The sequence below is a fragment of the Streptopelia decaocto genome, assembly GCF_964273445.1.
Source record: "Streptopelia decaocto genome assembly, chromosome: Z".
NCBI classification, from domain to species: Eukaryota; Metazoa; Chordata; class Aves; order Columbiformes; family Columbidae; genus Streptopelia; species Streptopelia decaocto.
This window is the reverse complement of record NC_138657.1, coordinates 62,402,076-62,667,676: the sequence shown is the minus strand read 5'-3', so window position 1 is coordinate 62,667,676 and position 265,601 is coordinate 62,402,076. Positions and strand designations below refer to the sequence as shown.

The 265,601-nt window shown below is 41.9% G+C and overlaps 3 protein-coding genes across 5 annotated transcripts; 2 read left to right on the top strand and 1 right to left on the bottom strand.

The window, feature by feature from the left end:
- Window positions 1-16,583: 16,583 nt before the first annotated feature.
- On the top strand, window positions 16,584-32,735 carry TARS1 (threonyl-tRNA synthetase 1). Its single transcript, XM_082074499.1, has 19 exons — window positions 16,584-16,650; window positions 17,031-17,111; window positions 18,230-18,420; window positions 19,425-19,548; window positions 20,721-20,842; window positions 21,046-21,163; window positions 21,976-22,040; window positions 22,122-22,200; window positions 22,773-22,919; window positions 23,824-23,922; window positions 24,636-24,802; window positions 25,362-25,524; window positions 25,613-25,750; window positions 26,487-26,564; window positions 29,025-29,125; window positions 29,238-29,342; window positions 30,029-30,101; window positions 30,834-30,948; window positions 32,257-32,735. Exons 1-19 carry the CDS (start codon window positions 16,630-16,632, stop codon window positions 32,403-32,405), a joined length of 2,136 nt encoding a protein of 711 aa, XP_081930625.1. The 5' UTR covers window positions 16,584-16,629; the 3' UTR covers window positions 32,406-32,735.
- A 29,916-nt stretch (window positions 32,736-62,651) lies between these two features.
- Window positions 62,652-244,557, bottom strand: ADAMTS12 (ADAM metallopeptidase with thrombospondin type 1 motif 12). Of its 3 annotated transcripts, XM_082074433.1 has the most exons (23): window positions 244,298-244,557; window positions 238,327-238,688; window positions 177,338-177,512; window positions 153,609-153,805; window positions 151,554-151,637; window positions 149,766-149,890; window positions 148,014-148,163; window positions 145,257-145,400; window positions 144,347-144,491; window positions 140,275-140,367; window positions 139,915-140,060; window positions 138,887-139,056; window positions 120,675-120,808; window positions 113,429-113,549; window positions 109,407-109,651; window positions 107,907-108,048; window positions 93,948-94,074; window positions 86,539-86,749; window positions 82,507-83,655; window positions 74,510-74,662; window positions 71,434-71,607; window positions 67,519-67,672; window positions 62,652-65,435 (listed from the first exon to the last, which is right to left on the bottom strand). In XM_082074433.1, exons 1-23 carry the CDS (start codon window positions 244,422-244,424, stop codon window positions 65,200-65,202), a joined length of 4,764 nt encoding a protein of 1,587 aa, XP_081930559.1. In that variant the 5' UTR covers window positions 244,425-244,557; the 3' UTR covers window positions 62,652-65,199. The 3 variants fall into 3 exon arrangements, with proteins under 3 accessions (XP_081930559.1, XP_081930561.1, XP_081930560.1); XM_082074434.1 differs by lacking the exons at window positions 62,652-65,435; window positions 67,519-67,672 and adding an exon at window positions 69,710-69,794; XM_082074435.1 differs by lacking the exons at window positions 107,907-108,048; window positions 109,407-109,651.
- Window positions 244,558-253,779: 9,222 nt separating this feature from the next.
- RXFP3 (relaxin family peptide receptor 3) lies at window positions 253,780-255,117 on the top strand (the record flags this gene model as incomplete). The annotated part of the gene is made up of 1 exon (XM_082075034.1): window positions 253,780-255,117. The coding sequence occupies one exon, from the start codon at window positions 253,780-253,782 to the stop codon at window positions 255,115-255,117; it is 1,338 nt and encodes a 445-aa protein (XP_081931160.1).
- Window positions 255,118-265,601: the final 10,484 nt, after the last annotated feature.

The window sequence follows — 265,601 nt, the reverse complement described above, 5'->3', positions numbered from 1 at the left end:
TACCTGGTACATTTTGACAGCAAAATTCTAAAGGATGTCTATCTTTGGAGTTTTCTGTGTCCTGTAACTGCACACATCCTCAAACCCAGAGCAGGGCTGTGTGTTTTGATGTTTTATAGTTACTCAGAGTGCCAGGTTTGCATTCAAAAGGTGAGTGAACTGCTGCCTTTACAGAAGGGGTTGTTTAGTTCAGCATGGAGGTCGTTGTCAGGGCAGTATGTGTAAACTTTTGTTGCTGCCTTCACTGTGCAGTCTATGAATGGGAAACCTCTGCTCCTGGGGTGACCATCTGCTCACCTTTAAGATGCTTTAATTAAAAAGAAAAGAAAGCTGGGAGCACTTGTGCAATTACAAGTGGGAAGTGGAATGAAAACAGCAGATAACAGGATGTACAGAAATAATAGCCAAAAAAGTATTTTTGGGGGAGAGCATTTATCTAATGGGACTTGGTAAAATAAAGAAGCTCAGAAATACAAAGATGGGAAAGAAATGCGCCTCTCACGTAGTTTTATTTGATTACTGAATTGAACTTCAGAGTGTTCGTGAAGATTACATAAACATCCACCCTGCTGAAGCTGGTTTTGTATGTTCCTGTACTGTAAGTTATGTCAGGCATTTTTTGTTGTAAATGACTCCGTATAACATAGTGGAGATTAAGCAGAATGTTACAATATACAACACGCCAGCCATCTTCACCACAAAGCTTGCAAAAACATTTTCTTAAGACACATTTTGAAATGCTGACCTTTGTAGTCACTGCTTTATGGTGACCCTACAGATGTGTTTACAACACCAAAATCTGGATGGATCTTTCTTGATTCCCTCCTTCCCCCACCAGAATATCTTTTTCATTTTATGTGTGAGCTCCGTACTCTCCTAGCTGTCGTATTTGAGCATAAGCTGTCTAAACACAATGGAGAGATAGTATGCTCATAAATCACAGGGCTGCCATCCCTCCACATGGGCTGCTCCTTGTGAGGTAAAGTACTGCTGGGAATGAATAAGAGTGGGAGAAGTAGGGGCAACAAGAGGGCAAAAAGAAACAAAAGCCATGTAGGACATCCTGTGTAGCAGCAGTAGCATCAAGACAAATTTTAGAAAAAGATTTGGCCTACAGTATGCAGGCCTTACTTGCCTGAGCATTGCATTCAGCCTTACAGGAGGTACAGTGTCTCTGTGGGCCCAAAGTGTCATGAATATCTCAGCTGTTCCCCTTCAGGCTAAGCAGTCTGATAAAGAAGAATCCCAGCCCATGACTGATTTTTCCGAGCCAGAAAGTTATGCATGAGAATTTACTTGTTAACACAAATTCAAAATGTCATTTAATCCACCTTATCATTAGTTCCCTTACAGTATTTTCCATAGGTATAAATTCAACATTTCTTCACAGACATTATTTTTTTCAGCTGTATAAATGGTTTTTAATAGGAACAAATCCTGCAGTCGTGAATCTATAGCAGGCAGAATGCCTGTAGACTGCAGCAAGAGCAGAGATTTCAGGCTGGTCCTTTAGGACTAAGGTCATTTCAGACACAGGCCACTTTCCCCCCAGAAACAACTCGTGCACAAATCAAGAATCGCTTGACTTGCTCCAGCTACCACAAGCAACAGTCTGAACTGACCGCTGAAGATTAGGGAAATTGTTCACAGACAGGTTCGCTGAAAACATAGTTCCCCCTAGAGGTGGAAACGATGAAATATTTTAACACCATCTGTACTGCAAACTTAACCTGCTATTTAGACTTTCCAATTCTTTCCTTGTTTTTTGAGAAATCTATTCTCTCTTTATTTCAAGTAATATATACTCTTCTGCAACACACCTAAGGGATGTATCTGGGTGTCTCTTTTTGTGCTTTGTGGTCTTATCCTCATATATTTACATTATGTAAAAATGCAACACAGCTTTTAAGTGAAAGTATTGCAGCATGGAAACTTAAGATGAGCTGATCTGAGGTTAAAAATAAATGCAAAGGGGACATATTTATTAGTTCTTCTTTTAATTGACACCAGCTTCTTTGTAGATATGTATAAAATAACTACAAGATGACAAAGCCACACTTCCAAAATATGAGCATACATAAATACGTACAGTAACAACATTTTGCAGAACTCACTGCTGAGCTTCCACTTCACAGCACCGAGTAAGGTAAAGGTGGGTGGGTGGATGTCATCTTTATTTTACAGATGTGGAGAACAGAACCTGGGAAGGCAAACTGTGATGTCCCAAAGGCCCAGGGTGGTCTCAGGATCATCCCTCCACTACATTGCTTATCGTCTCTACCGCTGCTCAAATCACAGCTTGATGGTCCCCAAGAGTCACGCAGTGCTACACCTACCCATCTTTTCACACCAATACTGAAAAGTGAGCTGACATGCAGCCCCACTAGAGATGTGCCATTCAACTATGTATCAATGAAAGCAGATGTTGGGATGAAAAAGACAGACCTCCCCCCATTAGTCACAGATTCTGTTCATGTTCCCAGGGAATATTTCCAAAGCACATACTTTAAAGCATACAAATTTTGGAGCTAAAGCCCAGCCTTATAACCCAATGACACCCAATCAGTACTTGCTATGTTTCCTCACATCTACAGGAATGTGAGGTAATACAGTGAAAGACAACCAATCAGGAAATATTTGCAGAGGTACAACATCCACGGCAAAATGCAGGAGAGCTGCCATGGCTTACAGAAAAATCCTGCTCTCAGAATTGTCTTAGGAGGCCCCAGCCTGGCATAAGAATTATGATAGATATGCATGTTAGGGACATGCCCTGATCTATCAAAATTAGATTACTGGCAACTGGTATGAGTTAGAACAACTTCAGGAGGGCCCAAATCAATACTTTGGGTCTGACACAGTATAAATCACAGGCAGTAAGTGTGTCCTTTAACAGTCTTGTTTCTGCTCCCCATACAGTTATAGCAAAGGAGCTGAATCCATACCTTCATTTCCATCAGAAGAATTTGGAGACTCCCTGAAGCAACGCCCTTCACTGCATGCAGGAACAATATTAACAGCCTTAATTAACTAGAGATGTCTCACTAGCTGTTCCATCATACACTTGCAGTCAGCTCATTTCTCCACCCCCTCCTTTTCAGGTTAATCTACCTGTCATTATAGCAGGAATTAATCATCTCTGACATATTTTATGTAAGAAAAAGCTGAAGATAGGCAATAGATTTGCTTGTGAAGTTGTGAGAATAACCCTATTTTACAGTAGCAGCCTGTCAAGACAGCATGTCAGAATTACATTCCATGTTTCCTTTTCAATTAGTGCTCTAGTCTGGGTGAACAATAAATTTATTAGTAATAAATGTGTCTAAATACATGATACATTGTCAAGGAAACACAGGCCTCATTCAGATTAACTTTAGTTTTAAAATACAGAGAAATAGTTTTTCATTTCTATGACGTCACTAAAATTGTCACCAATTTCATACACCATTTTTCAGTTTCTAATAACTCATCAGCTGTCTCAGGAAGGTTATTATCTGATAACTGCAGGGACAGGCAAAAATTGTCTTTTGAAGTGTTTTGAAATAAGACCAGTGTGCACAAGATTGTATTTCTATTGGAAGTTAATTTCTCTTAAGTGGTCCTACCACTTCCAAATCAAGTAGTTGCTTTAGCGATTATTACAAGGCATATTTTTCTGTCCCTTCCTATGACCAGAATTAATCAAAAAATAGTTACCTGTACTTCTACAGTCAAGGCATGTCTGCAGCTACAACAATAAGTCTGCCACATCTATGCTTTTCATTTCCAAAATGAAAGAAAGCTAAAAAGGATATGACTACAGAAAAGGCCCATAGTTTTCAACAAACACAGCAATAAGATATCTTAGCCACTAATAGTGTTGCAAGCTATAGCTACTGTATTGTCCTTCATATAATGGCATGACACACAGACATTATACATAAAGTGACACTGTTCTCATTTGCTTATCATTTTAGTTGAACATGAACAGTCTGGGTTCAAGTTTTTAGAACATGTGTGTACCATGGCATTTTTTTGTTGTTCTTATCCTAACATCAGTGGGAAAAGCTGGTTGTTTCTCAAGAGAGTAAGGAAATATTCACTGCCTTACATCTACAAAAAAACTCTGACAAGTTCTTTTTTACTTTGGCCCTTCGATTTGGGGGGAGGAGGGTAGCCTGTGTGTGAGGGACAGGCACATGAAAATGTGTTTGCATTTATCCAGGTATGGATTCTAAGGTTAGAAAGACTCATGTTCCTACAAACAGCAAAAGGTTAACAGCATAAGTTGAAGATTTTAATCTCTGCTATGTGCATCCCCTTGCAGCTTGCATATCACATTGTGCCTGCACTGTCCATCCCCAGCAACTCGGCTTTGTTCCCACCCCAACCCTGTACCCTCTGAGTGACTCAGTGGCACACATGCACCACCACAGGGATCAATACACTTGCCAGGACTTTGAGGGACCTCACCTGCTCCAGACTGCTGGATGAGGCTACCAGGAATAACACTGAGAGCCCTTTGAATAGTCCAGGGGAAAGCAGGTCTGATTTTTCTGCCTTCTCCTGAGACACCGCAGCACTGGCAGCACAGTTCTCCGGGAATAGCCAGGCATGGCAATTCCTACCTGTGTCCTACCACAGACCACAGATTTCCCAAAGCACTGCTTCAATGGAAGAAACACACCCAGAGTAAGAGGAACCCATCCTTACCTTCTATAGTCAGTCTTGACAACATTCAGTTTGGACCAATTTTTTCTATGGTTCTGATTAATAATAAGAAACTAGGCTATATTTGCATGGTATTTTAATCATAAAACTGTGCTAGGGAGAATTTAGTAGTCTCATTATGTACAGATGTGCATCTATTGAACTCAATCTCAATCCAGCATCTGCAAACTGTAGCCTCTGAAATTATATTTGCAGCAAGAAACAGAACAAGTAGAAGCGTAAGAGTTCAAAGGTCAACCAGAAATCATGGACTTATTTGTTAACATGGCCTTATTAAAAAGAACCAGCTGAGCACCAATTGCTAGCATCAACTTTGAAGGTAATTAGCTGCCAAGAAAAGCCAAGAACACCCATTCAAATGCAAGTCACTCCATTCTCACCATAAAATTTGGCAGATGGCGCATGTGTGTGTTGTGCTGCAGAAGAGCTTGCACGGTGTTGAACTGGTGCCAAACATGGAACCAGGCCATGTGGACAAATGTTCAGAAGCGGTGCAACACTTGTCAGCTTTCCTGAAGGACAAAAGAGGAAATGTGAAATGACTGACGAGGTTGAACATAACCCAGGTCACAAGTGGAAATAAGAGGGTGAGGCCTCAAGGGCAACGGAGTATGGCACTACTCATAAATCCACAAATGAAAAAGTGCACAGATTGTATAGCATGGTTATTGATGTGGTGCAGGTGTCATTTCTGTACCATATACAAACAAAACCAGTGGTCTTTTGGGTTTATTGCAAATCTCTGAGTAACACAATGCTCTACTGTGAAAGTTGCTTGGCAGTGGTGCTGAAAACAGTTAAGAGTCTATAAAATAGAGACCTTAATTTTAAGCCAGTTCCAGGTGTTGGTCAATTAAGTTTTTTCATTATTTTTATAGACATGTAAAACTCTGAGTGTAATCCAAATATAAATTCAACCACCAACAGATTTCAGGATTTTGATTTACTTTATCTCTTGAAAATACGTAATGTGGTAAATTGGAAAGCTATGCCTGATCAAGTGATTTGTCATCAACCATACTTCAAGAAAAAAGGAACAGAATTCCCCAAAATGACAAAACAGTTGAGTGCTACTTTTTTTGCAGCAAGACTAAAATTATTTTAAAAACCCTTTAAAATGTGGAATTTTTTCCTTGAAAGTCTTTGTGAAAGAAGGTCCTTGCTTGTGGGTCCACAAACTAAACCTATGCCTGAAACTTCAAGATCAGTGATGAATTACAAGGAATTACCACATTACAATTCGGATGAAATCTTGTCTAGTTCTTATTGCTCGTGGAAAAGTATGTCTGTTTTGTCTTTTGCTCTAAAAACCCTTAAACAACAGCAAAATGTGGTCCACAGCAGGAGTTGTGTTGTCATTCTGTAAAAAAAAAGAATTCATATGCTGAACCTGAAGCAGGTGCCTCCAGTAAACAAAGTGCATCTCCACAGAAATGAGAGGCCAGCTCACCAGTCTCCACTGACCTAATTTGAGCTCTACAAGGTTATTCCTTGTAAGTGTTGGATTTTCGTAGAGTGAAAGTTATCTTTCCTTTCTCCTCCATAATTAGTAAAGATTAAACGTCCTGTTATAGCTTTCAAGGAGGAGTAATACTTCTTGTCTCCTGCCTGCCTCCCCAGACAGCATAAAACGTGGGAAAAATGCAGCGTTATACACATAAAATGTTATTTATGTTAGTCATCAGTCTTTCACAGCATGTGCATGGTTCCACTTAAGCCTATGGAAGGACATATGGATAAGTTGACAACAAAACCTTCAAGATAACTTTTATTTCAAAGAGAAGTAATGTTTTTGTATTCATTTTTTCAATTAAACAAAGTATCCTCACACTTCCTCTGTTTTTCCAAGTGCTCTCAGAGATGAGAGAAATATTTAGAAAGCAATTATTGCATTTTTTAAAAAGCGTAACCTTATAAAGAACCCTTGACTCATATTGCCTCTCTCCAAAATCCACTTTGCTCTTCTTACTGGGCTACATTGGAAAAGATTCACTTTCTTTAGGCAACCAATTTCTGTATTTATAGATAATATCTGGGCAGAGATAATATCTGGGTATAGAACAGACCCTTTGTGCTAACTGAACTAAATTAGGAGGATAAATCATCTTGGTTTGGATCAAAATGATACTGTGATTTTCACTTTTGTTTTCATTTCCATATCCTAGAACAACACCTGCAAAACTTTCCCCTTGGATTTTACTAACGTAAATATCTTGGACTCTTTCCTGGGATGGGACTCTTTCCCATTCTGCCTTGGATGGTCACTGCTGAAGTGCACAGAACAATGGCCACCTCATTCCTCATGTGCATTTATGTCCATCAAAGTACCACATCATAGTTCAAGATAAGGAACAAGTGCTGAAATACAAACCTCCACTGTGACTTACCAACACCATAGCAATTCTGTCCAGAGGACTTAAAAGTCTTCAGAGGGCAAAGATAATTTCTGATTGAGATTTAGTAACTTCACAGTAGGTACAAAATTGCTTGTAAAAGAAATGTTAAAAATTTGTTATGGTGTCCCTCAAAAAGAAAGCTGGGGTCAGACATCCCAGATCCACTGTCAACCAAAGGACTGGATTGTTGTTACGTATAATCTCAAACAGGCACTACTCTGATGTGCTACTTTTACATGTATTCCCATATCAATAGAACAGAAGTCTCATGACACAAAGAAGCCAGACATGTATGCTTTGGCTGGATATTCAGCATTAGAGGAAGTATCAGTTTATATAGTAATATCAGCCCAGGAACTGATTAATCTTTAAGAATAATATGAGTGAAAATGTGGATTATTTTTTAAGACAGATGAGCTCATTGATATGGTTTGTGGTTGTGTTGATATGGCAGAGTGAGAGACCTGAATGGACAGCAGCAAGCCACCAGAGAAGAGAGGCAGGAAACCTTAGTGCTGCCGTTAGCACTGAGGTCTCCCTATGTCTTTTTTTCTTACATGTTGATTAATGAATAAATTATGGGGGAAATATGGGGCGGGGGGAAACTCCACTTTTAATACTATAGAAAGATCTCATTCCAGTGACCTGACCTTTCTTTTTCTTGCTTTTGGGATATCATGTTACAAGCCTTTTGAGTGAAAGAGTAACACTTTAAAGACTTTTCAGGAAACACAGCTGAGAAAGTCACCAAGATCATCACACTTCTCACTCTGCTATTAGCAGCAGTCATATGCTCCTCCATACAAAAAATGCATCTGAAGAGTGCCTTTTACAGATGGATCCAGCTCTGTTCTATAACTAGCTCCTATTTTGACCAGCTATCCCCTCTTTTGGAAGGAATTTCCTTAGTACAGCACTCTGACTCACAGGAACTGTCTGTGATTTCAGTTCTTATGAAAGCAAAAAAGGAATCAGGTTCTTTTTCTTTCTTCAGCTGAAAAGCCCCTACTTAATTGTTGGAAATGTGCCATATGGCATTTTATCAAATGTCATTCCAGATGCGTTAAGAAGTTATGTCATTTCATATACTTCTACACAGGAGGAGGTTGGGTTTCCATAAACTTTCAAGAGATTAATGTGGGAAAACCATGTCAAGTCACATTAAAAAGAGCTTCATAGTGTCTAACTCTGGTTTTATTAGTACAACTAAGTGAAACATCTATACTTTAGCTCCCAGCCAGGCTGGCGGCCTGGAGAGCTGGAACTATGCAGATAGAACTGTTCTTGTGCTACTTTCAGCCATGACATGAGGCTCAGATGAAGGACTGATACACAAGGTATCAAGATCTAGGCCCAACTAGATCATCATGTAGTTGTGCACTGTACGCTCGGAGCCCTGTTTGGCAGATGAAAATTGTTTGCATAACCTCCACAGAATCCCTCAGACCCTAATTCAGAAGTTTGCTGAAGATTTGGATATTATTGTTACCCATGCATGAAAGTATGGAATAAAATAGCTTCTACTGTAAGAAATAAAGTTTTCTGCTAAAGCAACAGGTAGTGACTTAAAATATTTAACTATTTAATTAAAAATAAAAATGTGCTTCAGGGGTTCTCTCATTTTCAGTTTATTAAAGCCAAAAAAGAATGTATGGTCCTGGTGGAAAACACATCTGACATCTGTCATTACATCACTGGAATGGGAACAAATGAGATTTCTGAGCAAGTAGGACAAAGGCTCCAGGAACAGACAGATGGATGGAGGAATCCGTAGCAGAGTAATGAAAGCAGCACAGAGCAAAAAGTGGGATAGCAGTAGTCAACAAAGTGTTACACAGCAAAACAAGTCAAAATAGGAGATCTTATCCTTAATGAAGTAGACATTTCATACATTATTTAATGTCATTTAATTTGGTTAAGATGGGTTGACAAACAAAAGGCACAGAGGTTCACAAATTCTAGTTCCTGCCAGAGGGCAGGAACTTGACAGTGCAAAACAGACCGCTTCTTCAATAGCAGAGAAAGAGGAAATGGGGTTGTTCTCCTCCCCTCTGCAAAGACAGAGAAGTCTTTTGCAAGTGTGGCTTCATTTGCGCACTGACAACAGAGACCTCTAGGAAGTGACGTGTTCCTTACGTGCAGTTTACCCCGTATTTCCTAAGAGCCAACTTGTTCTTTCCTTTTAGTTGTTATTTTGCTTTTCCTGACAGCATGAGTAAATGTTTTTATGACATACATACACACAAGCACACAAAATTACTGCTAGAAAACATGTAACTCATTCTGCTACATGTGGACTTGTATACTAAGGTCAAAAGGACAGAAACAATTCTTATATTTAAAAAAAACCCCAACCTCTTCCATGTATATTGCTGCCAAAGCAGACAGAAAGTGCAAACATATGTAATTGCAGAAATGTTAGCAGGGATTAGATCTCTTTCTGAGGAAGTAAGAGGTTTTACACCTCTCCTCTTAAATTTTCCCAGCAGTTTTCACGTAACAAACCAAGGACATAAAATATCAGATTTCAACTCCTATTTTCTTCAAGTTTTTCCTCTGCTGTCCACCAGGACCCCCAGGTCCCCTTCCCCTACACTGCTCTCTAACAGGTCATTCCCCAGCTTATACTGGAACCTGGGGTTGTTCCTGCTCAGATGCAATACTCTACACTTGCCCTTGTTATATTTCATTAAATTTTTCCCTGCCCAACTCTCCAGCCTGTCCAGGTCTCGCCAGATGGCAGCACAGCCTTCTGCATGTCAGCCACTCCTCCCAGCTTGGTGTCATCAGCAAACTTGCTGACAGTGCACTCTAGTCCCTCATCCAAGTCGTTGATGAATACATTGAATAATACTGGTCCCAGTACTGACTCTTGAAGCACTCCACTAGATACAGGCCTCCAACTAGACTCTGCCCCATTGACCACGACTCTCTGGCTTCTTTCCTTCAGCCAGTTCCCAGTCCACCTCACTACTTGATCGTCCAGACCGCACTTCGTCAGTTTAGCTGTGAGGATGCTGTGGGAGACTGTGTCAAAGGCTTTACTGAAGTCAAGGTAGACCACATCCACTGCTCCGCCATCATCTATCCACCTTGTTATGTCCTCATAAAAGGCGATGAGGTTGGTCAAGCATGACTTACCCTTGGTGAAGCCATGTTGACTGCCCCTAATGACCCTCTTATCCTTGATATGCCTTGAGATGGCACCAAGGATAAGTTGTTCCATCACTTTCCTAGGGATGGAGGTGAGGCTGACTGGTCTATAGTTACCCGGGTCCTCCTTCTTGCCCTTTTTGAAGACTGGAGTGACATTTGCTTTCCTCCAGTCCTCAGGCACCTCTCCCGTTTCCCGAGACTTGTCAAAGATGATGGAGAGTGGTCTAGCAATGACCTCAGCCAGCTCCCTCAGCACCTGTGGGTGCATTCCATCTGGACCCATGGATGTGTGGATGTCCAAATTGCCTAATTGCTCCCTAAACCAGTTCTCATCAACTAAGGCAAACTCCTCCATTGTCCCGACTTCCTCTGGGGCCCCAGGGGTACAGGGCTCCTCAGGACAGCCTCTGGCAGAGTAGACAAGGCATTCAGTAACACTGCCTTCTCTGTATCTTCTGTCACCAGGGCATCCACCTCGTTCATCAGTGGGCCTACATTGCCTCTGGTGTTAGTTTTATCTGCCATGTATTTGAAAAAGCTCTTTCTGTTGCCCTTGACCCCTCTCCCAGGTTTAATTCTAGGGAGGCCTTAGCTCTCCTAGTTGCCTCCCTACATTCTCTGACAACAGCCTTATATTCTTCCCAAGTGGCCAGCCCCTTCTTCCACTATCTGTAAACTATCTTAAAACCTTGAAATGATTTAACAGTTTAGCACTATGTTTAGTAAGATTTCAAATACTTCCAAGTGAAGAGGACACAATGAAAAAAAGCCTTTATGTAACTTGTCACAAGGGCTTTGATATCCCTGTTTTCATCAGCTTTCATGTGTCTCTTTATTTGAAGCAATGCTATTGGATTGTGTCCATGAAACATCATTAAAAAGGGATGTTAATGAGAAGATCACCAGAACATTTGAGTCATGGCTAAAAAGAGAAATCAAGAACATACTTTTCAAATAAAATAAATTTCACTGGAAATGTGTGAAATTGTCATAGCTGCAATGAAAAATATGGTCAAAGGAAACAAAACCCTAGAATGCAACATCTGCTTTCCCTGTATTTTCTGCCCTTTCCCCTCAAAATTGTCTGATGGAGCACTTGCAGTAAAAGCTAATGGAAGAAATATTTTGCCCTTTGGTACTCGGAGATCATTTCCAGTGCTATGAAGTAGCATGGAGATTGCTTCAAGTAAGAAAGTGAATTTGGAAAATTCATGGTTATGGACTACAGCAAATGAATTACTTGTAAATGAATTTCTTGCTTCTAACTGTGTTATGCAGGAAAATCCTCCATGTGCCACATCATGCCATGGTGCAGAGGGCTCTGTTCACAGGGAAGATGAAGGAACAAGTCCGTAATGTGCAAACCATTACTTTTTCTGGTAAGAGTATCAAGAAGAATATCTGATCAGGCTAATTATTTTTGTGCTAATTATTTTTTTAATTTAATAAAATATTAAATTTAACTTTTCAGTGTATAGCTGTTACGTAAATATATCTGTGGCCTGCTGTTACAGGCACAGAAAAGACTATTCTCAGGTAAAAAGTATCAGTGATATCTACAGGGAAAAAAAGTTCTTCAGAAATTGGAATTCCGTTATTACTAAATTATCTGAAATAAACCACAGTCTCAGACTAACTTCTAAAATGCAAACTAAAATGAGCTGTAATAGTTATTTGTTAAGGAAAAAGGTTACCACAAAATTTTTCCAGATTCTGGAAAATTCCATGAATGTGCAAAAATTTTTATGTAGTAAAAGAGCTTGGTGATGCTCAGTTATAGTAAAAGCTAGTTTTTGGTACAAAACACAAAGGTGTGTCCAAGAGCCAGAAGTTTGTGAAAAATGTTGTATCACTTGGATTTTTAACGTTATTTCATTATAATAGTTCAGATTGTGATTAAGGACAGTTGAGGACATGTGATTTTAATTTTTCAGTTTATCACCCCTCCTCCTCAGTATATGAAATTGCTAACATTTTATTTGCCTTTTTAAATGACAGCTGCCTCTCTGTTTTATCTTAACCAAAGAATAGGAAACAGAAGGCAAGATCTCTGAATCCGCATCTCACAGCCCAGTCACAAGACTCAGGGTGGAGACCAGAGTAGAAGTCACAGATCCACGCCACTGCAGACAGCACATACTTTTCTGAGACCAGCATCCAAAAAAGCATTTCAAATGAAAAACAAACAATGGTTTTATGATTTCAAGTGCAAATCTTACTGAAAAATAGGGGTAACTTTCTGTAATACTGTGAAGAGGGGGTAGTTTATCGTAAAGGCAAAGGTCTGGAAATTTATTTTAATCCTAGGCACATAATTGAGGTAAATCATGTGCCCCCAACAATGACATGTATGAACTCTGTGAAAAGAACACAGGAAAGATCTGAGTTTAATTGAATATATGCACACCTACCACTTTTCATGATATGAGATAACAAAATGTTGTTGACTCAACTACAAGTATGCTGAAACTTTTTAGCCAAGTGAAGTAGGGTAAATGTGGAGATCCAGAGGAAATATGAGACATGCGGTAACACTGGTATGTTTGTCACAAAGAAGCAGAAAGCCAAATCTAGTCTTATTACAGAAAAACAAACAAACAAACAAACAATCACTGAGCATCTCACTTCTTTAAAAGACCCAAGGATTCCTACTAGGAGTTTGATGCTCATCTGATGCTTGTCTTATGTCAAGGAGTGAACCCTGGTTTTAAGTTTCACCTAGAATTTGTAACTATGAACACCAAAGCTGGATGTCTCCTACACTTGACCCAACACAAACTTACTGTGTTTTACTCAAAAAACCTACCTGGTCGTAGAGAACAAGTGGAACCTGTGCGATTTGAATGCGTCATCTCTGCAGCTGCAGGTATGAAGCAGTGGTGGCAAGAGGGACAACTAAGGAGGACCTGCTCCCTGGGGCACAGGTGAGACAAGGCTGTCACTGTGCAGGGTGTGCTTCAAATCTACAAAACATCAGCAGGATTTCTGCTCTTAGTAAGGATTTTCTCCGTAGCAGGCAGAAGAATCCAGCTCTGCTGGAAGAAGCAGAAAAACGCCTGGTAGGTCCGGCAAACTCCTTGGGCACCATGAAGGCTACTGGACTACACACTGTAGTAGCTGTACATGAAGCCATCCTGGGTACAGAGACAAAATAAAACCAGTTTCCTCCTTTGCAAGAAATATCAGGATTTTTCTTCCTATCCTCCTAAAACTATAATTGTTTTATTTTAATAATAAGGCCACACAATGTGAAAAAGTATCAAAGCCAGGGCGTACATTCAGTTTTCCTAGCATGTTCCAGTTCGAATCAGGACTTCAGTTAATTTCACAGGTATTTTAATTTAATGTTAACTTTCTTTATTTTTTTATTTAACTTCATGCGTTGTTAAATTTCTGAATCTACATTTCTCATCTTGCTGGACTTGACTTCTAAGAAGACTAGTGGTTTGTTGTACCAGCCCAAGTGAAATTAATACAGCAGAAAACAGCACAGAAATATTTCAATTCTGAAAGCTGAGATTCCCATATTTGCATGATTTTGTAAGGGGAGCCGACAGCTCTTTGCTTGATGTAGGTATATGGAAATCCCTTAGGACTTGAATTCAGATGATATATTTTGAACCCTGATGTGAACAGGTGGCTTTCATACAGTTTGATTTTCAAATTAACTGGGAGTTTGCTAAGTTAGGGAATACTCTACAGTGAATAGAGTTGATGGATCCCAAATATAAACAAACCCAGACACTTACTAGAAAGGCGAGTACTGATCATTAAATGGGTTTCCTTAGAGCAGCTGGTGCAAGTAAATGGTGTAGACGTGTTTCAAGTTGCAAAATATTTTTCTTAAGATATCACCTCTTTCCCCTTCCTAAGTTCCTTGTATGTTCATTTTCTTTTTGTTTCTCACTCATTTTTACTCTCTTCTCCTTTCAAAAATACTGATTAGCTTTTTTTTTTAAGATTTTATTTTCTAAATTTTAAATAATTTAAAAAATAAATTATTTCATTTTGATTTTTTTTTTTTTATTTTTAGTTTTCCCAAACGAAATATAAGCCAAATGACACTGCAATTCCAATCAAACTTTCTGAACATATTTTTTCCAACAAACTTCAAATGGAGCAGGAGCATCCATCCATTCATTCACTCGGTGATAATCATTAAAGCACACTGAAATCAATTTATGCGGGCTTACAGTCTGGTTGAATTCCATCACACATATTTAAACAGGTTGCCTAAGAGCAAAGCCAGCAGAACAGTCATTTAGTTTTGTATTTTATATCATAAATCCTGTTAACTAAAGCCAAGAGCTGCGAGCAGGGCACCCTGCAGAATTAGTTTCTGCTCAGCACAGCATGTTTCGCTGCTGCCATCTTCGGGCAAAAGGGACAATTCTCCTGTCGTTCTCCCTGTTGCTGTTGAAATATCTTTTCTCTTTAACAGCAGCACTACAGTTTTTTGTTCATTTTGGAGATAATTTACCTATAAGTTTTGCAACGTGCCATCTTTTAGCCAGTTGCCAGTATGCACACAAGATGTTAGAAGATACTGCAAATCTGAAAATTAGTGTTTAAACACAGATATCCTTTGTATTACTAACCATTGTATTGGTACACAACACCGTACATATATTATTAAATAAAGCTATTTAAGAAATGGGAGGTTTTTTTGCTAATATTTGTGCTGCTCAGATCTTTACTTTTAGACAGCAAATAAACTCTTCAGGTTTGGAGCTGATCCTGTCTTTAAGTTCAGATTTACTATACCTTCCCATTTTAGTATTTCAAAAATATAAAAACATTTTAATTCTTTTAAAGTGCTATATTTTTGGCCAAGTAATGTGGTGGTGTTCTCTAAACCATCCTTCAGTGCTACATTACCAGCGTTGGAAAGCTGTAAAAACGTGTTTTTCCTGAACATTTTTCTTACAGCACTTAAGTCTGTGGAGTCTGAGGTGCTCTGGTGTTCATCTAAGCACATTTAGCTGAATTTAGCACTCTAAAATCCCAGATCATTGCTGCAGCTGAAGAGGAATCCACTGTTAAAGGAGGCAGAATCTGCTGTTGGGTGCCCTGCAAGCAGCAGAGATCCAAGCCCTGACCCCTGATTTAGACTCTTTAAAGCAAGGGTGCTATGCCAGGATTTCTTGAAAGCAAGAAATCTTGTAATAAACATATTTCTTAAACTGGGCTACTGAGCAAGTCCACCACACATCAGAGGCCCTGGGACTGACCGCTCCGGGAGTCCATGGCCACCATGAGAATGTGCTGAGAGAAAGCAGCTCTCCTAAATGAAAATATTACTCGTCGTATAAAAACAATTGCGTGAAGGGTAGGAAGGTTAAAAACCAAACAGCAGTGCCTATCACATCCTGTCCTCAGATATGTCGGTACCTCCAACGTGGAGCCTGAGCACGCCTGAGTACCTCCGTGCACGCCTGAGCAAACTACTCCTGCCGTCCAGGTCTGACAGAACCTCTTCAGACTCTCTTCCGCTTTCCCCCCTCATGAGAAATCAGGCATTGGCCAAACTTATCTATCTATCTACTTATCTATCATTTATCTATCATCTATCTATCTAATCTATCTATCATCTATCTATCTATCTATCTATCTATCTATCTATCTATCTATCTATCTATCTATTTATTTTTGTGTCCTTTGCAAAGCCTACTTGCATTAGTTGATCCACCTGCTGTGACAGGACAAGGGGTAGTGGTTTTCAACTAAGGGAGAGGAGATTTGGGCTGGACATGAAGAAGAAATTTTTTACAGTGACAGTGGTGAAACATGGGCCCAGGTTGCCCATCCCTGGAGACATTCCAGGCCAGGCTGGACAGAGCTCTGAGCAACCTGATCTGGTTGAAGATGTCACTGCTCGTGGCAGGGGGTTTGGACTAAGTGAGTTTTAAAGGTTCTTTCCAACCCAAACTATTCTATGATTCCACTCGTGACTGAATCTCCTGTGTCATGGGAAAGGTAGCCAAGCCTCCCTGAGTGCCACACCACCACTCAGCCCCTTGCCACCTACGCGGGGCCCGACATCCCTGCTGGCGGGGAAAGGCTGGTTACATCTGTCCCTGCAGGGGCGGGGGGAGCAGGGCTGGTGGGACACAGGCCTCGGCGCTGCTCCCCGCCCTCGCAGGTGCCGGCAGGGGCTCCTCCAGGTTGAGCTGCCGGCAGCCTTACTCCCGCCGCGCCGACCACACACCCCAGTGCGCGGTCAGCACCCCGCATGGCCCCGGCCGTGACGGCCCGGGCCGGCTCGGAGCGGCCGCCCAGAGTTGCATCAGCTGCGGCGGCCGGGAGGCGCCTGCGCGGGGCCGCTCCCGCCCCTTCCCTGCTGCGCCGGGCCGGTCTGTGCGACGCAATGGCGGGCGCCGACAGCCAGGTGGGCCCGGCCGCGCCGGCCGGCCGTGCGAGAGCACCGGCTCTCCTTCTCCCCGCGGGCCGGGGGGTGTCCTGCGCTGCGGCGGCCCCTCCGTCCTTGTCAGACTCGGAGAGCGAGCAGCGCGGCCGAGGGGACAGCGCGGGCAGCGGGAGGGCGCTAGGCCTCTCCCCGCCCCGCACTAGGGGTTTCCCCAGCCGCGGCGTGGCAGGGTCGGAAGGTGGTGGGATTTACCTGAAGGGAAAAGAGCAGGGAGCTGGGCTGGCGTTCCCTGGGGCGAAGGGGTCAGGTCTTTTTCCTGGTGTGTGGGGCTGGGGGGCAGGGGTGTTAAAGCGGTGTGAGCGACTGCTGGAGAGTGAGGAAATGGTGCTCGCCCTCCTCAGGTAAATGCTGGGGAAGAAAAAAAGGCAGACTGCGGAAAGAAGAAGATGAAGGAAGGGGCCGGCGACGGAGGGCGGGCAGAGGTGAGCAGTCGTGGGCCGTGGGGGTGGAAAGATGCGGTCTGATGGGTGTTGTGCGGTGCACTGCTGCAGTGCATCCTTCTGAGGGACTTTCCGATGTTACAGTCGCTCCTTTCCCCCCTGTTCCTTGTTTCACTGAAGTTTGCCACGAAGTGACTTTGTTGCTATTTACACCAAGTTATATGGTCTCTTCTTTGAATAGCAACTGACAGGATGGGAGGAAATAGCCTCAAGTTGCACCAGGGGAAGTTTAGATTCAATGTTAATAAAAATTTCTTCATGGAAAGGGTTGTCAGGCGTTGGAACAGGAGTCACCATCCCTGGAGGTGTTTAAAAGACATGTAGATGAGGATTTTAGGGACATGGTTTAGTGCCAGTGTTAGGTTATGGTTAGACTCAATGATCGTAAGGGCCTCTTTCAAACAAAATGATTCTATGATATTGGTGTAATGGGAGAGCGGCTCTGATGGCCGCGGTTGCTCTTTTCACTGTGTCTCTGTGTGCAGCAGGAGGTTGGCAGCGGGGCTCTGGGCTGAGGAGAGCCTGTGCAAGGTGCGCTGCGTGTTCTGTCGTCATGGTGGGTAAACACAGATCCCTCAGACTGCACAGGGGCCAGCACTAATCCTGAACCAACTACATGGCTGTATAACCTTGGTTATGACCAAGATGGTGGTCCTGATGTCATTGTATGATGCGTAGACTGGAGTCAGGTCCTGTCCAGGTGACACGGATTAGAGGTGCTCCCTCAGTCTTTTGACTTAATAAGAAAAATCTGGTTTTGTGCTGGAACTTCTACAGCCTCTTCAAATTGATTTTTGTCCCTGTGGAGCTTATTAAATAGGTGTTTAATAAGCTATGTAGTAGCTTATTAACATAGGTGTAGCTTATTTAAAAAAAATATAAACAGTGCTATGTTTCAAAGTAGTAATTTGCATGAAGCTGAAGTGTTATTACTATATAATTAATCTTTAATAACAATGATTATTTGCTAGATGCAGCACATATATGGTCACATAGCTGTTTGTGAGAAGTATAGCCATTCTGTTTGCATTCTTGACATAATGTGATTTTAGATTAATCTAATATTAATTCATTTTTCCCCCTTTATTCATTATGAATAGCTGAATCCCTGGCCTGAATTTATCAATGAGCGTTTAGAGATGTACAATAAACTTAAAGCTGAACATGACGCACTCCTTGCAGAAAGAGCTGCAAATGATAGTAAACCCATCAAAGTTACATTACCTGATGGCAAGCAGGTTGATGCTGAATCCTGGAAGACTACTCCTTATCAAATCGCTTGTGGAATTAGGTATGATTCTATTTTGTGATACACTCGATCATTTTTTTACAGCTCTATGTCTGCAGGTTGTGGCTATGAGGATACGGCTAATGTACAACCTCTCTTGTAGTAATTTATCTCAAGCTGGAGGTAACTAATAAGGTTCTAGTTTTGTAGTGTATTTTTTTTTGCCTTATGAAGATACAGCTTCTAGAATGATATAAGAATATAATTGACATATTATAGACACACATTACTTGGAGATTTTTCACTACAAGTATTGTCCTTGAATTAAGGACTAGTTTGGTAATAAATTTAATCAGATTTGATGTTAGCACCTGCAAACTGGTTTGCATCAACCTGGGGAAGATGACTGATGGGTGATGTTTCATTTGATTACAGAGAGAGTTAACAGTATGAGTATCTTTCACTTCACTGTGTTTTTACTTCATGGGAGATACTCATCAAAAAGAGCATTGCACATCTCGAGGTTACTCAAACTAGCTGTGGAATAGATATGAGCAATGCACACTGGACACCCTAAGTTGAAATTGCAAAAACTGGGTGATTCTTAGAGGTGAAATGCCATTTTTTTCCATGCTTAGGTGCCTTGTCATTGGAACGGGTTTTGCATTTGTCATTTGGGATCAAGGAAAGCATGTTTGCATGGTGGAAACAAAACTGTAAAGTTACTACCTCAGAAATGCTATTAATTTTTAAAAGAGAAGCTCTGTCTTTTATTGTAATAGGATTTTCAAGTCAGGTTAGTACTTTGAGGTGGCTGCCTCTAAGTCTTATACATTAATGTATGAATGTTGAGTATACAGCACAGTTTTCTTCCCTCAGCTCTGAGGTCTGAGTAGGATTTTTGTAAATGTTCAAAACTGGCTAAACCACTCTTTTATTTGAAATTTATATATGACACTGTATCCACTCTGAGCGCTCCTGAAAATCTTATTCAATGTGGAGGGCAAATTTGGGGAACTTCTGCTTGCTGGTTTCAGAAGATTATATGCCATGTATTTATTCTGTAGTCAGGGCTTAGCTGACAACACTGTTATTGCTAAAGTGAACAAGATGGTTTGGGATCTAGACCGTCCTTTGGAGGAGGATTGCACCCTGGAGCTGCTTAAGTTTGAAGATGAAGAGGCTCAAGCAGTGAGTATCTTCTACCAAAATTTGTTTGCCCTTGAATTTGCATTAAACTAAGCCTCAAGGAGTTGTTTGTTTCTTGACTGTGGTCAGAATTTGAAGAGGGAACAGGTTTGCTGTGTAGGTACATCTGCATTTTCTAATAGTTCCTTACAAGGGAGTTGTGGTACTGCAGATAATGCACTTTCTGCTGTGTATTTGTACAAGTCTTCTAGCAGTTGCTGTAGTTTATGTCATCTTTTCTCGTTAAAATTTTATATTTGCAGCCTTCATGTTAATGTAAAGTTGGTCTTTTGAAACGATCTTTTCAACACTGACTTTGAAAACAATACTGAGTACAAAAGTACTGTTTATATACAATCATAAAATTACTGAGTAGGTTGCTCTTACTTTGTACTTGCAGAAGTACATACTTTGTTTTGGCTACTCATTCAGATAAATGTGGATATCCAATACATTTATGATTACTGTCTTTAGAAGAAGTTATCTGGTACTGGAACCTGTCAGTCAAATTAATCACAGAGGGCTTGCATTCAAATTCCAAGGGTTGGACTCGATGATCTCTGAGGTCTTTTCCAACCCAGTCGATTCTGTGATTCTGTAAATTAGGGTTTTCATGTGGGTTAAATGATGGTTCCTGTCAGATTTATGTTTTCTTCTCTGTACAAATAAAAGCAGATAAAGTCCTATAGATTTGGTTTTAATTTGTGAAAACTTCAGGTATATAATAAGAAGGAGTGTAATTTTTAACTTCATGGGCTGTTCTGCTTCAGTGAAGGATTTCCCGTGCATAAAATGTTTGGATTAGGACCACAGCCTTATACTGAAAGTGCACCTTTTGGTCTTTATGCAGAGTTGATGGAAATTCATAGAAAGAAAAAATTCTGAATCAGTTTCCTGACTTCTTGACAATAACTGAATCATTTCAACAATAGCTGAAAATAAGAATTATTTGCTGCCACACTGTAAACAATTTTCCAGTGTTACCTCTTGGAATTATTGGTGCTTAGGATAAGAGTGGTGCTGGGCAGGTTCTTTCTGTTTTGTAGACTGTGCTAATGTAGGATCTGCATCACGTATCCTCAAAAGCAGGTGTGTCAGAAAACGTTTTCAGTAAAATACTCAGAAATGCAATATGCCTATTCAAACTGATCCTCTCTTTTTTTTACTTCCACTAGGTATACTGGCACTCAAGTGCTCACATAATGGGTGAAGCAATGGAGCGAATCTATGGTGGCTGTTTGTGCTATGGCCCGCCAATAGAAAATGGATTTTATTATGACATGTTCCTTGAGGAAGGGTAGGTTTTGTATTTTTCTTTCTTAGTAGTAGGGGGTGGCAGTCACAGCAAAGTTTCTGTCATCTGCTTGTTTCTGGAGCAAAGTCATCCACAGACTGCTTTGTTCTTTGCAGTGTGTCCCACCCAAAAGCTACTGCATTGGAACTGAATCAGAAATTGCAAGTGAAAGCAAGAATGATTCACTTTTTGCGTGTTTATTTTAGGGGTGTATCAAGTAATGACTTCTCTGCTTTGGAAACTTTATGCAAAAAGATAATGAAGGAAAAACAAGTCTTTGAAAGACTGGAAGTTAAGAAGGAAACACTGCTTGAAATGTTTAAGGTAGGCTGTTTTAGAAGATTGTTTCTAGCATCTTGCAGTTATTCTTCAAGTATTTGTAACTTAGCCACAGGAAGGTCTATCAAACTAACTTTTCAAGGTGACATGTTCTTGTAAGCTCATTTGTGATACTTAACAGAAAAAATGAGGGAAGGTGTAATTCTTAGTTTCTCGGGAATGTGCTTTCTTCCCCTGGGTGATCTTGGCAAAACCTTTGAAGCCACATTCTTCATTTATTTCTGACAGATGTAAATTTGCAATATATTACGTGCAGTTACGTTATATGCCTATATTATATTGTCTGTTAGTAAAATGCTGTGGTGATACTACAACCGCATGTGCCAGTGCATTCAGAAAGCTTCATAAAACATTTTTAAGAATGAGGACTTCAGAGAAAGTCCAAGCAAAACTGAAAGCTGATCCTTTCTCTTTAGTACCTAGCTGCAAATGATTTTCTGGCATTCCTGAGGTAGGCGTTACTCAGTTTACACTGTCAGGACATGAGGAGAATCACAGTGTCATTCAGGTTGGAAGGTACCTCCATAGGTCTCCAGTCCAATTTCATGCAGAGGGCATGGGGTCAACACTGAAGTCAGACAAGGTTTTTGAGGGCTTTTCCACTTGGGCCTTCAAAATATTGAAGGATGGAGACTGCACAACCTGCTCTCTAGGCAGCTTGCTCCACTGCTTAACTATCTGTCTTATAACCCTCTTTTGATGCAGCATAACATCAGGTTTGCAAAAAATTTAAACTGCTGGCCAGTTCTCTTGCTTAACAAGGAGTTAACAAATTTGTGTGCTGCTTTTCTTCTCAGTATAATAAATTCAAGTGTCGTATCCTGAATGAGAAGGTCAATACTCCAACTACAACAGTATACAGGTAATTATGCATGTGTCATAATATTACTGGATATGTCTTTCTAGGATGAAGTATACTAAATTATTGTTTTCCTATTCTTAGGTGTGGTCCCTTGATAGATTTATGCAGAGGGCCTCATGTCAGGCATACTGGCAAGATAAAAACCATAAAAATTCATAAGGTAAGTGCTGAAACTGCCTTAGACAAATGTTCTCACTGAAAACTTGTTGCTGTCTTTGAGCAACGTGGTGATGGCTTATCCAGGAATGTACCATGAAATGGTCAACCTGGCCAAAAACTCAGTGTAACAAATTGGGAAAAGGTTGTGTGCTAGAATGATATTCAGATAGTGTGAAGCCCAGCTATGTGTGCAGGACCTGCACTTCCAGCACAGATAGAAACATGAATGTGGCATAAGGCTCGGCTGAACACTATCGGAGTTTATAGTTTTTGCTCAGCTGATTAGTATAGCTGAGTGTGAATAAACAGTTGGAATAGGATAGCTACAAAGAGAGAAAATAGACTTAAAAAAGGACAAAAGAGCATGAAACTATTTTTACGTACTGTGTTCACCTGTTGTTTCTGGATTTTTCTCTGAATTTAAGATTAAATCTCTCCCTATGCTTTAGTTGTCATATATTAGGTATAGTGGTTTATTAATATTTGCATGCCTTTTCATAGCAGGTAGTAGTAGTAAAATGTGGCTGGAGGTTCCTCCTTTTCTTCAGTGTTTCATTTATTTTTTGCATGCAGAATTCTTCTACCTATTGGGAAGGTAAGGCTGATATGGAATCCCTCCAGCGGATCTACGGAATATCTTTCCCAGATGCAAAAATGTTGAAGGAATGGGAGAAATTTCAGGAGGAGGCTAAAAACAGAGATCACAGAAAAATTGGGCGGGTGAGACAGTTTTTCTGGTTATGTACTTCACAAACATTGTGTGGATGTAACCCCTTAACTAGAATCATCTTGCGGATAGCGTATACTTGCTGCCACAACCACAAGATGTGGCACAATTGTACCTTCAAGCAAGTTGCAAAATCAGACACTTTTCTCTTGAAAACTGTCAAAAGTCCTAAAGCAAATAACTGTTCTTTAGACTTTTTGACTTTTTGCTGCTTTAAACACGATGACATCCTTATTCCACGGTTCGCCAGAACAGCACATGAACACTGGTCTACAAAACATGAAAATTTCAGTCTGCAGACAATGCTTATTCCTACACAGTTTGCTGCAGCCTATTCACTCACAGGTCTTCTGTATGATTTCTGAATCTGTAATACATTTCTATTTTGTTGTTGTTGTTGTTTTTTGGTTTTCTGTCAGGTAATAGATAGTTCTGAACACTCTTACAAAGTCTACTGCTAGAATATCAGGAAAATATACGAAAGAGTTAACTGTATGCAGACTACAAGCATGTGCGCAGTTGATCATAACAGCATCCAACAGTTCACACATTCAGTTCATGTGCAAATAATTAGAGAGCTGCAGAATCAGAACTCTACATTACTTGTCAGTGTACAAAGAACTGTGGGGGCACAGTTAGGAGTTACACGTAAACGTGACGTTTTGGAGCGTCAGTAATGAAATCGGAAACTGAACAATCTCCCCTATAAGTACTGGTAGATACATAAATACTAGTGAAAATGCATTGTTCTATTGGTATTGCATTTTTTTAGGTGTGTGTCTTTTTTTTTAAAAAAAAACTTTTCTCAGTGATGCCTAGTCAGTAGTAATTCATTTGTGAAGGTTAAGTGAAAAGTGTGGTGTATAAATAACAATTTTTTAATATATTTTTCTGCAGGACCAAGAACTGTTTTTCTTTCATGAGCTCAGCCCTGGTAGCTGTTTTTTCTTGCCAAAAGGAGCTTACATTTATAACACATTAATTGAATTCATCCGGGTAAGTAATGTCTTTTGGAAATAATCTTATAGAGGAAATTGCTTGATGCTACATATAACAGTATTAACAGTCCTTCATTTCAACTTAGTTTAATCTCGAGGTTCTGTAAGCCACGGAACCAAAGAAGCCTGGTTTCTTTGAAGTGATCTTGTCACAATCTCTGCTAAGTTCTGTTTTTATCAATACTTTATACCTGCAGTAAAAGCAGTGATAATGATGCTTTATAGTATGAATTCTTTAACATCTAAGTTCACACTACAGCAGTTGCACTGATGCAGTTGATCTGTTTCAATAAACATATTAAATTTGGCCTTGTAGAACTATTTGTTATGCAATTATGCGTAGAAAAAAAAATCCCTGATCTTCCTGTTGTAATATTTAGAGTCTGTAGTCTTATTTTATGCTTGGACTGCAGTCAAGTGTCATTGAATAATTAGAGTGTGCTGCTGTGCTTGCAGGGAGGAAACTTGTTCTTCTTGCCTACTGCAGAGAAATTGTTTGGTGGAAGGGTGGTGGTAGTGGAAGGGATGTATTCTGTCATGTCCAACTTGAATTTTTCTTTCCTCTTCCTCTTCTCTCTTCCCCTGTCCTCCTCAAGTCATGGACTTTCGTGAGGCAGTATTTGTATAATTTTATGGCAGAGAATTGAGGCTGAGTACTATTACTTTTGTTTGCTTTATTAGTCATTTTATATACTGGATCTGTTGTTTTAGACTGAGTATCGAAAACGTGGATTCCAGGAGGTTGTCACTCCAAATGTTTTCAACAGCAAACTGTGGATGACTTCTGGGCACTGGCAGCATTACAGTGACAACATGTTTTCCTTTGAAGTGGAGAAAGAAATCTTTGCTCTGAAGCCTATGAACTGTCCAGGACACTGGTAAATACATAGCAAATCCAGTTTACCAAAGATGATGCTGAAAAAAAAGAAATCCTGTTTCTTTTACTCATTTATTTTGCCTGCTTAATTGTAAAGACTGCTATCTTCAGGTATCCAGATGTGACATGCTGCCAGGAGTGATGTAATTATGAGTCTTATTGTCTGCGTGCTCTCTTTACTTGAGACACAGAGAAATGTCATTTTTCTATCATTACAGTGACTGTAGTTTAATCATGAAGCTTACCTTGGTACTATAAAACATGGATATCCAAAATAAATACCGAGGTATTGACAATTTTGTGGCAATTTAGACATTCACGTTTTAATGCTCAACTTCAGGAGCTGTTTTATCTTCTCTCAGTGAGGTGGGGAAAGCCTGCCTCCTATGAAAGGATAGCCTGCATTTGTTTTAATGATAAAACTAGATATTAATGATGATCGTTTTCTGATTAATCATTGGCATTATGGGCATCTGCTTAGGTACTGATTGCTTCTCACTGACTGTTCTTTGCATAATTTTGATTCTGGCTGAGCTTCAAGTAATAAACTTTTCCTTCAGCCTTATGTTTGATCATCGTCCAAGATCATGGCGTGAGCTGCCATTACGGTTGGCTGATTTTGGTGTTCTGCATCGCAATGAGCTGTCAGGAGCTCTGACAGGACTCACTCGAGTGCGTCGGTTCCAGCAGGACGATGCTCACATATTCTGTGCAATGGAACAGGTATGGGCTGCTGTTAAATGAAATCAGGTATTAAAATAAGATTAACTGTTTTTTCGATATTTGAGACCTTATTTTTATTCTCATAAAGATTGAAGAAGAGATAAAGAGTTGTCTGCAGTTCTTGCGTACTGTGTATGATGTCTTCGGATTTTCCTTTAAACTGAATCTCTCCACTCGTCCTGAAAAGTACCTGGGAGATATTGAAGTGTGGAATCAAGCTGAAAAGGTATTAACTTTTTATATGAAAGCAAGGCTGCAGCTGGAAGTCCTGTAAGAATATATTGCCTTCTAAGAGGTACAGTGACAGCCGGACGTGAGCAATATAACTTTAATAACTGCCTTCAATACAGTCTGGCTGCTGTAAATAGCTTACTCTCCATAAAGAAGCAATCTCCTTGTCAGAATCAAATTACCTCTCCTTCTCACTCTCATTGTATTTTTTTGATAATTAATTTTAAAAAATAACAAGAAAAAAGAACGAATTCTGCTATCCTCTGTAAGATGACTTAATAAGACTTACAGCCATCTTCCAAAAGCCAGGTTGCTTTCACGATTACAAGGATGGGCTTAGCCCCTGCAGGTGCATTGCTGGGCAAAAGATAGGTCAGGGATAGACATGGGGTATATCAGGGTGGATCCCTGCTCAATATTACCTACAAACTTTAAATCTAGCGTAAAAATTCATTGTATCTTAGGTAATGCTGCTTGATTGGCCTCTTCCAAAATGAATGCATTAATTTTGTTTGTTTAAGTTGGGACAATTATTTTTTTTTTTTAGCTGGGGCTTTTCCAAAACTTTCCTTTTTCAGACAATAAATGAGTTATAGCAGTAACTGAGAAGTACTGAGAACTGGTAGTGTCGTGTATCTGTAGCAGCAGGCTGCAGCAGGCTGACCTGATGCTGTAATAAGGGAAGATGGCAAATGATTGAGAAACACTGAGTTTGTGTCCTTTATCTCTAGCAACTGGAAAACAGCCTCAATGACTTCGGTGAGAAGTGGGAGTTAAACCCTGGTGATGGAGCTTTTTATGGACCTAAGGTTAGTATGTTGCTAACCCCTAGCTGGGTTAAGCTTTTAATTGTGTTTGGAAGAGGCAGATGAAAGTTATACAATTCCTTGCTTTCCATTGATACTACTGTAATTGTGGCAGTAGGGGTAGCATGCAAATACTGTTCTTTGCAGTACAGTGGGTGAACAGGAAAAAAAATCAGTCTTCATGTGTTTACAAAGTGATACTAAAAGTCACATTCCCCGGAAGGACAAGTATTGGACATTTATTTGTGCACAAGGTTTGTCAGATTACTTCAAATAGATACCTGACAAAGACAACATCTCCATTTAGTTAACATTTAGCATCTCTCTTATTTTATTATGAGCAAAGGGTAGAAAATAGTATGGTGGTGCTCTTGAGTTTTGTTATCTTCTTGTTAAAGGCAACTTTTATTTTTCGTTTATTGTCCTGTACATTCCCTTCCAACTTAATGTTATAACTAAATTTTTCAATGTCAGCATGCATTTCTAAATTGGTGCTGTTTAGGTTTGGCTGGAGGATGTAGAATAAAAGTTACTCTTAAACAGACAACCTGGTACAAGCTGAGATTGTTAAGAGCTGGGATGAGGAAGAACGGATTTTTTTAATAGTTTTTCACTGCCATTTTAAGATGCTATGTGGCTGAAATTTTGTGGTTTTCCAGATACATGAAGTCTGACATGCTTGAAAAAGAAAAAATACTTTGTGTTCCTGGTTTACATGTAGCTTTAACACTCATTTTGTTAATTAAACTCAGTTTACAAGTATCAACTATTTGTCTGCTGTTTAAACAGAGCTGATTGGTTTTGTGGGAGACGTGAACAGAAGGTGGCACTGTAAGATCTGTATTACCACAGCAATTGCTGCATTAGAAATAATCATTTGGGCATTGAGTGAATCTTAAGTCATGAGAAAAACAAAAATAGACTTACTGGTAAAACAGATTTTTGAAAAATGCTGCTTTTACTGGCACAGTTTTGTTGCGTTGAGTTGCTAGTGAGTTTTGGTATATTGAATTGATTTTGTAGTTTTGTTGTTTTGTGGGGGAGGTTGTTGGTTTTTTTGGTGGTTTTGGTTTTTTTGTTGTTTTTTGGGTTTTTTTTAAAGCTCTTTCTTCAGTTTGCACAGATTAAGTAGAGCTTTCTGAAAATTTCCTGGTACCTTGAGTGTAAGGACAGAGAGCCTTCCAGAATTACTTATAAATCTTTCCCTAATAAATCTGTGCTATATTTGTCTACATTCAGTCATCTAGTAAACTGGTTCTGATTTCTCTCTGTACAGTTATTGAATCAATTTAATTTTATGGTTTGTATGTGAATGTGTTACAGCAGCTAATCATTCATAATCTGAAATGCAAACAAGATATAGTAGTTTCCTCAGTTGATTTGAAATAAGGCAAATAACTACAGGAACCTTTGTTAACCTTAATTAACTTTATACTTGCTCCTAATACACTTTGGCCAAAGGTGAGCAAATGTAGCATTTTGCACTGGTTTTAGTGGAAGCTAGTTAAAGTTATATTTTAAGTTACAGTCTACATCTAGGGTACCTTTAAACTCCCTGGATTTTTTTCTCTACTCTGTTCACTGGGTGATTTGAAATTAAAAAAGGGTGTAAATAATTTTATTTTGATAGAAGCTCTTTGGTGAGTAGCTGAACTATGGATAAACTCTGGCTTCTGAGTGCAAAATTGTAAGATGTTTAGAACTTCAGTTAATAAAACACTGATCTGTTTGTTTGGCACATAAATTAAAAAAGGGCACACAGCCCTAACATATAGCCATACTGGAAAAAAAATGAATAAGAGAGCAACATGATAAATTAATAAGATCAGGACACCATAAATCTACTGTTTTATATCTGTCTCTCTGTGTAACTTGTATCCTCTCTGTGTAATTTGTATCGTAAGTACTCAGGATTAAAGTGTAAGAAGCAATAGATAGAATAGGCTTGACTGTAGATACTCATAGTCAGAACAAGTGTCATTGACTAACTTGGTCCCTACTGCTGAATGGACTATATAACAGTAGGATTCCCCATCCTACATTCATGCCCTGAATTTATATTACGAAGTATTAAAACACTGCTTAATGATGGAGTGAAGTTTGCCACTCCAAGGTTGAGGGAATCTTACTTTTGATGAGACGTTCAGTTCTGGTGTTGCACTTAGGTGTTACTGAACAGGCCCATCAAAGATGCAGATTGAAACTCACAAAGAGTAGTCTGAGGTATTAAATGTCTTGAATTGATGTCTCTTTCCTTGCTCAATCAGTTCTTAGTTCTAACTTTTTTTTCCATCAGATCCTGCATTTACATCCTCATGTAGCTGAAGTAAAAATAGGTTGTCTAAAACCACAAATAGTTCCTCCGCATTGAGTGAAACCTTCCATCGTAACACAGAGTTTGCTTTCAGAGGGGATGCTTGTATCTTAAACTATAGTAAAAGTTTCTGTCTTTTTCTTTCTAAGATTGATATTCAGATTAAAGATGCCATTGGCCGCTACCACCAATGTGCTACAATCCAGCTCGACTTCCAGCTGCCAGTCAGATTTAACCTCACCTTTGTCAGGTAAGCACAGAGGCTGGTGGTTTTAATTGCTATATAATCTGACTTCCCTGTCACAGTTTACATCCAGAAAAAAAAAACTTAGGTTTAAAACAAAACAAACCTTTCTTCACAGCCATGATGGCAATGACAAGACAAGACCCGTCATCATTCACCGAGCTATATTGGGATCTGTGGAGAGGATGATCGCCATTCTAACTGAAAACTATGGAGGCAAATGGTAAAACGGAAAAGTAAATGTATTATTCCGGTTTGAGCAAACACTTTATGTAGAAGAGAAATTAGCCCCAAGCATGCAAGAATCAAGAGGGTTTGTTCAGCTTGCTGGCTACAGAGACATGCTGTAGGTGCACCACAGGGCAATTCCTTCCGAACCACCTTCCTTAGATATTAAATAATTCTAGATATGGTAGCCCCTACATGATACCACTCATATGGGTGCAGCCTACAGCTTGTCTGCCCAAGGTGTACGTCTGTCAACTTTACTTCTGCAGGTGGGCTGCCTTGCAATGAGTCATTTATATAGGCCATCTCCTTTACCTGCTGCAGTATAATACCTGCTGGGGATGACCCCTCTGTTTATAACAAGACTCAAAAGTAAATGTTTTGCCATGATTAGTTCACCATAAACTCAACAACTCAGTTATGCTTTGTTGGCTGCTGTAAACCACAACTTGAATCTTCAGGTCAAAAAGGACTTTTCTCCACACTGCAATTCTTTTAGACTGTTATTTCTGGGACAGAAATTATAGCGGGTGTAGGGCTGTCACCGCCACTGAACCCAATCTAAGCAGCTGGCTTTATGAATCTCTTGTGGAGATTTTTTTAGTCATATCTGTTAAGAGGATTTTTCATACTAAAGGAATACTGAAAGCTACATTAACTTGTTTTGTTTGTTGATTGAAGGCCACTCTGGCTGTCCCCACAGCAGGTAATGGTGGTACCAGTGGGACCAACATGTGATGAGTATGCTCAAAAGGTGATGTATATAGTTTGGGGGATTTTTTTCAGTATATTGTATTTAGTTGAGATGCTTGGTTTTTAATAGTATAACATTTATCTGGGATTAATGCTATAAGTCTTGGCATATTACATTGTATAATTTTTATATATTAAATTACAATTAGTTGCTGAAGTTGTAGATTTATCTTAAAGAGGGCTTGAAATAGATTTTGAGTATCTAAACAACAAATTATTATCTTCGTGAAGGTTTTATTTTTGGAAAGCATAGTTTTTCTCTGTATCTCAAAAGCTGTCTTATCCTTCAGATTCATGGCCATGTGCATCTTGCAAAAGCAGTCAGAAAGATGAAGATGTGTCTTTTAGTATTTAGCATCCAGCAGACCTTCTCCTATATTTCTTTCAAGGACATTATACATAAATAAAATAGTCTCAACGTTAAAAAAAAAAAAAAAAATAGTGATCAGAAAGCTCCACCATCCTGCTGCCTTTCACGGTATCAAACTGAAATCACTATTCAGCCGGAAACGTTAGATACTCACATCACCGCTTAGTTATTTAGTGTGTATGTACTTGTCTGATAGCTGACCTGTTTCCATTTCTTCAACTGGGCTCATCTCCAACATCTGAGCCAGTGATGATGCCTTTGTTTTAGGAGTCAGATAAGCTTGACTGGCTTAAGTGTACAAGTCATAAATAGTTCATTGTAATGAATATCCTGTAGTGACACTTTAAATACTTTTTCTTCTAGGTCAGGCAGCACTTCCACGATGCTGGATTAATGGCAGATGTTGATGTAGATCCTGGGTGCACACTGAACAAGAAGATCAGAAATGCTCAGCTTGCACAGTATAACTTTATTCTGGGTAATGTATGGTGCATTTTTTACCTTATCCTGGCTGACTTTCTCGCATAGGTTATGTAGTTTGATCTTTCTTATGTGAGCAAGGCAGAGTGGTGATCAGTGTTTTAGGTCATTTTGCTCCTGAGAGTCTCCATCCTACCTGCGTGATGGGCATTCCTGGCTTGTACGGCTGTCACTGAAAGGAGGTCACTGTGGTTCAAGGCATTACTGCTGCTTTAGAAAAAGGTCTTGGCTTTCCTCTGGTCAGCAACATGGATACGTATCTGAAATCTCTTACCCTTTGTCAAGACTCTTAAACAGTTTTTCATCCTCCTCACCCCCGCCAATTAATGCTCTTACTTCAAGCGTAGCGCAAGAAGTATCATATTTTCACTGGATTCTGCTGTAGTGTACATCTAAGCTATACATGCATGCATAGAAGACTATTCCAGGAGAGTGTGATGCAGGGACAATTAGAAACTGACACTGAAGAATGTGATTTGAAGCACCGTGTTAGTTGTGTCCTGTAAATTGAGGCTTTAGCATTGACCCTGAAAAGTCTAGAATGTGTTACAGTAGTAGCCTTTGACAGAGAAACTTTACCCTCGGAGTAATCGGTAGAATCATGGATAAAGTTCTTTTGTTCTTTGAAACTTCAAGCATATGATGCAGATAAGACACAACCGCACTTATCTTCAAGACCACAAACAAATGAACAGACTATCAGGGAAAAATCTCGCCTAATTTTTCAGAGATCGTTTCAAAGACTTGTCCCACTAAATGTAGTTTGGGTACCAGAAATGCAATGTCCTGTAGTAACCTCCAAGTATATTACATAGAATTTGTGTTAGTAATGAGGCATACATGTATTATCTTGGTATCTGTATCTTGAAGTAAAATAGCTTTGAGATTTTCCAGTCTTGCTGTCTCTGTAAAGAAAACAAATAGCTATTGGTTATTTACAATCAAGTTGTCTTTCTAATCTTTGCCCACGGAGTATATAATGTTTATTTCTCATTTTGACTTTGTGGTTCTCTCTAATAAGAAGTCAAGCTGGACTTCCTAAGTTTATTTTTCTCTTTACTCGTATTTTCCTAAGTTGCTGCTCATAACATACTAAAACCTATTAAATTATGTGAGATTAAATAAGGCTATTGGCTGTTACAGATCTAAGTGGGGGGAGCTAGGAGGAGAACAAAGAAGGATTTGATGTGTTGGTTGGTAAGCGTTTTAGAATTTTTTGTTTAGTATGCCTAAGGTTTAAGGGAATGGGGAAAAAAAAAATAGAGCTTGCTAAATGTTAATTCCTTTGCATCTTGACTGTTTCTAGTGGTTGGTGAAAAGGAGAAGGCAAGTGGAACGGTTAATATCCGCACCCGAGATAACAAGGTGCATGGTGAGCGTACAATTGGAGACACTGTGAAGAGACTGCTGGAACTGAAATGCTCTCGCTCCAGACAAGCTGAAGAGGAATTTTAAAATCATCTGCTCTACCTGGCATAAAAAAATATTCTAGTTTTCCTAATTCGGTTAACCACACGGTTTTTGTGCTGAACCAGATTTGAAATGTATTTCATGTTGGACCTCTTGCTCATTTTAGCAGAGACTTTTCTTTAGTCAGAAATGTCTCTTTTTGTAAAGATCAGTTTTTCACAAACCTTGAAGTGAAATTTCATGGTCTCTGACCAATGACAGATGAAGCAAGATGAAATGACTTCCTGTGACTGCAAAGGAAAATGAAATGTTAATTGGGGATACACATAGCATTCTAACTACGCTGTTAAGAATAAAATACATTTTGGTAACAAATGTTTTCATTAATGTTAAACAAAAGAAAACACATAGTGACCATGTACTGCAGCAGATTTTGGAGTGTGTCCTTTAGCAAGGAAAGTGATACTTTGCATTCTTGGCTGCATAATATCAACTGATTAGCTGACTGGGGAAATGAGCAGAGGTCTCCCATGCCAGTTGGTGCCTTGGGGAGTCTCTCAGCTCTTGCTGCGTGACACTCCTAATGTGGGGTTGCATGGCATGGAGCACCGAGCTGCTAAGCAGAGCTGGTTACACCCTTTTCCACAGCAGTGAGGTGATAAGGTCATTGTAGCTGTGGAAGGGGGATAAGACTGCCTGGAAGAGATAGGGCAAAGCAGAGGCAAAAAACAGCTAAGAAAACCAGGATTCTTGGGAGGAGTGTTTCTATTCTCATCCCTGAGCGATCCTTTCAGTAAGGCTATATATGTTGCAGCAGAAACAAGAATGTACTGAAGTAAAAAGGATAATGATTATTAAGACAAATGCTATTTTTCAGTACAGTCTCCTTCCATGGAATGTTTTCTTCCCCAGCATCTGGTCCAGGGCATCTCATACTCAGCAGCTCCTCCTGCCTCACAGTTGAGGGATCTCATAAATTGGTTTTGTGGGGTTGTTTTGTTTTGTTTTGAGGTGGGTTTTTTTTTTTTTTGCACATATGACTGGTGAGGCAAATATCTGTCACTGATAAAAAATAAAATCATGGTCAGAGATTTTTAGGTCATAGTTAATCTTAACTGACCTGAACAGCTTCCAAAGGTGGTCTTTTAAAAAAGAAAGCTCTTGCTACAGTCTTGTCAAAGATCAGACAAATCTGAAGACAGGTTTCAATGGTCCTGTCTTTTGGAAACATCCAGGTCTCACCATTTCTTTTATTATTTTGGCAGAAGCATTTAATCTACCCTTTTCTCACCTGTCTCTCAGGAGTGATGGTAACATATCACTACTTGAACCCATTGTGAATTCAGCCTCACCAGACCACAACCCCAGCAACTTTTACCAAAATCTATTTCCTTCTCTTTTGGTTGATTCAGACTAAGTGTTCCACCTAACTGCTGTGGAAAGAAAAAAAAAAAGGCAAACAAACAAAAATCAAGAGGAAATTGACTTTCCCCTGCCTTACTGCTTTTAAATTTATTTTGCTGAGGGTTAAGTGGGTTATTCTGTGTTTCGCATTTGCCTGAATTTGCTCTGAAGTGACTGTTGCTTGTGCAAAACAGCAGAATGAGACGTCAGCTAACCCTCGGGCAGAAGGACTTCTTTGAAAGTTAAAGGTAAAGCAGAGCAGATAACTGTTTTCCTGTGAAATGGAGCCACTAGCTCCATTTCTCTCTAGGAATCGACCTCAAGCCACCTTTCCCCTAGGCTGGTGGACTTGTTGATTTTCACAGAGTTCTGCCTTTTGTTCTGCAGGGATCCACAGGCATATTAACACTAAACTGCTGTAGTCATGCCTTGCGATACAGGTGCTGTAAAATGCTAGCTGCTACTGGGTCTGGCTCAGTAGGTGTCAGTCTTGGACAAGTCATCCCTCTACAGAGACCTCATTTACTTAGATCATACTTTTAAATGCCAATATAACAATATATATATATGCACGTATGAATATGCCACTAGAAGCAACACCTAAGGGTACAATCCAATAAAATATGTACCTCCAGTAGGGTGTGGACAGAACTGAGGGGTCTGCATCCAGGTTGTGGATGTAATGCTGCACTCAAGTGCCATCTAAACTTGCACTCTGCTGTTTAAGTTCTTTAGCTGCCATGGGCTGTGGATGTACGCAGAAGCAGAACGGGCTGGGCCTGACCAGCACATCTTGTCTCTTGGTTCAGCCTGAAGTCCGCTGAAGAGCAGGCCTTGGTCACTGTTTATCACCTTTGGTGGGACTAAGCTCCCAACAAAGTACTGTGTTTGTGTCTCCTAAGGCAGGAGGACTCAACTTTTGTGTCATTGTTTAGTGGTGGGACCACTTGTCAAGCAGGAAACAAGCCTTTGTATCGCACTTTCCAGGGTCTGAGAAGGCTGAAAGCTACCTGTCCAGTTCTGCAGAGTGTGCTCTGATTATCAGCACTAGGCAAGAGAAACAAAACATTCGCCACTTGGTTTTCAGTCTGTACATCCCCAGGGAGGTTTTCATGGGAGTGTAAATCACCTCATGGTACCACAGGCTCCTCTGTGCCATGGGCATTTCCTCTGGAGTAGCTGATAAGGTGCAGCTCCAGCTCTGCTTTGTGTCACAGCAACTTTTGTTTGCTCATACCTTAAAGCAGATTTTTGAAGGAAATCACTGAAAGAGGCACACAGGATGACAGGGAAGGAAGATATCTAACCTGATATATCATCCAAGTATATACAGGTAAAGTCTGGCAGGAATTTCTGTACCTGGACAGATCACTGTGCCAGGCGTCAGTTTTCTGTGAAACTCCTCAGTTCTACAAACTCCCCTGAAAGAGTTTCCCCTGGCCCAGAGACGTTTGGGCACTGCCACAACCAAGGGTAATTCCACTAAGACTTCTGTCACTTCTTAGGATGAAATTCCCATCATGACTGATGCTTCTTCCTCAGTTACACCACGAGGACAATCCCATGCAGTTCCAATATTCAGATTCAGGAATGTGATGTCAACTCCTCCAAAAACAGTGAAGCATCATCTTTAGGGAGAACCGAGCTGCAAGATAAATTCTTAAGTGGCATAGTCATCTTTACACAGTCGGTTTTGCCCTCACTACATTTTTTTCCATTGCATCCAAATACAGTCCACACAAGCTCTTCAGTAAAAGAAAATCAGTTTGCCAAGGCTAACTTTTCCCTTGTTAGAGTAGGCCAAAAATAAGGGGTCTTTGAAAACTCATTTCAGGCCTTCATCTCATGCCCTGTGTAATTTCATTATGCCTTAGTGTTCTCCACTACTTCATAATTGCACAGTCAATTTTGGCAAAGAACTAAGCAATTGGTCCTCAAATATGATAATGGTAAACTGATGCTTTGAAAAGTAAGTATTGCTAGAGGGTATGCTTATTAAATAAAAGAGAGCGCATACTGCCTGGTGCTTAAAGACTATTTCCCAAACCACTCAGCCTTTCTGCACACTAGTGTTTTCCATCTGCCTTGGACAGGAATATTCTTTCACAGTTGTCTGGTTGCGGTTGATGCCGTGTTAGCCACTGCGTTTTATGCTCCTACACAATGAGCTACTTTTGGACTTGTATCCAAGTTAAGTGTTTTCACGTCAGAGAGCCTCTGGAGCGAGGCATGCATGACCAACTTGTGATAAATTACTACAAAGATAAAATGAAGCAGCCTGGGACATTTTGTAGTGTTCTCAGACATTAAAGGTAAATCATCTGGGATATGCAATTAGTTTCAATACATAAGATGTGTATTCCTCACAACACAATATCCTTCCACTGGATCACAAAGCTCTTTTGCACACAGGAAACCATTCTGAGATGTACAGAAGGCAGCTGTGAAAACTGGGGGGAGGAGGGGAAAGTACCAATCAAAACCTTTGTTCAGCATCCAGGAAAAAAAAAGGAAAAAAAAACCAATGAAACATGACAAGGCTTCCACAAGGCAACTGTATGTATCTGTGTGTATTGAAAGATAAGGTAGCAGGGATGACTAAAATGGAGGCACAACAGCTGACTCCATCATGACACAGCCTTGTCTTACCCGAAGTCTAGAATTGTCTCTCTGGGATCCCCAGGGAGAGAAGAAGAAACGACAACAGGCGGCTTGGCAAGTGGGGGCAGAGATTCAGCACGAAAGCATTAACAAAGACATGCAGCGCGTTCCTTGCCAACATCCAGATTCAAAGAACAATTAAGCTCCTTGGAGTTCGAGCATCCCACCCTGTGATGGGTTTATCTGACCAGATTAGAAGACAGTATGTTCACTGCATGCCAGTTGGGGGCTGACACTTAAAGCACCTTTTGCTATCCATCACAAGAAACAGCAGACTTATAAACCAGGCATTTATTGATTTATCACATTCCTGAAACATGACTCCCAGTTTTGGGAATACTCAAAACTAACCCTTGTACATTGAGAGTGTATGGCAACATCAGCACAAGTTAAATTAATTTCTGCAAGAGCTTAAATGCACAATGACACTAATCTAATCATATTTAATATGTGATTTCTCAATTTGACACTTTGGGGACAAACTGTAACCTTTCTACAGCACTTAAGCAAAAAAAGGAAAATTTATCTGTATTTCTGTTTAATGGTATAAAGGCCCATGGGGATGTGAAATCTCTACCCCTGTGTATCTGCAAGGATGTTGGGCTGCACAATGGAACAACTTTGAATGAACTGAACAAAGGACTTCTTCGTTACAGATATAGAAAGGCACCTTTTATTGATGCAGCCACTGAAATGTCAAAATGTGATGAATTACTAAGCATACTTTTCCAAGAAGCTATTGCTAACTGAGATTTAATAACCATGCAATGACATTTATTCATAAATACTCCACTTAGCTATGGGAAATCAAATTATACATCTGTATTCTGAGTTTTGGCCTCTACGTCAAGACAGATGGTGTCATCAGGAGTATCAGGTGGAGTCCAAATACTGTCAGATTATACTAATAGGACAAAGGGATCAAATAGAGACTTTCTTTAGGAGTAAGATTTCCTTAGGATTTTTAAAACACTGTAAGTATTTGAGCAGATTATCTCTGGACAGTTGTACATCTGCTTTACTACCAAGATTCCACTTTCTCACACTGAAAGGCAGCTATCCCTACATTCCTCAACATCAGGAGCCTGAGCTATTTGTATCTTCTATTGCCAGGGATTTTTCTGAGATTGTTCACAGGGTGGAAATAAAAATAATTTCAGAAAGTTTGGGTTTTATTTTCCAACAACAAGTTTGTTTTGCCTTTTTTTTTTTCAGTATAAGAGTTTTTCCCATAGAATAAAATTTTCAAGATCTAAGAGTAACCATCAAAGAACAGATCTCCATTTCAATGTACGATGTATGAAATTGTATCATTCTGCATTTGCAGGTGGAGAAATTAGACTTAAGGACGAACAAAGAACGTCTTAGTACATCTTATTTTAAAGAGACTCAAGCTGTTTGGGCGGGTGGGGGAGCGGGGTTGGGGTTTGTTTGTTTGTTTGTTTGTTTGGGGTTCAGCTCCCTCAAACTAGAGCTCAATAATTCTTTCAGATTTAATGTACAAACTGTCAGAGGAATCCAGCATTCAGTCTGGAGAGCTGACAAAATGAGCTGTTTAAAAAAAGTCAGCTCTTGCAACTGAATCTGAGAAAGATCCCAGCATCTAGAGTGGGACTCCTGTGGAAACTAGAGCCCAGTCTCAATCCATAGCTGATTCTGCAACCAGCTACTGCCTGGCCCTGAAGTACCTATGCATTAGAGGTGATGTCTTGTCTCAAAACTCCCCACTTTCCCTCTCCCACACACACATTTGGTTCCCTCCTTTGCCTGAGAGGATCCAAAGTCAAATCCCCAGCACCCAAAGAAGAGCATGTTGTGAGGCTCGGTCCCTCCTGTAGAGAAAAAGACACAAGAGAAGGGAGTTGCGAAATTAAGAAAACAAGGCCTGGCTGTGCTGCCCAGTAGATCTGGGACTCATACTGGGAGTTCCAAATGCATTTCTACTTTACAGGGAGGAGCTACTCACTCCTTACCACCAGCATATAAAGTTAGGATCTTTCTTGACTATTTCTAGGTTAATGAAGCTTGAATTCCCAGAAATTAACTCCTGCATTTTCAAGATGCTCGATGTGGAGCTGGTGGAGCATAAGGTGCAATGATGTGGTGTATGGTTTTGTGTTCTTAACAGAAGAATACTTTGCAAAGCAGCACTTTGTTCACAGGATAATCTGTTGTCTTCCAATTAACAAACTAATCAGAACAAGTATCATAAACCACTGATAAAGTCATTTCAGTCATCCCTATGTATGGGAGGTAGTGCAGGGAGATAATGGCAAGCTGTCACTCTTTGTCCAGCAGTGTTTCCAAATGAACAGAAGAAAGCAGAAGCTATAGTTTGAGACATCAGTCTGCACATTAAGACACACTTAATAGTGCCATTTTCCTCACATGTCAACAAAGAAAAGCAAGTATTGCATTACTTAGAAAGAGCTGTCTTGCACCACCTCTTAAGATGGAGAGAGCTATCAGTATGTATCATCTCATGAGGAGCACTACTCTCATCACAGTAAATGAAAAGCCTGATGAAGGTCAAAACACGGACAGCATTCTTATTCCACACCCCACTCTGCTGTAACCAGAATAAAGCACTGCCACTGTTGGAAAACTGCAACAAACCACATCCTAGCATTGTTTTCCTGAACAGCAAACAAGAGGCAATCATGCAGTATCGTGTCATATCATGATATATATCATGTCATAATAATGCAGTGTCAGTCATGGCTGCAGAATTCTGTGAGAGAAGGACGAGGAACTGGGAAGACAGCAGGGTGCAGCAAATGAGGGAGTGCTTTTAGACTGAGACCTGGATGGGGAAGGAGACCTGTCACCTCTCTGTTCACATTCATGTGGCATTTTGCTGTCAGCACGAGGTAAGGAGCCCACACACGAAGTGAGGACAAGCTCTCAAAAACCATTTATTTGCATGGCTTGCTTCCCTCTTTGCTTTCACTTCCACAAACGGGCTTTGTCAAACTGCTGCGGCAGTTACACCTGAAATGACCGACACCCATGTAAGGGTGACCTGGGGAGGTTTTTGCAATACCCCAACCCAGAGTCTACTGAGCAACTTCTGAAAACCAGCCCAATTGCAATTTTCCCTTTCAGCCGTCACCTGGAGACCCTGGCTACTGGAGAACCTGGCTACTGGAGAACCTCCTCCACAACTGTCTCACCTATGCCACTAAATAAAATACGTCAAGAATTGTTGTCTGGCTCCAAGGCCAAAACTCCTTTTCCTTCCCCAACTGAAGGAGCCGTGTCCACGCTTCCCACCTAGAGCTGCTGCCTCTGGCCGTGCCCAGCCACACACTGAGCAGAGAGCTCATGCTGGGCTGGGATGAGGAATATGCCAACCCACACACTTTGTAGAGACTTATGGAACAGTACATCAGCCAATGTGCTGAGTGTGGTTTAATTACTGTATATCCACAGCTAACCAATCACTCTTGTTCAGACAAATATTCTGGGCTTGCTGTATTAGAGGTGCTAGGGAAGCACAGGTGTTTGTGAGGGCTCGTGGGGTGGTGGGTATTTGCTGTCCCCGCTCTGCTAGCATGGATGCTATCTTAGACAACAAAAGAAATGACCATTTGAAGTTCAGCTGCATGTGTCAACCCAAAATAGGAACATTGAAATCTCTGTTCTTGTATGTGCCAAGACCTGCCAAGTGGGTCCTCTCTGCAGCTCCTCTCCCTTCCCTGCCACAGCTGGACAGCCCCTTCATTCTCAGCTTCAAGGCCCCCAGAGAATACCATTTGCTTATGAACAGTAACTTATGTTGTCTTTGTTATGTGGTCTCTTTTTGAACATTGATAACTTGAGCTTAGATGGGTTATCTGTGTCACAGCCAGAGACAAAATAAATGACAATAACAACAAATGGAGCAATCTAAAGAGAATTTCTATAAATCCTACTTCACTGATGGCTGATCTGTGCAAGGCAGGGTTTAATAGCAGTTGAAGGAATAAATGTTAAGTTCAAAATTATAACAGAAATCCAGATCAGAAGTTTTAAACTTTCCATTCTCAGCTCTGTCTCTTCACAGACTCATTCTTCTTAGAAACTGTGCTGGTGATGTGGCAGTAAATCATATAATATGATTAATGTAATAGTATTAATGCTGTGCCAAGGGACCTCAAACAAGATCAAAACCTCATTGTTCAAAGCTGTACACAGGCAGCCTCTGCTCTGAGGAGCCGGCGATTTAATTACAGGGGGCACCAGGAGTGCAGAGCGCTGTCGTGACTTACCCACTGTCACCCTGCAAACCCCTGGAAGAATCGGACCTGCAGGCTTGTAAACCTGGGCTCTGCTCCCCACACCGCACTGCTGCTTCTGTTGGCTTTGCGAAGTAGCATTTGCGTTTGTTAGAAGAATGAGAGACCAAACATGTCTGCATATGTTCATGAGCAGCCTGTCTGCACCACTGCAAAGGGGCACAGAAAGAGGGGGTGGTTGTCTCCTACACCACTGATTTTTATCAGCTGCCAGTGCTCACTGACCCAGCCTTTCACATCAGAGCAATGAGTGAACCAAGCCATCAGCCACAGAAAGAGAGATGTGGTCAAAACATTTTTATCTTGAAAAGGATGGAGCTTGCCTGCTGTTTAAACCACAGTTGTAAAAAAGGAGGGACCTTATTTCTCTCTACAACTACCTGAAAGGAGGTTGTAGCATGGAGGGTGTTGGTCTCTTCTCCCAAGTAACAAGTGATAGGATGAGAAGAAATAGCCTCAAGTTGCACCAGGGAAGGTTTAAATTGAATATTAGGAAAATATTCTTCTTGGAAAGGGTTGTCAGGCATTGGAACAGGCTGCCCAGGGAAGTGGTGGAGTCACCATCCCTGGGGGGTGTTTAAAAGGTGTTTAGATGAGGTTCTTAATGATGTGGTTTAGTGATAGAGTTAGGTTAGGTCAGGTTATCGTTGGACTTGATGATCCTGAGAGTCTCTTCCAACTGAAATGATTCTATGATTCTATTATTCTATGCCCTATCACTTGCTACTTCGGAGAAGAGACCAACACCCTCCATGCTACAGCCTCCTTTCAGGTAGACAGCAATAAGGTCTCCCCTCAGTCACCTTTTCTCCAGGCTAAACAGCCCCAGTTCCCTCAGCTGCTCCTCATCAGACTTGTGCTCCAGAGCCCTCACCAGCTTCATTGCCCTACTCTGAACTCTCTCCAACACCTCAATGTCTTTCCTGTAGTGAGGGGCCCAAAACTTAACACAGGATTCGAGGTGGGGCTTCACCAATGCTGAGTACAGTGGCACGATCACTTGTCCTGCTGGCCACACTATTCCTGATACAAGCCAGGATGCTGCTGACCTTATTGGCCACCTGGGCACACTGCTGGCTCATGTTCAGCTGCTGTCAATCAACACCCACAGATCCTTTTCCACCAGGCAGCTTTCCAGCCACTCTTCCCCAAGCCTGTAGCGCTGCCTGGGGTTGTTGTGGCCCAAGTGCAGGACCTGGCATTTGGCCTTGTTGAACCTCATACAACTGGCCACAGTCCATTGATCCAGCTGGTCCAGATCCCTCTGTAGAGCCTTCCTACCCTCCAGCAGATCAACATTCCCACCCAATTTGGTGTCATATGTAAACTTACTAAGGGTGCACTCAATCCCTTCGTCCAGATCATTGATAAAGAGATTAAACAGAACTGGCCTCAATACTGAGCCCTGGGGAACACCACTCATGACCAGCCGCCAACTGGATTTGACTCCATTCACCACAACTCTTTGGGCCCAACCATCCAGCCAGTTCTCTATCCAGCGAAGAGTACACCCACCCAGGTCATGATCTGACAGCTTTTCCAGGAGAACACTGTGTGATACAGTGTCAAAGGCCTTACTGAAGTTTAAGTACACAACAATCACAGCCTTATCTTCATCTACTAGGTGCGTCACCTTATTGTAGAAGCAGATCAGGTTGGTCAAACAGGACCATAGATCATAGAATAGTTTGGGTTGGAAGACACCTTCAAAGCTCACCTAGTCCGATCCCACTGCCATGAGCAGGGACATATTCAAGCAGATCAGGTTGCTCAGAGGCCCGTCCAGCCTGGCCTTGAATGTCTCCAGGGATGGGGCATTGACCACCTCTCTAGGCAACCTGGGCCAGTGTTTCACCACCCACACTGTAAAAAAATTCTTCCTCATGTCCAACCTGAATCTCTCTTCCTTTAGTTTAAAACCATTACTACTTCTCCTGTTGTAACAGGCCCTCCTAAAAAGTCTGTCCACATTTTTCTTATAGGCTCCTTTGGTTACTGAAAGGCTGCAAGAAAATCTCCCCGGAGCCCTCTCTTCTCCAGGGTGGACAACCCCAACTCTCTCAGCCTGTCCTCACAGCAGAGCTGTTCCATCACTCTGATCATCTTGGTGGCCTCATCTGGACCCTCTCCAGGATACCCCTCTGAGGACCAGCTTGGCAAAGCTCTGGGGCCCTGTGGAGGGGTAGTGTTAACTCTGCTAACACTGACTGCAGGATCAAGCCTGTACCTCTTCTGGACCGAGGAACACTAACTGACCAGGCATTTGACACCCAACCCCATCTGTGTCACCCACTGTAGAGCTCTGCAGGACCTGTTCCTCTGGACTGTACTGGCTCTGTCTGAGGGTCTGCAGGAAGGAACAACCTTGCAAAGATTGCGCTGCATTGGTGGGAAGAAGAGTCCTGGGAGCTCAGAGAGGTGCTGCTTCAAAAGCTGCAAAAGGAAAAATCAAAGAATCAAGTCCTTCTCTGGTACACCTTGGCTTATGGTGTTTCAGGCCCAGAGATGGTTATTATCTACAGAAGGTCTGCAGTTCTTCAGAAGACAACAGTCTTCATAAACTATCATGAAGTCTGGGAAAAAACAAAACAAAACAAAACAAAACAAAACAAAACAAAACAAAACAAAAACAAAAACAGACCAAAAAAACCTAACTCCCTGTTTACTTCTGCCCCACAGTCCATCAGCAGGGCCTTCAGACCTTGTACACACACCAAGCAGGCTGTTTTCATGTTTTCATCACACATCATGATCAAGCATATTTCTAGTGGGAGGTGAACGTCTGCTGAGGTTTTGCAGTCTGGTTTGAGGTTATTACTGTAGATAACCCTGTGCAGTGTTTAGACACCAGCTTTGGTGGCTGAAAGTTCTCTCTAAGCTACCCACAAAGGCTTGACCACTCTCCCCAGTAATTTATCAGCAACTCTTTTTCTCTCTTCTGTTCTATTCCAGAAGAACAGTTTCAAAGGTTGAGTGAGCAATGAAGATGCTGCTAAACAGCTCCAGAGTGTGCAGGAAGATCTATATTATCCACTTGAACAGACAAAAGCATCAAAAGCCTAATAGCTAGCAATTTACTTTTACCCTCCCTCAAACAGTTTTCAGCCTGCATGGTGGAGGTGCAGATATTTTTCTCTCCACAGCTCTTTAATATTGTTGGATTTCTGTAGCATCATAAAATAGGCATTTATACTTGACAAGACCCATTGCTGCTCAAGAAACAGGAACAGATGGTGGAGGGAAGGCACTGGGCAGCAAGGGCAGCACCACAACCTTCTGTAAGGATTACCTCCTATAATAGCAGCACACTAGAATTTCATGAAAACAAATCTCATTAGAGAACTGCAGCCTGATAGTTTTCATCCTCAAATGCAACTCAGTGCAAGACAGGCTGGTTTTCTTTTCTTCATCTCCGCTGCAAACAACATTTAGCTCTCAGTTATCCTTTCGTAAATGTGGAGTGAGAAGACTGAGGATCGAATTTCCTCAAGACAGACAAGACATTATTTGCTTCAGTTACCTACACTCTGTGAAGGGCTGAGCCTGATGAACATGTTTCTAGTCTGTAGTTGTTTCTGACAGCCCTTTGGCTCCAGGTTGTGACTGTGGGCACAGTCAGCAGAGAGATTGTTGTGGGCAGATCTTTAACTGCCTCAGGCAAAGTCTGCTGGGCTACTCTCAGTCAAGCAGAATAGGGTTTGATTTCACCTACCTGTTGTCTGTCTCAGAAATAGTAGGGATTTTGCCACTGTCTTCTGTAACATTCTTATTGACAAATTGATCAAGTATAGACCAGATAAGTGGCTGTGAGCTGGACTGAAAAGTCACTGAACTGCTGGGCTTAAAGGGTTGTGGTCAGCAGCACAAAGTCCAGCTGGAGACCAGTGGGGTACCCTGAGGTTGATAAAGGGGCCAGTACTGTTTAATATCTTCATTAATTATCTGGGTGATGTGACAAAGTGCCTTCAGCAGATTTGCACCAGGAGGAGTGGCTGATACACCAGAGAGCTGGGCCACCATTCAGAGGGACCTTGATTGGCTGGAGAAATGGGCTGACAGCAATCCCATGTAGTTCAACAAAGGGATACACAAAGTCCTGCACCTGGGGGCAGATAACACCAAGCATCAGTACAGGCTGGGGGCTGATCAACTGGAAAACACCTTTGCAGAAAAAGACCTGGAAATCCTGGTGGACAAGTTGAACAAGTTGAACCTGAAGGTCTGGGAAGAGGCCAAGAACGAGCAGCAAGTGGCTAGAAAAGTTGAGCTGGAGACTGAAAAGATGACATCAAGCTGAGTGGTGCAGTTCAGACTTCTGAGGGACAGGATGCCATCCAGAGGCACCTTGACAGACTTGAGAAGTGGGCCCATGTGAACCTTATGAGGTTCAACAAGGCCAAGTGCAAGGTCTTGCACCTGGTTTGAGGTGATCTCCGGTATCAATACAGGCTGGGGCAGAAAGGGTTGGAAAGCGGCCCCATGGAGAAAGGCTTGGGGATACTGGTGGATGAAAAGTGGGACATGAGCCAGCAATGTGCACTTGCAGTCTAGAAGGCCAATTGTATCTTGGGCTGCATCAAAAGCAGCGTGTCCAGCAGGTCGAGGAAGGTGATTCTGCCCCTCTGATCTGCTCTGGTGAGACCCCAGCTGGAGTCCTGTGTCCAGCTCTGGAGCCCTCAGCACAGAAAATACATGGACATGTTGGAGGAGGGCAGAGGAGCCACAGAAATGATCAGAGGCTGGAACAGGTCTGCTGTGAGGACAGGCTGAGAGAGTTGGGGTTGTTCAGCCTGGAGAAGAGAAGGCTCCAGAGAGACCTTATTGTGGCCTTTCAGCACTTAAAAGGGGCCTATATGGAAAATGGGGACAGACTTTTAGAAGGGCTTGTTGCGACAGAACAAGGGGTAATGGTTTTAAACTGTAAAAGGGGAGATTCAGGCTAGACATGAGGAAGAAATACAGTGATGGTGGTTGAAATACTAGCCCAGGTTGCCCAGAGAGGCGGTAGATGCCCCATTCTTGGAGACATTCCAGGCCAGGCTGGACAGAGCTCTGAGCAACCTGATCTAGTTGAAGATGTCACTGCTCGTGGTGAGGGGGTTGGACTAGATGAGCTTTGAAGGTGTCTTCCAATGCAAAACACTCTATGATTCTAACATGCCCTTGCAGCAAAGGCAGCCATCAGCATCCTGGGCTGCATTAGGTAGACCATTGCCAACAGATCAAGGGAACTGATCCTTGCCCTCTGCTCAGCCTGGTGAGACACATCTGGAGTGCAGGGTCCAGTGATGGGCTCCCCAGCAGAAGAGATGGGGAGGAAGTCCAGCGAAGGGTCACAAAGATGATGAAGAAAGTCTCTTAGGGAAAAATTACACACATTGCTTCAGATGTGTTGGAAATATGTAAAAAATCAGCAGCAGGTGGGTAGGAGAGTTGAGCTGGACACTGAAAAGGATGTTGTAAAAGGATGCACACACAGACATTTCTCACAAAAAAACCCTGCACTGTTATCAGAAGAGTTTTCAAACTGGGAACATACAGTCATGCAAACTTCTTCCAAGGGATACTTACCTGAAGCTTCATGCAAAATTATCCAAAGTTTTGCAAAGTGTTTTTTGTGAAAATGGATTGGATTTAAGAAAAAAATACATTATAAAGTTATTAGGTTTTTGTTTCTCATTTAAAAATGGGCAAAAGGCAAGCTTCTGTTGATGAAATTCTTATGAATTGCTGTTCAGTTTTATTTAGCTGCCTCTTCAAAATTGTATGATTTGGAAATCACTTTTGACACATCATTTTAAGACTCTTCTTATTTCTCAGAGATATCAATTTCATGTGAATAATGATTTGGAGTTGCATATGTTAATCAATAACAACCAGTGCCATAGAACATAGAGCATAGAAAGGCTATTTAACAGTGAACAACAATAATGAATGGTAATACAGCTCATCAGTTACTATGCAGTATTCCTCCAATCTTTATGGAGGGGAAATGTAGGCACAGAAAGGAAATTAGACAGGACATCAGAGTTAACACCATCATTTCAGCAACATGTTAAGTATTATTTCTCAGTAGTTGCTAGGACTGCACACAGGGTCAAACAAGTAGACACAGGTCATGGTTTTGATTGCTTGTCAGCTTTCCACTAAGAACTTCAACTTTCTCAAGGCTTAAGCTTGAAAGAAAAATGTTAGCTATGGCGACACTAATCTTATTTTCCTTGGGGAAAAAAGCAACCAACCAACATCAAAAACAAACCATGAACCAAACCAAACCACCTTTGTCTAATAAAATATAATTTATTCTAAAATATGTCATTTTAAATAATAAATTCTGAGTTTCCCACAGTTGAACAGAATATCTTCAGCAAAGTCTCTTTTTATCCATTAAAAAAATCCTGACCAGTTCCAGTCTTGAACTGCCTAGAGATTCAGAGTCCAGATGTTATTTTACAAGCTAGAAAACACTGACATTTGAAATAATATCTAATATTATTTCATATAGTGGCATTTTCAGTCATAAAATAGCTAAACTGAGAGTGAGCTCAGATCATCAAAGATAAGCATTCCCAAACTGGCAGTTCAGAGGCAAATTATTCCTTGTTCACAAACTTACGCAGTCGTGGCACAAGGGGACAGTGGCAAGTCCTTCACTGAGAAAATGAAATTTCTTCTCTTATGAAAATGGCACACATGTTGATTTCATTTTATCAGTCATCAAGAACTACTACTGCTTTGAAATTGCCTGACCACTAGCCTATGACTGCATTTTTGAGATCCATCTGTAGGGGGTCACAGCTCGGGACCACACAGGCAAGCAGATCCAAAGAGCACCTAGTTTTGTAACAAGGTCACTGTCACCCACCTCCTCTCACAAATTTCTCGGCACTCCAAGTTGCCCTCTTTGTTCCCCTCCAAACTAGCAGTAGCTGGGTATGCTTACAAAACAATATACTTCGGTTTGTAAGCTTTTGCTGAGCTAGACTAGTCTCCCTAGATCAAAGGCAGCTCTATTCCTGGCTTGAGCTATAGAGATCTTTAGGATTATTTGCTCAATTAAGGCAGCGATAAGGACAGCTGGCTCTCTTGCCAGCCCTCCTTCCTCAATTTGATTTTACTCTGTAGGAGCCATTGCCAACTAATGGCCATGGGGGAAGAGCAGAAAGGCTCTGGATTAACACCTGTGTGCACCAAGGCACCAGCCTGGAGTTGGGATGCACCTTTCCCAACACGAGCCTGGAGCACAGCATCTTCCATCACCGGCTCCCCTGCCGATCACATCTTCAGGCACATATAAGTACAGGCTCAGGAGGACTTCCAAAACAAGGATCCCGCCACATCACATCCCTCTCAGATGCGCTGAAAGGTTGCTCAGCACTCTGCAAGGAGACAGTGCTCCTGCCTGGATCCCGAAAACCTGCAGGCAAACACAGCTCCCTGGTGGTCCCTGTTGCTGCTGACACATATCAGAAGTGATAGGTCTTTTACTGCTGTGTCTCAGCGCACAGTTTACAAAGTGTGTAACCTCTGGGGGCACATTAGTACTACCCTCACTCTATAAAGTTCAGGTCCTTTCGTAGCCAGGCTCCATCCTGCTGTAAACACTGGGCCTGCAAGTTCCTGGCAGACAGCTTCAGGGGTGCTCTAGGAACATCTGTAAGTCAAAGATTTACAGTCAGCACATGAGCCTTTAGAGTGAAGAGAAGCCAGATTTGTTTGCTGTAACAAATTCCCAGAGGCTCTCTGTTCTCATGCACTGGTCTGCAGCTGTTTGCAATAGCAGCTGTTTAAGTTTTCTAAATTCCTATGATTTCCAATGCATAACTAGAAGTCTCAAAAGACAACAGAAAAGCCTCACTCAATAGATCTCCTCTACAAGTCTCTTATTTTTCTTTCTTCCTATTTGGGGTATTCAAGATGGCAATTGGCTAGCTGACCCAAAGACGTCTCCTACTTCTGCCCCTATGTTAAAAACATGCAGATTCAAAATTCATCACAAAACCAATATACATGGGAAACATCAACAAAACACTTTCGTTCCTGTAGAGATATTCCTTCCATTAAATATCCTTATTGGTGATCTGGAAGAAAACAGTCATCAGTGCTGAAACTACTTGCAGATGACACAAAAACCGGTGAGATAGTAAATGAGGGAGATTGGTTAGGGAGGGTGAACTGGGTCACTTGCTAAAGTCAGTGGAATTTAAAGTTTTGCTTTCATAAAGAAAGGAAAACTAGAAGAAAAGATGAAAGGTCACATATAAGACGGAGGCTGTATGCTGAACTTCATGACATTGGAAAATAGCAGCATAGTAATGGCAAACTACTGACTGAGTTTATGTTTATAACCTAATCCTAGAGCTGTAACAAGTAAAATTTGAACCTGAAAAAGTAACAATACCAATGCTGTATGCAGTGACAAGACCAGGTTTGCAATACTGTAGCAAGTTTATGCACTTCAAAGTTAAACTCTTAAGGTTTAAAAACATAACAGAAAACACTGAGGTCCATGAAATATGCCTTGGAATAATTGAAGAATCTCAGTGTATTTATTTATTTTAAGGGAAGACAGAGTGGTGATTTGATCAAAGTTTGCAAGCACCTCTCCATGGAACATATTTGTGATAGAGGCTGTACATATTTCTGGCACTGAAAGAAAGAGCACAGTCCTGAGGTTGGAAGTAGAAGGTACAAGAAATTCAGCTAGCTAAAGGCAAAAATCCTGAACAGTAATGAAACATGAAGTTAATCGGGAGTTTCAGTCCCCATAGCCACCCAAGTGATAATCAAACAAGAAGATGCCTGGGACACAACCTCTGCATAGCTCAAATTAAGAACATACTTTCCCTTTGATCAGAACAAGTACTGTTAAGGATGCAACAGCCCTCTTACTAGCAACCTTAATTCACTAATCTAGGGCTAAACATTTACAGTAATACACTGAATGTAAATGAAAGATTATGAAGTAAAGATGATGAAAGAGAAGAAAGAAACCAATTGCTTGTGTACAGTAGGTTTTGCGCTCCATATACAGCAAATTTTCATCTCAGCAGGTAAATCCCATTGGAGAGGGAGATGTGACATGGGCTATTGCAGAGGATACACAATGTTCTTTCCTTGGAGATTTATTTTATTGTTTCTCCTATAAAAGGTCTCCAGGCTCAAGCACATGACAGTCCTGTGTGTGCGGAAACAATGTGAGCCAGTCAGACATACCCTATAAATCTGTTTGGGGACTTTTGGTGATTGCTTACTGGGCCAGTTCAGCATCAGCTTGCCTTGGCTGTCGGCTAGTAAAACACACCTGCTGAAGCCAGCCACTTTCAGCTTCATGCTCAGCAGATTTCCTGTATAAAACCAGCACAATGCGTTTGGCCACCAGAAAATAAATAGCTTTCTGAGTCACTGTTTCTTACTCAGTTGAGTGATTATTTATTACCAAAAAAAAAAAAAAAAAAAAAAAGAGAAAAGAAAAGAAAAAAAAATCTAGGGTCAAAATGAAACTGAGATGTGTCCCAGTGTGCTGGGGAGCAGACTGTTCTTGCTCTCAGCTGACAGCCCTAAATATCACATTATACTCTCTGTGATGCCATGATTGCCACTACACAGTAGAAAACTAAAGAGGAAAGACTGGAAATGAACCATTTGGGCATCCTGCACTAACCTGCACTTACGTACTCACACGAAGCTGCAGCTACGAACCTGATTGCAGACTCACAGAATGGTTAGGGTTGGGAGGGACCTCTGGAGATCTGAATGCAAACTCCAAGCAAGAAGCAGCTGATGGATGAAACCACCCATTACAGTTTCTGTCCTGTGAACAGCACCCACCTACATTCCCCAGCAGAAACATTTCATTTCAGAAACATCAAAATTATCACTTTTGACATCATTCATGATTTCTCACAGAACCTGACTTAAAGTACAAAAGGTTTAAAACACTCCAGTACTCCACTTTTAAGCAACTTAATTTTCCAGCATAGTTTGTCCCCGTTGCTGCTTAACAAAATGTTCATGTTTACACAGACAAACCCATTCTGCATCTCGGGCAAGTGTAGCTGTAGCAGATAGAAAATTTCAAGTCCAGTCTTGATTAGCTTTCTGCAGTTTCAGACCAATAAGCATGGCTGTGGCAGTCACAGCAGCAGGATAAAAGCTCCCTGGACAAAGCTTCCTTTAAATTAGTGGACACCTTCTGACTCCGCACATGCTTGTACCAACAGCAGCCAGTGAACCCAGTGACACAGGTTTCTCAAACCATTTGTTGAGCTTGGTGGAGAATGTTTTTGTGTTCTCCATCTCGCCACTCTTTTGGATACTGTGAATCCAACAAGGAACAAAAGACACATTTCCCAAAATGTCAATGGTTTTGGTCTGTCACAGCAGACCGAAAGCCCCAGCATCCTTGCATGGGGTTTGTGCAGTGGTGCCTGCTGCCAGCAGGCTCCCCATATAAAGGAGGGTACTCTTGTCAATCAGACCATGCATCCCTTCTGGGAGGGGAGCAGGAGCCAGCAGGAAGCTTCAGCCAAAATCCAGTTAGCCGAACATGTTACTACAAGAATTACCAAGACCCGTTTCTGCTCCCATTAACCCCAGCAGGGTCCAGCTGTTGTGACATCCCCTTGCCCAAACACACAGTTTGAAGGCAGGCCTGATTAGAAATGAAGTGACCTGGGAGAAACAGGGAACTGTGAGCCTCAAGGTCACATGCAGGGAGCCCTTGCCAACCAGGGGGACATCTGTAAGCAAACTCCTGCTTCTTCCTGGAGCCTGAGGATGCTCATGATGATCGGATGCATTAACTTTATATTTGCATGGCTTTGAAGCTTAGACGAGCTGAGTTCAACATCTCATCAGATGGGCAGGAGGAGTAAAATCAGTCTCTTTTCATCTAGGTCCATGGCTGCTTGGTGCAGGGCCTGGCACAGCCTCTTTAACTGGGGACAGAATCTCACTGGTCTTTCAGTGTGTCAATTACTTCAGTGATTTGCTTTGACTACCAGGGCCAGGGCTGTGTCTCATGAACACTAGGACTAGGGACAGAGACACGTAGAAAAGAATTTGCAGTTTTCCTCTGGAGAAAAGGTCCATTCAATTAGCTTTCAGATAATAGACATTGCAGCCAAGTAAGTAATTACATAAGCCAGCAGTGTTTGTTATGTGCCTGATTCAGGCTCCCATATATTATAAAATAACAATTTATTTTTACTTCCAGAGCCAAGCAACCAAACAATATACTTCCAAGTGAACACAGTGGATAAGAGGTAATTTAGTCTCGAGCTTCATAAGTTCAGCTATTGTATGAAACAGATAACAGATGCAGGAGAATAGACAGCAAACATAGTCTCTCCATGCCTGCCATCTATGTAAATAAGCATGTGGGTAGCTTCAAAATTCACTGCTCTCCTGTTCACAGAGAGTCCTCATGGGTTCAAAATGAAGCATTCGTTCTCTGCAAGTTGGCTAATCAGCTTCCCTCACATTGGAGCTTTCCTTATGGCGGTTTCCCATCAATGCCATGTTTGCCACCATATCAGCCCAGGACACTGAATCCAGCTGAAAAGAGCTGCTGAGTACTATCTCATCTGCTTGTAACATGAGAGAGACAGAGGTAACTCCAGAAATCCAGCAAAAGGCTGACTCACCAAAACACCTAATCCCTCCAAGTAACTATTTTCCTCTGTTCCAAATCTTTAACTTTGATTTAGTAAAACATACACCTAAGGACTCATAGGGGTAACGTTACAGTATCACACAGTATAACACAGTATGCATTTGAAAAAGTTCTTTTCGCTGTTCTTGACCCCTCTCGCCAGCCGTAATTCTAAGGAGGCCTTGGCTATCCCAGCTGCCTTCCTACATCCTCCAACAGCAGCCTTATATTCCTCCCAAGTGGCCAGCCCCTGCTTCCATGACCTGTAAATTCTCCTCTTATGCTTGAGCATACCCAACAGATCCCTATTCAACCACACAGGCCTCCTGGCTCCCTTCCTTGACTTCCTACGTGTGGGGATGCTCTGATCCTGAGCGTGGAAGAAGCAATCTCTGAATGCCACCCAGCTATCTTGGGCCACTTTTCCTTCAAGCAGTCTTGCCCATGGGATTTCCCCCAGCAATTGCTTGAAAAGGCCAAAGTTAGCCCTGCTAAAGTCCAGGGTTGCAATTCTACTTGCTATTCTGTTCCTGCCACACAAGATGCTGAACTCCACCATCTCGTGGTCACTGCAACCCCGGCAGCCCTCAACCTTTACTGCTTCAACCAGACCCTCCTTGTTAGTGAGGATGAGATCCAGCAGTGCACCTCCCCTAGTCGGCTCCTCCACCATCTGCATGAGGAAGTTATCATCAATGCACTGGAGGAACCTCCTGGACTGTGGCTGGCTGGCTGAATGGTCCTTCCAGCAAACATCAGGGAAGTTAAAATCCCTCACAACAACCAGGGCCTGAGACTGTGAGGCCACTCTCAGCTGCCCATAGAAGGCCTCATCAACTTCCTCAGCCTGATCTGGTTGCCTGTAACAGACACCTACAACAGTATCACCCCTGCCGGCCTGCCCCTTAATTCTGACCCATATGCTCTCAACTCGCTCCTCATCCACTCCTGGGCAGAATTTAGTACATTGTAGCTCTCTATGTGAGAGAGCAACTCCACCACCACACCTGGCTGGCCTGTCTTTCCTGAAAAGGGCGTAGCCATCCATGACCACATTCCAGTCATGTGAACTGTCCCACCATGTTTCTGTAATTGCCACCAGATCATAATGTCCCGACCGAACATAGGATTCTAACTCCTCCTGCTTATTGCCCATGCTGCGCGCATTGGTGTACAGGCAAATTCAAAGAGGATGGCGAGAAGTCAAGGAACTCTCTGGACCAATCTAGTGCTCGGAAGCGTGGGTAATATGGACACGGACGGCCAGACAATGAACGAGGAAAATGCGGGCTCGTCTACACAACAGGCGTTGACAGGGTCAGAAAGGCCTACCTGCCGTACTGCGACCACCCCCACGAGGAAGAAAAGAAGGGTTGTAGTTGTAGGTGATTCCATTCTGAGGGGTACAGACTGGACAGACCGTCCTCTAAGAGACGTCTGCTGCCTTCCAGGGGCCGGGGTTAAGGACATCAGCAGGAAACTTGCTAGCCTGGTACGGTCCTCGGACCACCACGCATTGCCGATCTTCCACGTGGGTGGCAACGAGGTTGCGACCTGTAGTCCAAGTGCCACGAAAAGACACTTCAGGGCCTTGGGACAATTGGTAAGGGAATCGGGAGCACAGGTCATTTTTCCGTCTCTCCTTCCAGTTGCAGGCAGTGACATTAGAAGAAACAGGCGGACGCAGCCTATTAATACATGGCTGCGTGGCTGCTGTCACCGCCACAATTTTGGGTTTTTTGATAATGGGATGACCTGCATGGCACCAGGTTTGCTGGCGTTGGATGGAGTTCACCTTTCTCAAAGAGGGAAGAGGGTCTTTGGACGTGAGCAAGCAGGGCTCATCGACAGAGATTTGAACTAGACAGGATGGGGAAGGGGGATGATATGAGGCTCGCCCGTGACAAGCTGTGGGATGAGAAGCCAAGGATAGAAAGGGCTGGGGTGCTAGCGAGGACCCTCAGCCTCTGGCCTTGAGATATTCTGGCCTCACTGGAGCACGCTTGAAGTCTGACGGAGATGAGCCAGGGACTCCTGAGGTAACGGAGGCCAACAGAAAAACACCGGTGAAATACTTCAAAGGAATTAAGGGCTGTTCCTCTAGGAAGGTGATGCAGCCAACAACCCAGCTGAAGTCCCTCTACACCCACGCTCGCGGCACAGGCAACCAACAGGAGGAGCTGCAAGCCACCGTGCTGCTAGAAGGCTGCGACCTAGTGACCAATACCGAAATTTGGTGCAACGGATCCCATGACTGGAGTGCGACAATGGGTGGCTACAGGCTGTTCAGAAGGGACAGACAAGGATGGAAGGGTGGAGGGCTTGCCCTCTCCATCAAGAGATGGATAGGGTGTGAAGAGCTGTCTCTGAAGAACAGCCATGAGCAGGTTGAAAGCTTATGGGTAACAATCAGAGACCAGGGCAACAAAGGCAACTGGTGTCTACTACGGGCTGCCCAAGGAGGGGGAGACTATTGATGAAGCCTTCTAACTCCAGCTACAGGAGGTACCGCACCCGCAGGCTCTTGTCCTGCTGGGGGGCTTCAACCGCCCTGGCATCTGCTGGAAAAGTAGCACGGCGGAGCTGTGGGCAATCTGGGGGACTCCTGCAGTGCATTGGGGGTGACTTCCGCAGGCGGGTGATAGACAGCCCGACCAGGAGAGATGCAATACTGGACCTGATGGTCACCAACACAAGTGAGCTAATTGGCGACGTCAAGATTGGAGGCAGGCAGGGCTGCACTGCTCAGGCGCTTGTGGAGTTTGCAGTGTGAGGGGAGTGGGACGGGTGAAGAGCAAAGTCAGGACTCTGAATTTCAGAGAAAGCAACACGGGTGTGGACAGCAACACCACCTGCATTGTTAGTAATGCTAGGACCTTTTCTGCATTTTTCATGCTATTGTTTTATTGTGTAATAAGGAGGTCTAGGGGGCTGGGGTCTCTTAGGGACCAGCCTGAGGACCCAGCTGCCAGTCCGGCCATGGTTTGGTAGGCCCTGAGGGACCCTCCCAGCGTCACTGGTCATGGGGTGGCTTCTTGCGGGGCTGGGAGGGCTCCTCAGGGCTGCCGGCCCTCCTCTTCGGGGCTCGCCGGGGCCTCCCACGGGAGCGTTGGCTGCCCCGGCTGGAAGTGGAGGACCCGGGCACAGCCTCCTCGGCGTCCTCCTGCAGATCTTCTCGCTCCCCGTGGGTGGAATGGGGAGCGTTGGGGGGGCTGCTGGGACCCCTCTGAAGAGCTGGGCTGGGGGCAGGAGGCTCCGGAGCAGGATCAGGGCTGCTCTCCCGCTCCCCGGCAGCAGGGGTGTCCTCCAGGCCCAGCTGACGTCGGACCTCCCCGCTGCACAGGCGCACGATGGTGTCGATGAGCTGCTGGACAAAGCTCCTCGTGCGCCCGCCCAGGGAGGCCTGCAGCACCCGGACCAGAGAGTCTTCAATGAGGCCAAATCGGCGCAGGCTGGAGATTATGAGTCTCTGCACTGCTGCTGCCTCCTGGGCATCTTCCAAGAGCTGCCCCAGCTCCTGGCGCAGCCAGGGCAGCAGGGGCTGGAGGACAGCGGGGTGGACGCGGAAGATGGCCGCCCAGGTGGAGGCGTGGAAGCCGCCCACTGGAGCCCTGGGCAGCGGCCCCGCGGCCGGTGGCCAGGCCGCTGCAGGCTGATGGAGGCCGTGGGCGACTGGGTGTCCGGGAGCCCCTCCAGTCAATGGGACGATGACCAGTGGTACGGGTGGTGGAATGACCCGCTCCTCATAGTCGTCGTCTGCCCGCACCGAGTGCAAGATGGAAGTCACCCTCCTCTTGCAGAGGGGGCACTCGGGCTTGGTCTCAGCCCACCGCACGATGCAGGGGTAGCAGAACTGGTGGAGGCACGGCAGGACGTAGCTGGCCTCCTCCCAGCTGTCCAGGCAGATTGGACAGCGGGTGTCCAGCTCCGCGGCCATGCTCTCCACGTGCGGCGGTGGGCTGTGGGGAGCTGGGGATGTCACGCTGCTCCCTCTCGCTGGCGCTGCAGCAGCGGGTGTCACGCTAGGAAAAGAAGAGAGGCCACAGTCCATCGCTGGTCCGGGCAGGGCTGGAAGCAACACCCAGGCCCCTCGAGGAGAGCCTCCCGGCTCCCCAGGGTGAGCTTTCCCCTCTCAGCTCACCTCTGCTGCTGCAAACGCTCCGCCTGGGTGTCCCGGCTGCCTGCACGAGCCAGGGCCGGGCAAAAACCTCTGATGGCTCTGGGGTCGCGCACTGAGAGTTGCACTGAAGAACTCCCCGAACTCGACCTCAGCACCAGGAACCGCCTCGCAGAACACTCCAACCTCGCGTCCTCGCTCAGCTGGCGTGCGGGCAAAAACCGACTGGGTCAGACTCGGTGCCTGGATACAAGCGGCGAGGGATGCGTGGTCACAATCCATCGCTCGGTGATGTCACCGTCCATCGCTCAGCGACATCACCGTCCTTCCCTTGGCGAAGTCACCATGGGCCATCCTCTCCCACAGTGCTCAAACACATATGTGGTGTCACTGCAATGCCACTGTCCATTCCATGCCCCATCTCTCGCCTTCAGCTCAGCATCGGTGTTTCACTCTGGTCACCGACCCTCGGCCGCGTCTCCCCGCGGTCCCGTCAGGTCACTATGGCCGTGGCTGACGTCTCCAAGCACACGCGACAAGAGGGTTCACTTCAATAACGCCTCCTGCCTCCCTAGGAGGCTGCAGCACAAAGTCCCACGGGCTCTCCCCTCACCCCAGCACTGCTGGCCATCCCTCTGCGCTCCCCTTCTTCCTCCCACAGAGGGTCACAGGCAGCACCTGGCTGACTCTCAGGGATCCCGTTCTACCCAGGGGGGATTGAAGCCCTCGGCTGCCTCCAGCCCCGAGCCCTGGCTGTCCCCTTGCCAAAGGTGGTTGCACTGCACGCACCCTGTGGAGACTTCACAGGACATGGTCCCTTGATATGGCACTTAGTGCCATGATCTAATAAATGGACTAGAGTTGGACCAAGGGTTGGACTCGATGATCTCTGAGGTCTTTTCCAACCCAGTCGATTCTGTGATTCTTTAGAAGGGTCTTTGTGTTCAGCTCCAGATGCCCATTGGGCCGGGCTCCGTCTGGAGTCTGCAGGGTGACGGGGGACACAGCACCAAGCACCCCAGCGTCTGTGCCTGCCGTGAGCCATTGGAGCAGCTTTGGGAAGAAGCGGGAGCCTGTTCCAAGTCAAACCTCGGCTTGGTCTGGGCGCTCACGGGTGGGAACTGCTGGCAGTGCAGCTCCGGGACCACGAAGAAGACGGCCACGTGCCGTGCCGGCAGCATCCCGCCTCCCCATCCACGGCCACTGCGCTTGCGGGGCCTGGCCAGGCATTTCCCCGCACGGTGTCAGGACAGGCACAAGCCCCACCGCATCTGCAGCCCAGCGGCTCGGCTCCAAGGCTGTCTCCCTGCCCAGGACTGTCAGTGGCACCCAGAGATGTCGTGTCTCTCGAGTCCCCGCCAGGACCCAGGCGGCGCAGTGCCCTGAGAGGGACTCGCCTGTCCCCCACAGAGGCTGCGTCAGGCTCTCTCCTGAGCAGGACGTGGTGCGGGAAGGCGCCGTGCCGTCCTCCTGGACGCTTCTTTGGGGCACTTTGGAGAGCGCTTGATCAAACGCAGGGACTTGGGGTCCCCACAGCCCCTGCCAGGCACCACTCGAACCACGGGAGCCCGTGGGCCTGCAACAACAGACAGCATCGTCAGGCCTTTGGCTCTCGTCTCTTGTTACTGCTAGCCCTTCCTCCTACTCCCAGCTTCTCTGCCCACCCATGCAGACCTTTTCGTTCTGGGAGGGTGGGGGAAGGCAGACAGCCTTGGCAACCAGTGCCACTTGTTCTCGGGACAAAGGGACAAAAAAACAAAATGAAAAAAAACAAGGCTAAAGCCCTAAGCACGGAGAAAGACCAATCACTGCAGGAACTTGTGGGCGTGTGCAGCCTCCCCGCAGCCCGCTTCCATCTCCTCAAATGCACGGTCGGTGCTTTGCAGGCCCAGGAGGACTTGATGGTCATCAGGCAGCACAGCACTGAGGCTCTTCCCTCCTGGAGCCCTGTGTGAGGGGGGCTGGAGAAGGGGATGCCGTGGTGCCTGGAGATGGTGCACTGCAAGCCCTGTGGAGCATCCGCCAAGGTGTTCTTGCGGGCTGATGACGACAGAAGGCGCCCTGGTAGCACCCCAGTGTTGAAGCACTGCCCATAGGGTCAGCCGTCGGCCACACGTGTAGTGTTAAGTCCCAAAATCACAGTATCCCAGTATGTTTGGGATTGGAAGGGACCTCAAAAGATCATCTAGTCCAATCCCGCTGCTGGAGCAGGAATGCCTAGGTGAGGTCGCACAGGAATGTGTCCAGGCGGGTTTTGAATGTCTCCAGCGAAGGAGACTCCACAACCCTCCTGGGCACCCTGTTCCAGTGCTCTGTCACCCTCACTGGGAAGAAGTTTTTTCTCTAATTTAAGTGGAACCTCTTGTGTTCCAGCTTGATCCCATTACCCCTTGTCCTACCATTGTTTGCCACCGAGAAGAGCCTGGCTCCATCCTCATGGCACTCATCCTTCATATATTTATAAACAGTAATAAGGTCACCCCTCAGTCTCCTCTTCTCCAAACTAAAGAGACCCAGCTCCCTCAGCCTTTCTTCATAAGGGAGATGCTCCACTCCCTTAATCATCTTTGTTACCCTACGCTGGACCCTCTCCAGCAGTTCCCTGTCCTTGTTGAACTGAGGGGCCCAGAACTGGACACAATATTCTAGATGGGGTCTCACCAGGGCAGAGTAGAGGGGAAGGAGGACCTCTCTCGATCTACTAACCACACCCCTTGTAATACACCCGAGGATGCCATTGGCCTTCCTGGCCACAAGGGCACAGTGCTGGCTCATGGTCATCCTGTTGTCCACCAGGACCCCCAGGTCCCTTTCCCCTACGCTGCTCTCTAATATGTAATTTCCCAACCTATACTGGAACCTGGGGTTGTTCCTGCCCAGATGCAGGACTCTACGCTTTCCCTTGTTAAATTTCATCAGGTTATTCGCTGCCCAACTCTCCAGCCTGTCCAGGTCCCGCTGGATGGCAGCACAGCCTTCTGGCATGTCAGCCACTCCTCCCAGCTTGGTGTCATCAGCAAACTTGCTGATAGTACACTCAAAGCCCTCGTCCAAATTGTTAATGAATATATTCAATAATATTGGCCACAGTACTCAACCCTGAGGCACTCCACTAGATACTGGTCTGCAACTAGACTCCGCACCATTGACTACCACTCTCTGGCTTTTCTCCTGAAGCCAGTTTGCAACCCACCTCACTACTCTATTGTCTAGACCACACCTCCTCAGTTTAGCTGTGAGGATGCTGTGGGAGACTGTGTCAAAGGCTTTACTGAAGTCAAGGTAGACCACATCCACTGCTCTGCCATCATCCATCCACCTTGTTACATTCTCATAAAAGGCTATGAGGTTGGTCAAGCATGACTTACCCTTGGTGAAGCCATGCTGACTGCCCCTAATAACCCTCTCATCCTTGATATGCCTTGAGATGGCACCAAGGATAAGCTGTTCCATTACTTTCCCAGGGACGGAGGTGAGGCTGACCAGTCTATTATTACCCGGGTCATCCTTCTTGCCCTTTTTGAAGACTGGAGTGACATTTGCTTTCCTCCAGTCCTCGGGCACCTCTCCAGTTTCCCAAGTCTTAGCAAAGATGATGGAGAGTGGTCTAGCAATGACTTCAGCCAGCTCCCTCAGCACCTGCAGATGCATCCCATCTGGACCCATGGATTTAACATTGAATTAGCAGAAGCCCTCAAGAACCTTCATAAATTTTCTTTTTGATTAGTGTCTTTCCCGTAGGCATCTGATGGCAGCCTAGCTATTTAACAACTTCTGATTTTCACGTATTCATCACAGACTCCTCCCAAAAGCCAGGCACCTAATCTTAGAAAAGACGGTTGGCTGCTCTGAAGATACTGCAGTTATTGCTCAGGCTCCTGGCTTTTACTGCTGCCACCGTGTCTGTAGGAGAGACTTGTACTCCTTGGCTAACACACCCCAGGTTTTCTTCCTGTGAGTGTGCTGGAGATGTCTGCATTTGTTCATTAAGAGAAAGGAGGAGTTTGGGATCAACCATTCGAAGAAATAAGCAATATCTTTGTGTGAGCTCCCCATATTCTGCCACCTGTAGGCATCAGGTCTGTGGAGGCTGCAGTGCTGGGCAGCAGCAATAAACCACATTTCTTATTAATCACCATTCTGTAGCAGGATGAGTCTCTGTAAACACAGTCAGATCAGTCAGTCCAATGAAGAGAGAGGCGCCTGGCACCAAGTCCTGTTCTCAGAGAACCCACTGAAAACAAGAACATCTAGAATATCCGCTTCAACAGGGTTGAAGTTTCTCTCTGAATTCTCCAATGTACTGTGTTTCTGTATCCACAAAATTAATCTATCAGTGCTGCTGCACTAAGCTCCTCCATCTAAAATGCCACTCCTCAAATCCCTACTTCTCTCTCACTTTATCTATCATGAGGCAAGTGTGCTCCTGTTGGCAAAGAAGCCTGTAGACCTATAAATCTTCAGCTTATAAGGTCTAGTTCCGATGGTGCCTTGATACCACAAAGTAGCTATTTTCATATTTAGGTACTAATGAGACTCACACCTATGCACAACCCCCTGTCCAGCCCACTAGGGCTGTAGAGCATGAGGGCAGACCCTTGGTGAAAGCCAGCTGAAGAAATAAGTCCAGTTTGATGGTGAGGATGCTGACCTGGCCTGCAGCTCACCCAGAGCTGGTTCACACCAGGGCTCCAGTCAGAAACTGCCACAAACCACACTCACTCTTGCAGTCAGCAGCCTTAGAAAGGCTTAGAGAAGGAAGGCACCCAAAATGTCGGGTCAGTGAGCTGCAAGGTGGTACCTGACAGTTTAAAGCACACACAATGTAGGGTTTGCTATCACTATGTGTGTCACGTAGATCTCCCTCAGCAGCGTCCTGGGTCACAAAGTGCCCTAAAACAACTTGTAGATGGATAGATGGAGGTTGCATATACAAGAATTAGCAGACAATCAGTCATTGATTACTTACGATATGTAGTAAATGACTTCTCCCTGTAGCTATCCCTGGATAACTACATCTACATTACATACACTTAAGTCTGCTTAAGCATGGGCAATATCAAGTGCTCCTCATGTATTTCCATGAACTGTTACAGCCAGTGACTGACAACTGCTTTTCTACAGAAGTCACGGGGGAAAATGGGCAACTGATAGCTCAAACTCACCCACACTTTAGGGACTCTTTCTACTCAAACCATTAATAGAATCACTAAAGCCACAAGTACAATGTTTTTCCTGCATGCTGATTTCATTTTGAGCTGATGCTAGGCAGGCAAAAAGCCATTCCTTTTGCAGGTGCTGCATGCTGGGCCAGGTCAAAGAAGGGCAGCGAGCCACACCACACAGTGCAGGAGATGGAGAAACTGCTCATCAGTCTGCGTGTTGTGCAGCAGGTCATCCAGTGAGGGTCTAATGAGCCTTTGCAAAGTGGAGAGAGCTGCAACTCAATTCTCAATTCAGTTCACTCCTCTCCCTTATGGAACCTGTGCATGATGCTGCCCCTGTGGGCTGGAGATCCACACTCAATTTGTGAGGCAAGAAAGAGCAACTTACTGCAACTTCCTTAAGATATTATGGGGCTGAACTCCCGGATGGATGCATGGGTGGAGTTTGGTACCTGAGTGCAAACTGGTGGTGCTGTCTACCCAAGCATATATGTCTAACAGTGAGTGATGCCTGCGCTCCCAGGTTGTGTGACAAGGACAGGGTCAGTGTGATTAAGTTTCTGGGCATCAGCAGTACTGGCAAAACTTGAGTATTGAAAAGATTCCAGGGGATGGGGTGGGGGGAGTGGGAGAAGTGGGTATGATTATATTGTGTACAACTGTTCAGGAAAACAAATACAACCCACAATAGAAAAAAACAGACATGTGCATATCTGCTGCAAGTTGCTAAAGCACATCTGCTTGGACTAGAAGTGGTGAGATGTCATCTATTTGACAGGAAATAACTAAGCCTACTAAGGTATATTTTTATTTAGCACCATACTTTACTCTGCTACTTTTTCCCTCACACTTTTAAATGGTCTGTTTTACATTGGAATATCAAGCATCAAAATACCTCAATGATGAGGAATTCCCCTGGAATATAAAATATACTTTCTAGGCTTTTTTTCTTTGGAATTCCATATTATGAATCTTCTTACACTGGAAACATAAAATACCAGAGACATGAGACATAAGCAATGCCATTTATTGAAGCTTGAAACAAATATGTCATCATAGTTTACTTTTTAAAGCTTGAAATGTTAGAACAAGCAGTGAATGTGCCAAATACACATTTTTTCCTGAGCAACCTGTTGAAGCTGATGTATCTCAGGCTAATATGATAATATAATGGTATCTCTGCACTTAATACTCTATTCAGTTTTGAGAACAGTGACCATCTGGGCTAGGATCATAAAGCCACCTTTACTTAAAAAGAGTTATGTCATAAGTAAGAAATCTTCCCAAATTGATGGGAGAGATTACTGCACATATTGTTAACATAGAGGAGATATTAGGCTGATGAGTGCAATCTAAGAACCTATGTAAATAGAGCAGTGGCACTGCTTTCTTAAAACTGTTGTCACAATCTTTTCCCTAAACTTTTAAGCTGAGCAACAGTGATGACTGTGCTTCCCTGGGTAAAAAGATTATTTTGTTTAATGTCCATAATATAATTTATTCACTTTTATCCATTTCATAAGAAATCACAGCTCCCTGAAGAAAACAATGAAGCCAGAAATGGTTTTACTCCACACTAGCCATAATGAACACTGGAAGAGACAACCCCCTCCAAGTGCTTTTGCTCCCACCTGCACTATATCCACTCAGTCAGCTCCTTTCTTATTAGCTCACACACCTGATGGCCCACTTCTGCTGATCTCTGCAGATAAAATGCTGCAGGTACCTCTGAGAACAGGAGAGAATGCTTCCTGAATCAGCTGGGACACCTCCACTCCTTCACATGATTTCTGTGTGATTTCTGTGTCCAGTGAAAAAGAATTGCCCAGATTTCTATTGTTCAAAGGGTCAGTAGACATTCAGGACCTCAGAAGGACATAAGCACACTATGAAACTTGACAGGCATTATGTCTGGCATTGGCCAGCAACACCATAGACATGTATTATTTTAAGACTATGTGCATGTATGCTATATACACAAATGCATGCATATGCACCATTGGAAGTTATCCCCTACATCCGTTATACTAGCACCATATTTTTAACAGTGGATTTTAAGTTTTATCAGCACCTATAACTGGGGTTATACTGCCATCACTGAGGTTAATGAATCTAACCTTACCATGCTGCATATCCTGAACTCCCAGAGACTTCAAGTGAAGAAGTGAGACCTTAGCCAAAGGTCGCAAACCTACGAAAAAGGACAGTTAGGCTTGTGGCCTTCATTAGGTTAATACATTATAGCCAGACCCAAACATTCTATTAACTTTCAGAAAGATCTGTCTAGAAAGAGGGCTATTGCTAGTCTTAGCTCTGTAACCATAGTGACACTTGGATTTATGGCTATGCATCTCCACTCCACATTGCATAAAATGTGACATTTCCCTGTATTACAATCTCAAATTGTCAGGTAGCTAGGGAGTAAATCTGAGACTTTCAAAAGAGCATGAAGAACCAAGGTGTCCAACTCCTACTGAATTTCAAAGGGATGTAAATGTCAGACTCCATCCAGCTCTTTTGGAAATGCCCAGTTTTTCTTCCAAGGGTCCAGTCTGGTCTCCCTAAAGTTTACCCTGGCATTTTCTGCAATAGCAAAACAGATACACTGTTTGGCTAGTGCTGTCCTAATGCCTGAGGCCCAGAGCTATGCAGATACTCTGGGTCTCAGGCTCCATTCCCAGGCACCGTCACCTCATTGTGATCAAGGATTTGCACGGAGAAAAGTTTGCTGAAAGTGAGGTGATAGAGTGTGGATGTGGGCTTACACTCTACTAGGAGATACTGGATTAAATGATAGCTCTGTCATTGAAGGTGGTACATGCAGCTTTGCTTTCATGGTACCAAGAAATGTTGCTTAAAACTTACTTGGGAATTTAATATTCCAGATTTGTTGTGTTTTTTGGGTTAGAGGGAGACATTTGCAGCAGGAGAAAACTGATCAGGACAGGCTATTGTTGAGGTATCCTTTAGAGGTTCAGTCAAGTACTAAACTTATTTTCATTTGAAAAATCCGAAGTTTCAATTTGGCTTGCATATTGTAATCAGTTATTATTAAACTATGCTTTTAAATTTATGAAATTAGCAAATGATTTAGAGAAACACTGCCACTTCACTTTGATTCCTAAAACTAGAGAAGTGAGAGAACATAGAGGGAACTGGCCCACAGCTCAGGTCTGTGTCAGCTGCCCTGTGAGCCACCTTCACTCGGAGCTCTTGAATCTTAGTGGTGCTCATGTTTCAAGTGGGTTTCGGAAAAGAGATGGAAGAAAGAACAAGTAAAACATTCATTTAAAAAAAATACGAAAATTCTTGCAAGCTTGTTTCTATCCCCTATGCATGCCTAAGAAGTACTAGCTGCTGGTACATTGCAAATTACATTACAAATGCTGGACTATTACAGACAAAAATTTGAAGCAGTAAATTAGGACTGATAACCCTAAGGGATGTGTTTCCCCAGTTTTGATCACAGATTTTCATTTATGTTGGATGGTTCATAAGAAAAAGAAGAAACGTAAAACCTGTAAAAAGCAGCCCTACTCAAAGCACCTAGATAAAACAGCTAGTGCCGAGCAGCTTGGTTGTTGTTTGCTTGGTTTTGAGGTGATTTTCTTCTAGACTTAGTGTAATTCTGTTGTTTGAGGCCTCGCTGATCCCAATATCTTGCTTTGTTACGAATTCGGGTCTGGCTACAGGTGAAGCAGCACTGGGTCTGTACGGATGGCAGCAAGCACTTGCCGATGCCTTTCAGCCTCTGGCAGAAGTGAACTGACAGCTGGTCTTTGCTGCAGGGCAGTCCTATGGTAAAGAAGATAAGAAGAATTAGTTGTATATTACTGACAAATTACCTGTATTTCTGGAATTTTAAACTGCTTTATGCCAGACAGTCATGTCTGTTAAAGTTCTTATTTATGACGGCCTTCTCTTCCTCTATTATGGGTCAGCTTGATCCCCTTGAAATTTTAGGACTTATAAGTGAAGAGGTCTGATTCAACTTTTCATTACCTTCTGTCTTGGAAAACACAGCACTCTTTTACTACCATTCACTGAGGCTTTACTTTTTCAGTAGACAGAGCTGATCTAAGTTCTTTGCTTTAATGCTTCTACTTTTCAGAAGTGACACAGAAAGTGTAGCAACAAAGATTTCCAAGTCTGGTACTTTCACAGTCTTGTAACTGTGCATTTAAGACAAGTGCAGGGAGTGGGCAGTGTGCTACAAAGCCATGTAGGGCAGCCAGAAGAGCACTGACAAGGCACCTGAATCTTCACGTTCAGCTTGACTACGCTTCAGTTTCTGCAGCACTAGAATAAGCCAGGGACTGGTACCATCTATATTACGGTGCTGCTAGCTCTGTGGTATCTTTAACAAACTGAGATGTGTCAGATTTAGTTAGGTATTACAAAATGGGGGTCCTGGCCTACGAGATAGCTGATGGGAGACTCGAGGTTTGCAAAAGCAGGAAGGTGGCGGATTAGTCAAATGCGAGGTTGTTGTTCAGCAAATCCCTCAACACAAGAACTAGAGAAACTCAAGATAGTTTAAAACAGATAAAACCATTTATTTTCACAAGAGGCTGTGAAGCTTTGGAACTTGGTGCCACAGGAGGGGGGGAAGCAGAGAGCATTTGAAAAAGGGATGCAACATATTAATGGAAAAAGTTCTGTAAACTTCAACTAAAAGACATGAGAACAGGTGCCTTTAATAGCACCAATAAGTCACCTGGGAAGGCTGGAGGAATGTCATGGAAATTAATCACAGGAAAGGACTAAGCTCCTATATTCTCCCTAAGTAGCATCCTCTAATGCCATTGCTGGAGACACAACATTGGGCTGCATGGACCACTGGTCTACCCAGAAGGGAATTATGTTTTACTGGTCCCCTGGGATTTTACTCACAGAAATAACTACTCTGTGTAGGTAGTATTTATTTGAGTCTGTCTTTCTGAACATGAGATGGACAGGAGATAAGCAGACCAATTCAACCTGAGGGCAAAAACATGTGCTAAAGATCTTTGAGCAGTAGAAGGGATGCATCACTCTCACGTGTATGCCAGTTCTGAATTGCCCTTGGGATTCAACCTCTTAACTCATTTCCAGATTGGACCCTTACTTGCTGACTTGCTAAGAAGGAAAAATCCTCCAAAAGGCCTTTGAAGACTCTTCCAGAATGACATTGAGCTGTTGCGGTTCTTACCTAAGGGTACCTGTTAGATACAGACTACAGATACACAGACTACAGATAAATATACCCTTCCATAAGCTTCCTCCCTCCCCTGCCACTTCTTTTCTGGGCTATCACCATCTACACAACTGGGCTCCTGGAACCTTGAAGGAGAGAGGCTTCTCTCTACCTCTTCATTTTGGAGACAGTCTCGCACTGTGTGACACTGAATTCATAGTGCCAAGACTGTATCTGGCTTCACTGCCACTCAGATTTTTCTTACAGTGTCTCTCTCACTTTGCTTGCTTGCTCCCAGTCCAGAATTTGCAGATCCCATAGGGGTATCTGTCTTGAGAAATGGCATTTGTTTGGACACACAGTGTGTCCTTCCACAGCCCACAACGCAGCCCGTGAGTTACCTAAAACAGGTCAATACAAGCAGAACTATTCATTTAGTTTTGGCATCATAAATTAGGGTTGCGTGCTCAGAAAACTGCATTCCTCATCATGGCAACACAAAGCCAGTAGGGCTAGAGAACATGACAATGTGATTCTGCCAACAGTGCAGCTGAGCAGTAGCAGGTAAGGCTGAATTATAATTACTGAGCCTGTAGTATTCACAACAAGCTGATAAACTGGGTCAGCTCCTACTGTTTTGCAGAATTTAAACACAAATTGAGAGCTTTTCAGAAACTGTCTGATGCAGCTATATTATTGTACCTGTGCTTTTCCTGCATTCTCGAAGATTGCACTTCTGATGCTCTGTGGGCTTGGGTTTATCCACACACATACTGTCATCTTCAGTTTCATTAGTTTCTATATTCATGCACTTTGCAGCTCTTCGCTGAATGCCCCCTCCACAAGAAACGGTGCACTGAAAGAGAGTAGTATATATATATTGTAATATATACAAAAGTCTTTTACACAGAACTTGGGTAACATGCCAATATTTGAGCTGTCATGTGACAGAAAGCTTATATGATCCAGAACAAATGACACTAATGTGCTTCATGTACTGTATTCTCTGTCCAGACACATCCAGGGTGCATCGTAGACAAATATGGCAGGATACAGTAGAGGGGTAAATAATAAAAATTCAGCATTCTTGAAGGTGTAACCAAGGTAAGAGGACTGTTTTCTACAGAGGAGGGGAAGGGTGATCTGAAATGCCAGTCCTACAAAGTAAGAAAGCAGTAATCCAGCTTAGTATAGGATACAGACATATTTTGTATCCTGTGTATTCTCGTATTCTAAATTAAACATAAGTAATCAACTGCAATGTTAAGTTTAGAAATGAACGAGTTGAAGATTTCAAAAAAGCTCAGCAAGATGTTTTTCTTTGGTGATATTCACTCTGTGGTTACTCTTTCTTTATGACCACAAAACAACTGCCAGCTGCTTGTTCTGGCTGCATACAGATGGCCATAAAAAACAAACATTTTCAAAACATGTTCCTGTACTGTTCTGTAAATGTATTTAATTCTTCTGGCATCCCAGTGTGTCTGAGAATTCCCTTTAATTTCTAGATTATTTTTCTCTTCAGATAAATAGTGGCCAGCAAGATAAATACTTCAACAGATAGAGAATGCCAGCAATGAAGAACAAGAGATCAAGAAAGGACTAGTAACTCTCTTAAGTTTTCTGAAAATCATCCTCTCTCTATCATATATTTCTGTGCATAAGATAAAATATTACTGGTGTGAAGTACATTCAAACATTTTAGGTACTCTTGAAGCAACTTTATTTTAATGTTTAAAATGTTTTCCTTTATAAAGTAAAATAAATGCAATTAATAAATCAGCAAAATAGCTACTATAACATTTTGTTATTCAGTTGCTTATTTTATGCATATCCCAGCATTTTCATTTCCATATTTATGTGTTAGAATTGCACTAACTCTACATTACTTTATAATCCCCACCTGATGGCTTTATGTCAAAAACAACCCATTAAATTTTCTGTGTTAAATGACTCCCTGTTATTTTCTTATTTGAGGTTCCTGGCTTTCATTGTTCTTTCAATGTTCTCTTCTGCTGCAAGGACTACTTGTAATGTATGAATAGGTTTATTAAGGAAATTGGAGGGAAAGGTTTATTAGATATACCAGTTTATTTACAACCATACATGTATGGCAGACACTGAAAGGTTCCCCAATGATACACCCCACATTTGTCAATTAGATTTCCAGAAGCTGAAGTAGAGGGCTGCTGGTCAAAATTAAGAATTTCTGTTTGTGTGGGCATGTCCAATAATCCAAAAATTTGCTTTAAAGCTCAACAGAACCGTATTACAATGACTGGAGAGGCTCTGGAAGCACAGACAGAACAAACAGCCTGGCTATACTTGGAAGGATTCAGCTAGCCACATATCAGAGACTATTATTAGCAATTCAACCTTTTCCCTCCCTCTCTAAAGATGCTTTTATTCTGTCATCCTCTTGAAGTGTTGCCTTACTCTATATCTAACTGAACATGACTGGATTTACTACCCAATAGTCTCTTCCGGTGGAAAATTTTAAAGGAGTAATGGAAGAATGTCAATAGTAACTCCTTTTTTATTAGAAAAGGGGGAAAAAAAAACCCCACACCACTACCACCAGACCTCTATCCAACAACATCCAATGCAGCAACAAAAAGTAAAAGCTACAATATCACCTGAAGAAACTGAGATGGGCTGGCTCTGGAATGTTTAGTAATATTTTCAAAAGATTTTTTTTGTAGCTCCAGCTATGCATTAGAAACTGTACTTGCCATAGGCACTGAGATTCACAGACAAGTGGATAATATGATCAAATATGGCAAATTTATGAAAACAAATTAAAAAAAAAAAAAAAAAGAACTGAATCCTACCAGGCCCCATGCTTGGTTAATCCACTGTGTACAAGGTGGCCTGTTACACGATGCAATGACATTAGGTCTTTTTGTCTAGTCACAGTAGCCGCCTTCTGGGTAACAGATACTTTGCTTTTGCTGGCCACCACCACATGTTCTCAAACACTAACAAAAGAGGTGCACAAACCCAGGAGGAGAGAGATGGGAATAGATGAAAAATGCAAAACAGACCATAAAGACAGCAAGAAATCATCTCAGTTTAGAAATGTGGAGCCACAAGTAAAAAAAGCACCATGTCACTGATCCACGTGATTTAAAAGATGTAGAGGGCATCCTGCATACCAAGTCTTACAGCCCAGATATGAAGAAAAGCTTTACACTGAGGTATTTATTTAATTGTATGTTTGGAAGGAAACAGGGAAGAAGATATTATTGGTCAAAAAACTTGGTAAAACGCTTCTTCTGACATGTATTAATGCAAGTAATATAGGACAGCATAGAAGAGACAACAAGAAGAGGCAACACAGAGCTGCTCATGCAGCACCACCAGCAAAAGTAACTTCCCCAACAGGAATGAGATTGGAACATTAATCCTGCACATATTTGCAGGATTAATCTGCTCTATTTAGTGAAGACACCACAAATTCATGAGATCCAACACCTGATTTTATGAGGCAACTGGAGACATTAAAATTCATCCAATGCATACAATAAAAGCATCATACAAAGACAGTGACCCATGTTATTTTTTAAGTGTTCTTTTGTCCACAATTGATTAGTCTATTATTACCTACCAATTAATTTTTCTACTATTATTCATTAGGTCTACAGTAAAACATTGAAATACACAAAAAATTTTCTACTCTGACATGAAATAAGGCACCAAAGGTGCCAGATAGACTTTGAATAATGCTTTGTTCCTATCATACAAGGAATTGCATCCCTATGGATAGAGAACCAGAGCTGACACCTGATAAATGAACCTCTTCAGTCTCATTCTGTCCAGTATCCTCAGCATGAAGACAATTGCCAGGGTTGGACAAGTGGTTTTGTAAGATATTTGAGTGCCAAACAAGCACAATCATTTGGCTAATTTTATTTTTCAACCCTTGCTGACTGCTCTTACAGGAAGCACTGCATTACTGTATACAGGATGAGGTCTCCTCCTTATTGCAGGTGTGACTTTGCAGGTGTGACTTAGAGTGGCCTGTAAGGAAGCAATGTGATCACCTCCCTTGAAACACAAAAGCATCAGGTCCATGGTGCCACAAACATTGCTGTGCTTTCACAAAAGCTGCTTTTAGTGGGAAAAAAACACTAAAATGTAATCAGATCACGTGCTCTAGCTGACATAAATATGTGCCTGGCTGCCTACAAATGTTTGCTGGCACAGATTTATATTGCAAAGTGACACAAAAGTCTAATTTATCTTAAGTCTGACCTCAGTTTCTGGCCCCATAAAATTCCAGCCCAAAAGTGTGAAGGAAAAGTCTAAACTAATCATAATGAGAAAGCAACATTAAAATGGCAGCAAAAGGGATTAGTCCAAAGGAATGTTTCAGGGTGTGGTAATCAACAGTTCTACCTGTGTGTCACATGCAATCCTAGGCATGACTATGGGAAATCTTATGAACATCTATGATAATTTTTACTGTAACCATACACAAGGACTGCAGAGCCTCTGAGTGGTACTGTATGTCTTCCTTTGTGCAAAAGTTTACCTACCTACCAGCAAGGGATCTAACAGTTACTGCTAAGTGACAGCTAATTGCTCATTCCCAAAGCTTCTTTTAAAGAACAATACCTCATTCCAGGGCTCCACATGCCACTGAAGGCAAGGCTCCATGTTACAGCTTGTGTTGACTTGTGGTTTATATCCGAGCAGCTGGCAATGAAAAGGCCTGAGAAGTCGCTTTTCGCGAACATCAATGCAGTGAACATCTCGGGTCTTGAAGCCGCCGTTGCAGTTGGCAGAGCACTGTACAGAAAACAGAAAGGGGCACATCTCCAAATGATGGTCTGCTGAGCAGCTGTCCCTTCCCCAGTCACAGAAGAGAAGGAGGAGCTTTGAACATCCTGACTCAGAGAGGGAATTTCCACTTTAACATATAAACAATCTGTTGTTAGGCTTAAAAACGGTGGTTTTCATCACAGCAAATCAGAACATGCTGGGTAAATATTTCCTTCTCTTCACTGGAATACCCATTAGCAACATGGATACATATTTAATTAAGAAATCCTGCAGCTATTTCCCAGAATGTCATAGTGAAAGAGGCATAATGCAATAAATACAAAAACCAAATCCTGTATGCAGGGCAACTGTCAGTTCTATAGTTTTTTCTATGGGAGAGAGGGAATGTGGGAGGAAAGAGGCACAGCTGTGTGAGCTGATTTCTCATTCAGTGCTGGAAGAGGTAGGTGTCCAAGGCAGCAGATTGCTCAGGCTGGCAAAAATGCTCCTCCTCTTCATCCACAGACTTGAGTCCCTGCTACCTCTGTGAGACAGTGGACTCATCCCATACCAGCAGTTCACATTCTAACTTTCCTCGCTCCTCCATGGCACCAGAAGGATCCATACCCCCAGAGTAGTCTGGGCATGAGAGAATTGGACAGAAGAGAAAGACGCCCTGAGACTCACTCACAGCCTGTGAAACCCCTTCTCAGCTTGGAGCACTGCTGGTGAGCCAAGCAAGCCCTTCCAGTCCCATGTTTTTCCCCAGAGCTTGCTCCAAGGCCTCATGCAGCAGCATCAGCACCCACATATTTGAGGGTGGTAAAACACTGGCCCAGGCTGCCCAGAGAGGTGGTCAATCCCCCATCCCTGGAGACATTCAAGGCCAGGCTGGATGGGGCTCTGAGCAACCTGACCTAGTTGAAGGTGTTCTTTCCCCTTGCAGGGGGCTTGGACCACATGACCTTTGAAGATCCCTTCCAACTTAAACTATTCTATGATTTTATGATTCTGTGTGAAAGCCCAGGACCTCTCCTGCTGCTGAGGAAGAACTCAATTTTCTACCCCAAGGATAAGGACAAATAAACATTTAATTATTTTGTCTTCATCCAGAACTAAAGGGAATTCTGCCTACACCACTGAATAACCCCGGATCACCTTTCATCTTTACCAGCATGATGCAATATAACAACTGATGCTGTTCTCCTTTGCATAAATAACCATTCTTCCATGGAATAAGGAACCTGAGTATAACACTTCCCCAGGGAGATGAAGGATGGCTAGAAGGGGAGTCCCTGCTCTCGTTCACAGAAATTTCTGTCTCTCTGCACAGAGTCAATGGACAGAAGTGACTGTGCAAGAAAATGAGTACACACAGCCCCAAAATATGTGTAAATTATGTTTGTTATCAAACTCAGACTGTAGGAAGTATGAAGAACCTTTCTTTTAGGGGAGGGTAAGAGTTAGATGAGAGTAAAGGAACAGAGAAAGCTCTACTACAGTAGCAGGGGAATACAGCCATATTGCTGTGCTAAGGTGCCTTAAAAAAGTTTGAAACACGTAATGAGGCAAAAAATTGTCACCTGCAAAAGCTAACAGCTGTTTTTATATATGAAATTGTAATTAGTTTGTATAGTTCAGCTGCTGAAAAATAAGGGTGGCGAACACAACAGAAATCCACTAGGAAAAGCCATTTTTTTCAAACTGGCCTTACAAATGGGATGACACTTTAAACCTTCTGTTTCCTGTAGTATTCTATCATTAAACCTGATCTCTAGCTATTTTCTGAGACATAACTGTCAACCACTTGTTGCAAGTACAATAACATTTATGAATAAAAAGTGAAGGTGAAATATGACCTACTGCAACTGCGACTGCAGAATGTGTATGCATCATTTAAAATAAATTTCGAAGGCTTAAATGTGGTTATGTAATGGCTTGACCTTGCCTGGACTTTTAAAAAGGCATGTATTTAATGTAAAAATCAATTCTATGTCAAAGAGCTCAATAATATAACAGGTTTTGTAACTACAACCTTTCTTGCAGACTCTTATTTGTATCCATCTGCCCTCTAGTCCAATGACAAAGTTGTCAGAAAAAAAAATATATACTGAGAAAGTTTGAGAGATCTGTCTTTTGCTTTATTAAATCAACATTATTTCAGATAGAATTTTGTAGTTTTTCTCTTTTGAGTCTTGAAAAATAACCCACTGTTTGAAGCCCCAATTTTAGACATTGTTAAAACAAAATGCAACAAGCTTCAATAAGTCACCAAAATCCTTCCATCAGTTCATGACACATCTTACAATACTAAAAAAGAACTCAAATGCAATTCCTTTGGTTCCAATTACCAACATGGACACTCTCCTGTCTCTTGTCCAGGCCTGTGTACATAACAAGGACCAAATAAGACACTAGACATAACAGTCGTTCTTGCCAGTATATTTTTCTTTATTAATTGTAATGTAAAACTTTGAGCTTACATGAATGGGGAACAGATCATGTCACATAAGAGACTAATATCCACTGGCAAGGGTGAACAAGAACGTGCCAATTCACTCTCCCAAATTTCCACCTGCTTTTTAAAATTAGGATATGTCTTTGGAGGCAGAGATCAAAAAGAAGTCACAGGCAAATATGTAGAACTTTGCCCTAGGATCTTCATAAAATATGGATGAGAAGCCCTGCTTTATCTTTAGATGCAAGAGTTAATGATCATGACCCCCATACAGGAAGAACAAAATTCGCAGCAGATGTGTTTCCATAAATAACTTAGTCAGGAAATTAGTAAATTAGTGCTGAATGATCAACTGGGAATCATATATGCATTCACTGAGTAAATAATTATTTTTAAAATGAAGTATTTAGAACTCCCTACTCTTCTAAGTTAGCAAGTTTACTCTTCACAGACAGCTCTGAATGAAGTTACCTTGCTCCAATTTCCTGTTTTCCAGCTAGCGCATGGGCGGAGATAGCATTTTCTTGCAGTATCAGGCTTTTTCTTGCGCTGACAGTGAGATGTGTTTCCGCTGCTGCACTCCACGTGTCTCCAGAAAGCCCCCATTCCACAGGTGGTAGAGCACTGCACAAGGATGAGAGGACAGCCCAGGGGTAAACTCAAGATTAAGCAAATAACTCTAGAAACAATCCAGAGACCTAAATAAAAAACAACTACAGCCATTTTAGATGACCTAGATTATCTGAGATACCCCAAAGAAGATTAAAAATTAACCTAAATCTTACTTAAGGTTATGAAGGAGGGCTTTTTGCCGATTTGTTAAGAAAACACCAATTCTGATTTATAACATGCACTGCTCTTCTTTGGCAAACTCCCTGCTTACTGAGACATTCTAAATCTGTATCAGCTGTTCCACTGTTTCCTTCTGTGATCTTTTGGGATCCAATGCAAAATGCCATTGCATCTTATCTTCATCACTGTTCCCTCTCTATCCCTAATACTGTTGATTAAATATTCAGCAAATTGAGTGTGTGATGCTGAAAACCTGAAATAAATTGTGCGAGACTCTTCAGAAAACTGTTCAGGAAAAGGAGTTTTGAAATGAAGGATTCAGAAAATGGCTGTTTCCAACATTTGGGAGGGTTTTAGTGTCTGAGGTAAGAGAATATTGATCATGCCAGTCCAGATCCAAAGACTGCACACTCTTCACTGAAAGTCACCTTCATTATATTCTGAAGCAGGAAGAGGTGAAAAGTGGCTGGAGACACCCATTTACCTTTTTCTCCCTTAAAAAGGGTGGGACAGTGGGTCCCTATATGCATAGGGTCAAATCCACACATGTCAAAGAGCCTGTAGCTAGCATGGCAAACAGCATCAATCTTGGATTAAGACTGCATAGTAATGAAGAAAGCGACTGCTGTTGTGTGTTTTGAATGACCTAAACAGAACTGGGAGAGTTTAACAGGGAAAGCTGAGTAAGTGTCCCCAGGAAGGCAAGCAAAGCTAAGTTGAAGCTAAGGCCATTGAAGACATGAAGCTGTTAGCAGATTCAATCAGAGAAATGGAAAAATGTTTAAGGGTAACAACAAAGAATTTTTTTTAAAACTGCACCTTATGAAGAGTACAAATCTGCAAGGCGCCTGCAGCATGCCATTTCCAACTTCCGAGATTCCCAGGACATTTGACCAAGAGGCCACAAAGATCCTGCTAAAGGATCATTCAGGAATCAAGTCTTTCTCCTGTCACAGTAAATGTCTGTTACAGTGGGAAGAGGTGCAAGCAAATTTTCATGACCAATAGGAGGTGCAGAATGAGCAGATCTGGTGGTAATGGGGTATCTTTGGTAGCCAGAAAGCTCTTAGAAAATGACAGCCCAGAACGACCCAGGAAAGTGATAGGAAGGAAATTAAAAGTAACAGAGGCAGCAGTGTCATTCAGCATTGTTTTGCCCTACTCTAATTAGCGCTCTCCCTTGGGAGGTGTCAACAGTGTCAAGGGACATGTCACACCATTCCATCTCTATCACTATTTTGGGGCACTAGCATAGACATACTCTAAAGAGCAAAGAAATGTCAGAATATTGGCAGTCACTAAAAGAGAAAGATGGAGAGCATAGCAAAAGATTCATCTAGGTAGATGTGGCAGTCTTGAAATATCAATGCCTTGGAGAGATGTCATTTAAAAACAAGCACAAAGTTTTACTAAGGACAGGTAAACGGAAAAAGCAAAAATAAAGTCAGAAAATTGTAGACAAAAATAAATTAAAAGTAATGAACAACAAGAAAAGGTTCTGTGAATGCTAGAAACAAGGTGGTGGGGGGAGAAATATGAAACTTTTAGTTAATGAGAAAGATAATAGCTGACTTATTTACAGAATCACAGAATGGTTGAGGTCGGAAAGGACCTTTGTCCAGCCCCATGGCTCAAGCAGGGCCACCTACATCCAGTTGCCAATTTGGATTCAGAATATCTCCAAGGATGGAGATTCTACAAATTCACTTTTCCACCACCCTTTCTTCTTCAAACTTGGGAAAAAACAAACAAAAAACCAAACAAACAAAAAACCCCACCCAAAACCTAAACATGCCAGGATTCACATGAAGTTCAGGAAACAACAGCTTGAATGAAAATAGCAAAAGATTACTGAAACATTAAGGAATACTAAGTTAGATGCATTAAGCATCCTCAAATTTATTTCATCAGTTCTCTGAAACTGAATGTATTGACCTTATCTCAATATTCATTCAAGTACTCTTAAATAATCTTTGAACTGTTGAGAATAATTTTTTTTAAAAATAGATTGGGAAAGTCCCAGAGGATTAGAGAATAACATGTTTCAAGTTATCTTTAGGAAAAGAAAAAAAGTGGATCTGTGTTCTAACGGTACACTTCACCTAACTTTACTTCACAAGAAAATACAAAAGCAAATTATTAAACAATCAAGATCAAAATGGTAAATAATAACAGAGATGGTAAAGCAATTAAAAAGCCTACATAGGCCTATATAGAACAAATTATTCAATTCAATCTAAAATCCTTCTCAGAAAGGGGAACCTGGTTTAATGAATATAGAGAGCCAATTCATGTGATGTTTTTTTACATGATCTCATAGATCATTCTTTCAGCAATGATGGAAATATGGGAAATATAGTCTACGTGAAATAATTACAAGACTAGAGCACAGCTAACTGAAAAACTGTAATAAACTGTAATAAAGTGGTCCACAGTAATTCAGTGTCAAAATGAAAAGACATTTCAAATATGGTCCTGTGGGGCTCTATCCAGAGCCAAGAGCCAAGCTTTCCTCAGTATTTTCATTAACTAATTGAATGACAAAAGCCAGCATGCACTCATAACATTCGCAGATGATGCCAAGTTGGGAGAGTTGGCAGGAATGTTGATGGACACAATCTGAATTCAGAAACATCTCACCACTTTTTATACATACATGCATATATACACACCCCCTCTTCCTCCTCTACCTCAAAACTTAGAACATCTGCTGATCTAGAAATACCACATTAAGGGATCTGGGGTTTACAGTGGACCACAAATTGAATAAATCAAAGTAGGAAGGTTACAAAACAAGACAAATCTCATCCCAACATTGAGATAGAGGGTCATATATAAAATAATAGCATTTTTTCCATTTTATTTGCTAGGTGTCAGTTGTGGCCACAATGAACATCACTGATGAAGAAATAGATGATGAAACTGAAGCTAGTCCAGAGAAGAACAACAAAGGCATTAGACATTTAGAAAGCACAATAAAAGTCCGAAAAGAACCAGATTGTTTTGTTTAGAAATCAACCCCCAAACCAGTTATTAAGATGACAATTATCTTCCATGGTCTGCATGTAAATAATAGAATCTTAATTTTCAGTACACATGATGTTGACTGTGTATATGGAAAATATTTCTAATGGGGATAACGAACAACTAGGACAGATTGTAGCATCTCTGTATTATACAGTTCTGTTTGGGATGTGCTGGGCTTCGGAGCACAACCTTTGCCTGGACTTTCTCTTGCAGGCTCTTTCAACCAAGCAGATCTAAACACAGGTCTTTGTGCATGTGCAGGAGGAAATGCTTCATTTGTCCCACTTGAACATGGGAAGCTAAAGACATTCTCACCTGGTTATGGGATGGCACAAGATGAAATGTCAGACTGCCAGTGGTGGTGACACAGCTGGGGTCTTACCCACTGTCTGCACCCAGACAGAGGGCACCAACAGGATCTCGGTGGTCTAGCTGTGCTTTAACTCCACTGCCATGGGATACACAAAGTCATCTCTTGCTGTTCTTTTTAGCCCTGCATTGCCATAAATTTGCATCATGCTAGACAGACCCAAGAGCAAATAGGTACAGAAAAACAGACCTTTGATAGCCTTCACCATCAACACTGAGACACAGAGGCAAGTCAACACATGGAGGTTTCAAGATCTGGACCCTTGGCTGTTCTGATTAGCTTAGTTAAAAAAGGCCATCTGAAAAATGAGGTAACTTGTTCATGTACCAGTCCCTCATTTTAAGTATCATGATTTGAAGAGTACGAAATCCATTAGCATAAAAATAACTCTGTTTACATAAAAATAAAATTTTACAGTGGGAAGGATATTAAATACAAGTTTGTAAAATGTGAGTGGGCACCCTGATGACTATATTCTGTAATTATAGTTGCCAGAACTGGTGGCTGCCCAGTCCCTAGCCCAGGCCCCAAAGTAACTAATGTCTCAGACACAGCAAGGCAAGAGCACAGAAACGTAACTCTGAAAAAGCCTGGTGCTGGGTATTGGCAAAGAAAAGTCAACAGCAATACATAAAAACAGTAATCACTTATCTGAGGCCCTAAAAACCTTTGCAATCCAGGTTCCAGTATAGGTTGGGAAATTACATATTAGAGAGCAGTGTAGGGGAAAGGGACCTGGGGGTCCTGGTGGACAACAGGATGACCATGAGACAGCACTGTGCCCTTGTAGCCAGGAAGGCCAATGGCATCCTTGGGTGTATTACAAGGGGCGTGGTTAGTAGATCGAGAGAGGTCCTCCTTCCCCTCTACTCCGCCCTGGTGAGACCCCATCTAGAATATTGTGTCCAGTTCTGGGCCCCTCAGTTCAACAAGGACAGGGAACTGCTGGAGAGGGTCCAGCGTAGGGCAACAAAGATGATTAAGGGAGTGGAGCATCTCCCTTATGAAGAAAGGCTGAGGGAGCTGGGTCTCTTTAGTTTGGAGAAGAGGAGACTGAGGGGTGACCTTATTACTGTTTATAAATATACAAAGGGTGAGTGCCACGAGGATGGAGCCAGGCTCTTCTCGGTGGCAAACAATGATAGGACAAGGGGTAACGGGATCAAGCTGGAACACAAGAGGTTCCACTTAAATTTGAGAAAAAACTTCTTCTCAGTAAGGGTGACAGAGCACTGGAACAGGCTGCCCAGGGAGGTTGTGGAGTCTCCTTCTCTGGAGACATTCAAAACCCGCCTGGACATGTTCCTGTGCGACCTCACCTAGGCGTTCCTGCTCCAGCAGGGGGATTGGACTAGATGATCTTTTGAGGTCCCTTCCAATCCCAAACATACTGTGATACTGTGATACTGTGAATCTATATTGCTCTTGCACAGTAAGTAGAAGTTACCCAAGTATTATAACCATTCAGTAATAATCAGCAATCAGGTGAAACTGGGAGAAGTCATCACCTTTCAGATCAAGTATCTTCCAAATGCTTTACATCTCAATAGAGTTTTCAAACTCCCTGTAAGCTGTACTTGTTTCATTTACTGAAATGGAAAGACAGTGCTTTTGAAAGTGATTATTATAGGACGTTAACATCTGTTCTGATTGAATTTCGTCACCTTTAGTAATTAAAAAAGTTCATTTTGGGACAGCCATTAATACAGATAAAATGACTGTTCATTTCTACATTCAAACAAGACATAGTATGACACTGTAATTATCAGCTGCTGGATCCAAAGAATACTGCACAAACACAACCACTGACCTGACAATTTTAATTTCTACACCAACGAGACAAAATGCTTTTTCTTTACCTTCTGCTACAACCCAGTTCCAACACACAATCACCTAAATTTCTAAGGTGCACAACTCCATATTACAATGTCTTCCCAAGGGCATGTGCTGGACAAATTACAAACCCTGGATATACCAGCTCAACTTTGGACTAATATCTTCGCTTTGTAGACTCAAACTGGTTTTACCAGGCTGAATGCTGCTCTGAGTTCAGAGCCATTTGCTTAATGGTGGATACAAATGTTGATGGTTGGATGAGATAGAAATGCACCACAAAAATCTGTTATGTTAATAGACAACTAAAAATATGTTTAAGTATCCATGGTATTAATATGCTTCATACAGTACAAAAACTAGTTTACCTACATGACACTGGTCACGTATTGAGCTAGAAAACATATAATTTAGAGAGAAATGATATGTAAGTGAAGGTTAGAGCATAACAGCCCATCTACAGCTCACTTGCATTATGTACTTATTTGGTAATACAAGCATATTCATGTGGTGTCTCCAGGATTCATCTAATAGCTTAATTTTTTGCTGTGCTCTAAAACAAAACTCTTGGGATATTTCTAGTTATAGTCAAACCTGAATGGCATGTTCCTGGAAGAGGAACAGAATTAGAATTAGAAATGAACAGGACAGGATAGGATACAACAAAATATTTCAGTTGGAAGGACCTACAATGATCATCTACTCCAACTGCGTGACCGACTGAGGACCGACCAGAAGTTACAGCAGGTTTTTAAGGGCTTTGTCCAAATGCCCCTTAAGCACTGACAGGCTTGGGGCATCAACCACCCCTCCAGGAAGCCTGTTCCAGTGTTTGACCACTCTCTTGGTAAAAAAATGCTGCCTCATGTCCAGTCTGAACCTCCCTGATGTAGCTTTGAACCTTTCCCATGTGTCCTGTCACTGGATCCCAGGGAGAAGAGCTCAGCACCTCTGTCTCCACATCCCCTCCTCAGGAAGCTGTAAAGAGCAATGAGGTCCCCCCTCAGCCTCCTTTCCTCCAAACTAAACAAGTTCAAAGTCCTCAGCCACTCCTCACAGGACATCCCTCCAGGCTTTCCACCAGCTTTCTTGCCCTCGTCTGGACACATTCAAGGACCTTCACATGCTCATTAAGTGGTGGTCCCAGAGCTGCACACAGCTGCTCAAGCTGAGGCCGCACCAACGCTGAATCCAGCAGGACAATCCCCTCTTCTGACCACTGGTTATCCCGTGTTTGGTGCTCTGCAGGATGGGGTTTCCCTCTTGGCTGCTGATCATGTTGAGCTGCTGTCAGCCAGCACCCCCAGGTCTCTTTCTGCAGGGCTGCTCTCCAGCCACCCCTCTCCCAGTCTGTACTGGTGTCCAGCATTGTGCTGTGCTGGGTGCAGAATCCAATATTTGGAGTTGTTACATTTCATCCCATTAATCATTGCCCAGTGCTCCAGTCTATCCAGATCTCTCTTCAAGGCAACTTGTCCCTCAAGAGAGTCAACAGCACCTCACAGACTGGATCATCAGCAAACTTGCCACTGGTGCATTCAATTCCTGCATCCAGATCATTGATAAAAATATTCAATAGGACTGGTCCTGGAATTAAACCCTGAGGAACGACACTGGTGATCCATCACCAGCCAGATGTAGCCCCATTCACTACAACCCTTTGAGCCCTGCTGTCCAGCCAGTTCTTCACCCAGCACACTGTGAACCTGCCCATCTCACAGCTGGACAACTTGCCATGAACAATGCCATGAGGGACAGTATCAAAAGCCTTACTAAAATCTAAAAAGATTACATCTGCCACCTTCCCTTCATCCACTAGGTGGGTGACCTTTTTAAGAAGGATAGCAAATTAGTCAAACAGGATTTTCCCTTTGCAAGCTCATACTCACTGTGCCTGATGATTGCATAGTTCCTTAAATGCCTTTCAACAGTACCCAGTATAAACTTCTCCATAATTTTTTCCAGGAACTGAGGTTACACTAACAGGTCTGTAGTTCCCTAGGTCTTCCCTCACACCTTTTTTGTTAATTGGAATAACAACACCGGCTGGCTTCCAGTCAGTATGGATCTCCCCAGACTCCCAGGACCTTTGGTAGATCATTGAGGGGTCCTGCCATAACATCAGCTAGCTCCTTCAGTACACTGGGCTGAATCCCATCCAGCCCCATGGACTTGTTAATGTTCAGTTGATAAAACTGGTCCCTTACAATTCCACTGTCCAGTTTTGCAAAATTTTACAGAATCCATGAATACAGCCACATTCTATGTAAGCAATCTAATATTAGATATTCCAAGTTACCTTTTTTTTGTGTGTGTGTAACAAGTATTTTGAATGTATGATACTCATTTAAGATAATCATGACAAACTAAGAAGCTTTATTTCCTCAGCACTGGTTCAAACAGCTGTTCACACTCTCTTATTTCTTAGGAGTTAAAAGTAACTTACCTCACTCCAGTTGCCTATTATCCAGTAGGCATCACCAGGCAAACTGTTGGATGTTATGAGGTGGCTGTTTTCTGTGATGTTCAAGAAAACACCCCCAGATCTTGCACTTTGGTTTCTGAGAGGATGCTTAAGAGCTGTCAATTGTGTGCTGGAGGTGATGGTGTCAAGTAGCTTCATTTCTCTTCTGTTGTTGGTCTGGTCTCTTGGTACAGGAGCAAACACAGTGGGCATTACTGTGACCGATGCTTGTGGTGTAGTTACTTCTACAACAGGTGCATCGACTTGCAGACTGATAAAGTTTGCTGTTGTTGGAAATGCCAACCCTTGTGCTCCTCTGCTTACGGGAAGGAGTGTAGACGGGCCATGGTGATGAGATGCTAGGGAGGGCCGAGAAGTCATGCTCTCATTTTGAAGGACAGGAGAGCTGGTATCTGGGGTTGTGCTCCTGGTTCTGACTTCAGGACTGAGTTCTGTGCTGTAAAGGAGATCAATTGATTTCTCACTGCTTCCCACTGACCCATCAATGTCATCAGATTCTTCAGTTAAGTAATCATAGCTGGAAGTTATTTCTGGACTACTGGTGAAAGAAGAGACAGGAGTGTCCTCACTTCTTTGCACCTCATTCTCTACAGTAGAAACTAGCTCACTTTCAGACATATTTTCAGCATGCCTTATAATTTCAGTACTTAAGCTATTACGAAAAGGCCATGAAGTAGTATTTTGGTGTGAAATATTTTCAGTAGAAACAACTGGATAATTGTAAACATCACTTGGTCCAGCAAAATTGTTTTGTAATGTTTTGTTGGCTGTTCCTTCTTTTTCTGAGATATTGCCCAAACCAGATGATGTAGTCAAATAGGGAGTTATGTTTTCAGATGTGGGTATTTTTGTTGTTGTATGGGACCTTGGGCTTGGTGTGGATATTCTGTGAGATGGACTCTGTTCAGGATTAGGGGTTGTTTTTCTAATTATGATCTTTCCTCTTCTGGGTACCAGTGGGGGTATCAGAAATCTTCCAGCAGAAGGACATTGCTGGAGACCACACAGGGCCTTAGAGTTCGGTCTCTTGGAAGTATCACATGGCTCATCGTTATTTTTGGCACAAGTGACATTACGAGTCCTTATTCCACCACCACAAGTAACTGTGCACTGCAAACAAAACAGATTTAATATATCTTTTCCCTTCATTCTGCTGCACATATCAATAACAAGAAGTATCAGATGGCATCTGCTTATAGTAAAGAAGCATCGTTATAAATAATCAATAAGAAAGGTTTTATTGAGGAATAAGCCCTTCATTCTAGTGATGTTCTGCTATCATGGGGCATTTTCCAGATTTTTATAAGAGTAAATGTCACCTTGGGGAAAGAACAGTGTAAAAAGACTACCCGATAAAAACAAAATATGAAAGTAACATGCTAAAATTTGATTTCTTCAATGAATCACAAAAGTTATTTAGCCAATACCTTTTCCATCACAGTTATAAAAAACAGCCTAAAACCCTGCCATCAGAAACATATCTGACTGGCTCAGTGTCAGCTACTCACAGTGCCACAAACCCACTCTGATCATCCAAGCAGCCCACAGATCCTTGTTTACTTTATGAAATGGATTTTTCATTAAGTCTCAGTGCAATCACCACATGCTGCCAGGGATGCTAGCACGTCTCTCCTAAATTACAGACTATTGAAAGTAATTAATCTGGCTTCTATTAAATAGGAGCACTGTTGTGTATGAAGGGTGCTGGAAGCTAAGGAGACCCAGCTTTTTTGTGATGTTTTCCATCCTCAGACATGACGACACAGCCATGCCTTCGGCAGCTGTTGCGCTGCTGAGGACTTTATGAAATTTCAGCACACTTTTCTGGTTTGAGATCCTAAGGCTGGATGACTGGTTGGGTATGAATAGAGATGTTACATACAACCTACTTGAGGAATTCCTCCCAGGATGCAAGGGAGCCTGACCAGATGAACATGAACCAGGTGCTCAACATAAAGTGATGAACACTCTTTTTGCCAGCACTTCAAAGACCCCTGGGATACCTAATTCTTTTTAGAGCTAAGCTAGGTCATTGGGCAGTAGATACAACAGTACCCTTGTGTTTTTAACACCTGTCACTCTCTGTTGCTAACATCTGTAAAATTACATCAGCTCTGCAGCAACAGGTATAAGGAGGAAATCAGAGTAATCTCAAAGTAGATAAGTTCATTAGCTGTTCTGTCTGTCCTCCTTGCACTTCCAATTATATAGCACATTTAAAGTACTCAGAGCTATGCAAGTTTCCATCAGCTGCAATTTGACCTCTAAAGTTATTCAGTAAAGAATTTTGCTTATTGAGGAAAATAGCAACTACTATTTTGCTACTTACACAGAAATAACAACACACTTACTTCGTCAGACTTTGCCACTTGGATGATTCAGATTAGCATTTGTGTGAGTTAAAAGGAACATCCAGCCTCATTAATTTTATGGCTGCCTCTCACAATTAGCTTTGAAAATCTCTGCTTTAGATTATGACCATGTATTAAAAAGAGATTTCAGAACAGCTACAACACTCTATCCTTATTATCCTCATAATTAAGTACATTCAGGTGGTAAGATACAGCATGATTTTCTAACAGCCAGATAAGTTCAGAGCAAAAGGAAGTTTTGCCTATGTAAAATCTCATCCTTGCATTCAACAACAAAGAACATTCTGCAATTACAAGTCTCCTAATAATCCTGTGATTTGTGCAGGAGAAACAGTCTGTCCTATGCTCCCTTCTCAATTTCTACAGGTATAGAAATTGATTTTTGTCAGTAACCTTCAAATATAATCCAACAACACATGAGCATGGGCTGTATTCTGTAACAGCATGCTATTTCTATATAATCATTCTGCTAGCTATTGACTCTCAGTCTATTTTTTCACAGGTAGTTAAAAAGTGGTGACTACTCAGTTCACAAAACAATCAGCATTCAGTGTTTGTGAGCAGCATAAACTGAATTAATGCTGTCACAAAATTCAGTTAGGTCATTATCTGAATCTGCTCTCAAGCACATAGTGAGTTTAGTTAAAAAAAAAAAAAAGAAAAAAAAGAAAAAAAAAAGGAAAAAGAAAGGAGAAGAATTTTCCAAGAGGAAAGTCTTCAAAGTTTTGAAAAATACAGTACACTTCATTTTTATTGACGTCCAAAGTGGAAAATATTTGCTGTGCGTTTGTTGTTATGACTGTCAGCTACACTGATAACTAAACTGCCTATTTGTGAGACGAACCATGAGTAAGTCTTAGTAAAACAGAATCAGAATAAAACCATTTTATATTTTTACATGACTCAAAGCCTGTTTTCCTTCACAGAAGAAATATCTTAGTTAATTTTTAGTTCAGGGGACCCTGAATTCTCCTTGATTTCAATGGAAAGTGAAGTTGTGAAGCAGCTGCAAATACCAGCATCCTAATCTAAAGGAACCTAAGAAGCAAGAGGTCCTTCCACAAACTAAAAACTATGACAAAGCACAACAAATGCGTGCTCCTTCTTAAAACTAACAAATGTTGCAGCATATATTACAGTTTATTTAAAACATTTAGTGTACTGCAGTCATCATTTTGATGACCTCAAATTCTGCAGTTCATCAGCTACCAGTGAAACAACTGTGCAATATTTAATGAACTCTTGAAGAATGCACAGACATTCCAGTGTTTGTCAAGATTCCAGACTAATACTAGAAGTAGAAAACTTGCATACTGTGGCAAAAACATCTGGTCCTCAGCAGAGGTGAGTGTTGCATAGGTGCTTGAGCACGCAAGCACTCTCTTCTACAGTTCCAAAAACTCTGCAAGCCAAACCCCCAGAAACAGCTAACATGCAACAGTTGCTGAGGTATTTAGGAAGCAGTGCAGCTGTTCTTACTCTGCACAAAGGATTTGTGAAGACACATTAACAAAAAAAACTTTTTAAAAAGAAAAGCAGGTTATTGTTCCTCTCTGGTGACTGTAACAAGTCTTTTGGAAAAAAAAAAAAAAAGTTCAAAATTCAGTTGACATGAATGTACCTCAGTCCAGTTGCTCACTGTCCAGTCAGATGGGCACAAGACATCTCTGTTGCATGACAGATGCGTCTTTGGTTTGAGCAGGTGCTGGCAATCCGTGGCTGCCAGCGCCTGCTCATCAGATCCCACTGTCTGGATGCAAAGTACAGTTCGCTTCTTCTGGCCTGTCGGGCCGCAGGTAGTTGAACATTTCTGCCATTCTCCTGCCCACCACCTGAAAACCAGGGGGTTAAGAAACATCATCATAACACAATCCATCACAAGCACATAAAGGAAAAAGTCAGAGACCAGAAGAAAAAGCACCAGTAATTTCAATCCTGGGTTCAGATACACACTTTTCATATTAAATCCAGGTCACTCAAACTTTCCTATCTGCCTTGTGCTCTAGTACAAGCCAGTCACTGAGGGACACAGATTTCCAGACAGCAGCAGGCGCTCTGATTATGTTTCTATAACACATTAAGAACCCACTGAGTAGACAGAGTTTCAAATCCAAATTGGAGGAACTGCTAGGAAGTTTAGTCATCTATTTAGTCTATCCTATTGTTTATCTGTGTATTGTGACCTCAGTACAAAAAGAGTTAACAAATGAATCAGCAGAGGGCCTGTAACTACAGCAGGGAGGTGGAAATGGTCCCCTCACACATGTCTATAGAAGTGCTCAAACTGGCCCTGTGTCATTTCCAGAAGAGGAAGCAACAAGGCACCCTTAATATCTGGTTTAACTTAGTCTTTCCCCAGTTTCATCTACCTCTTTCTTCTCATGCTGATGCAGACTGGGTCAAATATTTGCATACCTGCTATCTATAATAAGAAAGGAGGGCAAATACTTCTGGTTTTCTATTTGAGAAGCATTGGCATCAACTGTGAATTCTGCCACTTGCCTAAAGATTCCTCTTTATACTTAAAAAACCCAAGAAACCATGTGTGTTTTTCTGTCCAGTTTGGAGTAACCTGGGCAAGAATATAGCTCAAAACTGCTGTATAAGAAATCAGGCCCAGCTATGAACTCTGTGCCACAAAAGCTCCTCTACAATATTACTTGTTCCTGGGTTTTAAAGCAGGTCATGACAAAGCCTTACATTGGAAACAAAACAAGGATATATTTAGAAAACACCTTTCTACACAGAAAGGGGGAAAAATGTGGTTTAGGCTTACAACTACAATTCCATTGTATTATTTTCATTTTAAGACTAATGAACTTAGAGCAAAATAATCTAATTCTGTTAAATACACCAAAGATCAACGTCCTGATTTATTACAGTTTTTACTCCTCCTTTTGTCTAACATCTTACTGCATTTCTAGATTCTTCAGTTTGCTTACAATTCTTTTCCTCTTTCCTCTGTAGTTTCCATTTTTCTCTTCTGTTTCCTGATTAATTTATTCTTCAACTGCAAATGAGCTGTCACTGATGTGGAAGGCACTGATATCTATTCCTAATAATTTGAAAAAAAAAGAGACTCAGAGCAATCAAGCTATGCACACAGCTCATTTGTGCAACCATCTGGTCTTCCCTGGAGTACCTACACCTATATTCCTTTTTTTTAGTTACGTATACATACTTCATTTCCTTTCAAATTACTCTATAAGCCCTTTGGGGCACTGACTGTTTTGCTACATGCTCTTGAATGCAGCCCATTGCCACCACAACCCTGTGTGAGGCCTCTGGGCATTGCTGTCATGAAAGAAAAAAATATTTTTCTCCTTCTCCTGCCTTTCTTTGTATTGTTTCTTGCTATTCCAGGCTTCTGTAAACAGCAATGGAAAACTAACAAGTGGTTAAAGAGAAAAAGCGCATGCACCTTAGCAGAACACAGCAATAAAAAAAGAGAAATATGTATTATCGCAACCTGAATCCAGCAATTTCAGGGTTGTTTTCATCAACTGCATCTTCTTTCCAATTCTATAATCTCTAGCATTTTGTAAATTGCTGACACCTTGGCACAAATGCAACTCACAGTATGTGAATTGCCCTATTAACTTTAATGGGACCAGATCGTGTATTTCAAGCTACAGACATGCTAATCTGACACCACCTCCCTCACTGTTTTCAAATGGCTCTGAGTGAAGGTTCAGTAATTTGCAGGTTTAAATATGGAACTCCTAGCCATAAATTACCAGAGCCTGCTACAGAACCTATCTTGATCAGCAGTAATGGTGCATGATTCATTACTGCACACAAAACATTTTTATAAAGTCATGGAAGAAAGCAAGGTGATCTAAATCCCAGAATTAAGATTTTATCCTATTACAACTTTATGGTCAATCTTAAAACTACATTTAGCCACATAACTTTTTCTATGGAGTCCTTCCTCATTCAGTGCAGGGACCAGATGGTACTGGTGAGTGAAGCAGTTAATTGCCTGGCATCTTGTTTACCACACACACGTCAAAAAACTTGCTTTGACCGAACGTTTATTCTTATCAGTAACTAGAGTTTATGAGGGTGCATTTTGCATGTTTGCATTCTAGGGTACATGCACGTGTCTTAAGCACGCAAGCATGAGAAACTTAACATGGAATCACATGCACTCTTGTCTCTCCATGGTCTCCACTGAGGACTTCTGAACTGCAGCAAGAACTGCGTGAAGAAAGGCAAAGCAAGGACAACAGGACATCTACTATTCATTTATCTTTTCTGGTACAGGATGCCCCAAAGCAGGCTGTGGACCACACAGCAGGTAGCAGCGCCCACATGGCTGCTTTGCCAAACGCTTTTTATCTTGAAGCTCCTGCTGTCTCCTCACACTGCAGAGACATAACCAAAACTGGGAGTGACTGCTGAGCACACATCCAAAATTGACACAGCAATTTGAGATCCAAATATGTGGCTTCTAAGTTGAAATGACCAAGCTGTTCGACCTCTCAGCTGTAAGCTGAACAATGTAGAGCAGTGCCAGACAGACTTAGCTTTGGGCAAGTGATAAGCAAGGCTTTGTTTACATCACACATATAGAGAGATGCTTGGCAAAGAAAAGGACATAGGGAAGAAAAACAGTAGGTAGCTCTGCTGATTGTGATGAGAGACTGGGATGAGTTGGTGGAAACTGAAGCCTGCTGGGAGTTGCCATCCAGTACTTGTTCCTGACGGCATCCACTTCTGGTTTCTGATGGCATTTACCACCACAGCAACTGAGTGGTTCTTATATATTCATGCATCACCTGGGCCCCGTGAAGTGACAGGATTGTCTTATCTCCAGAGGCAGGCATGGCATGGAAAGATTGTGCTGATAAACAAACAAACAAAATGCATGATTTGGGTAATTAATTTGTCTGAGTGCTAATTTTCCCAAGGCTGTCAAACCAGAGAGCAGTCTGTGCGGTGAAAGCATAACCTCACTTGGTTATCAGCTGCTGCTGTGAGTGCTCAGCTCTTCTTCAGTCTGGCCTGGGAGAGATGTAGGGAGAAAATCTAATTCCCTCAGGTGGCATTCAGCTGCCTTAAATGAGACCTATCTCCTTTTCCTATCACACTGAGTTTCCAAGGTCTGTAACAATAAAGGCAGGGCCCAACAGCCTTGTTCATTATACAATCCTCATCTATACTCAAACGATGTGTGTTGAATGAGGTACGGATCCTGTTGAAAAAGCAGTAGCATGGGATTCTGGAACGAAAATTTGCTATATTAATGCCTATAGGGCTGAATGTTCCCTCCCTCCCACCATAAGTGTCACACCTAAAGACAGACTTGTTTTCTTTCACTGCATATTTCTATGGCATCAGGCACAGCAGATACCAACAAGGTACTGATTTTCACTCTGTGTATTATAATAGAAACAAGATTTCCTGTTATTATGCTGTTGGAGTTTACTAAGCAGTTTGGAAGCAGGACAATAAAGTCACAGCAGAGAAAAAGCAGGAGATCCAAAGTGCTTGTAAAATAATCTATGATTACTCTGTTTAAGCGGATAGTCAGATTAAAAAGGCTCTGGGAAATTTTCTTCAGAGGAGAGAGCAAAACTTTCATTTATAACACTATAACTAGCTAAAATCTCACTCTTTTTCTTCAAGTAGTATCTACTGACTTTTATCATTAACACTTAGGGACCTAAATACCTGCCTAACAAAGAAACATATAAATGGAAACCATAATACATAATATAATGTGGAATCGCTTAAGTTTTATATGAGTGTTTGTATGACATTTTAACTCTCAACTGTTCAGCCATTTTATTTTGTTCTGAGTCAATATGTGGCATAGGTGCACTGTGACATTTTAAATATTTTATTTGTTTTGCTCCAGATTCTTTTAGTAGAAGGTGTGGGAAAAATAAAGGTAGACCAAATCAGCTAACAAACAAGAATGTTAAGACTTGGGCTTCTCAGAAGCTTGTCAATTTAACAGTTTATGATTAACTTCCTGAAACGGATTAATGAGATAAGATCTGGTTTGTTAGTAATGTTATTCTTTGCCTGTAGCTACTGTTAAATTATCTAATTCTGATTTAGCATCTAGTTGCTAGTTTCATGGTAGCATGTTTTCCATCAGCAGGACTTAGAAGATCACAGGAGGGAGGGTTATGCAAGATATTTTCCTTCTCAGTTTAGACGGGATATTCCTATAAAGAAACTGGTTCACTGTTAGGAAGCGCAAGATCATGTAACAGTTTCAGTCCCATGGCTACAGCACTAACCAACGGTCCCCTGCATCAGTGCTATGTTTAATGTCACTGTCCTCAACTCCAGCATAGAATTTAGCCGCCACTCTACAGAACACTTGTTCTTCAATTACGCTGCATCATACCATACAGGACAGTCACACCTTTCTGCAGCATTCAGATTTTCTTTAGAACCAACAAACCACCAAACTGCGCTATCCATGGGCTTTAAGTGCCTTCTTGCTTTTCAAATGGAGATGCGTAGCTATCTGTCTGGACTAGAGGTGACACATATGCCATGGAAACTAAATACCAACTAAATCCCATGCTGGGACTACAGCCTGGAAGTGAGACCACATCTACAAAATGAAGAGCTTGCGAAGGGTGGATAGGAATCCTTTCTTCACTGCCATCTCTTTCAACAGAAGAACTTGGGACCATCGACAAAAGCTAGTGAGAGCCAGACAAAAATAATTAAAATGAGGTGGTGTTTCACACAGTAGACATTTAAGCCGTGGAACTTCTTGCAGAGGAAGCTGTATGCGGTAGAGGTTGTGGAGGGAGGCTGGACAAGTACTTGGAAGAGAGGTCTATTGGAGGTCACTGATTAGACAAGCCATAAATGCCTCTGGAAATGCCTCAAATTAAGAAAAATTACAAGCTGGAAGAGCATTAGGGATATAATTTATGATTGCCTTGTCTTTACTCTTCCTTAGGCGTGTAGGCCCTTGTGGGAAAAACAATTCCAGCTAAAGGGCCTTGGACAGATTATACAGAAGTATGTTTTTTATGAGTGTAAGAAGTGATAGCCCAGGCCAGTGAGAATGGTATCTTGGGTCGGAAAACCGCCCCCATATGTATGATGTGTGAATGTCCTTGGGCCTGGTTTGTGAATGAGTGGGAATGTAACTGAAACAAACATAACGTGAGTGTGGTGTGTTTTTAATAACAATTATTGGAAAAACATCTTATGTAACATCTTAGTCCAGGCCCGTATCTGTAAATCCTATAAATCGTCAATGGCTAATAAAGAGGGCCTCAGTCTGGCTCAGCTCTCTGCTCTGCCCAGCTCTGTGCCCCTTCCTGAACGAGCTCTCTGTCTGTGCGTGCATCCCTGTCTGTGTCCCAGTGTGCACCGTTTCTAATCGCTGCAGGCTCTGCTGGGAGCCAGAACAAGGACTTAGACAGACCCTTGGTCAAACTACTACAGTCACTCTTCTTTTATTAAGAGAAAAATAAATGTACATCGTGACCCTAGAACTAAACACATATGGGTTTCCTGCACTGCATTTTGTCAGTATTTTGCTCTCCTCAGAAGGATAACTTGTCCTTTCCTCTACAACGCAGAATGAGCCTGAAAAGCATCAGTCATGCTGGCAGCCTATTAGAATGTTTCTGCATGGCCTGCAGAAGAGCTTGGTTCACATGTCACATAACTCTAAAATCTGCCCAACAAGGGACAAATTCCACTCCCTCATTTTCAAGAGCAGGTCTGAATAGCGCAGTCACTTCAAACAAATGGGATAAATTGAGTTCATTTGGAACTTTGTAATAAATGGCATAGTTTATACACGCTATAAATAAAAAACACCACCACGTACGTAGGTAGCCTCAGCTCTTAACTAGTCAAGTAATTAAAAAGTTTAATCCATCAATTGATTTCCTAGCAATCTACACAGAAATTATAGAATGCTGGCAGTTTATGCTTTTAAGAGTCATTTATAGAGGCTGCAAGTGCAAAGATGTTGCTCCCAGAGGAGGCATCATATACTATTGTGAAGGTACTTGGAAACAACTAATAAAACCAACAGCCGTGCAGAATTCTTTACATTAAAGCTTCATGAAATTCACTGCTGGCAAATGTAACACAATACACTTCAAGGGAATTATTGTAAGGACTTCGATTTTATTCTAATTTAACTGGAATTATGAGGGAAAGACTGTTATACCATTGCAAACAGCATGATAAACAATTTTTGAAGACAATGAAAGAAAAAAGCAAGACGTTGCAGCACCTGAAGCATGAAACTAAACCAAATATTGATCCCTTCCAGCAAATCTATGCCTAATTTACAAGCCCACAGTTCTGCTATCACATGGAATGTTTGCTGTGGTTAGTCTTCCTTAAAATTGTATGACCCTGTAGTCCTCCCTAAAATTGTACAACAGAGAAAACAGAGATGAAGAGGAACTAAAATAACATTATGGGAAGGGAAAAAAATATTCCCATGTGATCACAGAATAAAGAGAGCTGCACTTCACTGAAAGGGAAAAATAAGAAGGGACATGGTAAATATATCAAATAAGTGTCATAAAGACGGTATAATAATTAGAATTATAGAGGTGGGCATTTCCACTCATGCTCCCTCACGAAAAGGACAAAAGAGTATTAAAAAAATACTGAAAAACAGCATCAAAAGGCTTAAAAAGCCTCTCTGCAAGTTAGGTTTTGGAACACACAATAATACATTATCATTCAACCTAAGACAGGAATAGGATTTTCAAAATAAATTAGAATTTTAAGTTTTCAGGCTTATCTGCACCTAAAATGAACTAAAAGAGTATCTATACAGATGAGAGAGCAATCTCTGCCATTCACAGCACAGACCACTCAGTAATTTGCACTGGAAACCCCTTAGGGCAGCTCACTTCTAATTTGCCCACTACTGGGCTTCTGCCACCTTGCTCAGAAATGCTTGGGAGGTCTCACTGTGGCAGGCCATAGATATTTCTAATCTGGTATTAGAAATGACATTCTCCTCTGAAAAAGGCTGCTATTTAACATTACCAGAGCCCTACCAGTCCCCATTACCTAGGCGGACAGTCCTTTTCGTAGCATTTCTTTTGTCGCCCTTTTGGCTGCGTTGCTGGGTCACAGAAGGAGTTTTTGATCATTCCACTCCCCTTCCGCATGCAGTGGGCAATCTGGCGCCGCACCCCTGAGAGAGAAAGACAAAGAAAAGGAAGAGTAATCCCTATCGTCTGGGGATGAGCTGCAGAAATCCTGTCACATGGGGAATTCAAACTGGTCATACTTCATATCCCAGAATACAGTAACAGCTGTGAAAGTCAGTTCTGCTGAACATCTGAATGAAAACATAGGATTCTTCTGGTTGGTAGAAACCCTCAACGTCACAGAGTCCAAACATTAACCTAACACTGGTACTAAACCATGTCCCTAAGAACCAGCCCTACACATCTTTCAAACACCTCCAGGGATGGTGACTCCACCACTTCTCTGGGCAGCCTGTTCCAGCGCCTGACAACCCTTTCCATGAATAATTTTTTCCTAATATTCAATTTAAACCTTCCCTGGCACAACTTGAGACCATTTCTTCTCATCCTATCTCTTGTTACTTGGGAGAAGAGACCAACACCCTCCACGCTACAACCTCCTTTCAGGTAGTTGTAGACAGTGACAAGGTCTCCCTTCAGTCTCCTTTTCTCCAGGCTGAACAGCTGCAATTCCCTCAGCTTCTTCTCATCAGACTTGTGCTCCAGGCCCTTCACCAGCTTCAGTGCCCTTCTCTGAACTCTCTCCATCACCTCAATGTCTTTTCTGCAGTGAGGGGCACAAAACTGAACGCAGGATTCAAGGTGGGGCCTCACCAGTGCCAAGTACAGGGGGACGATCACTGACCTGGTCCTGCTGGCCACACTATTCCTGATACAAGCCAGGATGCTGCTGACCTTATTGGCCACCTTGCACACTGCTGGCTCAGCACCCCTTAATCAAGCTGCAAAGGTGTTATGCAGAGCTGTTTTGGATTAGACAGATCAAGCAACATATTAAAAAGTACTATCTTTAATCTCAGTTGTTTTCACCCTCAGAAATGGCTTCTGCAGGCTCTGAAGCAGGTTAAAAGGGCTGTGAATGGTTCTTGGTTTACTCACAGATAAGAGGCAACACAGCAGCATCAGGCTATTCACAGCAAGGGTATTCTTGCTAATCTTCGTGCTTCTGGGAAGGCTGTGTAAGCACAATACAAACTGGAGTGTATCGAGCAGAACTATAACTCTGTCATTCCTAATGCTGAAATCCACTTTTAAGAAGTTTTGGTACAAATCTTGACCAAAAATGATGATACCATAATATGAGGAGAAAATCTTCTGCTTTCTAAATAATACACAGCACTTATCAAAAAAGGCAAAGCATGGTAAAGACAAGAGATAGAGACATCCCATGCATAAAAACTGGGTTATTTCCTAACAGTTAAACCTACAGAAAATTTCACTCATTCACAGAAAGGAACATGAACCAAAATACTTCATTACCTTAGCGTTAATCTAAAGAAAGCCAGGTTTCAGAGGCCTGCCTTCCACAGAGTTTTGCAATAGTTTGAGGTAGATCCTGTGCTGTAAACCCAGTATACAAAAATTATTGCAATATTAAAATTTGAATGTTTGTAGCCAGACTAATAAGAGGGATTAGAATAGTAGCATTACACCCAAACAAATCCTGGGGACTAATAAATACTGAAGAAGCCTTGTTTATTAACTCCGTTAAATTAACTGTGCTATTAATTCACAGCAATCAATATGCAGATGGCAGTTCACTGTATCTCTGACTTTTAGCCTCCTCCTGGGAAGCAAAGTGCCTAATAGCACAGTTACTATCATGTCGGGGCTAAGTGTTGGGCTATTTTGCCGCATGTTTAGGAATCAAGCTTCTCCTTGACCTCAGACCTTCTAATAACCAGTGTGGGAAACTATATGGAAAATAGTAACAGTAATCCATAGATAATACTTGCAAAATATGAAACTGTCCCTCTATACAACATATACTTACGTTCCTCTATGCAGGAATGACCTCATATATGGCAATTAAAACATATTTCCTAATTTCCCATGCTAACATCATGGCTATCTCACTTTAAGTAATTTCATGGCATTCCCTTTTTTCCCTCTCAAAAATTTAACAACCTACTTATAAAAATATATTTATTTAAAAAATGCCAACTCTAATAGTAGGAAATCCAAAGCTAGCAACAGAGGTGATTTTGGTGGGAGAACTGAGCATGGACTTAATGTGTGAAGGGGAAGGCTGCAAACAGATATTACTGAAAATGGCCTCCAAAACATAAGGAAATTAAAAACTTTCTGTGCAAGAATTTGCCTTGGTTGATGAGGACTGGGTTAAGGAACAATTAGGCAATCTGAACATCCACAAATCCATGGGCCCAGATGGGATGCACCTACGGGTGCTGAGGGAACTGGCTGAGGTCATTGCTAGACCACCCTCCATCATCTTTGCCAAGTCTTGGGAGACAGGAGAGGTGCCTGAGGACTGGAGGAAAGCTAACGCCACTCCAGTCTTCAAAAACGGCAAGAAGGAAGACCATGGTAATTATAGACCAGTCAGCCTCACCTCCATCCCTGGGAAAGTGATGGAACGACTTACCCTTGGTGCCATCTCAAGGCATATCAAGGATGAGAGGGTCATTAGGGGAAGTCAACACGGCTTCACCAAGGGGAAGTCATGCTTGACCAACCTCATCGCCTTTTATGAAGATATAACAAGGTGGATAGATAGTGGCAGGGCGGTGGATGTGGTCTACCTTGACTTCAGTAAAGCATTTGACACAGTCTCCCACAGCATCCTCACAGCTAAACTGAGGAAGTGTGGTCTGGATGATCAGGTAGTGAGGTGGACTGTGAACTGGCTGAAGAAAAGAAGCCAGAGAGTTGTGGTCAATGGGGCAGAGTCTAGTTGGAGGCCTATACCTAGTGGAGTGCCTCAAAGGTCAGTGCTGGGGCCAGTACTGTTCAATATATTCATCAATGACTTGGATGAGGGACTAGAGTGTACTATCAGCAAGTTTGCTGATGACACCAAGCTGGGAGGAGTGGCTGACACGCCAGAAGGCTGTGCTGCCATCCAGAGACCTGGACAGGCTGGAGAGTTGGGCAGGGAAAAATGTAATGAAATATAACAAGGGCAAATGTAGAGTATTGCATCTGGGCAAGAACAACCCCAGGTTCCAGTATAAGTTGGGGAATGATCCATTAGAGAGCAGTGTAGGGGAAAGGGCCTTGTAGGTCCTGGTGGACAGTATGATGACCATGAGCCAGCACTGGGCCCTTGTGGCCAAGAAGGCCAAGGGCATGCTGAGGTGTATTAGAAGGGGGGTGGTTAGTAGGTCGACAGAGGTTCTCCTTCCCCTCTACTCCGCCCTGGTGAGACCACACCTGGAATATTGTGTCCAGTTGTGGGCTCCTCAGTTCAAGAAGGACAGGGAACTGCTGCAGAGAGTCCAGTGCAGGGCAACAAAGATAATTAAGGGAGTGGAGCACCTCCCTTATGAAGAAAGGCTGAGGGAGCTGGGTCTCTTTAGTTTGGAGGAGACTGAGGGGTGACCTTATTAATGTTTATATATATTCAAAGGGTGAGTGTCACGAGGATGGAGCCAGGCTCTTCTTGGTGACAAACAATTGTAGGACAAGGGGTAATAGGTTTAAACTGGAACATAAGAGGTTCCACTTAAACTTGAGAAGAAACTTCTTCTCAGTGAGGGTAACAGAGCACTGGAACAGGCTGCCCAGGAGGGTTGTGGAGTCTGCTACTCTGGAGACATTCAAACCCCACCTAGACACGTTCCTGTGTAGCCTCATCTAGGTGTTCCTGCTCCGGCAGGGGGATTGGACTAGATGATCTTTCGAAGTCCCTTCCAATCCCTAGCATTCTGTGATTCTATGATATTTTGGTCATTCCACAGAAGCAGATGCCAACCTCTGTCTCCTTCTTACAGCGCTTTAAGATACCGGGTCTGTGTCACTATGAGGAAATGCTATAGCCTTCAGAGTACTTTTCAGACTTGTGACTGAGATAAATAAGATGATCACCAAGAAGACTACAGGATTTGATAACTGAGTCTCCTCCAGTCATACATGCAGGTTGTTTTTCTAGAACAAGGATTAGTTTCTCTTAGAAGGGAGAATTACGGGACTGCAGCCCTGTGCTCCCACTAATACTCTTTGCTGAGACATTCAAGTTCTAGGGCACATGGTGTGGAAGGAGCTGCATGACTCTGTAGCGTGGTGGACGTGGCTCCCCTGTCCCCTGGGGACTTCAGGCAGCAGAATGGTTCCCAGGGAGTCATGCTCTGTTCTACGCTACGAAAGATGTAACTGTGGTAGTTAACAACCTTCCTGCTAGTTGCCAACAAAGCAGATCACAGAAATAGATTTCTGTCCCTTTCAAAATCATATGTTGCTGTTAAAAATGAAAATAATAGAACATTTTTGCTTTGATAATTTTTAGTGTCATTTCAGCTGCTGTAATTCACTTTAAAACCACCATAAACCTTTGCAACAGTTTTGTTTTATGGCTGTGTCTTCTCATAAAACATTTGCTGGTTGCTGGCATCAATAAACTAAGTTATTCACACAAACAATTTTTATTATGGAAATTATATGAACTCCTCCTGTAGTTACAAATCTGGAAAGTTCTGTGATGGATGTATATATTTAAAGAAGCCATGAATGCACAGTTTTTTCATCATGACTACGTACAGTTCAATTCCAAATTTGGAAGGAATCCTACATGCATATATCTATTTGCATATCTATATGTAGCTATATATATATGACATAACAAAATACAGGGTTTTTTTCAGCTTGAACAACTTGAATTGGAAAACACAGCAGGAGTAGAAAACTACACACTGACTGCACACTGACCCTGCCCTACTAGACATTTACAGTTACATAACTTATATGCATAATATTCTATTTAAGTCACAGATTAAAAATTCTAAGTATACTTAAAAACTCAGCAAAATTGGAAAACTAAACACTGTTTCTATAAGGGTCTGCAAGGACTGCTGTTTTCCTCACTTCACTTCTTACTTCTCTCTGACCTCAGTGCTAGCTGGTCCACACTGACAACCATTTTGCATGCACCAAGATGTTGGCTGTATTCATCAGGACATTGCCTCTGTGGTCATAACCCCACTGCAAAGATCTTGCTTTTTCCTCTGGAGGGGTAACATGCCCTTCCTTTCTGCTCACCTCAGCACTCATTGCACCTTAGGTATCACTACCATCACTTCACTGTCTCCCTTGTGGCAAGACTCACTTGCAAGTAAAATATTAAGTTAGCTGAAGCAGCCGTTCCCACACCCATGTTTCTTTACACAGAAGTTAACCACCTCAGGTCTGAAAAAAAAACCCCTATGAATATTTCTGGAAAAACAAAACAAAACAAAATCCCACAAAAACATCAACAACAAAACATAACAAAAATCAAACCCAAACAAACAAAAAAATCAAACAAGAATGACAACAATCAGATAAAAGAACAGTGTTCATTTCACAAAATCTACTCAGAGATTGCTTCTACCTCCCTCTGCCACTTCACCACCAATGCAGGACTTTCTAGATAGAAAGTTGACCCATTCAGCTTCTGATTTCTCACTTAGCTTGCAAAACAAGGTGCCAGTTTAAAAATCATTTGGCTGTGGAAGGTTTTTGAAACAGCAATTAGAATTCTGGTGGCTGAATAGCCCTTAGTTTGGGCCAAATTAAGGCTGATAACAACAGAAATGAAGGACCAGAAGCAAACATACAAAATGCGTATGCAAAAGCGCATATTTGATTGCAAAACTAATTTGAATGTGTAATTGTCACAGTCACGCATCACATCAGGTATTCTGCAAGGAGTTCACTTTGGTATTTGAATGAACGAATTATATTCATTGCACGTACAAGCTATATGCAGAATACAAGTCTGAGCCTTTACATTCTTGGTGTTATAAAACTTAGACTCACAATAGCAAAGGAAAATACAATGACCTCTGTTTTTTAAAATCCATGCCACAAGTTTAGTTCTACACTTCAGTTCAGGAACACCTGGAGGTAATTTTGCAAAGTAGCCCTGATAACAGTTGTGAAAGATTTAGAGGGCACATAACAATTAACCCCGAAAACAAATCTTACAGTTAAGTCCTTTTGCAAAGCTTTGAAAATTTGCCAATTACTGATGTTATCTATGGGGAAGTAAATTATTGAAGTTGCCTAATATTCTCCCTTAGTTGCTGCTGTGTTGCGCTTCGCTTCTTGTTGTGTTGAATGCCACTCAAAGGTAGTTTTAAGAAACACAATTGAAGCCTTTAAACAAAGATGAAGTATTTACACTTGTAATTTCAAATTGACCATTATTTAAAGAAAGAATGGGTAGCTGGTCTAGAAGAAAAACCTCAATGTGGCATTTAAATTAATCCTCCTACAAAAAAGCTTAAGAGCTTTACATGTTGTCTTTACCTTAGGCTCTGGAGGGACAGGCTCTTGGCCAGAAAGTGCAGAAGTTTGTAAGACACTATCTGGTGTGCACACATCATGACTGCAAAGCAATTCCTTTCTGCATGAAGCAAATGGCAGCCAGAGATTCAAACTGCACTGCAGTGAGGACAGGGCAAAGCTTATGATTCTTACCATATATTATTTTTTTCAGAATTCTTTTGTCAGGAAATGGATTGCAAAATAATACCTGCATTATTTTCTACACTGCAAATAGATATCAGATATTGCATTGTGTTCTCCCTTTTCCCGCATTCAGTGTTACATATGTTGCTACAGAAAACACTGATGTTTAAAGACAGTATTTTTAACCTGTCCCTCAGAGAGACAGAAGGCCCAATATACAGATCTGACCCTCATCGTGGGGAAGTATGTAGTCTACCTGGAGCCTGGATCAGCGACATCACCAGGATGCTCCCCAGCCTGGTGCACCCAACAGACTACTACCCACTGCTGATCTTCCAGACAGGTGGGGAGGAAGCTGCATCCCATAGTCTGAGGGGAATGAAGAAAGATTTCAAGGCCTTGGGATGGATGCTAAATGAGTCTGGGGGACAAGTGATTTTCTTTTCCCTCCTTCCAGTTTTGAGTGATGACATCGGATGGAATAGAAAAATTCAGTTCACAAACAATTGGCTACAAGACTGGTGCTACAGGCAGGGCTTTGGATCTAGTAAACGGACTAGAGTTGGACCAAGGGTTGGACTCAATGATCTCTGAGGTCTTTTCCAACCCAGTCAATTCTGTGATTCTGTGATTCTGTGATAAGGGCTGTTTTTACAAAACACTAGTCCAAACAGTGATATGCAGGAAATGCTTATCTCACAGGGGCAAAAGGAGGCTGGGACAGGAATTAGCAGGGTTCATTTGGAGAGCTTTAAACTAGACTCGAAGGCGGATGGGGTTGTAGCTGAGCTTGCATCAGTGGGGCAGCACTCTAGAGTTGATGAAGCCTGGGAGGCCTCCCATTCCCCTAGGGTGAAATCAGTGTGCTCAGCTCACTCCCTGAAATGCCTGTACACCAATGCACACAGCATGGGGAATAAGCAGCAGTTAGAAAGCGGTGTTCAGGCAGGAGATTATGACCTGGTGGCAATTACAGAGACATGGTGGGACAGTTCACATGACTGGAATGTGGTCATGGATGGCTATGTCCTTCTTAGGAAAGACAGCCATGGTGGTGGAGTTGCTCTTTACCTGAGAGAGCAACTACAATGTAGCGAGTACTGTCCAGGGGCAGATGAGGAGCGAGTTGAGAGTCTGTGGGTGAGAATTAAGGAGCAGGCTGGCAGGGGTGATGCCAAGTGGGTGTCTATTACAGGCCACCAGATCAGGCTGAGGAAGTTGATGAGGCCTTCTACAGACAGCTGAGAGCAGCCTCACAGTCACAGGCCCTGGTTGTTGTGGGGGATTTTAACTTCCCTGATGTTTGCTGGAAGGACTACTCGGCCAGCCAGCCACAGTCCAGGAGGCTCCACTAATGCCTCGATAATAACTTTCTGATGCAAATGGTGGAGGAGCTGATCAGGAGAGGTGCACTGCTGGACCTCATCCTCACTAACAAGGAAGGTCTGGTTGAAGCGGTAAAGGTTGAGGGCTGCCTTGGCTGCAGTGACCATGAAATGGTGGAGTTCAGGATCTTGTGTGGCAGGAACAGAATAGCAAGCAGAATTGCAATCCTGGACTTCAGCAGGGCAAACTTTGGCCTTTTCAAGCAATTGCTGGGGGAAATCCCATGGGCAAGGCTGCTTGAAGGTAAAGGGGCCCAAGATAGTTGGTTAGTGCTCAGGAACTGCTTGTACCAAGCTCAAGATCAGAGCATCCCAACATGTAGGAAGTCAAAGCAGGGAGCCAGGAGACCTGTGTGGTTAAACAGGAAATTGCTGGGTAAGCTCAAGTGGAAGGGGAGAGTTTATAGATCATGGAAGAAGGGGCTGGCCACTTGGAAACAATATAAGGCTGTTGTAAGAGGATGTAGGGAGGCAACTAGGAAAGCTAAAGCCTCCTTAGAATTAAACCTGGCAAGAAGGGTCAGGGACAACAGAAAGAGCTTTTTCAAATACGCGGCAGATAAAACTAACACCAGAGGCAACATAGGCCCACTGATGAATGAGGTGGGTGCCCTGGTGACAAAAGATACAGAGAAGGCAGAGTTACTGAATGCCTTCTTTGTCTCTGTCTACTCTGCCAGAGGCTGTCCTGAGGAGCCCCATAACCCTGGGGCCCCAGAGGAAGTCAGGATAATGGAGGAGTTTGCCTTAGTTGATGAGGACTGTGTTAGGGAACAACTAGGCAATTTGGACATCCACAAATCCATGGGTCCAGATGGAATGCACCTACGGGTGCTGAGGGAGCTGGCTGAGGTCATTGCTAGACCACTCTCCATCATCTTTGACAAGTCTTGGGAAACAGGAGAGGTGCCTGAGGACTAGAGGAAAGCAAATGTCACTCCAGTCCTCAAATAGGGCAAGAAGGAGGACCATGGTAACTATAGACCGGTCAGCCTCACCTCCATCCCTGGGAAAGTGATGGAACAACTTATCCTTGGTGCCATCTCAAGGCATATCAAGGATGAGAGGGTCATTAGGGGCAGTCAACACGGCTTCACCAAGGGGAAGTCATGCTTGACCAACCTCATCGCCTTTTATAAGGACATAGCGACATGGATAGATGATGGCAGAACGGTGGATGTGGTCTACCTTGACTTCAGTAAAGCCTTTGACACAGTCTCCCACAGCATCCTTACAGCTAAACTGAGGAAGTGTGGTCTGGATGATCGGGTAGTGAGGTGGACTGGGAACTGGCTGAAGGGAGAGAAGCCGGAGAGTTGTGGTCAATGGGGCAGAGTCTAGTTGGAGGCCTGTATCTAGTGGAGTGCCTCAAGGGTCAGTGCTGGGGCCAGTACTGTTCAATATATTCATCAATGACTTGGATGAGGGAATAGAGTGCACTGTCAGCAAGTTTGCTGATGACACCAAGCTGGGAGGAGTGGCTGACACGCCAGAAGGCTGTGCTGCCATCCAGCGGGACCTGGACAGGCTGGAGAGTTGGGCAGGGAAAAATGTAATGAAATATAACAAGGGCAAATGTAGAGTATTGCATCTCAGCAGGAACAACCCCAGGTTCCAGTATAAGTTGGGGAATGGATCCATTAGAGAGCAGTTTAGGGGAGAAGGACCTGGGGGTCCTGGTGGACAGTATGATGACCATGAGCCAGCACTGTGCCCTTGTGGCCAAGAAGGCCAATGGCAGCCTGGGGTGTATTAGAAGGGGGTGGTTAGTAGGTCCAGAGAAGTTCTCCTTCCCCTCTACTCTGCCCTGGTGAGACCACATCTGGAATATTGTGTCCAGTTCTGGGCCCCTCAGTTCCAGAAGGACAGGGAACTGCTGCAGAGAGTCCAGCGTAGGGCAACCAAGATGATTAAGGGAGTGGAGCATCTCCGTTATGAGGAAAGGCTGAGGAAGCTGGGTCTCTTTAGCTTGGAGGAGACTGAGGGGTGACCTTATTAATGTTTACAGGACAAGGGGTAATGGGTTCAAACTGGAACACAAGAGGTTCCACTTAAATTTGAGAAGAAACTTCTTCTCAGTGAGGGTGACAGAGCACTGGAACAGGCTGTCCAGGGGGGTTGTGGAGTCTCCTTCTCTGGAGACATTCAAAACCCGCCTGGACACATTCCTATGTAGCCTCATCTAAGTTCCTGCTCTGGCAGGGGGATTGGACTAGATGATCTTTTGAGGTCCCTTCCAATCCCTAACATTCTGTGATTCTGTGATTCTGTGAAATGGTGTTATTGTAGGCTGACCAGACTCACTCTTTGAAACTACAAAAGACAGGGGCACATATAGGAAATAAAGGAAAACACGAGCACATTTGCATCTTCTCTTTCTCAGTTGCAGTGAAGTTAGGGAAGCACACAGCGTGATGCTGCCTTGAGGCCAAGAATCTTTTGGGTTAATTCTGAGAATGGACAGCGTCAGTCTACAAAGACACTATATTATTCATCACTGGGAGTTTTTGCGGCTACATTTCCCTTGGATGAGGAGATCTATAATGGGCCTAAACCCATATTTTTTCTCTTAGGACAGATGAGGCTTTCCTGTGCCCATTCCCGTGCCTGTAGCTCCATTTCTCACTCCCTAACTCAGCTTTGATCTCTTGACTCCAGAAAGCATTTATTTGCATTGCTCTGCTCTCCGTGGTTACAAAAAGCCAAAGTGCCCTTGCATTTACTGCTGTCACATTGAGTAGTCATGATGAGAGACCCTGGGCTGAATCTTTAGATGGGTCTAGGTTTGCCAAGAGAACAAAACTCTAATTAAGGATCAATTTATCCCACTGACTATGGCTGTCAAAGTGAATTCGAATGTCTACCTTTCTTGGCCTTCCCTTTTACACTGAAAAACTAATTGGTTATTATTTACAAAGTGATGACCTCAGAAGTCCTTAAAGGTTATTTTACTCCCACATTTAGCCTAAATAATTGCAATTTTTCTTATCTCCTTGACTCCCATTGTAGGCTTTCCTTCAGTAAGACGCATCACGCAGCATACTGATAGTAGAAGATTATCTTCTTGCCTACTTCAATGCATTTTATCTTAGAAACCTTTCAAAACTCTTCATATACCTGGGATTTGGTACAACAGGTCTGTTACTGCCAAGGGCAATATATTGTGAATCTAAACAGAAGGTACGTTAAGATAAAATCAATCTCATCATTTAAAGCCAGAAGGAAGTCCCGTGGAAGTCAGAGAAGGGTGTTGCTTAATCCAGCAACACTGGGAACATTCAGTTCTGCCTTAATTCTTTTTCCTGGTCCTGAACTGAATTCAAGGTGCTCAAACCATGTGCAGCCATGTAAGACTTTCTGGTTCTAGGTCAACAACTACTACTATGCCCACTCCCTGCTAAATGTAGCAAGACTCAAGAGTTTCCAAATTTCCATAATCATGGAGACTTAACATTTACCAAATAAACCTTCTTTACTACTACACTCTATTTTTTATGCAGCTGAGCTCCAGGTTTCAGTGTGGGGTTTGTTGTTGTTGTTGTTGTTTTTGGTTTTTGTTTGTTGGTTTGTTTGTTTTTCTGATGTGATTGTGCTCTGCTCATCTGGGCATAAACCTGCTCTATTACAGCACCAGCGTGGCGCTTAGGAGGGCTTTGACTCAGTGCAGAGCTAACGTGACAACAGCTTGTCTGGTCCATGTTCAGACAGCCCAGAGCACAGCCAGATTAAGCACGGAGTATCTGGAGAAAACTGCAGATAAGCAGAGCTCCACTGGCCCAGGTGATGCACTGAAGCTCTGTGCCCAGGTCTTCCCTTTTCCTCTGCACAGGGAGTAAGCAGCAGAACCCTGACTGCATCAGATATTAGCAGGTAACATCCTCTTTTAGACATGTTCAGTTACTTTATAAAATGTATGTATCTAAAACAAAAAGGAGAAAAGGGTCTGTTCATTCCTTTTCTCCTGTCCATGAAGGAATGCAGAGAACTGGGAAGATTTCTGTCCTTTTTTGAACTGTGATGCACCTTTTGGTTCCCCTGCAAACTCATGTCAACAAGTCCACAATCTTGCCTGAAACATATAATTTTTACTTATCCAAAGAAAAAGCCAATGACCGCATGAAATATTTACTAAAAACCCTACAGCAGTAAACAGGGGAAGCCACTTATTAAATAAAAACTGAAAAATACCCCACATATCCTGCATTACTCTATTTAAATAAGCTATGTGGCAGGTAGAAATCAAAGCCAAGTCACACAGTTCTTATGCCAGAAGGTAGTACACAGGGTTATAATTTACTTAGTAAGAAACAGTTCTGGGAAAACTGTGGCTGATGTAAAAAAAAACCAAAAAAAGCAAAGCAAAACATCATAATAAACAGTCTAATAATGCTTTTTTCTCTCTCCTTGTTATCATCCCAATTGTTACACTGAACACTAATCACAAGTAGGTAACAGAGATAGAACATACAGAACGCAATTAAGCAAAACACTTGTTTTAGGTATCTTTTTTTTTTCTGTTAACCAGAATGTACATGGTGTTTTGTGCTGAGAGACTGAGAAGTCAAAAAAAAAGAATAAGCCAGAGAGATATTTACACAAACATATATATACATATATATATATATATATATGGATGGATGGGCACGTATACAAATATTTTTTTATAATATATGAATGTTTTTGGAGTGGGGTAATTTACACTATTCTTCTAAATTTCTTTTAATTTTCTAAAGTTAATGCCAATGCCCTTTGTCCAAATCACTGAAAATGCACCATTTTAGTTTTATTTCCTGACAGGAAAGATTTAAAAATCATTACTCCTGTAATCACTGCTGCTTCTAGACTCCCAACTGAAGTTTTTACAGCATTGGTTTGTCTTTTTCGTTCTGAAAAGTAGTTTAAAAAAGCAGTAATTATTAAAAAAAAAAAAAAACAAAACCCAAAAAAACCCAAACAAAACCCAAATGCAAACCCTAGTATTAGAAAGAAAAAAAGGCTTATTTCATGTTTTGTCCAATGTCTGTAACAGTGATCTTCTACTGTTCTGTAGAGTTTTCATACAGACGGTCAATGAACAAGGTTCCCATCAGATTTCCAGGACTCTTCTTCTGCACAGTCAAACCAGGACTAATTCAGACAGAAAGCTGCAATCTCTTCCCCCAAGTGCAGACGGTCTTTCATACATAATATTTTTCTCGTATTTTAAAAATTATTCTCACAAAGAATGGCTTAAAAACCTTTACTTTTGTAAAGAAACCTTCAGTTCTTTTATCATTATCAGTTTACAGCTAGCATTATCTTCATCTCATTGATGTGTTAAGTACTTTAAAGAAAGTTTTCCCGCCAGCATTTTCTGTGCATTACCAAAGGCAAACTTCCAGACCTGTTGTTAGATCGTCCTTTGCGGTTGTCATTCTGCTTGTCTGGTCTGATATAATGTGCAGAACTACAACATAACTGCAGCTACTCCCAAGCCATTGTACTGAGAGTGGCAAAGATATATAAATTCTCAAGACTGATTTAAATACAGCAATTATTGAGCAATGCACAGAAAGCATTGTTGCTTATCAGGGCAGGACAGAAATGAAGAATATTTTTTGTAGTTATTGTATTGGAAAGACTCAATAGGGAAACAGGAGTAGGTGGCAAATTAGTTTGCTGGGAAGCAGGGTTACTGTGAAAAATATTGACAAGAAATTATGAGGAAAATATAACTATAGTTCTTCAGTTCACAGAGGTTGAGAATTTCAGGGCAGGTGTTATGGAAATCTATTTGCTTGAAATTATTTAATAATATTTTATTTTAATGCCAAAATACTTCATAATAACCATGTGATCTGCTTTCCTATGAAATGTAGATTAAAGGACATTACCTCTTTGAGAGTGCTGTCTGGATAACTTAAAAGATGAGATTTGCCAGTAATGAAGAGAAACAGTAATAGAAAACGGACATGAGTAATTACCTCTTCCACAGGTAACACTGCAGACTGTCCAGTCTCCATACTGCCAAAAATATTCTGGCTCTCCAATCTCATTCTCATGACTTTCTTCTTTACGTACAGTATATTCATACTTGATTCCAGGGTTAGTTTCTTGAAAAAGTAGCTGGAAAAATAGTGTAATTTATTTAAGTTCTTACAATTTTAATAGTCTACTGGACCAAAGCTTTCAAAGTGTGAAAACAGAAGAACCAGGAAGGTTTAAAGCAGCCCATTTTGGAGCCCACTATCAGTTCAGAGAAGCAGACCAACAAAACTTCCATTTGTGCACTGACAGGAATGCATGTCTATCTTTTTAAGACACAGTTGCTTGCCATGCACTTCTGTGAGCACAGGTGGGAGTAAGTGGGTCAGCACAATTGGTATCCTATTGACTGTAAGAAAAGATAATGGAAAGTCCATCCAAGGCACTGTCAAATGTGCTGCTGATTACGAGCTATTACCTATCACCATGATAAATTCTAATTTCCCTATCCATAAGAAATAGCAGACTTTATTCAGATACTCTTTCAATATTATTTTTCAGTGTTTCTGGATTAAGAAGGAAAATTCCAATTGAGAAGAGCCATTCAAAAAATTTACTGTTTGGCTGATGAGAGGCAGAAAAAAAAATATCATCAAGGGATAAAAGACTTCAGCATGAACTACTCTTCTTCCTAATTGTTGCCTTGACCTTGTTTCTGACAGTAAACAATGAGCACCCATTGGATGTGCCTTTTCACCATACACTCAAAGTATGGAAGTGGCTCCCGTAACATCCCTAATACTTCTTTTAACTGCTTGGTGGATACAGAGGCAAAGAAGCCAGAAAAGATACATTCAGAGAACAAAGGGATAATTTAAAAGTAATTTTGCAGAACTAACAGAAGTAGATTACATTTAAGTTAGAATATATAAAGCAACATAAAAAAACCAAAAGGGAGCAACCTCAGTGGATGCTAAATGGATCCATTTCACTTACCATAAGCTATTAATCCATCTATCTAATGCTGTATTTTCTTGCGCAGTGTAAGCTGTCCCTGCTGTCAGCCATCCCTAGCTCTCACTGTTCACAGTCTGACATCAGCTCCTTTTTTGTGATAAATAGTTGCTTTTGAACTGGGTCTAGTTCAAATCACAGCCACATGTTGGTTTAAGATGGCACAAGACCCAAGGAAGTTTTGGCAAAGGACTGACCAACTGCAGGTGGAAGGATCTCCATCCTAGAGGCAGCACGGGATCAGACCCACCTTTAATAATCATCTGAGTGTAGCACTGGACATCTGTTTTCAGGCAGGATGAACAAATCTCTCAAGCAAGGAGTTTATTTCTCCCCAAAATAGCTCAATTGATTTTCACAAGACAACATGCTAACAGAATATTTTATATATAAATATATGTATTTTTTCAGCCTCCATTTCAGAGCCAGAGCACATTCTGCTGCCATCCAAACCCAGTAGGTTCTGTTAGTGATCTCCTATTTACCTGAATCCATATTGATTCATTGGTGGGTCCTGGAGCAGTCAGATTTTCTAGATCCCCTGTTCTGTCATACTGAAATATCGTTCCTGCCACTTTGTATTCACCGTTCCACTGGATGATAAAGCCTCCATTCAGGTAATATTTTTCTGGGTCTTTGCTTCGCACAGCAAGGAAATTTCCTGCTTCTGCAACTTCCATGACTTTGATTCCCCTCGCACCTTTTGGAATTAGCCCAATATCAACGTATCCTAAGAAACAAGAAAGGTTCACAGAGGTGAACAACAAAAATGCTATTGCATTTTACTTATGTATCACATAAATTAAATATCAGCTTTTCTTGAAAAATAATACAAAGGTGGTACAGAGCTTGTATTTCAGTTAGTTAATAGTGTGTCTTTCCAAACGAAGTTTTGCAGCATCAGCTGGGGAATACAAATATGTATTGTGGCATTTAGAAGTGATATGGAGCTGAATGCTTTTCTGATCTACTCCACAGATGAGCATCACCATCTCCATAACCATATTCAAGGGTTTTGGCATACTGCAATGGGAAATGACAGCCTGTTGTGGGAAAGGTCTTTTTAGTTTTCAAGGGGAGTTTTCATCAGTCACCAGTGTACAGGTATGTACAAAATTCCATCTACCTTCTGTTAAGTAATTCAGTTTCTCTCCAGCTGTTTTCCACAGCCTCGCTACAAAAAAAAAACGTATTTCATTCAAATGCCTCAAATTACAATGATCAGCTAAACAGATATTTATGAACTACTGACTTTCACAAGGAAGTTCAGCAGCTCTTCATGTATAAAGTTATCTGTAAAAAGAGATTTTTGGTATGTGTGTTAAGAATGAACCCAGAGCACCTATTACAGAATTTTGTTTGCATCACGGGCAATATATGACATCAAGATCTGTGCTTCATACCTCACAGGGACCTGCTGTTGCTATTGAAAAAGAACTGTAAAAGGAAGTCCACATGGAAATTTGAACAGAAACTAGACATCTTTCTTGCTATTGCTTCTGGCTGGGCTTTAGAAATCAGACAGACGACACCTCTGCAAGTAAGTGCCCTGGGAGCCTGAGCTGCAGTTTCTGCTGGCTTACCTCAAGATTGGAACATATGTGGTTTCCCAGTTCTCATTGCACACTGCTGAGGTCACGAATTAAATTCTGAGATTCACATCCCACTCACCTTTCTTGTGAAATAAGCTTATCACCTTTGATCACTCACTCACATGAGTGAGATAACCTACACTGGGCAAACTACGTAATCTTCAATATCAACGCTTACCACCTACCAGATGTATTTACATGCTGTACAACAACGTACTCTTGTAAGTAAATGCCCCAAAGTCGTCAACATTTGAATTTTCTTCACAGCTCTCTTGTGGAGTGGTAAGTGTTGGTTCTAATGTCTTATCTTACTTATGGTACAAGAAAAAAAAGGATCTGTCTATATTAGGTCCTTCCAAATTAAATGACAAATATTTTTCCCGTGAGTAACATTCAGCAGGGAGTGTTTTCTAGTTGTCACCTCTTGCAAGTTTCCCAGACTGACTGCAGAAATTCGAATTTTTCATTTTTTCGTAAGTGAAGATTACTGGAAGATTACTGAATAATTTATATTTTAGGAAACCAGTGGTCTAGGTCTATTATAAGTAACCAAGGTCTAATGATTCTCCCAAATGTTCTTTCTATTCATTCAGTGTAGAGGAAACGTGTTACAAACACAGTGTGTGATCGTGTAACTAAAGACTTGATTAGAAGGCATACTCACAAGTGGGCCAAATTAACACAGCATGGAAAATCTTAATTATGTCACGTCCTAAGAGCTTGGCTTTGTAACCTCGGTGTCCTTTTTGTGTTCTTTTTTACTTCCAGGTGTAATTAGGATAACATTTGTTCAAAATACAAAGTAAAAAAACAATAAATGAAACATAATTTGCTTTCTGTTGTAACATAAAAATCTGCATCCTCTCAAGGTTTTCCATAATTATTTGTCTGTATCACCTGCTGTTGCTCATAAACTTGATTTTAAATGCATCTCAACTGTCTGATGATAGATGTTACTATTTGGTCAATGTATCACGTTCCTTTTCCCCTAGCCCTCCCTTTTTTGAATAGCTAAATTATCTCCTGATTTCCCAGAACCTCATATTAATTCACAATCAATGTTATCTGCTTTTGAAAGCAAAGCTAATCAGTAGCAAGCTTTTTAGATTGTCACTCAACATAATAATTTTTTGTTTAAAAATGATGTGGATGGTGTTTATATAATTGTTGCTGGTTTTATGGTTTCATCTGATAAGGATATTGAGAGATCTGAGATTCAATAACAGTCAAAATGTCAGTTAACCTATATGCTGTGTTCATTAAATCCTGTAGCACCCATACTGTGGGTGCTCCCACACACACCTGTGAAATGGTAGCTCTCAGATTGATGCTATTAATATTTTCTTTTTTAACTAAAATTAAATCTATATTCTCTTAAACATGGATGAGAATACAATGTGAATAAATTGGACTGAAGAGCTTGTTTCTATTTTCCAATTGCTGTGAAAGAGGAGTAAATTCACTGAGGTGGTTAACACAGTCTTGCAGATAAGATGTTAATCAGATATCACTATTTCTCCTTATCGCAACAGCTCACATCCCACTCTCCAGTTTGTCACATCTGTGAGCTTCTCTGTCTTAAAAATGAATGGGTCTGAGACACGACTTTCCTCTAAGCCAGGCTCTAGTCGCTACCAATAGATTATTATGTGGAAAACAGCACAGGTCCCCAGTGGCATATCAGGTTTGCAAGTCAAGGTATGGCTGCATATGGCCTTCCCGTGGAATAGGTGGATGGTAATGGTAAAAAATCACAGTCCAGAAACAGCTTCCTAAGTGAGGATCCAGGAGACCTTCCAGTCTCTCAGATCCATATTTGCAACATGGCTATGTCCAGACTTCATCTTGAGGCTGGGTTCAAGCATGTACCAGATCTGTCTGCACCTTGGTTGCATGAAAGAAGACCACAGCATGTGTTGATTCAGCCCCAGCCAAGTTAGTCAGGAGGTAACAGGACTAGAATAAACCTCCATGTTAGGGGGAGTACAGCCACAGTTTTCTTGTTTGCCTGTGACTCTGCTAACATACAGCCTCTCACGGGAGTGACATGCACTTAAATTCACCTTCTGACTGTCAGAGTAAGATAACCTCCAGCCCTACTGTAGAATCCCTCATTCCCTAATGTTCCTAAATTTAAGTGCACTGACCCCTTGCTACTGAGAACTGTAAAATTCACTTCTCCCTACATGCGCAATGGACCACTAATCCCATTTTGCATCCATAGGAAAGGCAAACTTATCTTTCTGATCATGAAGAGGTAAAGCTGCAGGTAAAACTCATCCCCCTGCCATGCAGTGAAAGGCTGAATTATTAAAACTCTTTCCTGGCATTCCATCAGTCTGACCTGGCAACTCAGTCAGCTTGTAGACAGATCATACACTGCTTCAGAACCAAACCCAAGAACCCAGCTGGACTTAAGTTCTGAAGAAAGCTTTAAATCAAAACAGATTAGCTTTGATTTTGTATTTCTCTGTGCCATTAAACATAGGAAAAACTCTTCAAATCTTCCTTGCCAGTGACTGGCTGCATGCTTCGGTCCAGTTTTGTTACCTATACTGAATTTATGAGCCTGAAGTCTTTACGCTTACATAAACTTTTCACTAGCCACTCTGCCATTAATCTGTACTGCAAGACAGAAAACCACAGTAATTGTCAGAGACAAAAAAGAAGACAGATGTTGTGAACAAAACCATTTTCCCATTGCTGGTCTCTGACATAATTTTTATTGGATGAGGTGAACTTCAAAAGCACAGACCACAGATATTTTCTGGCGTGAGCATGATTCACTGTGAAACATTCATTTACAATTCCCTACACATATCAGTCACTCAGTTAGCAATGAAATGTGCTTAAGTCTTTCTACATAGAGAAATCACTATATCAACTGAAGAGTGTAAAAAAATAACCTATTTTACCAAATCCTTCACTTTGATTAAATATCATCTTCACTGTACGACAAGCAGAGCCGTCTCCCAGGCAAACTCCACACTGGTCTTCAGTTGCATTGGAATTTATCTCATAATCACAGCCAACAGTCTAGAAAGAAAAACATTTTCAGAATAAATGTGGTCTCCATGATGAAATACTCAAAATCCTATATCACTGCCTTCAGTGTACTCTACTTTTCCAAGAAAGGGGGAATCAATTGTGGAAGAGTATATATCCTATATAAACAAACTAAGAGTACAGATTGTTATATTTAAGTCAAACTCATACGTATTAATATGAAGGTGAAAAAAAAAAAAAACAAAACCACCACCATGTAATGAAATCATAGTGTAGTGATCAGTTACTTGAGATGAAAATGTGCCACCAAAACAGCTTCGACATCTAGGGCAGGCCAACATATCTAGGGTTTGTGTCTGCTTGCTTATGTCATAGAAGCAACCACGGATTCCCAGGAGCACAACCCAGTGACAGAACTGAAATCTCTGTGCCAGCTTTTCATGGCAGTCAGTCAGTGCAGGACCGCTACTGCAGACAAACCCTCTTCAGCAGGCGTGAAGTTTTATAGCTGTGACAGCTGCTTCTCCAGCTTGCCAGCATAGGGCAATGAGTCAAAGAGAAAGTTCTGGTAAAGACTGATTTTTCAGTTCATGCTTGCTACAGAGAGAAAAAAAAATTATTGATTTTGAGACATGACAAAATTCGCTCCTTGCCAAAACAAAAAATTCAGTGCTCTAATTTCTTTAAACCTCAGCAAAATCTTCATTTAGTTTTGGGGTGTTTTTCACCTCTCTTTCAAAAGTAGCAAGGTTGCAGAACACAACCTGATGTCCAACACTTAATGGTTGTTAATGGTATCTAAGACATCTGGAGGCCTGTTATTTAGATGAACATCCATAAGTCTGGTAATATGTAAAGTTTTCCTTGGCTGATTTTTCTCAAAAGAAGTGTTCATGTTTGATAATGCCAGCTTCTCTAACACCCTGTATGAAAATCTGAGTATCCCCTCTTTTGATTTTGATTTTATTTTATCTTCAGTACATAATCTACTGCAATGTTCTGTAAGTTTCTGTCAGGAAAATCCATCTACTAGATTAATCTAAGTATAATGGCTCCTTCATTCTCTAATACATTTCTGTCTTTTTTAGCTCAAGAAGCACTGAACTTTTCCTCTATGTGCCAGCGACTTAATGAACAGCTAGAGAAGTGGTAAAAATGGAAGCAAGGAAAAGCCTCAAGTTACAAACAATGTTAAACTGTCACTTGCACTTTTACAGAGGATTCAGAAAAAGACTCATCCATCACTTAACGCCAATACTTGGCCAGTGCTTCTGATTCCTGCTCTGAAAACCAACAGACATGCCAAAAGGTTTTGCACCAGCCTCAGCTTCAACCTCTTTTCAGAGAAGGTGACTTTCAAAAAATGGAAAGCTTTGTAAGGTCTTTCACATAGGCCAATCTCAGCCCCAAAAACCACATTTATGAGCAGCACAGAATGTTACAGAGATAAGCACATGCTGAGAAGGTTCGTGACTACATTTTTGCCTCAAAGCACATCGTTATTTGATCAAGGATTTATTTCACAAAGTACTCACAGTACTCAGACACCACTGTGGTAACTGCAGGATGGTTCTTTATTTCTCCAAGAGTTCAGATTTGACTCTTCACCTGTTAGCTAAGGACGCACTGTAGTTTATACTTAACATTTCCTAAGAATTAAAAGAGGTAGGTGTGTAGCTATTTTCTTAAAGATATGCATTCTGAAGTATATTTGCTGTACTATGAGTACATTTGTTAATCATCTACAACAGTTAGTAAAGCCACTGTTATCAGGTTTATTATTAGACAAGAGCAGCTGCCCTGGGAAGTCCTACAAGTTGAAGTTTATATTCTATTTTATGCAGACATTCACTATTAAACAGAAAGCTGGGGAGAAAATTTTTCAGGCTCCCAGAGATTTGTCATTGCAATTTTGATTTTTTAGATTTCATCTTACCATAAAAAATATTTTTGAAAACTATGAAAAGGAAAATCTGGAAATGGAACACTTCATTTTGTGTTTTGCTATTAGAAAATATTAATAATGAGTATTTTGGAGTGTCTCTTTAGAACTTCTGAAAAAAAAAGGCGTGCCTTCAAATTGTATCATTTTTGCACTAGCAAATGTGTCAGTAGCAGCACCACAGTATCATCACTTCCCTGCCTTTGGGGTGACAATTCTGAGTCTCTGCATGGGCCGTACTCTGTATCAGCCCAGTCAGAATTGGCTCAGAACTTTCCCACTTCATCATACATTTCCCTCAACAACATATTCATGGCATCAACATCTGACATCACTATGGCATGAAGGGAATCCCTTTGTCCTTTCCAGTTACAACCACAGAAACTTGCATTTTGTTTTTCTTCTGATACGTGAAACACAGTTTGTATATGATCAGATATCATCACCTTACCTACACATGTGGCACAGTGTGGTATGGGGATCCCCAGGAATGAGGCACAATAGACAATTCTGGCAGGCCACAGCAAATAAAGCCTTCATTTTATTCCCTAGCTCTGGGGTGCTGCTGGTGGTGCAATGACCTTCACATCTGGCAACAGGTCATCACCTTACAAGGTTGTTAATGTCCACCGCAAAGTGTATGTTCTCGTGAGTCACAGTAAGCAGCTTCAGCAGTTATTCATTCTAAACACATTTACATGAACTTCAATTTCCAGGACATGTTTTACTTTCTCACTCCAGTGAATTTCACATTATTTTTGTCATTCATTAGATTAATTTCTAGCTGCTTCCTCTTCCCTTTCACTTCGCTTTCCTCATTCTTCCAATTCCTCTACATAGCCATATATTTCTAAAACTGTCTTAAATAATGTGCCTCAAATTTCTGCCAAATTGCCTGTTAAAAGGGATATGGAGACTAAACGCATGTTATTAAAACAGGAAAAGAAATCAGCAGGAATTAGGCTCTGATTCTTTTGCACACATATATCCTTGTGCACCCTCTGTCAGTGAAACACACTGTGCTACTGCATCCACTGCTTGCCTCAGCTTGTGCGCTGCAAATTAGCATTGCTCCATGCAGCCCTTTGCCATTTCCCCGTTCACCAAGAGCCTTTCTGATGCACCTGAGACTGGCTTTATTACTGGTCCCACCACACAGTGTGGAGGCAGAAATAATGACGTGAATCACCTGGCTGCACTGCAGGAAGGGGAAACAATTTCTTTCCTGCTGCTCTGTGAGTAAAGGGAAAACAGCCAGAGATACCACCCTTTTGCCACTTCCAGAAGGAGAGACTTTTCTGTGAGATTGGCAGCGGGGGGGCAGATACAAAACATCCTTGCTGTCACTGAGGGGCTACAGCCTGGATGTACTGCCTGAATATCAAAGTTACATGGGTGCTACGTTGCACTTTTAAGCTCTTCCTTCCATTTGCCTCCCACACTGGTCTCCAAATAAAGAAATCCTGTTCATGTCTTGTTGGCCATGATATTGCCTTGAATGGGGAGAAATGTGTCCTGATGTGCCTATTTCTCTTATAATTTGTCTAGATGGAGCTGAATCAATGTCCTGTTGGGCTAGCAGTGGGAAGAGGAGATTGAACCATAGTGAGAAGTACCACAAAAAACCTGAGATGTGCAATCCGCTCTTCAGCAAGAGAAAAAAAAAAAGACACTTTTCTTCCTAGTACTATGTAGCTATGCTATTCTTCAATACAATGTTAGTCCCTCAACATAATGATTGCAAATCACCACAGAGAACAGCTCACAGATTTGCATGACTGAGGGTCATTTAAACCTACTAAAATTCTGAGCCAGAGATTAATTCCTGTTAGAAACAGCACAGATCCATGTCCTCCACTCTCAGTGTCTGCACACTCTCAGTGCATATGCCACATCAGCTTCCACTTTTAGATCATGCCATGACTTATATTTAACCAAACTCCTCCATCTTGTATGTATCAGGGCTCAGCAAACATCTTTGGGTGGCAGTATCTTTGCTTATTAACACTGGGGCAGCAAGCAGCTGCTCTAGTGAGAATTAAGAGTCTATTTGTGATGTATAATTTCCAAAACAGGAACATAGGGTATGTACTCTAAAGATCTTCTACATAAAGGGAAAAAAGTGAACCCCAAAAGATGTGTGTGGAGCAATACAGTTAAATGGCAAACTAGTCATGATATATCTTGATGATTTGAGACAAAGTTACTGACAGATCTTGTTGACTGCCTCTACTCAAAGCTGTTTATAAGTCAGACATCATGACAGAAGTGGGTCTAAGAAGATACCTGAAGGCCAGGCTAGGTGCAAAAGGGACTGCATCTTTCATCCCCTTATTAGCATCAGCTGGAAAAACAAAACAAAACAAAACAAAACAAAACAAAACAAAACAAAACAAAACAAAAACCCCAACAACTGGTTGCAACTGCAGGCATGTGGCTTTGAGATTCTCCTTTGCAGCCACTGGTTCCAGCACTGAGTAATTTAGTGGCGTTATACACGTTTAGGGAACTCTTCTGCCATGTTAAGCACAAAGCAGAGAGAGGAACCATCTATTTTATATGCCAGGCCCTCAAATGAGTTAATAATTCTAGTTTGTCCTTGAACCGATGAGGCAAATTCTAAAGGAACACCACACCAACACCTCAGTGGTAAGGCTTCCTATTGCACTGAGGCATAGACAGCTTTTCTGAAAAATTAGGACCCATATATTGGCCAAGTGAATTAGCACTAGTATCTGTTCGTACTTACTTCTCACTTGAAGATGTACATTATGGCTTTGCCAAGGTGGCTAGAACAGCACCCAGTATACCACAGGTAGCTAAAATGAGGCATCTCAATCCACATTTAGCCATTTAGGTAAGACCAAGTTCTCTTGTTGCTCTGAATAAAACCATGGCAAACCACAAAATCAGAATTTAGGATTTTAAATTCTTGATTGAATTTGAGTCTACCTATCTTGTTTTGACATACTCACTAGGAAAACTGAACTTTCTTGTTAAAAAAGAGCTACTCTGCATACCAAACACATGTGAGCAATATGGACAGTGGTTCTAACATACAACACCTCACCCATATCATCATCTGAAATTTTCACTCAATTTCAGATCTAAGGGAAGTGTTATTTTAGTACTCAGAACAAACATGAAGTGCTTTTATGAGACACAGTGCTGCAAACCAGACTAGGGCTTTAACAGACACTGCCGTTACTGTTTGTGAACATAATCAGTAACATGTTGCTATCAGAGTGCAAGAATTCATGTACCAGACTCATTATATTAAATGCATTTCCAGATATATTCACCATGACCTGTAATGTATGCATGGTGTTTAACTAGCTGGACTAAAATACTAGTGAATTATATGGAAATACTTGAAAATCTTCTCCTCAAATGTTATATTGGGTACATATTTCAGATAAAAGCACACCGTCTTTAAGAAATGTGAGCTATTTGGGTTACCTATTCATCATTTGCTCTCATTTGTGGCAGTTTCATGATTAAGTTTACTCCATGATTCTGATTCCAATTAAATCTGTCAGAAGATGTGAAGCAACAGTCAACATGTGAAACACTGACAGAACTGTATTTATGCTAACACCAGTACCTTGGAGGAAATTCTTTAGAAAGGCTTCGAGTCCCCACAACTATTTATGATAAAGTATATCTAGTATCTACAAACTGCAATTAAAATTATCTTTCCTTTCACCTCTGATCTGTTGCTTCTGATGAATTGAGTTTTGCCATTTCTAAAACAGGCATGAATTTGAGCTGTCACGGGCAAGGTTCAATACAGAATGCATACAGAAGCTAAAATTAATTGTAATGAGCCCAGTCCATTTGGTCTGGAAATCAGAAAATGAAAGTACAACATCACAAAGACAGCCTTCTGAGTTTAGCACTTGATCTCTTCTGAGGGAAGGTCAAAAGCACTGCTATGGTATGCAACATCAACTACACACTGTGATAGGTTTGTTTCCAGCTGGCTTGAGCTGCTCATGGCCAGGTCAGCCCATCCTGGCTCTCAGGGAAGTCAAGTACAGTATCTTTGCATTTGTAAACCTGAGTAGTGCCTCAGTAACTCCCTTTCACAAACATATACCCTGCAAGGAAACATTTTTAAAAAAGCTTTTATTGCTGCTCTCTGAGACACAAGCATTCTACTAATACAGAAAGTCTCCAAAGAGGATATGCCAATTGCCTACTAAAAATGTGGAGTTCCCACCACTTTAGGTCTTCAAGAGAAGAATGCGAAAAATTACAAAAAAGGAAAATTATTTTGTAAAGAGATGAAGGGACTTCTTGACGTCCCTTTAACTGCATTTTTATATGACTCATTGGCTTAGGACATCCAATCCCAAGCTCCCTACAACAAGCTAATGTAGTTTCCACAAGACACCACGTCTGCTTTTGTTTCAAATGACATTAAAAGCAAAAGAAATATCAGGCCTCAGGGAGGTACAGGACACAAATCCCCAGTTTCGAGAAATAAACTGTAGTTGTAATACATCCTTTACAAGTACATTACTTGTTTTATTTATAAGAAATTCACTAAAAGCAATGTTATGACTGTATTATAGCATTTACAGAACACACCCTCAAATGCCACACACACACACATCATCCTGGAAACCTGCTATGAACCTGCAGAATATGCAGAGAACTTTACATTTATTCTTCAACAAACAGAACATTATTGAATCATATACTTTGTGTTTGCCTGTTATCTCATTGTACAGCGTTATTCAATTTACTGTTGTAAACTAAAATAATTTTTACTGTCTTCAAGTGCAAACATCCGATCTTATTACAAGTCACTTCAGAACTACATAATGTGTAATGTTAAACTGTATTTTTGTAATAAAAGCACAGAGAGTAGTGATGTGAATTACAATGTTAAAGCTATAATCCTTTGTAAAAACGTTTCATCAAAAAGAAATAGATTTTCCTAAATTGATATTTTAAAATAATGGAAGAGGAAGAGAGGACTTCAAAGGTAGCAAAAGTAATTAGCACTCAGTCTAATGGGTTCATTAAAAAGCATAGAAATTACTCTTATATCCACTTAGAAAACTGTTTCTATCAACTTGTTTCCATGATCATTAAAAATGTAATAAAATGGAGTATCTGGCCTCAGTCTTCAAAAAAAATTGTTAAACATTTTCCCATAACTTTATAAAATTGTAGAGAAAGAAACATGCAAACATACCCAATACCTTACACATGCCATTAATACAGATATCTCGGCTGTGCCTTCCTTCAAAGCAAGGAGTACCATCAGTCACGGCATCAAGCATCTTCTCTGAAAAATGGCCATTTATTGGGCGACAGTGGAGCTCACAGGGGTTTGCTGAAAGGAAAACAAAGATGCTTTCTCAGGAAATACTTCAGTGGAACACTGAACTGTAATGCACAGGGAATGACAGGGTGCCTTTACTAAACCATCAACTCACTTTTCCTGACTGACATTTGCTGACAGAAATGTCCTAATCAGAAGCAGTTACCAGAGCCGGGTCATATTGCTAACAGAGTGACACGGGCCTGATAAATGCCACTTTGTGGACTTTGGGGAAGCAGCTGGAGGCTGGTGCCCTCACGCCTCCCAACTCGCCATCACTGGTACGTGAGCAACCAGCTGACTGAGTCAAAGCTCTGATGGAGAAAAGGAAGATAAACCAGCAGAAACAAATGGCAATAATAAGGGGAAAGGAAGAATCTGGGGGTGAGATTGCCAAAGACACTGACAAGCAACAGTTTTCCAGCAGCTGTTGACTAAGTGATTTCAGAGATAATTTATAACTGCTTATCACTGCTGCCACCCTCTCTCAGATTGCAGTGAAATGGCTGTGTCTGATCTTCTGCATGTCAGGAGAGTGTCACATCACTGCTTATTTTCAGCTATCTGCTGGCACTTAATAATGGCATTCCATCCCTCACGCATGTCAGCTGCACCACTCAGCTTGGTTTCATCCACAAACTTGCTGACGGGGCACTCAGTCCCACTGTCTATGTCATTGATGAAGGTACTTAACAGTACCAGTCCCAGTACAGACCCCTGAGGGACACCACTCATCACTGATCTCCACTCACACATTAAGCTGTTAGCCACTACTCTCTGGATGTGAATATACAGCCGATCACAGAATCACAGAATCATTTAGGTTGAAAAAACATTTAAGATCATCAAGTCCAACCATTAACCTAACACTGCCAAGTACACCACTAAACGATGTGCCTAAATGCTCCATCTACTTGTCTTTTAAATAACTTCAGGGATGGTGACTCCAGCAGTTCCCTGGGCAGTCTGTTCCAATGTTTGAGAACTGTTTCACTGAAGAAATTTTTCCTAATATCCAATCTAAACCTTCCCTGGCACAACTTGAGACCATTTCCTCTTGTCCTGTCACTTGTTACTTGGGAGAAGAGACCAACACCCTCCATGCTACAACCTCCTTTCAGGTAGTTGTAGACAGTGATAAAGTCTCCCCTCAGCTTCCTTTTCTCCAGGCTGAACAGCTCCAGTTCCCTCAGCTGCTCCTCATCAGACTTGTGCTCCAGACCCCTCACCAGCCTCATTGCCCTTCTCTGAAATCTCTCCAGCACCTCAATGTCTTTCCTGCAGTGAGGGGCCCAAAACTGAACACAGGATTTGAGATGCAGCCTCACCAGTGCTGAGTACAGGGGGACGATCACTGACCTGGTCCTGCTGGCCACGCTAGTTCTGATATAAGCCAGGATGCTGCTGGCTTTATTCAGTTCCTTATCCACTGAATAGCCCACCCATAAAATCCACATCTCTAATTTAGAGAGAAGGATGTTGTGGGAGATGGTGTCAAACGCCTTATAGAAGTCTAGATAGATAACAACAGTGGCCCTTCCTTTGTCCACTGATGTAGTCACTACATCATGGAAGGCCACTAGATTGGTCAGGCAGGAATTGCCCTCAGTAAATCCATGCTGGCTGTCTCAAATTGCCTCCCTGTCCTCCATGTGCCTTTCCAGTGTCCTCCTTTCTACTGTTTTTAAAAATGGGAGCAATGTTGCTTTTTCCAGTCTCCAGGGACTTTGCCTGACGGCCATGACTTCTCAAATATAATGGAGAGTGGCTTGGCAACTACATCTGACAATTCCCTCAGGTCCCACAGACCTGTTCAGGCTCCTTCAGTGGTCACGAACCTGATCCTCACTTACCCTTGGAGGGACTTTCCTCCTCTAGTCCTTATCTGGCAGTTCATTTTCCACTTGAGAAGTGTAGGAAGAGAGTTTGTCAGTGAAGACTGAGGCAAGGAAGCCGTTGAGTACCTCAGCCTTCTCCCCATCCCTTGTTACTAGTTTGCCAGTCTTCCTCATTGGGGGAGCACGCTTCATTTAACCTACCTTTTCTAATTAACACATCTGCAGAAGTCCTTCTTGTTATTCTTTGCTTCCCTTGCCAAGTTCAGCTCCAGCTGCGCCTTGGTCTTCCTGACCCCATCTCTGCACAACTGGGCAGTGTAGCTGTGCTCTTCCCAGCATCCCTGTCTCTGCTTCCGCTGCCTGTGCATTTCCTTCTTGCCCTTTAGTTTGAACAGCAACTCTCCACTCAGCCATGCTGCCCTCTTGCCCTCACAGTATCACAATAAGTTTGGGGTTGGAAGGGACCTCAAAAGATCATCTAGTCCAATCCCCCTGCTGGAGCAGGAACACATAGGTGAGGTTGTACAGGAACATGTCCAGGCGGGTTTTGAATGTTTCCAGGGAAGGAGACTCCACAACCCTCCTGGGCAGCCAGGTCCAGTGCTCTGTCACCGTCACTGGGAAGAAGTTTTTTCTCAAATTTAAGTGGAACCTCTTGTGTTCCAGCTTGATCCCATTACCCCTGTCCTACCATTGTTTGCCACCAAGAAGAGCCTGGCTCCATCCTCGTGGCACTCACCCTTTATACATTTATAAACATTAATAAGGTCACCCCTCAGTCTCCTCTTCTCCAAACTAAAGAGACCCAGCTCCCTCAGCCTTTCTTCATAAGGGAGGTGCTCCACTCCCTTAATCATCTTTGTTGCCCTACGCTGGACCCTCTCCAGCAGTTTCCTGTCCTTCTTGAACTGAGGAGCCCACAACTGGACACAATATTCCAGGTGTGGTCTCACCAGGGCAGAGTAGAGAGGAAGGAGAACCTCTGTTGACCTACTAACCACCCCCCTTCTAATACACCTCAGGATGCCCTTGGCCCTCTTGGCCACAAGGGCACAGTGCTGGCTCATGGTCATCCTGTTGTCCACCAGGACCCCAGGTCCCTTTCCCCTACACTGCTCTCTAATATGTAATTTCCCAACCTATACTGGAACCTGGGGTTGTTCCTGCCCAGATGCAGGACTCTACACTTGCACTTGTTAAATTTCATCAGGTTATTCCCCGTCAACTCTCCAGCCTGTCCAGGTCCCGCTGGATGGCAGCACAGCCTTCTGGCGTGTCAGCCACTCCTCCCAGCTTGGTGTCATCAGCAAACTTGCTGATAGTACACTCAATTCCCTCGTTCAAATCATTAATGAAGATATTGAATAATATTGGCCCCAGTACTGACCCCTGAGGCACTCCACTAGATACTGGCCTGCAACTAGACTCCGCATCATTGACTACCACTCTCTGGCTTCTCTCCTTAAGCCAGTTTGCAACCGACCTCACTACTCTATTGTCTAGACCACACCTCCTCAACTTAGTTGTGAGGATGCTGTGGGAGACTGTGTCAAAGGCTTTACTGAAGTCGCAATTTACGCAATTTCTTACACCTGGGAATCACAAGCTCTTGTGCTCTATGGGAAGTGTCCTTAAATATCTGCTAGCTCTGTTTTGCTCCCTTGTCCCTGAGGGCAGCTTCCCAGGGGTACGTGTTGACTAACTCCTTGAACAGCTGGAAGTTGGCCTTCCTGAAATTCAGAGTCCTGACTTTGCTCTTCACCCATCCCACTCCCCTCACACTGCAAACTCCACAAGCGCCTGATCACTGCAGCCCTGTCTTCCTCCAGTCTTGACATCACCAATTAGCTCAGTTGTGTTGGTGACCATCAGGTCCAGTATTGCATCTCTCCCGGTCGGGCTGTCTATCACCTGCCTGCAGAAGTCACCTCCAATGCACTGTCGGAGTCTCCCAGATTGCCCACAGCTCGCCATTCTACTTTTCCAGCACATCTGGTTGAAGTCCCACAGCAGGACAAAACCACGAGAGTGCAGTACCTCCTGTAACTGGAGTAATAAGGCTTCATCAACTGTCTCCCTCTGATCAGGTGGCCTGTAGTAAACACTACCAACAAAGTTCTCTTTGCTTCCTTGGTCTCTGATTCTTACCCGTAAGCATTCAATGTGCTCATGGCTGTTCTTCAGAGACAGCTCTTCACACCCTATCCATCTCTTGATGGAGAGGGCAAGCCCTCCACCCTTCCATCCTTGTCTGTCCCTTTTGAACAGCCTGTAGCCACCCATCGTTGCACTCCAGTCGTGGCATCTGTCCCACCAAATTTCAGTAATGATCACTAGGTCAGAGCCTTCTAGCAGCACAGTGGCTTCCAACTCCTCCTGTTTGTTGCCTGTGCCGTGAGCATGGGTGTAGAGGGACTTCAAGCTGGGCTGTTGGTCGCATCACCTTCCTAGAAGAACACCCCTTAATTCCTTTGAAGTATTTCACTGGAGTTTTCCTGTTGGCCTCTATTACCTCAGGAGTCCCTGGCTCATCTCCGTCAGACTTCAAGCGTGCTCCAGTGAGGCCAGAACATCTCAAGGCCAGAGGCTGAGGTCCTCGCTAGCACCCCAGCCCTTTCTATCCTTGGCTTCTCATCCCACAGCTTGTCATGGGCGAGCCTCATATCATCCCCCTTCCCCATCCTGTCTAGTTCAAATCTCTGTCAATAAGCCCTACTTGCTCACGTCCAAAGACCCTCTTCCCTCTTTGAGAAAGGTGAACTCCATCCAATGCCAGCAAACCCGGTGCCACATATTTGATAATGGCCATCCCATTATCAAAAACCCAAAATTGTGGTGGTGACACCAGCCACGGAGCCATGTATTAATAGACTGCGTCTGCCTGTTTCTTCTAATGTCACTACCTGCAACTGGAAGGAGAGATCTGAAAATGACCTGTGCTCCCGATTCCCTTACCAACTGTCCCAAGGCCTTGAAGTGCCTTTTGATGGCACTTGGACTACGGGTCGCAACCTCACGTGCCACCCACATAAAAGACCCGTAATAGGTAGCAGTCTGAGGACCATACAGGAGGGTCTGTCCAGCATATTGGACCCTCTGCACCACTCAGAATGGAATCACCTACAACTATAACCCTTCTTTGTTTCCTCGTGGAGGTGGCCGCAATACGGCGGGTAGGCCTTTCTGACCCTGTCAACGCCTGTGGTGTAAATTAACCTTCATTTTCCACATTCACTGTTTGGCCTTCCATGTCCATATTACCCACTAGAGACACTTCAGAGCACCAAATTGGTCCAGAGAGTTCCCTGACTTCTCCAGATTGTCTTTGAATTTGGGACTTAACGCTATGGGTGTGGCTGACGGCTGACCCTATGGGCAGTGCTTCAACAGGGATGCTACCAGGGCGCCTTCTGTCGTCATCGGCCCGCAAGAACACCTTGGCGGATGCTCCACAGGGCTTGCAGTGCACCATCTCCAGGCACCACGGCATCCCCTTCTCCAGCCCCCCTCGCACAGGGCTCCAGGAGGGAAGAGCCCCAGCGCTGTGCTGCCTGATGACCATCAAGCCCTCCTGGGCCTGCAAAGCACCGACCGTGCATTTGAGGAGACGGAAGCGGGCTGCGGGGAGGCTGCACACGCCCACAAGTTCCTGCAGTGATTGGTCTTTCTCCGTGCTTAGGGCTTTAGCCTTGTTTTTTTTCATTTTGTTTTTTTGTCCCTTTGTCCCGAGAACAAGTGGCACTGGTTGCCAAGGCTGTCTGCCTTCCCCCACCCTCCCAGAACGAAAAGGTCTGCATGGGTGGGCAGAGAAGCTGGGAGTAGGAGGAAGGGCTAGCAGTAACAAGAGACGAGAGCCAAAGGCCTGACGATGCTGTCTGTTATTGCAGGCCCACGGGCTCCCGTGGTTCGAGTGGCGCCTGGCAGGGGCTGTGGGGACCCCAAGTCCCTGCGTTTGATCAAGCGCTCTCCAAAGTGCCCCAAAGAAGCGTCCAGGAGGATGGCACGGCGCCTTCCCGCACCACGTCCTGCTCAGGAGAGAGCCTGACGCAGCCTCTGTGGGGGACAGGCGAGTCCCTCTCAGGGCACTGCACCGCCTGGGTCCTGGCGGGGACTCGAGAGACACGACATCTCTGGGTGCCACTGACAGTCCTGGGCAGGGAGACGGCCTTGGAGCCGAGCCGCTGGGCTGCAGATGCGGTGGGGCTTGTGCCTGTCCTGACACCCTGCGGGGAAATGCCTGTTCAGGCCCCACAAGCGCAGTGGCCGTGGATGGGGAGGCGGGATGCTGCTGGCACGGCACGTGGCCGTCTTCTTCGTGGTCCCGGAGCTGCACTGCCAGCAGTTCCCACCCGTGAGCGCCCAGACCGAGACGAGGTTTGACTCGGAACAGGCTCCCGCTTCTTCCCAAAGCTGCTCCAATGGCTCACGGCAGGCACAGACGCTGGGGTGCTTGGTGCTGTGTCCCCCGTCACCCTGCAGACTCCAGACGCAGCCCGGCCCAAGGGGCATCGGGAACTGAACACAAAGACCCTTCTAAAGAAGGGACCATGTCCTGTGAAGTCTCGACAGGGTGCGTGCAGTGCAACCACCTTTGGCAAGGGGACAGCCAGGGCTCGGGGCTGGAGGCAGCCGTGGGCTTCGATCCCCCCTGGGTAGAACGGGATCCCTGAGAGTCAGCCAGGTGCTGCCTGTGACCCTCTGTGGGAGGAAGAAGGGGAGCGCAGAGGGATGGCCAGCAGTGCTGGGGTGCGGTAGAGCCCGTGGGACTTTGTGCTGCAGCCTCCCAGGGAGGCAGGAGGCGTTATTGAAGTGAACCCTCTTGTCGCGTGTGCTTGGAGACGTCAGCCATGGCCGTAGTGATCTGACGGGACCGCGGGGAGATGCAGTCAAGGGGTTGGTGACCAGAGTGAAACACCGATGCTGAGCTGAAGGCGAGAGATGGGGCATGGAATGGACAGTGGCATTGCAGTGACACCACATATGTGTTTGAGCACTGTGGGAGAGGATGGCCCGTGGTGACTTCGCCAAGGGAAGGACGGTGATGTCGCTGAGCGATGGACGGTGACATCACCGAGCGATGGATTGTGACCACGCATCCCTCGCCGCTTGTATCCGGGCACCGAGTCTGACCCCGTCGGTTTTTGCCCGCACGCCAGCTGAGCGAGGACGCGAGGTTGGTGTGTTCTGCGAGGCGGTTCCTGGTGCTGAGGTCGAGTTCGGGGAGTTCTTCAGTGCAGCTCTCAGTGCGCGACCCCAGAGCCATCAGAGGTTTTTGCCCGGCCCTGGCTCGTTCAGGCAGCCGGGACACCCAGGCGGAGCGTTTGCAGCAGCAGAGGTGAGCTGAGAGGGGAAAGCTCACCCTGGGGAGCCGAGAGGCTCTCCTCGAGGGGCCTGGGCGTTGCTTCCAGCCCTGCCCGGACCAGCGATGGACTGTGGCCTCTCTTCTTTTCCTAGCGTGACACCCGCTGCTGCAGCGCCAGCGAGAGGGAGCAGCGTGACATCCCCAGCTCCCCACAGCCCACCGCCGCACGTGGAGAGCATGGGCGCGGAGCTGGACACCCGCTGTCCAATCTGCCTGGACAGCTGGGAGGAGGCCAGCTACGTCCTGCCGTGCCTCCACCAGTTCTGCTACCCCTGCATCGTGCGGTGGGCTGAGACCAAGCCCGAGTGCCCCCTCTGCAAGAGGAGGGTGACTTCCATCTTGCACTCGGTGCGGGCAGACGACGACTATGAGGAGCGGGTCATTCCACCACCCGTACCACTGGTCGTCGTCCCATTGACCGGAGGGGCTCCCGGACACCCAGCCGCCCACGGCCTCCATCAGCCTACAGCGGCCCGGCCACCGACCGCAGGGCCGCTGCCCAGGGCTCCAGTGGGCGGCTTCCACGCCTCCACCTGGGCGGCCATCTTCCGCGTCCACCCCGCTGTCCTCCAGCCCCTGCTGCCCTGGCTGCGCCAGGAGCTGGGGCAGCTCTTGGAAGATGCCCAGGAGGCAGCAGCAGTGCAGAGACTCATAATCTCCAGCCTGCGCCGATTTGGCCTCATTGAAGACTCTCTGGTCCGGGTGCTGCAGGCCTCCCTGGGCGGGCGCACGAGGAGCTTTGTCCAGCAGCTCATCGACACCGTCGTGCGCCTGTGCAGCGGGGAGGTCCGACGTCAGCTGGGCCTGGAGGACACCCCTGCTGCTGGAGAGAGGGAGAGCAGCCCTGATCCTGCTCCGGGCCCTGCTGCCCCCAGCCCAGCTCTTCGGGGGAGTTCCAGCAGCCCGCCCAACGCTCCCCATTCCACCCACAGGGAGCGAGAAGAACTGCAGGAGGAGGCTGTGCCCGGGCCCTCCACTTCCAGCCGGGGCAGCCAACGCTCCCGTGGGAGGCCCCGGCGAGCCCCGAAGAGGAGGGCCGGCAGCCCTGAGGAGCCCTCCCAGCCTCGTAAGAAGCCACCCCATGACCAGTGACGCTGGGAGGGTCCCTCAGGGCCTACCAAACCATGGCTGGGCCAGCAGATGAGTCTTCAGGCTGGTCCTCAAGAGACCCCAGCCCCCTAGAACTCCTTATAACACAATAAAACAATAGCATGAAAACTGCAGAAAAGGTCTCAGGATTACTAACAATGCAGGTGGTGTTGCTGTCAACACCCATGTTGCTTTCTCTCCCTTTTCCTGATGCATGGTTCGTCTGCAGATGCCAGATCCTGTGTCCATGTTCCCTTTGCTACCCCCCCAAAAAGCATGTTTCGCCTAGCTCCAGGCCTGTGACTCTGCTGCTGATTCTAGGTTTGGGGTTGAGTATACTGCGAAATTCACAGAATCACAGAGTCATAGAATTATTTGGATTGCAAGGAACCTTCCACATCATCTAGTCCAACCCCTCTGCAATTAGGAGTGATGTCTTCAACTAGATCAGGTTGCTCAGAGCCTTGTCCAGCCTGGCCTTGAATATTTCCAGTGATGGGGCACCTACCAACCCTCTGGGCAACTTCTTCCAATTTTCATTACCCTCACTGTAAAACAAGTTCTTCCATATCTATTGTCTGTATCTACCCTCTTCGAGTTTAAATCCACTGCCTCTTGTCATATTGCTACAGTCCAGATGGACAACATGTGTAGCCCTTCCTTTAGTCCACTGATGTAGTCACTCCATCACAGAGGGCCACTAGGTTGGTCAGGCAGGACTTGCCCTCGGTGAAGCCATGCTGGCTGTCTCAAATCAACTCTCTGTACTCCATGTGCCTTAGCATAGCTTCTGAGAGGATCTGTTCCATGATCTTCCCATGCGCAAAGGGGAGGCTGACAGGTTGGTAGTTCCCAGGGTCCTCCTTTCTACCCTCCATAGAAATGGGTGCAATGTTGCCCTTTTTCCAGTCTCTGGGAACTTCACCTGACTGCCAAATATCATGGAGAGAGGCTTGACAACTACTACTGTTCCCTCAGGACTCTGAGATGTATCTCATCATGTCCCATAAGCATGTATATTCGGGTTTTTCATGTGGTCATAAACCTGATCTTTTCTTACAGTGGGAGGGACTTTACTCCTGAGTCCCTGCTTCCAGTTCATCCACTCGAGAGGTGTGGGAAGAGAAGTTGCTACAGAAGACTGGGCAAAAAGGTTGTTGAATATCTCAGCCTTCTCCTTGTCCATTGTTACCAGTTTGCCAGTCTTGCACACCAGGGGAGTACACTTTCTTGGACCTTCCTTTTCTGGCTGACATACCTGTACAAACCCTTCTTGTTATTCTTTGCGTCCCTTGCCAAGTTCAGCTCCAGCTGCGCCTTGGTCTTCCTGACCCCATCTCTGCACAACTGGGCAGTGTCCCTGTGCTCTTCCCAGGACACCTGTCCCTGCTTCCACTGCCTGTGCATTTCCTTCCCTTTAGTTTGACCAGCAGGTCTCAACTCAGCCATGCCAGTCTCTTGCCCTCCTTACCCAATTTCTTACACCTGGGGATCGAGAGCTCTTGCACTCTCTGGAAAGTGTCCTTAAATATCTGCCAGCTCTGTTTTGCTCCCTTACCTCTGAGGGCAGTTTCCATGGGGATCCTGTTGACTAACTCCTTGATGAGCTAGAATTTGGCTTTCCTAAAATGCAATTCACCTGCCCCGTGTCCCTCAGGACTGCAAATTCCACCAGTGCCTGATCACTGCCGCCCTGGCTGCCTCCAGTCTTGGCATAACCAATTAGCTCACTTGCTTGGCTGACCATCATGTCCCATATCACATCCCCTCTGGTAGGGCTGTCTGTTACTTGGCTTAGGAAATTAACCTCTATGCACTCCAGGAGTCTCCTAGATCACCCACAGCTCACCATGCTACTTTTCCAGGAGATGGTGGCTGAAGTCCCACAGCAGGACGAAAGCCCGAGAACATGATGCCTCCTGTATCTGGAGTAAGAAGGCTTCATCAATTGTCTCTCCCTGATCAGTCAGCTTGTAGTAAACACTACCAACGAAGTTCTCTTTGCTACCTCAGTCTCTGATTCTTACCCGTAAGCATTCAACGTGCTCGTGGCTGCTCTTCAGAGACAGCTCTTCACACCCTATCCATCTCTTGATGGAGAGGGCAACTCCTCCACCCTTCCATCCTTGTCTGTCCCTTCTGAACAGCCTGTAGCTACCCATCGTCGCACTCCAGTCATGGGATCCATCCCACCAAGTTTCAGTAATGGCAACTAGACCACAGCTTTCTAGCAGCATGGTGGCTTCCAGCTCCTCTGGCTTGCTGCTCATGCTGTGAGCATTGATGTAGAGGCACTTAGCTGGGCTGCCAGCTGTGTCACTACTTCCTTTGAAGTATTTCACTGTGTTTCCCTGTTGGCTTCTACTACCTCAGGAGTCCTTAGCTCATCTTCATAAGACTTCAAGGGTGCTCCAGTATGGCCAACATGTCTTACGGACACCAGTTGAGGGTCCTTGCTAGCACCCTACCCCTCTATCCTTGGTGTGTGCTGGATAGATGCACATGGAAGCGATAGGGAAGGGAACTGCTGCAGCATAAGCAATCCATAGTTCTCTGAAACAAGATTCTCTCCAATGGGACCAGTCTAATCCATCCATGAAGTAAGAAGACCCAAACACACAGTGCCCTCCCTCACAGACACTGGCCCTTGGGAATGGGAAATTTTGAAACTCAGGCTTTGGAAAGTCAAAGGACACAAGTTTGATAAATAGTTGTATAAACTGAAAATGAGTTCAAACAGAAACTAGGGTCAAAGCAAAGACAGATACAATCCTTGCCCTTCTATCACTCCCCTAGAAACCCTCCAGTAGTGCTAGAGGTATCTCACTGAAAAAAAAATCATCCACTGTCATAGCTATGAGGGACAGCAAACAGAATAACTGTCTTGTGATTTTGGTGCATAAGAAGACTCCAGAGCAATCTGGTCATCCTCATCAAGCTGAAATGCTTTCTTGAGAAAAGCACTAAGCCTTGAAACTGCTGGTCAGCTGAAGATGCTTCAAGGCACCATTACTGAACTATTTTAATACAATCTTCCTGTGTGCTGCAGAAGTGTCTCTGCTGAGTGACAGTTTCATCCTGTGCCTGACAGAGCTGACAAAAGCCATCCCTTTGATCTCAGAGGGATGCAGGGTAACTATACATCTTATACATAATGGCTAAGGAATTTCTTTCTCCCTCTTCCACCCCTTCCTCCTTTGCTGACTTTGATTGTGTCATACGAATAAACATTTTTAAAACTGGAGGAATTTCTAGTAATGAGAGAAATTAAAATTTGGGTAACGCAAAGAAACTAAATAATTTCCTACAAAAAATTTTATGCTTTTGAAGGGGGATGTTCACTTTCATTGCTCTGGTTGGTACAGCACCAACATATACACAGCACCACACAGTGTATACAAGTGACAGCAGCTTCTTCCCCTGATGTCCTTGCAGCTCAAGGACTGAAGCCTACACAGTCTTAACTTTAAAAATATAGATCTCATTCATGCAAACAGCACCTCTGCAGAACTGGGATCAAACAAGAATTTTAAGAGGGACACTGAAGGAAATCCAAAACCTTAATGAGGAGTTTTGTGTTTTAACTCTTGTCTTTTACCTCTTAGAGCTAAATTAGCTTCTTAGGACTGGCAACAATGTCATACTTGTGGCTTCTGAAACAAAGAGGCCTCTGTAAAGGGCAACAGAAAGATTAGAGGCAGAAGATACACATGGACCAAGGTTATAACATTGGTGGAATTCAAGGTGATATGAGTCATGTTCAAGAATATCAACAGAGATCAAGCTATCGAAGAGTCTCAGGCAAGAACATAAATTTTGTAACCCTTATCAGTCCTCAGCCCGTCTGTGAAAACTGCCAGCCACAACATCCATTGGTTGTTCTGATAAGAGCTGTTACAATAAGTGACACAATTAATTTTACTTTTATCTGCAGAAACCTTCTTCTGGCTGTGTGGCTAATTTGATTAGTTTAGTGCTCTAAATTTTGTTCCACTTTGCTTACCTTCTCAATTCACCATTTTTTAAATTCAAATCACAATACCATTATGGAAAGGAGAACCCCAGTTTTCCAGCTACTCTGTTACCAACTCAGAACTGATTCTGATGGCCACAGACTTTGCTGAAAGTCATTTCAGCTTTTACCTTGTTCATAACGGAATACGTAGAACAGCAGTTGGATATCTGTACCTCCGCCTTAGCTGTGTGTTGACATAACAAGCAAGATAGTATCCAATTCCATCTCAGAAATTACTGAGCAAGAAAAAGCAGGCAGTGCTGACTGCTGACATATTCCTGTCCTAACTATGATGAATCTAAGTATATAATTCAGAAGAAGTTTGCAGAGAAAGAGAATTCCCTTACTATGCCAAAACAAAATGTAAAAATAAATAACAAGGAAACTTTTGGACTTGCAAAGGGTCATGATTCGAAGAAGGACTTCCTAGGCATGAAAGCTTTCTTGGTTTTCCTAACTGTAGTAACTAATCTAAAATCAGATCCTACCTTCCTATCATTTTTCTTCTGAGGCCCATTGGCAATGAGAGAGTATTGATCCCTCCTCACAAACTCAGTCCTACAAAACCATCATTCTTTAGTTATTTCGATATTCATCTGCATAGAAGGATGGTTAGAGCACCACTGAGGAAATTATTCTAGCACTGTATTAGCCATTCATTTTCTAAGTTTATTTACTTATCTATCCTTGATTTTTCTACAGCTCAGTTCAGGGACCTGATGAAAGATCAGGGATCCACTATTATCGGGCTGCAAATAAACCATATCAGAATCAGCCACTCTCCACAAAAAGTCTAATAGTTTAAACACAAAACAGATACAGATGCAGAAAGTACTTTTATCTCCTATTTTCAGATAGATAACTGATACAGAAGCAAAATAAACACACTTGGAAGAACTTGAAAGCAAAGACTGGCATTTAATTCAGATTTTCTAAATCTTATTTCAGTCCTGAAAATCTAAAATGACTAAACTAAGATCAATATGAGCACGAGGGTTGCTCAGAAGGAACTCATTAAAGCAGCTGGTTTCGTTTCAGTTACTTCACCAAATTGATTAATTCATTATGAGACTTTAACAAAAAGGCTGTAATCTTAGTAACTTCTATGCCAAAATATACCAAAATTCTTGCAAGCCAGCATATGCACGAAATACTAGATCCAATCTGCGAACACTCAGTCATGACCATGTTCACACAATTCGATTCACACTGAATTCCTATTTAAACAGAGCTGATTTCTGACCGGGTACAGCCTAGAGAGTTTCGCACATCACTCCCCACCAAAGCAGTACCAAAGCCATTTAGACTGCTCCTGACTAGATCGTATTTAAACAACAACAACATTAATGCCTCAAACCTTTTAGGTAACCTGCTCTAATGTTTAACCACCCATACAGCAAGGAAGATTTTTTTACTTGGTAACCTAAAGTTCCCTTGTGTTGTTTTGGCTGTTTCTGCTTATGCTACCACTTACGGACATGAAGAACTGCTGGATCCTGTTCTCTTTGGGGATTCCTGCATTACTTGAGGGGAGAGGGTGGAAGTTGCAGTATGAAATACAATAACAAAACACTTGACTTCAAATTCAAGTTTGAAAGCAGAAGAGCTACATTCAAACTGAGCTGATAGGACCACGGGATCCTGCTTTTCAGAGTCAGTTAACATGGACATGGGACTGCTTGGATATCAGCAGCTTCTCCCAGACCCAAGCACAACACCGCACAGAGCCATGCAGTCTTGCTAGCCTCTACCTATACTAACTCAGGCATATGCATGAAATATATCCTTAGAAACTCTCTTCAGATAGCTAGCATTCAATTCACTCAACCTTCTTTTATTTTTTTTCTAGAGCAAAACTTGCTCTTCTCAGTCTTTTTCATAAACTATTTTTTTCAAGTCACTTGGCTTTCATGTTGCTCTCCTGCAAACTTGCTCCTGTTTGGTTGCATCCTTCTGGCAGTGTGTTGCCACTTGCTGGACTTCAGATTTTAGCTGAGGTGCCACTAACACTCAAAAGCCCAGAAAAATTACACCCTGTATTTTTCCAGAGTGCACACATCCTGCACCAAGATTACACTGCTGATTTGAACAGGAACAAGATAAACCCTTTAATACATAAAGGAAACCCAGACGTAATGGAATCCCAAGCCACACAGCTCCCCTAAGCACCCAGTGACTTATCTGCAATCAGAATGGGACCAAGGAAGCGAGTCAGCTAAACTGACCTAAAATTCAGGCATATGATTTTTTTCCACTGTGTATTTTATAACAGAGTTCAGATTCACCAAATGTAAACAGAACAATGTCAAGGTGACTAGAAAGGAACACATTCCCCTCCCAATTTAAATTTGTTTCCCCTGCAGCTGACTCCCATGAGTTCACATGCAGGAGGGACCCAGCTTAACCTGACTGAGAAGGATGTGATTAATGTGTCTGTCAGCAGAAGATAAGGCCTCAATATTTTTTCCTACCTCACAAGGAAGAAAAGAGGTGGGCCTCTTCTCTTCAAGGCCTCACCTCTGTGAGAACTCAGGACTGAATGAGAAAACACAAAACAAAGTAAATCAGACAAGGCAATTGCCAAACACAGACAAAATGAGAAAATAAAGCCGAGGCAAAGCTACTTTACCACTTTCACCAAGCCTGGATCTCCAAAGAAAGTTTAATTTTAAAGCAGTAGCAGCATTATCTTGTGCTGTTAGCTCAGCCCCTGTGACTGCACCAGTACAGATGTTACTTGATACAGATATATATTTGGGAAAAAATATGAAGTTTTAAACATTTTAGATACATAACCCCTATCTGATAGTACATGCGATCTTCCTGGCACTGACTGAGAAAAGAAAGGTATTTATATGATTCAGGGTAGGAGTCACTTCATGAAAGTTAAACCCTGAGAAACCATCAGATTGAGATAAATGTAATTTGTCAAAAGGTAGGAAATAAATAAATGTGGGGTCAGTCTGATGGCAAAAGAAGTGCATTAGCACCAAAGTCTGACTAAAGTGTCGAAGCAGGGGTCTGGGTAATGAGAACAGTTCAGAATATATCCTGGTTAGAGCTGCTGGATGTCCCCTTCATGCTGAGGCTCCCAGGGATACTCAGGTGCTCCAGCATGAGGTAGGTGGGTTTCTCTGCTCCAGGGCAACTCCACAATAGGACTATGCAAGTTCTCCAACAGGCCCAAACTCATTTAAAACATGAGGGAAAAATCAAAACTGGAACCTTAAATATCATTAGCCTATGTAACAGTGGATATCATTCATTGTTCTGCCAGGCTGCTTGTTAAATCTGCTTGTTGCATCTCACCTTATTTTAAATTATAAACTATTCAAAAAAGAGTCTTTGTCCTCTTATAAAGGTACAATTTATACGAGAGAAAAGGACATTCAACGTGTTCAATTATGCGACATTCATTAGAACTGGCTTATGTAAGCTATGAGATTAAAGCCAGGAGACACAATTCTAACCATCATTTACCATTTTTCCAGTCAGATGAGGAAACAATGAATGTATAAAATGCCACAAAATGTCTAGCTCAGGGTTTCACCTCCTCAACTAGAAGCTTCCACACAAAATGTGTTACACGTACTCAGGGTTAGGGAAAGCTTGATGACATTTTCTTTTCCCCTTATGTCCCATGTGCAGCATAAGAAGATAATGCCTCATAATGAAACACAAGGAAATATCTTCTTGGCAGCAAGCTGAAGTAGTAACAGACTGCTCTGATAAGTCTTTGAAATGGGATGGCACCAGTTAATGGATACACTAACAAAGGCTGGTGGACATATGGCAGACATGTTAATTAAGTCTCCAGGGCCCTAAAACGTCAACTCTTTTTTCATGTGGCACCATTGGTTTACTGTTGTTTAAAGTCTTGGTCTAAGACAAACACTCAGAAGAAAGGCTTACACTGTTCCACCTCACTGGGAGAGCACTGTCTCGTGACCCTCTTTAAAGCTGTTTTGCCCAGGACACCTTTAGCAAACAATGGAAGGTGAAAGAAAATTTGAAACTGAGATGGGTGCAAAACTCTCAGATATCTTTCAAAGCAGTAGGTAATGCCATGGGCTGTACAAAACTGGAAGCTGTGTGCCCACGACAGCCACCCACCCTCAGTCATACAATGATGATGTCCAATGAAGGATCAACACTGGACTTGGCCAGCTCCCTGTCTAGGTGAATGTTCCTAGGAGAGCCTATCTGAGGAATCCAAGATTCTGGTGAATTAAAGTTTAGCAGCAAGAAAACACTTCACGTGTTGTTAATGGAATGTAAGAATAAAGTTACAAACATTAAGGATCTCACAGATCACGGAGGAGACACATAACTCTAGGCTGAAGTTCTGTTGCTGAGAAAAGAGGTGACAACAGTCAAAAACCTTTTTTAAATCACAGAAGAAATATTTGGTTGGTATTTGAAGGATTTTGCAAAAGGTCACTGAAGCCCATGATGTTCCAGATGAAATATATCAGGCTCAACAAACCAGCATTTTAAAGATAAATGGTTTATCTGTAAAGCTCCAATCACTTCTATTTGAAATATGACATGGACACACCACAGGCCTGCCTTCCAGTGTGCAGAAAGCACTTGATTCATGATTCTAAATGCCCTTTAAGAGCAGACCTTCTGCAACAAATGAACATGCAGAACTGCCAGTTCTACAGCACTGTCCTGAAGAGGACACGAACTGAACCGACGGTGTACCCAACAGTGGTACATGTGAGTAACAGAGAGGACTGGAATCCCAATTTCAGTAACAGGGGACTGCAGAAGACACTTTATGAGTTTGGCTTTGGACTAAGCCTTAGAATGTTACCATTTACCATGGTTTATTTTACCGGGTGTCCTTCTGAAAAAGTCTGTTCCACCAACCGCATTTTCTTTCATCAGAAATTTTCCTGGAAGTCTGCTCCAGGTTAATCTTCAATGGTGTATTTGTTACATGAAATTGAAACAGTAGTTGAAATTTAGGAAGCCTATTCAGAACTGCCAATAACTGTGAAAATGCAATGAACAGGCTGAAAAATACTACTGGCAGATGAAGCTGAATCTTGAGCTTCACTTCCCTAAATGGTCCATTTTTTCTCAAAATAATTATATTGGTAGCTTCTACTGGCTAATCTACTCCTTACATTTATACATACACCAAAAATCAAATTGCATGGTAATAATTATTACCCTTGTATTTAGTAACTAGCTGTTACAGAGCAAGTTATAAGGCAGAGGCATCAATTTTGTCTCTACAAAATACCCGTTAGTACATTACTGAACCAGTCAAGGCACTATCTTATTTCCTCAGTGTAGTACCAGCTGCACTTACCATGCAGATCTGAATTTGGAGGTAGTAAAGCCACGTTTGTGCAGTGGAAGAGCTTTGCTCATTAGGTGCAGTGGTGCCTAAAGGCCCAAACATGCAGCTCTACATGAAACCACTGTACTTCTCGTTCTGCAGTTGACACTGGAAAAGATGGTTTAGTTCTACCCAAAACAATTAGTATAGATGTGACTTAAACAGCTTTTCTTAGTGTAATATCTTTCCAGGAACTGAGCTAGTTACACTCAAAAGTCCTATCAGTAAAGCTTTGCAAAAACTTCTATGTGTAGAGGAGAACCACTGCCTTTGTGTATACATAAAATTCACATCTGCTTATGGAGGCAAACCAGATTTTTCTCTCTAATTAAAAGACTTAAAATTCAGTGACTTCTTGCCCTCATAGAAGTTTCTCAGAGGTCTGGATATTTGACTTTTTATACAGGATATTAAAAAATCCGTAGTTTCGTACCTGTGTTGTAAATGGGAACCCAGTGGTAGAATTCATTCTGGTAGGGAACCGTGTCAAATTCACTGCACTGCATCTGACGAAAGGTTGGCAAGCCTTTGCGACAGGGGCTAATGTTACACATGCGATAGCGTTTTCTTTCTCCAGTGCAGTAGTCTCCTCCAAACTGTGGTCTAGAAAAGGAACATTGAGATTGGGATGTGAGATTCTAGGTAAAAAGTAGTTTTAGAAGAGCAAAAAGCAAAAGAGCTTTCAGGTTCCAATGGGATAAAAAGGTGAATCTGAATCTTTGACAGGGTAGAGATACCATTCGCATGTTTAAGTATTCAGACACGTCAGTATGGAGCACACAGATCTAGATATACCTTGTGTACCAAAGAAGTGCCTGGTACATTGCCTGGCTGAGCTCACAGCAAAATACCTTATGAAGCAAACTCCCTCAAAATACCGTATTTTTCAGAATGTTTGACACTTCTTCCAGAATAACCAAGTGATTTCTGCTGTTAGGCATCCTCTTAGAGATTTCTGAAAATCAGATGTTGGGTCATCATGAACTCAGGTATGTATTAGAAAATTCTGCCCTCCATGTTCTGTAGCTATCGACTCGTGTTGGGAGCTCAAACAAAGCTGATGACTAGAACAAAAAATGAAAGGTGAGTCCTTTATTTCTCTCAGGAACAGATTGTTAGTTATTGTTCTCATCCAGTGTTTGAGGACATCTATTTATTCATGGTAGTATTATTAAAGCAACATTTCTATTACTTCTGCAAAACCTGACTGCTAACTAACAGGATTTTTTAAAATTTTGTGTAGAAATAAGTTCCATGGATAGTAAAAATTAAAGAATGAGATGACGATTGCAAAAGGTGAGCCAACTGAATTTCACACAGGTATGCTTAACTGGGAAGGACAGATGTTCAGTGCCTTTGGCACTTGCCAATAACACAGTATCATACAAAAATGACTCCAACATCACAAGTATCCCAAAGGTCTTGAATAAAAGGTATGAAAAGATTGCGGACTCAGCTTACTCTGGGTTATCACACGGTCTCTCTGCGCTCTGAACTCCTGCCCCACATGTCCTTGTACAGTGGGACCAGGACGACCAAACGCCCCATCCACCATGGACTGCTTCAGGAGTCTTGCCTACTGTGATGCACTCACCAGCGAAGCACCACTGCAGAGAGGAGAGAAAGGACAAACAGCCTGAGATTATCATCACAGGAAAATATTATTGTGAATTATTTGTTACTTCTGTCCCTCAAGGTGGAAAACTTGAGTAGAAATTTAAATGGAGATGTCACAGGATGCCCCTCCTTCACGCTGAACAGTGGCAGAGCTACTCATGGTTCCCTCACTGCCCTTTGGCAGGCAGCGTGGCCCACAGTCACCTTGTCTTCTCCGCACTGCGTTCCATCCGCAGCTGCATCCAGTTTGGAGCGGCAGGAGCCTTTCACTGAGCACCACAGCGTTTGGCAAAGGTTCTAGAAAAGAAAGAAAACCACGGCAGTCTGAAGCAGAGCTGAACTCCTATGGTCAAGATTTTCAAAAATCTCCCACAGTTTTGTACATCCATTTACAAAGCTGCATTTCCCACAAAGGGTCCAAATTTAGGCACTCCTCATTAATGTACACGGAGGGACTATTTGACAAATACAAATCAATGAATACTTTCTATGAAGTGAACTACTTGAACCATGTGAGTTCAAATATTCTCCTCATTGGCTGCTCAGCTCCCAGCTACACACAGGAAAAATTACTTTACAAAGTTTGGGTACTACTGTTTAAAGCAAAAGTGGACAGAGTTTTTACTACTTTGATTTGAAGAGTACTAATGAAAACAATGTTCAGTTTTGCTTTGCTGTCTGCCTGAAAAGTGCAATCAAAGGTTAGAGAAGGTAGCCATGCGAGTAAAAGCAATGTTGTGTCTCCAAGTACAACAACCAGTTTAATATTTGTGGAGGTCCCAAAAAGAAAGCAATCAAAACAAAGGTATCTTAAAACATCAGCCAAGCAGACAGCAAAGGAATGGTTTAAAAGAAGAAGTCCAGGCTAGCTGGCAGAGAAAAGACTGGTGAGTTGGGTAGAGTAAGGGCTCTGGTTAGGGAATACTTGCACTTAAGTTACTCAGAAACTGGTGCCAGTTTAATGCAGTACCTTGCCAGTAAAGCACAGCATTTCAGCTGCCACTCCACAGACAGTGGTCAGCCCCACGGAAGGGACAGAAAATCCTGAGAGTTACTAAAGCTAGCGGGGCAAGAAGTTGTACAGCTAACATAGAACAAATCTACTTCACTCAATCACAAGTATTTTCTGGAGAGTGAGGACAGTCATCCAGGGCTATTCCCTCTTCCAGTTCACATGCACAACAGTTTCTCTTTTGGTTGACATACAGTTCCCTGCATACTTGGGAACTCCTGAATAAGCAGGGCTTTGTGCGGAAGACCACTTCCAAGTTGGAGAAACCAGGGGTGTCCCAGAGACTGTGCACTCCCAACTGGAACAGCAGAAGCAAAAGCCCAGGGGCTCTGGGCCAGGTGTTGGCTCAGGGTGTTTGAACTGCCGAATTCAGCAGTGGGAGAGGGAACAGAGCTGGCAGCATTCACCTGTGAAGCAGGGACAGTTGTAAATGTCATCAGAGAATGGCATCAATAAGAAGGGTCCCACTAGCAGCTCCCATTGGGATTTTCAGAGCAAACAACATGCCAAGTTTGGGAACCAACACAGAAACTGGGCACTTGTGAAAATCCAGCCACAATGAGCTAGCAGCAACATCTGGCCGAGTATTAAATGCAAAACTTGGCTGTTGGTTTCTGACCTGCTTCTATTTAAAACAGATAAGCTTGGGCAAAGTCTGGTTTGAGAGAGTTGCCTTTTATTCACTTCTGATTCGTGTGTTCACCTTGGTTTTCATCTGGAACACCCAAAAGGAAGTTGATAGCACAAAACATCTCAAACCACTTCAAATCTCCAGCTGCAATACAATGTCTGGGGCATTGCATCTTGGCTCATTTGGCTGGTTTTGTATACAAGTCAAATGTCGGTTTGCAGTTCCCTATTAATAGTTCAAGAGTAGCTCAGCAACTCTTTGCAAAGCCATCAGTGTCAGGTTCTTACAGCAGAGCTACCCAAGTGTTCTGGCTGATGAATTTTCAGTCATTATGGAATTAATCCTTTATTTTTAACTCTTGTATATAGATGTTTCATGCTTTTTAGTGTATAAAGTGCAGTCCTGCACTGGGTTTCAGATACAAGAGAAAAGCACAAAACTTGAATACAGCTTTTCACATTTTTATGAGGTGCACTCATAGATTTCCAAGTTCATGGAGGAAATTCTTTAGCTTTGCAAGAATGTTTCCATATTTATCTCCACATACCAGAGCTTTTTTCCCTCTTTAAGAATACTGGAATAACAACAGTGCCAGAAAAAGCACTGTTTACTGTGTGCATTTGAGGTAACAGCCAGAAATTCATTATCAATTACTCACTGCAAGACAAGTGATTTGTATAATCAGCAATACAGCATACACTTTCCACCCAACCTATGAGACCACAGTCTGTGCCTTAAAGAAAGTCAAGTCCAAAAAAATCCAGTTTCACTGCAGTCAGTGGAAGTTTTGGAGATAAAGAGAGGGTGATAAGGATTCTGAGCTCCCACAGCCTGTTCTATAGAAAGCTATGGGTGTAGCTACCACTTGGAAGACTCCTCCCCCTAATCAGTATTTGATTATCTTTTCGTTATTAGAGGGACAATATGTACTTACGAAATGCTTAGAGGACTTACTACCTAAATGGTTTGTAGAAAGCACTACTCGAATTCTACATCTCAGCCTTTTCTAAGTGAAATCACTGAACTCTTAGGCATCTTCAGCTAAATACAGATTCTCTCAAAAAGAATCTGTGGATCAATTTCAGTCAGACATTAAAGGTACAGAACAAATATAGCCTGGTGAGTGAGTGAGCACTAAGTAAACAGTGGAAAGGCAAAGAACAGTCAGACCTCTTAGACAAAATGACTATACTGATCATTCAACTTGCCAGGCAGAGTATACTGTTCACAATTCCTTTCCCTGCCAGTGCAGCTACCTGCAAAACACAGGCCTTCCAGTAAAACACAAAATCAGATGATTCTAATTAATTTTCTGACATATGTCTACCTGTAAAATTGGTTAACCAGGAGATGCTGAATGTAACAACTTAGTGGGTTCAAACCCAAGAGAGACAGAATGAACCAATACTGCAAAATTATACTATAATTTTCTATCTGTACCAACAGACAAATAATAGTAATGGAGGAAACTGGCACAGTGGGTAATGAAAGCAATCTTTCAATACCTGCTTCAGATTCAGTAGTTGCAGTTCAACATCGGTAATCATGTTACCTATTAAGGCTGAGAAGATTAATCAGAAGTAATCTCCCTAATAGAAGGGTGGATGAGAATACACATAATTATCCAAATTGAATAAACAGTCAACACTGGCAGTCCCCAGTCTACAGCTGTGTGCAATACCTTGCCTAAAAAACACGCCAGCACTGCTGACAGCCACAATGCCACAGCTGTGTTTAACAGGGCACGCAAGCTGGATGCTGTCTGCAATGTTTGCTGCAGATTGCTGTCCAAAACACAGCAAAAATTAGTGATCACTTAGCTAGACTAACACTTGAAAACACTGTTCCTGAACTGTTCTATGTAGAAAAATGCTGCATGGAGCCAAACAGCCCTGAACATGCTAGGTACAGTTAAAATGCCACCGCACCTTAGATAATATAACCTGCTACTCTGCACTGGCTGCTAGCTCTTGTAGAGACATATGCTGCTGTTACTACACTGCTCCCTTGCACGTCCACACAATGCTGCTTTGCTGTACTGTGAGACAAACCCCAGGGTACTTTTTAAATTATGCATTTCCACAAGAACATCTCATGTTTGATGGGAAAATAAAGATTCTTCAAGGTATATGGACTGAAATTGCCTTTAATTAGTCAGAGCATCAACAGTGTGAAAAATCAGGACATATGGGAACAGATCACAGCCCTAATTTCTTCAGAAAACTCTTCCTGGGACTGAAAACTTGTTTCTAGAATGATTTGGTCAGTTTAAAGCTATAAGGTTGAAGCATCTTCATTTTTTAAAATGAGATTTAAAGTGTATTGATAATTTACCTAAGATCTGTATTATAAGTTTAAAACCAAAATTACTCCACTGCTTAAAACAGGCATTTAACAACAGATACGCAGCTAGATCCAGTAAAGGTCTTGCAAAATACAAGGCAACCACTCATAGAATCTGTAGAGTGGAATTAAAACAGTGTTAGGGAACACCTGCACTGCACATCTAGTCTGTGAGACTCTGAACATGCTGCATTTCTAGTTAGCAGCAGAGGTTCGGTGACTGCACTTCCACATTGTTCAAGAAGCTTAAGTTATTATTAGGAGAATGAAGGAAAACATACAGCACTTACATCCACATCTTCACAGAAAGTAGCATTGGAACCGTACTGAAGCTGGCACTGGTGATGCACATCATAGATCACCCCAGGAGCAATGATCGGGGACTTTAACACTTCTTTTTGGGGGATATCATCCAGACAGTATCCCCACCCACGGCTAAAAGATAAAAATTGCATTAAAACAAACCAACAAACAAAACCACAAAAAACCCAAACAAAACAAACAGACCAACCAACCAAACAAGCAAAAAACCAGAAACAAACAGAACCACTCTTTTTTGGTACTTTTGTAAAGACTTTCAATATCTAATTCTTAATGGTCATTTTTATACAGCCTTTGGAAGTAGTACCTCCAGATTACAGCTAAAATTATCTAAATTGCTGCTAACAAACAGCACTCCATCTAATTAGGGAGGGTTACAAAGGCAAAATATAGTTTGTCAAAGTAGAAATATTATGAGGTCACTACAGTTTGCAGAGTGGCTTCAGAGCACACAACAGGCTCTGCTTAAAGTTATACTATATTGTCGCTTTTATAAAGAACATAATGAATTTGAACAAGTAATTGAATTCAAGCCCATGTCATTGTGGCCAAAGGCAAGGTTTATGATGTTCCATTAGAGTTCTTGACGGAAAGGCTTCTTTATTCCCAATAACTGGAAAAAACTGCAGGTTGCCTCACACCTGAGCTGATATTCCAAGACTTGAGTTCAGTTCCAGAAAGCAAGAATATAATGGAGCTTTTCCCAAATACTAATTGAGCAGGAAGCCTAGGGTATGTTCTCCATGGGAATTAACTCAAGCACACTACAAAAACCCACATCTAGTAATGTAATAATACAGGATGTCCTTTAAACTCTGCATAAACTTCTCATACACAGTTGTACTCATTCCAGGAGAATGTTACAACCTGACCACTCACTCTAGGAAACGTGTGATGTATTCCTTGCTGCACTGGGACCAGGTGAGTGGAGTAGGATCATATTGCAGCTGTCGGGACATAATATATGGGCGTTTTCCAACAGGCTCACAGTCATTTTCTTTTCCATCGTGCTGGATACCAAAACTGGAGATAAAAAAAGAACAAAATCTAGTAATTCCAGCTGATTGGTTGTAGCATAAAACCTATCTATGTGTTCCACACTGTGCTTAAAAAAGACACTCAGGTTGCTTCTGACACTAAGGTTGCTTGTTCCCTGGTGGGCTGTAGACAACTTTTACCCAAAAAAAGTATATAAAGGGTCTGACCCAAATTCTACAAAATGTCTACAATCCAACAGGCTTTCAAACATGCCTGTTACTCACAGCAATATCATCCAGCACAAAATAAATAACAGACTGCCAGAGACTATATTCAGGAGTATTTTTAAGGGAGTCAAAACACTATTATACAGTTGAGCCAGGAGTCACAGTTTAAGTCCTAGTTACGTTAAGGTTGCTAACGCTAGGAGCTTCCTAGCTCTTGGAGCCCAAGTACTGTATACTTGTACCACTTTAAGATCAGGCTTTGTTACACTGTCTTACACAGTCTGGTAATCACGTCTATATCGCTTGTTTCTTTTTAAACCTCTTTTAAGACAGAGATGCTGATTTCCAATTTACTGATCATTCAGTGAATAAGCCTCCAAGTTCCAGTCCTTCCTAATTAGCTTTTTCAAACTGTGCCTTACAAACAGACCTTCACAGCAGGTCTTCCCAACATGGTTTTCTGAGCTTCTCTGACTTATTAAGGGATTTCTTCATTCAACAACTTGCAAAAGTCATAAACATTAAAAGCTTTGGGTGGGATTCGGCTGATTAAACATACATTCCTCCAAGTCATTTCATCATGAAGGAGATTATCTGAAATACTAACATACAAAGATATTGATATATGAAGATGTTGACATCTACACTGTTAACATCTGAAGGTGTGTAAGCCCTTGTATGAAAGAGCAGCAAAAACTGACTCAGGGTGTGATTGAGTCACGAATAAGACAAAGTGAGTTCAAACCACTTAAGACTTTGTTTCTGGGAAATGTAATTGTACTATGACTCAAATGTTCCAAAAGCAGGGCACAATTTCAGTCTGAATAAACTTCAGTAATGGATCTGAGGTATAAAAGCAACTGTATCCCCTCATTGACAGGCTCTTTTCCATGAACTGTTGACAGAGGACGTAGTGAACATTTAGAGGGACAGGATGGGGAAGAGTTGACTTTCGACATCCATCTAAGGAACAGGTGCACAGCTCTCTTCTCATTTTTTTTGTTCACCTGTTTGGTGACTTTTACTGTTCATATTTGAACTTTTAAACACACATATTCTAACGCGGCTTGAGGGGAGGATGGTTTCATGTTAACAACAAACCGTACGGTATTCAATTTTCTTTGTGGAGACAATTCTTACAGACATGGCCCTGCATCACTCCTGCAGAGGCAAGTGTAGCAGTACTCTGTCCCACAGCATCCCAAGAACCCAGCCACCCAGGCTAGACCAGGAGAAAGACATGCATAGCTCTGTGGAGAAGAAGTGTCTTCTGCTAACTAGTGTTAATAAAAAAAGCTCCCTGTCAGCAAGAGGTTGTGGGGATCAAGTAACAAAACCCAAAGCCCCCAAGAGGCGGTTGTAATTATTTCAGTATTGTTTACTTATACTACTTTCTTTCTGGCAAGTGAGACGTTGAATAAGGAAAGGCCAGTTAACAGGTGACAGGGTCAATACTTCAGTAATCTTTGTATCAGATGATGATGATGATGATTATTATTATTATTATTTCCCATGAGGAAATACAGACTTCATCCTGATCGGTGGTTGGGTACATAATGAAAGTACCATGATTGTAGATACAGCTGTGAATGTGTCACCTAGCCAAGCAATATGGCCCAGTTGAAAAGTGTAAGCATTATAGCCAAAATGGAGTATCCATGAGATAAATCCCTACCCTTGGGAAAAGAACTCAGTGTCAAAACAGGTTCAACAATCAGATTTTTCTCATGTGAGTTTAATAAACCAACTAACCTGCCAAAACACCCTTCAAAAATGGAAATACTGAGGAATCCAGTTTCAAGCAAAAATACACAATCATAAAAAAAGTTTAGCCATGTCCAAGGCTAATCACCCAGGAACTTCAGTTAACTTGACCTAAGTGTATCCACAATAGGAATATTACTATATAGAAGAAACCAGTTATTAAGAAAAGCCCCAAAGTTACTTCAGTTGTTTGTCAGAAGGGAGAATAAATATTTGGTATTTCCATTAAGTTTGACTGCTTGAATTAAAAATGGTTTCCAACTAATCTCCAATATTAAAATATTTTGATACAATGAAAAAGACAGGTTTTATGTAAACTATTTGGATTCATTTGGAGACCATCTAAAGTAATCACAAATTCACTGTATGCTTTGAAAAATTAGGATAAGTGATGCTTCTATACAGCGTAATTATTTCATCCTGATGCATTGCCCCAGCAGACTCTGTTAAAAGGTGGAGACTGAATAGATGTAAATATACGAAAAAGGTCAGAGGTTTAAGTATCTCTTATTCCTTTGCTTGGGAAAAAGAAGCACAGTTTTGATTTTAATAACAGAGATAGTAATTCACTCCTTGTTTTGTTTCTGTCTGATGGTTTGAGTATTAATGTACAAATAATAAATTGAACTCAGCTAGTTCTCCCTTCCCCCTTCACTTTAAACTGTACCTGTGTCCAAGTTCATGAGCAATAGTGAAAGCCAATGGAAGGCCAGAATCTTCATTGATGTTACAGCTTCTGTGAGGCTGACACATGCCTGACAGGTGAGACAAACCTAAGGTTTCACATGGACGATTCATGCCAGCACAAATGTCCTTTCTAGAATCATAAAAAAGGTTTGCCATTAAAAGAGCTTAAAAGCAACAGTAGAGTGTCACACTGAGTGGTAAGTCTCCATCTCACAATGTACTAATGCTAATTTGCATTTTAAGCAAAGCATAATGCCAACATTTTTACACATATGCAAGAACAACATACATTTGTTCTGCCACTATCATACTGCTATAATTTCTAGTCAATATTTACATTGCTGTAGTACCTAAATACATATGTTTATTGTCAACTTGCATAAGAAAAAGTTTAAAAACTTCCACCTCTAACAGCATTTTGGTTATAGCACATCCGAAGTTTTCTAGTACATGCCTGATGGTGATCCCGAAGTCTATAACCTGCAAAGGAGGAAAGGAGACAGATACCCTGTGAGGGTCAGGGTGTTTTTTCTTCTCCCGGTTCAGTCGGCAAGGTGAAGGCAGCACAGCTGAATCCCAGGCTCTTTGCTCAAGGAACATCCCACTGTAAGAGAGCCTCCTCCTAGGGTATGTGGCAGATTTACTAAGAGGAACAGAGATTCTGATCCTACACAGCAGCACAGCTGAGTATGATGCATCTGTAGCTGTTGAAGGGCTGCCCTAGTGGCTATACAACAAATCCTCAACCTCATTCAAGTGAAGTGTTTGAAGCTAGTTTATTTGGAGAGGTAAACCACACATCATTGTGAGACTTCTTTTTCTCATTCTTATTTTAAGACTTGTTGACTCTCTAGTTTACTGCACCACTTTGGGGGATGGGGGAATTGTGGCTTTGTTTGTTTGTTTTGTGTAATAGACTTTAACTTTGGACTTTTTTTGCACACCTTAAACCTAATCTCTTCTCTCAGTTGTGTGCAGACTGCATCCATTCTTGCAAATCTTTAGAAGTTCTGTTTCATGCATGGCCACAAACTCCCCGTGTAACCTCAGTCATCACCTTTATGTTTCCTGTGCCTCCCTTCTCACACATAAAAATGTTTTGTGTCTCTTTAGATATGTAGATAATATTTTAAAACCATACACATTAAAGCTTAAAATAAATCACTGTATTCACAAAATCCTCCTCCATTCTGAACTGTACCTGTATATTATTTTAGGATTTGTCATTATGGAGTTGTTCATCTGTGCATTATGTTGTTTTGGTACATTCCCTTAAAGGAGAAGAGAGAAGTGACTGAGCACAAAATGAGAGAGGATCAAGCAGGGAAAATGACATGGGCTCTGCAAATTGCTAGTCTCTCGGAACATACAGATCTCAATTTCCTGACTAGGATGCATCTCTAATAAAAAAACCTGCATGCATACGTGAAGTGTTATATGTACTTTGAAAACAAATGAAAAACAATCCTGTTAAAAGGTACAGGAGCTCTAACTTTAGCCAAATTTTTATAACATAGCTCATATTCTCTACTTGTATGAGTGTCAGGCATGCTCACACTATGCTATTTTTGCATTAACACTGTGTTTCAGAAACAGCATGTCTTCATCAGACCACTTCACTGTGTTATGTGTGGCATGAAATAAAGGATGATATAAGCCTATAAAAAAACACTATCATAAAAAAAATACAACTAAGCAATAGTCAGTCACAGCCACTGAACTGCTGTCATACCTGGTTAGGAGGACGGCCACATCATGGTGTGTTGGGTTAACGTCACTCTTGGGATTGACACTCTTCTGCCATTTGCAGAAGCTGGCCAGTGTCTTATCAGCGTGATGAACTATCTTCAAGCCTTGCTAATGGGAAATGAAGGAAAATATTACTGTAAAGACCACAGTGCATTGCAATAATAAGTCAGTGATGTTAGCTGTGAAGCCAGGTAACCTTTGAAATGCAATTGATTGTGTTTTTGCTTAAAGCTAGAGCTATCATTAGGACAAATGACATGCACTTATCTAACATCTTGAATTTTAAGTTTAAATGTCGACATTTTTGTAATGGTGCAGCTGAAGGAAAAGTTAAATGTAGAAGTGTACATATTTTTTGGAAAGTGAGCTTCATAAAATCCAACACTGAACTGACACCTTCAAACAAATTTTTTACATTCTCTTGAAAGCCAGTTTTCCTCTAAAGAGAAGGTAAAGATTAATTAGTAAGGGACTTCATGCTCAAGTTTGTCACTGAACGGTATGTGAACAATCTCATGCTAAAGGAACAATTATGTTTCAAAGGGTGTATTTCTTTCACAATATTTTTCAATTCCAAAGACAGACAAGATTTTTCTTCCTCATCTTATTATATGGTATACACACAGTTACTTAAATTTCTTCTGAAAAAAAAATATGTAAAATACATTCATTCAGAAATATTTTTTTCCCATTTCTGGTCTTGGGCATTCACTGTATCTTGCCTCAGCTTAATCTACTTAACTTTAAACTTCTTACAAAGTATCTAAATAACATTGTTAACAGATAGTAACTTCTGGGTAACTTAAAACCAAATTTTTAAAGTTGCCCAACACCACTGCTTCCAACACTGCCATGCTTAACTGAACAGGAATCCATGGTTTATTTTCAAAATAGCCATAAAAAATTTAGGAAATAATCTTCACTGGAGATCACCATGGACTTCAGGATCCAATTGTCCTGTTAAGATGTGAACTACAGTCTTTGGCCTGCATATTCTTACACCGAGGACTACTAAGATAGACTTTATCCTAATAATTATTTCTGAAGATATAACCCGGCTCTATGGCTTGGTTCACTGCTTTCAATAGCATTGGGACCATCTGGCTTGTGGTCATAAAAATGAGAAAATCCCCTTAATGTGTTCCTGCAGTCAGGGCAGGCTATGCCATACAGAGTGTTTCAAGAACAACTATAAAATGATGACAATCAGCATGTATTTAAGCGTGTAGCAACATATTTGTGAATGACAGACATCAGAAACTACCAATATATAGCTAGTTCACAGCAATTAGCATCTACTCAGTCCTCATTTTTGAGTTTTGAAAGAGATCTAAAAAGAAAAACGTGTGTTGGAGTTACACAACAGATTTACTTTTTCAGAGTCCTGCAAATACTCTAACATTAGACTTTATAATACACTTCAGGTAATGCTAGTTAATTAGATTCTGAGCAATGACACATATATTAATTTCTGTTTCTCATCTAGTCTTCCTTGGCATCCTATGGGTTTTTTTGACACTGGGGAGATGCCATTTACCCATTCCTAATTTGCCCATTTTAATTAAATTTTCCTTGGTGATTTTGTGCATGAGCTAAATACTTTGCTGTCTGGGGCAACATTTGTTCAAAAACCAGAAATGCCAAAGATTAATAGAAGAGTAAAACTAACACACTATTTTAAACAAATAAACCCTCCTCTCCATAATTATGCCTCAATGCATTGAACTTCCAAGTTTCACAAGTGATATTTTGAGGAAAATAAAAACCTTACCTCCTCCTCCTCAAAGAGGATGAGCCGGACCAGCACAATGTGAATTGCATTGCCAATGCTTGGATCATGGAACAACCCTGTGACCTGTGCCAGAGCCAGGAGGTATGAGATTAACTGATTCCTCTATAGCAGAACAGGACTTTAGAGAGAAAACATGACATTTACTTCAAAGCACACTGTCCATCTTGGGGTGGGAGGCAGGGGTGTTGGTTCTTAAATCCTCAAGGCATTTATGTGTTTACTGAAATGCAGCAGATGTTAGAACTTTTACAACAGGCAGCTCTGCCAAATGAGTTATGATACAGCATTTGGCAAAAGTTACTAAGCTAAAGAGCAAAAGCAGGCACAAGATTATTTTATTATATGTCCATTTCCCTATAGAGAAATGCACCAGTTTGGGGCCTATCTCCTTCATTGTCATCTCAGCCACTTCAGAGTTCTTGAAAAACCTTAGCAGAGAAGAAAGTAACATCTAGAGTCACGTAACACTGATGGAGAGGTCCATTGAGGGCGCATAAGAACCAGCTTATCAAATAATCCTGTTTTGATTTGGTAGGAATCAGCAGAAGCTGAAGCAGAAGCCACAACAAAGCAAAAGAAGTCAATGCTAGGCAAACAGAAATCAGTTAAGTGATGGATACTTGTGTTTTCACAGGACAGAAGTGGATGGTAGGAACAAAAGTAAGGATAACAAATCCATTAAAAAAATCCACATTAACACAAAAAAAAGAGCAAGAACTGAACTCAGTAAACTCAAATAAAATGCAATAAACATCACCACGATGTTGAATTAGGCAGGAGGAAAGGGAAAGAAGACCGTCATAATCTATCTATGAGCTTTGCCATACATCACAAGAAATATGAATGCAAATGGATTAAATGGATTTTGTTTAGCTCAAAACTCTTTTGGAGAGGATTGTTAAAGGAGAAATTACCAAAATAAAATGGAAATTGTGGTTTCGAATACAAAGGTCAGGATTTGGATACGGGCCTTTTTCAAGGTATTAGACTGGAAATTGAATCATTGTGGGTAACCTGTCATCTCAGGTAGAGATTGCAGGGAAAACATTAAGACTTGTTTGTTCCTGATTCAGATCATGGCAGGGTTTTATTCTACATACTTTCCCTGTGTGGACAACACCTCACATGCCCAAATCAGGTTTGTGTCTGCTTAGAGAGGCTCACTGCCTCAGTAGCTAGTCAGGCTGCTCGGGCACAGTCAGGAACATACTGTGTAAACACAAGGGAGGAATCAGTTACCGTGGCTAGAATTACACTATGATTAATTTCACACGTACCATGATAAAGACATAGAAGACATCCTCAATAGACTCTCCAATGTCAATATCTGCTATGATACAGATAATAACAGAAGATATATCTGTAAGCAGCCTCACTATTGCTTTTTGCAGGTCAGCTTACATTTTGAAACTTGCCACTCGGGAAAACATCAAAAGTTAAACTTTTCTTTTTTTCTTTTTTTTTTTTTTTTAATTATGTGGACTTTGTATTGGAAGCAGGACACTTATCCAGAAAAATAGCTGTATTGCTTTTAACTGGGACAGAGTCAACTTTCTTCCTAGTAGCTCTTATCGTGCTGCTTAGATTTGTGACCAAAAGAGTAACACAATATTATAGCTCTTGCTATATTGTGTATTAAGTTAGTACAATTTCCAGTGGGCTCCTGTGTGCCTTTCTCATCCACAGATACAGCAAAGAATCCATAAGCTTAAAACTGTAGAACTTCTGTTGCTGTAGTTACCAACCTGAAATCACCCATAAGCAAACAGTGGAGACAGGGAATTTCAGTGGAAAGAAAATTAATGCTAGCATTTAGAGCTATGAGACTTCTTTCACTTAGAATCCAGGGAAAAGTGATGCCTATGCAAAATAAAAGGGAAAAATGCTTTAAAATACCAAGTTTTAATGAATACATATGAATGATATTCCATTTCTTCTAGTACACAATATTACAGACTTGCTTCAAGGTGATCTGTTAATAAAGTTAAAATTTGCTTCATTCATCTAACTACCTAAAGGAAATACTGTACATACCATATTCATTATAGTGAGGATATATGATTCCACATGGTCACTTCCATGATATTCAACCATCTTACTGTCTGCAACCACAAGTGTCTCCACCCATCGCTCTTTGCTGACAGAGCGCCGAGAAACCTTTCTGACAGCCATATGATTTTGTTCCCATTTCTCCCTCCGATGCTGCTGCTGTTTGAAAAAGCTGAGGGTATCTGGAAGAGTAAGAAACAATCAAAATGTTTCCAAGCTTGATTTGAAGCATATGGCTGTAAAGCTTGCAGACAGAGCAGTAGCAATCAGGAATCACAATATAGGTTGGAAGGGATTTCTGGCTGCCACCTACCTGACCAAGCAGGATCAACTCCAAAGTGACACCAGGAGGTTGATGGCCCTGCCCAGAAAAGTTCTGAATACCTCCACAGACTAATTAAACATGCATTCAGAAGTTAACACTACTCAAACACAAAGCATTGAGATGCAAGACAGAAACAAGCTAAAAAAATTGAATTGGCAATGCCATTTTCAAACAATTTCTCTTCTGGAGTTTGGCTTCAAACTCTGTAATGACACCAGTTCATAGTCTAAGATAAGGGATAACCTTTCTCCACAGGCAGCTCTTACTGTCAGCAGGGTGACACGTTAAGCCCCGTCCCCTGGCACACCATGAACTGTCTGTTCTGTGCATGCAAAACATCCCCAAAGAGCAGGAACGCTTCACCAGTAGGTGTCATCTAAATACCAGTCAGCAGACGGCTGCAGGCTCCTCAGCCGCTGTCACCTTGTCTGACTGACAGGCTAGACCGGATTAGTGCTTCCACTACAATTTTGGGATCTGTGCATCCAAATCCTTTCCAGAAGGCATATTTGCTCTGTAGAGTTGCTAGCAACCTTGCACTGTGCTCAGTGGTGCTAATTGCTCTCCAATCACTTTAGCTTTGAATGCCAGCTGACTGTGTTACCAGGGAAATAGCAGGAATGTAAATATCACTAGGCCTGAAAGAAGAAGTGAGAGATGCCAGTTTGACAGCAAATGGTGGCATTTTTCCAGCCTAGAAGCCAGAGAAACACTTCTACAATGCTGGAATTCCTTGAGTCCTAGAAAGGAACGGGAGCACTTGTTGCTATTACAGATACTGCAATAGTCCTTTGGTATCTTATTTACAGAAGAGGATGTTCTTATTCCAGAGGAGGCAAATTCCCAGACCAGAATGACAGCTCCTGCCTCAAAGTGCCTACAGTCTGTCCAGCATAAGTGCCACTACTGTGTGGTAGGGGATGGATATCCAGCATTACCTTCATCTCTCAGCACTACCAAGTGTTAAGGGACAGTTACCCAGAACACTCTTCCCTTGAAGAATGGCTGACATGGCAGCAAGGTCCCAAATCTTGTGTTCATACCTTCAGGAGATATGTTGTGCCCCTGGCATGGGCACACTGATTGCCCTTAAGAAGACCCAAGTTCAGCCTGGATGTACCATGGTGTCTTGCATGTCTACAAAATGTGGCACCTTTGGACCATTAATATCCAATTAGAATGCACATAATACATCTCCCAGAGTAAAAAAAAAAAAAAAAAAAAAGAAATTGATATCTTGGCTTGCTGTATATGTACAACAGAAAACGTATGTATTTTTACAAACGGGTTCTCTGAGATCAGTCTGAAAGATGCCTAGAGAAAGAGAGGCTGGTACTGGTAACATTTTATGTATAAAACTGAAATGCCACATTAATAACCAAAAGCACAGCAGCCACCTTACATATTAAGAGCAGAGCTATGATGCACAAGTGTGCAGCACAGCATTTCCATTAGTTGACACACACACTGTGACCAGTTAGCACATCATTGTGGTAGCAGTTCAGGACTTCAGGCGGCACCAGGTACAAACCACGGGGAAGCACACAAATCTGCAAACATACCCCAGCCAGGTTCACTCAGCTAGATGGAAACCTGTACCTCCCTGGACCACCTTTTGAAGGATACTGTACAAAGGTGAATTAATATAATATGCAGAATGTAATGTATTCCATATTGTAGACTTAGAATATAATAAATAAATAAAATACACAGATAGAAAAATATAATTGTAAGTAGACTTCTTTTTACATGAACTGGCATTTGCATTTCAAAAGATGCTGAAAGTACAACTTGTATTGGACAAAGAACTATAAAATTGAATAAACGTAATGAAAGCCCAATAAATATGTAAGCGTATCATTTTATAGACTTAGAATATAATAAATAAATAGTATACACAGATAAATATAGTTGTAAGTAGATTTCTTTTTACATGAACCGGCATTTGCATTTCAAAAGATGCTGAAAGTACAACTTGTTCAATTTTATGGTTCTTTGTTCAATACAAATGTAATAAAAGCCCAATAAACATGTAAGCTTATCATTTTTACTATCCACACACTGTCACAATAAAGAGCACAAGAATATCAATTTCCATTGTGATTATCAACCCAAATCACTTGTCAGTGTCATCCTGCGCACCCACACAAATAACTCTATCCTGTAGATTTGTCAGCTAGTAAAAAAAGTTAGTTAATAAAGAAAGTCGCCTTGCCACCAAGCCAAGGGATTCAAAGAAAGGCATACATTTTTGTATCTTAATCTCAAAAAACGAGCAGCATGGATTAATAACTCCTTGTCTGCAAGGAAGAATATAATTTGTGTGTAAAGACAAAGAAAAATAAGTGGGTGGTTTATTTGGGTTTGTTTGTTTGGTGTTTGGAGGGTTTTGTTTTAAGAGGAGTGAATTTGACTCTCACTACTGTAACCTCTATCCCACTAACCAGGACTCTGCACTTCACTCCTCCTGTCTCCCTCAGTCTTTGTTCAGTTACTGCAACAGTCACCTCTATGAGGGGCGATTTGTGAGCTGCATTCACTAGTGTCTCTTTTGTATTTGCATGTTTTTCAGCATACTTTTTTCTGTGAAGTGCAGTTCTCAGTATATACATATTTAAGCAGTTCATGCTGAGAAAAACCTTTCCCACAGCTACGTGGATAAAAAATTCTGGTCAGGCTGCTGGTTAAGTGATTTGTTTATGACAAAACAAAATATCACACCAGCTGTCAGGCTTTGTATGCACATTTAGCAAAGATAATTTTTTTAATTGTCTGGACAAGTGATAGCACTAGAGGTAAAAAAGTCCAAAGCCACACAGACTGCAACAGAGAACGATCATCAGGGCAAAGGTTGGAGTCCTGGTTAAGCATGAGGATATGTACTGCATGAAATCTCAGAAGAGATTCCAGTTCTGAAAATTAATGCCAAGTAGCAAGAAAACTTGCTGACTGCTGACAAAACTCAGTGACTGATCTCCTCCAGTGCAGGGATTTCACTTGGAAAGGTGTCACCTAAGGACTAGATCCCTGCTGTGTGACATCTCCTGTCAGCTTTTATGGTTAGATGAGGCAGAGAGAGAACATCTTGGAGCAACACTAACACACAGGCAACTATGAAGTATGGTTCTACTTCTGCTTTTATGTCTCTCCAAATGATAATTGTCTCTTGCTAAGCTTTTAATTCTGAAGTAAAATAATCTTATCTTGCTTTTACCTTAAATTAGCAAAGTGTTGCGAGTGATTTCAGATTTGGTGAGAAATCTCAGGCATGAGCAGGAATAGAAGTCTTGACCAGCAACCCACCAGTTCAGGAATACCCATGAAGTGATGGATGGTCTGAAACCTCGTAACGTGCAGTGCTGTCTGCAAAAAGCCTGCTCCCCATACTGTTCCATCATAGCTGCTGAGCACAGAACACTTCACAAGTAGTAGAAGAGAGAAAGGGGGTACTTGAACCCTGAGGGTTTCCATGTATTTTTGAGAAAGATATATGACACAGGCAGGTATAGTGCTGGAGTCCTTAAGAAAAAGGAATGAAAGTAGTGCTGAAAAGATACCCTGTTACTAAATTAAAAGAAATTTGGTAAGAGATTCAGCTAAGAAACTGCATTAAATTCAAGCGGCAATACTCAGAAGTTCCTGTCAGTTCTGGGAGATAATTTTGCAAATGTGTGGCTTTTACTAGAAAACCTCATCAGTTTAATGAGTCACATACAATGTTCCATAAGTCATTCATGAGACCCTGCCATATCACTGCCTAAGCAGGAGAAACGGCACAGGAGAAATGGTGCAGATGACAACATTCCACCAACTTCTAGTTAGAAATGGCTGATGAACTTCAGCAAAAGGGTTCGTTTTTAAAATCAAAATCCACTTTTTTTTTTGTGTGTGAAAATAAAAATGTTCCTGAAACTATCTATATTAATCCTATGTGACTAATTCAACAACATGCAAGACCCTTTACCCTCAGCTACAAGGAAAGATTTAAGTTAACTGTAAGTCTCAACTATACATGAAAAAACAGTATTGTACAAACTTGTCCAGTACAGGTTAAAGCTGCAGGGCTTTCATTAGGTGACAAAAGAACTATATCAAAATTTGGCAGTTCCTATTAAGAATGAGCTTTCTAATATTTAAGAAATAGTATTAATAGTGTCACTATAAAAACATTGAAGTTCTTCACTTTGAACAACTCTGCACCCAGAATGCTTCTTGACTATGTGTTTTTTTTGTTAATTTCTGCTTTTTTTTTCCACCCAAACTCCCTCAAAGAACAGATATGATTCACTTCACTTAAAGGTTTCCATATCAAAGGCTTTTCTCCACCTTCGTTCCCTGCAGGTGTTGCTCAAGGAAGAGAGCAGCATTCTGTGCAACATGGGGGGAGCTCAAGGTGCTGACTGCACACAGCCACCTTTCAATGCCTTCGGAGAGAAACAGGGCTTTGAAGAAACATGAAAATGTCCGGAAATTCTCAAAAGATGAGAATGCAGCCTATGACTGAAGGCTGTCAGGCAAAATATAGTAGTACTGTTTTACATCTTCACTTTCTATCCTCACCTTTCTCTATGTGTAAGAACTCTTTCTATATTACTTACAGCCATATTGTTACATCTCTGGACGTGAGGTATGAACACACTGTTCAGAACTTGCTATATTACAATTTTCCCTACAACCATCACTTTGTTCTAAGATGTGCCTTTAGTTTAAGTATTAACAAAGAGACTATAGTTTTTCAGTGAGTTCTTCAAGAAGTCAACAAAGACTGTTGAAAGAGTCACTGTACAAAGGAAAATTAATAAACACACAAAATGATCATTAATAACATTAACCTATCACTAAAAAAACGTACTCAACTTCAACCATAGACTAAATAAAGGAAAGGCTGAGGAGTGACTCAGCTAATAAGAATTAAAAGGCTAATGAGGCAGAAGAAACCAATGCCGTTTCCTAAAAAGTTATTATTATCCCATCAACTTTGGGCTAAACCTAACAAAGGACCTGGGATTTCCCAGGACAGTGCTCTAGACACCACGCATTCTCCTCTTTCACTCAAGAAGGAGGAGAGCAACTCCAATATCTGATTTACTGCAAGAACTTACTAGTTGTTTACAAAACTCAAATACAGTAAGTGAATCCCTTCCCCTGTTCTAACTCTCTCTGCTGAAATAAATAAGGCAGCTATCTAGAAAAGCTCAGTGAACACAAATACACTAGAAATTTTTACACATAGTATCTTCTTACACATACAGTCATGGTTACAAATATTCCTAACAAAACAAAGCCTGGATGCTGATGATGCGAGAAACAAGGGCTCATATGCTATATGGAAAAATTGTTGTAAAACAAGGAAGAAAGGATGTGAATTTAAAACAGAACAGGTAACCAAAACAGCTCTTTTTATAAGTATTTCTCAAACAGGCTACCCTAAATCACACCAATGCTTTTTGAGTGTGAAGCACTGTTCACACAGGAAACTATTACAGCTATTTTATCATGTACTTCCCCAAGTTGACAACTCCCAAGTCCCAAAAAAAACAAGCACAGGGAAAGAAAGCTTACAATTTTGTAAGCTTTGTTTAACATTCCTGCTGTCAAAAACATGAAGTATCAGTGGAGTCACACCACCTTAATAAAAAATGAAGCTAAAATTGGACCTGTGTTGACTGATGCACTTAATCAGATACTGCTGTTGAGTATGTCTGCTGCTCGTTACCGCTGATGCTGGAAGGATGGAATGATAAATGTTCTGGGCATCAGAAGGTACATGGAGAAAAACATCATGGGAAACAGTGATGCCTGGATCTGCCTACATTTTACAACCACAATTTTCTTTCTGCCTGAATATTTTATTTTTTTTCCCCAAGGATTAAACTCAAGTCAAAAAGGGACAACAAACACTTAACAGCTGTATGAGACGCTTTTCTAGGAGTACATTACTCAGTGTCATTTGAACTTTCCACTCTCATTCACTTGGTAACTTCAGTGGCTGATTCCTCTTATTTTAGTCAAAATATTAATGTGATGGCTTAGAACAAAGTTACTTTTCTATGCATTAACCTAGTACTTGGAGAAACTTCATCTGAAAACAATTTAGCTTGCAGCACAATTCTATTTTCATTTGATGAAAAATAAACATCATCTAAAATGGAATACATCTCATTGTAAAACAAATTTGCAGATTAAAAACTCTCAACAACTTATGTCTATGTCCTAATGCCTGTTATAAAATAGTTTAAGAACTGTGACTTAAGAAAGACAGAAAATGCAGTTTTGGGGAGCCATGATGATGGGAATTAGAATTTAAACATATTAATAACTTTTCTTCTTTTTACATATCTGTATGAAAATTAATTTGCACAAAATGAATGCAAATAACTGAAAGTAGTATCTTGAAGCAGCTGTGCATTGTCAGAATTGATCTGCTTTCTAGTGAGGTTAAGTGAACAGTATCCAGAAGCTCTTGAATCAGCGTCTAAAAATTTCTATAAATTTTCCATAAATTTCGTTCACATAATACTGAAGAAAAAACAAACTGGTTATATGTTGGTGATCAGAGGCTACCAAACTGCTTAAGTCAGCAATTAGGCTAAAGAGCTACAAGGATCTTATTCACTAGGAGAAAGACATTGAGGTGCTGGAGAGAGTTCAGAGAAGGGCAATGAGGCTGGTGAGGGCTCCGGAGCACAAGTCTGATGAGGAGCAGCTGAGGGAACTGGGGCTGTTCAGCCTGGAGAAAAGGAGGCTGAGGGGAGACCTGTCTACCTGTCACTGTCTACAACTACCTGAAAGGAGGTTGTAGCATGGAGGGTGTTGGTCTCTTCTCCCAAGTAGCAAGTGGTAGGACAAGGGGAAATGGCCTCAAGTTGCACCAGGAAAGGCTTTGACTGGATATTAGCAGCCTTCCCAAACCTGAAGGGGACCTAAGAGAAAGCTGGAGAGGGATTTTCACAGGGGTATGTAGTGATAGGAAAAGGCTTTAAACAGAAAGAAGGCAGATTTAGCTTTAAAGTAATAAAGAAATTCTTCCCCGTGAGGGTGGTGAAGCACTGGAACAGGCTGGTCAGAGAAGCTGTGGATGCCCCATCCCTGGAAGTGTTCAATGCCAGGTTGGATGAGGCTTTGAGCAACCTGGTCTAGTGGAAGGTGACCCTGCCCATGGCAAAGGGGTTGGACTAGATGACCTTTACGGTCCCAAACCAGTGTATCATCCTATGATTATGAAAAACTTCTTCACAGGAAGGGCTGTCAGGCACTGGAACAGGCTGCCCAGGTAAGTGGTGGAGTCACCATCCCTGGAGGGGTTTAACAGGCATGTAGAAGTGTCACTTAAGGACATGGTTTAGGGTGGACTAGGCAATGTTAAGTCCAGAGATGGACTTAATGATCTTGGAGGTCTTTTCCAGCCTAAATTATTCTATGTTTCTACTCCCAAAGCTTGCATACTGCAGGTAGCTTTGTGCAGGCAGCAGTGAAAGAAAGAGTTGAAACTCCTGAAAGATACTTGGAGCTTCTTGGACATATGGAAGGCAGTTACCAACCAGCAGTATCCAGAAATTGGCAGCACAAGGCTCCAGAGTGCCCATTAGTTCTTCAAAGTTACCTAAGGGTTTTTCACAACAGATACTCACTGCAGGCTGTCCTAATGCCAAGCTTCAAGAATTGGTGAGAAAGTAAGAATGGCAGACAAAGTATCGATGCAAGAAAAAGTGTCAGAAAAAAGCAAAAAAATGCTGGAAGAGGCAAAGGAAAGGACTAATAAGGCTTGTAATTCCAAGGATTTAGGCAGTGTGTGTGATTTAGATGTAAATTTGCTCTTTATGTGTGTGATTAAGACAAGAGAAAAACATGGTTTTCAAGCTGTGCAGATTCCAACCAGCCACTACAGAATGTGAGAGACAGCTGGAAGAGGCCTCCCCATCCTGGGCTTTAATAAGCGTGTGTACCCAGCAGCAGGCGGGTGCTGTATCACAGGGACTGCAGAAAGCCATTCCTCTGGGGCAAAAGCCATTAAGGCAGCTTACGTACCCACACTTACATATTTAAATTCACAATACTAACTGAGTCTAAAACTGGTGAACATTAGCAGTCCTCTCTTCAAGAAAGAACATCTGAGAATAATCGCATTTGATTCAGGGATTATAAATAAACCGGTGCATTTCCTTGTGCAAACATTTTACTCTAGAAATATGCAGCTCCTCTTTTATCAGGCAGCAAATTCTGCATGGTGCAGATACCTACCGAAGTCTTAAAATTAACAAACATTTTGTTCTGTTCCCCAACAGACCCACAAGATGAAATACAGCAAAGGAGGTGGGTACGTGACCACAATGCTCTCCTCTGGTCAAGAACATCTGCTTCCTTCCACACTGGTCCATCCTCTGGCTGGGGTGTAAGTTTCCTGTGCTTTGACCGGGTATAAACAAGTGCAAAGCAGAAGGAGAGGGTTTGGGATTCTCCCTGGGTGGAAACAAGAGGCTCTCTTGCCACTTGCTGTCTTGCTGAGCTCTCTGCAAGCACCCTGAGGTTTCTCTGCCCCTCCCTGGAGAGGACAGACTGCTGCTCCATACACCCAGGGTGCTCACAATGGCTTTTTCTGCCTTGCAGCAACTGTGGAAAGAGTGCCTCCACATGGATACCCATCACAACATCCTCACTGTACTGTCACCATAATCACAAAACCAATATGCCTAGCACTATTTTGCCTGCTTCTTTTTCCCCACGCAGAATCAGAAATGTCAGATGGGATTAAGAGCCTTCTGCAGGTCTCCAAGAGCTAACTTGTGCACCACAGGGACTCCTTTCTGGCTCATCGTTTCCCTTCACTAAATACAGCAAAACCAGTCACTTGTGTCTCTGTGCTTGCAAATGATCAGTAAAGAACCAGCTGGGACCAGCTGTTCCTGCCTCCTCTCTTGGTGGGACAGGAATTCAGAGGCAAACACACACAGGCAGCACAGAGCAGCTGCAAGATGCCACAACTCCTGTGTTTACCCAGCCAGATGGGTGGTCTCAAAACAGGATGCAGCCTCCCTGTGGGCTGCAACCCAGCTCCAGCTCAGAGCTTCACCCTCACTGAGATAATTCCCAGTTAACAAGAACTGAATTTCAGCCATTTGATTTGCAACTGTCTGTGAAAACACACATACTGAACTGAATCTATATCATATCACCTAACTCTGTCCTCTGGCTTGGCTGGATCTCTTTGCGTTCTTTTGCATCTTTTGTTGGAACTGCACCTCTTTTCTTCCCAAAACACCAAACAGCTCCCCCCGTTAATACTCTGCAAGGTTGCAGCTCACCTGTGACTCCCATGAGCATGCCCAGGCATTCTGAACCCCTCACGCCATTTTTAGGGCAAACTCTCTCACATGCCAGCACACTGATCCACTGCCGCTGCTCTGCTTGGACTTGTTCTGGGTCAAAGACAGCCTGGAAAGCGCTGCTCAGCTCATGCCCCAGGAAGTGCCAGATAGTTCTGTCAGAACCAGCAAGCAGGCATTTGTGCCTGTCAGACCCTCTTTGACCTTGTGAATTAATTAGCCATATTCTCCTGGCTGAAGAGTTGAGTCATTGAGAGATTTTTCAGCTGAGGGAAACGATAACTTCACTTTGCAAATGGCAAATTTTTGTCACCACATTTGTAACATGAGTGTTACAAAAATATAGGAACTCAGGATATGACTCCAGGTCAAAAGCTTGAGCTGAAATTTGACGTGTCCTAGGTGAACTGTGAATGAATGAATGACATCAAATGAAGGAATGAATCACATCAAATTTCATACTGGGACAGGGCCCACTTATCTATACATGGGCTGACTGAGCACAGAACACACTCCAGAAATATTTAGAGATGGAAATAGGCTCTTTAAGTCATGCCAAAATTACTTAGCTCACCAACAGGTATGAGCTCTTTATCTTTCCAAACTGTTGCCAAGCCTATATATCCCCCACTCCATACATGCTACTGGGTACCATGAATGAACATTATCTACAGATACTGAGTGCCTGCAGAAAACCTAACAGCTGTTGGGGTAGAGTCTTGTACTTAACCATGGAGTTTCATGTTCTCTGTATAAAGTTTGCTGATATGAAGAGGGCTCACAGTCTAAATAGTTTCTATAAAGAAACAGAAACTTAACAATATTCCATAATAATTGACTGTCTCTAGCTTCCAAATAGCAAATTGTCTTCTGGAAGCCAATGGCAGTTCTTTCCATCTCAGTTATTGTTACTAGAAACAGAAATTTTGCAGATTTTTTTGCACTTGGGCAATATTACCAGTATAGTGGACCTCTACCTTATAGATAATCATCTCACTGTTTTCTACACATAGAGATTATTTTTGCTAGAACCTCAAAATGTATTACATTTCACATCTCTTTATAAGACTAGTATTTGCTTCATTCACTCCCAAGCCAAAGGAGAACAAAAACTGATGGTATTCGTGTGATAGGAGATTGGGAAAAACATGGCAAGAGGTTAAAAGCAGTGGCATCCAGTATAGCTTAAATTTGTCATTTAAATAGTCTTAACTATTATGGTTGACCTCATTAAGTTACAGACTGTTTGAAGAGTTCTGTAGCAGTGTTTATTGACCACTGATGATCCATGAGGCATCTACAAGACAGTTCAAAAAAACCAGACATTTCTACATGTATAAGCAAGCCAACAAAATAAAACCCACAAATGACCCCTCAAAGTTGAGCCAATTTTTAGCTGGACATAAATGAAAACTGTACAAAATACTCTTTTTTTTTTTTTCCCCTCACCCATACCAACTGATCCTGCAACTAAAAAAGGCTCAGAAACACTATTCTCCAACATCAGTTACTGATGTCCAGCATTCTTAACTTGCTATGAGTTAGCATGGACCTATTATTCCAGTTAATAGGTCGTGTGAACTAAGAGGATTGGAAAGGGGCTTTAAAAGCTAAAAAGCAAGACAGTAACCAGTACTTTCCAAATACTCCAAAACTGTTGAAAAACTAGTGTCCTTGGCTGTTAGTAAAGCAAAGATGAAAGCCCAATTTTGTACCCATATTAGGCATTTTATGTATTATTGCTATTCTCAGACGTTCTCCAATGCTCCCATTTACAAACCATATCTGTTCATTAATTCAGCTAAACGTAAGTTTACACAGGACAAAACAGAAATTACTGCAGCACACTGGACATGGCACAGCAGGCACCACAAAATTCAAACCACAGTGACAAACTCTCCTGAGAATTTACAAAGATTAATCTGTGCTGAGAGCCCTGTGTTGGCACAGCCAGCTTAGGAGTGCTCCCAGCGCCCTGCACCCACAGCAGCTCTGCGGATCCAGGAGGAGCAGCTTCCTCCGTGCCTTCTCCTGCGATGGGGAATAAAACATACCGTGGTGGATCACGTAGCATGATTAGAGAGCAAGTAAAGCTGACCCATGCATCCAAAATGAAGTGCAAACAAACACACCCGGCAAACATGTCTTAGCTGACAGTTCTGCTTCACCTCAGGCTGTCACTGTGCCTGTCCTGTTGCCTTCTTGGGATCTCCAGATCTCTTGGAGATATGGCAGTACCACAGTGGTTTCCATAGCACAGCCCACGCCTACAGGAAAATCCAGGAGCATCCCTAAACATTTCACCCACTACCATTGAGTTTTACTATGTAAAAGCCCAGAAATGACAAATCAGTCTGAAGGCACCAATAGATGGTAATGTTCAGAAAGCGCTCATCTGAACTAACAGAGCAACCAAATAAGTAATGCCATTAGTTTATAACAGAAATAATTAGCTATTGTAATGGACTGTACAAGTCCTGGTGTTTGCCTTCTAACATTAAATTGACAGGATTTAAATTTCAACTGTTTTTTTTTTTTCCCTTCCTTCCTTAATCTAGAATTACAGAGAAAATGGTACTTTTTCCAGATATCACTCAAAGCTATCATTACTTACTTTCACTGTGAAGGGACTGTGATGACCAAGATAAGCATAAGCCATTATGCTGGAGCAAGAGCAAAAACTGGAGAAAATGGCTGGATCATATTCCTTTGCTCATCAGTCACCCTTAGAAACACCATGAACGATTCAATATTTCTTGCACCATGATATGAGACAAAATTTGAAAGCAAGATAGGGGAATGGACAGTGCTGGATGGCAGGTGTCAAGTCAGTGAAATTCTGCGCCTCATTTTCCCCCATCTCCCAATCTTGATGCACCTGTCTGAAGACCTTCATGCTGAAGGCATGCTGCAGATACAGAGGTCAAGTTCTCATGAATGCGCTATCTACCCGCAAGTGAACATTCCTGGCACAGCAGTTTGTTACACAAGGAAAATAGTTCACTCATTACTCCAGAAGCTTGAATTGTTTAGAAAAATAAATGTCAATTTTAAATGTTCCAAAAATAGTTTAAGAAATGTAAAGCACCCCAACTAAATTAATCTATAAAGTTTGTGTTGTAAAAGAGAAATGGCCACTTACAGAATAGGTCTTGGAAGTGGTAGTTAAACTATGCTTTTTAATTAGTTTGGTTTAAATTCAGATTGCTAAGGCAGAGAAGTCTGGAATTAATCTTGAAATGAAAGGCCTTTTTTTCAAGGTTTGATATGAAATCTTTAAGAAATGCTGCACATGCTATAATCTTTTTACCTCTAGGCTTATACAATTGAGTTTATTTGGCCTTTCTCTGGACCAGCTATTGTTTTTTTCCATTCAATTTCTCAGCTGTATTTAAAATATACCCAAATCCCACTAGTCCGCTCAAAGGAAAAAACACGCTAGAACTCTGGGGGGCCTCCTTGTCCTTGGCTGAGGCCAAATGTCTTGTATTTCAGATGACGTTACTAGAGCAATTCCGCCTTCAAAGCCTCAGCCCCAAGCCTGCTGTGCTCCTGCAGCAAACACCAGCAGTGTGAGATCAGCTCTCACAGGTGAGGATCCTCCTGAGCCTGAGCAGGGGTTGGTCTTTCTGGGAGTTAACGAAATGCATTATGCTAATATGACATCTTGAAAATCTCGCACACACACTGCTTTTCATTTTTTTCTATTCTTAGAAGCGTGTTCCGGTAACAGCATTTTTGCAACTTCATGACAATTTGAAAGATGATCGTGGAGGCTCTTGGCACACCAAGATTTCATTTTGCTTGACGAAGCCCCTAAAGAGGCACCCACACACAGACACCAGGGGCTGTGACAGCAGGGCAGGGACAGCCCATCACCCAGCTACTCTGCCCTGCAACTGGGGAGAGCTGACACAGGTGCCTGCAAACTGCCAGAAGGACCAAGGGAAGGAAGAGTGCCAATGACATCAAGACATCTCAAGGGAGGCAGATGACAGTGTCTTTGCACACGAGAGGTTAAGGGCTCCTGCCACCAGGCACCCCACACAAGCACTTGTGTTAGCATAACATCATCTTAGGATGCCATTCTCAGCTCCTCATGAGTACCACTGCACAGGCTAAAGTATATTTCAAGTTTTAGCCAGAACATTGAGAGTGACTTTTTCTGTTTTCCTATCAGAGACTGGTTATCAGGGGCATTATACCTTCTTGGATGTCACAGTCCCATTAATTCGCTCTAATTTTTGTCATGCATAGGGCGGAGGCTCACCAATACCACCCACTGTAATTAACAGGACTCCCTAGGGTTCTCTTCCTACAGAAAACTATGCCAGATCCCTTCACAGACAGGAGCTATTGGTACTCCCACAGTAAAATGCTGAGAAGTTTGAAAGTGTTTGCTTAGAACTGGGTTTGAGCTTTGAAATTTGCACTCTTGTGGAAAGAGAATCAAGCAAAGCCCTGTCAACAGACTCAGTCTCTATTATTTTCTAAATGACAATCTCAGTTTTCATTTACAGAAAATATCTGGCTCGTCTTCTCTCCAGGTAGCCCTGAAATTATTGTATAAAGGTATGTAAATGCATATGATCAGAAGGAGAAAAAAATGCAAACACCTGAAAGAAACATCCATTTCACACACATGATAAAATAGTATGATTAACTATAGCTTAAGGAGGGAAAAATACCCCCAAAATGGATAATGATGGATAAAACCAGGTTACACTCACCAGCTGAGAAGGGGGCTGTTAATAATCCACTCATCAATGTTAAGGCTACCATTGCCTGAATAACTTTGAGCTGCCTGCCAAAGGGACTGGGCTTTGCAGGGAACTCCCTTCTTTTACTGTCCTTCTTCCTGGTTACCTCCCAAATAGGTGAAATTTCATCCCTCTCATCTCCTTCCATCTCCTCTGAGGAAGACCTGACTGACAGAAGTACCTCACAATGGGTAATGGATGCAACTGGGACATTGAAAAGAAAATACCATAAAGCAGAGAGTGGTTCAGTGAATATTTTACCTAGAGAATGTCAGGCAAATAATAAGGAAAATGTCAGGAATGATCCCTTGTTAAAACCACACCACCTGAAAGAAGACTTTGATCCAGATCCAAACCTCCACAGAGCTGAGGGGAATCCAGACTGGGGGCTCAACTGGCAATAATGCAGACCAGAGGGGAAGGAACTTGATACAGCTTGGTTTAGAGCTCAGGCAGGCAAGAAATTTGCTGCTAATTCCTACTTTGGCAGAGTGGAAGACTCAGACTGAGGCTGTGTTTTAATTGTGTTTTAACAGTATTTAAAATACAAAAATACATCTTCCTGCAGCTTCAACTAAAACAGTGTTTTGCATCTAAGCAAAATATTAGACTTTTTTTTTTTTTTTGAGAAGAAATTAATAAAGGACAACAAGACTTTCTATTTTGCACAAAAATTCAGTTTGGCACGGTGTTTCTTGAGACTGGTTAGAATGGTTTAGAAGAGACTTTTTCTAATTTACCAGCCTAATTCACGTGTACAAAGCCTTCACCATTAGTTGTTTAAACCAGACAGGATTACACAGTTTTTTCAGCTAAGCCACCTGATGTTTGCTGAATTAATTTTAAACTGAGTATTTGCAAGAGAAGAAAAGCAGAAAGTGTAGAAGAGATCATGGCAAAAAAAAAAAAAACACAATATTCTCTTTTATGCTGTTCCATGCAGAAACCTGGATGTACAACAAATGGTTCCACAAAGTCTTCAAACAAGTGCAGTATTTAAGGGCATCAACTGAAAGCATTCTCTATATCTTTCAACATGGCAATCTTCTGGCCACTTTTTTACATAAAGGTGGATGCCTACTTCTGTTGGGCAATTCCTTTTTCTAGAAAAAAAAAGTATGTATAATTCTGCATGACCTTTAAGTGAATAGTGTCCCTCTAGTCTGCTATTTACATACAGTTTTTTCACAACAGTTCAGAAATAGCACAGAGTGAAGAGGTATTATTTGCAAAGATATCCAGCAACACGTATTCTTCACATAAGCACTGTGAAACCAAAGATCACACCTCACCCTACTAGAAGTATTCCACCACAAATCAAATCCAGCTAGTAAGTCCAGTGGCTCGCTAAATCTGTGTTGAGGCAGATCAGATGTAAAGACAGTTCGGACATAAAGATCTGTGTCAGAAACAACATCTCAGACTCCCAAAGATGCTCTTTGCAGACTGCTACTTAGTGAAATAGTGTTGACTAAACACAACATCCCAAGCTACTCAACATGGCCAGAAATAACTTACGAGAATTTTCCCCACAAGCACCCATCACTGGAGTTGAGAACTCCATCCTACACTCAGCAGATAAACAGGAGTAGAGATAGGATGTGTGCACCCAAGAACATGCTACCGAGCAATTACGTATGGAGTGCAATAAGTTCTGATATGGCCCCACTTCTCCCTAAAAAGGAGAAAGCTTGCAGTTCTCTACAAGATGACTGAAGCAGTGGAGGGTAGAAAAAAATCTCATAACCTCGCAAGTTATGCAGTTCCCCTTGTTCCCAACTAATCATAAAGCTAAAATCTATGCTGAGAGGAGTATTGTGATCTCCTTTAAAGTACAATTCATCCAGACAAGTCTCTCCAAGTACATAAAATGCATCCAAGTCCAAGCAGTTGCTGGGAGCATGGAGTGAAGAACACCAGCCCCAAGCAAGCAGTGCACAAGCCACAAGGATGCTGTCGTTCATGCAGAAAAACAGTGCTCAGGCACCTGTTTGAAGTGGGTCACAAATGACAGGAGGCTGCCAGAGGCTCATCGGGGACATGCAGACTTCAGAGAAAATAATTGTGAACACTAAGCCCGTATCAGTGCATTAGGCCGCCCAGAACAAGTCCAACACTTCTCAGAAGAATCAGAGATCTGTGATCTGCCCAGAAATAATAAGGTAATTGTAGTTTCTTCTTAGAAAGTTCACAGAGAGTTCAGTATGACTGAGAAATCTGGCACTAACCAGAATGAAGGCTGAACAGCTTTGCCAATACTACTCCCATTAATGGGTCAAGTGTACAGAGGAAATTTTCAAACTCCTGCAACAAAATGAAGCTTTCTGGGTTTTCTGTTTCAACTGTGGGAATAAGGTTTACAATTGTTCAAGGCCAGTGTTATCCTATGAAAGGGAAAGCAATGGCCTGTGACATGTAACAGTTTAATTTTAAAGCATGCTACTGCACTTCCTTCTAATAATACTGCAGCAATTTGCCATTTACATTATCAAAGCATTTGTTTACCCAATCAATGGACATACTCAGGAACTGCATTAGCATCACATACAGTTTGATAAGGAAAGCTGTAGGCCCAGAGCAAGAGCAGAATAAATCCCTCCATAACAGTACACAGTTAGAAATGCTGAATAAGTTCAGTCTGGCTCCTGAGACTCCTCAATCTGACAAGTGGTTAAGGAAATTGTTTCACTGAAGACACAGAAGAGACCACAATCTACCTTTTAAACTACAGGAAAGCAAATGCAGTGACCGACCACAGTGTAGCAAACGATACTTCTTTCCAGTGACACAGGGACTGAACAGAAAGACTCCACAGAAGCACAATGACGCCGATTTTTCCCTCCTTGTAGTTTTGCCTCACGTTATTTAGAAAATGGCCTGTCACAGAACTTTAAAATGTATTCAGTGATTGAGTGAGGAAGGATATCACATTTCTGATGCCTTTTGGTGACAAGTGTCTACTGTTACATTATAACAACATCTCCCATTTTCACATTTTGCTCCCTGATCCCCAGCACAACACAAGTAGTTATGGAAAGCACCTTGTCTTAGTTAGTAGGAGCTAGTGAAATACCAAGAGTTAAATTCCAGTGGAAAAGATAAAAAATATGAGAACACAATCAGGGACTGGGAAAGCAGGTGCCAGCACTCTGCCAGCATTGAGCTTTCTCTGGCGTTTCTTCAGCAAAGAGTTTGGATCCACTTGGTCAAAGTTTTAGTTAGTGTACTCACTTAACCAGAGAGGAAGGATTATACAAAATACAGCATTTTATCCCTTTCTCCTCTACCAGTACTTCTACTGCCTTTAACTAAAGCCTAGGCAGCTCCCAAGGACAATTCCCAAAAGTCAAAAACGACATCTTAGGATAGGATGAATCAGCCTTTGACAATGACTGCTCTACTCCACTATAAAAGGAGCTAACTTGTAACGCAACTAGCTTAAACTCAAGTATTTAACTGCTAGGCTACTCAAGAGATAAGAACCTTATCTTGTGTCCTTAAAACCTAAAGTTCAATTAATAGTAAACATATTGTTTAAACACCTGCATGCTAATTAAACCTGGGATTGTTTTTAATTGCTTAGCAAGAAGGCCACACATCTGTGTCTGCTCATCTGTTAGAAGGTGCAATTCTAGTTACAGTATTTTTGACAGCAAAGTGACATGAAGATAGAACTCTTCTTATAAGCATATGTCAGATGTTTTAAAGTTTAAGTTCAACCATTCTTATCTCCCAGGCATAGAATCCAGATATTTTAGAAACAGAAGAGGAACTCTTCCTTCTTCTGGAGAAGGAAAGCACAAGACAATGGAAAATTCTATCTTATCTCTGATTGGTTTCTAATAAACTCCAGAGAGCAACTGAAAAAGAAGTTCTTCCTGAAACCCGAAAGTTAGAATCTTCTGTCTTCATTTCATGAGCTTTTTTGAGGGTGGGGGGTGAAATCTTTTGACATCAGTTTGCAGCAATTGTTTCATCCACTGCTATAACAAACCAGCAGTCATGTCTTTGTTTCCCAGGTACCTCACCTCTGAAATGTTAAACATCCTCCTAGCCTCACAAGCAGGCACTCACAGTTTTCAGTTCAATGCCTACTGTACCAGAGATGAGAGAGACTCCATGTACTCCTGCAAGCTGCTTGCTCTGTTTTTCCTCCTTTAAAATAGAGGTCATTCTGACTGAATGTATCTAGTTGCTCTTTTTTCATGGCAAGCATCTTTTAAACAGGTTAGTAGAGCCTGTTCCTAGTATGCAGAAGGATGCAGGGAGAAAGATGTTCTTCCCTCTACATCAAATTAATCTCAGTTACTACAATTCAATGTGTGAAGTTGCTACCCTAAGAATAATAGTCTCTGTGTTTGGGAGAAATTAAACAAATTAAGCTGAATAGTAATTGATGTGGTTAAATACTGGGTAAACAAATACTGGAAAAATGTCAGCATCATTCTTTAAAAGATACAGAAGCTACACAGTATGTACCAGGGGTTCTGCCAGCAAGCAAGGCTGCTTACATTGGCCACAATGTTCTTCCAAAAAAAGATAGGCTATCCTTTGAGAATAAAACAGTGTCCTGGGCTATTTTTCCTTCCTTCCTTCTTCCAAGTGGTTAGACAAAGGACTTCACTGTCAAAAGCCAAGACTAACAATTCATGCTGTACACTTGCAAGACAGAAAAAAAATTAAGAGAATGGTCTGGCAGTATCAAGTAAATCATCAAAAAGCAAGACCATGAGTGAATAAAATCCTGCACTCAGACAGGACCTTCAGGAAGAACAACAGGTAACTTTTATCTAAACAGCTTAATGGCATTATAGTCACCTGTTAAATGAAGTATGCCACCAAGCCATCATTCAGAAGATTTAAAACCCATTTTTTCACAGAAAATTCTGCTCTGCTCCTTCAGCTGCCCTCACGTCTCCACTCATTTCACACAGCACAGCCTTTGTCTCCTCACTCCCACCCCAGCCTCATCCCACCCCAGCTTCAATGCAAAATTGCTCCAAATGCAAAATTGTCGGTTATAGGATTTATAAGTCCTCTGCAGACAAGGACTTGGAGGTTCATGTACAACTCAAACTAATCCTAACTTCTGATCTGTGTAGCATCCATCTATTAAATCTTTTCAATGTCAAAAATAGGGCAAAGCATAAAGCAATTTCTATACATCTAAAGCTCCAATGAAGCAATCTCAGAGACCTGTTTTAGTACCCTAAACCTTTCTTTCCTTAGTTATATATTACAGCTTCCTGCAGCAATCACTGGGTTGCTGTCTGAATAAACTCAACTACCCTCTTTCTAAATGCCAGCAACCTGACCACCTCACCAGTCTAAGAAAAAGGATTCCATCTATTTGTATCGTATTAGTCTCCTCCATAGCACTGAGTCAGGAAAGGCTGCATTACTTGACTGCATTTTCATTTGTAAACTTGACAAAATTTCTCCATTTTGCAGCTCACAGTCAAACCAACACCTTGTGGCAGACTGCATGAAAACAAACAGAAAGTAACTGAAGGAGATCTTCTCCTATTCTGTAGAAAGGAGGATAATTCCTCCTTTGCCATTGTCAAGTTTTTAAGATAACCTATTTAGAAAAAAAATCCAAATCCCTAAATCCTTATTTTCCTCTCCTACAGGCATAAATTATTAGAAAAGTTATTTATAAAGCTAAGGGCCACTTTTCATATATCACTTTTACCACTTCTCACACAGATTTCAAATGATATAGTAAGAAAGAAGCTTGCAAGGTACAGTATTGTTATGCTGCTTTCAAGACTAGCACTCAGTTCTGCATGCAGCTAATGACTGAGTCATCTGGCAGTTGCCTTAGCAGCAGTGGAAGTGTACAGCATAAACCTAAGTTTTAATTTACATAAATTTCTCCAACTACCAGAAACTGTTAAGGATACCACAAGTTATAAACTAATTAACATGATCATTGCAGGAGCACAAAAATGTAAATGATGCCAAAATATTGCTGTATGTAGATGAGACAGATGATAAGCAGGTTGGAGCCTGCAGGTTCGTGTAGTTGTTGCCACAGTAAAAGCTGTGAGCGTGCTGCACAGGGCTTCTTGAAAAAGACTGCACAAGAGGTCAGCATCCTCTACCTACTCCCTCCTACACTAATTCCTCTCTTTTGATTTTGCCTATACAAACAGTCTTTATATTCCTCGTCTGACAGACAGGTTAGTTCTGACTAAAAAACTACTATTATTGCCATGCAGCATTGTGTGCTGACTTGAAAGCATCCAGGTGGTTCAACTTTTCCAAGCAAAAACCACCACTACATTTTAGCCTGGACGTGCAAAGGGTTTCCCAAGCTTAAGTCTTAGAAATTACTCAACTGTCTTAGCTTAAGTTTAAAAAGCAAACAGAATCAGAGCTCAAATAAACAAAAGCAGATACTCTTTACTATGAATCTTTGCCAACAAGGTCAAAACACTTGGTTTTGAAAACCAGTTCTTATCAGTGACATCGCAGGCAACTCTTCATCAGTTAAACTGCAGCCCAGTGGGTACAAAGCTAGGGCTGAGAATGCAAAATAGTCATGATTTAAAATCTGTAAAATAGAATTCATTTGTACAATTAAATGTGACCTGTAAACTGAAAATGTTTTGCTTTAAAGGGATCCCAAAAGACATTAGTCTGGACCATCTGTGGTATCATGTGGGTGTACCAGACTTGTGGCATAAAACTTAACAGCGTGAAGTGCTTGAGGTCTTGAAAAGGGGGAAGAGTCAGCTTACCACCTTTAAAATTTATTTATGCACCAAGTATTACCCAAAGCCTGTGCAGTGAATGTATTTAGCACAGAAAGCAAGAATTAACTCACTTTTCTTTTTTGTTCTGTATTTCACTCCTAACAGGAGCAACCGCTCTTTAACAATGCATAATGTAAACAGGAGATGACTCTGACTTCTTTCGTTTTTCTACCCTGGTTGAAGAGCTAGCTAAAACAGAAGCAAGATAATAAAGCATAACACACAAATTAAGAGTTAAGGCCTTTATAGAAAACAATGATTATTCCTGTCACACAAAGGACAAAAATGCAATGAAGGAAATTCTTTATTTTCCCCATGCACTTTTTCACACTGATGAGGTAACTTTTGTGACAGTGAAGATTTCTCTTTCACCAAAAGCAGACATTGCCTCTATAGGCTTGTTGAGTCCATTAAACATAGAAACATAAATGACAGTATATTACTTCATTAATTCAAACCACATTTCCTTTGTTAGCCTAGACTAACATGAACATATTACCACAAGGAATAGTTCTGTCACATTAAACTGAATACCATCAGACAGGCACTTTAAATTCAAAGGCCCACTAGAGCAAACTTAGCTAGTCTAAGTGACGAAATCTCAGAGAAGCTACACTCAATTTTTCCCAGTGTCCCGGTACAGGCAGCCTTCTTCTGTCTCATTCTACAGGACTTTGAAGATATTAATGTCTATAAATATATAAAAGTTGAGTGCCATGAGGATGGAGCCAGGCTCTTCTCGGTGGCAAACAATGATAGGACAAGGGGTAATGAGACCAAGCTGGAACACAAGAAGTTCCACTTAAATTTGAGAAGAAACTTCTTCTCAGTGAGGATGACAGAGCACTGGAACAGGCTGCCCAGGGGGGTTGTGGAGTCTCCTTCGCTGGAGACATTCAAAACCCACCTGGACATGTTCCTGTGTGACCTCATCTAGGTGTTCCTGCTCTGGCAGGGGGATTGGACTAGATGATCTTCTGAGGTCCCTTCCAATCCCAAACATACTGTGATACTGTGATACAAGAGGTAAAAAGTGAGACATGGAAAGAAAATAAGCAGGCTACACAAAGCAGATACACAGCATGACCCCTTGTATCTCCTATTGTCTCCTCTCCATGCTTACAATTATTGCCTACAGATGTCATTTCATCCATAAAAGAAACCTGGATAACAGTAGGCAAAAACACTTCCTCACTTTTCACAGGCGAATCTAAACTAATTCCTCTCTATCTATGCCAGTAGTCATCGGAGGAAACAGAAATCAGGGAGAAATTTTTGATTTAAGGCAAAATAGACACCAATATTAGAAATTCATGGCTTTTCAGCTTCAGGGTTATTTGTCTAACAAGTGGATATCTTTTTATTTGATGAAAAGTAATAAGGAACAGCATTCATATTAATTCTTATGGCTTCCCCTTATCCTCACCTACCTAGTATCACAGAAGATTGAATAGCTCTCCCCTGACATTACCTTTCTAGTTTTCCCCAGCTATCATTTCACACTGCTCTTGGACAGTGAGCAAGAAGTGCAAAGCAGGTCTATGACCAGAAACATAGTGGGGCTGAGTTGCTGTCTGCTTCTTTAATTTATCTATTCATATCACACAGCAGTCAAACTTCAGCAGCAGTCATGACTGAGGATTAGAAATTTCTACATTCCTCCTATTATTATTTTTTTTTCCACCTCTGGAAAAGAACCAACTGCTCTTTAACCATTAACCTGTGAAAAACAGACAGGAACATACCCCTGAGTATTCTGCATCTCTATTTGTACAAACTTAAGCCTTACATCATTAAGGTTATTATTCATTTTCCCTACTAATACTGCACCTTTTCTAAAGTTTGGTGCAGCCTCAGCTTGAAGGCTTCAAACATCAAAGAACCAATGCAAGATCTGCACATTTTTGGTATGAAGTCCATCAAGTAAATTATTTTAATGAATAAAGGAACTAATATTGTAATTACAAGATGTTAACTACCCTCTCAATACATTCTTCCTTTCCAGGATAGTGCATTAGTTTGTTTTCCCAAAAGACACAATGCTGAGCATTACTACACCAATATTTAAGATATTTTTACTTCTACCAAAAACACCTTCTTGTTGATGCCCTGCACTCTTTCAGAAACAAATAAAAGTCTTTAAATATTCTGGTAACTAACACAGAGAATCTAGAAATCCTAAATTTAAACCATAGATTAGGGGGGAGATATTTCAAGATGAGGATAGCATTTGGGGTAGAAAGCTTCAACTGTGTGAAAAGTATATCCCAGCTGTCATAACAGGGATTTAAGTTTTCAGAAAGCAACATAGATGGGTGGCTTCTGAGGTGTTTTGACTGAGATGCTCTCATTTTGCATAATCTTTTTTTTACAGAATTAAAAAACCAAACAAACAAACAAACAAAAACAACAACAAAAAACAAACAAACAAACAAACAAACAAAAACCTGCCAGAAGGAAAGTCACTGGAAAATTAAAGCTGCTTAGAAAGATGCACAAAGCAAGCAGGCAGGGCAAGTAGGCAGAGATCCAGCAATATTTGTACCATTCAATCCACATGCTTTTTCTTTTTCCATCGCGATTGCTCGTCTTCTCCTTAAAGCATTTTGAAGGATATTCGCCCCATAGATAACATGGGGATGGGGTGTTCCCTCCTTCTGTGGATGCTTTTTAATGGGCTCAATGAAGTAATCCCCATGGGGCAGATGGAAATATCCAGTCTGAAAATAAGCACAAAAGAGTTAATCTCTACTGTCCAGTACTGGAATTCAAAAATAAAATAGACTCTTTTCATATCATCATCCCTGAGTTTTTCTCATAAGCCAGTCATTACACTGCAGAAATACAAAACCAACAGGTTTTCAGCATTATTTTGCTGCATACATCAAGATTGCTTTGTACCTCACAAAGGCGTAACAGTCCAAAGGGAAATAGAAAAACTATCTTCTTCCTAATAACATGAAATTCTGTATACTGAGGCAGATGCTCCCATTTTGTACAAAGTCACTGAAAGGTCAAAAGTTAATTTGTCAAACATGATGCACTAGGAGGATTTGTGTCTTGTTCCTCTGGTGCTTTGCATGCATTCCCCAGAGAACAAGCCCTGAATAGAAGTTGCTTCATAAATGCAAAGCATAATTCCGCTCCTAGCTGCAATTCCACAGTCAAATTACACAACCCATCAGATGGGCTAGACTGTGTGGTCCACACTTGACTCAGACTACAACCCCCTCGGCCCCCAGGCTTCCAATAAAAGAAATAAGTAGCTTTTCATGAATTATAGCAAGCTATTGTGATCATACAATAGATCTGCCTAACAAAGGCTGTAACTTTTTTCATGCTATAATCTCTGCATCAACCTCCCAGCTTTGACTGAGCTACAGGGCCTTTGACATCCATGATCCAAGAGGCACATTAAATCAGACACGGCTTTGGTCTCTTGTGTCTTGGCATTTTTTCAGGGATTGCTAACATTGCAAACCCATTGTGTAGCCCTTCCACTTCAACACATGCAGAGCAGTACTGAATCTAAAGCAAAGAATCTACTGACATCCCAGCCCACACGAATCGATTAATTGAGGTATCCCACTCTTATGGCTTCATTTCCTCTGCACTTTCTTGCTGCAGTCAGTGCAGCCTTTTTAAATTGCTCTAGAGCAGGAAGAAATGCAGCAACACTGTGTTCCTGCAGCTGCTGTATTCAAACCTACAAGGACAGACAAATGTAAAGATTCTTTTGAAACACTCCAAGGTCTTAACAGCTTTCCTGGACAGCTGGGAAAGCAACTATGAGGCTAAGGATCAAAGAGGAAATCCTACAAATAGAGGAAAAACATTCTTCAAAAATAAGCAACCATGGGATTTATGTTCTAGGAGGCCAAAGGCAGGTCAGTGAGATCTTCACACAATGTGCTTCGAAGTCCCCTCTGCCAGATACCTTCTGCCTCCAATCTCATTGTCACAGACTCAATACATCCCACAGCAAACTTGTACAAATAAGTAACTGTTATTGTCGTTTCATGGATTTTGCCCAACAGTTCCTAAGAGCAGAAACTCCTTCCAGTTTTTGCAGTGCAATTCAAATTACATCCACAATGTTTCACAGGTTCAGGACTCAAAGTCACATGCTTGCTCATCTGGGATTACAGTTACTGTTTGCACATTTTTTTGTTTCATTTGTAAGAAAAATGAAATCAAGGCCTTTCATTCATAAACTTGAGATCCAAAAATACTCAGGTTTCTTCTTCCATGAAGGCTACTTTTGACATAGGAGCCAAGATGCACTACAAAAGCAATAAATCCTGTGTTCAGATTGGATAAAGATGTCAGGCAAGCATGAATCTATACGGCAGTATGCCTATACAGAGGCTAGACCAGCAAATCAGTAGATGTGGCTTTTTTTCCTGCTGCTCAAGGAATCAAAGCATGTCACAAATCTTTGCCCATTCCTTTTCATTCCACAGTATTTGACCTTCCCTGGGTATTCTGAAAGTCTGGCTTATTTGGCCTTAACTTCCTGTTGTGTTTTTTAACCCAGGTAGAACCATGAAGAACCACCTTCACTGCAGACCCTGATTTTATAGGGGAGGCTGACTAACCACTGCGTTATTGTGTCAAAGTTGCATCTCTAAGAAAAAAGGTCAGCAATCATATCAAAAAATGAAGTATATTAGTAGTGACTTTATGTCCCAAGCTGCCCCAGCAATGCTTGCATGTTAAAATTCAGCTCTCCATCCAAGCTCTGTATGGAGCAGAAGAAAAAAAAAATCATATTTCATACTGCACTTGCACACACACAGATGGCAGCAAAGGTTGTTTAATGAGCTAGCAAACAATGGCTACATCAGAACCTGGATTTAGACTTTCCCATTGATTTTAACTATTGTTTTCTTAAGATTATAATTTTTCAGTATAGAATATCTGTTTTCACAGTCTTACAGCTTTTTGCTATAACAATTCTATCCCAAGCCATCCCTGTTCCAATACAGACACAACACCCACAACCAGATGGCATTCTGTAGACAATATCTGTTAAGTTCAGCACCATGACTGCACCATCCCACCCACCTGTAGCAGAAATCCTGACAGTCTACCTCTAGATCTGGGATGAAACTAGGAGTTGTCCCTCCTGTCCCCTGCAATGACTGCTTGTCTGCACTAGTTCATATATACTGTTCTTGTCACTGTCACGGTTGCACTTTCCAGAAGTGTGTGTGGCTATTTGACTCACATCTACTGCATGTGCGTCATTCTTTACATTGACAGATAACTGAATATGCATAGAAACACAACAGCACTGTCCTTCTCTAGTAGTATTGTAGTATTGTAATTACTACGTTCCTGTTTGTCTCTTCTTTGTTATCTGAGACAACATCCAAGAGAAGTCTCCTGCACTTCATGCAGAAAAAGCGGAAATTTGTTATGTACCTTGGCCTCTGGAAGAGGCCATGTCTGTATGTTAGATCTCCCCTGAAGAAAGCTACTTCAGGCATGTATAACTTCTACATGATAACTTCAACCTTTGCTCTTTAAAAGAGGTTGATAACAGTGAGAATTTTCATATTTCTTGGTTACAGATTGCTGAATCTTGGGAAGATAAAGGCTGCTCCCACACCTAACACAGACTAGAGTCACTGCAGACCATGAAGAAGTTTGAGGGCCTGTTTTACCAAAGAGACATGCTGGACTTTGCAGAAAGTGATCAACTCGCAGTTCAACTTGCCACAACAGCTCCTGACACCATGGGACTATCAGAAAATCACTGCTTACTGAAATTCAGCTAAGCCCATAGGATAGCAAAACTAAGCTGGAGCTAGATAAAGCTCAAGAAGCACCCCAGGTGTATTTTCAGGTTATGCACAACTCTCCATGGTTGGATTGGCAATACCACTGGGCACACCCACACAGATATTTCAGGCACTGTGGTGTGTCCCCACAAACAACTTATAGGACAGCACAGAAGCAGATAAACCAGATGTGTCACCAAAGAGAGTGCAACTGTACCCACCAGCCCAATGACCAAATTTCTGAACCACAGACATGACATGTTGAAGTTTCTCTGGTTTATGCTCTGATCTCATGATAACCACTGAAAAACTCTATTAATGTCAGCCAAAAATTGGTTCTTGGGACAGGAGGATGCTTCCTTCACACCTGTTGCTTTCTGCAGGGTTGAAAAGTATCAATATCATGAATTCAAGACTACTAGTCGGTAGGCCAATGTTCCATCAAGCTCTTGGTTTAAGCCAACAAAGAGTTTGGGAACAAGGTACCCTTGCCTCTTTCTCATCCCCAACTACTTGTTCCTGTCATCAAATTATGGCCACAAGTCACTCCAGAGTGCAGTCCAATGAGGGAGGAAGGAGGAGCAGGGATACATTGAACCTGCATTGCCTCTAAATTCATTGTAGTGTGAACCCTTCATCTCGATCGATTTATGGAACAGACCTGACGTTCACCATAAGACTGAACATACATTCAGCATTCAGGAATCCTCATTGAAAAACTAAGCTATAGATCATCACTGTTGTGTGAAAGTTTCTCCTGTTTTATGTCAGTCTACCGACTAAAGCTCAGTTCTACTTGCAGTATCTAAAACATCTGCAACGAAAGGGCTGAGGTGACAACGTGATACTGTTCTTACACAAAAGATTCAGCAGAATACACAGTTTTCCAGGTATTACACCTCTAGATAAAGTGACAGATAACAAACTGTAACAAAAATATAATTTCCTTCAATGTTCCTCCCATGGGTCCTAAATTCTAGTAGTAGAATTTATTAAAACAAACAAACAAAACCACCTGCCTGCTCTGTTTGTAACAAATTTCCCAATAAAGTAAGATTTTCATAAGCAATCTTTCCTTTCACTTGAACTTTGTGCTCTAGCAGTTTCTGAAGGAATTTGAAATTTGGATGAAACCCTCATCTCTACAATACAAAATTAGAGAAATACCATTACATCCTACATAGCACTTTATTGCTATCTGCACTCTGCTCCGTAAAGGGAGCTGCCTCAATGTGCTCCCTGATACAGGACACAAATGGGATATTGTAACCAGGAGAGATCACCTCTCTCCGAACCCATCAGTCAGAACATTACCAAACATCCCTGAGTGTTCCCTCTTCCCTAACAGTTTCAACATATGGGTAGTCTCTAGCCACGTTGCTAGTCTGAAATCAGTGCGTGCCTTGCCCTAATTTATCGTGCACCTGCAGTTCTCATGGTGCTACAGCATGTGGAGAAAGTAAGCTGGAAGAGAAGATTAAAACAGAAAAAGTAAAATTATCTGAATAGATTCCGTGGTCTCTATTATTACTCCCAGCCACCAGACCAAGAGGAAATAACGGTTCTTCAGACCAGTGTCTTCAGCAGTCCTCTGTAAATGTGCTACAGAAATGGTCTATGTCCTGCGTTACCTGAAGTACCATAAGCCAAAGCAAATTTAGGAAGGCCCAGGAACTGCAGACCTTTCTGCACAGACGTGTTACACTCCTGACTGCAAAAGTAACTGAAGAGTGATACCAAAAACATTCACTACTCCATATCCTCTAAACATCTGTAAAAGATTATAGAATCATAGAATATCTGGTTGGAAGGGACCTCAAAGATCTCCTGGTCCAACCTTTCTCAGCAAAAGCATGGTCTGGAGAAGATGGCCCAGCACCCTGTCCAGATGAATCTTAAAAGTGTCCAGTGTTGGGGAATCTATCACTTCCCTGGGGAGATTCTTCCAATGGCTGATTCTTCTCACTGAGAAAAATCTTCCTTATATCAAATTGGAACCTCGCCAAGGAACAACATCTACCTATTACCCCTCTTCTTTGTGATGTGACTCCTTGTAAAAAGGGAGTCTCCATCTTCATTGCATCCACTGTTTAATTACTGGAACATGGTGAGGAGGTCTCCCCTAAGCCTTATTTTCTCAAGGCTGAACAAGCCCCGTTCTCTCAGTCTTTCCTCACATGGCAACTTCCCAGCCCTTTGATCATCTCTGTGGCCCTTCTCTGGACCCTCTACAGCCTGTCCACATATTTTTTGTATAGCGGGGACCAAAACTGAACACAGTATTCCAGGTGTGACCTGACAACCACTGAGTAGCGTGGAACAATTACTTCCTTGCCTCTGCTGGTGATGCCCTTGGTTATACAGACCAGCATCTTGTTGGCTTTCTGTGCCACAGCAGCCCATTGTTCACTCGTATTGATCTTGCTGTCCACCAGGACACTCAGGCTCCTTTCCATAGAGCTGCTTCACAACTGGGTACATCCCAGCCTCTGCTGCACCCCTGGATTATGTTTGACAAGGTGCAAGACCTTACATTTGCCCTTGTTGAACTTCTAAAGGTTCTTGTTAGCCCACTCATCCAGCCTTTCCAGGTCTTCCTGTAGGGTGTCTCTCCCTTCAGAAGTGTTCGCTTCCCCACTCAGTTTGGTGCCATCAGCAAACTTCAGCAGGGTACACTCGAGATGCTCCACTTCTATCATCTGAAAATGGTTGCACTGTGCGCCTAAACTTACCAGCTATAAGAAGACAACACAATGTTTAGCTCATGTAAAAGATCAGTTCTGGATCATGCCTCAAAACTTCCCCCTAATTCTAGTAACGTGATTTTTTTAAAGTCTAAAAACTTCTGACAGTTCTACTTTTACACTACAAGAAGAGGAAGAGCTGATACCTTTCAGAAGAAAAGTTCTTCTCATGGCTATTCCCAGAAGTAACTGGGAGATCAGCTAGACATTTCTGTATCTTCTAAATCAAAATCCTTTATCCTTACTTTGTTTATCCTGAATCTATTTTATTTTTGACTGACTGACTGTCAAGTAAGAACTACGATTTTCATTCACAGAATCACAGACTGGTTGAGGTTGGAAGGGACCTCTGGAGATCATCTCATCCAACCCACCTGCTAAAGCAGGGTCACCAGAGCAGATCACACAGGAACGTGTCCAGGCAGGTTTTGAATGTCTCCAGATAAGGAGACTCCAGAACCTCTCTGGGCAGCCTGTTCCAGGGCTCTGTCACCCTCAAAATAAAGAAGTTTCTCCTCACATTCAGAGGGAACCTCCTGTGTTTCTGCTGCTCCCCATCCTGTCATTGGGCACCACTGAAAAGAGTCTGGTCCCATCTTCTTGACACCCATCCTTGAGATATTTATAAACATTGATGAGATCCTCTCTCAGCCTTCTCCAGGTGAACAGACCCAGCTCTCTGAGTCTCTCCTCATAAGAAAGATGCTCCAGATCCCCCATCATCTTTGTAGCTCTCTGCTACCATCTCTGCCATCCAGTAATTCCTTGTCCTTCTTAAACCGGGAAGCCCAGATCTAGACACATTCCTGTCCAGAATCATAAAGAAGAGCAGACAGAAGTTATATCTTAAGCTACAAATTAAAAAAAAAAAATCCATCCATTACATAATCTAACAGTTGGAAGTATAAAGATCCTATACATTAGCACTAATTAATAAAATTATCACGGTTTAAACTCTGAGAAATGTGGTTCTCAGAAACAGTCCATTACTGTTAAATATATATATATATATTTCAAATGCTAATCTACTGGGGGAAACAATATTTTTTATTAATTCAATTTCCTGCTCTGGATTATAGAGAAATGTGCTACAGAGATACCTGTGTGAATGTATGGGGTAAAGTCAGTTAAGGAAATCAGAATGGGAAACGTGCCATACTCACTAGCACTGCCTGCGATGAAGTGACTGTAAGAGTTTGCTTCCAGCACACAAATATGCTCTCCAACAGCTTCCAGAGACTTCCAGCACTTACTGAACTTGTGCTTTGCACTTGCACTTCCATCCTGCACAGGCTGCACAACGAGAACTGGAATGCTGAGACCAACTGGCAGAAAACACCAGCAACCTTCACATTAAAGTTACTTTAAAGCACTCAGAACCAGTAAAATTCCTTTTGCCACTTCAGTACTTCTTTAGTTTTGCTCTTTATATCTGTTCTTTTCTGATGCACAAATACAGTAGGAAGCATTTTTCATTCAAAGTCGATCAGATTTGAAGCTATATATACATACAACATATGATTTTTTAATCAGTTTGTAGCATCATCCACTTTTGAATGCATTCACATGGCCCCAGAATACACAAAGGAGCACTATTATGAGGGCTTCATTGGAAATAAGCCAGCCTTATTTATACTCATTACAGAGTTCAGTTTTCACCACATAAAAAAAGACCACAACCAAGTTTCCCTCACTTAAGCTTCTTTATTAAAAGCTACCATGTAAAATACTAATAGAATGGTCAGAAAATAGGAGGTGCAGGGTAGGAGGGGGTGGTGTGTGTGGTATGGGGTGGGTTTGCCTGTGTGTTTATTTCCCTCTGTGCCCACAGGGGAAAATCTAAAGATCTAGCACTTATTTTTTTTCTAAATTGTTGTTCTTTCCTCCTTTAAATCTCTCCCTTCACCCCAAAATTCTAACATATGGCCAAAAATGTTTCCCAGACTGTACATGTACGAGCTGCTACATTACTCAATGAGATTTTTAGTCCAAGTGTCTCATATTTTGACATGAACAGCTCCCTGGACATGTCATATCTCCCACACTGCATGTCCTTTGCCAGGAGGACATGGTGATCCTGGGACACTTCTGACTCAAATTTTTCAACCAACTTCTTTGATTTCCAGCAGAAATTTGTGTTTTCCATTGGAAAGCAGGTATTTTTCACATATTTATTTTAGCCAAAAGTTTGGGGTTTTTGTCAAAATATATTTTCTGGCAGAATTTTTTCAATCAATTCCACGTGAGAAGCTGAAGCCAAGTCCTGTGGGAAGGGAAAAGAGCAGCTTTAGCCTCGGCTAAGGTTTTGCAATTGCAATGTTATCCCAGACAGGAGTGGCTGGAATTAGTGGGTGTATGTCAGGAAAAAAAAGGGAGAGGGAAAAAAACAATAATTTGCAGTCTGAAGCTATATAACCAAGTATGTTAACAATAATGCCAAAAAATAACATCTGTAGTGAGAACAATATGTAACTCACTGAAAACAGGCAGCAGTATTTCTGACAATACAGCAACAATGGAGTCTGAAAACATGTTGAGTTTTTAGAAGCAATATGAAGATGCTGGTTTTATCTTTTAAGTACTTTGCTCCAGCTGCTTATTACAACTGTAAAGCATAGTAAGAGAAATTCAGTTTGAATAAAATAATTTTATAATTTAAGAAAAAATTGTGTCATGGCAAACATGCATGATCTGAGAGCTTTAGCTGCGAATAATCAAAACTAAACTGGTGAATTAATTTACCTGGAAACATTACACATGCTAAGTTTATTTTTCTTTTTTCAGCTTATGACTTATTTGCTTTCTATAGGCCATTTTTTCTTCCCAATAATCTTTCTCTGAATCATCATCTGTTCTTATCTCAGCCAGAACTCAAATCCAGTGACATGAGGGTCCACATGAGATTTTCACCTACATCTCAGCTGGGAGGAAGAAATGTGTGATATCCCCCAGTTCCCAGGCGCTTAATGGCCAGACATGAGTCCTGAATACTTCAGAGATAAGGGTCTTTCTGGCTGGGGACATACCCTCAGCAAAGGAAAAAAGTCAAGTTTCTATGGCCACATCGATCAGGTACCATGCAACTACTTACAATGCACAATCACTCAGCTGAGACACTTGGCAGAGAATCCTTACTCTAGATTATGGCATCAGCTCACTGGTGACCACACTCAACTTCAGTTCTTCTTGTTACTGCACTTGAGCAGCACAGATTAATTCCTCTTCCCACACATTAGTGAAGATGGGGACTTGGATGAAGGTTATCTACAATCTGTTTCAAGAAGCTATGGCATTATAACTCCATCTTTTATAAAAATGTGTACAAGCAGCAAACAGTCCAAATCCTGTGTTCAGTTGCTACTTTGCTGTGCCCCAGAAACAGTTCATTAAGTAATACTGATAGTCAGGAGTAATTTCTATGCACATGCAGCTCACTGCAAGCTTTGCATCTCTTACAGAATCTGAAGTACCCTGGCTATGTTCATCTATACTTGAGGAAATTCTCTGTGAAATTAATCTGTGGGGATTTGAGCATGCTCACATGAAAAAAAAAATACAACCTGGAACATACAATTTTAAAAGACATCTTTGTTCATAACTAAGGTCATGGCATCCTTCACTATCAATCTTTACTGTCCATCCTAAAAAACATTTATTACTTCTTCCAACTATTTTCTGATTATCCTTAGAAGAAACAGCCCAGGTATCTTATCCACACATTCACTTGTAGGTACCCTGTTGGCTGCAGCTACATTTCCATTGTACAAATACCCCATCTTACTTCTTTTCTTATGATATAAGATCCACAAATGAAGGATGATAACTGTGTGGCCGTGAGGCTGCTTAGAGCCTCGTTAGTCTCTGTGCAGGCTTCTGTTTTGAAATCTCCAGCAGTTCACGAGGAACATGAAGCTGTGCTCCTATAGCTTCTGCAGCTCTGTGTCACAGTGCCCAGCAGCAGTCACTTCATGTCATTCAATTCCCCAACAGTCTTTCAGCTTCCTTCTACACTCTCATTTTCTACTTTTTGAAATATGTCCCATTTGATCTGCTTAAGCCAGAACTGTCATCCTTTGCTGCATCTAAAACTCAGACACACCATTAAATTCCAACAGGGTGAAAATTCATTGCCCATTAGAGCAGATTTAGTAACTATACATTTTTATGGTCTTAAAATACAGCAAAGATGGCATTTAATAAATCTTACACAGCTTCCAGTGCTGGTGATATTAAATTGAAACAAGACTGCGTTTGCCACAGGCTGAGCATCCAGCAGGGAGACTGCATGGCACAGCTGATCCTTAATCCATTAACTCCAACACAGTTTGAACCCTTATTCTATTTACCAGTATGACTTCCACATTGCAGATGAGTGACAGACCAACGTGGGCACTCTGAAGCCAAGAGCACCTCTGAGATCTGGGGCTCCTCCTGTCAACATTTCCTTGTCACTCTACTGCTGGCAAGTCCATTGTGTCTTTGGAAAAGACAACGTTGCGGTCCTTCAGGCTGCCCAGCCTGCCCAAAGCCAGTGAGGTGACAACCCACTGGGACCGGCTGAGTGGATGGTGTTGAGTCTGCGCTCTAAGCCCATCCACACAGCAAGGTACGCCACTCCTTAGGATAAAGCATACCCAGATTGTTTTCCTACTGCAAAAATCAGCGAGGTCACACAGGGCACTCCATCAAACAAGGAGTACAAAAAAGCAGACAATATAGCCTCAAGCTCTACTTCAGGGTGAATCTAATAGCAAGTTAAATCTAAATTAAAAATCAATAAACTTTGCTATCCAGCCTGAAAGACACTCTTTGGTGAAGAATAACACAATACCTTTCTGAGTTTTTGACTCTTCCCCTTATCCATACTTTATTCCTCCCTCCCTCTCCTCCCTTGTTTTTGTATTGGAAGTTTTAATGGCAACTAGTGCTGCAAAAAAAGTGAGCTGTTTCTCCAGGTGCAAGAGGCTTCCTTCGACTCTAGTCAGGGAAGGGTCAGACTCCAGCAAGTTTTGACTTCATTTGGGATCCAAAAACAATTTGGCAACTGCCAGTGTTCTGAGACAAAACAAAAAGTTTGCCCAGTTCCTCCAAAAACGACCTTTAGTTTGTAAGAGCAGGAAAGAGCAACAGCTGTTTTATTCCTGGAAAATACTCTTGGAACATTTAATTCATATCTTTCTGATGAAACTTGTTCAGAAAGCACTATATATATCCAGGGTACTTACATTGTACAAGTAGGGTTTTTTTTAATCTCATTAATATCAGAACAGCCTCTCATGATATGAAAATAAACACTATAAAAATGGTTTGTACTACCCAGCACTTGAAATCCCCTCTGAGACTTTTGATAGCAGAATAAGCTCTACAGCTTGGATTTGGAAACCAGTAAACTTTTACAGTTTGCAAATCAGATCAAGTTTGATGATTTAAAGCTGATGTAACACTGAAGAGTGGAGATTTAAACACTGCACTGGCAAGAGGTTCCTTGCCTAAACTGTGCTTTCTGTTAACAATAAAAACTCAAGCAAGAAGATCCACAGAGTGGACATAATGTCTAATCCTAGAGACAGAAAGCACCATGGCTGCTTTGGCTTCCTGCTTGCTTATATACTAAAACTAATTTCAAGCTAGTGAGCATGACAATGTTAGTACTGCTGAGCTCAAACTTCATTAGAGAATAAGTGAATGCAATATTTGATCAAATGACAAGTGGCATTGTTTCTATTGACAAGTATTGTTTGTATTACTGTGACCCACATGAACCCTAGTCAACAGCCAGAAAAGCAGAGATACAAATGATGACAGCTGCCACAACGTGTGCAGATAGATGGAAGAAAGCCCAATTATCCCATTTTCCAGTGGATGAAAGCCTGGCACGAGCTTTACTCTCCTCAAGAGCAGAGCAAGGGAAGGTCACACCCCAACTTCTTCTGCTCCACAGAAATTATTTTGCTTGAAGAAACAGAAATCTGTTAGGAAAAACAACATCAGACTGGACTACACTGACCTACCTGCTGATGCTCTTCTAGCTTTATTCTGTCCAGTCCAAAAGCAAGCAGACATATCAAGAGCAGACGGCGTATTTTAGGTCTGTAGTTGTGACTATAGGTGTGATGGGAGAGAAGGCTTCTGTTTCTCTTCTCCAAACCCATGAAGCCTTTGTCTGTGCACCACAGATAGGACTTACGAATGAATTTCAGTAGGCCTAGGAAGGGTTGTATCACCACTTATCATGAAAGTGCCACATTAAGTTGACCTAAAAGGCAGCCCATACTGATGCGCTCAGTCTCTTCTTCACTTATCTTTATACTTTCAGTGCCTTTCTAAAAGGTGACTTCCCCACACCAAAGAACAAGCTTGGAGCAGCACTGTGACATGGAGTTTCAGTTCCAGTGCCTACAGGAGGCATCATAGCTCCTGCTCAACAACTGGAGCTTGACAGACACTGCCCTTGTTTCCATGGGTGGTGTGAAATAGCAGCTGCTCCATTTGCTCTGCACAGCCTCCCAGCAGGCTGAGAACCACGCTCTGCCTGCAGCTTCCTGCAAGGTCACTGGGGAGGAATGAAGGGGGCAGGAGCTTATCGAAACCAAATACCTTATGAAACAGGAAAATTCAGTTCCCAGTTGAGGGCATCTGTGGCACATTGAGATATCAGTGTCAAGTGAGTGACACACTACACAGAAAAGGTTATTTTGCATCACAACCAGTGGCCATCCTGAGAAACAGGATGAAATCGGATGTGGAAGGAGTTGGGAGAAGAAATGAAATGAAACCCCCAGAAGAAGGTTCAAACTGAGTCCCAGAACTTGGAAAACAATTGCAGTCTCCAGCACACTGCTGATATTTAGCACTTGGCAGTCTGGGAACCAGCACAATGATAAGTGGCAGTCACAACCAAAGTGCTAACTTCTGCTGGCCTGAGGCAAATCACATGCCACTCATTTGACTTTCCCCATTATTTCTGTCTGCCTGAGAAAGGAGAATAAAGTGACTTTGTGACACATCTGGCACAGCACCATAAATGTTTTTACAAATCTAGTACCAGTCCCAGCTCCCATGCATACCAAAGCTGAAGGCTGATCGGACTCAGCGTTGTGTTCAGGTCAGTTTAAAAGCATACAGCACCTAAGTTAGCTCTGAAATTGACTTAAATTCCCCATTGAAGCTTGAATTCTGGTTGAAATTAATTTCTGTTGATAAGAGAGGTACTGCGCACACACTGATGTATCATCAAAACTACTTGCACGCGTGAGATGCAACTGCTTGCAGGCAGAACATTAACAATTCTTTCAGAGATGCAGTTACTGTGAAATTTCACTTATGCAAAAAAACCACACCCCAATAAGAACAAAAGCCTGCAAGATGAAGAAATACTCCTCAATCTACTCACAGCCATGTTTCAGCTCAAAACATAGCAGGACACATATATAATAAGAAACAAATCAAATTTGGTACAAAACCAGTAACTGAGTAAATTACTTATGCTACAACTAGTGTAAAATCTCTACTATTTCCAAGGCCCCCATGCTAGGAGCTTGATCTGATGAAATGCCAACTATAAATACCTCCTCTAAAGTGCTGAATACTTTAAGGTCTTCCTGAAGGTGATGTGAAATCAGCAAGCTCAATGCTCTCCAGAGCAAGGCCCTATATAGTGAGCACATGAAAGGGCTGGAAAAGAGACAATACCGGGAAGCAGCAAGCGCCACAAAGAAAATTGAGAGTTTCTGGCAATTTGCTGCTTGCTTTAAGACTAGAAATATGAAGCTTCAAAAGAAGCTGGCAGGCAAAAGAAGGTTTTTTTCACCCAAGACATGCTTAAGCTGAAGGAGCATTTGCCACAGAAAATTGCGAATCAGAAATGTTTCAGAGAGGTACCAGAAGTGGCTGGATAAATACTTTTGGGAATATTAGGCCTGCATTTTTAAACAGAAAAATACTACTTACAGCTCAGAAACAGACTGCATGTCTAGGAGATATCCTTGTTTTCCAGCCCTGTTCTTAAACGTCTCCCCAGGAATCTGCTGTTGACTACTACTTCCTTCTGAAAGTCAGTGGCGTGCTCAACAAAGCCAAAGGTCTGGCAAATTAACATCCTCCACCAACATGTAAACCACAATCTGCTGCTCGGGTGCTGCCTTTGTAGGAGATTTTCCAGTAGAAAAAGAAGCTTTCTCACTTGGGTGCTTAGCCTTGGTTGCTTTTGGAGCCTTTGGGCCTTGTTACTATTGTGCCTTTCACACTTCAGGTTTCTGTTTTCTTTTAGTGGTAATATCAGCCCAAGATGCCCTTCTAGGACTCCATGGCAGGACATGTGCTGTCCTTTCCATCTCTTTAGACTAGACCTTCTTGCCCCAGGCTGACTATAGGGCAGGCTAGACTTCTGGGCTGACCTGGTACTGCCACAGGTTTTAACTTCCTTTAAAAAGTGCCCCTTTTCCCAAATCATTCTTGGGGATACACTTTTGTCTGCTTTCAAAATGAAAATGTCTCCATTCTGCAGCTCACCCACAGAGATCAAAGGGATAGATTTCAATCTAAAACTGATGAGTTTAGGATTTTTATTTTTAAGTGCTTTGATAGACATGTGTTTGTTTCTTTTGCAGAATATTTCTGTAAAAAATAAGTTTTGCCTGTTGAAAAAGCTTTCTTTTTATTTGGAACTGACTCAAGAATTAGACTTTCCATCAAAATAATTTTTTGCCTGCAAAGAGATTGCTTTTGTTATTTTGGAATTACAACACTGTTTGGCACAAAAGCGTTTCATTTTGTCTTGCTTAAAAGCAGCAGTCAGCCTTGTAGGTTTGAATGGGGTATCCTGTAGCAACAACAACAAAAAAAAAGATAATATGGAGAAGAACTGGGCTATTTATCTGAAAAAAAAAAAATGCAGAAAAACATTCTTTGAACGAGGCAGGTGCTATAGTAAAAGAACCCATTTTCTTTCTGTTAAAGCTCTGCTATCACTTCTTCTTTTGCTCAATGGATGTTAAAATTTTGTCTTTAAAACTGGCATGTACCTTTCAGGAATTCAGAAGTTATGAAAATCCCTTTTAACTTGTAAAAAAAAAAAAAGGCACAGATGTTCAGCATTACTAAGAATCCAGCAGCTTGTTTCTTTAGGATATATGGTACTTTTTATGTGAAATTAATACAGTGATATGTAGGAAGATATACAAAAGAACAAGAAAATACTTCTTGTACAGATCAGGCAGATGTTTGCAGATGAAACACCTTCCCAAAGGCATGCTCGTAGTTCTGTAGAATAAAATGTTTCACAGAAAAAGTGAAAGTTTACTCAACCCTAAAAGATAATAGTTATCTTCAGCTCTCATTCAGCATGATTCTTCCTAGTCTGAGAATGTTGAAAATTCAAAAACTTGATAACAATGGAAAGAAATAGAAGATAACAGGTACTAGATGACATACAGTCCTGACAGAACTCAAATGCACTTAGAAGTTCTTTAAACGATAGGTATATTTGGCTCATAAAAATCTCATTAGCTTTTGTGGGGCCAGATGACTGTTTGGAAAAAATTCTAGAAAGGAATTCAGGACGGAATGACTGATAATTCAACCCTAACAAAGATGCATTCACAAAAAATGGTATGTACAATAAGCAATTAATTCTGCTCTCACTATTAGCCAGAATTGCACAGCTCAACACCAGAATTTTACCACAGAAATGCTTACAAATGAGAGATGAGATTGTTGCTTTTTAAGAGAGACATTTTTTAAAGTAGAATTTTTTTACGGGATGATGTCATATCATGACAGAGGCACTGAAGCATCAGTAATGAAAATACCGTCATTGAAAAACAAGGGGTTTGCAGTAGCCAAGCAAAAACTCTTTTCTTTCCTCCTCAAAACAATTCAGGCGAGATTTCCTCAAGTCGATGTGTTGCTGTGTCAGTGCTATGTCTTTCTTCCCTCCAACAATGAAAATGAGAAAACACACACTGAACTAAACACATGCCTTGCTCAACCTCCTTGATTTATTGGCAGCAGGAATGAATCCAACAGCCTATATCACAACAAACTATGTGAAGATTCCAAAGGCAATGAATAATTCCCTCTAGGCTCAGATGCGAAAGACATGCATTGTCTCCATCCTTTCTTTTGCCACTTTGCAATATGCTTGACCTTGCTCTATGCTCAGTACTCAACACACTTACAGATCCGCAACAAGTGTTTTGTAAAAGGTGACTTTCGAGGCAGGTTCTGGCAGAGCTGACCTGGAAAAACAGAGGTGGTTTAGTGGAAGCGGCTGTTAAAAGTCACTTTTCAGTAGGCTTCTTTCCCCAGCACTGCTGGCTGTTTTCCAAGAGCTACAACACCTGCTCCTAGCCCAGGATGCAGGTTCTTCCACAGGCTGGCTCATCCCCACAATTTTCTTCAAAACATCAAGATTTACAGGTGCCTTGTTACAGCTTCAACAGGTCTGCCCAATGCTGCTGAGATGGTAACAGCTGCCCTTCCCCTGTGACTGCCCACCCAGCGTCCAGCTAATCTCCTCCTCAGGCTCTAGACTTCCCTGTGAACTTACTGCCAAAACTGTCCAAAACCCTGCGGTCAGTTTCCCTACATAATCTGATCTGATTAATTTGGCACAGCCTTTGATTACCTTTCAACGAGAAGCATTTCAGAATATTTAAAGATAATAGCTCTGTTTTTCTCTTCAGTCGACTTAGTTTTCAGTCTTTTCCAAAGTTTTTTTCCCCATAGTTCACGTCTCAGCTCCAGGGAAGCTGCTGGGATTTTCTTGTCTGCTGTCCTTAAATAATAATTCTGCTAATTCAGGAAGACTGTAACACAGCTGCAGAAATGAAAGATTAGCTCTAGCTCCAGTGTTTGAAATCATGTCCAGCTCTCAGCCAAAGCACTGTGAAGTACAGAAAGCACATAAAGGAAGGACAAGCATAGGATGCAGTTATACACACACACACACACACACAGAGCAAAATAAAGCACACATGGAACATGAGAATTACAACAAGGACCTCAGTTGGATCCCTGCAATTATAAAGAAGAAGGTTCGAGCAATTGCGCACTACAGCTAGACTAGAACTGAGAACTCTGAGCACAGGAATTTTTAATTAATCCTCGACTTGCAACAAACCAGCAGACCTTTGTCTCATTCTATTGGCAATGCATAAACAAATAAAAGTCAGTTTAACTAAATTTGCAGTCCTCCAGATGCAACACTTATTAAAATATTTAAGTTAGTGTTTTTCAAAGTGTAGATAAATAATTTTCATCTACAGTCATAAATCCTTTAGAAATAACATCCTTGAGCTTGCTGCAAATATGCGTGTCTGTATGAGAAAGAGAGAGAGAGACAGAAGTTCAGAGCATATGAGCCTATTTTATTGATCATCTGCCATGGATCCCTCATACATACAGGCTCCACAAGGATTTTTTGTACAACACGGCGTAAGCCACAACTGAATTATCTGTAAGACTAACAGCCAAGAAATGGCAGATTCTGGCCTGCTGACACTAATACCCAGTGGCAAATGCTGCCCCACTGGTGAAACACACCATCTGCACATTTTGGGACCATTTGCAGAATTGCTGGGATCTGCCAGTTGGGTTTCAGAACTAAAAGGCTGAAAAATACCTCAGAATCAAAAAGAAAACTACATTCAAAGGTAGAACACCAAAATCTATGTCAAATGTACCATCTCCAAACTGCATTCATCCTGCTGCTTTTTGTTCTAAAGTCGGCCTTACAGCAATGAATAAAGTTTTGGTGATGTTTATATAGAACTTAAAACAATGCCTGTGACTCAGACAACCAGTCCTAGAGCCATGTGAACTATTACTCTTGATAATAATAACAATAAAAATGAGTAATACTCAACAGAAGTAAAATTTGTTTTACTGCTTGGGCTCCCTTTAGAGATATGGCTTGAAAAAACATCTGACAAGCAATACCATGTACACCCACTTGCCACAATGGAGCACGTGTGTGTCCTTACAGACCTCCCTCTGAGTTTCAGCAACATGAAATATCCATGTTACAACCAAAGCTCCAAAGATCTCATGAGACCTACATTATCTCTTTAGGTACCCAGCAAACCCTCTGAGTGGTGGCCAAGATCACTATTTATCACAAAAACCTGCTTTCTGTAAACCTCTATGACTAGCCACCAATTAAGTGATTATTTTAATGCTTGACAGACTCCAGAATCTCTTAAACATACGCTAAATACAGAGGAAACAGGAGCATACTAGAAAGCCAATCTGTTACAGACGCAATTGTCTGAAGTTTGTCTGTGTACCAAATTATTTACATTTGTATACAGGCCACTTCTGATCCTCCAAGCATAGCAATGCATTAGTCTCCTTTTAAACTGTAACAAGTTCTGTGGTGATCTTTTTCATTTATGTGGTTTTACTTTGCAACATTTGCTACTTTTCAAACAAGGTGTTTCCATATTTCCATAAAAGCTTCATAATCCCTATGCTGCAAATTAACTATAATCTTTTCCTGGGTAATTAAAATCAGGCATCTCCTTGGTATTAAAAGTAGTTGCCAAGCCACCCTCTATGAGATTTGGAAACTTGAGGCAGTCAGGTAAAGTCCCCGGAGACTTGAAAAAGGGAAAAATTGCACCCATTTTTAAAAAGGGTGGGAACTATAATACAAGCTCGTTAGCATCACCTCTGTGCTTGGGAAGATCATGGATCAGATCCTCCTAGAAGCTATGCTAAGACACATGGAGAACAGGGAGGTAATTCAGGACAGCCAGCATGGTTTCAGCAAGGGCAAGTCCTGCCTGACCAACCAAGCAGCCCTCTGTGATGGAGTGACTACATCAGTGGACAACGGAAGGGCTACAGATGTCATATTCTTTACAATAATGGTGGTGACACACTGGCAGAGGTTGCCCAGAAAGGTGACAGATGCCTTGTCCCTGAAAGTATTCAAGACCAGGCTGCATGGGGCTCTGAGCAACCTGATCTAGTTGAAGATGTCCCTGTTCATTGCAGGGGGGTTGGACTAGATGACCTTTGAAGGTCCTTTCCACACCAAACTATTCCATGATTCTAAGTTCATTTGGATTAATTTGTCAGGTCTTTATCCAAATTCAGACCTGTCCACTTCGACCACAGCAGGCTCCTGCAAACATCTGGAATCTGGTAAACACATTCATTTAGTAAATGGTACATTATGCAAGTTGCCACTGAAGAGGAACATTGTATGATTTACAGCATTTCAAGGAATCCATGGAAAACTGTATGATGTTCCAAGATCTTGTTGCAAAAATATCCCAGAGTATTTTCATTCTGCTGTTCAGGTGAGTCCTGATTTTAATACTTCTTGATAAAAATTTCTTCATGATGCAGTTACACACCTGCCAGCCTTTTGGCTTGTACTGCCTTAGTTGTCCATTTGTACATGATCAAACAAGTGAAAAGGTGTGGGCAAAGCCAATGCTATTGCCATGACATGTTGTGTTTCCACAGGGTAAAGACAGGAACTAAGTAACAAAGTTTATGATTCTGCTGAACTAGCTTTGAAGGTCACTGTAGCAGAAAGTAGAATTCTACCTCTGGGTTTGCCAAATCAACCTTAAAACATCTCCTGAGCTAGTTCTCAATCAAGGGAAAAATATTTCGGAAGGACAAGGATTGATTCTGGGGGCTGACAGCCTGACGGGGTGGAGCTGTGAGAGTCTTCACAGAAGAAGGGGTGTAGGCGTCGGGGTGACCTCAACTGTTGTTCAAGTATGTTACCTCGTGACAACAAAGATCTGATGGAGGTGGATCTGGACTCTTTGGTGGGACAGACTTCACTGCAGAGGCTCTACTGTGCTGTTCCGGACATCCTTACATCCCAGGTGAACTCCCCGAATGCTACTGGAGTTAGTGCTGTGTGTGGGATCCCAAACTGAATTTCTGTGGGGTGGAAGAAGCTGGATAGAGCTGGACAGGAGCAAGAAGCCTTCTGAAAGGCCAATACTTCAGCCATGCTGGTGCAAGGAATATCCTTAAACTCTTCTTTCCTCTCTTCATGTTTCCTTTACTCCTTCTAAAACTGCTTTGGTAGAACTCAGCCCTTTCCCATTGAGACACCAAAGCATCTTTGAAGATTCAGAGATATGAATGGATCGGAATAGTCAAGCCCACACAGAGGGCTGGGGAGCAGAAAGTGCTACTACATAGAGCCCTTGAGCTCATGAGAAGTTCTGCTGCTTGTCCGTAAGCAAACCCGGTGAGGGTATTGCAAGCTGCCATGAACAGACAAGTCCAGGGTTTGTGTATCATTATGTAGCACTGAAGAGCAGGAGGATGTTTTGACAAGCCTTTTGCTTGCCACAGACTACAATCTCCTGGCTCAGTGTCACAGCACAGCGGTGACTATTAACTGGAATTAACACTACCACTTCGACAACATCAGTTTTTGATCTCATGTTTATATCATCACACACATAACTCTTGAGTTGTGCTGCCTTTTGTGATTTTGTCTGTGGAAAGAGACAGGCATCTCCCGAGTATGATTGACACCATGAGCCACAGAAGGACCACAGATTGAGGAGATGTCTAATGTAAAATCTCAGTTAACAAGTTAGGAAGATTCTAGAGCAAAGTAGTCGGGGTAACTTTGTGTGGTAAAAGGAACAAGAATTAGCAGAGGCAGGCAGCAGAAATCAAAACTGACACTGAATTGTTAGCATTGCCTAGTTTATTCTGCATTTGTAACTGGCTTGAGCTGAGATCTTTTGGCAAGGCCAACATGATAGAATAAACACATGCCAAGTAGCACTGCTGTCCTGCAGTCCCTCATGAATATGGAGGGGCACAACTGGTAACCTAAGCAAGGGATTTATGCAGGCAGGATTTTGCAGTAAATAGCAAAGGTTTTTCTCTGATCTTTTGAGAAAATTTTGAGCCTCACAAGCGTAACTTTCTCAAGCCTTCTGAGTTTGAGAGCATGATTTAAGAGACACTTAACACATTGAGACCCAATGATGATTCAACAGAAAAAGAGTTTAGCTTGCTAGAAAAATTTCTGTGTGGTTTGTTTTGTTTTGTTTGTTTGTTTTTTTAAATACTGGATTCAGCCAATAGCCAGGAGTAAAAATAGTTTCAAATCCTTTCGTGGTAGCTGTCCTGGTTTTGTTAAAAACAAGTTTCTCTTTCAGTGAATTTGCCTGTCAGCTAAAGCCTTCATATTAACTGCATTTTCCTGGAGAACCAGACACATGTTTTGGTAAACCTAGCAATGGAATGCAAACTTATTGATAAGCACGGATGGACATCTCGCGAGAGGGGCGACAAGAAACAAGTGACTAAGAAACTGACCAACTGTGTATAACATTCCATTCACGTGAATACTTTATATAAAAGTGGGAGACCACAAGGATCTCGTCCCTTTTCCCTTTTTCCTTATGGCCAACCTTAGGAGAGGACCTTGCGAGTCGTCCCTGCGAACTGAGGCCTAGTGACAGACTGAATCCAGCTCCGGTTGGCTGCAGAGTCCAATCCAGGACTTTGGTGGCCGGCTCTGCAGTTGCTGAGACTTTCAAGATTGGTTTTGTATATTTTGTATTATTTTCTCTATTCTTATCAGTAGCATTAGTAAAACATCTTTAATTTTTTTTCCAACTCTCTTCTCTCTGTCCTTCTTTCCCTCCCGATCGCCTGTGCTGAGTGGAAGGGGGGAGAGGGAGGGGCAAAAGAGGGAAGTGGCGGGGGGGAGAGGAGGTTAACAATACATCTGCCAGGGTTTTATTGTCACCCCGCAATCTTAACCCTCGACAGAGAATTGGCGCCCAACGTGGGGCAAGAGAAAAGGGGTAAATTTGAAGATTTTTGGCTTTCTACTGCTCTAACGTACCTTTCAGTTTTCTTGGCACGGTGCCAACTCATAGAGTTGTGATACTCGTGCGTCTGTTTGCTTCGGACATTATTTAGTGGTATTAAGGCAAAGTGAATTACATTGATTTAAAGATGTTATGGCATAAGTTGTATCAGTTGTTTTCTACATTGTGCTCACTGATTCCATATCTGTGTTGGGCTTTCTTTTTAAATCGAAGTATTCATTATATAACAACAAGAAACTGGACAATGGTTATGATGATACTGTGTGGTTTGTCACTGGTTTATTTCGTTGTACTGCAGCCGCTAATGAATTTCTACTCGCTTCTGCTTTACCTTGAAAAGCCTCCAGGAGAGATTAAAGAGCAGTACGGCTCTGTGTTTGCTAATTGGTCAAGCGAATCTTTAGAAAGGCTGACAAACAATACTTTCGTTTTTTCGCTAGGACAGTTCACAAATGTTTTAGAGAATTTTGAATATCCTTGGAGTTTTGATAGAACTGTGATGGTGTTATCTGGTTTGCTGAATGTGTGTCAGTTTCTGTTACTGTTAAGAGAAATGGCGTTCAACAGGAGGTTTGCGTCTCTTTGTTGTCCTGAGATTTGCGGTGCATCTTCGGAAGCTTTAGCAAAAAGCTCTCCTGGCCGCTCGAGAAAGAGCAAAACAGCAAAAGCTGCCGCTGCAGCCACTTCGCAGGCTGAAGCTACAGCTCCTCCGCAGAGTTCCTCTGCCAAGGCCGCTACTGATAACATTACTTCTCCAGCATCAAAGGCAGCCCCCCCTTCTTCACACACTGGGCACTGTTGATGCTGTAACCACAGTAATCACTGTGACAGTCATTCAGACTCTGGAAATGAATCAAATGATGGTAAACCCATATCAGCATCAGTTGCCGGTTGTAAGAAAGTCACTAGAAAGACTACCCATGCAGCAGATGATGGCACAGGGGCCACAGAGCCAACATCAACCCAAGGGGCACCATCAGGACAGGGAGGAGATGAAGTGACCACCACTCGGTCCTTTTCTCCAGGTGAGCTGAGAGATCTGCGAAAAGACTTTAGTCGTCGTGAAGGCAAGAATATTTTAACCTGGCTGCTCCGATGCTGGGACAATGGGGCAGAAACAATTGAATTGGAAGGTGGTGAAGCCAGGCAGCTGGGATCTCTGTCAAGAGATTCCACCATTGATAGGGCAATTTCAAGAGAGTCTAATGCCACTACTCTCTGGACCTGACTCCTGGCAGCTATGAAAGTAAGATTTCCCTACAAGGAAGATTGTATATCCAAGTTAGGGAAATGGAATACTATGGAGAAAGGTATTCAGTTCCTGAGAGAATTAGCTGTGCGAGAGATCATCTATTTTGGACCAAACAGCCAAGAGGGGACAGACCCAGATAGAATCAATTGTTTTTGCCCAGGGACCTGGCAGCACCTGGTGGGTGATGCTTAAGGATGGAGAAGTTCGGTGTGTACCTCAAGGGGATTTGAGTTTAGGTGAAAATATGCAATACTGAACTGCATGATGTGAATTGCCATACTAACAGTATTTAATAAGTGTTTTTCAGATCAAAACAGTGATGATGAAACCAGAACTAGCTTCTTCGAGTGGCACCTGACAACTTCTTCGAAGTTGATGTCTTTAACCCACAAACAGTGGTCATGAGATGCACTTCTACCATTTTTCCTGCCCTGAGAAACTGTTGTGACAAAGTGAACTTAATGAACTTTTTAAAGGATGGTCCACTGATTAATTATTCTTGTGTATAAATGTGTATATATATATATATATAGTAGTAGTGATTAATTAGACTGTGTTGATAGATTGTATTGATAAGGTTTAAGTATTCAGTGAATGGCATATTATAAGGGGTGGAATGTCCTGGTTTTGTTAAAAACAAGTTTCTCTTTCAGTGAATTTTGCCTGTCAGCTAAAGCCTTCATATTAACTGCATTTTCCTGGAGAACCAGACACATGTTTTGGTAAACCTAGCAATGGAATGCAAACTTATTGATAAGCATGGATGGACATCTCGCGAGAGGGGCGACGAGAAACAAGTGACTAAGAAACTGACCAACTGTGTATAACATTCCATTCACGTGAATACTTTATATAAAAGTGGGAGATCACAAGGATCTCGTCCCTTTTCCCTTTTTCCTTATGGCCAACCTTAGGAGAGGACCTTGCGAGTCGTCCCTGTGAACTGAGGCCTAGTGACAGACTGAATCCAGCTCCGGTTGGCTGCAGAGTCCAATCCAGGACTTTGGTGGCCGGCTCTGCAGTTGCTGAGACTTTCAAGATTGGTTTTGTATATTTTGTATTATTTTCTCTATTCTTATTAGTAGCATTAGTAAAACATCTTTAATTTTTTTTCCAACTCTCTTCTCTCTGTCCTTCTTTCCCTCCCGATCGCCTGTGCTGAGTGGAAGGGGGGAGAGGGAGGGGCAAAAGGGGGAAGTGGGGGGGGGGAGAGGAGGTTAACAATACATCTGCCAGGGTTTTATTGTCACCCCACAATCTTAACCCTCGACAGTAGCTCAATACACCAGCACCCAATCTGTGCACCTCTGTGGAGTACTAACTCTTGAAGATTCAAGAAAAGGACTGTCTTAGTCTGTTTGAAGTAGAAAGGAGCAGCTTTCCTTCCCAGACAATGACAGCTAGGCCAATCTGCCTGTGGGTGGTTTAATTAAAGATCTCTAATCTCCTGGCATTGACTAGCCATGTTTCCCCATCCCTTTTCTTCACTGATAAATCATTTGTTACCATCACAATCAGAAGCATCTGCTCTCTGTCTGAGGGAAAAACACTATTCTCTTTTAACTGGCAATATATAGAACGCAATACTTGGAAGTGTCTTTTTTTATTCTGACATGCAAGTCTGGCTGACTTGCATTTTGATGCAATAGATGAAGTAACAAATAACAGTACAGAGTCCAAATAAAATCAATTGCTCATATGCTGTATTATGAAGCTTCTAGCAATGACATGAAACAGAAGGGAATTTTAAAAAGCAAGAACAGCATGAAGACTCATTACGTGTAGCCTTACAGCAGGAGAAGCAAGTATATTTCCCAGTTCCAGCTAGCCATCAGTCTAAATCACGACCAAACACACTTATGCAGTTACTGTGCAATAATGGTCTTGTTTATGCTCTGATTCTTGTCTAAACTATGCTTCCTGGGAGTTTAATGTAAATCTAGTAGAGTACAGAAATTGCTATCAGTGGGAACTGGATTGCAGTGAATGCAACAGTGACTGAGAAGACTCCTGACAAGACTTGGAGGGTCAGTGATCCCAAGCTGAAACACACGTCACAAGCACAAGTTTCAAAAGCAAGAGAGAAACCAGATCACTGGTTGTGAAAGGAAAGGGACTTACACTGCCATCAGCCCACATTATTGCAGCAGGATGACTGCAGAGTCTTCAGAAGCATCTCTGAAGTAACTCAGAAGATCCTACTCAGCAGAGCCAACAAGCAACTACAGATTTTGTGGCTACATATTAATTGTTTACAGGACTGTAACTTCAATCATGTAAACAAATGTTCAGTGCTACATTAGGGGACAGGCCACATATTGACTTACTTCTTAGGGAGACTTTTCATTGTTGCTTTTATCCCTTCAGGTTCCCTCCCTGCCCTCCAGTGTCTTGTCTCTGGCACCATGGACTGGCAAAGCTGGTAAAAATGAGTCCCAGATGTTAACCTTGTTCTTAAAAGCAGAAACAAATTAAAAACCAAAAATCCTCCCAGTGCTGGTCAGATTGGATTCAACGAGCTCCACCCATAATTCAGTATTTTTCAAGGCCAAAATCAAATTCCAGATGTGGCACTCATCTGGCCAAATGTAAACATATACCTCTAAGCTTGTGCCCTCAGGACCTCTTTCATAATCAATGAAGAACAGCAAGTTCATCTGATCTGAACCATCAGTCTTGGGATGAGTCAAGCTGCACCTGAGAAAGTGTCCCAGAAGTGTTCTTCCTCTTCACTGGCCTCGTAGTTGGTCTGGACAAGCTGAGGGGTGGACATCTACACATGAGACACTCATGTTTGGTCAGATACATCTCATTTACAGGGATTTGGGATACCACTGGAGTATTTGTTTTCCACATAAGGGTTTGTTGCCCACCACAGCTACACTCACTTGTAAAAAACAGACTCCTGCTAAGTCTGTATTGCTGTGTGAAGTTCAGACACCTGGGGCACAGCAGCTCCATCTAACTCATGTGAAATTCAGAATGTGTGCATAACACTGCAGCCCAACAGGCACTGCTGAGGTGACTTCTTAAGAAAGATATCTTAAGAAAGGATAGAGATTCTGGAATATTTTTTATTTCCAAATTATGATCATTTGCAGTAAGTCCTCACCAGTCCAACTAATAAAACATGTAAAACTGTAAAGTGGTGGAAGCAAACTATAACAAGCATTTCATTGGGAAGTTGTCTTGTTTTTGCCTAAATATTCTCCTTAACTTACATAACTGAATCTCTCTCCTGCAGTGGAAATTTTTTTCTGCGGCTTTTTGATTTTTTTTTTTCCTTTTTTAATCTAGGGTTTTATAATTCTATTATTTTCATTTATTTCTTTTTTATGATCATTTCATAACATTGAAGCTGCAGTAAATAAAATACTGGACCAAACAGTTGATCCACCATGTAGTTCTTACACTTCCATGTAATTTTTTGCTGCTGTGAATGTCATTACTCAGAAAATATGACCTCCCTCCACTGTCTTTATTACTACACCTCAAAAAGCAGACCTGCAAGAGATGAGATTTTCTATCCTGTTCAAATCCAGCTGAATTACAGCACTAATTATCTTTAGCAAATTGCAGCAATAAAGAAATAAAAAATAACAAAGTAGTTTGTAAAAATGACACTCCATAAACACCAAAAGATGTTACCCCAGAATGACATCATTCCATCAGTACTATTTTTACTAATTCATATAGATGATGCTTATTATACATTGTCTCTTGGACCTCTATATTGCATAGTGATGTGAAAGCTAGTTTAGAGCACAGAGTGCTACATATGCTATATTTGTTCCCAAAGCATAGAGAACTGGACCCCATCAAGGAAATAAAGACAGAAAATACTACCACTTCAGACCATTCTGGTTTTTAAAGCTAGATTCTTGCTGTTACAGATGTGAAAGACTTGTGAAAACACAGCCAGAGTCTATGTATGAACCTTTATATTTGCTTGAGATTGCAGGAAGCCTGAAACAAGAGCTCTGAGATAACACTATTTCAAAACAAAGTGGCATGTATCTCGGATACCAAGAAGAAGACAACAGCCTTGTGCAGCCTGCCCTTCTTCAAAGTGCACACAGAGGAATTCAGACACCAAGAACTCTGCCAGCGCTTTCCACCCTGTGTTCAGGGCAGGGTTTAAAGAGCACAGGTCTTGTCAAGTGGGCCCAGGACAAATGCATTAAGAAAAGGGGCCAATCCTTAATTTAACAGGGGTGGAAAACACAAGCACATTCTTCCCCCAAAGTTTACTGCCAATAGTGCTGTTATATACTGTGTGGCAGATAAAAAATGTCCTGCTCTGATACAGTCACTTCTGTAGTGTTATAAAAAAAGATATTTTGGAGCTTGGCACCACTTTCCCAAAGCCTTGTCTGCAGGTCCTTATTGTCCTACAGAATCCCTTCCTAGACAGCTGAGCCAGAAATGCTTGTTTATCTGGCCCTTAGGAGCTCTCTCCCCCACCCTTTGCTAATGCTCCATACCCAGTTTCCAGTAACTGCTAACTAAAGGTAGCAAGCAGCAGCTAAACTGGAATTACCCCAGTGCCTCACCTACTGCTGTGCTTGCCTTCAATTTCAAGCTGCTCCTGGAGCAGAGGTGCCAATTAGCCAAATGAGACCTTTGCTGGCTAATTAGAAATCCTTAACTGGTTTAAAAATAGCAATATGGGTAAAACTGTACACAGACAAGGTCTTCACTGCCAGTTACGTGCAACAGACTTTTTACGATACTACCTACATTCTTCCCCTTAATTCCACTAGCTCTATTAGTCAAAATAGTGAGCCTTCATCTCAGAAATGCATTGGTTTTAACCCAAACTACATCAGCTTTGCTCAGTCACTCTGACAACCTCAGAGGCTGGTGCTGCAAGATACTAGGAGAGTATTAGAAACTCTGTTAAAACGAAATGTAGTTTACCCAAACAATTAAATGCTAGCTAACCCTCAGAATGGCATTTATGTGCTAATAACCATGTTCATATTCCAAATTCCAGTCCTCATGTGTAATCATTCCAACAAAAGTGCAACTGATTGCAACTATACCTAATATGGCATTGAGTCCAGATTTTGGGCCATATCAACTATGCTATGGGCTATTTCTGAATAAAATCTCTCTCATCAGCCAAGTAACAAAACTAACAGAAAGAGCAGTGGCACATTCCACTTCAATTTATGCAATAACTTATTTTTTCCCCAATACAATCAACAGTTTCTCAAAGCCCCACACAATTATCTTACTAACTTTTTTCATATATTAATATCAACATACAGTACATTGGCAAAAAATGACATGGCTGTTACAGACTTGGAAAAAAATGAATTTTTACTTGGACCTCCCAAAGCAAACAAAAAGTAACTGATGTCTGATTCTCCTCCTTATGTGTAGAGCTGCAGCCACAGGACAATGCACAAAGCCAGATTCTCCTGTCCACTTCTGCTGCTGTAATCATTCATAACAACTCACCATATTTTATAAAAGAGAAATAAAAAGGTTGCGTGATTAGACCACCATTTGTTTATATCTGCGAGCATATGATTGAAGAGAATAAAGGAGCTATTCCTAGAGCAATCTTCAATAATTTAATTTTACCACTGCATCTGTTGTAGCATTCTTATTTGATATTGGGCACATCACTAACAAAAAACCTCATAAATGACCCCTGATAATGTATTATTTTTTTTTTCTTCTTTTTTTTTAATATCCAATCTGCAATGAAAGCTGGCAGGAGTTGAACATACAAAAACTTGTGACTTTACGTTCCCAGTAAGAGTATAAATTAACTTCCTGATACTTTATGGCAAATATCTCAAAGGAGTGGGCACATCTGATTTTTCTCTCTCTGTACACAGAGTTTCAATATGTGAAATTGTGTAATACTATAACCTTTGCCACTTCAGCTTTGTGAAAAATGCATGCATTTTTGTGAAAGTCTCACTGATGAGCACAGAAAACCTCAGGAAACTCATTAAACAAAACATGGGTCCACACAGCAAGCAATGAGAAACAGCTGAAATGGTAACAATTAAGAGTTGTTTGGAACACTTGAAAAGAACTAATTAAAAAAAAAAAAATTATGACGGAATCTTTTAAAGTTGTCATACAACATGCACCCGATTCCACACTCATGTTGTAGCCGCAACACTTCAGCGGGCATTTTTCAACCTTAATAAACCTGTTATTGTAGATTTCTTCAATAAAAAACATGTAACAACTCAATTTGCTGCGGGTTCTTCTCACAGATCACCACCTGTTGTAGGAGCGGTACATTTGACAAGTGCATTACACACTCTGCTCCAAAGTATCTTCCCACAGCACAGCCACCAGTAATACAGAGCACACAGCTTCATGTATCCTACCAGGTGGCACGGAGTGGCAACTGTAGAAAGAAGACAGACAGAAAGATACAACAGAAGCCACACGCACAACCCATCAACAATAGTGCTTTAATGTTTCTAATTCTCAGTAACAGAATTACAGGATTGCAGGGAAGTGGGGCTGAACACATGGCTTCCCCGTATCTGCTATTCACACACACACGAAATCAGCAAAATCTCATTTTTAAAAGCTAAAAAGGATGCAGGAGACAGAGCCTGTTTTCTAGAGACTGAGCCTTACTTTGAATGAACATCCAGACATAACTAGGCATACATGGTCTCCAACAAACTTCCACATAAAATAATCCTTTGGGAGACAAAAATATTTTTGTTGCTATTTCGTATCTGTTCTTCCCTAATTTATTTTGCATGTCATCAGCAATCTACTCCTGAAGCCTAAGGGCAGGCTTATTTCTTAAATTCTTCTAGGGCAACTAACAGCTTTCTATAAAACATCACATGAAGAAGAAAAATTATGGACTTCTCTGGTACCTTTCACCTACAGTTCTTTAGTTCAGTTTCCTTTGAAACAACCACAACTAAGAGAGTTCCAAATAAGAGTTCCAAGAAAAGAAAAGCTCATCTAACAGAAACAGATTTATCAGCTGTTGTATTTCTCCCAATAACATCATTCCCTGCACTTTTTCTTTGTGTGCAACTTTCCTGCGCTTGGACTATGTACTGCACCATCCAACCATGCACAGCATGCAGGTCTTGGTCCAAACACCTTTCTCCTCTCCCAGTAATGCTAACGACTGGCTGTAAGGCTCAGGCAAGCCGCTGCTGTGCAAGCTTACTGCCTGTAAGAAAGACAGCACTTCTCAACCTCACACCGAAGGAACATCAAGAGGAATAAACCACAGATGAGCATCTTCAGATTTCAGATGCAATTCTAAACTCAAACCAGCTTCCTCTGCCTGTCTGATGACATGGGGGATGAGTCAGATGCAAATAAATCCTGGCTTAGGGACTGGAAAAAAGGCTTCTGCTAACATCCTTCAGTTGCACATAGTTGTGGAAGAAGCCTAGAGAAACTGTCCTTAATTAAAATTCGCCTTTAGCAAAGAGAAATAATAAGTTCAGAAGGACTCGATGATCTCTGAGGTCTTTTCCAACCCAGTAGATTCTGTGATTCTGTGATTCTGTGATAAACCCATCTGGGTCCCTCATTTACACTCTGCAGAAGCAACAGGAACATCTGCACAGAACTGCCCCCTTGCACCTACAGCAACAAGAAAGTTGCAAAGCTCACTAAAAATAAGAGACAATACTCATTTTTAATGGTCTTTCTAAAAAATAAACAGTTATATTTTGCATCAGTGGAGTTTCCTTTTCAATCCTGATCATGAGAAAGGAAAGACCAATTTTCAGTCAGCAACACACATTCAACAGATAATTATAACCAGCTATCACACACACATTAACCACAGATTTACCAGAAAAAAGACCAATCTTCAGTCCATCCTGTTGCATGGTCAACAGCATCCAAGGTCTGTTTATAACATGCAGTGTGCACATACTTGAGATTGTAATCTGAACATCTACCTAGAAATAACAATAACTTACCTCTGAACGAAGAATGAAAGTATGTGAATATAATCTGTGCCAGTAAACATTATCTTTAGATGTGTGACTAAATTTGTGAACATTAATCTCCAACTGTGGGACTAGGATAGGTCTTCCTCACATCAAACTTCCAGGGGCTACCAGAAAGGAACCAGCAACACCCCCTGCAACACGGCACAACTTACCAGAATCCTCTGGATACATCAAGCTATTCCCCACCACTTAGGGGACTTCAGGTATTTAAGGTGGCCTTGGTATCCCCTCTTCACCATTAGCAGCACACTGAAGTTCAGTTCCCTAATGTTAAACACTGTCAAAACATGGCTAACTGGGCGAAGTTTAAGGTGAGAGTTTGATACGTCGATTCAAATAGGTAAGTCTTATATTGTATTATCTTTTTAGGCCACACAAGTTAATTGATATCACTCTGAGGGGAAAAAAAAAAAAAAAAAAAAAAAAAAGTCACCACCACTGCAGTTTCACTATAATTTCAATAAAAAATTTCAAAGAATGTTGCATGAATGGGTTTGAAAATAAGAATTCTGGAAGTGCTAAACCCTAAGTAGTAAGTTAGATTAATCTGTCTAGGACTCAAACTAAGTTTAAACTTTTCAATTTCAGAATGGGATAGTACAAAAGCACTTTTGTCTGTATGAGAAACAGCAAATATGTAAGTCTATTCTATACTAGCCTCACCAGCATGGCATTAAATGACATTAAGTCCCCAGAGCAGCCTGGATATATTTTCAGTGACAGAAACACCAGCCAGAACTGTAAGGTGTTTGTTTTCAAATAAGATTTTAATCACTTGCTGCCATTCATGCATGTCAAAAAACTCAAGTCTAGCATACGAGGTGCTTAACGCATTAAGACAAAAAAAAAAAAAAAAAAATTATTTAAAAATAATTAAACAAAAAAAAAATAAAAGCAGCAGTTGCACATCATCCGTCTTGTTTTTATTGCTGTACTGTCTCACACTGCTGTTCCTCAGCATGCACACCACCAGCTGCTTTTGGTCAGGGAATTTTTGATGCAGGTTTTGGTTTTGAGAGTGGGGTGGGGGGAAGTGGGGTGGTTTTTTTTTATAAATGTGTATGCTCCCTCTTCATTTCCATAGAGGGAGTAGGTACCTTCCCCCAAAAAAGAGCAGGGAATGAATGCTATCTTGTCTACAATGAGTGCAGATATAAGAAACAGCAAAACCTCCCCCTGCTCTGTTTCTCCAGTGTTTGTATATTTTAAGAATCAGGCACCACACAGTCCTAAGGAACCTACAGTCAGTACTAGAGAAACAGTCTCATTTCCCAATTTTATTACATCTGTACAGCTCCTGATTTTGTAAGTTCAGAAAAAAAAACTGGAGCTGAAGGATGAAAGATCAGGTTCCTTACCTCTGGGATGTTAATAACGTGTTTACACTCAGAAAGCCTAGAAATCTTTCTTTGAAAGGCAAATGAAAAAAGCAAACACAGGATTAAGACCCATGTGGTCTGTGGAAGAGCTGTACAATGAAGTCCACTCGGTACAGCAACTTTGAATACTTCACTTGGAATCACACAGCCAGTTTAGTCATCTAACTATGCAGATATACCACAGATTTAAGCATTTAATTCTAGATGGTAGAGATCCAAGGTTAAAGTAATCCCTGCATTTCCTGGATGCACCAGGGAGAAATGAAAACCTCTTGAGTTGAGCCTTGAAATGGGTCATCTGCTCACTGAAGAAAATATTCTCACAAGAAGGCTATAACACAAAATATGAGCATAATTTCCCAAAATAATTGCCATGACCATAACTGCACTGCTGTCACTAGAATCTAGGTGTGCAGATGAGATGTGGTTGAGATGTTAGTGAGTAGGAGCTTTCAGGGTTAGATAGATCCAGCAAGTAATCAGACTGAATTCTTTGTGAGACTCTGGTAGGATTCTACATACCCAGCTTAACATTTAAATAGGATTCAGACAGAATCTTACCCTCAGGTATCTGGTCTCCTTTTCCCTTCAGCACAGCTGAATGGAAATACACATTGTAATAACTTTTGCAGGAACATGATGGGTTTCTAAGCAGTCACCACTTTGAAAAGTAATGTCCTGAACCCGCCAGTTTCACCATGCATTACAGACACTTCTGAAATAAAATTCATTACTTCTGTCTGTCACTAATGTGGCACTATCAATGCAGACAAGTCAGTCTTGTCCGAAGCCCTGCTTTATTCAGTAGACTCAAGTACATCATGCAACAGCAATAGGCATTGTACGGGATAAGAGCATTTCAAAGACAGGGTGACCATGCACCAAACATACGTATTCTCCCACTTACTTTCACAGGAGAAATGAGAAGTGACTGGTTTTGGAGCTGTCACACCAAAGAAGGGGAAATAACGTCATTGATAACTGCAGGAACAACCTGTGCTCCTGTAAGACAATTCTGCGAGAAGATGACACTTGAAAGCTCAGATCTGACAGGAATTTAAAAAAAAAAAAAAAAAAAGTGGGAATGAATTTCAAGCATGCTTCAGCTGGAAAATCCACTCTTCTCATACATACCATCTTCGTGCAAGCTAAAGTGCATTCACCAATTTTCCTGTGCTCAGCACATAAAACAAGAGAACTGACTGGGGAGAAAAAAAAACAAAACAACAAACAACTATGAGATATAATCTATAAAAAAATGCTTGACAAATTAGAGTTTCTCCTGATTGTTACCTTTTATTTTGCCACAAGAAAAATAATTTTGAATGAGCTCCTTTGAAGACGATATACAAGAACGCCAGCTGTGTCCATCACGCACATCCCTCCACTTTCTCTAAAAAAAGAGTTATGATATCAAACACATTCCTATGTACTCCCAGGTGTGAAAAATCTGTAGCCTAGAGCCACACTGAAAAGGCCATTTCAATTTGATTTATTGCTTTCACACACCAGAGCTGCCAAACAGGCAAACAACACACAGGGAGAGCTCTGGACTTTTAAGTTTTTAAACAGAAATGCTTACTTAAGTTAGGTGCATGCAGAACTAAAGGTCCACACCAAATTTAAATTTCAGGTAAGTGGTAGCACTTAAGCAACCGGAGTCATTAGATTAAAACTTAGCAGCTGTAGATAACAAGAATAAATCTTGATACCCAGTTAGTTAACATACTTTTAAATTTCAACAAGCTCCCTCACATTTAAGACAGAGCTCCCTCACATTTAAGACAGGTAACAGGGCCCGCATTTAGTTCTAACACTGCACAAGAGAGCTATGGGATAATGCATCACAGTCAGTGTGGAATTCACTTTTTCCAAGATGTGAGAGAAATGCTTGGGTGCTGTCAGGAGGAGGAGTTTGCTGGAGCTGGACCTTTCTGGTGACTAAATTAATCTAATCCTTGTTCACACATCTTCATGTTCCACCATGTTACAAAGCACAGATGTCAGCAAAGACACACAGATACCCAGGCCTGGAGACAGCCCAGCTGCTACACAATCTCTTTGCCGCTCTCCTTTGATTACCCCTCATGTAACAGAACGCTACCCAGCCCTCTTGGCCACCTGAGCAGCACCTCAATAGTCCTTCTGCCTGCCAGCCCTGTCCAACTCTTCATTCTTCGAATATTGTTACAGAGGCTGTACCGTTCCTTACAGCTGCATCACATGAAATAACCCCTGAACAAAACAGATTTACGTCTGTTATACTGAGAGCAAAAATTGGCCCTCCATGATGAAATCCAATGTCTTCTGCTACACGTTTAGAGGTAGTTCACCCTTCATATTAAAAAAAAAAAGGTAATATTACAACATAAAACAGGATTATTTTTTTTTTAATAAAAGCACTTATAAACAGAGCTGAAAGTCATATTTCTAGTCATTTGATAAGACATTTCTGCAATGTATGGATATCTCCACACCACACGTATTAAACCAGCCAGTAGGAAACATTGCTGGAAAGATCAAAACCACAAAAGAATGCACGGTGCCTACCTCTAATAATTTAAGGCACAACAGGTCCGTGTAACATTTCACAGGGGCACAGAGAGGAGTGAGGGACAACAATGTTCCAGCATTAACTCTCATTTTCACTGTTAGCTATTGCTAACTTTGATTGCCACAGATCATTAACAAGTTCTTCGAACAAATGAAAAGCAGTCGGAAATAAAATGAGAAAAAACAACCCCAGGGTTATACTTGAAATGAGAAAGATGCACATATTTTAAACCAGATGGTTTTCTCTCTCAGTTAGAAGTTTTTATAATATGAAGTCATTACTCTGCATAATAGGCATTAATACTCTCTTGCTTGCATGTTTTTAAATTCTAAGAAAACTGCTGCATCACCTGCAGTGGAGACTTTCAGGAAATGTTAAGAATCGGGATACTAGTCCCCCCAGTGTCAAACTGTTTCTTGACCAGCAGCCCAGAGCTAAAAACCAAATCAATGGTGCTATGGGCTCATGCATCCTCATTGAAGTAAAATATTTGTCAAGATAATTTGCTTCAGCTGGGATCAAAAAAAAAAAAAAAAAAAAAAAGAGGGAAAACAGCCAGGATTACGAAAAAGCCACCATTTTTTCCAGAGAAGATGTTAAATTATGGAGCCGTAGCCTAGACAAAGTGTCTCATTGAAGGAGTCAATAGGTAAAGATTCAGAGTACCCTTTTAAGAGCTGTTGGGTATGACAAACCTGAAGTAAGAGCAGATCGGCAAATGGGAAAATCCTGGCTCTATTAACTCCATTTCTTCCAGAACATGCAGAAGTCAGGGCTGTGCTTAAGTCAGGGATAACACCATAGATTCCCTCCACACAATTTTAGGCACTCAAAATGCCTGTTGAAGTTATTAGTGAAATATAAACATGACCTGTGCTAGATAAGGCCTTTACAAAGCTATGAAGCACCAACAACCACAGTTAAGAGCTCTGCTGCTGAAGGACCTGTTTAGAGGTCTTCAGAAGAATGACTCTGACCTTCAGCAGGTTGGACCACTCTTTCATGTAACCATACTTCCACCTCAAGATCCTTGGGTAAGTGTCTAAAATAAACCCATATGAATGCAGTTCTAAGAGCACTGGTTTGAAGTATTATACAAAGAAAACTAAAATCTCTCTGAATGCACCTGGTTTTGTTCAATCCCTCTTTAAAGTGCTGCCAACCAAATCAGTAATGTAAAACCATCAGACAGTTACCTATTCCACTTAAACAGTCCGCAGGAAAGCACAGTTAACATCTGTGACTTGATTTATTTCAAAACAAAGAGAAGACATTAGCCCTTATCAAAATGCCATATGGTGGTGCTAACCTATGGTTCACATCTTTCGAGAACTGGTTTCTCAGAAACATGTGAGCACAAACGTCTGGCCTTCTAATTCACAGCAAAGAATTATTTTATGAGACATTTCAGCAAATGAGGGCAGCATATCAAATAACGTTTCTAAAAAGTACAAGAGCAAGTTGCTATGTACTTTTCAGCAATAATTAACTGACCACCAACTTTGCAACTGCCACTTTCTTTCATATGATAACTGCTTTATCTCTCGTTCCAATATGCAACAGCCTGACAGCACAACTGCAAACAGCTTTCTGGATCATTGTCCTTGGACTCAAATACAAGCTGTATTAATGTTCTTTTCCCCAGTGTTAAATGTTTTTGATAGCAAAGAGAAAGGCTCCACAGTGTAAGAGCTAGTTGCTAGATGAGGGCATCCCACTGTGGGCTGTATTTGGCACTTCTTTCCTATAATGTGAAAGCATGACACCCATTAGTATAATTGGGATTTACAAGCCTGCACAATGAAGCAAAACTTATAAAAGACCCAAGAGAGTGAACATAAGCTATCATCAACAGGAGTGAATTTGACGCGTAAGCCAAAATGCCACTACTAGAGCATTTCTGGCTTCCATGAAAAACAAAATTCTTAGTATTGTTTGGTATTCATACAGTTCATCTATTTTGTGCTTTTATCTCACACTAGTTTTCAAAAATAAAAGTTAAAGACAAAACAAACAAAGTCATCCTAAAATATTGTACAGTCTCACATTAATTAAAATATATATATGTATATTTGAAAGGGAGAAATTGATGGAATAAAACCTGCAGCAAGACAGATGTGCAGGTCTTAATTTCTTCAGCTTTCTTGTTAACTATTTTAAGGGATCAACTTTATGCAGATGGCACAGTTTCAATATCTGATTTATTCTGAACTGCACTTATGAAAGGATTTTTTTAAAGAGTCTGTTTCTTTTTAATGCTGCTTGAATTGCAATCAAAAGCTGATAAGTCTAAGCCACAGTCCTGCATCTGTGCACTAAAACTCAGCTTCGCTCATGTCCAAACTGAGTTTAAACACAATGGCTTATCTGCCTGAAAAGCTGCCCACATCCTGCTGTGTTATAACTTGTACTGTCCTTGCAATCTCATCCTAATAAACTGTGCCTACCATGTGTCTGTCCACATTCATGAACTGACTCAAAAGCAAGGACTGTGATTTACAAGTTTGCCCTAGAAGTAACTTCAAGCAAAATGAACAGATGCCTGGGTCACCATAGAGGAAGAATTAAAGAATTCATTTGAGGTGGACATCTACCCTGTCTACATCCTTCCTACCCCTCAGACAGTGATTATAAAGCCAGTGAAACACAAGTATAACATACCTATTGGAAATGAAACTACAAATGTAACTTCTGGTCTCTTATTAAATGGAGATGATCAAACTGTTGACATATAGAAGACAGACAGAGGGGAAAAAATAAAACCACACCAGAATTCTTTATCAAAGTGTTCTTGTTTTGTAAGCAGAAAGACAGTCCCTGCAACGTAGTCATACTAGTTCTTTTCCAAAAGTAACTATGCAAGATGTTAAAGAGAAACTCTAAGGCTTGACACTTTCAGGGCCAGAAAGTTTTGATAACTTGTATCCAAGACTTGTAAAAGGGAAGGTCAATAACTGTGTGGGAACATCTTGGTGTTGTTCAACAAATTTGGGAACAAGAAGCATTTTCCAAAGAACTGACAGAAGCCATTGCTGGCACAGCATGGCATTGCTGGCACTGAGGGCACACAGCACAACACAGGACATCAGTCATGTCAGCTGGACATGATTCAGGGTAGGCAGAGAGGGAAAGAAGGAAGGACAACTGATATTAACCAGAATTAACAGCAGGAAATATAGCAAAAGCAAATTTCATAAACAACAGTTCCCAACTAATGAGATTACAATTTTTACATTTTCTAATCACATTTGCTAATGAGATTACAAGTTTGACCAGTAAAAGATACAGTATTCTTATGACACATTTAGGCTTTGTAAGGCATTTATCTTGGCACATTTTGATGAAGAATTATTTAAAATAAAACCAATGCTATACATATTCCACTGACTAAAAACCTGGCTGAGAGAGCTTAAGATACAATTATAAAGGAGGAGCCATTCTCAAGCAGGTGCCTTTCTACCAAAACTCTCCAGAGGTATCAATTTGTCTGCAAAGCAGCAATCGTGAGACTCTTGGTGTCAAGTGGCTGTACACCAGCTCTTAACACACCTCTGCAGTCAAAAGGGTTAAAACAATCCTGGAAGACACACAACAGGATCTTGGAGTCTTTCGGCATTGCCATCTATTGCTGCAGGGGCCTGCAGGGCCCAGCTCTGCTTTACCTGAGCTATATGATTACTTCCACCAATACCCAGGCTTCTCTCAGCACAGAAAAGCTTTGTTAGAAAGGAGGCACCAAGCTAGCATTGCTTTCTTTTTTCAGAGCTGCCACATCAACTGACAAGAAAAAGCATACACTTCAGAATTACATATTGCCACCTACCATCACAGGGTAAGCAGTATGACATTTTGTATTTTTCTCCACAGTCTTTTTGTCTCCAGCTGCCTGTACAGTTAGACCTTTACTTATGCAAGCTATACTTACTACAATTTCATTGTTTTTCCACTTGTCAGTGCCAACTTGCTCACATCAGCAGGCTGGGTTATGCTTCCTCAGAAATGAAGAAAAATACATCTTTCTCTGTGGCACAGTGACTGCCACTGCTTCACCCTTCTCTCTACTCATTGTGTATTGGCAAATCTAATGCAGCACATCTTTCTTTGCAAAGGCACACACCAGCTCCCAAAAGTCAATGATCCAGACTGTTTAAACATGTCCCCATTATCACCCCTTCAATTACTATTTATGGACAGGTGGTTCTGAAGTGACACAGATGCAGTATTTTTAGAACAGAGTATAGTGGACAGAGTAGGAGGAAGGTATGTGTAGCAGCTCAGGAGAATATCCTCTGAGTTTGCAATGAAGCTCAAGTCAGTTCAGTGCTAAGGGCATGAACTTGTTATTTTTCCCAGTAAGCTAAAAAGCATCACTATGCTTGCAGGAACACTCTACACAGAAAACAAATGGTTTGAGAATTAACTTTGATTAGATTCCCAGGGGATTCTTCCTAACAGCCTGCTGCCTTTTTTATGGGCTTGTTATTTCAATAAATATCAGTTGTGGCCTGCTATAGTTTGCTGTATGTAAATGAATTCTGTTTCCTACCTTAAACTGAATTATAAATATTAGAGTAAAAAAGTCAAAGTAAAAAAAAGTCAAAGTAAAAAAAAGTCAAAGTAAAAAAAAGTCAAAGTAAAAAAAAGTCAAAGTAAAAAAAAGTCAAAGTAAAAAAAAGTCAAAGTAAAAAAAAGTCAAAGTAAAAAAAAGTCAAAGTAAAAAAAAGTCAAAGTAAAAAAAAGTCAAAGTAAAAAAAAGTCAAAGTAAAAAAAAGTCAAAGTAAAAAAAAGTCAAAGTAAAAAAAAGTCAAAGTAAAAAAAAGTCAAAGTAAAAATTAACCCCAATCGTTGTGTATGTGAACTCCATGTTCTGGAAAGGATGCAGTAATTACATCAGCAAACTGTTCTGATGACAGCAGTGGGAAGTGAGCCGGCTGTGCATTCTCATGCCAGACATTCAGTTTCCACTGCCACATACACCTTGTGAACCACGGCAATACGAAACAGCCTGTTCTGCAGCAAGCAGACTTTCAGCACTCACGGGTTACACCTTCACTAATAATCTGACCCACTCTATACTGCTCACAGCATCAGAATATCATTTCTACTCCATCCCATCCCTGGCTTCTCCTGCCTGTCTCTTCTAGCTCCTTACAGAGCTTATCAAACACAATTCCTGATTTCTGTAAGAGTTTGAAAACTTTATTGTACCCTCACTTCTGTGATCAGTAGTTACACAGATCAGTAGTTCTCTTTAAATTTTGTACTAAGCATCAACTCCAGTTTCAAATGGTACTGAAATACGTTTAACAGGGCCAACTAGATACCCACATTACTTCTGCATACAGTTCTTGACAAGACTACATAAGCAACCCCAGCTACATTGAAAGGGCTGAAGTTGCACTCTTCACTAAAACACTAAGTCAGATTGTAGACGCTGCCCTTGTGTGATAGTTGTGTTGTCTAATATGCTTACAAAAATTATTTGGAAGAACTACATTTTTGCTTCATCATACACAAGGAAATGTGTATCAACATACAACCAAAGACCTAAAGTTGCTCTGAGCATACAAAAACATTTAACATCACACTCTGATGTTTACTATTTTCTTGGCTGTGAAACAAGAGCAGAATTTGGCCCTTAGCTGTGACTGACTTTTGCAAATATTGTTATGAGTTCTTATGCCTCAAATGTTGATTTACTTATGACAAAAATCTCTGCTCTTTTCACACTCCAAAATCCCCTGGAGATACTACACCAAACTGCTACCACCGCTTAACTAGCCCTTGTATAGGGTAAATTCATGTTCAAAACCAAATAGTTTGCATTTAAACACTGCCTTTAATTTGTATTTCACAACTGGATGGGGCAGGCAGTAACGGGACTGACGAGGCAGAGAAGCCAGCTGGGCAGTTCATGGGAGCCAGGAAACCTGTCAGTCTGACAAGACCCACCACTGGCTTCTGCCTGCAGAGGCAGCCAAGAAAGCTCAGCGAGGTCCCCAGCAGTCCCCTACACCTGCTCGCCACGTTGCCCAGCTGTAACTATCACTCCTTCATTCCCAGCCCTGGCCCCAGCACCTCTTCTCAGCTCTAGTGGAAGCAGTCCTACCCATTTTACAGATTTAAAAAAAAGTCTCGCACAGTTAACAAGTCAGAAACAATGCAGTATATTATCTGGGACTACTGTCTCTTTTCCTACTGTAACCACAGTGTGAAGCTGCCCCTCTGGGTAAATCTTTGCTCTAATAACACATAATACAACATGAAGAACTGTGTTACGAGTCAGCCATTAAATTTACACTGCTGCAGAAGACACAGAGAGCATGTTTCATTCTTCAACACTATAGTAATACAGAAAATCAGAGATGGTCTTTTTCTCAGCCTCTATACAAGACAGATCTGGAAGCACAACCAAAGTATTTTCTGTGATGTTGTCCAACATTTACACAGGGCCAAACAATTAGAATTCCTTGTTGTCAGCATCAAGTTCATCACTCTTCTTTGGAGCACAAATTAGCCTTTCAGGGATAAAAAAAAAGCAGAGACTACAGAGTAATCACCAGGCCTGCTGTCTGACTAAAACCACTGCAAGTCTATACAGAAAAGAATCCAAGCCAGAAAGTAAACAGTTTGCTGCCTCACATATTTGCCCAATAACTTCTTAAAGTGAAAGGTGACCCCAAAAGCCTTTCCAGTTCTGGCAAACTCCTCAGAAAATAATTCTCTAAATAGTTAATCTGGCTCTTACATTGCAGAATTTAGCATGCAATACAGGTTGCCCAGGCCTCTCTCTCTGCAACCTCAGTGCACCGCGATCAGGTAACAAACCAATGTAAGAGATGTTATCTTACCTCAGCAACAGAAAGCAGGGAATTGGAATCCTCCATGAAAACAACACCAAAAAGACACGTGATAGTACTAGAAACCATAGTACTATTAAGCCTTTTGGACAAAGGGTTAGTGAGCTTCAGGGAACTCTGGGCAGCACCTATAATAGCTTGCAGGTTACTCTGCTCTTTCTGACAAGCAAGTATATGGCCCTGGGAGACACCAACAAAAGATAGCAGACAGTAATTGAGGACTATCTAATTACAAAAGTCAGAGGCTCTATTTAGAGTAACTTGTACCCCCGTCATCCTTTCACCCCTTCAACATACAAGGCTTCTTTTCTCAATCAGCTTGCTCCTATAAACAAATATTTCTGATACCACACAAAGGCACCACAGCACTTTGCTGAATTAAAACAAAGATGCTACCAACTGCAGAGAAGGAAAGGGGTACCCAGCTGTGCTGGTTTGACTGAAAATGAGTTAATTTTCTTCATGCAGTTAGAAACTTTCTTTGTGATAGCTTGGACTTAGTTTGAGGACAAGCAATAACACCCCAGCACCGAGTTAATGTTTCCAATTGCTCTGGTCTGAGAGCCAAGGACATTCTGAGTGCTCTGCCCACAGGTGAGGAAGTGGGGCATTGATGGGGCAGAGCTTGACTGACATCCACACTGATCAATAAGAGTATTCCATCCCATTAGTGTCATGCTCATATTTAAGGAGAGTTGGGATCTTCTGGTCTCTCTCTCTCTCTCTGGCTCTTCTCTTTGCTCTCAGAGACCTGTTCAGGGGAGTGCTGTTCAGGAGGCTCAGTTCAGCCTTTTGCCACTTTGCAGAGACTTCTGGGCCTTTCCGCCTTTTTTCTCTCTTCAGGATCGGCTGTTTAGGACCAGGTGCTGTTTCCTGGGACTGGCTGCTCGGTGTGGATGGAGTTCGTGAGGAATTGCATTGATTATCTTTTATATTCTAGTTCTATTTTATATATATCTTTACCAGTAGTATATTAGTATTTTGTTATTTGATTAAACTTTGTTAATTTTAATCCAAGTTTCTCCCTTCCCTTTCGATACTCACCCCTATCTGTGGGGTGGGGAGGGGGTGAGTGAGGAGCTATCATGGTTGTATTGCTAGCTCAGGTTAAACCACTACACCAACATACCTTCAACAAACCCATCACCCTTCCCGTTTTAGGACTGGAGAGGTCATGCAAGCAGATGACCCCAGCTGCAAGCAAGGGTCAGAGGGAGTATGAGAAGTCAGAGCAAGCAATGAGCAGAAGAGTGATGAGCTGCGCTACACAGAGCAGGGTACAGCAGATGACAGCCACACCTAAAAGCTAGTATTATGCTACAGAATCATGTTCACAAAGCAATGCGGCATCAGTATGTCATCCACGAAAGGACAAAAGGGGTCTTATGACAAACTGATGTGAAGACAGAGATGGTAACTTGTTTTAGACATTATATAGTCTAAGAGATGGTTAATACTACAGCAATTACAGTGGGACCAAATCAAAAGGGAAATTTTTAAGAGAACCTTTTTCTTGCTCAGTATTTGTAAAAACAACTATTCATGTTCTTCAGTGCATCCTGCCTGAATGATCCAGCAACTCTCACCACTCTGTTCAGAAATTGTTCTTCTGAATGAATATTGGCCAAGATGATGTGATTGTAAGGAGGGGAAAATAAACCTTCTGAAGATTGCCCTGTTCAGCATCTCCAGAACGTTGATGCTGACAGACATGGCTTTTACCAGGCTATGCGTGGCCAAGTGAGCCAGAGCATCACATACAATTACTGCTCCCCAGGTTTCAACATCCACAGCAGACAGGTACGAAATGTATTTGCATAAGTAGGTTCATCTCAAAACAGGACAAAACAAGAGGTTACAAAACCTCCTAAGCCTTCTCCAGAAATCATGCTTGGATACTTCCTTTCACTGCATCAAATGCCAAAGAGGTTGCTGTTGTGAACACTGCACCCTTCACACACCAGTATACTGAAATGCTCTCTCCTGCTTTTCTGAGCTAGACACTCCACTAACCTAGCTTTAGTTCTCCTGTAGGAAAGAGGTTGGGCAAAAGTCTGATAAGGAGAGGATAATATTTGATCAGGTGCAGAGTCCTTATACAAATCCCGTTTTCAGGATTTGTTTATTTTTCTCTTGCTATTCATACATGCCAGTAGAGACCAGCAGCAAAACACTTCATACTAGTGAAAAGAAATGCCCCAAATGGGAAGGCAGACAGGACAGCCTGAAACAACCTATTTTGTCCAGAAGTCTTCTGCCACAACCAGCAGGAAAGAGGTTAGCGCTATGCCAAACCCCACAGCTGCAATGCTGTGGCATCCACACCCTGCTGTCAGTGACTGAAAGTACCAGAGAATTGTGATACAACACCCCTGAAAAGCAGGGCACACTTCAGGTATTTTGCTGTTCTTTTAAAATGTCTTCAGCAGTTTCTAAAGTTCTGATGCAGTCTTCCTAAGTATCCATGTTCCCAAATAAAGCCACTGGCAAGTGGATGCTCCTGATGAAAACGGCTGCCAAGCACTCCCTGACACAAGCCCTACAGCAGTATTGCTGTGCTTACTGTCCTGTAGATGTATATACACTGCACTGCCTCAGCTTCTGTATATAGCAGATGCCAGACAACTGAACTTTACAGTTGCCAAGATTTTTTCTCTGTGATCAGTTACATAAACAATGTCCACTCCCTTTTATTTTTCTTTTTCCTTTTCTTAAAGTTCTGTCTCTCCTTTACTTCTCTGACTCGCTGTATTATCCACAAACACGTCAGTTTAGCTCATGTTAGGCATCTCACTTGATTCAAAAGTCTTTGGGGTGTTTGAGGAGTTATACTTGAGAAGGGTTCTGGTTTTAATTATTTACACAAATTGCATTATCTGGATTCATACCAAATACAAGCACATTGAGCCCTGGAGAATTACCTTCACTTAGCCTTTATATCCTTAAAAGAAAGATAAAGCTGAAGTGAACAAAGGCCACTTGTGAAGGAGATAAGTTGTTTTGATAAACAACAGATTTCACAGTATTGCTAAAAGGGAATGTCCTGACTTCTTGAAATCCCACCCTCAAATAGGTTCAAGTATGCCTAAATCATCGCAATCCTAATCTCGTGTGGTCCAATTTCAAAGTTTATTTACTTTTGCTTAGTTTTCCAGGTCTTCCCAAGTATGTTAGCCTGCTTGTTCCACGAAGTCTGTGAATCCTCACAAACCACTCTGGTCTGAGCACCCAAAACAGTGCTCAGGCAGCTAGAAACGGGACCTGAAGGGAAACCCTACATCAACAGATCTGGTTGCCAGTTCTCCATCACATAAACTAAATCTCAAACAGAAGAGTAGGACTGGCCCAGATCAACATCTCTTACCCCCCACTCTGTTCTCCAGAACTGACAAATGCAGACACGTGGAGAGTAAGGTGGAATATTTCCCTCTAGTTGTTCCCCTGCCTTTTTCAAACTGAGTGATGAGAAATGACCACTCTAGTCTAAATGAACCTTTAGCCACATTTTACCATATTTTTCTAATCTCTGCTCAATCCTAGGGTCTTCCCCCACTCCCTGCCCCTGCAATGTAACATCCTGCTAATAATAAACTATGAAAAAACCCTGAACTACAAAGCCACAATCTTAAAGTCTTGATCTTACACTTCCAACAGATGAGCACTTAAAAGCAGAATATCCTATTATTTGTTGAATTTATTACTTCACACTCCAAACTTTGACACTTGAATTCCTCCCGCTGCAACATCAAGTCTAACATTATCTGGTTTTAGCCATACAACATCCCAGTCTGTCTCTGTACTGATGACACTTTTCAGCTTTAAGTCTGGAGCAAAATTCATGTGTTCCTTATTCCTGTCCCATGAGTACCAACGAAAATGTTAAATAAAAGGAGCCCCAGAACAGAGATTTAAGGGGCTATGCAAAGTCTTACTTCTCCCAATAATTTCCCCTCACTTGATATTCTTCCAGTTTATGAAACCATGTAACTCAGTAGAATTACTTAAAATCTAAGGAATTTACAGGTTTATCAGCATCTTTCTCTTGTACTCCAGAATGAAAGTTGTTAACTGTCTTGCCCAGGACCTGTGCTATATCTGTCCCAGCACAACGTCGCTAGCCCAGCAATTAGGTTCCTAACACACCAATAGAGGTTTCTACTACCTGTTCTACAGGGGAGTCTGTTACACACCCTCCACAGTCAGAAAACCTCTGCAATCACTTGTCCCTAGGGGTTGCACGCAGGTTACTCTTTACCACTGCCGAATTAGACAAATCAGAAGCTATTCCACAGTCAGATATCACATGCAGGAGAGTAATGAGCAACTCAGATGAGCTGAGTCAGCCAAGCTCAGCTCCCCTCCTAGTCACTGAAGCGCCACAGTGCCCAAAGCAGAACTGAGCACGGCTCATGTTGGGACACCAGACAGCAGGCACCAGTGACCTCCAGCCTGCAACCTCAAGTAACCCAAGAGTTATCATTACACTTGATCTGTGCCAAATACTGGAGAGTAACTGCTACATGGAGATACATATTAATACATACTCATCTTGCCACATATATATCATTGGCCTGCTTAGCTGGGTGCAGCCGAGTGGGTAGAAAGGATGAGCAGCAGTTCCCAAATGCCTAACATGACTCCTCTCAGACACAGCGATGCTCCATCAATGGTAGATGTGCCATGCAAGCATATAAATTAGTGTCCTGATTTAACCCTACAGTGGATAAATGACAGTGAAGAATACTACTCAGTTCTCTGTGCCATTGCTACAGATCTAACACAGATAAACAGGTTAAACACCTGAACAGACCTTGTCTAGTAATCAGGTTAAAAGAAAGGAAAAAAGAGAGACACTGAGCACACTGGTTGGGTTTTATGGGTTTGGAGGGGGTCTGTGGAGGTTTTCAGGTTTGATTTTTTGGTTTTATTTTGTTTTTAAGTTAGATCAGCTTGATCTCCTGACTCAGACAGAAATGGGACCCAAGTGACTTTCTCAGTCATAAAAATAGCCTGTATGAGGGCAAGAGTCAGAAATGCCAGTGGCAGACTGACAATTCACAAATTCCTTGACTTCAGAAATGCATCCACTTTGAGAGTCTGAGCTATTTGGCCTCATGTGTTTTTCCAGTTTGGGCTTTTAAACTACCCCAAGACATCCATTTACAGGCTTTGTACCTCACTGCATCTCTGCATTTTGCATCTTGAGTCTTCATGCAGTAGAGTCTGGACAAAAAAAAGTGTTAGCTGGGACTTCATAGTTCAAAAACAAATTCGTAGTAAAGGGGAAACATGGAACATTTGTCAAAGGATGAAAAACGCAACTCCGTTTGGCTAGCTTTAGTATCCATAAAGAAGCTTGACACAAAAAAACTTGGCTAGTTTATATTTTGAAATATCTAATTGTCATTCAAGCTCTTTACAGAACACATTTACTGACAAATGTTATGATAATCAACTTAACTAGAAAAAATACCATATAAAGTAACATTCACAGCCGTAACGTAAAGAGACTATGCCAAAAGCTGTTCTGCTATCTTGCTAGGGAAAAAAAAAAAGAAAAAAAAAAAAAAAAAAGAAAAGAAACAAAACAGTAACAAAACTGGGTTGGAAATTGTATTCCTTTCTAATGACCAGAACAATTCAGAGCACTGCTACCAATCAAATTTGATGGCCTAAAACCCCACCTGGGTAAACCTGTGTAGCTGATGATCTGGCAATACATATTTGGTCTCTCAATACAGAGTTTTCCTTTTACTGGAAGACAGCAGTCAGTTGTAGCTAATGTACACTCTCCAGTTCAACTCCCTTGTAAAACCTGGATTGTCTCCCACGGGGGCAGTAATGGTCATTTTGCTTCATAACCCTCCTTTGGCATCTCTCTCCTAAATTACTGCTACTCTCAGACTTTTGAACTCTTCTCCAAAGCCAAGTGAAATCCATTTCCTCATTTGAAAGAGAACATTTAATTGGATAAACAAGTGGCATGTTGTCCCTGTAGCTTAGCTTGCAATAAAATATGAAACATGCATTTCTCTTTGTAATGATAAAACCTGTACTATTCTAATTTATCCCTTTTCTTCTGGCTGTTAGAACTAGAGTCCTACTTTGAAGAAACATCAGTAGCTTCCTCTGTGCATTTTGATGCAAAAAAAGGTTATATGCACCTGCCATTTTTTGACAAGTGTCTGCTACCAGGCTGTAATTTAACTAGATTATATAAAGATACGTCAAAAAATGTCAGGAAGCACAGAGCTACTCTGAACTGACAGAATGTAAAAATCTGTTGACTGAAGAAATATGGCTTCTCCCTTTGGTTATAAGTCATGAGCATAAAGACAACAGCTGTTGCAAAATGTGTAGGCAATGTAGTTCAGATGCTTTGGTGTCATCTACAGATGTGGCCAAGACTGCTTAAAGCAGATTAAGATCCAATGAGATCCTCTGAGGACAAAGAGCAACAGAGGACATCCAGATTTCATATGGAAAACAAAGCCAGAAAGAGATAATTTTAAAATAAATCCTCAAATCTCATGGCAGCAAAAGCAGCCAATTCTTCTTTTCTATGCTTTGCACAACAACTTTCAAGAGAAGGTCATCTGTATTAACAAATAGATATAGCAAAAATTCTCCAGGTTGGTGAAAACCTATTACATACCCAATGCCATAAGAACACAGGATTTGTCAGACTGGATTAAAATCAATATCCCTTCAACCCGGTAGCCTTCATCTGGCAGCAGACAAGAGCAGGTTCTTCCAGAAAGGCTGTAAGAACAGTACCAGGATGAAAGGACACAAACTCTGACCTCCAGATGTTCCGGCAATCTTCCAGATAGAGACTTCTCGAGCTGTAGGCTCTTTTCTCAACGCTTCACTGGAACTTTCCTCCATCCATTGCACATTTGATCCATTTACTATTCTGCCATCCATAATATGTCATTGCCCACATATTTGCCCACCTTCTAAGCTCAATTTAAAAGACAGATTATGTTTCACAGTTACTAATTCAGCAATTTTATGTTAATTTTGAAAAGCACCTCATATTAGTGATTTTTTGTTTTTCATTAAATAATGTAAATTCTCTGCTATGGCCTTGTCTCCTTCAACCACTCCTTTTGTTCTCAGTCACAAACTTGTTAACAGAATTTCAGGAAGCCTTCCTGATTCTGAAGTGTTTGAAAAAGCTGCTAGTTTGTGCACCTTTAACAAGCTTCCCTTTAAGACATTTTCTGCTCATGAAACAAGTTTTTTTCAGTTATCTTACCATCTTGTACATAATTTTTTTCCCACCTGAACATAACTACTACATTTGCAAGAACAAAATTTTGGTTTTCCTTTTACATGCTTTTACTTGTTCCTCTGTTTATTCCCACTAGCTTATTGTGGGTTTATTTTTTTAAAGAATTAAAACAATAATCATGAGTTATCACTTGTCTTGAGCTTCCAATAAGATACCATTAAACAAGTCTCATACAACTTCAGTTACCCCACCAGCTGCTTCTTTTTAACCCTTCATCATTTTTAAGAAGTTTCCATTTTAGAAGTTAAGCACACCCATAGAGGACATACACTAGATTTACATAATTAGAAATCAGAGCTGCAAGCTCCAGCACTAGTTAATAGTTATGAAATATTGCTTGTAATTATAACATATCTTAAGTGTCCTAATCTTAGATCCTTAGTACCTTATTATATTCAGCACAGCACTAACACAACATAAAGATGTTTTTCACCCTAGCAGAAAGACCCCTGACGGTCCCAGTGTAAAAAAGAAGAGAAAATAAAGACTGAGAACCAGAACATTGTTTCCTTTTTTTTTTTAAACAACAAAATACTATATATCATTAAGACAGTTTCCTCTTCCTATAAGAAAGACTGGGGAGGGCAAATACTATGTATTTAATACCTGTTTGTACAAACATTTGAAGACATAAATAGTGTTCCTCATCAGAATAGGACCACAGGTGAAAGAAACACTCACTGGCAGCTATGGTAATAAAAGCTGAGTTGGCTAAAGAAACTTAGCTAGAAGAAAGTGCAAGTGAAATACAGCAATCTCAAAGGTGATTATACTTTGGCAGCTGGTGTAATTATGCCATGCTGCACAGCAGGCAAGGGGGAGGTGGAAATATATCACACATCAGTGATGCTGCAATGAGCAGTTTTATTCCATTTGTGATTCCACACTCCATTTCAGATGCTTCAGTACACAGCCATTAACTAAGAAGTGAAGCAACTACACCAACTTTAATTGCCAAGGTAAAACAGGGACTACATGTAAGACATTGATTCCAGGTATCTGCGAGCAAAATTCACTTTGATTATTCATTAATCAAGTTTGAAAGTCCTTTATTCTGAGACATTAAACTTCCCTTTTCCTGAAGGAACAGCAGATTGGAAACCTATACAGTCAGCCCAGAGACAGAGGGCTTTTTGGCTCCTGTGCCCTCTGAGAGGAGGGCTGCTAGGGTCCACTGGTTTTATTCTATACACCACGTTATACCCCACCCCAGACACTTTGTCAGCCCCCTGCTGGCATACTGCTCTATGTTAGAAGTGCTTCTTTATATGGCAACTGTGCTAAAGGTATATTAAAACATCCACCTTATGAAAAAAAAAAAAAAAGAAAAATAAATGAGATGCAACACTCAGACCTGTTTGTACTAAATAATATTTTTTTAGTGTCATACTGGTACATATGACAGAATCACAGAATGTTAGGGATGAGAAGGGACCTCGAAAGATCATCTAGTCCAATCCCCCTGCTGGAGCAGGAACACCCAGATGAGGTTACACAGGAATGTGTCCAGGTGGGTTTTGAATGTCTCCAGAGAAGGAGACTCCACAACCCCCCTGGGCAGCCTGTTCCAGTGCTCTGGCACCCTCACCACAAAGAAGTTTCTTCTCATAGTTAAGTGGAACCTCCTATGTTCCAACACCTGAACTGTCAATCTCCAGTGCAGTCCAGAGCAAGAGGCACACATTACAATACCTTCAGATCGAGGTGGAGACAAAAGAAACAATGCATGTTTTGACCTCCTCACTTTTCCTGGCTGAAGCACATTCTGAACATGCTGTGTTTCCTGGCAGGCACGATCAGGTGTAGTGGCTCCTTTATACTGCGCAGCCTTACAGAACCACAGACTAGTTGTGGTTGGAAGGGACCTCTGGAGATCATCTAGTCCAACCCACCTGCTAAAGCAGGTTCACCTAGAGCAGATCACACAGGAATGTGTCCAGGTGGGTTTTGAATGTCTCCAGAGAAGGAGACTCCACAACCTCTCTGGGCAGCCTGTTCCAGGGCTCTGGCACCATCAAAGGAAAGAAGTTTCTCCTCACGCTCAGACGGAACCTCCTGTGCTTCAGTCTGTGCCCACTGCTACCTGCTCACCTGCCTCCTGTGTGATGCTTCCCACGCCTGGGAAGCAGCAGCACCAAGTAACAGCACGAGGCCGAAGGGACGTTACGGCTCCTTGCTGCTCCAGAGGGCCCCCCAAATAGATCCAGACTTCAATGGCTTCATGCAGCCCTCTCATACATCAATGCACTGCGAGAACCAGTTGTGTGATCTCTACAGATGCTTGCTCAACCCTCTGGTCTTCATACAAATTTAAAAACTTACAACCCAGTAGCATATTCATATTCATGCCCTGAGGAGGAAGTGCTTCATGCCATGAAATGATATGCAAAGGAGCAGTGAAGGACAGTCACAGCTTATATTCACCAAGTAATCTTTCTTATTCAAGCTCTTTCTTCACTTAACTGCTTGCAAGTGGGCAAAGTTGTGAGGGGTCAGAGCAGCCACAGTACTGAAAATATCATAGAGTCAACAGCAACAACATTAATTTTAACCTAAATGCACTTAAGTCTGCAACTTCCCCATAAGCAATTATTATTTACATGTCAAGACACAGCCCCTCCAAGTCCCTGGCACTAATGACTGCAGAATAAAAATGATGCCTTTCAAAACCGGTTACGAGATTGTCTGGGGTAAACCATGGTATACTTGACCTAGAAAGACTGACAAACTCTGGCTTATTAAAACTAGGGAGTAATAGTTCTGGAGAACTGCAGACACAATTTTCTTTCATTTAAAGGACCCAAGGAAAAAAATAATACATAAATTTAGGAAATTAAGTCCCAGGCTTGTTTGTTTTCAGTTTAAGATGGTGTTTCTGACTATAAAAATTCACAGATAATAATATTCCTCTGCCAATCTTGCTAATACAAATTTGATCCACTGTAGAAAGCAAAAATGATTTGCAATTAATAGATTGCCACAATTGTGCAAATTACAAACAATAATTCTGCAATATTCAAAGCATCAAAGACACTGGAAATATATTTGCAGCGGTGCACTACAATATCATGTCTGTCATTCAACACAGATGGAAACACAGCTCAAAAGAACATTCTACTAGTTCAGCTGCCTCCATGCCCACCCCCCAAAATAACAAGCAAAATGCATGAGGTAGCAGTAATTGTTTGGGATTTGTTGTTAAACTACCTAGCATTCAGGAATATAAAGCTGAGAATTTTTTCTGCCAATTCACACCCCCTTTAAAAAAAATGTAGATTGAGATCAACTAAAACAATGTAATGAACAGAAAGCATTTTTTTCCAATAATTTCCATAATTCCAAAACATAACTGTTTGCTAGCTTTTCTTTAAGGATGTCATCCAAAATTACATATTGAGAGGCAAAATCCTAAACCAAAATTTAGTTTTGGATCCAAATAAATTTGCAGTTGAAATCATGCTATGTGGGCATGTCAGGAAAAGGAAGGTGGAAAAAAATGTTTTGTTCAGTCAAAAAAACTCTCCAAATTAAATGTAGTTGATCTGAAGTGACTAACAGTAATTATTCAGAGAACACTTTTTGGCAGAGACATTATTCTCAAGTGGTACATATGAAGTGAAGTGTAATCGACTGAAGTGTAATGGACTTCAGTAGGGGTGAAACACTACCTACAACGTCATTCCAGCTATGTAAGTATCCACCAAGGAGATTTGTAATAATACAAATTATTTCTATTTCTCTTGCTAACACAGAAGTGTGTTAATTCCTCATAGAGGAATTTCTGCAAAAGGAAAATAAATTACCTAGCAATTGTTTTCTGCCAAAAACAAGCATGCTTTTTCCAGTACCTAATCCACTATTTGCTTGATCTGATCTAATCATGAGGACAATGGACGTGACTAGATCTTGATTTAATAAACTCAAACTTGGAAAAAAATTGAGAGAAAGAAAATGAAGGTAAAAACAACAGATATCAAAAATTAAGAAACACATTTGTTGAACTATTTAAGTTCCATTGATTGGCAGAGCTATGGCCATATTAACAACATTGCAAAAGAACTTAAATAGTTTTTTCTTCATGGCAACTTTCCTTGTGTTTACTTTTTGGATTATAAATTGGTTGAGAGTCTGCTATACAGAATAAAACACAGCTAGAAGAAGCTACTCAGGAGATTAGGGGCAAAGGATGACCAATGAACTCCAGAAAGCTCTCCTGAGCCTGAGCAGCTGAACAAGAAGGAGTAAGATGTAATTCATTGTCATTCAATTAAAATTCATAAAGCATGGCATGTTGAAGGGGAAAAGAAAGCTGAAAAATAATCCCAACCTTTTTTGATTAAGATGATGGGCTCTGATCTACTTGCTACTGTACAAAATTGGAACCTGAGCTGCCATTTTAACAGAAAAAAATTCAGACCTATATAACAAATCCATCTCAACAGCTGTCCAAAAAGGCTGCATCAAGCATTCAGAATTACCAAGAAACAAAAAAATAATGAAAAATACACTATGCCATTGAGTAAACAATCTCAAACACTGTGCTGAGCATTTGACTATTCTTTGTCTCCTCCAAGACAGTAGCTTCAGGAAGCATAAAATGAAGCCAATAAAAAGCTAGTGAAAAACAAAAGATACATCTAAGATATATCTAAATCCATTCTTAAGCATTATAATTCACAGTAAAGCACCAAGTGAAACAGGAGAGATCAAGAAAGTATGTGAAAAACCAATCCATCTATAGATTCTGAACAAAGGAAACATACCAAGAAATTTGATCTGAGTTGAAAGCAGTAGCAAGAATAAACAAAGGGGAGGTGTCTTACTGCCATGCTCTTACTCCTCCCTCGATATTTACTTAGTCACTGTTGGACAGAGGATGGTAGATAAAACAGAAATTCACCCTATCCACAGTCTCCATTCTTACGATTTTTACCAGATTTAGTCCATGAGTGTTCTAGATAAGGAAATAGAGTTAACATTGCGTCTAGATAAACAAATATTAATATTTGGATTGAGCTTTAAGAATCATCTTTGGTTTAAATATATGCATTTAAAAATGGAAAAAAAAAAAAAAGAAAGAAGAGTGGAATTTCAATAATAGAAAACTTCAAACCAAAACCAGTGTCTACATGAGCCTTTATTGTGTGTTACAACTCAACTCTTAGGATTTCCAAGCAGCAACAAGTCTAAGCAGTTTATCAGGGACTTGCTGTTTGCCATTGGAATTGGAATGCACAATAGATGTGTTTAAATACAGGCACTGCTTATCCAAAACAACCAGCTTTTTAATTACTACCTATTTAATTATTTGTTTTTGAAGTTTGCAATTTCAGATGAACCTTTCTCCAGAGCATGCGCTTGAGCCAGCATGTATATAAAACACATAAATATTCCAGTCTAAATTACTAAATACTTAAATTCTGTTGCAATTTACAAATGGTCTGAGAAAGTCTACTGTTAAGCACCAGTTGCTGGAAAAATCAAACACATTTTGCCATGGCTTCATAATACACAATACGTACAACAGCACAGAAGACTTCTCAACACACAGCGTGGATCTTAAACAAGAGTTTTAGCTGAGCGAAACTGTTTTGCAATGACAGAGCTCAATAGATGCAAATAGATTTGCATGTGTATGTGTCTAATATATGTGTATATACAACCATGTGCCGATGCTGAAGGATCGCAGCTGCTCCTCTCTGACAGATGAAGAGAGGTGAAGAGGCCGGACCTGATCTTCAGGCATGCTGGCTTCCAGCTGGTGCCAGAGCCAAGCTCACATGCCTGCTGTAAAAGCACCACTAGCCCTCTGTCCTCTAAGCACAAGCAGTAGGGACAGACTATTTGGCTCTGCTGTTTACATCATCCATTGCTGTTCATCACTTAACATCCTGCCAATGTTTGTCTACTCAGAACAGGAGCCAGGCAGGCTTTTCTTGATAATTTTCTTTTTTTTGAACAGCTAGAAAATAAGGCATGCAATTGGCAAGATCTGTCCCTATTGATGCCACATTATATGCATCACTGACTGGGTATATACGAAAGCTTCAGTTCTTCCTCTCTTCTGCTCATCATTAATGATTACATACAAAGCATGTGCTGTGATGGGCAGCAGGTACAGCACATTATTAATATGGCAACCAGCACAAACAATTCTGTTTACTTCCAAGCCAGACCCTTCTTTTCAGCATCATGAAATGAATTAAAGAAAAAAAAGTTCTATGAACAGCAGAACTAATAAAACCTTGTTTTGCCACTGATTTGCTTCTCACATGTGCACTTTTCCCTCAGATTTTCTCCAATCCCTCTCCTGAATCCTCCAGCTCTCCTCACCATCACCTGGGCCAGGAGTAGCACAGCACCCTGCTCAGTAACAACTTACTGCATGTGTTCATCCATCATTTCACTGATCACAAGTTGCCACCTTAACCTGCAAAATTCATAAACACTTAATGGCTTTGATACCTCCATTTACCCATTTATCTTTCACATTGGGCTCAATTTGGCCAAAAACTTCCAAAGATACTAAAAGCAACAAAGAACAGACCATATTACAAACCTCACATTATTAAGAATCAAGACAAAATAGATGGTATGTATACTTCTGGATTCTGAAAGTTTAGACTAGAGTCACAATCCCACAAACAAAAAACAAAACAACAACAAAAAAAAAAACAACCAACCAAAAAAATCCGCTATCACATATACCACATATATACATACAAGATTCATTAAAAAGACTCATGGAAATTGGAAATACAATTGACAGCTCTGTATACTAATAATATTACCAGGTAATTATCAAATAAGTAGGTACAGATTTAAACAAAGAATAACATTTCTTGAAATTATATATATAAAGTTCTCAAAAAATAGTTATGTTAAAGGAGAAAGACATTCTAACACAAGGTACTCCATTCAAATCAGCTCATACTGACTAATCCTAATTTTAACCTACCCCATCAATGACTGTTCCGCTGAAACGTAACAACATAATCAAAACTCCAGCCATACCCAGTTTCTGGGCTAACAACTTCATATTGGTTAAAGGTGACAAGGCCAACACCAGGAGCCACAGACACAGCCGGATTCTCATGTATTGAGATCACTGATGAGATTCCTTTGACCTGTCAATTAGAGTATTTTTGCAGACAAAAGACTGGGGGAAGGGAGCTGGCAGATGGATAGTTGAAGTTCAAACACAAAGGGATGGATGTTAAAGCACTGCAGCAAATACTAGTCAAAGTTTGAATGATGAACTGGGGCAGGGGGGGAACACACCACAAGAAAAAAAAACAAAGACAGCAGCACAGACCCTACTATTTTTGGATCATCTTGAAAACAAAACAAAACACCACCACACAACACAACCACAACACTAGTCAAGTATGGAGAATATCCACACATTTATTACTATATGGAGAAAACCAGGAAACTAAGCCTGGCATAGAACAGATGCACAGGGAACACTGTACTTAACTTTTACTGTAATTGTTTCTCCTTAACAGTATTTCCCACACTACTGTCTAAGAGAAGAGACATACTGTAGATACACATAGTCACTTAGCAAGTCTTTCCCTCTTTACATGTGCCAGAAGAAGTCAAATCACAATACTGAAATTTTGGAAGCTCCGTTATCTCCAGCCATGGAGCAATTTTCATCCCCAAAGAAGAGGCTGGCACTTTGCTTTCGTGCCTGGCATTCTCCAGACACCTTATTCCTACATTTTGGTTCCAGCAAATTATCACTATCTGTACAAACCAAAAGAGGCTGCTATGGAGATGTCACTGACTTCTAAATCAAGAGACACAACTGTTATATAAGGCAAGGAAATGGCAAATGAAGAAATAAGTGACTCTGTTCAATTAAGCAAGGAGAGATGAGTGAAGGGGAAGAGACCTGAGGAGAAGAACTTGTGCACTTGTCTCCCAGAAGGAATTTACTTGAAGTAGCACAACAAGAATACACTTCATTTCAACAGCCACCCCAAATATGTTCTAGGGCTGTGCAATTCCATGTCAGGCATCATTAAAGAACTGAGTTGATCACCAGTGCAACTGAATAAAAGGTTACATCTCCCCCTTCCTTAAGTGTATTTCTGCCCTGTTACATACTTGTCTACTTACTGTAATCGAAAACTACTTACATTTGAAGGGAAGCAATTTTGTTCATTGCAGGGGGAATAGATGTGGTCATTTTTCTGGGCTATAAAAGTCAAATGTGTAGAACAGTTGCTTTGAAGAGCTCTGTTAGCTACCTTTAGCAACAGACTAACAAAAAAAATCAGTAATAACCACCCTCATACATTAGGAGATACAGAAGCAGATAAATATCCCTATTGTAAGCTTAGCAACGGATTTTATTCTTCTATTACTTTAGACCAAAATATTATAAAGCTGTTTTAAAGCAAAGATTCCTTTATCCCTAAACCTCATCTGCAGAAAACACTGCGTAGCCCCATCCTGATACAGGCTTCCCATATCAATAGGAAACGAAGATCTGAAGAGCAGTATTAGACCATTTTCACAGGGCACACCACCACTGCAGTGTTGTTGCAGAACCTGCACAGAACTGTTCAACCTGAGACAGATCACAAGATGATAACAGGTGGGTCAATAGGGAAAAGTCATCTCATGCTAACTAGAAAAGCTCCTTAGCATAAGTACCAGAGCTCACTCTTATGCTTTACACAATGGTGATGTCCTGCAATAAGAACAGTTACATTTCAGAAGAATTCAGTCACCATTCTGCTTTTTGGTGAAAAACTTGCCACATGTATCATGACAAACACAGGTCTGCATGGACAGGACCTGCTTGGAGCATCTCCCACCAGCTGCCATGTAAAGAGAAACAGTTATACAGCCACCAATTAAACATCCACAGAGGTGTGCCCTGACTGTGGCTGGGCACAGGGGGAAGAACGGAGGTGGGGGAGACCTTTCAGAAATCCTGGGCACAGGCTGCAAACTTGACTCAGTTTTCTACAGACCGCCAGCAGCCACCAGGTTTGGCATGTACGTCTGTCACTGCTACGAAACAGCGTTCTGCAGTAGCTAGATTTCAGGAAGGGGAGTAAATAAAAAAACAGTGCTTCATGACTTTGTACTGCACTGCTGTTGCCTGGGCAGCGGACAGTGGCAACACTTCTTGTAAACTCTGATGCCCATCAGGACAGAGGTCAATCCTCTGACCAGCTGGAGATACTACACAAGTCCCAGTATGGCCAGAAACCTACCAGGTACATGTGTACAGATCATTCTCAATATCCATACGCTGATGTTCTTCCATTCTTCAGCCATTTCCATGCTAATGCTTGTAAAGCCTTTGAAGATAAAAGTACTACCAGAAGAAACTGTCAATTGACAGCTCTACTCTGTAAACAAGCGTCAAGGAAACAAACCTTTAATGATGCTCTGTCATCTAAAAATACTATAAACAATGTCTGTGTTACTGATGAATAAAAGAAGGCCTTGATCCTAATGAAGAGGATGGACTATCAGGGAATAATTCACTTCCTAGGACTCTACAAGGACTGAGTACATAAACCCAGGGTATTCATTCAGTTTATGGATCACACATTTTCCAGTCACTCATTACCATGGTAAACTGGTGCCTCATGTAGCTTATTGACGATCATCTCAACAAAGACAAAATAAAAAAAGAAGCACAGCATGTTAATCTTTTTATAACGTACCTGAGCTATCAAGCCAAAACAGCATCAGGAAAGGAACATCACCAATATTCCCGCTCTTCTTATCGGAAGGCCGAGATACCAGTTCTTACTGGCTCTTGAGTTATGAGGTTTGAGCACATCAGCGCTCTGCAAGCTCACAGAGCTGGGCCGAGCAGCAAAGTTTTACTGGGACCAGTTTGCCAAAGCACACACTCAGCATGCGGTCCTGACCCAGGATGTCCCAGGTAAGGACCCACCCAGCAGCCACCACTGCCAAAGCATATTCTGGGAACTTGGCACTTTGAAGTGCACTGATTTGTGATTCTTTCCATCTCAGCCCCAAGGATCCTTTTTACCTCGCCCTGTGCAATGCATTATTTCACAGAACTCTTTTTGTCAAGTAGTTTAGAATTAATCTCCCACAGCAAACCAGCTTATGATTCCTCCTCATCAGACAGATTTTTAGTATCTCAAATAATTGTTCTAATTCCATGGTGTTTACCTATTCTCAGTTCTCCTTCCCTCCCTCATGAGAATAAACAGAAAAATCTTTTTCAGTGGAGAAACAAAACATTCCAGGAATTAAAAAAAAAAAAAATAAAAAAAGGCAGAAATAGACATAGTGCTGAAGAGCAAAAAAATGGGGTTCTTCAGGATGGAAATAATTTAATCAGGAAGCACAAGACCACCACAAATGGTTTCAGAAATGTTAAATTTTTATCCTGAAAACCAGACTGCACTTCTAAATGATGGCAAAACTATATGTTAATAAATGTTTTCGTATTACACTGCACCTGTTAGAAAACTTTTAGGCAATCTAAGACACCTTTCCCCAGCTTCTGGCACTCAGAGGAATTAAGAGGTTCAGACTCAACTCTCACTGCAAACTCTTCAAAGCGGTGACTCCTGGGCAAAGCCACCTTGGTTTTGCCCAGAGTCACTTTCAACCCGAATTAATTATGATTTTTTATTTTCAAAGTTTTGGTTTGGTGGGGGGCAGGGAACCAAACCACAATAGTATTTTTCTGATACAAGTGTTTCATCAAAAAGAATCCCAAGCCTGTATTCTAGCAAACATTGCTTCACAAACCTCCAAATTAAAGTAAAACTCAAAAAGTTTGTAAGCCATATGAAAGGATGACTTTGAAGGTTATTACCAAGCTGAATTTAAAATGCAATTTGAGTACCTTTTTTTTTTAATCTTTGTTGCAGACTAAATACTTCAGAAGGCATAATGAAGACTCAGAACCTCATTTTCAAGTTCTCATCCTAGTGAAAACGAACATTCTGGTAAAGCGCAAGACAAACCAATAAAATGAACTACTTGTATCATCACAACTCCTTTTCCTTACTGACCCTGCACGACTGTAACATGTTTCTTGGAAGTTTTGATAAGCTGGTCCCCACTGAAATAATTCCTTCGAAAATCCCTGATCTTCAGGCTCCTAAGATGGAAGCTTCTGACCTGAAGCCATGGTCTGTTTCTCTAGGCAATGTGCTGAGCGCACTCCTAGATGAAATGAGAAACTTTGGAACCTTACACATCAGAGGTGCCTTGTTGTTACTTCTTGTACATTGTCAGGATACTTCCGTAACATAATGATTTTCCAAAGCTTCTGAAAGCTTCATGCTTCTCAACAGCAGGGAGCACATTTCAACATTTACAGGCAGGCAGGGAAATGCATATCTGAAGTTGCAGTGCAGTTCTGAAGCAAATTTCCCAATTTTTCCAACCTACCATCGGTTTGATTTGCAAAGCAGTTTCAGTGCACCTGAGCTACATTGTTTTTAGAGGCAACTAAAACAGAAGCCCACATCCAGCTGCATAGCAAAGGCACTCCAACTATTAACAGGAGCAAAGCAGTGACTGGATATTTGCATAGCATCAATTCATATGAATGATATAGATGTTCAGTCCATACCACCAGGAAAAAAAAAATCTAGCAAAAAATAAACCCCAAGTGGACTCGGCATCAACTTTTGACTTTGATTCTCTCTTCCAAAAATCCACATAACATCCATAGCACTGAACTGATTATTTCAGAGCATTAAGTCAGTAAGGTATCAGATTGGCTGATCCAGTTTCTTACCAAACATATTCCTATATAAAAGCTACAGCTCAGTTCTAATGACACCAAAATTAGCCCAGAACCCCAGCAAAGGTCACATCACTTACCAGGCCATTGCAAGTGCTGATCGCTGCTGTCCCACTCCCAGAATCTGGATGCAACACCGTGCCAATGAAGTGGCAAGGAACTCCCAAGCCAGTTGCAATCTTCGCGCTAGTGTAGTTGCCACGCCTCCGTTCTACTACATAGTTACGGGAAAGAAATCCCATGTGGACAGTCAAGTTAAAAAACAGATCCTTCTCCTTGTAGTTAATTTTGTAATATATGACATTTTCCTTTTTGCTGAGATCTCTCTTCTTCCTTGTGTTTGAGATGTGATGGTGTAAATTAAGAGAAAGAAAATTCCCGCTTGCATCTACTCTTGCTGGATTGACCACGTGGTATTCTTGCAATGTCTTGATAAATTGCTCTGAGAGGAAGGTGAAAAGAAGAGAGAAAAAAAAAAAAAAAGCAAAACTCCGGTGAGTGCTGGCCTGTTCAGATCTTGCATGATTTAAAGGGAAACTCAAAAGTGACAGCAATTTACCACAATAGCCTACCAAATCAAAGGCGGGCAATGCACAGGTTATCACGCAATACAATCCTCATTTGGGCTTTCTAATCTCCCATTGTAACACTTAATTTAGAAGCTAAACATTCTGCTTTTAAAATATTTTGTCACCATTCATATAAAGGATTGACTGTCACACACACCCCTTTCCAGTCCCACAAGAGCTGGGAACCCTCCTGTCTTGTGTCCCCAGCACATGATACTCTGATCAAGATGATCCTCACACATCCAGAAAACTGACCACCTGAAAAAAAGAGATGGAGCCTTATAAATACACCTGGATGAAGAAAACACCACTAATTGCTTTGACAGACTGTAGCAGTAGCACCTTAGGAGCCTCAGCTTTAGCAGATGTTGCAGCAGAGGAGGGAATTTTAAAGAAAGGTTTGAAGGAGAATGAAGTAACTGTGCCCTCTTATATAAGGGGTTCCAACAAGGGTAAGATTGGACACCTTATCACTTTTCAGGGGAAGAAAGTGTTACTGGCATTCTTCTCTCCTGCTATGATGCAGAACAAACAACAGCTGTTCTCAATTTTTTTTTTTTTTTTAATTAGTGTAATAACTCGAAAGCCCTAGGCAAATAACGTAAATCCATGTAAAACACAGTCCCTAAGAACTCATACCCCAAGGGACAGATCTTCCATTGGCACACTTAACTTCAGCCCAAGAAATCACATACTGAATTAATTTCATCAAAAAGAAATTGTGAGGATACATGTCATTACAGTTTCTGTTTCCCCAGGGCTCTTCTTCATTCCCCAAGGCCCAGTCACTTATATGTGAAGTGATTCCACCCCATTCATTAATTAAGCTGGTTAATAAAGCAATTAGCCTGCCCTAGGTAGTTCAAATTTACTCCTCCTCCTTACGACTAGTAAGACAATCCTTGTAGGCATCCACTGCCTGCACCTTCAAAGCCACACCAGATAAATCATGCCCAGACAGATTGCTGTCTGGATTCATCCCCTTTGGCAAGGAACTTATCAGCTGCAGCATGAGACGTGGCTGCTTGTGTTTCCTGAGGCCATGGACCCTTGAAACATGTGCACTGAAACACGTACCATTCAAAAAAACCCAAAAAAAGAACACACAAAAACCCCCCCTTTTCATCACATGCAAAACTTTGTGAGAAATCTGGCCTTCTCTCAGTAGCATATTTACTTCAGAAACAAGCTTATTCTCATACACAACAGATTTCATCATAGGCAAGCCTTCCTACCAGCCTGCAATGACTTTGTGCCTCTGCAGGAAAAGCCACAGCAGTGGGCTCTTAGATCTCCACAGTCGCAAGCCTTAACACCATGGAGACTAACACCTACCGCAAATTCTGAGAGGCATCTCCTGCTCTTGTCCACAAAAGCCCAGCAGGAACTGAGACATGGAAAACTCAGTCCACATCTTCATGTCTACAGTTTACACAGCCCATTGATAGCACAGAAGGTGGCAACTGCCTGACAATTTGGCAGCTGAAGCCAAACCAAGGTCAGTCCTTCCTCACACTCCAGAGTGAAGCAAAAAACAGGTAGGGAGAAGAGAGAAGAAACACCAAAAAAAATATAATTCACCTTCTGCCGGTAAGCCATAAGATTTTAGGGAAGTCCCACATCCGATATTGTGCTAGCAAAGACAGGCTAACAGAGAATGCCACAAGACCAGGCCTACATTTCTACAGTTTTCAGCACAACTCATGAAATAATCAAATTAAATGCCTGAAGGGAAAGTTACTCATTTGCTGTCACTGTGCTATTCATCTCTACTTGATGTCTTGAGCTTAATCTGTTGTGGCTTAACTGTCAAGCTTCATGCAAGACCAAAGACTTGCAGTTGTGGACTTCAAACTATTCAAGGAAGTTTTTACTTCATCACTACAGTAATTAGTGTGTAAAGGTTAAGGCAAATTAGACATCATCATCAATAAAATGGAAAATCATGCCTAAGCATCTGGTGGCACCAGGATTATCAAAGCAGAGAAGTCTAATTTCTTCCATTCACTCCTTAAATACTCATTTCTGAATGCTAGTCACTAGAGAGGGGAATTATGCTACCCTAATAATTTAATATAACTGCAGAAATGAATTATTAAAACATTTCAAAAAGACCACAGGGAATAAGATTACAACACAACAAAGTTTAACAAGACAAGACTAAAGATCACTATCAGTTTTGTCTAGACTGTTGGGTAGAGGTTAGCAAAGGCTATCAATAACAGAACAACTTACTGAACCTAATATTAAGCCTAACACACCACTTGACCTGTCTAGGTGGGTGAGAGTGTAAAACAAAGACAGGGCATACGATTTTGGTGATGGTTTTCTGTCCTTCTAGGAAAGAGCAATACTAAACTAGAAGGCAGAGGCAACAAACAGAATAACTTAAGACATGCAGCCCACAATGCAGAAGAATAAGAGCTGTATTCTTCAACACCGACTGTCTCAATTTTCCTAAAGTAATAATTATTTCATAGAATGATAAATGTCCTTGACTTGGAAGGTACCCACAAGGATCATTGAATTCAACTCCTGTCCCTGCACATGACAAGCCCACAGTTCACACCATGTGTCTGAGGACGTTGTCCAGTCTCTTCTTGAACACTGTCAGGCTTGGGGCTGTGACACCTCCCTGGGGAGCCTGTTCCAGTGCTCCACCACCCTCTGGGGAAAGAACCTTTTCCCAATGTCCAACCTAAACCTCCCCTGGCACATCTTCCTGACATTCCCTCGGGATCTGTCATTGGTCACAAAAGAGAAGAGATCAGCACCTTCCCCTCCTCCTCCCCTTGTGAGGAAGCTGTAGATTGTGATGAGGTCTCCTCTTACTCTCCTCCAGGCTGAGCAAATCAAGTTACTTTAGCCGCTCCTCATACGGCTTCCTCTCCAAATCCTTCACCAACTTCATAGCCCTCTTCTGGACACTCTCCAGCAGCTTTATATCTTTTTATCCTATGGTACCCAGACCTGCACACAGTGCTCCAGGTGAGGCCGCACCAGTGTAGAGCAGAGCAGGACAATCACCTCCCTGCCTGTCTGGCAATGCTGTGCTGGATGCACCCAGGACACGATTGCCCTCTTGGCTGCCACAACACACTGTTGGCTCATGGTCAACTTGACACTGACCAGAACCCCCAGATCCTTCTCCACAGAGTTGCTTTGCAGCCTCTCTTTCCCCAGTTTGTATGTACAGCCAGGATTGCCATGTCCCAGATGCAAAATCCGGTACATGTCCATGTTGAACTCCATGCAGTTGGTGATTGCCCAGTTCTCTGATTTGTCTAGATTCATATTAAAACACCACAGGTTCCCATAAAACTTCGTGCCATCAAAGATTAAATCGAGGTAATCTACCCCCGTGCCACTGACAAGCCTTGGAGTTGGCCTCCATCTCCTTAGACACCTCCAGGGAAGCTCTCTCAGTTGAGCAGCACTGCTCAGGGATTTACAGGCCAGGAAAGGGAATACTTCCCTGCATGGCTTGTGTAGCTCCATAGAACACTCTGCATTTCCACAACCACAGCCTGAGCACATGGGCTTGCATTGGTGTGGCCAGCAAGACAGAAACATCAGGCTGAGCAGGACATGTTCAGGTCAGTGCTTTGCCTTGCAAGCACAGTGTTTGCACAGGGCATGAGCAAGGTTCAGGTCCTTCATGCTTATTTGAAGCATCTAAGAATTGTTTCAAGTTGCTGGAGAAACCTTCCCTGAAGACCCTTCTAATTCTACATCATTTAAAACATCTGATAATACTCAAAACCATTGCTGTCTGTTCTGCTACTCTGTGGATTCAAACTCACCACACATGGTCTATATTAAGAATGGCTGTACACAAAATGAATAAACTAGGATAAAGAGAAAAACATACATGGTCTGTCACTAATGACAGGAAATGCACTATTTCTTTTAGACAGATAACATATTTGCTAACAAAATTCCTTTAAGATGTGACACATAATCATTTGCCATTCTTTCACCTCCATCTTTGTAGTTCATCTACATCTGCCCCTCAAGACTCTCTGTCTTCTTTTCAAATGATTGCTTGGGATAGGAAATAGCATCGCTCATCTCTGCAGGAGGCCACAGAAAGGCTGTTTACCCTGGAAACACTCCAAGCTCTGAAGCCCCATGGCAGAGAGCAGGTCTTCAACATTCAGCAAGGGCACCCTTAACTGTGCCATTCTCCACACTCATCACAGATGTGGAGGTAGTGCAACACTTAAAAGTCACTTCAGCTATGCAAGACATAAATTTTAGTCCTTCACACTTCATTCAATCTTCCTTTGCAAAAAAAAAATAGCCAAATTTTGAACGGTTCCTTTACAAAGAGTTATTTGCAAATAACCTAGAAAAGCCTAGGTTTTTCATGCATAGAAAGTTACGTTAATTCTATATTAATTTCCAAATGCCTAACAATTAAGCAGTTACTATGTGCTAGCACAGCCATCCCTTTTCTGTCCCATGTAGAGTCACAAAAATGCAATAATTGTTTGCATTCACTTCCAATGAATCCAACAGGAAGTAACTTCAGGATAATTGTTCATTTATCAGGCATCTTACTTCACCACTTTTCCTTTCCACCATCTCTAAGGGACACAGAAGATTTTCTCCTGTGTTCAAGCTCTCCCACTAGCAGCACCACAGCTGCTGATCACATCAGGAAGGTTTTTAGGAAGAAAAATTTCCTCCTGCACTTTGGGGTCCTCTTCCATCAGGCAAAGTCTTCCAGCTAATTATACTTTTTCTCTCTTGGGAGCTGCTTCTCTGATTTTCCTTATAACAGGCAGCAGAATAAAATTCCTGAGTTACACTCCCCGAGGGAGGTGTGCAGCTGGTACCACTGGTGGACTAAAATGAATCCACCTGAGGGAGAAGCCTCAAGAGACTCCTCTCACATATGAAGCCTCTCTCTTAATTTAATCCCTCACTGAATATAAGCAACTCGCAGTGGGGCTTACATCCTGGTAACACTAATCCTTTTGTGCAGAAGTAATAATTTGTTTAAAAAAAGAAAAAATGAATAACCAGAATAGTAAGTTTGGTGGGTTGTTTTGTTTGTTTGTTTTTGGGTTTTTTTTCAGTTTAGTAGTACAAGCGATTCCGGTATTTAGAAAGATGTCTCTTAACGAGGAAGATGAGAAAAAAAGCGACATTTAGCAAGACCTTCACCTACACAATGCAACTCAACGACTCCCAGAACACGGCTGCAAGACACAGCCGGAGCCGTGCGCTCCCACTTCCAAACTTCAAATGCCCCGGAGCCGCCGGTGCCCGGGGGCGCTCGGGCGGCGCCAGCAGCAGGCGGGGGACGGCGGGGCCGACACAGCGGGGCTCACCGCCCCCCGTGGCCCCGCCGCGACCCGAGCGGCTGGAAGCACACCCGCGGCGAGGCCGCTCGGCGGAGAGGCGGCGGGAACCCGCTTTCCCTCCCGCCGTGCCTGGGGAACTCCCCGCACCCCAGCCCGCCCCCGCTACCCACCTTGCCTTCCGTCAGGGAAGAGGGAGTCTCCGGCCGGCGGGGTCCTGCCCAGACAGGGCGCTTGGGCGTGAAGGACGAACAGCCAGAAGGAGACGTGCGCCGCCCGGCTCCGCAGGGCACATGGCATGGTGCGGGCGGGGAGCTCCGAGCGGGGCGCCGCGACCGCCGAGCCCTAGCCGGGCCGCGGCATGGCCGGGCGGCGGGGCAGCGGCGGAGCGGCCTCTCGGACCCAGGCGCCGCTCCCCACAAGCGCTGCGCGGGGCCGCCCCGGTGTCTGGTTTCTACCGGCGGAGGAAGGAGGGCTGTGGGGAGGGAGCCGCTCCGCCGCGGAGCCGCCGGGGTTAACACGCCGGAGCGAACCGGGCCGGGCCAGCGGGGAGGGGAGGAGAGGCCGCCAGCGGGGGCTGCCGTCCCCCCACTCCGCCCTACATCGCGGCAAAGGTGGGGCGTGAGCCCCGACAGCCCTCGGGGGGGCCAGCCCGGACGAGGCAGCCTCTTCTCAGGGGACACCCGCGGCGGGGCCGAGGAAAGATCCCGCAGCCGCCCTGGCAGAGGCTGCCCCTGCCCGGCTTGTGGCAGGAGCGCTCGAAGCACGCGGGGATTCAACGCGTTTTCTGCCTCTTCGCGCCGCGACGGCCTCGACCCTCCCGAAGCGCGCGGAGCCCAAGGACCCCAGGGCCCAGCCGGGGCCTCTGGCTCCCGCGCAGCCACAGCCCGGCCCTCCAGCTGGTCTCCCCGGGCGCCGGGGCTGTTCCAGCGGGCTGGCACGTTGGGACCCCTTCTGAATGTCCTCCCTGTGTAGGGAAACTTTCTAACAGCCTTGGCACCTTCTTTTTTATGTGTATGCCATGGACTATTGAGGTGCTGGAGAGAGTTCAGAGAAGGGCAATGCAGCTGGTGAGGGCTCTGGAGCACAAGTCTGATGAGGAGCAGCTGAGGGAACTGGGGCTGTTCAGCCTGGAGAAAAGGAGGCTGAGGGGAGACCTGTCTACCTGTCACTGTCTACAACTACCTGAAAGGAGGTTGTAGCATGGAGGGTGTAGGTCTCTTCCCCCAAGTAGCAAGTGACAGGACAAGAGGAAATGGCCTCAAGTTGCACCAGGGGAGGTTTAGATCGGATGTTAGGAAAAATTTCTTCCTGGAAAGGGTTGTCAGGCACTGGAACAGGCTGCCCAGGGAAGTGGTTGAGTCACCATCCCTGAAGGTGTTTAAAAAGCATTTAGATGAGGTTCTTAGGGACAAGGTTTAGTGCTAGAGCTGGGTTATAGTTGGACTTGATGATCCTGATGGTCTCTTCCAACTGAAATGATTCTATGACTCCATATCACGGATCCCCTCAGTCGAGGGATCCTGAGGTTACCGCACAGACGCTGCTCCCCAGATACCAAGGTGGGTGCCCAGGGCGCTGCTTGGGTGCCGTCCTGTCCTTCACACTTGGGCTGAACTCATCTGCCTTGGTAGCCTTCTGCTTAAAACTGACTCAGACTTTCCTGAAAGTGAACGGCTGTCGCAGTTCAGCTGCCTTAACTGTGAGAACGGAACCTCGAACTCCAGAGAATGAAAATGCAAGAAAGAGTTAAAACTCCAAGGATTTCTAAATCAGATGGAAACGTGGCTTCTCACAGGCTTGAGACTTGATAACTCTGGAAACAGAACATGTTTATAAAAGAGTGATATTTGACTTATGAGTCATAATGTGCCCTCTTCTAGCTAACAGGATGACACTATGCAAAAGATGATTTATGTAATGTTTTACATCCAACAACACTTGCCAAGAGAAGATTTGTTCATTGCAAAGTATTTTAATGTAGCTGTCTGTATATTCTACATATGAATAACGTTACCTCGCTTGTTACAGGGACAAGTTTCCTGGTGTGCTTGCCGTTAGGATTCTTAGAATAGTGTAGCCACATAGTGGGCACTAGACTGTTTGATGGTATTGGATATTGTAGCCTGCTTATCTTCTTGCCAGTAATCCCATGACGTCAATTTAAAGGTGTGAGCTGAAATTGGTATAATGTCTATAACACTTAACATTTTAAAAACACTTGACTATTGTTGCATACAACAAGCTACACAATTTGCTGTGAATATTTTAAAATAATTTAAGAATAAGGAAGTACCTAAAGGAATAAAACGGTAAAGGACTGTAGAATGAGCAGAACAGGCTAGGAGCATTGAAAAAAAAGGGGTGGAAGTTCAAGGCATGGGTGTATGTTTACAAAGTACTGTTTTAACAAACTTACGGAAGGCAATCAGAAAAACAGCCCTTCTATGAGAGGCATACAACTATTTGCTTCAATTTCCAGTCATCTTTTTAGAGAGGTGTTCACTGTGTCTGATGTGAGGCAACTAGTATTTCATGCAGGATCCTATCTTGGTTTCTTCCTCAGCAGGAAAAGTTAATGCCTGTTGGCTGTAATTCTCTCCAAGCATGAGTTGTTTTTTGTTCTGCCCTTTCCTGAGGCTACAGAGTTCCTCATTCTGGACTAACTCTCTCAACCTGTTGTTCCTCCTCGTTTTCTTCCCTGTTATCTCTTCTCCAGACAGCATCACAGGAGTGAAAGAAAAAATCAGGAAATGATGAAAAAAATAAAAGCCTTAGTAACTCAAGAAGAATTTGTGGGAATATGGGTGGGAATATGGGTGGTTTTGTTTTATTTGATTTTTTTTTTTTTTAATGACCAAAAATTGTAGATGCAAAAGTCATGCAGAATGGAGAAAGGGAACTGTGGGAATCTGATCCAAAACATCTATAATTCCCTGGGCTTTGGGCCAGCGTGCACATACAGAGAAGAAATTATTCACTGTGTGTAGTGTCAGAGAATACCCCGGGGGACAGTAGGTTTCCTGCCAAAGGGATGCTGTGGCTGTAGCTGACACAGTCACACACAGTTAAAATGTGACGCAATGGCACAAACAGAAAGGACTTTCCTGCTGCGAGGACATACTTAGGCCAGCTATTTAAGTGAACAGGATTTATGGCATTGTGTCTTCCCAGTACAGACTTGATTCAGAAGAGCATTTGTGCACTATTAAAATAAGATACCTATATTTTAAACTATTTGGTCACTCATTAATAATTGTAAAAATCCAATTTTAAGGAGTTAATTAATGGTTTCCTGTTCTGAGAGACATAACATGAGAGACATCACCTTGGAGATTTTTATGAACGTAAGGGTGTTGTTTTAATATACCATAACCTCAGTTATAAAAATAAAATTAATACAATACCACATCAGTTGTGACATCAAAAGTATTGCAGTTCAGTAACTGCAGCTTAACACAGAAAAGCTGGCACAGTTATTGAAAGGAGGTCAGAAGAAAACAAGATTTGTGATCAAGAGACACAGTCAAACCAATGCACAGTCCAAGCACAGTCAATACCTGTGTTCTTTTTAAATGGAAGTAGACCTTAAGGCCAGAAGTAAAAGAACTGTGTGTATAGGAATGTATATGCTTGCATAAGCGTGTACAGAGAGACAGAAAAGCAGAGATTATGAGCAGTGAGGAACAGCAACATAAGTTACGTGATTTGACGTTGACAGGTTGCTACAAAATGAAGCCAAACTTAAGACAGTCAGGAAATTTCGCCTCACTGGAAATGAGATTCTCCGACCCGAACTGTAAAATCCTAAAAGGCATATAATACACACTTCCTTGTCTGCTCGTCTGGTCGGTGGGGAGAGAAGATACTTCTGGAGGATAATGCATCCCATTCTGTCACGTACAAGGTGAGGCACTGTCTGGACCTGACTATCTATTAACTATACAGGCAGATTAACAGTTTGCTCGGACTAGAAATGTTGAGAAGATGGATCACACATGGTATGGTGGGCCGTGTTAAAGGTACTGAGTATTAGCAGAGAGAGGAACTGAAAGAGAATTACTCTGAATCCAAATGACTCTGTGGAGTTTGCTGGGTAGTTATTGTGCATTCATCGATATTTTTTCTTGACACAGATTTAGATGGATGTTTGTGAGTACTTTTATTTTTGACTTATCCCCTCTTTCTTATCTACAGATGCAGCCTCTTAGTACAGCTAACTGTTGGTAACTGAATCAGAGACACTGTAAATCTCTCAACTTCCATTTAAATTATAGCCTTTAAAGATTTTTGGAATTTCTTAAGTTACTCATGCAAAAAAAAGTATTTGCTGACATTCAACTTATGGTGTGTCTGTAGGAAGATTCAGGTAACAGGAAGAAGTAAACTCCAAAGTAGTCAGTGATTCTATTACATGAGGTTTTTTGGGATGCCCGGATTCCTGATCAGTTTTCAAGCATGGGTTGTTATTTGTAATTGGTGAGCTAAGTCACAAAATGGTAATTTCTTGCTTGGGCTATGTGAATTTAAAAACTCATTTGGTCTTAGTGTCAGTATTAACTGTTTTAAAGCATGTTTCTGGAGCAACTTTGAGATTAATTTTTTGTGAAAATTAGTGCCAGGAAAGCATGTGATCAGTGATCTACCTCAAAAGCAAATGAGGAGAGGACATGAACAGAATTAGAGTAATTTTTAAGTTAAAATTTTTATCTGTATTCATATATTAGTTTCTGGAGAACATGTCAGTGGTCCATTAAGCATACCAATTACATTTTCCTCTGGGTATGATGACTGTGTTGTCTAACTGAGATTTTGTAGTGAAAACCTGTGTACATTTCTTTCTGCACTTTTAAGAAAATAATTGCCATGAAAATCTTACCATGGTGGACACACACAGAGTCACACCAAACATTCACTCGCAGGATGGAGAAAGTAGAGTTGTAGAATTATAGAATCATTTACGTTGGAAAAGATTGTTAAGATTACCAGGTCCAGCCATTAACCTAATACTGCCACGTCCACCACTAAGCCATGTTGCTAAGAACCTTGTCTAAATGCTTTTTAAACACCTTCAGGGATGGTGACTCCACCGCTTCCCTGGGCAGCCTGTTCCAGTGCCTGACAACCCTTTCCGTGAAGAAATGTTTCCTAATATCCAATCTAAACCTGCCTTGGTGCAACTTGAGGCCGTTTCCTCCTGTCCTATCACTTGTTACTTGGGAGAAGAGACCAACACCCTCCATGCTACAACCTCCTTTCAGGTAGTTGTAGACAGTGATAAGGTCTCTCCTCAGCCTCCTTTTCTCCAGGCTGAACAGCCCCAGTTTCCTCAGCCGCTCCTCATAACACTTATGCTCACAAAAAGCCAAGGGAAGACCATATGGGTTCCAGAAATTAGAAATGAGAAAATAAACAAATATGTGATGTCCATTTTTTCCCGATTTCTCTTTCCTTCTCCTGCTCCAAAAATCTGCTTTAGTGAGAAAAAATGCCATAAAAATAAGTATTCGTAAAACAGAATTCTGTGACAAGAATGCAACATTTAAGAATAATATAAAGCTGATCTGAGTAACACATATTAATAATTCTTTTCAGTGAAATGTGTTCATGAGCTTTAGTATTGCTACTCATTGCTTCAGTATGTTGAATAGAGAAAGATAAAAAAATCCTTTGCTGCTACAACAATGCTGCAAGAAATAGTGCCATGTTTCTGTATTTAAAACAGTGATACATTAAATATTTCAAAAATCTGCTTTAAGCTGCAAAAATGGCTTTCATATTAAAAACAGAACCACATTTCCCATGCCAAAACATTTCAGAACAGCATGGAGCTGGCTTAGTCACTGCTGTAATCATAATACATCCCTCATTTGTGTATGAGATCTGTAAAGGAAGTGAAAAATGATAGGGATACTTCAGGGTAAGTTGTAGAAAAATTATGATTTTCAGCAAATGTTTATTTGGCATATTATGTGAAATATTTTTGAATGCTATTTGAGAACTACTTACAGTGACACTTTTATCTCTGATACAATATATTCTAAATCAATGTGCCATTTCTGTTGGTGGTCTGATCTGGTGCAAGCTTTTTAAGTTTCAGATTGATGCTATCTGAAGACAAACTAGAGGCCCTATGGATTGTTTTAGCATAGTACTATGTAAACCCAAAAAGCCTCTTAAAAAACCCTGCAAGATCTGTTTGAGATTTTCAAAGTTAACAAATCAGCCATTTTTTCCCTATTATCACCAGAATACTTACCAAAAGGCTGTGCCCATCAAATTTATTACTGTTTTCAAAAAGCTTGAGTCCAATTACACTGGCACGTTGATAAAGACTCCAGAAAGTCACATATTAGCAACAAGCCTTGGGCAGCATTGGTGGAATAAATCATGAACAAACAGAAGACAGTATTTTCCAGAATAATAGTCCTTAGGTAACTTATCAGATTAATTTTGCAATACTTTTCAAAATAGCAATGACTTTTAAAACATTTTTCCAGCTATGGAAATGTTCTGGTGGTGCGACATATAAATTATTCAGCTAATATTTCTTTTATTATTCATCTAGGTTTAGCAAGTTCCCTTACCTGCCTGTAAATCTTCCTCTCTGAGGTAAAGAATGACTGAAGAAAAAGACAAACCACCCAACATTGAAAATAAATTTGTCCAGTGGTCAGAAAATGAGCCAAAAACCTGGATAAGTGTTTCCCATTTGCAGCTCTGAGCTCAAAATCAATGACCAGTGTTCCCAAGAGATACTTCAGTTCACACGATGGTGATTTCTCTGGGTGGCCAACAAAAAAAGCAATATATCTTCAGACATTATTTCCCTCCCCCTCCCCTTTCTGAATCTTTACTACCTTTCAGCTTCCACAGTATATCAACAAGATATACGAGCAGGGAAATATTCAAATGGTAGATTAATTTCATGCAAGACATGGTTTCTGCAGTTTTTTTCCAATGAAATATTTAAAATTGGACGTGGAGATAGCAATGTGATCAGAATGGGGCAGAATTCAGTCTGGAGAAAATATACTTCGTTGTCCATCCTACTAATGATTTACCGAGTGAATGTGTCACAGCCTCTGCGTGGCTCAATTACAGATGATGTTTCCCTTGTGAACTAATAGTGGAAGGACCAAGTAGATGGGGAAAATTGAACAAGAAGTTGCTTGTTTCAACCTTCATTTTGGATAAGTGCTCACACTAGTGCCAATGCAGCCAGAGCCGCTGAGGACTGGGGGTCACTTTGCCTCTGGAACCATTTGCAGAACCTCTGCAGTGGTGCAGCTCTGACTAAAACTCGACATTTTTGCTTTGCTTGTTTATATGGTTGTTGCACTACTAATGCTAAAGAATCCCTGTCTTTCTCTCCTGCCTGTACTGTTTTACAGTCAGCGGAGCAACAATGATGGGGCTGATGGAGTTGTTTGGTTTCATGGCAAGGATGGTTTACTTTGCATGAGAAAGTCTGAGAAAGTGTTGCCATTCAGCAGCCCAGGGGGTGCCACTTAGTGCCCCACTATTGAGAATGCCACCTGAATGCAACTCTAGTCAGCAATTATAAGGTATGGAAGCCTAGAAAAATTCCATGATTTGAAAAAAGCTCGGAAGAAATGTCAGGAGTCCATTTTTCAAGGTCTGCTGCAGTCAGCTTTTTGAAGGCCCATTATTTCATTTATTTTGTTTTGTTCTAGTACCAATGTATTTAGTGTAGCAAGTAATCTGGAGGCTGTCTTCGCAGAGTATTACATTGCTTATTCCCATAAGTTGTACCCTCATCATATACAACACAAAAAAAAGGTATAAAACTTCGTAGTTACTCTTGTTTCCCTTTCACACTCCTGTGATCCAGCTGATAACTTTTACAGGGTCACTGTGGATGTAAACCAGAGCAATGAGTGGACTGCTGGCAACAGTTGGCACACACGGCCATCTCTTTGGAGGAATTTTGATGAGATAAATCAGTTTAAACACTAGGGAGAAATAAGGTACTTGTTAAATCTTTCCTTAATCTCCCCCAGATGGCTGATTTACAGTGCTTTATTTAGGTATACTTAGAATATATTTCGCTTTCAGAACGTGCACTTATCAAAGTAATTTATTCGCAAGCAGAATAGGAGAAGGAAAGCCTCGGTTCCTCTTTCTATCGGTTGCTGTTTCTGCTGCAAATTGGGTGGCAGAGCACAGGGCAGGGGTGTGCCGGCTGCCGCTGCTCAGCTCCCCGGGCCGGTGCTGCCGCTGCCCGGCGCGCCGAGGCCCTCTGCGGGCGATCGGCTTCCGGGAGCCGCGCCCGCCCCTCGGCCTCCCGCGGAACCGGCGTCTGCCCCTGGCGGGTCCTGCCCGCTTCTGCCTTCGCCCCGGCGCTGCGTGCAACCGGCAGCCGGACTTCACAGCTTGGTTGTCCCTGCCGTTCGTTCTGAAATTAGGGATAGTACAGTCTTCCCATGACCCGAAAGTGGGAAAGGTGTTTTGTCTGTCTCTGCACTGTATCACAGTATCACAGTATGTTTGGGAGTGGAAGGGACCTCAGAAGATCATCTAGTCCAATCCTCCTGCCAGAGCAGGAACGCCTAGATGGGGTCACACAGGAACATAATCCAGGTGGGTTTTGAATGTCTCCAGGGAAGGAGACTCCACAACCCCCCTGGGCAGCCTGTTCCAGTGCTCTGTCACCCTCAATGAGAAGAAGTTTCTTCTCAAATTTAAGTGGAACCTCTTGTATTCCAGCTTGATCCCATTAACCCTTGTCCTATCTTTGTTTGCCACCGAGAAGAGCCTGGCTCCATCCTCATGGCACTCACCTTTTATATACTTACAGACATTAATAAGGTCCCCCCCTTAGTCTCCTCTTCTCCAAGCTAAAGAGACCCAGCTCCCTCAGCCTTTCTTCATAAGGGAGATGCTCCACTCCCTTAATCATCTTTGTTGCCCTGCGCTGGACTCTCTCCAGCAGTTCCCTGTCCTTCTGGAACTGAGGGGCCCAGAACTGGACACAATATTCCAGATGGGGTCTCACCAGGGCGGAGTAGAGGGAATGTGGTCCTTTTGAGGACAGAGAAGCACGTCCAGGGTTGGTGCCGAGGTTCCTCAGGCAGGAAAGCGCAGGTTGTTTCGGGCTTGCCCCTCATCTGAGCAGGAGAGCGACGCACCCCAGCACGTCCCAAGCGCAGGAGGGAAAGCGGCGGGTATTTTGGAGCTGACCCGCTGGGCGGAGTTTTTTCGGAGAGGGCATCGCCTCGGATCGGGAACTTGCCAAATTCAGCCCACGGAAAGGCGCCGCTCGGTTGGTTAACACGCCCGGTCCACAGCCGGGCAGGCGGAACGGGAGGGAGGCGAGCGGCAGGGATGCAGCCGCTGTGAGTGAGCGAGTGAGAACTGCAGGGCCGGGGGGGGCGGGGGCGCGGCCGCCCCCACTCAGCACCCGGGAGAGCTCCGCCGCCGCGCCGCGCATGCCCCGGCCCCGCCGGCGCGGATATAACCGCGGCGCGGGGCGGGACCGACTCCAGCCGCGGGGACTCGCCGGGCGGGAGAGTCGCCGTCCCTATCCCTGCCGCAGCTCCGGCAGCCCGTCCGCCGCAGAGCCCGCCCGCCGCTGCCGGCTTGGGGCTCTGGGGAAAGGCTCCTGCGGACCGGGCGCCCTCCCTAGCATGGGATGGGCGAGCCCTGCGAGAGCGGTTCCTGCTCGCCAGCCGGCGGCATGAAGGAAGGAGCGGACTGGGAGTCCTGGGACTCGCCACTGGGTTTGCTGGAGGGTGCCCAGATGGGCAACAAGAGCAACATGTCCTTCCTGCAGCTCTTCAAGAACATCAACCTGGAGCGAGCTGACGGGATGCAGGGGGACAGCTCTGATGTGGTGCGGATTGTCATCTCACTGGTGTACTCTGTGGTGTGCGCCATGGGGCTGGTGGGCAACCTGCTGGTGCTCTACCTGATGAAAAGCAAACAAGGCTGGAGAAAGTCCTCCATCAACATCTTTGTGACTAGCCTGGCAGTGACTGACTTCCAGTTTGTGCTGACCTTGCCATTCTGGGCAGTGGAGAACGCACTGGACTTCAACTGGCTCTTCGGCAAGGCAATGTGTAAGATCGTCTCTTATGTGACAGCTATGAATATGTATGCCAGTGTCTTCTTTCTCACTGCCATGAGTGTGGCTCGATACCGCTCTGTGGCTTCAGCCTTGAAGAATCAGCGGCGAGGTGACCCACTGGGTGACTGCTGCTCTGCCAAGTGGCTTTGTGCACTCATCTGGCTCTTAGCTATCCTAGCTTCCCTGCCTCATGCCATTTTTTCCACCACTGCCACCGTATTTGATGATGTGCTCTGCCTTGTCAAGTTCCCCGAGGGCCGAGGCAGCAATGCCCAGTTCTGGCTGGGTCTGTACCACATCCAGAAGGTGCTCCTGGGCTTTGTGGTGCCACTGGCCATCATCAGCCTCTGCTACTTGCTCCTGGTGCGCTTCATCAGTGACAAGCATGTTGGCAGCACCTGCAGTGGCCCCAGCACCAAGCGCCGCTCCAAAGTGACTAAGTCAGTGTCCATCGTGGTGCTGTCTTTCTTCTTGTGCTGGCTGCCTAACCAAGCACTCACAACTTGGGGCATCCTCATCAAACTCAACGTAGTGCACTTCAGTACCGAGTACTTCCTCTCCCAAGTGTACCTCTTCCCCATCAGCGTGTGCCTGGCACACTCCAACAGCTGCCTCAATCCCATCCTCTACTGCCTCATGCGCAGGGAGTTTCGAAAGGCACTGAAGAGCCTCCTCTGGAGGATCACCTCACCTTCCCTCACCACCATGCGTCCTTTCACCGACACCACCAAGCCTGAGCAGGAGGAGCAGGCCCTGCACGCCTTGGTGCCTGTCCACCCTGTTACTGCTTCTTCTCCTGCTGCAAATGTTCAGCCAGAGGTGGCCTACTACCCCCCTGGGGTGGTGATGTACAGCAGCCGCCATGACCTGCTGCCTGCCAGCTCCACGGAGCAGCAGTGCTGAGATGGGCAGGGGGTTTTGGGGGGTGGGACTGTGGGGTCCGTGCAAGATGTGGCCCTGGGATATTGAATGCCTGGTGGGGACAAAGGGAGGAGGTATGGGTAAAGGAGGGATTCTGTGTGAAAGATATGCTTTGGAGGTTGTGCCTGCTCTCAGAAGCTTGTTGGTGGAAATTGTTTTCTTGAAAATGTCCCCCAGACTGGAGAACAGGAGTAGGAGGAGGCAATGGTGGCGCACTGGGGATTGGAGTATCTCTAGGAGATGCTTTTAGTGTTTGTATGTGTTCTGGGGAAGAGGAACTGGGGAGGGTGATGGGACTCCAGTCAGGGGGGATACAGGATGTGAAAGGCACCGTAGGGAGGAGAGGGGCTGGGTGGGTTGGAGCAAGGCTGGGAGGCCTCTGCTCTGTCACTCCAACCTGCAGGTGCAAGTAGCAAAGAGCCAGCAGCCCTCACAGCCCTGTGTGTGTGTTTGTGGCAGGGGGAAGGAGCTGGGCTGCTCTCTCACTGCTGCGTAGCATTGTAAATAGTGCCAGCCTGACTATGGTCCCTGCCCCCCGGACTCCAGCAGGGGCACAGGGATCAGGCAGCCTACGTCCTGTGTCACACCTGCCCTGGTGGAACAGCCAGGACAAGTGGGTACAAGGCTCCTGCTTGTTGTGTCTTGGCCCCTTTCCCCTCTCTTAGGGACCCAGAAAAGAGAGGGGACAAGGAGCACTGTGGGCTCCTCCAGATTTGTGCAGGATCTGCTTTTCTAGCTCCCCCCATCCCCGCTGCTGCTGCCAGGACACAGAGCAACCCTGACAGCTAAGGAGAAAACCAAGTACAAGAACTTGCAGCTTCATGGAGAGGTGTTGCTTTGCCTGGTTTTGGAGGGGATGGGGTCAGACCCCTGACACAGTGTTCACCATCCTCTCTTCAGGCTGATGCGGGAGAACCCACAGTCCCAAACTGTGTGTGGCAAGACAGATGTCTCTCCCAGGGCACTGAGGCTGCATGTTTCTGTCTTGCTGCACTTCAGACTGTTTGTATTTCACTCCAGCACAACTGTAAATAAAAAAAAAAAAAATAAATAAAAAAAATAAAAAGGGGGCAGGGAGGAAAAGAAACAAATCATAGCCACTTCAAGCTGCTTGCTCGGGGATACTTCTAGGTTCAACTGAAACCAAGCACAAAGTTTTTTCTGTTCTGTGAAAGTCTTTGTTAAGGGTCTGCACTGATACTTGCCAGTGTTTCAGTTAACTCCAGTTCAATTCCTCTGGTGTGAGGAGCCCTAGAGCCTGCAGGTCACTGTTTTTGCACCCTGGAGAATGGCTGGGACAATGCCTGTCCCAGCCTGTGTTCCAGAGAAACAACTGGGAAATAACTAGGTGTTGATCTGAAAGAAGCTTTTAAGGGCATGAAAAAACCATAATTTTAAGCTGTGAAACTTTTTATGGTAAGCTTATGTATTTACTTTTTTTTTTAATATATATTATGAGGAAAAATAATTTAAAATGGAAAGATAAAAATATTTCTTTTAAAAGATGAAAAATTCAACAATTCTGCTTTTGTTGTCAAAACACAAGTTCATTAATCCCCAATACTGCAAATGGCAAGAATATATAAACACAATATTCAAAGTCCCTCTCTATTTCTAGCCCCTTACCCTGCAGCCTAACTCCAACATCTGCTTGACTCTGCTAAAAAAAACATTTCTGCAGAGGGTTGTTTGTCACCTCTAAGTACTGATGTGGAGAAAACTTGCTGTTTCTCTCCAGAGAAAATTGCTGTGCTGTTAGTGGCAATTATGCTTTGCAGACTCTGATAGGTTTATTGTACGTGTTGGTAACTCCTGTTGTAAAATTCAGGTTTGGACTGGAAGCAGCTGGTTCTGCTACTTGTAAGAAGAAGCTGTTCTGTTTTTCCAAGGCAGAAGAGATTTCTACTACAGCCTTGGGAGCTTGCTAACTGGGAAGATGCATGCGCCTGGAGAAGAACCGCAGAAGCAAGCTGGCAGCTGATGTACATACTTATACAGATGCAAAGACTCTGAAGAAATCAGATATATCCACGGAAGAACTTGAGCTTCTAAGTACTGTACAACTGCCCCTCTAAGTTCCTAAGTCCTGACTTGGCTGCCAGTTGAAGTCTGTAGGTACTTAAAAGTTTTTTCCTAGTAAATTTTTTTGTGCCTGGAAGTCTGCTCCTGAGCACGCCTAAATCTGCTTATGTCTGTAGCACTTACCTCTGTGCTTCATGGGGATCTCTCAGTCAGGACTGGCCTCAGTGTGTATCTGAAGCGAGGGAGGCAGCTCTGCACCCCAACACAGACCACATGGTGACAGGCCACACTAAGGAGGGGCTGTAAACTTAACTCATCCCCCCCATCCTTTTGCATGTATGTATAGATGTGCTGCTTCTGTCCCACCTTCAATGCATGTGCAGATTATGCTCCTTCCTTTTCTCTTTTGAAATGCTAAATAAGTGGGCAGAGCTTTTGCCCATAGCCTAGGAAACTCATCTTTCCCCCTTGCACATCCCTGGGGAATGACTGAATCTCTGGTCTACTCCATGTATGTGCTCAAGTCCTCTGGCTTGAAACAGTTCCCTGTTGCATGAGTTGCTCACTGTTGCTTGGTCATAAAGGGAAAGCAAGCCCTTGAGCGCTGTCTTGGAGCATAGTGGTTGGGTGTAAGCCCCAAAGAGGAAGTTCCAAGATTTTTTTACCTTGTAAATACAGATGAGGATATTGGATCCAGGCCTGGATTCTAGGTCTCCCCTTTCCGAGAACAATGATTAACTTGCTCTCAGGTCCTGGTTCAATTAAAGTTTCAGGAAGCCATGCAAGAGCCTGAGAGCTTTCTAGACCTATAAATCTAGCAGCCCAATGTGTCAAAGCATTTGCAAGAAATGCATCTGAGTCTCACATGTTCTGGGAGAAAGCCCTAATGCCTGTGCTAGCAGATGAAGAAAGCTACACAGCTGTATGAGAAGAGGATGTCAGGAACACTTAACTCCAGAGTTCAGAGAGATCTAACCATGTCTAAATGGGCCAGAAGAAAGTACCTAAATTAAGAAAAGTGGATGAGTCTCAAAGCCAGACTCCCTTCTTAGTGTTTGCTTTTGAACAGCATAGTTTCTTACTTGGCTTGCTGGAATTTTAATCCCTATCCTGATGCTTAAATGTTCTTGTACATTACATAAAAAGCTGTCCAGGTGTCTAAAGCATAACTATGAATGTCTATAGATAGGAAATTGCCTAAAAGACATCCTCTGTGCTGCTCAGCATAACAAAACCTGTGTGCTTTTGTGGACGTCAATGCAGACATAATTTTACGCCAGCAAAACAACACAGTAAAATAGATGGTGTTCAGAACAACCCACAGCTAGGCCATAATGCTAGCAAGGTACCATGCTCAGAGGAAGCCCCAGGTATCTGATCACTAAAGACATGAAAACTTTACATTTTGCAAATCACCCAAATAGAAAAATACCTTGAGGGACTGGTCTATGAACTTAGACAGCAGCTCTTTCTTAAGCCACCAGGTGTAGGTCATGAGTTCAAAAAAGGCACAATCCACCCATTGAGCAAATGTTGATTTAGGCCAGATTGGCAGGTCAGGCTGTGCAGGTCAGTGTGCGCCCAGCATGGCCAAAGAACACTGCTCCAGCTGCACATGAGCAGAGGGAAATTCTGTTTCACATGTGCTGCAAGTCCCAGCTATTTGTACATGAGGTCTGCACCCTGTAGCATGGGCAGGGGCACCAGCCTGGGCATCGCAAGGAAGGGGCTGCTGCTCTGAGTGTGCACATCAGGCCTGTGGCCTGGACAGAAGGTCTTTAAAGCTCCAGCTTTGAGACTACGTGTTAACAACAACAAATTCTACTGGGTATCTGGGGGTTTCATAAGTAACCAGCACAAGATGCTTCAAAACCACTTGTGTTTCCTTCAAATGTTCATGTCTTCATTTGTAACAATTGCCTTTTCATGGACTAAAATAAAGACAGCTGAAGGATGCAAAACAATACTTATGGAGTTCTTTAAGAGATTTTGGTGACCAGCCTCCTGCTGTTGGAGATTCCTGGTGGGGTGCTGGTAGAGAGGGGCACATTGCCACAGAATGACAGGAACCCGAAGGTGCAGGCTGACATCTAGTGACGAACTGGAAAAACCTTTACAGCCCAGATGTTCTCATTAGGCACTAACTTTGATTGCCTAAGGACCTTTAAATATCTCTCTCCCTCAAATGACTAACCAAGCTCTTAATGTAATAACAACCTCCGATTTCCAGGTTTCCCTTTTTAAATACCTCTTCAGTAGAAATATTGCTTCACTTTCTCTTTGAATTATTTAAGTACTCACTTTAGCAGTATAAATCAAATGCAGTCCCTTTCATTCCAGTTCACTACTGTCTGCTTTGAAATCTGATTATTCAAATGAATGCCTATGCAGAAGCTCCAATCTAACCATCATCCCTGAGCTTGGGCAGGCACAGGTATGGGTATGGTGCAGCTCAAGGACATTAGATTGGGAGCTTGGATTTCAAATTCTTAGTAAGGCTTATTTCTCTCCTGCTTCAAAAGAGAATTCTGATTAATCCATTCAGAAGGGGTTATCAAAAATATCTTTTTATAATGATTAAGCAGTTATAAGAATCTCCTCCAGGTACATTCTCAGCATCAGTTGGTGCAGTAGCTGTTGAGACAAAGTCTGCAAGAAAAGGCTGAGCAGCCAGTTAATGCATTCCTTTGGTAAAGTGCTGCTGGTAACACACCTTAGACCTGTTTCCTAGTTGCAGGAAGTTGTTTTCCTTAGAAGTGGCTCTTTCAAATCCTACACATATGTGCACGTTTCTCAGCCTATGTTTGTGCGTAGCCTCAGCATCCTTCACAAAATCATAACTGTAAAATACAGACTCACAGGATGCCTGAGTAAATTGGGCCAAGACAGAAACAATTTATTTGGTCATTTAAGTTTTTTGAAACCTTGGCCTGCCTGCTTGAAGAGTGCTAACAGAAGGTTAAGGTGATCAACTGCAGACTACTCAGTGTGGGAAATAACAAAACACTTGGATGTTGACTCCCTCACTCATCCATTCCTTGGGAGAATGAGATACTGTTTCTCCAAGGACCTGTGTTGTGAATTGCACAGAACAACTGAATGACTGCACTCATTGCACAATGGTCAAATTAACTGCTCAACACTGGCTTCTACGTCATTCTTCAATGAACTTCCATTCAGAATTCCACTTCCATTCAGAAGTCACATCTAACCTAATGTTGGATAAAACTGGAGTATTGCAGAAAAGTTCTTTGTCTCTGTAGTTCTGAAAAACTCCCTGATCAGCTTAGACCAGAAGTCTGAAAACCAAATATCTTCAATTTTCTTTTCAGGCCAAATCCTAAAACTGAGGTTATTAATAAAGTTGCTACCAATTCATAGCTACCAACAATTAGCCGGGAGTTGAGATGATAAGAAAATCACAGCTGACCAAGCTAGTAACCTTCTATGATGAGACAACTGGCCTGGTGGGTAAAAGGAGAGAGTGGATGTTGTTTATCTTGACTCAAATAAGGTTTTGATGCTCTCCTCCCTGACACCCCTAATCAGTAAAGAATGGAATAGATAAGTGGAAAGTGAGATGGATTGAAACTGGCTGAACTTCCAGGCTTGAAGTGTTGTGATTAGCAGCATGAAATCCAGCTGGATGGCAGTGACCAGTGATCAATACTGAGGCCAGTCCTGTTCAACAGTCCTGTTACAATGAAGGTAGTAAAACACTGGAGGAGGTTGCCCAGATAGGTGGTAAATGCCCCATCACTGGAGACATTCCAGGCCACGCTGGATGGAGCTCTGAACAACCTGATCTAGTTGAAGATGTCCCTGCTCATTGCAGGGTGGTTGGATTAGATGACCTTTGAAGGTCGCTTCCAACCCAAACCATTCAATAATTCTATGATTCTATCAGTACCTTCATTAATGATCTGATAATGCGACAGAGTGCACCCCACCATGTTTGCAAATGATACAAAAATGGGAGAAATGGCAGATACACAAGAGGCTTGGGCCACTATTCAGAGGGACCTTGATGGGCTGGAGAAATGGGCCGAGAAGAACCTCAGGGGGTTCAACAAAGGGAAATGCAATAAGCAGAGCATTGCCAGCAGATCTAGGGAGTTAATCCTTCCCCTCTGCTCAGCCTGGTGAGGCCACATTTGGGATGCAGTGTCCAATTCTGGGCTCCCCAGTACAAGAGAGAGATTAATTTACTGGAGAGGCTCCAGTATGATGTAGGGCTTGAAGCATCTGTCATGTAAGGAAAGGCTGACAGATCTGGGGAGCTGAGAAGATTCAGGGGGATCTTATCAATGTGTGTAAATACCTGACTGGGGTGGGGGTTAAAGAAGATCGAACCAGACTCTTCTCAGTGTTGTCCAGGGAATGGACAACAGGCAATGGACAACAGGCAATAGGCAGAACCTGAAATTCAATAGATTTCATTTAAATGAGGAAAAAAACCCACCTTTTTATGGTGAGTGTGGTCAAACACCAGAAGATGTCACCTAGAGAGACTGTGGAGTCTCCATCTTTGGAAATACTCAGTATCTGAGCACATGCAGTCTGACCAGCTGCTGTAGCAATTCTGTGCTGAGCCTGAGGACTGGACTAGGTCACCTCCAGAGGCAACCCCAACTATTCTGTGCCTTGGTGTGATTCTGTGATGGCAAATAAATTGCTACGAATATGTCTTTGTTCCAATACAGTAGAATGTGCACATGTCTGTCTTGCCTGACATTTTTTCTGCAAAAACTCTAAAAACTAGATCACCTCCTATTGTAGATTTTAAATTATTTAATATATGTTTATGGTCATAAAGAGATTTCAAAAATGCTTTCACTGCTTTTTATTTCTGCTGAAACAGTTGACGGAAGCTTAGAGGAAACATACTCTTCCTTTTTCCCATCAAAAAGCATTTTCTGCTGAACCCCAGTCCCTTATTAATAGGCAAATCCAATGATGCATATATAGGTAGAGAGCTATCCATGAGCTCCTGAACTGAAAGTAACAGGTCTCCTATAGCACTGTATTAAATAACTGCTCAACATGTACAGCTGATAATAAATAGTTAAAAAGAAGAATCTAGTTTGAATTTCAGATTTGGGGATACATTTTCAGAGACATAGACTGAAATTTTGAATTTTGAGCACACTTGGTATGAAGTAATTCCAAGTAAAATATTCAAAAAACCTCAACATTTCTGTTCAGAAAGGAACAACATCCTTTAATAAGGTGCCATCTCTCAGAGAGAAACATAGTTTTAACAGCTGTTTTATTGCTATATTTTGCAATGTTATGGCAATCTAACAATATGTGGGATATATTTCTTAAAGGTCTTTTTATTGAGATTGGGTGTTATGTTGAAATTTCAGCACTTACTAAAGAGAGAGGTAATCCAGCCCTCAAAATCCCTGGAATCTGATAACTTGCAAACTGTATTGCAATATGTATGGCATTTATTTTATTAAAAACAAACAAACAAACAAAATCAGATCTGAATGTTGAAAAGCACAACAAATCATTTGAGATACATTTGCAGTTATATGGTGACCCATGCAACTCCAGGCTAGTGCTCCCAGACTTCAACAAAAGGTATCTCTGCCAGAACCTTTTTCTTCCACTCATGTCTCTCCTTAGACCCCACATTTCTGCTGTCTTTCCCTCTGCTCCTCAACACCTTATGAGCAGAGGGGCACTGAAAACAGAGGGGTCAAAGACGCTGAGGCTGTCTGTTGTCCTCTCTGTGTCCTCCACTGTCCCTTCCTCCTGTTGCACCTTACTTGTCAGGAAGAAATGCAACAGAAATTCATCCACCAAACAAATGAGGGATGGCTGCACTCCAGGACTGAGTCTTGGCATTAGCACTGAAGGTTTCAAAGGCCAGATTCTACCATGAGTTTGGTGCTAAGTGTGTTCTTGGTGGGCTCCTACCTATGTGTTCATGTACTGGTGTCTTCATTGGCATTACACAGCTGGGTTACAGCTATTAGCAAGCAACTTTCTTTTGCTTACACATGAAAAGAGAGAGCTGAATTGCAGCAGCACGTCACTTCAGGGTAAGATGAAACAGGAGAAGAATTGATGCTAGAAAGCAATGCGAGGCAAGGCAGGGAGCTCCTACGCCCTGGAGAAGTGCTATAATGTCATTAAACACCGGGGGGCAACCAAGCACCCAGCCTTCAAGTAGGAAAATACTTGATCTACTGAAAGACAGAAGCTCCGTTCACTCTCCTCTTTGGAGCAGACATAGCCTTTGATAATTACCCTTTCAAAAATAAATCAAATTTTTTAGAAAAGGTCACAGATCTCTCTCCTTGAAAATATCAGGCAGGATCTGCTTATCTCAGTCTACTGTGCAATCCAGAGTGAGAGCACTGAATTTTGTTTTCCCACTACTGCAAGTACTTACCTGGAGCAACACAAGGCCATACTCCCTGGTTTGATGTCTCTGCATGATGTGAAATCATTAATCTTTAATACATGGGTAAAATATTAATACATGGGGAGGTAAAAAGTTCATTTTCAAGAGGAAACATTAAGAAATACAACTGATTAACATGTTCTGCATACCTAAAGGAGCAATGTATGAAACTGGATACACCATAGAAATCAACAGAATTACAGATTGCTTTTCACAATTTAGTCTTGAACAAGTGACCCTGACCATTTGCTGCTTAAATAAACAAAGAAGGGGCAGCTAGGGAATAATAAATGAATGCTGGAAACTTAGAAGGAAAAGTCTGGGTTTATAGGTCATTTTTCATAGCTTTATCATGCCAAAAATAATTTGAAGACACTTTACAGCAGATGCTTCCACCCTTATCCTTCATGAAGCGATCCCGCTACAGAAATACCAAATGTCATCATTGCCAAACCTCCTGCTCACACCACTCTCCCTATCTTTTGATATGCTGCAGGGACTGGTACCATTTCATGGGCACCAAAGCTAAAGTTGCGAGTTCATCCTGACTTGCGTAGTTTACCTGGAAGAAAAGTGTCTCCCACAAACCACCTGAGTTGCTTATTTCCAAGGGAGTCAAACAAATGTAATGAGATCACTGTGAAGACCAGAATGAACATCGGGGAAGAAAAATGTTACTAACACTGCAAGTGCTCTAAACAAGAGAACCAAAACGTCCTTGAATGGTTTGCTTGCATGACAGGCCTGCTTGTGAAATGGGAATGTGGCAGGCATTCATAAGAGAAAGAAAAAGGAAAGTGTCATTTAGATAACATGGCAACCTTGTTTCCTACCTCATTTCATTCAGTCATGACTAATTCTGTTGAAGTGGGAGGGAGGAGGGGTTGGTTACCTCAAGACACCTTGTCTTTATCTAAACATATCATTTGCATAAACACAATATAAAGGTCTTTATTTATTTGATTTCATGTCTGGAAACAAAACCAGATGAGAAAGATCAGAGTCAGGATACTTCTAACTTCGAAACTCACACCACTGCAATAAAAGCCAATAATAAGTGCAATAGATAATCATATTGATAACTCAAGTCCTGAACTATGCAAAATATCAGGAAAGGTGTAACTTCTTAAATTAATAACACCACAGTACAGTTCTTCGGTGCCTTTAACATTTTTAACATTTTAGCATTTGCATTGCTGAAATACTTACCTTATCCCTTCTCATGAATCAATAACATTTTAGATTGTTTTCAGTAACACTAGAAATATTTTTTCTACTTCAGAGAGATCACCATCACAATTTTTCTGGTTTAAACACTGTATTTCAAGTTGTATGTAGTTTTTTGTCTGCTTGCTATTCTATTTTTGATGAAGACTCATTAAGAGAGATACTATTTAGTCTTAGAAACAAATATGGGATGTTTTTATAGTAAGATTTCCTAAGAAAAAATGGCTCTATTCTGTTCTGTGTTCTGTAGCATGCAGAAAATTATAAAAGGAAAGATCATAAGAAAGATGACAATGTGAGAACCCGAAACACTTTTCTCTGTAAAAATTCGTAAATAAAAACATTGATATATGTGATGGTCACATTTCTGTTCTCTCTGCAGGTTCACAATTCTTGTTATTTTGCTACAGATCCACGGTCGCTCTGTGGGCCTGAATCAATGCCAGGTTTCTCTTTGTGTAACAGAGCAGAGATAGCGCTGCCCATTCAAATTTTAATGGCATTTGACCTCAGAGAAAAAATTGTCAAAAACACAGGTCTTGCGAAGTTCCTTTCCCAGCTTCACACTGAGATGGGAACCTTATGTCCTCAGCTCCTGGAGCACGGGTTTACATTGTGCTTCAAATTCTGCAGTTCTATAAGACCAGATCACCTCTTCTTATCTCAATTGTTATGGCTCCACAGAAGCCTCGCTCTTCCCTTAAAGATTCCTCCTTCCAGGAGATATGCAGTTAATGGAAGTTAATGAGTTAATGATGGCATAAAGTGAACTGAGAGGACAACCGCTCTTCATTCTCTG

What these genes read in the sequence shown, in the direction of transcription:
- TARS1 (XM_082074499.1), top strand. Translation starts at nt 16,630, where the DNA reads ATGGCGGGCGCCGACAGCCAG. An exon ending in CACTGCTTGAAATGTTTAAG is followed by an intron (nt 21,164 to 21,975) that starts GTAGGCTGTTTT and finishes TTTTCTTCTCAG; the next exon opens with TATAATAAATTCAAGTGTCG. An exon ending in GTGATGAGTATGCTCAAAAG is followed by an intron (nt 30,102 to 30,833) that starts GTGATGTATATA and finishes TTTTTCTTCTAG; the next exon opens with GTCAGGCAGCACTTCCACGA.
- ADAMTS12 (XM_082074433.1), bottom strand. Translation starts at nt 244,424, where the DNA reads ATGCCATGTGCCCTGCGGAGCCGGGCGGCGCACGTCTCCTTCTGGCTG. An exon ending in TAATCAAAGTGAAGGATTTG is followed by an intron (nt 109,652 to 113,428) that starts GTAAAATAGGTT and finishes CTTGTTTCTTAG; the next exon opens with GATACGTTGATATTGGGCTA. An exon ending in CAGTGTTACCTGTGGAAGAG is followed by an intron (nt 94,075 to 107,906) that starts GTAATTACTCAT and finishes TTTCTCTCTCAG; the next exon opens with GGGTGCGGCGCCAGATTGCC.